This window comes from Pleurodeles waltl, chromosome 1_2, assembly GCF_031143425.1.
Source record: "Pleurodeles waltl isolate 20211129_DDA chromosome 1_2, aPleWal1.hap1.20221129, whole genome shotgun sequence".
NCBI classification, from domain to species: Eukaryota; Metazoa; Chordata; class Amphibia; order Caudata; family Salamandridae; genus Pleurodeles; species Pleurodeles waltl.
This window is the reverse complement of record NC_090437.1, coordinates 1085498207-1085786564: the sequence shown is the minus strand read 5'-3', so window position 1 is coordinate 1085786564 and position 288358 is coordinate 1085498207. Positions and strand designations below refer to the sequence as shown.

At 44.8% G+C, this 288358-nt stretch overlaps 1 protein-coding gene across 4 annotated transcripts; it reads left to right on the top strand.

The window, feature by feature from the left end:
• Positions 1-109383: 109383 nt before the first annotated feature.
• On the top strand, positions 109384-247853 carry RBPJ (recombination signal binding protein for immunoglobulin kappa J region). Of its 4 annotated transcripts, none has more exons than XM_069202145.1 (11): positions 109398-109552; positions 144771-144809; positions 147239-147334; positions 149098-149263; positions 161471-161645; positions 171938-172075; positions 172715-172827; positions 180511-180651; positions 199330-199485; positions 209013-209116; positions 245534-245667. In XM_069202145.1, exons 1-11 carry the CDS (start codon positions 109404-109406, stop codon positions 245535-245537), a joined length of 1281 nt encoding a protein of 426 aa, XP_069058246.1. In that variant the 5' UTR covers positions 109398-109403; the 3' UTR covers positions 245538-245667. The 4 variants fall into 4 exon arrangements, with proteins under 4 accessions (XP_069058243.1, XP_069058246.1, XP_069058242.1 ...); XM_069202141.1 differs by having other exon boundaries at positions 109399-109552; positions 245567-247853; XM_069202144.1 differs by lacking the exon at positions 109398-109552 and adding an exon at positions 109607-109758 and having other exon boundaries at positions 245567-247853.
• The last annotated feature ends 40505 nt before the right edge of the window (positions 247854-288358 follow it).

The following is a 288358-nucleotide window of genomic DNA, read 5'->3' as shown; positions in this document are numbered from 1 at the left end:
GGACATTCAATGGCGCTACACCTCAAAATACACACACACTAACAAAACAACACCACATTGGACAATTCAAACTACACACACCTGAGACACATACACCCACCACACCCACACACCACTATAAAACACACACACACATTACCCACAACTCTTTACCACTACAAACAATTTACAACAGAGAGAGAGACACACCAGGAGCACCCACAGAACCAGAGCCACAGAACACCATCACCCACACACTATCCACGCACCTCACAGCACACACCCCAACACATCACCCCACACACACTCACACACACCACACACACTACACCCATTCCACAAAAAAGACCCCACAGATTCTCAGAGGAGGAGCTAAAGGTCATGGTGGTGGAAATCATCCGGGTAGAGCCACAGCTATTCGGATCACAGGTGCAGCAGATATCTATTGCAAGGAAGAGGGAGCTATGGCGGAGGATCGTCAACAGGGTCAACGCCGTGGGACAGCACCCCAGAACAAGGGATGACATCAGGAAGAGGTGGAACGACCTACGAGGGAAAGTGCGTTTCGTGGTTGCAAGACACCAGATAGGTGTACAGAGGACTGGCGGTGGCCCCCCACCTCCTCCCCCACAACTAACAACATGGGAGGAGCAAGTCTTGGCAATCATGCATGCTGAGGGCCTGGCAGGAGTAGCAGAAGGACTGGACTCTGGTCAGTCAAATCTTAACTACTTTCAACCCCCTACCTGCATGCCATCACATACCCCCATCCCTACCCTCACCCCATCACCCCACCACCTCACATACATTTCACCATAACAACCTACCCATCCCAGTACCCAGCACTGCATGCAAAAACAATGCATGGACACCACTCACAGCTCTGCATGGACACCCATCACCACAGCATGCGCACTAGTGACAATCACTTAGCCAACCAAATAACAACTCACACAAGCCAAAGCTGCCTTGGTAATAACAACCATAGAGGGAAACATACCCATGCACAAGATGTCACATGCAGAAACAATAACACTGCATTTACATCCCCACGGGACCCCCACACAATGTCACCGGAGAGGAGGTGGCAGCAACATCCAGTCTCCCCACAGAAGAGGCCCACAGTGATGACAGCAGCTCTGCACGCCTGGATCAGGATGACCAACCTGGCCCATCAGGGACCTCTGGACAGTTGGTTACCCAGGCACAGTCCCATTCCACCACAGAGCCTCCCCACACAGGAAACACCATCACAGCACCCACCCAGCCGGCCCATACCACTGTCCCCAGGACACGTCAATCAGCAGTGTGTCCACTACTTCAGGGACCCCAGGCAACCCCACAAACACAGGACGATCAGGGACCTAGAGTCAGTGGCAGTGGGCACACGATTCAGGGGACAGAGGCACAGGACAACAGGGAAGCTGGGAGGACTGCTGTGCGACAGGGGGAGGACAGGCCCAGGGAACCGACTCTCCTCGAGTCACTCACCAACATCCTGGGAGCATACCACCATTCCCAGGAGACCATGGGCTAGATACTGGCCAAGTTGCAGGAGACCCAGCGGCTATAGGAGGGACAGTACCTGGGAATCAGGGAGGACCTGAGGGACATCCACACCACCCTGGTCACCATTGCAGGGGTGCTGACAGACATGGCCAACACCATGAGGGAGGCAGTTGCACACCAACGTGCCCCTGACATTAGTCACACTGATGAACAGCCTTCCACCTCCGCTGATGCTAGTGGACAGGAGGCCCCGCCACAGGAACAACAGGCCACCAGCAACCCACTCCCTGCAGAAGGAGAACCATCCCGCAAACGGTCCCTGCGAACCAGGCAGAAGCCAGAAAACATTGCCAAGACCCCCGCCAGGAAATAAGACTCTCCTGATTGTCACCCTTGTGTCCCACTCTGTCACCCTGTCCACCTTGAACGAACATTGCTCCCCTTCCTATGCCCCCTTGGACAATGCACCTGTGATACCAATAGACTGGACTCTATCCTTGACTTTCCTCCACCATCACCCAAGCCAATTGAACATCCCCATTTACTTCTCAGCACTGAAATAAACACCCTTGGAAAAAACAAGTATGCAGTATGTCAAATGATTTAAGGAAGTAGTTGTTTAACAATCTGTAGACATTGCAAATAGACTGTACAGTGATGTATTCATAGGTATGACCTGTAATGTGCTGCATTCAGTACACCAGGAGCCACAGGAGGGCACAAATATCTGCAAATAGACATGTTAAAGGGTACAAAAGTGGCCTTTGTAGTGGGAACAGCAGCCAGCCAGAGAAAATTCACTTCACAAAACAGCAATGGAAGGTGAGGTTACAGTGTCTTACCTGTGTGTCACTGGAAGTACTGTTGTATTATAGTTGTTCTGTTGTCCACATCCTCTTCCTCTGCCTCATCTTCGTCACTGTCCACAGGCTCCACCTCGGCCACACGACCATCTCCAGCCTCATCCTCCTGCAGAAAAGGCACCTGGTGCCTCAAGGCTAGGTTGTGCAACATGGAAGGATGATCTGCAGACCTTCTTGGGTGAGTAGCACAGGGATGCACATGTTAGATGGAGGCACTGAACCTGCCCTTCGGGAGGCCAAAGGTGCACTCAATGATCCTCCTTGTTCGCCCTTGTGCCTCATTGTAACGTCCCTCTGCCCTTGTCTTGGCATTCCTCACTGGGGTCGGTAGCCATGAGAGGTTGGGATAACCAGAGTCACCTGCAAATATTGAGGGATACCTATTAGCCAGACACTCACCCTTAGGGCCAAGCCCACACCCATATACCAACATACACTGGGTGGGGACCATGTGCTCACCTATTAGCCACACCCAGTGCCTCTGGAGTTGAGCCATCACATATGGGATGCTGCTATTCCTCAGGATATAGGCATCATGCACAGACCCAGGATACTTTGCATTCACATGGGAGATGTACTGGTCCGCCAGACACACTATCTGCACATTCATAGAGTGAAAACTCTTTCGATTTCTGCACACCTGTTCATTTCTCCATGGGGGGGACAAAGGCAATATGTGTATCATCAATAGCACCAATGATGTTGGGGATATGTCCCATTGCATAGAAGTCAGCCTTCACTGTGGCCAAATCCTCCACCTGGGGGAAAATGATGTAGCTGCGCATGTGTTTCATCAGGGCAGACAAAACTCTGGTCAGCACGTTTGAGAACATAGGTTGTGACATCCCTGCTGCCATGGCCACTGCCACTTGGAAGGAACCACTTGCCAAGAAATGGAGCACTGATAGGACTTGCACAAGAGGGGGGATCCCAGTGGGGTGACGGATAACTGAGATCAGGTCTGGCTCCAATTGGGCACACAGCTATTGGATTGTGGCCCTATCAAGTCGGTAGGTGAGGAATCCCCATTTACGACGGGGGTGCCCGTTGAAACCTGACCCCCCTGATGGTGCCTGTCCTCCATTGTTGCCAGGTCCACCAGGGGTCTGTACACGGGGGTATGTCTCCATCTCCTATTCATCCTCAGCGGTTGAATTCTAGGGTGAAAAACGGTGAGCAGATGGTAATATTCAAACATATATTTAGAGTAAAATGCCTTGCATGTTGTGACAGAAACAGTATGTTAACGTGTAGTCCCGTAAATGTGCCTATGTCTGCTGTGACGCAGTTAGGTTCCATGGCATGAAATAGCAGCCGCCTGACCTGTGTGGAGGGACAAGTGGAAATTATGTAATTCCGCTAACCTTGTGCGCTGTTGCGGGAGGCGGTCGAGGCCCGCCGTGCAACAACTCATTGGTTATCATTGGGCCCTATGGGTTCCAGTAGCCAATGGTGATGTACGCTGGTGGTGACGGTGTGCACCACCGCGGACGTGACCAACATTTTCTATCTGTTCACTCACTTGCTACCTGACCTTCAAAAGGAGAGGACCTACACTGCAAGTGCTGCTGTGACCTGTGTCTGGAAGCGACCATGGCTTGAGTGTCTGGGAAAAAGGCTCCTGCCTTCACTTCAGAGGAGTTGGAGAGACTAGTGGATGGGGTCCTACCCCAGTACCGTTTACTTTATGGTCCTCCAGACCAACAGGTGAGTACACTGTGAGCACGATGCAGGAGGCATGAATGCATGGAGTGCTATGTGTGTAAGCCTCGTGTAAAGGGGGGTGGCTGAGGGGTCCTGGGCAGAGTGCTTCATGTATGGTGGTCAATGCGTAAGGGGATGGGAGGGATATGGTGGGCCATGAGTGTAACAGGCCAGACGGTATGGCTGGTCCCATTTCCTATGTATCATTGTCTGCAGGTCAGCGCCCATCAGAAAAAGGGTATTTGGCGTGCCATCGCCAAGGAAGTGTGGACCCTGGGGATCTTTGACAGGCGGAGCACCCACTGTCGCAAACAGTGGGAGGACCTGCACCTCTGGGCAAGGAAGACGGCGGAGGACCAGCTGGAGATGGCCTACCAACGAGGATGGGGTGCCCGTCGAACCCTGACCCCTCTGATGTTCCACATCCTGGCGGTGGCCTATCCGGAGTTGGATGGGCGCTTGAAGGCATCACAGCATCCACAAGGGGGTGAGTACAGTTTCAGAATCAGAAAATTGCACTTGGTGGGTGTTATCTGGGTGGGGGATGTATGTCTGTGGGTGCCCCTAGGCCAGGACCAACATGGCAGGGTGGGTTCAATGTGGGGCAGGCTCTGATGCCCTCCAGCCCCAAATATGCTAGTGGCCATCTACTACTGGGCAGGGTCCTGTGGGTTTCAGGTGTGCTGCTATTGGCGTTCGGCATTGTACTTCATGGCCTGGTGACTAGCATTGTATCTGGTAGTGCATGACCTAGTGCATAGGGCTGTTCCCTGTGTGTTGTGTACGCCAACGGTGGTGGTGTTGCTGGCATTCACCAAGTGTATCCTCTGTCTCTCCCCCCACATTTCTTGTTTTGTCACCCTGTCCTTGTGTGCATTCGCATCATCTGGCGGAGGAGCAGAGGCACCGGCAACGGAGGAAGTTGCATCCCACATTGCCCATGAGGCAGAATCCAACGGTGAGGGCACCAGTGGGACGGAGGGCTAGGGGAGCACCACGACGGAGACTGGAGGGGACAGTTCGGACAGTGACACCTCCTCCGATGGAAGTTCTCTGGTGGTAGCCGACACCTCTGTGGCCACCCCAACTACAGGTACAGCCACCACCCCCGTACCAGTACCACCCTCCCAGCAGCCCCTCAGCGTGTTTCCCGTGCCCGCTCACCCAAGAGGGTGGGCATCTACTTCACCCCAGGCACCTCAGGCCCTGCCCCAGTCAGCCCTGCTGCCCTCAGTGAGGAGTCTATTGACCTCCTGCGATCCATCTCTGTTGGGCATAGATCATTCCAGGCCCTGGCCTCCTCCCTGATGGCAGCCATTGTTCCTGTCTCTAGCCTCCCCCTTCCAACTTCCTCTTCCCAGTCCAATTCCCCTCAACCCCAGCCTATCCCAAGCACACCATCAGACCAGCAAGCACGCACCAAAATCAACAATCAATCAAGAAATTTGTATAGCGCGCTAGTCACCCGGAGGGTCTCAAGGCGCTGGGGGAGGGGGGACCGCTACTGCTCGAACAGCCAGGTCTTGAGTTGCATCCTGAAGGAGAGGTGGTCTTGGGTGAGGCGGAGGTGGATGGGGAGGGAGTTCCAAGTCTTGGCTGCCAGGTAGGAAAAGGATCTTCCTCCCATGGTGGCTTTTCTAATGCGTGGCACGGCGGCGAGGGCGTGGCTGGTCGATCGTAGCTGGCGGGTGGGAGTGTAGAAGGTCAGGCGGTTGTTGAGGTACCTGGGGCCCAGGTCGTGGAGGGCCTTGTGTGCATGGGTGAGGAGACGGAACGTGGTTCTCTTGCTGACGGGGAGCCAGTGCAAGTCTCTCAGGTGTCCGGAGATGTGGCTGTGACGGAGGATGTCAAGGATGAGGTGTGCGGAGGCGTTCTGGATGCGTTGGAGTCTTTTCTGTAGTTTGGCCGTGGTTCCGGTGTAAAGGGTGTTACCATAGTCCAGTCGGCTGGTGACGAGTGCCTGGGTGACCGTCTTCCTGGTTTCGGTGGGGATCCATCGGAAGATCTTTCAGAGCATGCGTAGGATGTTGAAGCATGATGATGAGACGGCGTTGACTTGTCTGGTCATCGAGAGGGAGGAGTCCAGGATGAAGCCCAGGTTGCGTGCGTGGTCCGTTGGTTTGGGTGCGCTGCCCAGGGCAGGGGGCCACCAGGAGTCGTCCCAGGCAGAGGGTGATGATCCAAGGATGAGGACTTCCGTCTTGTCTGAGTTCAGTTTCAGGCGGCTGTTCATCATCCACTCGGCTACGTCTTTCATCCCTTCGTGCAGGTTGGTTCTGACGGTGGTTGGGTCGTTGGTGAGGGAGAGGATCAGCTGGGTGTCGTCGGCATAGGAGATGATGTTGAGGTTGTGTTGGCGTGCAATGGCTGCGAGGGGGCTCATGTAGACGTTGAAGAGGGTGGGGCTGAGTGATGATCCTTGTGGTACGCCGCAGCTGACTTCGGTGGCCTTGGATCTGAACAGGGGGAGGCAGACTCTCTGGGTTCTTCCGGCGAGGAACGAGATGATCCACTCTAGTGCCTTCTCTTGGATTCGATGTTGCTGAGGCGCTGCACTAGGGTGCGGTGGCAGACAGTGTCGAACGCTGCGGAGAGGTCCAGGAGGATGAGGGCCGCTGTCTCCCCGTTGACGAGCAGGGCTCGGATGTCGTCGGTGGCTGCGATGAGGGCGGTCTTGGTGCTGTGGTTGGCTCGGAAACCGGACTGCAAGTGGATGAGGGATCCACTAGTCTCGAGGAAGGCGGCTAGCTGTCTGTTGACGGTCTTCTCGATGACTTTGGCAGGAAACGGGAGGAGCGAGATGGGGCGGTAGTTCTTGAGGTCGGTGGGGTCTGCTGATGGTTTCTTCAGGAGGGCGCTGAGTTCGGCATGTTTCCAGCTCTCCGGGAAGGTGGCGGTGTTGAAGGAGCAGTTGATGATGTCCTGGAGATGGGGTGCGATGACTGAGTCGGCTTTGTTGAAGACGTGGTGGGGGCATGGGTCGGTTGGAGAACCGGAATGGATGGTGTCCATCATCTGGATGGTGTCTTCGGTGCTGACCGGGGTCCAGGCGCGGAGGGTGGTGTTGGGGGGCATCGGTTTGGTGGTTGGGTGCGTGGTCTGTGCGCCGAAGCTGTTGTGTATGTCGGCAATCTTGCGGTGAAAGAACGAGGCGAGTGAGTCGCAGAGGTCTTGTGAGGGAGTGATGTTGTTGTTTCCGCCGCTGGGGTTGGAGAGCTCTTTGATGATGCTGAAGAGTTCCTTGCTGTTGTGTGCGTTGTTGTCTAGTCGTTCTTTGGATGCTGTCTTCTTGGTGGTGTGGATCAGCTGGTGGTGTTTGCGGGAGGCGTGCTTGAGGGCGGTCATGTTGTCTGTGGTCGGGTTTTTTCACCAGGCTTTCTCGAGGGTGCGGCAGTTCTTCTTGGAGTTCTTGAGGTCGTTGTTGAACCAGGAGGCTTTCTTGCTGTTGGGCCTGGTGGGATGGGTTTTCAGAGGTGCGAGGTTGTCAGCACAGTTGGTGATCCACTGTGTGAAGTTGTTGGCTGCTTGGTTGGGTCCGCTGAGCTGGCGGGAGGGTTCTGGCTCAGTGATGTGGAGAGCTGGTCAGTGGTGATCTTGTTCCAGCTCCTGCGGGGAGCCTGTTGTGGGTGGTGGTGAATCGTGGTTCTTCTGAAGCTGAAGTGGACGCAACTGTGGTCTGTCCAGTGGAGTCCGGTGGAGTGGCTGAAGGAGATGTACTTGCTGGAGGAGAAGACTGGGTCAAGCGTGTGTCCGGCGTAGTGGGTGGGGGTGTTCACCAGTTGCTTGAGTCCGAGGTTGGCGAGGTTGTCCAGCAGGGTGGTGGTGTTGTTGTCGTTGTTGTTCTCCAGGTGGAAGTTGAGGTCCCCTAGGAGGATGTAGTCAGCGGAGGGGAGGGCGTGTGGGCTGATGAAGTCTGCGATGTCTTCGCTGAATTGTGTGCGGGGTCCTAGGGGTCTGTAGATGAGGGTGCCTCTGAGTGTGGTCTTGGGGTCGGTGTGTATCTGGAAGTGGAGATGTTCGGCGGCTGTGAGGGTGTCGTCGGAGTTGGTCGTGATGCGGATGGTGTTCTTGTGATGGGGTGCGATGACTGAGTCGGCTTTGTTGAAGACGTGGTGGGGGCATGGGTCGGTTGGAGAACCGGAATGGATGGTGTTCATCATCTGGATGGTGTCTTCAGTGCTGACCGGGGTCCAGGCGCGGAGGGTGGTGTTCGGGGGCGTCGGTTTGGTGGTTGGGTGCGTGGTCTGTGCGCCGAAGCTGTTGTGTATGTCGGCAATCTTGCGGTGAAAGAACGAGGCGAGTGAGTCGCAGAGGTCTTGTGAGGGAGTGATGTCGTTTCCGGCGCTGGGGTTGGAGAGCTCTTTGACGATGCTGAAGAGTTCCTTGCTGTTGTGTGCATTGTTGTCTAGTCGTTCTTTGGATGCTGTCTTCTTGGTGGTGTGGATCAGCTGGTGGTGTTTGCGGGAGGCGTGCTTGAGGGCGGTCATGTTGTCTGTGGTCGGGTTTTTTCGCCAGGCTTTCTCGAGGGTGCGGCAGTTCTTCTTGGAGTTCTTGAGGTCGTTGTTGAACCAGGAGGCTTTCTTGCTGTTGGGCCTGGTGGGATGGGTTTTCAGAGGTGCAAGGTTGTCAGCGCAGTTGGTGATCCACTGTGTGAGGTTGTTGGCTGCTTGGTTGGGGTCCGCTGAGCTGACGGGAGGGTTCTGGCTCAGTGATGTGGAGAGCTGGTCGGTGGTGATCTTGTTCCAGCTCCTGCGGGGAGCCTGTTGTGGGTGGTGGTGAATCGTGGTTCTTCTGAAGCTGAAGTGGACGCAACTGTGGTCTGTCCAGTGGAGTCCGGTGGAGTGGCTGAAGGAGATGTACTTGCTGGAGGAGAAGACTAGGTCAAGCGTGTGTCCGGCGTAGTGGGTGGGGGTGTTCACCAGTTGCTTGAGTCCGAGGTTGGCGAGGTTGTCCAGCAGGGTGGTGGTGTTGTTGTCGTTGTTGTTTTCCAGGTGGAAGTTGAGGTCCCCTAGGAGGATGTAGTCAGCGGGGGGGAGGGCGTGTGGGCTGATGAAGTCTGCGATGTCTTCGCTGAATTGTGTGCGGGGTCCTAGGGGTCTGTAGAGGAGGGTGCCTCTGAGTGTGGTCTTGGGGTCGGTGTGTATCTGGAAGTGGAGATGTTCGGCAGCTGTGAGGGTGTCGTCGGAGTTGGTCGTGATGCGGATGGTGTTCTTGTGGACGATGGCGATGCCTCCTCCTGTCTGGTTGACGAGGTCCCCCCGGGTGATCTTGTATCCGTCTGGGATGGCGATGGCGATGTCGGGCGCTGAGGAGGCGTTCATCCAGGTTTCTGTGAGGAAGGCGACGTCTGGAGATGTGGTGTCGAGCAGGTTCCAGAGTTCCACGGCGTGTCTGTGGATAGAGCGGGTGTTGAGCAGGATGCACTTCAGGTGGTTGCTGCTGGTGCTTGGCGTGGCGGGTGCGGTCCGTGTCTGAATGCAGGAGAACTTGCAGGATTGGCAGGTGAAGGGCCCGTGGGTGCATCTAGGGGTGGCTCTGCAGCAGCCGGGGATCCGGCCGGTGTTGATTGCGATGAGAGTGGCGGCATTGTAGGTCTTGCGGGTGGGCTGGCCTCTGCGGGGGCCAGGGGATCTGGCGCTGGGCGCGGGCCAGTTACGTACGGGTGCAGACGGGCTTGCCTTAGGCACGCCTTCCGCGTGCCAGCGTCGTGCCCGCTGCGCGGCCTCCATATGAGTGGGAGAGGGAGGGAGGAGCAGCTGGGAGGTGGGAGCGGGGCGGCCAATGGGGTGCGAGGGGGGCGGAGCTACAGGACGCGGCGGCGGGAAACGGGTGGCGAGGGGGAGACGCGGTGAGCAGGGAAACAGAGATTTAGGACCACAAACTGGGAAGAAAAAGGTGAGGGGAGCAGTACAAGGCAGCAAAAGGAAACAGGAATAAAGCAGCGGTCAGCGGTCTCACAGGGGCTGCGTGGCAGTGAGGGGAGCGACCTGCCTGGTAAACAGGGTCAGAGGTCGCTCTCTCTACCGCTGCGCGGCCTCCATATGAGTGGGAGAGGGAGGGAGGAGCAGCTGGGAGGTGGGAGCGGGGCGGCCAATGGGGCGCGAGGGGGGCGGAGCTACGGGACGCGGCGGCGGGAAACGGGCGGCGAGGGGGAGACGCGGTGCGCAGGGAAACAGAGATTTAGGACCACAAACTGGGCAGAAAAAGGTGAGGGGAGCAGTACAAGGCAGCAAAAGGAAACAGGAATAAAGCAGCGGTCAGCGGTCTCACAGGGGCTGCGTGGCGGTGAGGGGAGCGACCTGCCTGGTAAACAGGGTCAGAGGTCGCTCTCTCTACCGCTGCGCGGCCTCCATATGAGTGGGAGAGGGAGGGAGGAGCAGCTGGGAGGTGGGAGCGGGGCGGACAATGGGGTGCGAGGGGGCGGAGCTACGGGACGCGGCGGCGGGAAACGGGCGGCAAGGGGGAAACGCGGTGCGCAGGGAAACAGAGATTTAGGACCACAAACTGGGCAGACAAAGGTGAGGGGAGCAGTACAAGGCAGCAAAAGGAAACAGGAATAAAGCAGCGGTCAGCGGTCTCACAGGGGCTGCGTGGCAGTGAGGGGAGCGACCTGCCTGGTAAACAGGGTCAGAGGTCGCTCTCTCTACCGCTGCGCGGCCTCCATATGAGTGGGAGAGGGAGGGAGGAGCAGCTGGGAGGTGGGAGCGGGGCGGCCAATGGGGCGCGAGGGGGGCGGAGCTACGGGACGCGGCGGCGGGAAACGGGCGGCGAGGGGGAGACGCGGTGCGCAGGGAAACAGAGATTTAGGACCACAAACTGGGCAGATAAAGGTGAGGGGAGCAGTACAAGGCAGCAAAAGGAAACAGGAATAAAGCAGCGGTCAGCGGTCTCACAGGGGCTGCGTGGCGGTGAGGGGAGCGACCTGCCTGGTAAACAGGGTCAGAGGTCGCTCTCTCTACCGCTGCGCGGCCTCCATATGAGTGGGAGAGGGAGGGAGGAGCAGCTGGGAGGTGGGAGCGGGGCGGCCAATGGGGTGCGAGGGGGGCGGAGCTATGGGACGCGGCGGCGGGAAACGGGCGGCGAGGGGGAGACGCGGTGCGCAGGGAAACAGAGATTTAGGACCACAAACTGGGCAGAAAAAGGTGAGGGGAGCAGTACAAGGCAGCAAAAGGAAACAGGAATAAAGCAGCGGTCAGCGGTCTCACAGGGGCTGCGTGGCGGTGAGGGGAGTGACCTGCCTGGTAAACAGGGTCAGAGGTCGCTCTCTACCGCTGCGCTGCCTCCATATGAGTGGGAGAGGGAGGGAGGAGCAGCTGGGAGGTGGGAGCGGGGCGGCCAATGGGGTGCGAGGGGGGCGGAGCTACGGGACGCGGCGGCGGGAAACGGGCGGCGAGGGGGAGACGCGGTGCACAGGGAAACAGAGATTTAGGACCACAAACTGGGCAGAAAAAGGTGAGGGGAGCAGTACAAGGCAGCAAAAGGAAACAGGAATAAAGCAGCGGTCAGCGGTCTCACAGGGGCTGCGTGGCGGTGAGGGGAGCGACCTGCCTGGTAAACAGGGACAGAGGTCGCTCTCTCTACTGCTGCGTGGCCTCCATATGAGTGGGAGAGGGAGGGAGGAGCAGCTGGGAGGTGGGAGCGGGGCGGCCAATGGGGTGCGAGGGGGGCGGAGCTACGGGACACTGTGGCGGGAAACGGGCGGCGAGGGGGAGATGCGGTGCGCAGGGAAACAGAGATTTAGGACCACAAATTGGGCAGAAAAAGGTGAGGGGAGCAGTAGAAGGCAGCAAAAGGAAACAGGAATAAAGCAGCGGTCAGCGGTCTCACAGGGTCTGCGTGGCGGTGAGGGGAGCGACCTGCCTGGTAAACAGGGTCAAAGGTCGCTCTCTCTACCGCTGCGCGGCCTCCATATGAGTGGGAGAGGGAGGGAGGAACAGCTGGGAGGTGGGAGCGGGGCAGCCAATGGGGTGCGAGGGGGGCGTAGCTACAGGACGCGGCGGCGGGAAACGGGCGGCGCGGGGGAGATGCGGTGCGCAGGGAAACAGAGATTTAGGACCACAAACTGGGCAGAAAAAGGTGAGGGGAGCAGTACAAGCCAGCAAAAGGAAACAGGAATAAAGCAGCGGTCAGCGGTCTCACAGGGGCTGCGTGGCGGTGAGGGGAGCGACCTGCCTGGTAAACACACAGAAGTGGCTCAGGAAAACACAAGCACCACACTTCATCCCACAGGCACTCACACAAGCACCATCTAGATGCAGACACACCAACATCCACTGCCTTCAATGTGTCTCCCTCCTCCACGTCGTCCACCTCCCTCCCAGAAGCGTCTCCACTCACACCTGCATGCACTACATCCTCATCCACTACCCTCTATCACTACACACCCCTCTCTGGCAGTCACCACCCCCACATCCATGCACCCGTCCCCTGTGTCCTCTCCCACTGTGTCTGTGCCCCCTGCCGCCAAAGTACACAAACGCAAGCACTCAGACAACCAACAGCCATCCACCTCATGACAGCATCCAGCCCAAATATAGCAGACAGACACCTCCTACCACCACTTCCTCTTCCTCCACTCCCAAACCTTCACCCTCTTCCAGCCCCAGTGTCCCTAAAAAGCTTTTCCTCTCCACCCTTGACCTATTCCCTGCCCCTCCCCCCCATCCTTCACTTGGGGCCAGGATGGTCAGGACCCAGGCTAGCACCTCAGCCACCCAGTCCACGGCCACTGTTGTTTCTGCAGCCACTGCAGTTGTGAAAGGCTCTGAGGAGACACCCGTCCACACAGCCAGTGTGCCTGCACCAGCTGCAATGGCAAAAAGGGACCACCAGCTGACAAAGCAAAAAAAGGAGCACCAGCCATGGCACTTCAGCCATCGGAGGCTGCAGGGGATGGGCTAGAGCCTTCCCCCACCACCTACAGCACCGCTGCCAGCACTGCCACCAGCACCGCCACCTGCACCGCCACCAGCACCATCACCAGCACCACTGCCAGCAGCAGCAGCCCCAGTGGGCAGCCATCTGAGGCTGCAGGGGAAGGGCTGGAGCCTCCCACACCACTGGCAGCACTGCCGCCAGCACCGCCACCTGCACCCCCACCAGCAACGCCACCTGCACCACTGCCAGCAGCAGCAGCCCCAGTGGGCAGCCATCTGAGGCTGCAGGGGAAGGGCTGGAGCCTCCCCCCACCACTGGCAAAACCGCCGCCAGCACCGCCACCTGCACCGCCACCAGCACTGCCACCTGCACCACTGCCAGCAGCAGCAGCCCCAGTGGGCAGCCGTCCAAGGCTACAGGGGAAGAGCTGTAGCCTCCCCGCACCACTGGCAGCACCGCCACCAGCACCGCCACCTGCATCGCCACCAGCACTGTCACCTGCACCATTACCAGCACCATTGCCAGCAGCAGCAGCCCCAGTGGGGCCACCACTGAGCAGCCGTCACCGCCGGCGGGCAGTGTGCAGTGTGGGCTATAGAGTATCCTGGCCCCTGTAAAAACTGTAGGTATGACACCCGGGTGGGAGACTGTGACCTTGCACTCCCCAAGATCTGCATCACAGGGCACAAAGCACCCTCCAGAACCAGTGGAAGAAGGCCTCCACTCACCCTCTCCTTGCCGGGATGAAGCACACTGGGCATAAAGCCTCCTCCAGAACCTGTGGAAGAAGGCTTCCACTCACCCCCTCCATGCCAGGATGAAGCGCACTGGGCACAAAGCCCCCTCCAGAACCTGTGGAGAAGCCAACCACTTGAGAGACTGTAGCCTTACACTCCCCAGAAACAAGCAATGGGCAGACCACCCACTTGAGAGACTGTGGCTTTTCACTCCCCAGGACCAAGCAGTGCCCACTAGAGAGACTGTGGCTTTGCACTCCCCAGGACCAAGCAGTGGGCAAACCACCTATTAGAGAGACTGTGGCTTTGCACTTCCCAGGACCAAGCAGTGGGTGCAAACCACCCACTAGAGAGACTGTGGCTTTGCACTCCCCAGGACAAGCAGTGCCCAGACCATCCACTTGAGAGACTGTGGCTTTGCACTCCCCAGGACCAAGCAGTGGGCAGACCACCCATTAGCGAGACCGTGGCTTTGCACTCCACAGGACCAAGCAGTGGCAGACCACCCACTAGAGAGACTGTGGCTTTGCACTCCCCAGGACCAGGCAGTGGGCAGACCACCCACTAGAGAGACTGTGGCTTTGCACTCCCCAGGACTAGGCAGTGGGTAGACCACCCACTAGAGAGACTGTGGCTTTGCACTCCCCAGGACAGAGTGATGGGCATTTGGCCCCCCTCCAGGAGCAGTGACGTTGTACAATCTTCCGGCTGAGGTGCCCCCCTTTCCCTTTCCCCCTGAGGTGCCTGTGTATTTTTGACCTGATGCCCTAGCAGTGTTCTCTCCATATTGAGGCAGGAGTCAAGTGGGGCGTTGGGCTATGTGATATGGCCTTGTGGCCCACGGACATTATGGACTGGGCAGTGTCCCTCCATTTGTATATATTGTAGATACTGTTTTGTGCTGTGAGGGCGTATTTCTGGAACTTAATATTATTACTCTGACTTTACTCACTTCCTTTTGTCCTTGCATTATTCCTGAGGTGTGCGGGATGGATATGTAATATTGTTGCATCTGGTTGTGTGTATGTTGTTGGGGGAGGGGGTTTTGCGTGTTGCGTGTGTGTGTCACTCTCTTTTTTCCCCCCCCTCCCTTGTGTGTTAGGTGTGGTACTCACTGTGGTCGTCTTCGCTGCCGTTGGTATTCCTGGTGTAGGAGGAGGTCAACCAGCATGGGTAACACCTGTAGTTTGGGCTCCATGGTGTCGTGGTTCTTCCTTGAGTGTCCAGAGGTGAGTCATTTCTCCTCTGTGCACTGTTTCCGCTGTACTTTTAATAACGTTGATACTGCCCCGGAAAAGCTGGCGGATTGGTGTCTCGTAATACAGTGGGTGGAACCTTGTCTTCCGCCTGGTTGTTGGCGGTTACCGGCGCAGTGCTTGTTGCTACCGCCGTGGTGGTCGGTGTGTTAAAGTGGCTGTCTGTGTGAGCGGTTTCTGCCATGGTCATAATTCCATTTTTTTTACCGCCAGCCTGTTGGCGGTATTACCGCCGCTTTATCACCGACCGCCAGGGTTGTAATGAGGGCCTCAATATCTACGATTTTTGTTTAAATAAAGATTAAAAAGTGAAAAAAGCTTCAGGAGAATGAAATTTGGTCTGAGAACATCTATCTAATAAAGGTTCATTTATTAGGTTAAAGTCACCATCAAGGGGCCAAGCAATATGACCGGTGGGACGCGCTTCTAGGAAGTATTACAGGTGGAGAGGCATTTGATCAATAATTGGACACTGGTGAATCGAATACAGTCCAGTCCTTTTCTTCTTCTTGTCCCTTATTTATATTGTCTTCTCACATGGCACTTCAGATGTGGAGAAGTTGCCGACCAAGGCAAACGCGGTTCCCTGCTAATTTGTGCAAGATATTATGACAGGAGCACCGGTCACTGTCAGGTACCTTGTGTCTGATTTCCACCTCTTTGTTAATTTAGGTATTCACAATTAACACTTGGTATCTCCTTTGTAGTGTCCTCACCATGGGGTGATTGCTATATTCCTTCAAAGCTCAACACAAAATTTCTCTTTTTAAAGGAGGGGCCCTTCTTTGGCATTAAGGAGAGATATGATTTAGCAAACTGAGCACTTTATAAGCCCATTGGGATCATGTTATTGAAAATCTTTTAATTTTGTTATCAGATGTTCATGATTCATTCATGTCATGCTGTGGCCTGTCTCACCAGAATTCAATTGGACCATATGGTTTTTACTCCTGGCCAACTTGGCCCCTTATATTTGCTTAAATTCAGTTTTTACTATACCAATTAGTTGTGAATATACAACACAGTTGATTAAGTGATTCATTGAGCGCTGTGACATTTAATTTGTATCAATTCTTCCTTTTCTCTAACCTGACTCCACCTTCTTTTGCCAGCACTCCATTTTCTACATGTAATTCTGTCCTGATGATGACTTTAAGTTACCGGGGTCGAAACACCATTGAAAGTTAACAGCAAACTTCAGCTTTTGATTTACTACATGATATTCAAAAACCTTCCAGTGTTATAAAATTCATGTACCTATATGCTGTTTTCTTAAAATTTTAGTTTGTGTTTCACATGTTCTGTTCACAGGCACTTTTTCATGAACACTATGGACCTCATCACGACTTCGGCAGTCTTCATAGAAGACCGCTGAAGCTGCTGCAGCCAGCATACCGCCAGTGCTGGCGGTATGCTTGCTGCCCTATTAGGAGTTTTTCACTGCGCCAGCGGGCGAAAACAGTGTTTCTGGCAGCTGGCCCAGTGGAAAACTCACCACAACATTGATGCCGGCTCGTAATTGGTGCGTCTTGAGACCGCCACACTTGTAATGAAGGCCTATGTGTTCACTTTTTCATATTCACTGCATTTATTTTAGAAAAATGTGAATGCTCTACTATTTATGTGTTTAACAATTTCTAAATATACTTGCAGTATTCAGCTTGATGCTTCCATTTTTGTATTTTTGTTTTTCTTATTCATTATGTTGTTTAAATTGTCAATTCAATTGATACCTGTTGAGACACTGTTGACAATTCAGCAAGGTCACTAAGGAAGCAATGTCCTCCTCAGTGGACTCCGGGTGGCCAGAGCAGGTGCCCTATCCATCTCACTGGTAGTACATTCAGGGGCTGGTTTTCCATGCCCTCTGGCTTTTCTCTTCTTTGTAGCTAGCTGGACCACTGTTCCAGGCTCTATCCCTTTTTGAGTCCTATCCTAAGCAGTCATGGACCTTGTCGTAGAACAGATCCAATCAGGTAACCCCAATATCTCCACATGAGCCTTGAGCTTCACTTTCTACCAGATAGTGCGTTCAAGGTCATTATCAAGGAAATAGTCTACAAACATGGCAGGGCTCACAGCAACATTCAAAAGTCTTAAACCACCCCCTCCCAATCAAATGGAGCAAGGGCCATGGGATAATGACCCTCTCTGTTGTCAGCCACCACAAAGTGGTGGAATGCATTGGAATTCAACTGCTCTGGGGACACCAGCTAACTCCATACTATTGTCATGCTGGTACCTGTATACCTCAGAGCCTCAACATCATGCCAATGGTGGGTGACCTACTGCCCATACTTTGTAGTGTCTGAGGGCAAATGGATCTTAGAGACCATTTCACTGTCACCTAGGGACACTAAGGTAACCCCACTAAACTCCCCCCCAGTAACTGAGAAAAGCTCCTCCACCAGCACTACACTAGCCATCCCTGGTTTATTTCCTCCAGTGGGAGGTGGTGCTCTTTTTGGATACTTGGTATCCCCTTTGTAGTGCCCATACTTAAAACAGTCATGGCCATTGGTAGTTTTGGACTGCTGACTTTTGTCAGGCTAGTTTTTCTTCTGGTGGCCAGATTGGGAATGATAACCAGACCCTTTACCCTGTGAGTCATTTTCAGGACCTTTAGAGAACTCAGGCCCTCATTACAACCCTGGCGGTGAGTGATAAAGTGGCGGTAATACCGCCAACAGGCTGGCGGTAAGTACTGCCAAATTATGACCATGGCGGTGAGAACTCCCATAGACAGCCAATGTACCACAGCAACGGTGGAAACATCAGTCACTACGTTGGTAGTCAACAACAGCCAGGCGGGAGACAAAGTACTGCCCACCATATTATGAGACAGGAAACCGCCACCTTTTCCAGGACGGTACCAGCACCATCAAAAGCCTGGCAGAAACAGAGCTCAGAAGTGAAAGGACTCACCATTGCAGACACAGGGAAGAACCACGCCGCCATGAAACCCGAACTGCAAGTCTTCCCAATGATCTTCTACGTCATGCTCCACCTGGAACACCAACGCCAATGAAGACCCCAGAGGCTCCCTGGACTAATGGTCAGGAACAGGTGTAATAGATAATTTGCAGCTCAACTCTTTCACTGGTGAGTGGAACTGTATTGCACTGAAATTGTAAATATGTATTGAGTCCTTCATCTGATGCAGCACTTAGTACTTTTGTGGACAGATAGCACTCTTCTCTGGAGATGAGAGGTAAGAGATATTATCTGTATGGTAAATAGGTGTTGTCACGCATGCATGCATGAAATATGTCAAGCAGTACATTGGCCCTCATTACAACCCTGGCGGTCGGTGATAAAGTGGCGGTAGAACCGCCAACAGGCTGGCGGTAAATACTGCCAAATTATGACCATGGTGGAAAAAGCTCAGACAGACAGCCACTTTACCACACTGACCGCCAGGGCGGAAACAACAGGCACCACAGCAGTAGGCGCCTACAGCCAGGCAGAAGTCAATGTTCCGCCCACCATATTAAGACCCCGGAAACCACCACCTTTTCCGGGGCGGTGCCAACGTGTGGTTCTAAAAATTCTGGACCCATGTAATTTACTTTGCCACAGCAGTACGATTTTAGTATCAAAAGACCGATAATGACTAGTACACTAAGCATGAGCATTTTCGCTCAATTCCAGCAGCGTTTTCACCTCGAAATCGCCATTTTCGTCCTGCACTCGTGGCTCCCATTTTATACACGGCAGCCATTTTAAAAAGTTGCCCTCACATAGGCTTATAATACAGTCAGATTTGATTCCAAGGACACGTACACCTTGATTGACTTTTCTCTGACCTGGGCAAGCTGGAACCATTGCCTCAGGCCAAACCTGTTTGGTCAGTCCCTCTCCCAGTGGCCGAATCAGATAGCATCAAGGCACACCAGGCCATAAAACCCTTATTATCGCTCACACACCCTGCCTAACTTGCTCACACCTGCACCTGCTCTTTTCTTCTTCTTACTTTACGAGGGGGAGGTGCCCGTTTTTATTGGGGGTCCACACTTATCTGATGTGAAATTCTAGGCCTTGCCGGGTAATTTATTATGGGCTGGATGACATGAAATATGAGGTTTCATCATGACACTGGTTTTTCCTTTGTAGTGAAAACATGTGAATGACCAACCAAAATGTCAAGAATGTTTGCCTGAAGCTTAAAAAACTGTATATAAGGAAACCTGATTTTGCATTGACACACAGTCTCCTGAGAACATACAAATCGTGCTGTTGTACTTCTAGGACACTTGTCAATTGGTTGCAGCCAATAAATTCGATCTTTGACTTCACCTAGAAGACTCTGAGTTTCTGTAGTCTGAATCAGGAAAGTACCCGAGGTCTTTGGGTGTACCCTGGCACCGCTGGGTTACCGGATCAGTACCGGTTCTGAAAAACCCAGTACCTCAGTTGGCGCCCAAACGTGGGGCGATACCAGCGGTACCGGTCCAAGCCTGAGGTCCGTGGGGAGCTTCGTGTGAAAATTCTGGAGGAAGGCCGCCACTTCATCGACCCCTGCATGTCGACGTGGTCCGAAAGTCTTTGTTGCGAGGTTCCCCGCTTCCCGATGGCTATGAAGGACTGCTGCCCTGGCTATCGCCCTGATTTGGACCCTTGATTTTTGGTAGAGCGTAACGATAAGACGAGTCTTCTGGTGACGTCATTGATATTTTCAGTTAAGTATAAGTGGAGCGTCTCCCAGTCCTTAGTTGGACACTTGGTTTGGTCCTTAGTTGGACACTTGGTTTGGTCCTTAGTTGGACATTTGGTTTTGGTATCCCTTTGGGATCACTTTGATTTGGAACTTGCAAGTACCAAAGCCGAAGGACTCGTGTATTCACGAGACTATCGTAAACGATAATCCTTTGAAGTTTGAAGCTAGACTAGTGAGCGAAGATGCCTGGTCTTAGCAGACTTGGAAATTTGTTTTGTCTTGGTTGTAAAAGGGACTCCCGGTTGGAGGACTCATGTCCGGTTCCTCCGATTGGAACTCCAACCTATGAACTATATGTGAAGCACGGAGTGGGCCCCATCACGTTTAATAAAGTATGGGTCCGCTATTCTTGGAAATAATTGAGAAAAGTTTTCTTTTTTTTCTTGTAAATATGACTTACAACTAGGATCTGCAAACGGTTCTGTAAGTAAATTGCGACGGCGCTATTTATGAAAAATGGCTAAAGCGCGCTGTATTGTGTGTACTGAGTGTTTTCTGTTTATATCTGAAATGAGCTCAATGTGTGTTTGTGGGTCTTCTTGATGTTTACAGTTTGTTAAGTAAAATGTTGGTTAATTAATATTAAGTAGAAACTTAGAAAAAATCCAGAAATGAACCATGTGATGTGCTAACATAGCTATATGTTGCTCTTTAATTTATAGAATGAGCAATTGTGCACATATACAAAACTGCCGTTAAATGCTTAATAAATTAGAAAACACATTCAATAGATATAAATAGGCCCCCCCCCAAAAAAAAAAAAAACGAAATTATCTATTTTCAATTCAGCCAGCACTTTCCCAGTTAAACATGGGTGGAATTTTGCATAACCTTCCTTTTAAATGAAAGTGGCGCAAAAATGTGACGCATTTCAAGTTAGGCTTATGCGCTTAGGCTTGTGAGTTAATGTATCCCAAATAATAGGCAAGGGATGCAGCTTGCTTTTATATGTGGAATTATCACCAAAAAAAAATAATTGGGTTTTTATTTTTTTTTAAAGAAAATTATTAATTATGGAAAAATTATTTTAAAAAATAAGTGCCTTTCAAAATCGTTTTTTAATATTTATAAAGCTTAATACCTATACTATGACCTCCTAACATTAAAATTTAATTTAAGTTATGTTGCACCGCTAAAATGACATTTGTATGTGCAATTTTCCCTTGGCGCAGGAGCAAACAAGCTCATTTCTATAAAGTATAAGTTAATATTTTCAATGGCTGACTCATGGATTGTGTAATAGACATTCTGGTAATGCATATTATGCAAGAAAATTGTAGGATATTGATTTTTTAATGCCTAAAATATCAAAGTCGATTCTGGGCAAAAGCACTGTTTAAACTGCATTTTCTTTCATTCAGAGTACTTTTTAAAGTGTCTCAGGCTTCAGTAAATGCATACATTTAGGTTTGATATATATTTGCAGGTTGTGCCTTCTTATGATTCAATGAGTCAATGTGCCAGTACAAAGGCTTGTTTTAATATCAAGGTTGAAGGTTCTAACTTCAGCTGGGCCTACTGAGACGTTCATTCATTCGAGGTTGATGAAATATGTACCATTGCATTGGATTGCAACAAGCATTTATTCTAACAACTGGTATGTGTGTTATTAAGGTGTGTGAATTATTCACAGTAAATGTAGTTTAATAATCTGGAAATAGAGATGATTTTTTTTTACAGTGGAAATTGTAGGTGCCAAATTAATATGGAGTGTCAGTGTAACAATTTTTACTTTTAGAAAGGTAAAACTAAGGTGGCTTGATGTTGCGAAGTAACTGACAAGAGGGTAACAGTTAAGTAATGGAAATTTATTTTCATGTATTTGGTCCTATCATGAATTGTTCTTGCTGGTCCTGTATGTTAGAAGAGAAACAGTAAAGTTATATTTGACAGCAGATTTCCATTGCCTGGTGATCTACTGTCAAAAGGAGGGTAAGGATTTTAAACCTGACAAATTAAACAGGCCCAAATATTGGGTTTTGGGCTGCAGGTTTACAGTGCATAAAGTACATGACATGGTGTTGTGTGTCACCGCTTATTCACACATGCTATTGTTTTGTCTATGCTTTTTGTGCTTGATACACAGCAAGTATATCTGATGGCTTGACGTTTTGTGCGTTTTTATTATTTTTTATTTGTTTTTTTTGCATGTTTGTTGCTGCTTTTGATACTATTACAAGCTCCCCTGTGTTGTGAGGGGATGGTCATGACGATGCCCATCGCTACGCAACAGTTGGTTGAACTTGTTCTGGTTACTAAATTCCACAGATAATGATATTTCATGCTGTGAACATAAAAGACAACACTTCACCAGTGAATGTCTATTTGGCTATAATGGTATTGAAGGAAAATAAAAAGAGATATACAGGATCAAAGTGTGTCACCTGCAGTTAGTCACGTTACTGCCCCTTCCCTTAAAGGAACAGGCAGCCCTACATTTATGTATCCTTGATTGGACCTAAGGATGAAATTATAGATCTGTGACTCAAGGTGGCCTAATTTCTATATTACATTAGTTAATGATGTTCTGTTTCCTAAGTAGCATATGGCTTTCGTTCCTTAAAAGAAAACCAGGTTTTCATTTTTTCCTGAAGAAGGAACTGAAACATTAGCTAGGAGTACCGTATATGTTGTAGTCGCCAACAGTAGAGTTAAAATTTGTGTAACTTTGGCCTTTGTGTATCACCCGTAATCTCGGTGTTGTGTCACATGCCTGACTATCACCCAAATAATTTTTTTGTTGTTCTTCCTATAGATTTTTTCTTTTGTTACTTCCCCTGACCAATGTCGCATCATGCTTAGTTATTGAGATTTTAGCTATGTCCTAGTCCCATTTCTCTTTTTCGAATTCCTTTCACCAGTCAGCCCTTTTATTATTATTGATGTATTGTTCAGGTTCACATTTCCAGACTGCAGTGATGTACCAGGGACCCCCATGTTATGTATAATTCCCTTTGGTATGACCAGACTGGTTTTCAAGAATTTGCCTTAGGCCTGCTTCAATGTTTTCCAGCCTGACTGTCAGGGTAGCGATAGACTGGTTAACTGACTCAATATTATAGTAAGACAAGTTTTCCATCTCAATAGGAGATATCTTATGTTTACCTTTTTGAACATGACGAATTTTCAATGTCTATTTTAATTTGGTTTTCGGTTCCCTTCTGTTCCTGCTACTTTAATTTTTGGTGGGATCAGATGTGTCCTAATCATGCAAATATCAGGACCCTCTAGTTCTTATCTTTTGTTTGCACATTTGACTATTAGCCTGTGTATTGCATAGTGCACCTGATGCACAGTTTTTAAAGGAAGGTTTCTACATGTCCCTGATAATCGGTATCATGTGATTTCTCTATTGAGATGTTCTAAGGTAAGGAGGAACACCTAGACTTAATCATTGAGGCAAATATGTGTTTACCCCATTAGACAATGCCACTGTGTGAGGAAATCCATTCAGATAGAATTCTCATGTAGCTATAGATGGCAGAGAATAATGGAGAGAACCCAATTAAAGATGCTAGAGACCCTGTTTTGCCCTTCTGCCTTTGTCTTTGTATTTTATGCCCATGGTGTATGGCTACTCCTTTGAAGATTGCAGACCACCTGCTTGCAGTCCCCTTGTTAAAAACCATGAACTGGTTTTTTTACTAAATTGAAGGAAACTAACAACTGTGGCACATTTCCTACGTCACTAGATTCTGCGGGTATCAAGTCATAATAACCTGCAGGACATTGATTTAAGCCTAATTCCCATCAGTGACAGCTACAGATGAAAGACGGACGTCTTGGCCCTACAGTCTCAGCACCCAGAAAGTAGCAAAGCTGGACAGCGATCGCCAGCGCATGGTATCGTACTTGCTCCATCAGACGGCGTTGGACATCACAAAACCAAAGTTTCAGTGTAAAAGAGCTAAAGAGAAGGATTCCTGTTGTTGATGGCAGAGCTGTTTTGAGGTTTCATTTCTCTACCTGTCATGTGCTTGTAACCTCTGACAGTGTGCAATCCCTTGAGCCCCTTGGCCTGAGTTTTGGCCACACACCCCCTTTTCTTTGCTCCAACGGAAGAAGGGCAGTGCACCGGAGATTTCAAGTTTGGAAAAAGGCACTATATTGTGGTGCCCATGAAAGAGCAGCTTGAGCGTCCTCTGACACTAAATAATGAGTGTTGGAGTCTGAAAGTGCTGCTGAGCTTGAGCTATTTCCCAATTAATGGTGCTTGGGTCTGCACGAGATGATTTGTGCCCTTGATCAATGAAGAGCACATTGTTTGTAGTATCTGCCACAGAGGAGAGACACTGGTGCATTGCTTTAAGACATTGAGACTTTCGAGTGAGCTGTGGGTGTTTGCCAGGAGGGCACTCCAACTAAGCAGTACTTTTCTCACGAAGAGGCCTGAATTGAGAGGCCCATGCGAAAGAAAACAACAAAAGAGAATTTGATGGACAATAGAAGCCTGCCAGAGAGGCTTTTTGAACGGACTCTGGGCATAGTTGGTTTCACAAGAGGTTTCCGTGTGATTGTATAGACTAGGTGTTAGGAGACTGATTGTTTTGCTGGCATTGTTTTAAAGTACTATTCTGTTTAGTAAAAGCAGAATAAAGTCCATTTTCTGTGGAAAGAGTACCCCCTTTTCACCTTAGAGCATTGATGAGAGTCACCACTGTTCCACCTGAACATACAAAAATTACTGAAATGCAGAGGAGCCCTAAAAATTTTACTAGATAATTTTAGGATTTGCTTTTTGGTTAGGGTTGTGAAAAATTATTATTTCATAGTGGTCACTACTTTCTCCCGTTGTCTATATGTTCTTAATAACGTGTTTTCTAGTGTCTTTTAAACATGACGTTGTCATTTATGGGTAGGATTGTTTTTCTCTACTCAATTGACTTCTGCACCCACTTCCCAACCTATGTCTTTTCCTACTATTGTTTCTTTGCACTCTTTTCACCCTTTTCCTGAACATGAGCAGGTTAGAAGATCAGAATTCGTAAGCAATTCTTTTGTACAGCTTCTGCATCAACACTAGTTAGTAGTGAACATCACTAATTGTTGGGTGTGTGATCTTATGCCACCTACTGCAGATAGAGGTATTCCTTATTTTGTCCTGCCATATGTGGCCCTTTTTGCTACTTCATGTTCAAGGAGACCTGTCCAGAGAGAGTTACCAAGTACTAGAATTTTGCTCCAGCAACATCTCCATGGCCTTATAAACATAGACCTGGACTCAGATTAGCATGAGAATAGGTTTATTGCCTATGTAAGGGCAAAAGGAGGGTTTGTGGTTCTAAAAATTCTGGACCCATGTAATTTACTTTGCCACAGCAGTACGATTTTAGTATCAAAAGACCGATAATGACTAGTACACTAAGCATGAGCATTTTCGCTCAATTCCAGCAGCGTTTTCACCTCGAAATCGCCATTTTCGTCCTGCACTCGTGGCTCCCATTTTATACACGGCAGCCATTTTTAAAAGTTGCCCTCACATAGGCTTATAATACAGTCAGATTTGATTCCAAGGACACGTACACCTTGATTGACTTTTCTCTGACCTGGGCAAGCTGGAACCATTGCCTCAGGCCAAACCTGTTTGGTCAGTCCCTCTCCCAGTGGCCGAATCAGATAGCATCAAGGCACACCAGGCCATAAAACCCTTATTATCGCTCACACACCCTGCCTAACTTGCTCACACCTGCACCTGCTCTTTTCTTCTTACTTTACGAGGGGGAGGTGCCCGTTTTTATTGGGGGTCCACACTTATCTGATGTGAAATTCTAGGCCTTGCCGGGTAATTTATTATGGGCTGGATGACATGAAATATGAGGTTTCATCATGACACTGGTTTTTCCTTTGTAGTGAAAACATGTGAATGACCAACCAAAATGTCAAGAATGTTTGCCTGAAGCTTAAAAAACTGTATATAAGGAAACCTGATTTTGCATTGACACACAGTCTCCTGAGAACATACAAATCGTGCTGTTGTACTTCTAGGACACTTGTCAATTGGTTGCAGCCAATAAATTCGATCTTTGACTTCACCTAGAAGACTCTGAGTTTCTGTAGTCTGAATCAGGAAAGTACCCGAGGTCTTTGGGTGTACCCTGGCACCGCTGGGTTACCGGATCAGTACCGGTTCTGAAAAACCCAGTACCTCAAACGACATCAAAACCCTGGCAGAAACACTGCACAGAAGGGAAACAACTCACCTGTGGAGAGTCAGGGAAGAACCACGCCCCCATGGAGCCTGAACTGCATGTATTCACAATGCTGTTCTACGTCATGCTCCACCACGAACATCAACGACGGCAAAGACGACCACGGTGAGTACAGCTGCCTAGCACACAAGGGAGGGAGGGAGAAAAACAAGAGCGACACACACACACAACACACACCTGACACACACACACCATACACACAACCTGCTGCACATATAAACCAATGGCACACGACACACGCCATAATAAAACACGGACCATAATGCTGGAGTAACAACTAATGTATTAGCACAGCAAAATCCACCACATGAACCAAATATATACAAATGTCCATGGAGGGCCAATGCCCAGTCCAAAGTCATGAGGGCACACAAGGCAACAGGACACAGTCCAATGCCCAACCTGTTTCCTGACACAGCCGGAGAGAGCACTGCAGGGGTATCATTTTACAAGTGGAAAGGCAACTCAGGGGAGGGGGGCACCACAGCCGAATATGGGAACGTCCCCACTGGTTCTGGAAGGGGCAACATGCCCATTGCTTTGTTCTGGGGAGTGCAAGGTGTAAGGAAATGCCTCCTTGGCATGGTTACCCCTGACTTTTTGCCTTTGCTGATGCCAAGTTATGATTTGAAAGTGTGCTGAGGCCTGCTAACCAGGCCCCAGCACCAGTGTTCTTTCCCTAACCTGTACTTTTGTTTCCACAATTGGCACACCCTGGCATCCAGGTAAGTCCCTTGTAACTGGTACCTCTGGTACCAAGGGCCCTGATGCCAGGGAAGGTCTCTAAGGGCTGCAGCATGTCTTATGCCACCCTGGGGACCCCTCACTCAGCACAGACACACTACTTGCCAGCTTGTGTGTGCTAGTGGGGATAAAACGACTAAGTCGACATGGCACTCCCCTCAGGGTGCCATGCCAACCTCATACTGCCTATAGGTATAAATAAGTCCCCCCTCTAGCAGGCCTTACAGCCCTAAGGCAGCGTGCACTATACCATAGGTGAGGGCATAAGTGCATGAGCACTATGCCCCTACAGTGTCTAATCAAAACCTTAGACATTGTAAGTGCAGGGTAGCCATAAGAGTATATGGTCTGGGAGTCTGTCATGCACGAACTCCACAGCACCATAATGGCTACACTGAAAACTGTGAAGTTTGGTATCAAACTTCTCAGCACAATAAATTCACACTGATGCCAGTGTACATTTTATTGTAACATACACCCCAGAGGGCACCTTTAGAGGTGCCCCCTGAAACCTTAACCGACTATCCATGTAGGCTGACTGGTTTTAGCAGCCTGCCACACACCAGACATGTTGCTGGCCACATGTGGAGAGTGCCTTTGTCACTCTGTGGCTAGTAATAAAGCCTGTACTGGGTGGAGGTGCTTCCCACCTCCCCCTGCAGGAACTGTAACCCTTTGTTACAGCACCCCAGGGCACTACAGCTAGTGAAGTTGCCTGCCCCCTCCGGCCACGGCCCTACTTTTGGTGGCAAGGCCGGAGGAGATAATGAGAAAAACAAGGAGGAGTCACTGGCCAGTCAGGACAGCCCCTAAGGTGTCCTGAGCTGAGGTGACTCTAACTTTTAGAAATCCTCCATCTTGTAGATGGAGGATCCCCCCAATAGGATTAGGGATGTGCCCCCCTCCCCTCAGGGAGGAGGCACAAAGAGGGTGTAGCCACCCTCAGGGCTAGTAGCCATTGGCTACTAACCCCTCAGACCTAAACACACCCCTAAATTCAGTATTTAGGGGCTCCCCAGAACCAAGGAACCCAGATTCCTGCAACCTGAAGAAGAAGAGGACTGCTGAACTGAAAACCTGCAGAGAAGATGGAGACACCAACTGCTTTGGCCCCAGCTCTACCGGCCTGTCTCCCCACTTCTAAAGACACTGCTCCAGCGACGCGTTCCCAGGGTCCAGCAACCTCTGAAGCCTCAGAGGACTACCCTGCATCTAGAAGGACCAAGAACTCCCGAGGACAGCGGCTCTGTTCCCCAAAGACTGCAACTTTGCAACAAAGAAGCAACTTTGAAACAACACACGTTTCCCGCCGGAAGCGTGAGACTTTGCACTCTGCACCCGACGCCCCCGGCTCGACTTGTGGAGAACAAACACCACAGGGAGGACTCCCCGGCGACTATGAGACCGTGATTAGCCAGAGTTGACCCCCCTGTGCCCCCACAGCGACGCCTGCAGAGGGAATCCCGAGGCTCCCCCTGACCGCGACTGCCTGCTTCAAAGACCCGATGCCTGGTAAAGACTCTGCACCCGCAGCCCCCAGGACCTGAAGGATCCGACCTCCAGTGCAGGAGCAACCCCCAGGTGGCCCTCTCCCTTGCCAAGGTGGTGGCTACCCCGAGGAGCTCCTATTGCGAACCCGACGCCTGTTTGCACACTGCACCCGGCCGCTCCCGTGCTGCTGAGGGTGTACTTTTTGTGTTGACTTGTGTCCCCCCCGGTGCCCTACAAAACCCCCATGGTCTGCCCTCCGAAGACGCGGGTACTTACCTGCTGGCAGACTGGAACGGGGGCACCCCCTTCTCCATTGAAGCCTATGGGTTTGGGGCACCACTTTGACCTCTGCACCTGACTGGCCCTGAGCTGCTGGTGTGGTAACTTTGGGGTTGCTCTGAACCCCCAACGGTGGGCTACCTTGGACCCAAACTTGAACCCTGTAGGTGGTTTACTTTCCTGCAAAACTAACCAAACACTTACCTCCCCCAGGAACTGTTCAAAATTGCACTGTCTAGTTTTAAAATAGCTATATGTCATTTATGTGAAAACTGTATATGCTATTTTGCTAATTCAAAGTTCCTAAAGTTCCTACATGAAATACCTTTCATTTGAAGTATTACTTGTAAATCTTGAACCTGTGGTTCTTAAAATAAACTAAGAAATATATAATATTATAATTATATATATAATTTCTATACAAAAACCTATTGGCCTGGAATTGTCTTTGAGTGTGTGTTCCTCATTTATTGCCTGTGTGTGTACAACAAATGCTTAACACTACCCTCTGATAAGCCTACTGCTCGACCACACTACCACAAAATAGAGCATTAGAATTATCTCTTTTTGCCACTATCTTACCTCTAAGGGGAACCCTTGGACTCTGTGCATGCTATTTCTTACTTTGCATTAGTACATACAGAGCCAACTTCCTACACAAGGCCACAGTCTCTGAAGTGGGTGATTTGACCACTGGTTCTGGAGGGGGCAGCCTGCACAGCAGCCCCTGGAGGGTGGCCTACAAGGCGTCCGCTGGCGGCGACGGCTGCATTGTGGTTGGTGGAGCCTCCTGGGCAGCCCCTGCACTGTCCGATAGCTGCATTGTGGTGGTGGTTGGCGAAGCCTCCAGGGCAGCACCTACACTGTCAGATAGCTGCATTGTGGTGGTGGTTGGCAGATCCTCCTGGGCAGCCCCTGCACTGTCAGATAGATGCATTGTGGTGGTGGTTGGAGGAGCCTCCTGAGCAGACCCTGCACTCCCTGATGGCTGCATTGTAGTGGTGGTTGGAGGAGCCTCCTGGGCAGACCCTGCACTCCCTGACGGCTGCAATTCCACAGCTGGCGTTGGGGGCCTTGTTACAGCTGGTGGTGGTGGTGGTGTTAGACTGACAGCTTCTGCAGGCGTAGAGTGCCTTGTCTCCTCCTGTCCATGGGTCGTGGATTCCTTACCCTTCCTGGCAGGGGTGGAAGGGCTTTTCCCCTCTCTGCCTGGTGGTGCAGCTGGTGCAGACCCCTTCCCCTTTGCACTCTTCTCTGGTGGTGCAGGCCCCTTACCCTTCTTCCCTGGTGGTGCTGGCTTCTTCCCCTTCTGTGTTGTAGGTCTGGTATCCTTAACACCACGAGTAGTGCTACCACTGTCACGTGGACTGTTTTGCTGAGGTGCTAGTCTGTGTCCTTGGTACCCTGCCCATACGTGCAGAACTGAGGGGGGGAGAGGTAGTGAAGAGATCAATTGAAAAACTTTTTAGGGACGTTGTGGAAGGAGGAGGGAGGAGTAATGTGAGTGGAGGATGAGGGAGTGGATGTAGGAGGTGTAAGTCTGCATTATTTGTGTGCAGGTGCATGGACTGTATGCTGATGTGAGGTGGATGGCTGTTGGGTGTCTGAGTGCTTGCATTTGTGTCCCTTAGGAGGTGGGGACAGACACGGTGGGAGAGGACACAGGGGACCCGTGCATGGTTGTTGCGGAGGCGTCTGCCAGTGAGGTGTGTGTTCTGCTTGGAGTGGTGAGGCTGATAGTGGATGTAGATGTAGTGCATGCAGGTGTGAGTGTGGACTTGAGTGGGAGGGAGGTGGAGGAGGAGGCGGAGACAGTGGAGGCGGTGGATGTTGTCATGTCTTCAACTGTTTGGTGTTTGTGTGAGTGCCTGTGGGATGAAGTGTGGTGCTTGTGTTTGCCTGTGCCACTCTTGTGTGTCGCCTTGTGTGCATGCTCATCTGTATGTGTGCCTGGGATGGGTTGGTGTTGAGGGGAGTGGGACTGGAAGTGGTAGTTGGAGGGGGGACGGTAGAAACAGGGACAATGGCTGCCATCAGAGAGGAGACAAGAGCCTGAATCGATCTCTGTTGGGCCACCAAACCACTGTGAATGCCCTCCAGGAAAGCATTTCATTGCTGCATCTGGGATGCCAGCCCCTGGATGGCATTCACAATGGTTGGCTGCCCTACAGAGATGGATCTCAGGAGGTCAATAGCCTCCTCACTCAGGACAGCAGGGCTTACTGTGGCAGGGCCTGAGGTGCCTGGGGCGAAGGAGATGCCCACCCTCCGGAAGCGGGCACGGGCAAATCGCTGAAGGGCTACTGGGAGGGCAGTGCTGGTACGGGGGTGGCTGCTGTACCAGCAGCTGGGGTGGTCACAGAGGTGTCCGCCACCACCTGGGAGCTCCCATTGGAGGCGGTATCAGAGTCTTTGTTGTTCCCTCCAGTCTCCGCCGTGGTGCTCCCCTCCCCCTCCTTCCCACTGGTTCCCTCAGCATCGGTGTACTCTGCATCCAGGGTCATGTGGGATGCAGCTCCCTCTGACGCCGGAGCCCCTGCTCCTCTGCCAGACGATGCTAATGCACACAAGGAGAGGACGACAAAACAAGAAAGGGAGGGAGAGAGACAAAGGATACACTGGGTCAAGGACTGCACCAACACCACCGTTGGTGTACACAGCACCCTCACACACAGGGAACAGGCCTACGCAATATGCATTGCACTACCAGTGATATGGCTAGTCACCAAGTCATGATGAGGAGCACACACTGCCAACTGCAGCCCACCTGGGACCCACAATGCCCTGCCTGGAAGTGACTACCAACAAGCTAGGTTACCTGTATTTGCCATGCAACCAATATCTTTCAGAGGACCTATGCTGCAATGTCTGGCCTGGCCTTAGGGGCACTTACTAACACACAACCACCAACCGGAAACCACCCTACCACCCAAAACTTGTTATGTTACCCACTGTACTCAGCCCCTTGTGGCTGCTGTGATTCCCTAAAGCGCCCATCCAGCTCAGGGTACGTGGGCCATCAGGGGGGTCAGGGTCTACGGGCACCCCTTCCTCATTGGGAGGCCATCCCCAGCTGGGCCTCCGCGGACTCCGTGCCCAGCGTCTCAGGTCCTCCCACCTTTTGCGACAGTGGATACTCTGCCTGTCATAGACCCCCAGGGTCCGCACGTCCTTGGCGATGGCATGCCATAGTCCCTTCTTTTGATGGCCACTGACCTGCAGAGGCAATACAGACAGGAGAACACCATTAAACTAACAGTCCAGGGTGTCACACACATGGCCCACCATACCCGTTTCCATCACCATTGGCACACACATTGCCCAGCGTACGACATGTATACCACCGACAAATAATCCCCCATTACACAATGCCTTCACACACATCTCCATGCATCCATACCACATGCATCGTGCCCACAGTGTACTCACTTGTTGGTCTGTTCCATTTCCTGGCAACTGGTTCTTTCAAAGTGACAGTGGGCCTGGCAGCATGAATGTGACAGCCAATGTTCTCAGTCGTGCTGGCAAGAGTCTTGTCTGCCCTAGTAAAACACATGTGCAGCTACATTGCTTTCCCCCAAGTGGAACATTTGGCCACAGTGAAGGCTGGATTCTATGCAATGGGACATATCCCCAATATTATTGGCATGACTGATGGGACACATATTGCGTTTGTCCCCCCACCAGAATGAACAGGTGTACAGGAATCGTAAAAGTTTCCATTCCATGAATGTGCAGATGGTGTGCCTGGTGGACCAGTACATCTCCCACGTCAATGCTAAATATTGTGGGTCGGTGCATGATGCCTTTGTCCTGAGGAATAGCAGCATCCCATATGTGATGGCTCAACTCCAGAGGCACTGGTTGTGGCTAATAGGTGAGCCCATGGTCCCCCACCCATTGGATGTTGGTATAAGGGTGTGGGGTTGGCCCTAAGGGTTAGTCTCTGGCTAACTGGTATCCCTTGATATTTGCATATGACTCTGGTTACCCCAACCTCTCATGGCTACTGACCCCAGTGAGGAATGCCAAGACAAGGGGAGAGGAACGTTACAATGAGGCACATGGGCAAACAAGGAGGATCATTGAGCGTACCCTGGGCCTCCTGAAGGGCAGGTTCAGGTGCCTCCATCTGACAGTTGGCACTGTGCTACTCACCCAAGAAGGTCTGCCAGATAGTAGTGGCATGCTGCATGTTGCACAACCTGGCCCTCAGATGCCATGTACCTTTTCGGCAGGAGGAGGCGGCTGGAGATGCCCCTGTGGCAGCAGTGGACCCTGAGGACAGTGAGGATGAGGGGGCTGAGGATGTGGACAACAGAACATCAGTTATTCCGTCAGTACTTTCAATGACACACAGGTGAGACAGTTCAGCTTCACATTTTTATGGCTATTGGTGTATTCTGTGTGACAGTGGCATGCCTGCATTACCTACTTGTTACCTCTACTTACTGTCACCTATGGTTTATCATTTTACAGATGTTGGTGATATGAAAACAATGTACTGATGTGATCACTACTGCCAGCTACAGGACATTCTTTCTATGCTCTCAATATGTACAGTTCATTTGGAATGGATGTACCTGTTAACATCAATACAAATTTTCAATACATGAAATACTAGTTGTCGAGTTTTTTCCAAGGGAGTTTATTGTAGTGCTAAGAAATTGAGAGGAAAGTGCAACGGAATGGGGTGATGATGGAGGAAAGTCCAGGGTATTGTTCCAGTCTGTTTGTAGCACAGGTGCAGTGTCCAAGGGGACATAGGAAGGGGAGCAATGGCAGTTCAAGGTGGATAAGGTGACTGAATGGGACACAAGGGAGACAATCAGGAGAGTCTCATTTCCTGGCAGTGGTCTTGGCAAGTGTCGCTGGCTTCTGTCTGGGTTGCAGGGAACATTTGGGGGGTGGTTCACCTTCTGCAGAGGAAGGGGTGCTTGTGGCCTGTGGGTCCTGTGGTGGGGCCTCCTGCCCACTAGCGGCAGCAGAATTGGAGGGCTGATCAATGGACTGGCTAGTGGTAGGGCCCTCTGGTGTGCTGTTGCCTCCCTCATGATGTTGGCCATGTCTGCCAGCACCCCTGCTATGGAGATCAGGGTGTTGTTAATGGCCTGCAAGTCCTCCCTGATCCCCTGATACTGTCTCTCCTGCAGATGCCTTTTCGACTGCTCGTTGTCTAGGATCTGGCCCATCGTGTCCTGGGAATGTTGGAAGGCTCCCAGGTTCTCGGAGAGTGCCTCCTGGAGAGTTGATTCCCTGGTCCTGTCCTCCCCCTGGCACACAGCAGTCCTCCCAGTTTCCCTGTTGGCTTATGCCCCTGTCCCCTGAACGGCGTGCCCACTGCCACTGACCTGTACAGGGGGGCACACTGCTGATTGACGTGTCCTGGGGACAGAGGTTTGGGTACGCTGGGTGGGTGCTGTGGTGTTGGATCCTGATGGGGGAGGCTCTGTGGTGGTCTGTGAGTGGGCTTAGTCCCCGATGGGACAGTAGGTCCTCCAGATCCAGAAGTCCAGAGTTACTATCATCACTGGGGGCCTCTTCTGTTGGGGGACTGGATAGTGGTGGCAGCTCCTCTCCACTGACATTGGCTGTGGTACCGGTGGGGATGTAAGTGATGTATTATGCTTCAAGTGTGTGACATTTGTACTTCTCTGGCTTCCTCTCTATCGTTGGTGTTGCCCTGCCAGCTTTTGCTTGTGTATGGTGATGTATTGTGGGATTGTTAGTTTCCCTATGCTGTGCACAGCACCCTCACACACTTTAGTGATGGGTGTCCATGCAGGGCTGGGAGGGGTGTTAATGCTTTGGTTTGGCATGCAGGGCTTGGCATTGGGGTTAGTGAAATGTGCGGGTGCAGTGTGTGAGATGGAGTGGAGTGATGGGAGTGAGGGTATGGGTGTGAGAGGGCATGCAGGTATTGGGGGGGTGATAGGTAGTACATATTGACTTACCAGTGTCCAGTCCTCTGGCTACTCCAGCCAGTCCCTCAGGATGCAGTATTGCCAATACCTGCTCCTCCCATCTGTGAGCTGTGGGGGAGGAGGTGTGGGTCCACCGCCAGTCCTCTGTATGGCAAGTTGGTGTATTGCTGCTATGGAACATACCTTTCCCCATAGGTCGTTTTACCTCTTCCTGATGTTGTTCCTTGTTATTGGGTGATGTCCCACAGTGTTGACCTTGTCCACGATCCTCCGCCATAGCTCCATCTTCCTTGCAATGGATATCTGCTGTACCTGTGCTCCAAAGTGCTGTGGCTCTACCCTGACAATTTCCTCCACCATGACCCTTAACTCCTCCTCAGTGAAACGGGGTTGCCTTTGTGGTGCCATGGGTGTTGTGTGATGTGTGTTGGTGAGGGTGTGTTGGGTAATGTGGTGGGGTGTGTGATGTGGAATGCGTGAGGGGTGCATGGGTATAAGTGGTGTGTGTGTCTAGTTGTCTCTGTGCTTTTCTTCTTAGTCTCCTGGTGGCAATTGTTGTTCGTAAGAGGTTGTGGGTAATGTGGGTGGGTGTTTTATAGTGGTTTGGGTGTGGTGTGTGTATGGGTGTCAGGTGAGTGTACTTGGTATTGGCCAGTGTTGTGTTGTTTTGTATGTGGGTGTCCATTCTGTGCACAGCGGTATGTACAGCCAATGGTTTACCGCCATTGAATGTCCGCCATGTGATTCATGGGTCATAATGTGATGGGTGTTGTTTTGTTGGCGTAACGGCATGGGTTTTGGGACCGCCACTTTATCACTGACCTTTGGTCTTGCAGATTTGTGTATGTGGCTGTATTCTGTCGGATTGGTGTGTGTGTGTTATATTATGGTGAACGGATATCCGCCACCGCAGTGGTATGTTGGCAGCCGTCAGTGTGGCGGTAAGTGGGATTTACCACAAATGTCACAATGAGGGCCTCTGTCTTTTTATCTCCCCCCCTCCTTCTGGTGGGAACTGTGCCTCCCCTGACAGGATTCCTTCCTCGTGATGCCTTCTTTGATTGTTGGAAACGGCCCTTCTTAAGGGATTTCCCTGAAATGTTTTGCTTTTTCCTCCTGTTTTTTTTCCTGACACTTTGCGTGGCTTTAGGTCTCTGGGCAATATCCCACTGTGCAGTAGTGGGAAACTGTGCATTCCCTGCCAATACATGCTTGGAGGGGGTGCTTGCGTGATTGGCCCAGGTGCTGTACCCTGGAGTTCCCTGTAAAAAGGTACACCAGATATCCAGGGAGTGTACAACCCTGGCTACTAGTGAGATGTTGCACGCAGTGTACCACCCACTAGAAAAGCCTTTAGAGCATGTAGCGGGCCTGCCAATGCAGACCTGTGGAGGCGCAGTTGTGCTTGAACTTAGGTTGGTACTACTAATCTCATAGCCAATCCTTAGGAGACCCTCCACTACCCCTAAAGCATCCTCTCTGAAGGACAGGGCAGGTGGTAGACGGGAGGCTGGGCAGGTACACATGGGTGTCCCATGCTCGGAAGAGAAGAACCTCCACATGGGTTCTCCCTACCTGAGGGGGTGGGTTCAGCTCTTCCCATAGTTTTTTGCTGATTCCATACCTGGTGGCCTTAGGAACCTGTGGGCCCTTTCTCCTGTCAATACAGTGTGGAGCTGGCGTACCTTCATGCATATATGAGGAAGTGGTGCTGGCAAGTGCGTGCGCATGTGCTCACTGGCCCATCAAACATGTGCTGGGCCTGTCATGGCAGGCCTGGGTGCGCACTTGCCACTATGGCATGTTTGAATATAAATCCAGTCTGTTATAACAGGTCTAGGTGTGCTTACTAGCACCTATGTTGCTTTAAACCTGTATCCAGCCTGTCGTAGCAGGCCTATGCATGCGCACTAGCACCTAGGGGATCTTAAATACGTATTCAGCCTGTCATAGCTGGCCTAGGTGTGTGCACTAGCACCTATGGTGCTTTAACCCCTTCGCTGCCAGGCCTTTTCCCCTCTCCTGTGCGAGCCTTTTTTTGGCTATGTGGGGCAGTTCGCGCTTAGGCCCTCATAACTTTTTGTTCACACAAGCTACCCCGGCCAAATTTGCGTCCTTTTTTTCCAACATCCTAGGGATTCTAGAGGTACCCAGACTTTGTGGGTTCCCCTGAGGGAGACCAAGAAATTAGCCAAAATACAGTGAATATTTTGGTTTTTCAAAAAAATTGGAAAAAAGGGCTGCAGAAGGAAGCTCGTGTTTTTTTCCCTGAAAATGGCAGCAACAAAGGGTTTATGGTGGCAAGATCACCATCTTCCCAGCTTTCAGGAACAGGCAGACTTGAATTGGAAAACCCAATTTTTCAATACAATTTTGACATTTTACTGGGACATACCCCATTTTTCCTATTTTTTGTGCTTTCAGCCTCCTTCCAGTTAGTGACCAACATGGGTGAGAAACCAAAGCTGGATCCCAGAAAGATAAACATTTCTGAAAAGTAGACAAAATTCTGGATTCAGCAAGGGGTCATTTGTGTAGATCCTACAAGTGTTTCCTACAGAAAATAACAGCTGAAATAAACAAATATTGAAATTGAGGTGGAAAAAAACAGCCATTTTTCTCCACGTTTTACTCTGTAACTTTTTCCTGCGATGTCAAATTCTTGAAAGCAATATACCGTTACGTCAGCTGGACGCTTCTGGTTATGGGGATATATAGGGCTTGTAGGTTCATCAAGAACTCTAGGTACCCAGAGCCAATAAATGAGCTGCACCTTGCAATGGGTTTATATTCTATACCGGGTATACAGCAATTCATTTGGTGAATATAAAAAGTGAAAAATAGGTATCAAGAAAACATTTGTATTTCCAAAATGGCCATTAGATAAGGTGTTGAGAAGCAGTGGTTATTTGCACATCTCTGAATTCCGGGGTGCCCATACTAGCATGTGAATTACAGGGCATTTCTCAAATAGACGTCTTTTTTACACACTGCCTTACATTTGGAAGGAAAAAATGTAGAGAAAAACAAGGGGCAATAAGACTTGTTTTGCTATTCTGTGTTCCCCCAAGTCTCCCGATAGAAATGGTACCTCACTTGTGTGGGTAGGCCTAGCGCCCACGAAAGGAAATGGCTCAAAACACAGCGTGGACACATCACATTTTTTCACAGAAAACAGATGTGTTTTTTGCAAAGTGCCTACCTGTGGATTTTGGCCTCTAGCTCAGTCGGCACCTGGGGAAACCTAGCAAACCAGGGCATTTTTGTAAACTAGACACCTAGGGGAATCCAAGATGGGGTGACTTGTGGGGATCTGACCAGGTTCTGTTACCAGAATCCTTTGCAAACCTCAAAATGTGACCCAAAAAAACACTTTTTCCTCTCATTCGGTGACAGAAAGTTCTGGAATCTGAGAGGAGCCACAGATTTCTTTCCACCCAACGTTACCCCAAGTCTTCCGATAAAAATGGTACCTCACTTGTGTGGGTAGGCCTAGCGCCCACGAAAGGAAATGGCCGAAAACACAACGTGGACACATCACATTTTTTCACAGAAAACAGAGGTGTCTTTTACAAAGTGCCTACCTGTGGATTTTGGCCTCTAGCTCAGCCGGCACCTGGGGAAACCTAGCAAACCAGCGCATTTTTGAAAACTAGACACCTAGGGGAATCCATGATGGGGTGACTTGTGGGGCTCTGACCAGGTTCTGTTACCCAGAATCCTTTGCAAACCTCAAACTTTGACCAAAAAAACACTTTTTCCTCTCATTTCGGTGACAGAAAGTTCTGGAATCTGAGAGGAGCCACAAATTTCCTTCCACCCAGCGTTCCCCCAAGTCTCCCGATAAAAATGGTACCTCACTTGTGTGGGTAGGCCTAGCGCCCACGAAAGGAAATGGCCCAAAACACACCGTGGACACATCACATTTTTTCACAGAAAACAGTGCCTACCTGTGGATTTTGGCCTCTAGCTCAGCCGGCACCTGGGGAAACCAAGCAAACCAGCGCATTTTTGAAAACTAGAAACCTAGGGGAATCCAAGATGGGGTGACTTGTGGGGCTCTGACCAGGTTCTATTACCCAGAATCCTTTGCAAACCTCAAAATTTGGCCCAAAAAACACTTTTTCCTCTCATTTCGGTGAGAGAAAGTTCTGGAATCTGAGAGGAGCCACAAATTTCCTTCCACCCAGCGTTCCGCCAAGCCTCCCGATAAAAATGGTACCTCACTTGTGTGGGTAGGCCCACGAAGGGATATGGCCCAAAACACAACGTGGACACATCACATTTTTTCACAGAAAACAGAGGTGCTTTTTGCAAGGTGCCTATCTGTGGATTTTGGCCTCTAGATCAGCCGGCCCCAGGGGGGGCAGAAATGGCCTAAAATAAATTTGTCTCCCCTAGCCCCCCCGGGGAGCGACCCTTGCCTAATGGGTCGCTCCCCCTGCGTGACATTGGCTCAAAAAAAAGATCCCCGTGCCTAGTTGTTTCTGCCCCCCTTGGGGGAAGATTGACCTAAAATCGGCCGATTTGCCCCCAAGGGGGGCAGAAATGGTCTAAATACAATTTGCCCCCCCAGGAGAGCGACCCTTGCCTAATGGGTCGCTCCCCATCTCTAAAAACACAAACAAACAAAAATAAAGACACAAAAAAAATTTGCCCTGGCGCCTAGAGGTTTCTGCCCCCCCTAGGGGCAGATCGGCCTAATAACAATAGGCCGATTTGCCCCCGGGGGGGCAGAAATGGCCTAAAATAAATTTGCACCCCAAATCCCCCCCCCGGGAAGCGACCCTTGCCTACGGGATCGCTCCCCTTGCGTGACAGCGCAAAAAAAAGATCCCTGGTGCCTAGTGGTTTCTGCCCTCCTTGTGGGCAGATTGACCTAAAATCGGCCAATCTGCCCCCAAAGCGGGCAGAAATGGACTAAATACAATTTGCCCCTCCAGGGGAGCGACCCTTGCCTAAGGGGTCGCTCCCCATCTGTAAAACAACAACAACAACAAAAATCCCCGATGCCTAGTGGTTTCTGTCCCCCTTGGGGGCAGATCGGCCTAATTAAAATAGGCTGATCTGCCCCCCAAGGGCAGGAATAGCCTAAAATAAATTTGCCCCCCAGGGGAACGACCCTTGCCTAAGGGGTCGCTCCCCTTGCGTGAAATTTACAAAAAGAAAAAAACTCCCTGGTGTCTAGTGGTTTCTGTCCCCCTTGGGGGCAGATTGGCCTCATAAAAATAGGCCAATCTGCCCCCAAGGATGGCAGAAATGGCCTAAATATGATTTGCCCCCTATGGGAGGGACCCTTGCCTAAGGGGTCGCTCCCCACCTCTAAAATCAAACCCCCCCAAAAAAAAAATATCCCTGGCGCCTAAAGGCCTTAAAAAAATACCCCCCCTGGGAGCGACCCTTGCCCAAGGGGTCGCTCCCTTATGCCAATTTCCATTTTCAAAATAAATCCCTGGTGTCTAGTGGGCGTTTCAAAAGACGGATTGCTTTACAATCCGGCTTTTGAAACGCAGAGAGAGACTTCAAAGGGAAGGAAATTCCTTTCCTTCCCTTTGAAGTCTCTCTGCCTCCTCCACGTGATCGGAAGGGAAATGCAAAGCATTTCTCTTCCGATCGCACTGGAAGCTGAGCTTCCAGCGCGAAGGAGGAGGCATTGTGACAATCAGCGGGCGATCGCGTGCTGACGTCACGGGGGTGGGGGGGATCGGGGGTGGAAGGGGAAGGTCTTCCCCTTCCATCCCTGCCTTGGGAGGGTGGGGGGAACCCCACAGAGGGAGCGCTAGCGCTCCCTCTGGGCTCTAGGCCCAGAACGTAATGGTTACGTCCTGGGCACACGAGCACTGTGCCTCAGGACGTAACCAATACGTCCTGGGCACAGAAGGGGTTAAACCTGTAACTTGCCTGACTTAGCAGGCCTGTAGGCTCACTTGCATCTTTGGTGCTTTTAAACATGTATCCAGCCTGCCAATGCAGGCTTGTATGTGCAGCATTCACGTATGCCCAGAGAGTGTGTTTTCACTGCATATGAGAGCTGCACTGCCCATAGATTCACATGGGTGAAGTGTTACAATTACACCTAACTGCAACAGTGGATTGCAGCAGAGCAGCCTATCTTTTAGTTCAACTTGAGTTCACACTTGGGGATGGAGGAGCACATCTGTGCATTCCCCAGCGACAGTTATAAAACTTGGGCTCATAACTGGAACAAAGACCTCTGCCATTTGTGGGACTGACTGGATAGATTGGAGGGAGAGGTTCTGACAGAGAGGTTCTGACACTTGGCCTCTCGGGGTCAGGTCATGGCCCCACTAAAGATCTTCATTCCACAGTCTTATGGCAGCCAAGACAGACATTTAGGGGAGACATCTGTGGTTCAAAGAGGAACCCTCTGAACCTTCCTAAACTTCAAAAGCACACTACAGTATAAACACTGGTGTCCCACTGTAGCAGATACACTTACAGGAATGTGGCGCACACTGCAGAAGAATCTGCTGTGCCCGAGGAAGGGACCACACACTCTTCCTGCATTGTGACTGGCCTGGGAAAACTGGTTGCTGCTGAGTGGCACTCTGAAGTGTGCTCTCCAAGGGCTGGTTGGCGAGCCCCCGGTCTCTTGTGGAGGTCTCAGGGACATCAAAGACCTCCCACGAGGGATCTACATCTTCTACCAGTGTCATCTGGAGAGCGATGCCCTCTTAAGTGCCTACATCGTCTGTTCAACATCACCTGGCAGCAGCGGTGCAGGTGTGGAACTAAGTATTGTGCCTAGAGACCAGATTTGCCTGGTGCGGAGCCTTCGAATTCAAGGTGTGTGGCCTTTCATCATGAGGTCACAACATGCATAAGCGTCTGGTTTGTGGTGAGCAGATTCACCGGTTGCGTGTGGCCCGCCTTTTGTCGAGCATGCTGCATTTCTCTTGTGCGACACCCAACTGCATGCTCATTGTGTGCGGTGTCCGATTCACTGGCTGTGACCCTCAGAGGTGTGGGCATACTAGCTTGTGTGGCACCACTGAGTTGTGTCTCTGTGTTTGTGACCAGATTCGTCTGGTGCGACTCAAGACTCAAGTCATTGTGCACCAAACGTTGTGCCTCATTCCAAGGAGGTACGGCATTGGTAACTTTCCATGTGTGATCAGGTTTGTCTGGTGCGACTCAAGTCATTATGCACCAGATGTTGTGCCTCATTCCAGGGAGGGACAACACTGGTAACTTTCCATGTGTCATCAGATTTGCCTGGTTTGACTCAAGTCATTGCGCACCAGACGTTGTGCCTCATTCCAGGGAGGTACGGCATTGGTAACTTTCTGTGTGTGATCAGATGTGTCTGGTGCGACTCAAGTCATCACACACTGGACTTTGTGCCTCATTCCAAGGAAGGACAGCATTGGTAACTTTCCATCAGTAATCAAATTTGTCTGGTGCGACTCAATCATTGTGCACCCGACATTGTGCCTCATTCTATGTACCTGTGTGATCAAATGTGTCTGGTGCAACTCAAGTCATTGTGCACCAAAAGTTGTGCCTCATTCCAGGGAGGTATGGCATTGGTAAGTTCGAGTGTGTGATCGGATTTGTCTGGTGTGACTCAAATCATCGCACACCAGACGTTGTGCCTCATTCCAAGGAGGTACAACATTGATAATGTTCCGTGTGTGATTGGATTTGTCTGGTAGACTCAAATCATTGCACACTAGACGTTGTGCCTCATTCCAGAGAGGTACGGCATTGGTAACTTTCTGTGTGTAATCGTATTTGTCTGGTGCGACTCAAGTCATCACTTATCAGACGATGTGCCTCATCCCAGAGAGATACAGTACTGGTAACTTTTTTGTGTGTGTTCGGAACTGTCTGATGCGTCACAAGACATCACGCATCAGAAGTTGTGCCTTATTCCAGGAAGGTACAGCATTGGTAACTTATCATGTGTGTCTGGAATTGTCTGGTACGACTCAATTCATCGCGCACCAGATGTTGTGCCTTATTCCAGGGAGGTGCACATTTGGTAACTATCTGTATATTGGAGAACCTGTCTGGGCTTGGCGCCACTGTGGGCAGTGTGTATCCCACAGTGACCCTACCCTGAGTGAACTCCCTGAGTGGTGGCCAGATCTCCATTTGTCAACTATTGCCTGATCAGCCGTGATCTCTTTGCTTCCCCCCACCTTTGCCCCGGGATCCTGAATAAGTATTATTCCAGCTGCGAGTGGCCTAGTGCCCGCAAAGGGTGCTATCATCTCCAGCTTGTGAGGGGGTGGGGTATTAGGAACTGGTTGGAGGGTGGAGGAAGATTTATACCCAAGGGGGGGTCTGTATTCCAGTGACCACTAGCCTGCCAGACATCAGTGCGCCACATCAGGGTGCTTGGATCGGAATTACCTGTGCGGCCTAGGGCGCGGGACTATCTAAAAGTGCTGTCGTTCTTGGTATGTACACATTACTGCTATCATTGTGAGCTGGGCTGCATCCTAGAATCGTGTGACATTGAATTGGGGGAATATCTAGGGTGGGTCTTGTGCTCACAGCATGTTGGTACAGCATGAGGGTGCTGCGAGAGAAATAATTATTTTTCTCACATGTACATAATGCTAATGTACTTTTAACACAGTTGGGCCTAGCACTGCTAGTGATATTTCTAAATGTGATTTATGCCCAGATTTACATGAAGTTCATTTTGTGTTAATTAATGTGTATGTTTAATACAAACATTATTTACATACACCTCATGTGAAGTCTCTTGTGCGATGCTCAGTGTATTTGTTGTGTGGTAGTGCTGTGCCAATGTTTTACACATCGTCCCTGTGATAAGCCTGACTACTCTGTGCCAAGCTATCCAAGTGTGAGCTCAGGTTATTCAGTGAGTGTAATCTCCCACCCCTCATGGGAGTGATAGGGTCTGTCTGGCTAGGGCCCTGCCTCAGCAAACCAGAACTAGGTGCTCGCACACTTCTGGAAAACAGGCATTAAGCATGTGCTCTTTTAAAATTAAGTTATATAGCCCTGAATAATCATCAACTTTGCTGCCCCTCACCCAGCCCTTCATTGCCATTCTGGCATAATCAGGACAACCCACCCATGTTTGTGATGAGATCTTGTGGCTCCACCTGAATCTGAGCCTATACCTCTCAGGCGTCAGTCCAAATGTACTAGGATGACCTTCATGTAGTATAGCATAGATGGTCCTCTACCTCTAGTATAAGAAGTGTGTCCCTCACCGCTTTGGGCATATCACTCTATAAACAATCACCCCACAACCTCTCTTGGACCTTATATACTCTTAAACCCACTTCATATGCTGCAAACCATTTGTGTAGACATCCCCCACCACATAACAGGGTACCAAACCATTGGGTATCTGGACTCTGGACTCACCAGTGGACACTGCAGGTGTGCTGCCATGATTGCTGTTGCTGGACCCCACTTGTATGGTTCTTATGTCCAGCTCTTTGAGGATGAGCTCATGGGTAACTTTCCTCTCCTCCATGACCAGTCTCCTTTCCTCTCGAGTCTGCTCCAATTTAGCAAGCTCCAGCCTGAGTTTCTTTTCCTCCCTCCTATCTGCCAGTTCCTCTGGAGACAGGTTACTGGAAGAGACACTGCTCCCTGGACTGGGAGCAACTCCTGCTCCTGGCAAGTAGTTGGCCCTCTCCACAGGTGGTTACAGAGCCATATCAGACTCCAGATTAGGTCATCCTCCTCTACAGGGATTTCCTGCAACCTGGGTCTCATTCCAGGCTCTCAACGCTTTCTGCAGCTCCACCTTCCTGGTGAAGCCTTTTGTAGAAACTTGAAACTCCTTGCACTAATCTTTCAGCTGAGTCACAGTTTAGACATATCACCTTGCCAGCTCAAACTCAATTCCTGCAGGTGCTGCTTCTCCAGAGTGAGACATAATTTAGCAGAAAAAATAAAAAAGTCAATCAAGGAGAACTGAACAAAAATCTAAATGGTCTTAGTGTAGAGTTGTAGTGAACACTGAGTTACTATGTGATATTACACAAACACAAGTCCTATCCTCACTGCTGATCACCAATGTTAGAACTGGAGTTTCTGGTTCTCAGAGTATGCACCATGTACAAACAGGAACCACCATTCTAGTCAGGGTAAGCTATATACACACTTGGAGATAACCTGTGCTCCCGCTCTGGTAGCTTGGTACATAGCAGTCAGACTTATCTAAAGAGGCAATGTGTAAAGTATTTGTGCAACACAAACACACAATAACACAATGAAAACACCACAAAAATACTCTACACAGGGTTAGTGAAATAGATTATATTTTATGAGCAAAACAAGACCAAAGCAACAAAAATCTAATAAGAAGAAGCGAAGTTAAGAATTTTACAAGAATAAATCAAAAGTAATACTTGCATCAATAGCACTTAGACGTTACTTGAGTTTGTGCTAGACCATGTTAAAAACATAGTTCTGGCCGACCTCAATGGAGGGCAGGCCGGCTACAGGGTAAGTACTTTGGATGGAAGGTAGCGTCGATATCGAGGAGTGATGCAAAGCTGATGCGTCGGTTCCAATCTGCGCAGTCAGGGGATGAATCGTCATTGAGCTGCGCAGTTGTTGATGGAATGTCCCCGAGGTGTGGCGTCAGACCGTTTGTGATTAAGGTGATGTGTTGTTGTTCAGCTGTGTAGCTGGCGATGCACCGGCTGGTGGTGATGTGTCGCTCCTGACCAACAGTCATTGATGCAAAGTCCTCATCCTCAGCAGCAATGTGTTGGCATCAAGGAGTAATGAGGTGGTTCCGATAGGCACAACAGCAACAATGTGTTGGTTTTTGGCAGTTGCAGCACAGGTACTCACTTCTAAGGGCCCAGGACTGGACTGGCACCACTTGGCAGAGGAGGACTCACAGCACCCTTTGTGTGGGGACAGGCACACCCTGTTCAGGTGTAAGTGTCAGCTCCCACTCCCTCTTTCAGCCCAGGTAGAGCTATCAGACTGCAGATAAATGTGGATTAGTTCTCAGGTATACCCACCTTTCTTGTGATTGTGGCTGTCTAGAGGGAATGCACAAAGTATAGATGTCACCCGCCCAGATGTGCATTGGAGGCAGGCTGCAATGCACACAGAAAAGAGCAGATAAACACCTACTTTCTAAAAGTGCCATTTCTAAAATATTCATGTTAAATCAAACTTTACTGTTAAAGAGGATTTATAATTACCATTCCAAAGATATAAAACATGTTGCAGCTACTCCTTTCTAATTAGGAAGTGCAGCGTAAAAGTAATTAAGGTATTCCCAATGCTAGCCTATGAGAGCAGTAGGCCTTACAATAGTGAAAAACTAATTTGGCTGTTTGTCACTACCAGGACATGCAAGACTTAAAAGTATATGTCCTACCTTTTACTTACAGAACACCCAGCCCTTAGGGCTACCTAAGGCCTACCTTAGGGGCGACTTATATGTAATAAAAAATGGCTTGGCAAGTAGTTTTAAATGGCAAGTCGAAATAGCAGTAAACTGCACACCCAGGCCCTGCAATGGCAGACCTGAGACAGGTATAAAGGCTACTTGTGTGGGTGGCACAACCAGTGCTGCAAGCGCACTAGTAGCATTTAATCTACAGGCCCTGGGTATATGGTATACCACTTTACAAGGAACATGCAAGTAAATTGAAGATGCTAATTGTGTATACCCCAGTTACCATATTTAGGGGAGAAGCACATGCAATTTTGCACTGGTCAGCAATAGTAAAGAGCCAGAGTCCTAAGGCCAACAAAAAGATACAGGAAACGTATGAGGCAAGCAGGCAAAATGTTTGGGGGAAGACCACCCTGTCAAACTCAGTTTATGTGATGCTGACATTGTGTAACTTTGCCATACTTTCAAAACAGCATATTTAAAAAATAAAAGTTTTTTTCGGGTTGGGGCTTAGCCTTCTACTCCACCTACACAATGCTGGTGGTGAAAATGTTTGAGAGAGTGCTTGACTTGTGGGTGGTTGAATTGGTGGAAATTGAGTTGGTGACGGTAGAGGAGGCTGAGGTGATTGATGCAGGTGGAGAGTGAGGTGATTCAGGTGGAGGTTGATGTGGAGCGGGTGGAAGTAATGCAGTTGGTTGTAGCAGATTCATAAGGTAGGTTGTTGTATTCTTCTTAGGTTGAGGTTTTTCTGAAGAATCTTGTGCATGTGTTGTTTGCCATGAAAATGGACATTGGCATGGTCTGTCTGTCAGTCACCTTAAGGAGTCCTTTAAGGAACATAGTTATCTATGAGAGAGTTGCCCCCCACTGCATGAATGTCCTCCTGCACATCTGACTGCTATTGAAAAAAATAACCCTCCACGAGAGCTCCATTAGACTATGCCAGCCTCCCCTCCTCCCCCAGCATGTGTATCAGTCTGACAGGGCTAGCAGGTTTTTCAAAATGGACAGGGATGCCATAAAAGTAGTTGTGTGGGGGGGTGAGAAGACTGATCAATTAGGGATACTTGTTTCTCGCAAGCAGTGTTCTCTCCCTCAGATGAAGAAGAGAAGACCAGGGAACCACCTTCATGGGGGAAGCATGTAGGACATTGTAAATAGGTATCTGTTAGTTAAGGACTGTGTAGAAGTGAGTCTTGCATAGGCAGAACACGCGTCCGTGGCTGCTTAGCTAATGGCTGGAGATTAGCAATCTTCAGAAGTGATTTTGAAGGAAGACTGCTGCCTGGCCGTGAACTAGCCTTCTTCAAGACGTTCTGTGTGGGGGCAACAATATCCTCCTCTGTGTCCAGGTCCTTCTCCTCCTCGATCAGCGCCTTATCTTTGTCTTTTTCTTTAGCAGTGTTGGCCACTCTGGTAAACAGTAGCTTGGAGGGGGACTGGATTCTCTGTTTGGATTTCCTGCTATGCCCGCTTGTGGATTGTTCAGCATCATCAAAGGTTCCCAGACTCACTTGACCCATGGATGGTAGAGGGTATAAACAATGCTGCCAGGATATCCCTTGATGGCATTGGTATTGATGTTTGTACGGTGGACAACAGGTGCTGTTGTATAACAGAAGCTGACAGGGAATAAAGGGAGAGACATTCATACAGAAGCAGGCAAGAGTATGCTATTTAAATGGTTTAACTACTCACTTTGAGACCCACCAATAAGTAAAGGTAAGGTAAGGTCTAACAGATATTTTACAGCTCTTCCTTTACCATGCCAAGCCTAGGGCAAATTTATAAGCCAATATATAATTTAGTCAACAATTGCAATAAATAATTACTACGCTGCAAATATGGGTGTGTGCTGTCTATCAGGAGGAACAATTTGCTATTTACCATGATTTGGTTGTAGATTGCTTATATAATAGCATAAGCCATGATAGAAACTCCGCTGCATATCCCCATCCTTTTCTGCACTCTAACATTGGAGTCAAATACCTTGACCCAGAAACAAAGCCATAGCTTGCAGTTTGGGGTCTCACTGGTGGACCATAGCAAATAGTGTGCTGTTGACCAGCCAGGTACAAAGCCAGCCTGCTCGGACAGCACAAACTGTGGCATTAGTGGCAGTAAGTATACCACAAGCATTTTTGCTAAGATCTTGTTGTCCAAATCGATCACACAGACAAGGCAAACAATGTGAGCTGCACTAGATCCTTCTTTGACTTGAAAATTGTTTTAATAAGGCCTCCTGCATAGTAGGTAGGAGTACCCTCCTTTTTCTAGCCGTCTCATATGCATGCAAAAGATGAGGTGTCAAAATATTGGCATATTCCTTGTAAAACTTAGTCGTAAATCTGTCACTTCCGAGAGGTTTGTCTCCTGTGAGTTTACGGATTACCTGTTTAATATCTCCTTGTATTGGTTGTGTCAGACCTTTTATATGGGGACATTAAAGTCACGCAAAGTGCCACCTCTGCCTGAACTCATCAGCTCTTCCTCTGAGCATGATGAATGCATTGTGTACAGGTCTGCATAGTAATGAGTAAAGCATTGATGGATAATCATCTAATACTTTTCCACCTCAATTATTGCTTAGTTCCTTGGAGCCGCTTATCATTCCAGCCAGGGTCTTGCAGGGCCTGTCTCCTGCCGCATATCTGCACGCCACAGCATATTTTCCCAAATAATCTTGCCTTTTTTCTGCTGCTTTTGTATACTTGCTTTTAAGATTCAATAGCTTAGCTTGCACTTTGATATTAGGGCTCGCAAGGTGTAGTGACTCCTGTTACCTTAGCTCAAGCTAAGCAAAAGTATGTCTAAGAGACTTAAGAATCCCTGCTTACTTAACAATACAAATTCCTATAATATACCCCTTGAAGGCTTCCCACACCAACCCGTTACCTGGGCCTGTTGCAGCACTGAAAAAACTCCTTAATACCATCATATTTTTCCTTTTTGAACACCCAATCAAATTCCGCTTCTGATGGGAAGCACCGCGGTCTGCATACAACACAGATGTATTGAAAAGTAAAAGCATAAATAGGGGTGCATGGCCCTTGAGGGCGTGGGCAAGGTCCATGGCGGAAATCCAGTTACCTGTGCTCTTGGAGATTTGCCAAACATTTGTCCTAGAGTAAGCATCAAGTCCAGTGGAATGACAAGAATGTTCTCTACTATTTGTAAAATACCCCGTTCAGACATCTAACAAATTATGTTCCTTGGTGATCGCTGAGGGAGCTGTGCCCTGTGTAGTGGTGTGTCTATCAAGTAGTCTCAAGTGGTCGATTAATTGCATGGCTAAAGTCCCCTACTCAAAAAATCGGGCCTCTCGTTTAGGTTGTCAGTCCAGCTGGGAGGACTTCCAAAGAAATAGGTACGTTTACATTTGGTTTATATATGTTCATGCAACTTTTCCTGTACTATCAATTGGTGTCCTTCTGGATCAGCTATCATTTTTGATAATATGAAAGGTACTCCTCTTTTAATCAATATATCAACCCCTCTGGCACATGAGGAATATGATGCAACTTCCAGTTCTACACCTCCCATTGATTTGCAAATTTCTGGTTAGTCCGCCTAGTGAGATAGGTCTTCTGAATGAATGAGTAGATTTCTAAAGCGTACAGCTACCATGAGAGTGTCCCAGAACTGAGGCAGATGGCCAAAGGGAAAAATAGCAGCCACCCTACAGTTTGAACTAATGTATTTTCAGTTGTTTTCAAAATAATTTCTTCTCTAGGATGTATTTAAGTGGAAGAGGGAGCTCTTTCCAGGACTTGGCTTCCAGAACTGAGGAGGCTAAACCGCCCTACTTCTTCCATTTAGTGTAGGGAATATCCAGCCAGCAGGCAGACTGTGAGCAGAGAGATCTTTTAGGACATTCAACAAATCTAATGGACAGGTATTTGGGACCAGTCTTGTAGGAGGTGGAATGTGCCACCGTCAGTGCTTTAAAAATAATCCTTTTTTTTAATGGTAGCTAGTGCAATTGGTTACATTAGTGGGAGATTGAGGCATGTTTGAGAAGTTTAAATAAAAGGCAAATCACCGTGTTCTGTACCATTTGCAGTCTATGAATTAGGTTGTCTGAGACCCCTAGGTATGCAATGTTACATAGGACAGTCTATATGTACCGTACAACGATCTAGAAATGACAGTACTTGTATCATTTTGTGAGGATTGTGTAATCTCTCATTCTATGTGACAGCATTATTACTTATTTTATCTGTCTGCATAGCCATGTCTTTCAAGCTGTGAGTGTCACAGCACTATATAACTTATTGGGAAGGGGACTATCGCTTTCAATGTTTCTCTTAGAAAAACCATGTTGTAAACACATGGATTCCCAATTGACCCATGGTGTATAGATCCCTCCCTTCAGGTCCATCTTATCAACAACATACCAAATATTGTAATGGGTAGTTAACCTGGGGGACTGCCAGTGGACCACTCCCAGATTTACTTAGAATACACTATTGATCAGGAAGCCATTGTGTAAAATATTTGTTCAACCACAATCCCTCCCCGCTACTTACCACACCTGACTCTGTGTTGGTGATTCAGTGTCTGTGGTAAAAAGAAGGCAGCCACTATAGCTGCATAGAATACATTCATTACAATCTCGGCTTATGTGCAAACACCCAGGAGAGTCCCCAGATATCTATTTGGATTTAAGCTTATTGACAAATTCAACAACTTTTTACAGGTTTGGGAAGATGTACTACTTTCCTTGCCACTTAAAACCTCAGCTGTGCCTGTTACAACATTGCATATTCAATGTCCAATTGGTGGAGTCTGTCTTCACTGTTGTGAATCCAAGGCGTGCCTCCTGTACAGCCTGTGTGAAGTCCTGATATTGCGCCATATAGTCTCTATGATGAGTTAGTGTCTGTTTTTCTCTGGCCATCTTAAGTGCTGAGTCTCTCTCAGAAACATTTAGAAGGGAGCTTTTTTTGTAAATTCCTGATGTGTTTGTCCCACAACAAACAGAGATGAAAAGCTTTCATGGTTGAACAGCTCAAGCAACAGAGTCTCTACAAAGCATTCCATCTGATCTGTAGCTTTTGATTCTCCCTGATTATACACAATTTGTCTCTTCAAGGGTGCGCCTAAAAGTCCTATTTTTTATTGTACAGAAGTGTCTTGGTTTTTTCTAGTGTCCGTGATCTCTCATCCTGTGTAGTTAGGCGTCATTATCTGAAATATGACGCTCTGCCATATCAATTATGGCCGCTCCTGTATTCATTCTGCCCTTCAATTAATTGACTATTACAGGCAATGGATCTTTTTTGGTATTAATCAACATTAGGTGTTACTGTATTTAGAGGAATATAGGCCCTCATTACGACCCTGGCGGTCGGCGGTAATTTGGGGAAAGGTACTGCCAACAGGCTGGCGGTACCTTTTCCCAAATTATGACATTGGAGGTTTGGCTCAAGCCAAACCGCCAATGTACCACTCCGTCCGCCAGGGTGGTAACGGCCGCTGGGCTTGAGACTTCGGTCTCCAGCCAGGCGGCTGTCACAATCCCACCCTTGGCATAATGACCTCGTCTACCGCCATGGTTTTCATGGCAAGCATACCGCCACGAAAACCATGGCCGTAGGCACTATCAGTGCCAGGGAAGGAATTCCCTGGCACTGATAAGGGTCTCCCCCGCCCCCTCCCCATCCCAAGAGTTCTCCCCCACCCTCCCCCTCCCTCTCCTGCCCCCGCATATTTACACACCCACACACGCACACATACACACTCATACACACAAGCATACCCACATCCACCCACGCATGCACACATACATACCCACCCACCGCAGCACACACCAACATACATTGTCGCACACACGCATTCACAACACACAACATACACATACACTCACATTGTCATTCACGCACTCATTCAACACGACTCATACCCGCATGCACGCATACAAATACAGACACACAGCCCCCAACACCCACACAACCCCACACATGCACACACCACCCTCCACCCCCTCTCCCGTCAGAGAACCAGACTTACCTGCTTGCAGGGGGTCCTCCGGCAGGAGACGGGACGCGGCGCTGCTGCCAGCAGCAGCATCCGCCAGCAAAAAACTGCCAGGCCGTTTCATTGCTCATGATGCGGTGAGCGGTGTTTTGCTGGCGTGGCGCTGCTGCTGACAGCAGCGGCACCTTACCGCCGTCCGCCGCCATGACCGTCAATGGTATTCTGCCAGGCTTATGGCGGAATTCCATCTACGGTCATAATGCGGGTGGGCGGCTGGTAGCCATGGCGACGGTATGTTGGCTGCCGTCGCCCTGATGGTAGGCGGTCAACACCGACAATGTTGTAATGAGGGCAATAGTTTTCATCTCACTATCTGTATCTGGCACAGCAGTGTTCCCTTTGTTGTGCTTCCTCTCCAACAACGGGCTGTGTCTTTTCTTGGCCAAATACCAATTTGGTTTGCTTATTGTCATATTTCCCCATATTGTATTTAGTAGCAGTCACTGACTGACACAGCACATGTGGGATTTTATATCACTTTTTGGCAGCAGTTGCAGCGTTGTTGTTTGTACTGCTGTTCTATTATCTCCAGCAAATATGATTTTTATAACGAACGGCTGTCCCCTACACAAACTTTCCATTCACGGTGCCTCATCAAGTCATCACATCGCATTAGACCGGGGGAATCATCTACACAGCATCTCTTAGGTATTCTGTGAGGAGTAGTTGCAAAGGTGTTGCCATCCTAATATTTTCCCAGCAGACACATGGTTAGTCACAAATTAACATTCCAGTGCGTTCTCTCAAAAGCCGCAGCAATGCAAGACCCAATGAGTTCCACCATGTCCTATGTGCTCCAGACCTCAGTGCTCCACTCCCAATTTACTGCACTGTCATGGTTTCCAGCCTGCACCAAGTATGTTGCACCAACCAGACCGTGCTGCAATGCCCTAACCATAATCTAGACTTTAAAAATAAAGCACATAATGTTCATGGAGGAATCATCTGCATACAATTATTTCAGCAATATTAAATACTATTATGTTGTAATTAATCAAATCCCATAAATAAATAAATCTTCAAACAGCGTGTAATTTGTTTCTGGAGAAATTAAGAATTTTTATATATTCACTAATTATATATTCATCAATATAGCAAAGCAACAAAGTTTATTTTTAGTATTTTTATACAAAGCACTAGTGTCCCCTCTAGTCCACAATCCCTTTACATCCAAGGGACAGAAGGAGAGCACCAATCCCCCCGACTCTCCAACCACATAAGGTTTGAGTCCTATATCCAGTCTTTCAAACAATCAGAAGTCACTCCTAATGGACTCTAGCAGCTAATGCGATGAATTGTGTCATGGAGAGTATAAGGTCTACGTTTCGGTCTCAAAATGCTCAAACCGTCCATGAGACCATCCTCAGGACAATGTGTCAAAGTGGATTATATCAGAATAATTGTTGCTCTACAACACAATAAATAACCCACATTAATAAAACGCTATACAACACTAAAAGGCAGCAGAAAAATCAAACCACGCTGTACATGCAAGTCAATCGCCCACATACAAGGCACCTCAAAAAACAGCCTACATAAACCTCAGTGTAAAATGTGCATTTTTACATCATCATAACATGCAACACCAAATTTACACCAAAAACTGTATATACATATATCTATATATCTATATATACACACATACATTCATATTTACATACATACACACACATACACATACATAAAATAAAATCACTCAGCAGTGCTCCTCAAACAACTGACAAAAGTTAAATACCCCCAAGCAAAGTGAACCAACTAATACTCAAAACCAATTTCACAAATAAAGCATCACACCATATTGATACTTGCTTCAACACCAACTTCCTAGAAAAGCACTGCTTAATCCTTTTCATCCGGCACATCCAACTAAACAAAAAACATACCAAGTCAAGCGTAAAGTTCTAACATCCGATCTACAGTAGCAGGACTCCCACAGGACCATGCTTACCGCTAGTCAGTTACTCCAGTATAAAGAAAGGATGATGTAATCTACATTAAAACAAAATAAAAGCCAATCAGTTAACCAGATTCCTACAAACACACTCAACTTCAGGTTGCTATGGAACATAAACCCATTAGTCACAAATATTACTTACTTCACCATAAATACGTAAACTCTAACCGAGCTTGAATCAATCATAAAGCTCAGGCGTGCAAACAAACAGTCTCTTTTAACCAAACACCTGGAGGGCATAGCCCCTTAGAAATCACATGACCTACCCACAACACTGCGGCAGCCATCTTGAAACAGAATATCTTTCATCAAACCTATTGAATTCCTGATCAGTCCTAACATTCCATAAAAAAAAGGGGCAACAATATGATGCATTCAAACATCAAATAATAGGGTTGACCAGGGACTGGTGGCATGTGACAGTGAAGATACTATAGCAACACAAAAGGATGATGGACGGAGTGCTGAACAATGCAAACACTCACCCCCAATCACAGATCTGGGTTTAATCCATCATTCTTTTGCTCACCATGCCACCCCAGTTTGGACCCACCCATATGCAAATCAGTCTTGCCGTGTTTCTCATGGGAACAGTGCAGCCCGAACTGCCAAGCCAGGTCCTCCCTGGACCGGAAACAAGCATCCCGGGACAGGTTTCAGGGTTTCACCCTTCATCAGCCAGGCTAGCTTGAATCCAGTGGCACAGTGAGCAAGGGACCCCCATCTGGGCATACCCTTCCCACTTAGGGCAACTTTAGCAACACAAAAGGATGATGGACGGAGTGCTGAGCAATGCAAACACTCACCCCCAGTCACAGATCTGGGTTTAATCCATCGTTCTTTTGCTCACCATGCCACCCCAGTTTGGACCCAGCCATATGCAAATCAGTTTTGACTCTGTTCCTCCTTTGGAACAGTCCAGCCGGAACTGCCAAGCCAGGTCCTCCCTGGACCGGAAACAAGCATCCTGGGACCGGTTTCAGGGCTTCACCCTTCATCAGCCAACTGATGGATTAAACCCAGATCTGTGACTGGGGTGAATGTTTGATTTGGTCTACATTCCGTCCATCAACTGTTCTTTTTGCATTTGTCGCCCCAAGTGGGAAGGGTATGCCCAGACGTGGGTCCCGTGCTCACTATGCCACCAGATTCAAGCTAGCCTGGCTGAAGAGGGGTGATACCCCGAAACCGGTCCCAGGATGCTTGTTTCTGGTCCAGGGAGGACTTGGCCTGGCAGTTCGGGCTGGACTGTTCCCATAGGGAACAGGTTCAAGACTGATTTGCATATGGCTGGGTCCAAACTGGAACGGCAAGGTGAGCAAAACAACTGATGGATTAAACCCAGATCTGTGACTGGGGGTGAATGTTTGATTTGGTCTACATTCCGTCCATCAACTGTTCTTTTTGCATTTGTCACCCCAAGTGGGAAGGGTATGCCCAGACATGTGTCCCATGCTCTCTATGCCACCAGATTCAAGCTAGCCTGGCCGAAGAGGGGTGCTGCCCCGAAACCGGTCCCAGCATGCTTGTTTCTGGTCCAGGGAGGACTTGGCCTGGCAGTTCGGGCTGGACTGTTCCCATGGGGAACAGAGTCAAGACTGATTTGCATATGGCTGGGTCCAAACTGGAATGGCATGGGGAGCAAAAAAACTGATGGATTAAACCCAGATCTGTGACTGGGGGTGAATGTTTGATTTGGTTTACATTCCGTCCATCAACTGTTCTTTTTGCATTTGTCGCCCCAAGTGGGAAGGGTATGCCCAGACGTGGGTCCCGTGCTCAATATCCCACCAGATTCAAGCTAGCCTGGCTGAAGAGGGGTGATACCCTGAAACCGGTCCCAGAATGCTTGTTTCTGGTCCAGGGAGGACTTGGCCTGGTAGTTCCGACTGGACTGTTCCCATGGGGAACAGGGTCAAGACCGATTTGCATATGGCTGGGTCCAAACTAGAATGGCATTATGAGCAAAAAAACTGATGGATTAAACCCAGATCTGTGACTGGGGGTGAATGTTTGATTTGGTCTACGTTCCGTCCATCAACTGTTCTTTTTGCATTTGTCGCCGCAAGTGGAAGGGTATGCCCAGACGTGGGTACCGTGCTCACTATGCCACCAGATTCAAGCTAGCCTGGCTGAAGAGGGGTGATACCCCGAAACCGGTCCCAGGATGCTTGTTTCTGGTCCAGGGAGGACTTGGCCTGGCAATTCGGGCTGGACTGTTCCCATGGGGAACAGGGTCAAGACTGATTTGCATACAGCTGGGTCCAAACTGGAATGGCATGGTGAGCAAAAAACTGATGGATTAAACACAGATCTGTGACTGGGGGTGAATGTTTGATTTGGTCTACATTCCGTCCATCAACTGTTCTTTTTGCAAGAAAAGATACTATGGCATGGGGTTTAAACAAATGTACAAAGGTTTTTTAAAGTAAATATGGAAATTAAAATGACTTACACATATAGTACTAATGATATCCAGTGCCCAAATGAATGAGAAACATGCCCTTCATAGTTAGGAATGAGATAAAAAGCCGAACTTTAAAAAGTGCAGAATGCCAGATTTATAGAGCATATGCAGTTGTCTGAATGGATTTCGTCTTTGAATGTGGCATGATATACCACTGTAAAAGTATGACCTTCAACATTCTAAAAACAATATAAAATCAATTTCCTTTGCCAAAGAATTGATGAAGTAATTTCTTTGACTAGGAATGCTAAAAGTTTTTGACACTAGACCTTTTTTCGACATATTAGCAAATTCCCTTACATCTGGACAGTAGTTAGTTGACAGAATTTATCTGGCCATTCGTTTGCTGCTGGTTTCTTCGTATGCTTTTTAGATTGGTGTCAGCCACAGTCTGAGGCTTATGATGGAATTGCTGGGTAATATGCCTGATTTTGTCTGCTTCCAGGATAGCCTGCTTTTTGGAAGGGATAGAAAGGCGTGTGATGTAAGACTGAGTAAAGAAATTGTAACTTTAGGGAAAACAAGTTTGACAGCTGAAATCAGCAAGAGCAGGTTTGCTGAGCAGACAGTCACATACTTGGAAATGAGATCAATGAGAATGGGATTTAGCCAAAGGGAAAATTGGTAAAAGCTATCAAAAGGGCTCCTGCAACACAATTAATGGATGATATCAAATCCACTTTTAGGAAAACCTGAATTTTTATTCAAATTTCTTATATATTTTTTTTTCAAAAGACACATCACAGGAAAAATAAATCAACATTTGATTGCTAAAAGATTGCCATGTTTATTTGAGGAAAACAAGAGTTATATATTTGTAAATCCCCAAATTTTCAAGGGTATGACCCACAAGGCGAAGCAATAACTACTGATGGCAACAGCAGAAGCCTAGGCGCTATATTAACTCTATTAGACAATGCTTGGAAGGAAATTGTAATTGCTTTTTGCTTCACGATTATTATCACCAACTTATAAAAAGTACTCAGTGATTCAAAGGGAAACATTTGCATATATGTGGAGACTTGAACATTTCCATAAATGTATTTGGGAGAAGAGTTTCACCCTCAGAAGTGATCACAACTATTAACAAAGTTGTTACAGCAGTAGGTTTAACCTTTGCGACACTTAGGATTGCAAGACTAACAACGAGGCCTAATGACTTCCTGTATGAAAGTATGTCCTTGGCTCAAAAAATGTAACTACTAATTTCCTTAGCAGTGATTTCTATGGAAAAATGGAAGAGGATGCATAGAACGACTTGAATATAGCCATCATCATTAATAGTATGGAGATTTACTATGCAATCAAAGGAAATAAATTGAACCATCTTCTGGAAATTTTGAAGTGTTAAAGAAGGTGAGAAATAGTGAGGATGGATTGGCTAAGCAAAGGTGTTGTAAACCAAGAACAATTTGAAAAGTAAGGGACAAACTATGTGTGGAAGGACAGTGTGGCTGGCCTGGGTAAGAGATACCTTTAGACAGGGACTATGCAGGGGTCAACACAGGACACAGTCAGGTAGTTCTCATAGAGTTTTATTTATTTATTTCTATTGTTGTCATGCAGTGTTAACTGAGATGATAACAGATGTTACTCCACACCACACCTTTATCTGTCCTTTTTCTTCCCATAGGTACTCGGATCTCCTGGGTCTTTATGGACCACCTCCTGGGATAGGCACCTCAGAAAAATAAGAGATACAGGGACTCCGGCAAGTCTTCTCTTGGGCTACGGTTGCTTCTCAGGGAGTGATGGTGACCGGACAAAGGTGTTAACAGGCTGTGTGCCAGTATCACCAGTGCAGTCGCAACCGTTTTGTGCTCAAGTTCCTTAAGCTTTGAATGTCAATACCATGCGTAACCCTCAGGCTCTGGCAGGCATCAGGGCCGGGTGGAAGTCAGTGTTACCATGCCCAATCATGCACAGGCAGCATTTTACACTAACTCGCTCACACCTCCACCCAACCGCCCACAGTGCATACCTGAGATAGCCACATTCCTCCAGGAACAGGCGGGACATCTTGTTCTGTAGGTGGCCTCCTAGCGCAGTAGATTTGGTGGCCTCAATCCTCTGATCCTTGTCTCCTCCTGCTGGTCCTCTCCATCTTGCTCCCGCTGTGTCTTCTTCCTTCTTTTCTTCTTCACATACCTCCAAGACCTACACATTCCTCCTATGAGCGGTTTCGACACGGTTGGCGAGTATGACCTCTGGAGTAGCTTCAGCGTCACTCTGCCTCTCCATCATTCCCCTGGGGTGCCTGCTGATGATTTCCTTCTTTTCCTTCATGTCACCGCCCTTATTTTCTGATGCTTTTGTTGCTGCATCATCACAGTGCCTCCCAACCAGGCATGGCTGTTCGGGCTATGGAGACAGCGATGTCCGAGAAAGGAAATCTGCAGTGGTCTGACAGAGTTCCAGGAGCTGTACAGTCTGGAAGACAGAAGGTTGTAGGGCTAAGAACCAGTTCAACACTCTGGCATTTGTGTCCTTATGTCGCACCAGCCGTGCCAGGGGAGCATGGCCAGTCAGGAATGTAAATGATCGTCCGAGGAGATAATATTGAAGGGTCGCATCCACCCAACTGATCGATAGGCATTCTTTCTCTATTGTGAGGTAGTCGGTCTCATGAGGAAAAAGCTTCCTGCTAATGTACACCACAGGATGAAGGTGGTCAGAGGCATCAGACTGAGCCAACACTGCCCCTAGCCCCTGATTGGAGGCATACATTTTCAGTACGAATCCTTTCTTGAAATTTGGACACAGAACTGTATTGTTACATAGGGCAGTCTTAAGCCAGTCAAAACTATCTTTTTAACAGTGAGTCCAATCAGTTATTTTGTTTGACTGATTGTTCTTTAGTAGATCGGTTAAGGGGGCAGCCCGCTCTGAGAAGCTCGGTAGAAACCGTCTGTAGTATCCGACTAACCCAAGGAAGGACTTAATTCCCTTCTTGTTTGTGGGATAAGGCAGGTCTGTAATGGCCCTCACTTTGTCCATCTGGGGACTTATCCTATGGCCTCGAGGTAAGTGGCTACGTGTTTCTGATGAGGTCTCAACAGTGTGTCCATCACCCTTTGGAAGGTGGTGAGGGCTCCATGTAACCCGAATGGCAGTACTTTGAAATGATAGAGACCCGATGGGGTGGAGAAAGTGTTTTTCCCTAGTTTGTGGGAAGAGAGGTATCTGCCAGTAACTTTTTGTAAGGTCTAAAGCGGTGAGATATTTAGCAGTGCCCAGCCTCTTCATGAGCTCATCTACTCGGGGCATCAGATAGGTGTCAAACTTAGAGATGGTGTTCAATTGTCATCAGTCTATACAAAAACGTACAGTACCATTGGGTTTTGGTACCAGTACAACTGGGCAGCACCAGGAACTATTGGAGGGTTTGATTATACCTCGTACCACCATGCTAGACACGTTTCTCTCTACCACTTGTCGCCTGGCTTCAGGGATTCTATATGGTCAGAGGTGTACAACCTTTATTTCTTCTGTATGGATGTTGTGTTGGGTTAATGTTGTTCGTCCTTGTATCTGAGAAAATACATCTTGGTTTCGATTGAGTAAGTCTTGGATTTGTTTTTTCTGCCGACTGGTCAGTGTGGGCCCCATGGTTATTTCTTTATTTTGGGGAAAGTCATCTTGGGAAGAAAAGGTGATGTCAAGGGACTGTGTGTTGGTTACTAAAAGAGAGGTATGGGACTTTCCCTACCCCTCCTCCTCATCTTCCCACCTTTTAAGGAGGTTGATATGATATATTTGACCTTTCTCAGGTGCATGGGAGATGGCCAGATCGTAACTTACGGGTGTGATCTGTGCTATTAAATCATACAGGCCCTGCCATTTTGCAAGTAGTTTGTTGTCAGAGGAAGGGAGGAGAACCAGGGCTTTGTCCCCCACCTGCAACCGCCTTAACTTACTACTATGGTCGTACCCCAACTTTTGTTTTTCGTGTGCTTTAACCACATGGATCCTGACATCCTTCCAAAAGGTAAGTATTCCTCCTTTAGGTTGTGAGTATATTATAATATCGCCCTACCTGCATCTTCCTCCCACTGCTCAGCTGCCATGTCCAGAAGGGTCAGGGGTTGTCTCCCAAACAAGAATTCCAAAGGACTGTGTCCTATGGAGGACTGTGTGTGGGACCGGATAGCATACAAGACGAAGGCCAATTTTCTATCCCAATCACGACCTGACTCGGAGATCAGTTTTTTTAACATGGTCTTGATTGTTTTGTTATACCATTCTACTAAGTCATCTGTTTGGGGATGATATACGGAGGTCCTGATGTGTTTTATTCCTAGCAGTTGACATATTTGGTCGTGAGCTGTGACATAAAAGGAGTGCCCTGATCCATAAGCAGTTCCTTGGGGAAACCAACAGGAGAAAAAAATTCAATCATGGCCTGGGCAAGGTGGTCAAGGGTATTGCTTCAGGGTATCATGTGGCGTAGGCAACTAGGACCAAAATATATTGATATGTCGACCGGAAGCCATCAGGGGTCCTGCCAGGTCCAAACCCAGTCAAGAGAAGGGTATGTCTATAATACGCAGGGGTCTCAAAGGGGCTTTGGTAGTCTGGGGAGGATTGATAAGCTGACATCGGGGACAGGTACCACCGAATTTACGTATTTCTGAGAATACCCCCAGCCAATCTCAGTAAATATTGTTCGGTTTTCTCTCTCCCATAATGACCCCTACTCCCCTGTCTGACTGTGTTCCAAATGAAGAACCTTTTGTCTGAATGGGAGGGGTATTATGAGCTGGGTGACCTCATCCTCTCCTTTCCTTACATTCCGATACAGTAAGCATTTTGTTATGCTAAAGAAGGTTCCTACTTGCCTGTTCTTATCAGTTACGGAACTGGCCTAAGTCTGTTGCAATGTAGTGTCTTCCCTCTGGGTGGCCCAGAAGCTACAAGGTTCTGTGTCTGGAATGGTTGCTGTTGAAGAAACAGGAGTCTGATTAGTCGCACCTGTAAGAATAAACAACCTGTTGTGCTCACATTTTTCGCTATGGCTTAGCTGTTTCTTTCTCTTACCCCCACTTAAGGTTTCTGCTTGAAATGGTGCCTCTCTTCTCCAGGCCTGGTCGGTATCCTGCTGACCTACTGCATCCAACAGTAGAGGGAAATCTACATAGTCCTTGCCTATGATCATTTCCTCCACAAGTTGGGGAATACCCCCCACTTTTATGTTTTCTTCTTCTCCCCGCCAATTGACTGTTACTTCGGCTACTGGGTAAGTTTTACTATCCCCGTGTATGCATGTTACTACTATGATTTCTCCTTTCCTCCACTGTTGCAGTAGCACTCTCTCTGTACTGGTCCTGGAGTGCCTACAGCCTGAGTCTACCAGTAACTGGTTAGATCTGGTATTAACACACATTTGTTTCATATATTTAGGAGAACTACCTCTGTCCCACAAGACTCTCCCTCGCGAGTAACCCCCCTCCATGGGTTTCAGTGCCTGGAATTTTTGGGGACAATTATGCGCAATGTGACCCCACTTGGTACAATGAAAACATTGGGGCCCTTGACTATAGCTGTAGCGGCTCCCAGCGGCGGCTCTAACGCTATGGCGGCGGAGCGTCACACCCCGACCCCCCACCACCAGCTGTAGAAGCTGAAAATCTTTCACAACAAAAGGATAATAAACTATGCTGCACTGTGCTCTCTCCAGCCCGCAACTGTCTTGCCGGGCTGGAGAGAGCAGGCACAGGCTCCCAGTCTGTCTGGCAGCGCCCTGGCCGGCGGTACCAGCCAATCCTAACACTGCTCTGAGCAGCATCAGGATTGGCCGCAGGGCAGGCTGGGAGCCTGTGTCTGCCTGCAGTGATGAGGGAAAGAGGAGCAGTGCAGCGGTGGAGCAGGTAAGTTTTTTTTTAATATAATAAATTAACCCTTCTCCTCCCCCGCGCACCGCACCCCCGCCCTTTCAGAGAGCAGCGAGCCGCAACTGCTCTTTCCCATGGCATATTTCCTGTTGGGTTTTGGGAATGATTTAGTGGTGTTTACATTACTCCAACTAGGGCCGGAAGGGTAGAGCCCTGCGATGGAAGACTCTAAAATCTGGTGACTGGTGGAATGCACAGGCTAGGGCAAAAGCCAGAAGGATGGTGACATCTGGGTGCTGCCTGATCCAACTCTAGGTAGGCCCCGGAAGGGATCCTAGAAACTGCTCTAAGACTTTATTAACTAATTCTTCTATGGTGGAATCAGTGGGTTTCAGCCATCTCATCCCTAAGTCTTGAATGCAATAGAATATTTTGCAACACAGAACTCAGCACGTTTGGATGAACTTTCGCACTAGCAAAAGTTTTGGTCAACTTCTGTATATCCGTTTCATGTACTAACTGATTATTGGCCAGAACTGTAGCTTGGGATTTATGCACAGTTTGCAGATTCTCCCTATCTTGTTGGGTGGCTTTGACCTGCCCTCCAATTACCAGCTATAAGTGTCTTTATCCCTCGCGTAGCTGTTTAATCATCTCATCTAAGGTCACTATTTGCTCCATTTCTGACCTGACAATAATTGGCTAAAATCCCAGTTAAGACACCACTGTGGCGGGGCCTGGGTAATGGATACCTTTGGATAGGGACTTTGTGGGGGTCAACACAGGACAGTCAGGTAGTTCTCATGCAGGTTTTTTTTTTTCTATTATTATCACGCAGTGTATAACTGAGATAACAGGTGTTACTCCGCATCACCCCTTTATTCTCCCTTTTCTTCTTGTTTCTTCCTTTAGGTACTCTGATTTCCTGTGTCTTGCTGTACCACCTCCTGGGATAGGTACCTCAGAAAAATAAGAGATACAGGGACTCAGGTAAGTCCTTTCCAGGGCTACGGTTGCTTTCTCCAGGAGTGATGGTAAGGAGACAAAGGAGTTAACAGGTTGTGTGCCGATATCCCCAGTGCAGCCATCACTGTTTTGTGCTCAAGTTTCTTATGCTTTGAATGTCAATCCCGTGCATAACCCTCAGGTTCTGGCAGACATCAGAGCCGGGTGGAAGTCAGTGTTACCAAGCTTTTCTTCTTCATGCGCCTCCATGACCTCCTCATTCCTCCTGGAAATGGTTATAATGTGGTTGGGGGGTGTGACCTATGTAGTAGCTTGAGCGTCACTGGCCCTCTCCATTGTGTTCTGCAGCGCCTGCTAAAGATTTCCTTTGTTTCCTTCATGTCACTGCCTTTATTTCCTGGCGCTTTTGTTGCTGCACTATCACAGACAGTTTTTGCTGAGAGCAAACAAAGTATAAGGAAAGTTTAGAGAGAGAATTATAGTTCTGTGTAATGAAAGACGTAGGAATTTCAAGGACAACAAGCAATGGCAAAGCCAATAGGTCACACTTTTTGGACCACTTGGCTTTGCGAGTTTCGCTGTACAGCGTAGGGAACGAGGGGAGCAAAATGCCTTTTCCTGATGATGTGCAGCAGAATAAAAAAAAAAAAAAAAAGTCTGGACGCTGCTGACGGGTGAGTCATTCCACTGGCACATGCATGTGGGATGATGGTTGTGTGGGCCAGCAGAATAATGAATGCACCATTTTCTCTGGTTTTTCATATATTGATCCAAGATGGTGGATGTCACTTAGATCAGTAAATTAAAAAATAAATTAATAATTTTGAGCGAAAGACCAAAATAAATAAAAAAGAACTGCATGGGCGGGACAAGAAGAAAAGCAGCATGTAATGGTGACTGGCACACAGGCAGTGGTGACAAACCGTACAATGGATAGAAGAATGCAAGGGGACGGGGAGAAGCACAAGTGCGAGAGAGTGAGAGCAACAAATAGGCGGGGGAGAAGCAAATGAGGAGGAGAGCAACATACAGGGAGAAGCACACAATAGAAAACCAACATGGAGAGGGGGTGGGAGGATGGGGACTGCAAGGGGATTAGGTGAACACTCAAGGAATAGAGCTGGAGAACCCGTGAATGCTCATGGAATGCTTAATCAAAAACACAAAAATAAAAAGTTTGCTAAAAGTGAGCAGTGGAAGGATACAAATCAGCCAGTTAAAGAGATGTTAAAGTGGCTGTGTTCCAGTGAAGGGACAAACACAAGATGGACAAGCTGGGACTAGGAAAGAATTGAAAAAGTAGCAAGTAAATGAAAGTTACAATAAAACCAACCCCAATGGTAAGCAATGAGGGGGATGCAAGCCCCAGTACATTAATGGTAAGCACGTAATAAGTCTGTAACCTGGCACTTGAGTCCTTGAAAAAAACTAGAATTCAAAAGTTGTAATTGTGACTGAGAGTTGATCTGGAGACTGAGAGACAAGGGATGAACTCTGTAGATTGTGAAAGCGCTGATAAGACACAAAATACGATTGTGTCATTCTGAGTTCTGTCACATTGCCATGGGGGAATGTGTTATTAGACTTAGTGGGCTAGTGGATTGGGGGGAATAACATATGCAAACATATATTAGCCATAGTTGAAGTTGATTATTTTTCAAGTGGAAAGAAATGAACGTTGTTGACAGATTAGACACCTGGTATGTGAAGTGACTGAGTTTCTGAGTCATTTCCAGGAGAGGTGTTGTCTGTATCCATTGAAACTGATAACGCTGTTCAGTTCAGATCAAAGGAGACGTTGGATTTTTTCTTAAATATTCAGGTATCGAACATACGTTTTTCACCCTTGCAATAATGTGGTCATGATAAGAGAGCTAATCACATGATTAAATAAACTTCAAAGTTAGCTCGATGGAAAAAATGGTGGTCTGAGGTGAAACACATGGTGTGGCCATATCAAGTAACAAACCAGGAGTCAATTGGTGAACCTATATTTACGTTTAAGAGATGACTGATACCATGCACAAAGAACAATCCTGGGTGAGTGAGAAAAGTTAAGGTGGTTCAAAGAGTCTGCAGATGTAAAAAAAAAATGCACTGAAGCATCACAAGTAAAGTATAAACCATATTATGTTACCGAAAATGGTGCAAAAAATGTACAGCTGCTGGCAGGACATTGGGTGCATGTGAATCCTGGCAAGAAAGTGCTGAAAGTGCGAAATGGAGACAGTCTATTCAGTGAGCCAGAGAAAACTGACGGTGAAGAAAACTGGGGTAAAATTAAAAGTTGGGAGTGTGTAGCACATGAGCAGAGTAGCAGTTGTCAAACAGGCTAAATTGTAATTATGAAGTCACACAAGATAAAAATGTATTGTTTCCAACTAGAGCTTGGTTGATTAAGAACTGTATGTAGAATCTAGGACAATTCCTCTGTTGCTTCTGGAATTTAGGGAAAACGAAGATAACCATCCTTGCGAAAGTGCGGTTGGAGAAACGGGGAGAGGTGACTGGTAGAGGAGGACCACTGAACTTGTGCAGTTCAAAATAAACATAGCTTCCAAGGTTCCAGTCTGCCTATGTGTGACATTTCCATGTTTTCGGTGTGCTTATGTGTGACATTTTAATTGCTATGTGTGACATTATGAGTAACACTTTATGGTGCGTAAACAAACCTTTTAAGTCCATGAATGACCCCTTTAGTGCTTTAGACAATATTCAGGAGTACACCACCAGGAGGCAGTTGAGACACCATCTGACTCATGCGAGTGATTGTATATTTCTTAATGGCTAGTTTTTTTTTCCTGCTGATGCCTCATCAACAAATATCTAGTGGTGCAAACTAACTCAAGTACTTTAGTTAGCAGCCGAACTCTAGCTGGCGCCATCCAGCGATCCACAAAGGTGGCAGTACTAAAAGAAAGGTACCATCTGTGGTGGGTGTGGTCTTCCTTTTTCCTTTCATGGCCTACATGTTGTCATCTAGAGCTAGCTGATAGATTGCTTCAGTTTCTTCCAATTCTGTTCACAAACATTTTTAGATTTGTTTCCAATTTATATTTTCCACCTCATTTTATCCTAGATCATCCGACATTAAGCTATGCCTAGAATCTAGGAGGAAAATGGTCATGATGGATGCTCAATTTTGGCTGCATTACCAGGAACTCTTACCCTTCAAAGAGGACTTTTCCCGCAATTCTGAAATCATAGAGATATAAAGAGACAACTAATGTCAAATAGATGCTAATGTTTGATCCTTGACAGTGATCAAAGCAGGCCATGGTTCTTGGGAAAAAAAAATACAGGAGGGCCAGGACTGATTTCCTGCCAATTTCTCCTGTCTTGATCAAATGGATCAGGTCACAAAGGTTGTGCCACAAGTTGTAAGTAATATTTTCAGGTTAAATACACCAGCCACATCTATGGAGCGCCTTCTCTTCAGTCAATCCTAGAGCTATGCTTTTAGTTCTGCAATTTCAGTCCATACCTTCCTTCACTCAGGCGAAGGTGTCAAGGTAATTGTTGGTGCCTTCTTTCAGAGCACCCTTGGATCTGGAGCAATTTTTGGTTTCTTTTTCCAATTCAAAGCAATAAGAGGCAGCTCCAATGGTGCCAAAGTTCGTTCAGATGCCAACACTAGTTACACACTTTGGGCCAGATGTAGCAATCTTCCAAATTGTGACTTGCAATTTGCGAGTCCCAGCGACTCGCAAATTGCAACTCGCAATTTGGAATGCAGAAAGGTGTCTCAGACACCTTCTGCGAGTCGCTATGGGATCGCAAAGACCCACCTCATTAATATTAATGAGGTGGGTCGCAATTTGCGACCCCATAGCGATTCAGGGCACTCACGGGGATGGTGGCCTGCTGGGAACAGCAGACCACCATGTCCGTGACTGCTTTTAAATAAAGCAGTTTTTTTTTTCAAAGTGCAACCCGTTTTCCTTAAAGGAAAACGAGCTGCACTTTGAAAAAAAAAAAAAAAACCTTTAGTTTCGGTATTTTTCAGGGCAGGTAGTTGTCCATTGGACCACTGCCTGCCCTGAAAATTTTTTTTTTGTGCCAGACACAAAGGGGAAGGGGTCCCATGGGGACCCCTTCCCGTTTGCGCCTGGGTTACCATCTACTTCAAGTGGATGGTAACTGCGCTTTCATTTGCGACCGCAATCGCGGTCGCAAATGAAAATGCATACCATTGCGGTTCCGACTCACAAAATGCATTTCAACATAGCAAAGACGCATTTGCCACTCGCAAACGGCGATTTTCGCCGTTTGCGACTCGCAAAGTCTTTGCTACATCTGGCCCTTTATTCTCAGGACACCGAAAACACAGTTAGCTATTTTTCCAAGCAAATAAGCTCCCAGGCACACATTTATTTACATTGTTACAGAAGCACTTAAGCTCCAACTCAGCTACTTGTGGATTTTTCAGGCCATAGCAGAAAGGAACACACAGTGACAGAAAAGTTGGACTGCACTTGTCCCCAGCTCATTCAGACATCTGCTTTATACTGGATTGTCTCAGCAGCATTAGGATTCGCAGCATATTCGATAAGCTTTTGAAACTAAGTCAAATCGGTTTACAGAAGTCCATTTTACAAGGGATCAAATGAAGAAAAAGTCATGCTCTTGCTGTGAATGGATAGGCAGACAGTAAACATAGGCTTACTCTTTTGCATCTGAAGTGCTGTTCAGTAGATATTACGTCAGTGTCTTGCAGTTCAAACCTTGCCAGACAATTTGAAACCACGCCTCCGGATTAAGTATTCATGCATATTCATTACTTTAGCCATAGTGTATTTACATCAGCCCGTTCAGGACTGCCTGCTTCATTTCTCCTGACAGGATTCCTGCTGGCTTTTTTGAGGTGTATTTACCTAGCTACTTTGCTCCTGCCATATTGTATAATGTGCCCAGGTTGTCCCGCTCACCGTTCTTCCTGCAAGCAGAAGCCTCGCCCACCCGAGGACATACTTAATGTAGGCCACAGCCCGACTGCTCCATGGGCGCCGCAAAGGTGTGCCAAAGCAAGCCTGTCTGCACCAGGACCGCAACCAGTGATAGAAGTCCTGATCCCACAACCATCCAATACAACACCACAACTGCAGTCTCCACTGGAAGCAACAAGCACCGCCACTCTTCCTCCACCATCCTCCCTCCGTGATCTCAAGCACACACACCGGCAAACACACTGCTGCCTCGCACCCTCAGCACCACAGTAGGACCTTTCTCCTGCATCCATTGCGATTTTACCTGCGACACCTCAGGTGCCTATAACACTACCTCTAAACAACCGATGCACACCACCACCCCATGCGTTGTAGAGTCTTCAAGGTGATGAAGCTTGTTCGTGCTAATTTGTCCACTTGGGCATTCATAGTTAACTTGGAATCCATGGTGATTCCAAGGTTTTTAACTTCCTGGGATAATTTAGGAGGTGGTCCGAGATGGTCAGGCCAGACGCACAGAGGGTCATATCTTTTCCAGTCACCACATATGAGTATTTCTGTTTTGGAGGTACTTAGTTTGAGATGGCACCAGGTCATCCACTGATCAACGGCTCTGAGGCAACTGAAGATTTCTGAGTTTTCAATGTTTTTGGGACATTCGAATTTAAGTAGTATTTGTGTGTCATCTGCATAGTTGTAGCATGTGAGATGGAAATCATTGATCAGTTCTGGTAATTATATCATGTAGATGTTGAAAAGCAAAGGTGAGATGCTTGATCCTTGGGGGACCCCTGCTTTTGTGAGGTAGGGTTTGGACGAGAAGGGGGGGCGAGTAGATGATATTAGATCTTTTTTGAAGATAGAAAGTAATCCAGTCGAGAGCAGTCCCTTGTATGCTGGCTTCGTGGAGTCTTTGAATTAGGGTGTCATGGTCAACCGTATCAAAGGCAGCCGAGATGTCCAAGAGAAGTAGTGCAGCAACTCCATTGAGGTCGACTGTGTTTTTAAGATCATCCCAGATTGTTATGAGTGCCGATTCAGTCCCTCTTCCTGGGCGGAATCCAGTTTGGAAGTCTGAAAGTATAGAATTGTCTTCAATGAATTGTGACATCTGGGCGAATGCTGCTCTTTCTATCAATTTGCCCGGGAAAGGTCCATTTGTGATTGGTCTGTAGTTCTTGGGGTCTTGCGGGTCTAGGTTTGTTTTCTTTATTAACGGTCGTATGTATGCCTTTTTCAGGTCTATAGGAAAAGTTCCTGTAGTTAAAGAGTTGTTGATGATTCTTCTAACATATGCCTATGTTGATAAATATTTTTTCTGATTATGTGTCTATTTCTAGTTATGTATAGTTCTTTAGAAAATACTATGTCATAACAATAAAATACACACACACTCTTTAAACCTGTTTGACTAAGTATATTTACCCATGGTTCTAATTATGTATGGTATGTACATATTTGTGCATGTGTGTGTGTATTCATGTGTGTTTGGATGTGTGTGTGTATATATCTATATCCACATATATATATATATATATATATATATATATATATATATATATGTGTGTATGTTGTTCTGTGCTTGCCATGTTCGTGGGTCATTGCATGGCTCCTGGGTGGGTTGTTGGGTTGTTATACTAGTTATCTATTCATCTACATCATCATATGTCATGTCCCTATCAATCTATCCTCCATTCCCACTCTGACTCATCCCAAATCCATTCTACTACTTTCATCTCCTAAATAACTCTGCCTAACCTCTTCCCACCGCTTCCACATCTAACTCACCAAACCTCACTCTACTGCCATGACCTCTCAAACAACCCTACTAAATTCTCCCTCATTTATCTCACCCTGCTACTATGATCTCCCTAACCCTTCCCTCCTCCATCCCCCTTTACTCATCCCAAGCCTTTGGGATGAGTAAATGAGGGATATACTCCTAATTAACGCTTCTGGATTTCTTTCCTCCTCCACCCCTCCACTACTCCAGTCAATCTAACTAACAAACTGTCATATCCGCGGCTCAAATTAACTCATAATAATACTAAAACTGTACTCATATTTCCCGATACTAATCCATCACTAATTCTTGTTGGGTTCTGGAGTAGTGTGCTACTCGCCGAAAAGAGCTTCGACGCCTCGTCAGGGGTAGTATTACAATACAATACTATTACAATTTAAATGATTACAAGATTCATGATGCAATAAACAAGGCTGAGTGAATGGTCTTTGCATTTCAAAACACTACACATGAAATATACCTCCAGCAGTACAAATCTGCACATCAAATAGTCCTACCCACGATGAACATGTGGAAAATATGTGCATTGCCCTCAAATATGGATTGTCCCATAGTATATGAGACCATCCCTAAAAAGGCCTCAGACTCTACAATAAATGTGCATTAGACAGCACCTCAAACATGCATGACACTGTCCCTTAAAATGTAGTAATCTGAATCTCAAACATGCATCACACTGTCCTGACATACTCAGTGTTCCCGTGAATATTTGGGTGAAACTCTTCCTGAAATATTGAGACTTCCACCCAAAATCATGCATCACACAGCACCTCATAGTTGCAGTCCTTCTGAAATGTACATACACAGAGTATTCGCCAAATGCACAGCAGGCCTCTCATAATATTTGTGTCAGTGCTTCACTATGCATGCACTAGGCTTTTTGCCATTGGTGCATGAGCCAGCATATGAAATAGATCCAAAAAACTGGCAATCCACCACTATTCAGCTCGTTTCAAAACTCTTAAAACAGATACATAAATACATAAATACCTAGAAACATGAAGCACTTTCCCACTAACCTGCTTGCCACAAAAATATGCATGTAAGACAAGCTCCGTGGGGACTCTCAGGCTACAGGGACGAGCTACAAATGTCTCCACTCTCCAGCCCAGTTATCACGTAGAAAATGGGAGAGTGGGGCTGCAGTTCCGGGCTGAGACAAGACTATGCAGTTTCCAAGTATCCATAACCTTAATGGATCAAGAGACTGTGAAACTATACTGGGTGCTGCTTGCGACCTCTGCCCAGTAGACACTGCATGAGACCTTTTGTGTACATTGCTGTTGCAGTGCAGGAATAAAACATTTTCAAGCCCACGCGTCAATAATTTTCTATTAATGACACAGAGGCGAGGATTATGCTTCTCTTTCTTTTACTACAGATGTTTAGCAGCCAATGATAGTAAAGTAAAACAAACACTACAATACCTGTGTATCTCATAATACATGTCACATACCTCAATCACAGGACCGTATTCCATATAAATACAACATGCCAACTTAAGTACGAAACTTTCAATCAAATAAACTTATAGTCACCAACAGTCCAAATCGATCCCAAACATGGACCTGAAAACTTCCGAAAACTATTTTCCATCCAGGAAGACAACCAGCTCAACCAGAGCGTGAATATGGCGTGACAAATGCCTTTCCAGGAAGTAGGACACAGTCAACAGGTCTCCTTCCCATGGGAAACTCAGACCCGGTCTTCATGAAGAATTTCAACCATTTTTCTGTTTCCTCCGAAGAGCAGCCGAAAATGGCCTTACCATTCCAGGACTCCGTCTGTTCCAACCACCACTTTATTTCCGTCCTGACTTCCTCTGACATTAGAACCTGTTCTGAATAAGCTAGACCCTTACCCAGGTGCTGAATTCTTAGCCTCTGAAGAGCTCTGTAATGGAGGGATCCCAATAAAATGGCCTGAATTAATGATGCCAAAAGATCCACAATCCTGGTGATCTACCTCAATGATACACTCTGGATACTACAGACCTCAATTCCTATTGATGTTGCAAATCTTTTGGGAGGGGAGAATCAAGTAAGTGCAAACAGAATCTATCTGGAAACCCAGAAATTTAATCTGGTGCAAGCGGGACAGCAGGGATTTCTGGGAACTGATTATGAATCCCAAGGTATGAAGTAGATGGATCCTGTGCCATAAATAGAAGATCGTCTAGATAAATTATCAGTCAGACCCTGAGGGATCTGAGTGACTTCACCACAGGTCTTATGAGTTTGGTGAAGCACTGTGAGGCTGACACCAGCCCGAAAGGGAGAGCTATAAATTCCAGAAACTTGTCTTGCCACCTGAACTGCAGAAATCTCTTGTGTAGAGGGAAAATGTGAATGGACATATCAACATCTTTGAGGTCTAGTCAGATCATCTAGTCACCTTCTATCAGAATATCCCTTAGCATATGAAATCCCACCATTTTGAAATACCTGTACAAAACCCAGACATTGAATTCATTGAGAATCAGAACTAGACAATGTCCACCCCCTTTCTTCTCCACTAGAAAAATGGGGCTGATGAAGCCTTTGGGCTGAGGAGTGTCAAAACACATTGCTTCTTTGTCTAGCAGTGAATGGATTTCTGAGGCTATAAAAACTTTTGTATTTGGGAAAAATACTTTTTTTGTGTGGGTTCAATTGAGTGGGAGTATCGTAAAATTCCAGTTTGAAACCTCAAATAATCTCTAAGACCCAAGGGTCACAGGTAATTTGTTTCCAATTGTCTTAGAACATAGCCACTCTTCCCCAAAAGATTACCTCTGAAAAGGGAATAATTCTTACCTGGATATCCTGTGGCTTTGATTGCTCCTTGATGTCCATGCTGGAAGCCTCGAAAGAAGCAAGGGCATCCCCCTCTGGAACATGTAGGGTAAAAGATGGATTCTGATGATTTTCCATACCAGCCACCTCCACCGCGGGGGTAGTATCCATGTTGAGAGTCCTGGAAGGAATCTTGGCCTGATGCGTGCCCTCCACAGAGCCCGGCCCGATAAAAAGGCCTCACTTTAATTCTTTTTTGAGAGACATTTGCGCTTTATCAATAGTGGAGTAAGTAGAGCAGAATTTGCCAAGTTCTTCTGCTACAGGACCAGCCTCCGAGGTGGCCAAATCATTGTGTTTTGGGTCGATCTGTGTTGGACCTGGCCTTTTTTGCAGGGTCATCCCCAATCTTTTTGCCTCCTTCCTCCTATTTTTTCTGACCTGTTTTTGTTGGCTTTAGCACTCTGAGCAGTGCTATAGTGCATATGCTCTCTGTGTAAATTGTATGGTTGATTGGTTTATCCATGATTGGCATATTTGATTTACTGGTAAGTCCCTAGTACAGTGCACTAGAGGTGCCCAGGGTCTGTTAATCCAATGCTACTAGTGGGCCTGCAGCACTGGTTGTGTCACCCACATTAGTAGCTCTGTAACCATGGCTCAGACCTGCCACTGCAGTGTCTGTGTGTGCAGTTTTAAACTGCCAATTCGACTTGGCAAATGTACCCACTTGCCAGGCCTAAACCTTCCCTTTTCTTACATGTAAGACACCCCTATGGTAGGCCCCAGGTAGCCCAATGGGCAGGGTGTAGTGTATGTTTAAGGTAAGACATATACTAATGTGATTTATATGTCCTAACAGTGAAATACTGCCAAATTCGGTTTTCACTGTTGCAAGGCCTCTCCCACTCATAGGTTAACATGGGGGCTGCCTTTAAATATGATTAAAGCGTAGATTCCCTTTGGGACCAGATAGACATGTGGAGTTTAGGGTCTCTAAACTCACAATTTAAAAATACATCTTTTAGTAAAGTTGGTTTCAAGATTGTGTGTTTGAAAATGCCACTTTTAGAAAGCAGACATTTTCTTGCTTAAACAATCTGTGACTCTGCCTGCTTTGTGGATTCCCTGTCTGGGTCAGTTTGACAGTTGGGCTGTTTGCACCTTTCTCTAGACAGTGACACAAAGGGAGCTGGGGTGTAGCCTGCATATCCTTTATGAGCCACCTGTGCTAGGAGGGAGGGGAGGAGTGGTCACTTACACCTAAAAGGGCTGTGCCTCTGCCTGCTTTGTGGATTCCCTGTCTGGGTCAGTTGGACAGTTGGGCTGTTTGCACCTTTCTCTAGACAGTGACACAAAGGGAGCTGGGGTGTAGCCTGCATATCCTTTATGAGCCACCTGAGCTAGGAGGGAGGGGAGGAGTGGTCACTTACACCTAAAAGGGCTGTGCCTGCCCTCACACAATGCAGTCTCCAACCCTCTGGTGTTTGTCTGGGGCCTGGCCTGGGCAAGGCAGGATTTCACAAACAAGAGAGACTTTCCTTTGAAGTAAGCCTACTTCAAAGGCCAAAATGGGTATAAGAATAACACCCAAAACCACAGACTTTAGATCACTTCTGGATATCAAGAGGACCCTCTGCCTGGAGAAGAGCTGAAGAGCTGAGGAGAAGTGCTACCCTGCCTGTGACTGTGCTTTGTGGAGCTATCCTGCAGTTGCTGCTTCTGCCTGTGCAAGGGGACAAAGACTGGACTTTCTGTGCATTCCTGCTTGTGAAGAAATCTCCAAGGGCTTGTCCTGAGCTTGCCTCCTGTTGTTGAAGTCTCAGGACCATCAAAGACTTCTCCTGCCAGCACCTGGACTCTCTGCTGAGACTCCTGCCCTGCCAAGTGGTGCCCTATCCAGTTCCTGGGGCCTTGGGAGGTGAAGCTGGCAGACCAAGACTGAAAATCCACGCACAGACCGCCGTGTGGGGAAAAATTCCAACACAACCTCTGAGACATCGCTGAAGAAACTATGCGTCGCTGGCTTCACAGCTGAAATCGATGCTCTCTGTCTGCAGCGCAGCTGGAAGATCGACGCACACGGCTGGAGAAACTATGTGCAACACCGCTAAAGGAGGCTGGTAACATTGCAATCCACACAGCGCAGTTTTCTGGATACTGTGCGATTTTCAACACAAACCTTGCTGGGCGTGGAAAAACAACGCAACGCATGCCCGGACCTGAGTTCTTGCCTGGATTGTCGCATCGCCCTCCAGCGGAGAGGAAAAAACTATGCACGGTCTCGCTTGTGGGTGAGAAATCGACACATTGCTAACCTTATTCGGCGCATACTTGCCTGTGTGTGTTATGTTGACGCTACCCAGGTACTTTTCAACGCTAACAGTGTTTTGACTGTTCACAAAAGTATTTAAGACTCTTTTGCTTTATAAATTAATAACTTGACTTCTGTATGTTGGATTTTTGTCGTTTTGGTCTTGTTTTGTTTAGATAAATATTTCCTATTTTTCGAAACCTCTGTTGTGTCATTTTGTAGTGATTTCACTGAGTTACTGTGTGTGTTGGTACAAATACTTTACACCTAGACTCTGAAGTTAAGCCTGCCTGCTTCTGCCAAGCTACCAAGGGGGTGAGCGGGGGTTAGCTGAGGTTGATTCTCCTTTACCATGACTAGAGTGAGGGTCCTTGCTTGGACGGGGGTAACCTGAATGCCAACCAAAGACCACATTTCTAACAATCTGCATAAGGATCAATCTGCAACATTCGGAAGATATAGTGCAGTGGGTGTTTCCAAGTTAGCAGATAGCTCTCTGTACCCAATCAATCAAAATATCAGTATCCACTGGGGAATTGGAGTCTTTGGTGTGATAAATTAATTCTAGAATCTTAGCGGGCTGGTCATGTCAAGTAGTTTATCTTGGCAATTATGCCAAGCCCTATCAAGGCCCTTCTTATGGTCCTTTGTGTATTTCTTCATGAGCATAACCATGGTGGAGTCTACTTCTGGTGTATCACCAACCTTCCCCTCTAAATCAGGTTGAGGACATTCGGCTCTTAGGCAAGCGCAAACTTCCTTGTTGAAGCTTTGCTGCAGGTGAAATCGTACATATTTTGCCACCTCAGGAGGAGGGGTCTAATTAGAAGCTCTGGGATGGATAACTTCTGTGGGCTTAAACATAAGCTCTTTAGGACATTTAGGTGGAGACACCAGTTTTTTTTTAACTGGGTCCTGGTTTGTCTGCATCATAACTATCAGACTGAGAGGTCTTGGGATTTAGTTGAGGAGGTGTGGGGGGGAGAATCTGGTTGATGAGGAGTGCTATAATCATGTTTTTTGGCTCTCTTGTGGCGTGGTTTGTCGAAGGCTTCCGCGTGAACATGTGACTGGGCTTTCGCAGCTGTTTTTCTCATACCCAGCAGGGTAGGTTGCTCTCCAGACGAAGGGCGTCCATGAAACCAGCCTTGATGGCAAATAGTCATGCAATCGTCCCGTAAATTGACCCAAATCCCAGACAAGGGCATCATTTACTGACCGCTGCACTACGTAGTACAAAGCCTCCACCAAATCCTTTTCTAACTGGTTGTTGGTATCATCATTCCCAATCTGCCCCATAAGGGTTTCAGTGAGCCATTCTCTTGTTATAAGATGAATCTGTTGAAAAAAAAGCGAACAAGAGAGATAGAGGGGGAGTCTAACCCCTGCAAAGCAAGATCTGGTATGCCTCAGCTAAGGTGAGGAGGGAGCTGCCTGGATACACTCTAAGTAAAGCCATAGGTCTGTTTTACAATCTGGTGATCACTGCAAGCAGGGCATCAGTAAGGGGAGAAAGGAAATATTGGCCAAAGTCCTGATGCCAAAACGAGTGTGTTGCAGACGTGAACGCGAGCGCTCTGAAAAAAACTTTCAGATCGTCCGCTCCCAGCTCCACAGAAGGCAATGAGCGTTCGCTCATAATGCTTTGTGCTAAAGCAAACATGCATCCGGAGACGTACAAAACTTTGGTGAAGCACTCTAAATTGTATCGCTAATAATAAGTCAAGAACACCAATACCATAAGGCTACCACCTTAAGTATATGATTCTGAAATGAATAATGAGTAATGAAAAAATTAAATATCCAAAATCGCATAACAGTATGAAAGTACCTATCTGGCAGTGTAGCAGCAGAGAAAGAGGCTGCAATATGGTGGCATGTTGTATTTATATGGGATACTGTCCTGTGATTGGGACATGTGATGTGTATTTTGTGATACATGGGTGTTGTAGATTTGTTTTTACTTTACTATGATTGGCTGCTGAAAATATGTAGTAAAAGAAAGAGAAGCATAATCAGAGCCCCCGGTCCTGACATAGAATGATCTTCTGAGCCTGATCAACACAGGTGAGGCCGTCTGGAACAAGACAGAGAATACAAAGTCTGTAATAAAGTAAATGAAACACTTTAGCTGGGCCCAGACGGAGATATCAACATAACAAACTAGTCCCCTCATTGCTTGGGTCCAGCTCACACATTTCCACTTGTAGACTGCTAATTAAACAAACTCAAACATGATTCAGAGGTGCAGTGCTGGTCCTCGGTGCACATAAGAGGACCTAGCAATGCCTATAATGCGTGACTTGGCATTTTAGTGGGGTGATGCGGACACCAAAACTAGAATTTGATTTACTAACCCGAGATGCGTAGTACTTGGCAGGGCTGAATACAAAAATTAAGTAACGCATATAGCATTGTCACTGCACACCCAAGTCAAAAAGGAATATCATCCTGGAGTCATTCTAAGGTCTTCTGATGTCTCCAGCTGGACCATTCTTGTAATTATCTGCTGGAGTCATCTGAAACCATCCTGAAGTATGTGTAAAGGGTAAAGTATTCAAATGAGGTGACTCTAGAGTCATCAGAGATACTACTCTAGGTTGATGTTCTGATTACTTCAATTGAAAATACATGATGATCTTTAGCTACTCAAGGAATACTATTTGACAACTTCAGGATCAGAATAAATTACTCCAGGATGATCACATGACATCTTCAGGGATTAGCGTGAATTAATTCAAGATGAATTCATGACAACTTCAGAATTAATGTGGATTACTCTAGGGTGATTCCATGACAACTGCAAGCTGAGTGTGTATTACTCTATGAATATTCTCTGGCAAATTCAGGATGGATGTGGATTACTCAAGAATTAGTTGTAAAACTAGGATACGTAGATGGCTTACATTTGGATTATTATGTGTCAACTTGGGCACATTCCATCTAATTGCCATGTTTCCCACCTAGGGCTCTCCGAAGCAGAAATGAGGAACAGCCCAATTAAATAAGTAGTAGCCATATCTAAAATCTAGCCACAAAGAACATTCTAGAGAAAGTTGAAATTTGAAGAAATGCTACAATATCTCTTTATAAATTAAAAAAAATAATTGTGCAGATATGCTTTCATATTCGAACAGAGAAAAAGAATAGGAAAAGAAGCAACTCACCTTTGCACCACAAAATAATTATTCCATATTACTGTAGATGCCTCATGCATAACTGATCTTTATCTTTAATTTGCCAGCACTACCTGAAGATGCTGTATGGCCAATGGAAGATCCCTTGCATATGTGCTTTGTTTATTTGTTACAGTGAAGTAAAGCATTTTAAAAAGAGACACATAAATTATTGGGACTGCATTTGAAATGTGAAAATAATTGTGTTGCTTACAGGTGGGACTTGTGGAAATTTAGCTACTTTGGGATAGGTGGTCTTCAAAGTGAGTTCCTGTTTATTCATCACATAGACATAATACACCCACGACCACTGGAATTATGAAACTATTATTCCACTGCGTTTTTTGCAATATTATTGATTTGCCTCAATTGCCACATAATTTGCAGATTTTCCCCAAAAAATGTTTTTGTTTCTAGCTCAAACAATTTGAAAGCTACCAAAAACATGACAACAATTGTACATGAATTATAAACAAATGCCTAAGAAGTTGACGTTTGTAATTAAGTCAAAATACTGTACATGTATTTTATCAAGCATAAACCCTAATACAATATGGATATTGGAGTATGAAATTATTTCTTAAGAGGAAAGGTTTGTTATTGTGTTGAAAGCATGGTCTGAAAAAATATATAAACATCAATGGAAAACAAATAAACAACCATTTATGCTGTTCTTCACCACAATTTCTCCATGAATTTATATTTCTAAAGTGAAATTTCAATTGTGTATTTAGTCTTAGAAAATTAGCACACTAAGGACCTCATTACGAGTTTGGCGGTCTCTTGGAAAGACCGCCGCGGTGGTCGGGTGCCAAAAGACCACCATGTTGGCAGTAATCCGACCGCCGTTTTAAGAGTCACACTGTGAACACCGCCACAATACAGCCAAAAATCCGAAACCAACAGGACACTGGTTAGCAGGAAAGATGCGGTCATACCACCAGCACCACCAGCCCAACAAAAATCCACCCACCAGATTACGAGCCACAAATCACCACAGTGATTCTTCCATGGCAGAAAAACCATTTGTGGTGCGAACTGCCACGGTCAGAACTCACATCACTCAGAATACCACACCACATTGGCTAGTTTGAAACCCCGCACCTGACACGGGTCCACACACCTGACACACCTACTCACTGCACTATATGACACATCCCTACACAACCCACAATCCTTTGCAAAAAAAAAAACACCATTCAGATACCCAGAGAGTAGGTAATATTATACACGTAGAACCTTTAAACATAGTCACACATACACATCACACTAAGCACACACCCCACATCAGCACAACTAACACAATACACAAATCACTAGCACACACAATCCACAATAACATCTCAAGCTCACAATGCAGCACTCACACCTCACCAGTAACCCAACACTGCACCCTTACACTCACAACACCCCCACACACCGTCTACACAACCACTACCATGTCCCCACAAAATCACCCACGTTTCACCGATGACAAGTTGAGGGTCATGGTGAATGAAATTGTCAGGGTAGAGACACAACTGTTTGGAGCACAGGTCACAACATTGATTGCCAGGAAAATTGAGTTGTGGCAAAGAATAGTAGACAGGGTCAATTCAGTAGGCAGCCATCCACGCAAAAGGAGGACATCGGGAAGAGGCGGAACGACCTCAGGAGGAAGGTGCATTCCATGGCATCATGTCACCAGATAGCCGTGCAGAAGACTGGTGGTGGGCTCCTACCTCCGCCCCACACAGTTAACATCATGGGAGGAGAAGGTCATGGACATACTCCCCCCTGAGGGCCTGACTGGTATACCTGGGCAACTGGAGTCTAATAAGTACCCACAACAGTCATGTCACACATTTCTCTTGTCCTACATGCTTCCTCACCAGCCAAATACTCCCTCTAGAACAAAATGCCCCACTACACCTCCCACCTAATCACCTAATGTCCCTCTCCTGTATGCCACCACTCCACTCAGCCCAACTGCTCTCACAGCCCTTGGCAATGGCAAATCAACTACTGGCTAATCATATCACAACACATCACATGTAACGTATGTACAACTAAAGTACTAGCTACACCATCTAGATTGTTCTAGTGAGGACCAGTACATGGCAATGACAGCAATGCAATGGCTTACTCACAAACGCAAACAAAGCAAAACACAGCAACAGCTGAATGACCATTCCTAATAGCCATAGATCAAATATCCCACGCCAGAAATAGACTGACCTTGGTTGGAAAGTAAGATGCGCAAATGTACAACATCTAGATAAAGGACTATTACCCTTGCATACTCACATACTGTGTTCCCACTAGGACACCATTGTGCATTGTGCAGCTATAATGTGTGACATCTAGCAAGCCAGGCTAGTGACTAGGTAACAGAGGTCATGTCAATTATCAGACAAAACCAGAACCCATCTGCAGTGCAATCTGTACCAAACTTGTATGACAGCTCCCAACATGGAGTATGGAAATCAAGTCACAGAGTTCTATGTACAACAAAGGTATGCTGTGTAGCATCTGCCAATGTCATTGCAGGGAATCATGTAAAGCCACTGTCTGCATCTCACAAAGAGGTAACCAAACACACATTCTAACCTAAACTCTGCATCTCACTCCCTCCCCAGGCAACCCTGCCATTGCCACCACGAAGAGGATACCTGAGACTGTCAGTCCCCCTGAGGATGAAGGCCCCAGTGAAGAAAACACGCCTGGATGTCTGGACAATGACGAACAACCTGGCCCATCTGGGACACATCAGTGAATGACTCCCTACCTCACCCTGCCCACATCAACCCCTCCATCACCCGCCCCAGGTGCATCCACATTACAGGTAACCATTTGCCCCCAAACCTGTGTTCCAAGTACTGTTCAATCAATTGTGTGTCACAGCACAGGGACCTGAGTCAAACCATGACATCACAGACAATGAAGGCCCTGCTACCTCTGGGAACGGCCACACCATGCCAGGGGCACACAAACCTGGGGGTAGGGTGCGTGGGAGGGATGCTGTGTCCAGAGGACGGGGCCTAAAAGGGACTCCACTGACCAGGAAACCATCTCCCAAATCCTGGGAGCATACCAAAGTTCCCAGGACAGGATGGGCCAAATAATCACCATGTTGGGGGGAAATCAAAGGCTGCAGAGGGAATACCACCAAGGAGTCATGCAGCAGTGGCAGGCACAAAATGCCCACATGCCTCCATAGCAGGGACATCAATACCACCCTGATAGGTTTCTCAACACACCATCATGCCCCTTCAACTAGCAATGTAGTTATTTTGACTTTTAATATTCTGATATGCACAATAAACTACAATTGAACACAGCTACTGTATATGTGTCTTTTATAAAACATCAACAATTGTCATGTTTGCCAACTGTGATCTGGCCATGCCCCCCTGCATCGAACAGCCAGTGTAATGGGCATCAGATGGAGGCTTCCTCAGCAGGAGACACTTAACAACTGAAATGTCACAGCACTGATGTCAGAGAGCTTGAAATCCACGGCAAGACAAAAGTATAGTCGGTATTCCAATCTGCAAATAGAGCATGACAGAGAGTACCATCAGGATGGAAGGCATGGTGGCATACAATACACATATACAGGTAATAGAAGTCATGTCCATGGTAAACTACCTACAAAGCAGGGGAACCCAGATTGGACCTATATATCACCAGGTACAGGCTTTTCACAAACCCATACCATAGCTACATGACCACATACCCCATGGAACACACAAAGAACAACACTGAGGACCCAAGTACTTTAACCATACACTAACATAGGCCCAAGACCTAGAGGCCATGATGCAATCATCACCCAAAGGCCACAAATGTCAACTGACATGTAATACACCATTTCACATCCCCCCACCCCTACTAGTAATAGGTAAGGACTAAGCAGTCACAACCCCACTTGGATGAAGGAAGTACTAACAAGGTACCATCCCACTGTAACTATATCCATTTTACCAGCTATCTGTTGGGTACACATCTCATGTCTGTTAGCAATTACCATTGGCTATTGACAATGAATACCTATAGCCTAGGTTGCAGAGAATAGCAATTTCAGTGAGTGGAAGGAAAGAGGTTAGGAAAATGCAAGAAACATACCTCAGTACTGAGTAGTCCATTACAAAAGTGTATGTTAGGATCAGATGTAACAATACATGATATAGCAGGCCATATTGTACTGTACACTCCACAAGCTATCAGTCTGCATCCACAACTCACATAAAGGCATTGGAGCTCATGACACCCCCACTGATGAATCAAGTCAGGAGGTGTAATGGCAGCCACCTACTTCAAGTTGGGCACATTCAACACATCAAAAGGTCCACTTCACATACCTGTATGTCAGTGCTAGTACCGACTGAGTGACAGGTATGTGTGTATACTCACAGTTGCTGTCGTCGTCGCTGGTTCCGGAGTCGTTGGGTGAGCAGGAGCAGCGGGAAGACGTGTAGTTCAGGTTCCATGGTGGCTCCAGATGGGTATGTGTTCCTGAAGGTGATTGTCTCCTTTTATAGAGCTGGTTTCTGCCAGGGTTCCCATGGTGGTGTGACCGCGGCGGAAACCTTCGAGTTGTGCAGCATCGTAATCTGTCCGTCAGGAACATGGTCTACGCCGGACTGCAGGTGGCTACCGTTGTCTGTGGCGGCCTGGCCACACTGGTGGTTTCGGCAGTATATTGGCTGTATTCTGTTTGGAATACCGCCATGGTCATAATTTGGCGGTCTTCTCTGCTAGCCTGTTGGCAGTACAACTACCACCGCCAACATGGCGTTCATGAGACCCCCAAACTCGTAATGACCCCTTTTATTATAAATTAGAATAGTGGAACAGAGCCTTTCTGTACCCATCTAACAAATCATAGTGATATTATTGTAATAACAGACTGCCTAGACCTCAAAAGGCTTAAAGTGTTTGCGAGATCAACATGATTTATGTATTTAAAATCAGTTATTTTGGTTAAAACAAAAGTGTCAAGGCCCTCATAAACAATATGATAGGGGCACAGTCTTGCTGCCATGCAATACTTTGTATAATACACTTATGCATCTCATTTTATCTTATGATTGCCACACTCACTGTCTGCAAACACTTCCGGGAGGTGATGGCTTGCATCCACTTTAATTTTAGGTGTAGACGTTCACTGTAGGGTAAGTCACAGGGTCAAGTAGTGAGTGCTGGTGGCAAACTATACCTGAAAAGTGTGGGTTTTGGCGCATCATGCATGGAGATACATGCAGACGACCAATGCCAGCAACTGCCCAAGTCATCAGAGTCAAGTGGTGATTGGTACAGTGAAGCATTACTGAACAACAATTAAGAACCACTCTGGGGCTTTACTATGTAGTCCAGTCACATAGACCTAGTTGTGCATTTTCAGATGGTGAAGCAAAAGTCGAACCCAGCCAACTGGAGTATGTGTCCAAATCCTGAACTTTTCCTGAGCATGCCAGGACTTTGAAATAACATCTGCTAGTCAATGCACATTGGTTCACAATGTTTGAAACAGCAACTTTTCGAAAAGTACGTTTTTTCGGTATTAAACAATGACACACTTAGCGGTATTGCTAGAACCAAAATAAGTTTGGGGTGCTTGCTTTGAGGAAGTACCTAGGTGGAAGATGTCTGATGCGTGTATTCCTACATATATAATGGTAACAGCAAAAATACATGTACCAGAATATAAAGTTACAAAAAGGGAACCATTAAAGCTACTCACATATGACAGCAACTGGCAATGAGTTTGGTGTTAAGCATGATTCCTTTTTTCTCTGGCTTGACAGCACAGTCGTCAGCAGACCTTATGTGATCAACAGGTACAGTATTACATTAAGCAGTCATTTTGTGGTTCCTCAGAAAAAGTTATTTTGCAGTCCAAATGACTTTGAGGGGTTTTCCCTCACCTAACAAGGCTGCAGCGTTCAATAGTGATCATGTAGCAGCTTGTTTTATCTTGCCCACAGGTTTGTTAAGTGCTGCTATTAGAGTAAACATTGTGCAATAGTCTGTTTTCACTTTCTATCAGATCTAGTTTAGGCTTTAGAAAGAAAAAAGTCTCAAAAGTAGAGAGCAGAAAACGAATTTTAACAAAGGCAGACTCCTTATGGACACTCTACCGCGCGACTCAAAAACTCTGCCCACTGACTTCCCGTTGAACCTCAATGGGGTCAGGGGCCCAGGATCTATGGGCTCCATGCTGCCGAGTGCAGTACTGACCTCTTCTGTGTGCAGAGGGGATCATGGATTTAATGGTACGGCCTGGGAGCTGCACTTTATTGCAGAGCCTCTTGCGGAAGCATCGCCAGGCCCAGGATCTGTCAAATAATCAGCACACCTGGCCATGGAGGACTCTCTGAACCAAAAGCAGTGCTGTCCCTGCTGCCCGTGGCCTTGAAGTATTTTATTTCAGCACTGCATCCACACCCCTGGGTAACTTCTAGAGCTGTCAGTGTCCCAGATAAAACAGAGCCTTTCTCCCATATCCTGCAGCTACTTGCTCTGGCATGGGGCAAAGCCTTGCACCAGGATGCCCCAGTATAACCATGCACCCGATACTCAGGTCATACTTTGAAAAGATTGATGTGCCTTGATGTGAGTGATGTACCTATGTGTGGTGCAGGGGGTGTCTGTGTAAAGCAGGGGTGTGAGTCCAGGGTGCTGTGTGCAGGGAGCAAGGGGAGTACAGGAAGAGTTCATGTCATGTGGGAGCAATGTGCAGTGTGTGTATGTATCTAAGGGGGTTAATGTGTGAGTGCAGGTTGTGAATGCACTGGTACTTGTAAAGGATGCATGAAGGAGATGCCTGATGGAGGTTTGTTCACAGGCTTCCTGTAAAGAGTTGTTGCATGGGGTGCCAGAGTTCAGGGTGGGTGCAGAGGAAGTCTTGTGTGTGTGGGGGCAAGCAAAGGACGCATGTATGTTTCGAGGGTAAGTGCAGGTGGATGACTTTGGAGGTCAGTACAGGGTATGCCTGTAATGGGGCAAAAAGGGGAGTAGGAGAGTGGCTGGAGGGAGCTGAGCGTAAGGCATGCCAATGTGTGAGTGCAGGAGAGGTTCACTTGTTGGTTGAGCGATAAGCCTGTTGTGTGCAAGGGGAGTGATGTCTGTGTATGCAGTGTATGAGTGCAAGAGGGTGCCTGTGCGAGTGCCAGGGATGAATGAGATAGTGCCTATAGGGGCATGCATTACATTTGTGATGTGGGTGTATGTAGTTGGCCAGAGCAGATGGTCAACCTTGTGGTGCAGAGTAGCCTTGCTGTTCCGACCTGTATTAAAAAGGAATAACTTTAACAACCCATCAAGTAGTGGGATTGTGTCTCACAAGAGAAGTTACCAGTTATTCAAGGAAGGCTCTCAGCTGACTGAAAGGACAACTTGCGCGATAGAGTCTGTCCAGGAGCCACAAGGTCATGTTACTGATGAAGAGAAAGCACGAACATCACCTGTTTTGAGAATCTGCACCATTTCCTTCAGGGAGAAAGGTTAGCATGCATCATCTCTGACCCATCACATGCCTGCAGGTTATCCATTTCCACCATGCTTTAGGCCAAGAGTGACAAAGAGACTATCAGTCTTCACAACCTTGGCAAAGAATCCAGGTCTACTGGCTGGAGAAGGTCCCCCAGATTCTAAACAATCCTTTCATCCATTGCAGTTCAAGAAATACAGTAGGTTGAAGCCACAATCATGTCTAAATCTGACCTGGCCAATAGCCAGTGGCAACTGGTGTCAATATTTCGTGCTGAGGGTTCCCCCGCCATCAAAACATTTTGTCCAAGACCAGTAGATCCCAATATACAGATGAAGGTACCTTTCAGGGCAACAGACCTATTATCTCCTATCCATCCCCATGTAAAGTCTAAACACCCGACAAAATGGAAAGCAATTCATCACCCTGCATCATGCTGCACACTCAAGAGTACCAAAAAACGTTTACATGGTTGGATATTGCTTGTTGGGGACTTCTGTTTTGAATTGCACCGTTTACGCGACTCAAACCAGTCTTTGGAACTGCATCCCAAGTAAGACCTAGCAATTTTACTACATCTCTGTTCCACTTAATAGATCCCAGGACTAGAACTCTCTTGGAGGTCCCTGAGCCAACTCGAATGAAGTCCCTTTGTTTAAAACAGGCCTTAGTACTAAGGAGCTATGACGATATGTAGAGTCATAACTCATCCATACAGGGTGCTATCACCTTCTGATATTTATGCCTGTTATTTATAGTTTTTTTTTTCAAACAAGTTCTGATTGTGAGTTGATGTTATAAAATACTATTTACTTTGTCACAGTGCATCTGAGTTTCTAACTCCCTTCTCTTCCTGTATTAAGATTTGACTGTTTTCCCCTCACTACCCTGAGAGGGCCAAGTATAATTAGGAGTATCTTTGCTATCCTACTTGGAGTACATCAGATTTGATCTTAGGATACCGGTTATGAACAGTAGTACCAGTGGGATACTTATACTGGGCTCAGACTGCATTTTTCTGCTTTCTGTTCACATTAATAACGTAAATCTAAAAGTGATGCAACGTAAAGACAAAGACGGGCCTGACAGGACATTTACACTTGGGGCAAACCATGGTCTGATATTGGAACATTTTTGTTATATAACAGCATTTTTAAGGTTTTTATGCTTTCAAAGTTGAGTTATACGGCAACCCCATGTATTTCACCACTGTATTAACAAGTGCTCATTTTTGCAGGTTCCACAGTAGAAGAACTTTAGAAAAAAAATAAAACGTAATCAGTGCACCACCACTAGTTTTAAAATCTCTCAGAACAGTGGTAAATCAAATTTAAATAGGCCTCGGAGAGAGTTATTTATTTTATGGTAAATTATTTAATAATACTAAAAGCAAGCACTCAAAACAAACATGTAGAAACTCAAAAAAATTGTTATATATTAAAATTAATTTTATTCAATAACAAATCCATTCCTAAATCTCTATCTCAGTATTGCGGCAAAATGCTAGCAAGCACATTATGTGAAGGAGGTACAATACATGAAAGTATTCTGTTCAAAAGAAAATCGATTTCTAGAAAAAGTCTTAGCTTAAAACACACACACATATACCTACTAACCAGATCTGTGCTATGTACAGAAGCGTACCCTCTCGAGCTCTGCTTACGCTCCACTGCAAACGGTTTTAAGTTACAGGCTGCTGAAACCTAATGCGGAAAGTACACAGCTGGCGAGGTGCACCTTAAAAGTCTGCGGTGCCAGCCAGCATGTGCAGCCACAGGGATGCAACTTAATCAGATCTCCGGAGAGGGAATAAAGTCTTTTCCCAAAAAGGCCGCAAAAAGAGAGCAATGGAAACACATGGGTAGAACATCACGAAGAGAATAGCAATTAAGAGTAATCGCCATGCATACCTCTTTTCAGATGATCTTGATCTCCCTCACCAACAACACAGCTCTGACATGCATGCTGCAGCAGAATATACGACTACCAGCAGTACCAGCAGTGCATACATGATGCTTGGAATGCAGCATTTCTGTTTCACTACTGTGAAAGGATGTACAAGAAAAAAAATGAGGTGGTCGTGTACTCAACTATGCTTTCATAAAACAGCAACTTTGAGCTGGTGCAGGAAACAGGGAAAACTCAAAATTGGGGAAAGCTAAATACGTAGTGTGTGGATGTACGTCAGTTGAACGCATATAATGTAGAGTCATATCCATGTCAAGTTCCACCCATGCAGTCGTCCTTGGCTGTTTACCAAGAGTATGTTGCATTCTGGGATATGTAGTTTCATGCATGGACAAAAAAATCTGAGTAATTTGTTGAGAATAAATTTGATTTTGCTCTGCTACGAGTTCTGAATGAAACCCCAGAAGGAGAAAACCGCACTGTAGATATATCTGGAGCTCTTACATCAAATACTCGCTTCAATGAAACTAAGCACAACAACATTGTTAATTTTGCAGAAAGGAATTTAAGAGTAAGAAGCTTGTTATCCTGCCAAGAAATAAACAAATTCAAAATTAAAATCCCACATTTGATTGTATTTTGGAGTAGGAGGATTAGAAAATCTTACTCCTTTCAAGAGATGACAATCTCAAAGGATGCTCATCGAAAGGTTTTCCATCCACTCAAACATGTTCCGCAGAAATAGCAGATCTATAAGTATTCACTGCTCTGCATGCCTTCTTTTGAGAAGCTAAGGAGGCTACAAAATTAATAATCAAAGTGACATTGGCTGAAAAGGGATTTGAATTCCTGTCCATACACCAGCTGCATTAGGCCAGCCAGGCGGACTTATAAACTTTTGTCGTTCCTGGAGCCCAAGAGTGGCGGCTGTATTGAGCAGCTTCTTCCAAAATTCAAGGGGGTCTCCAGGTTGACCCAAAATTTTCCATGCCACTAGAGTAGGGGAATAATTGAGAATCATGTTGTGAGGAAGACCCTCCAGGTTCAGAAGAAGACTGGCTAAGGCTGGAATGAGAACTGGGAAACTGGTTGACAAATCGAGAACAGAGGAGAACCAAGGCTGAGTTTGCCAAAAGGGAGTTACTAAAACCAACGAAGCCTGTTAGTGGTATACTTGGACTATAACTCTGGCTAGCATAACGAATGGAGGAAAAGCAAAGTTGAGATTCAGAGACAAGTCTTGGACAAAAGTGTCCGTTGCTAGAGCTTGAGGATCTGGTCTTCAATTGTAAAATTTGAGAATGCTAGAATTCAAGCAAGAGGTGAACATGTCTACTGACATGGTGCCGAATTTCAAAGAAAGGTTTTTGAACAATGAAGGATGAAGACGCCAATCACTGGAGTTGATCAGGTGTCTGGGGCACCAATCCGCTATAGTGTTCAGTTTCCCTGGAAGATGTTGTGTTTGGACCGACAGTTGTCGTTGTAGACAGAATTCCTAAAAACTCTTGGCTAGATCTGCTGATGGTTTTGATTTTGTCCTTCCAAGATGATTGGTGTAACTTACTGCAGACAGATTGTCCATTCTTGGAAGAATTGAACAACTGATCTTGTCTTTTGCGAATGTCTGAAGCACAAAGGAGCCGGTAAGCATCTCTAAACAATTTATGTGCAGTGAGGACTCCCTCTTTGACCATATGCCCCCAGTCAAAATGTTGCCACATCTTCCACCCCAAACTATCCGACTTGCATCGTATTCTAATACTAGGGGTCGTGGAAAAATTTGCTCTACCGTTCCAAGCATCCAAGTGATCCAGCCACCATTGGAGTTCTGCTCATGATTCCTGGTCTAACCGCCTCATGTCTGAATAAAGACGTCCTCTACAAAGATGTTGAATTTCTAATCTTAGTAGGGCTCTGTAATGTAAAAGACCTGGAAATATAGCTTGGATAGAAGAGGCTAAAAGTCCTACAATTCTTGCAAGAGACTGGAGAGATAAGATTGAATGATTGAGTTCTTGACAAATATTGTGTTTTATTTGATTTACTTTTTGCTGAGGAAACAGCAAAGAGGATGTTTTTGTAACTATAAGGAAGCCCAGAAACTCGCTTTGGTCAAGGGAACGAGAGAAGATTTTTCCATGTTTACCAGAAAACCTAGAGAATTCAAAAGATAAAGACATTTCTCCAAATGACATAGAAGGAGGTCTTTGTTCTGGGCCATAATAAGGAAGTGGTCTAAATAAATGATCAGTCTTATTTCTTGGGCTCTAAGATGAACCACGTCTGCTTTCATTATCTGCATGAAGCACCAAGGTGCCGAACAGAGTCTGAAAGGAATAGCTATGAATTGGAATATTGATCTTTGCCATTGGTACTGTAGGAATTGCCTGTAAAACGGATGAACAGGAATAGTGAAATAAGTGTTTTGGAGATCTAAGTGGACCATCCAATCACCCTCTAACAAGGTGTTCCTGAGATGAAGAATAGACTTCATCCTGAAATGATTATAGACTACTTAATTGCTGACAATTCTTAGATTTATCACAGGATGAAACTTTTTGTTCTTCTTTTGTACACGAGAAATATTTGTACTGGGAAAACCTTGTTTTCTCTATTGCACTCTTTGAAATGAGAGAAAGAATGTCCATGTTGTAGGAGGCTGGCCTGGCTTATAGTGGGTACCTTGTGGTACTTACGCCTTGTGCCAGGTCCAGTTATCCCTTATTAGTAGATTAGAGGTGTTCTAGCAGCTTAGGCAGATAGAGGTAGCTATAGCAGAACAGCTTAGGCTGAACTAGGAGACATGCAAAACTCCTACTATACCACTTATATCACTTAGCACTATATCATAAGAAAACACAATACTCAGAGTTACTAAAAATAAAGGTACTTTATTTTAGTGACAATATGCCAAAAGTATCTCAGAGGATATACTCCCTTAGTAGCTAAGTCATATACCCAAAATATATACACAAACCAAAATCAGGTAAGTAACAGTTAGGAAAGTAGTGCAAACACTGTAGGAACCAATAGAATGCAATAGGGAGAAATAGGCCTAGGGGTAACACAAACCATATACTCCAAAAGTGGAATGCGAACCACAAATGGACCACACGCCTAGTGTAGTGTGTAGAGGGTCGATGGGAGTGTAAGAAAACACTAAGGGTGTCCAAGATACCCCACCCCAAGACCCTGAAAAGTAGGAGTAAAGTTACCCTACTACCCAAGAAAGACAGTAAAGTCAAGATAGGGGATTCTGCAAGGACAACAACTGACTGCAAAACACTGAAGCCGGATTCCTGGACCTGAGGACCTGTAAAGGAAGGGGACCAAGTCCAAGGGTCACGCAAGTGTCCGGGGTGGGCAGGAGCCCACTAAACCCAGGATGAAGGTGCAAAAGGGCTGCCTCTGGGTGGAAGAAGCCGAAGAGTCTGCAACAACAGAAGGTGCCAGGAACTTCTCCTTTGGTCAGAAGATGTCCCACGGCATGCTGGCTGATGCAGAGTTGTTTCCCCGCAGAAAGACCGCAAACAAGCCTTGCTAGCTGCAAGAGTCGCGGTTGAGGATTTTGGGTGCTGCCAGAGCCCAGGAAGGACCAGGAGGTCGCCCCTTGGGGAAGGAGACAGAGGGGGCGCTCAGCAACACAAAGAGCCCACGCAGAAGCAGGCAGCACCTGCAGAAGTTCCTGAACAGGCACTTAGAAGATCTGAGGACAACGGTCGACTCAGAACAACAAAAGAGTGTCCCACGACGTCAGAGTCCAATTCAGCGAGTTGGGCAATGCAGGACCGAGTGCTGGGGACCTGGGCACGGGGACCTGGGCACGAAGGAAGTCTTGCAAAAGTGCACAGAAGCCCGAGCAGCTGCAGTTCACGCAGTACACAGGATTACTGTCTGGCTTGGGGAGGCAATGACTTACCTCCACCAAATTTGGACAGAAGCGCCACTGGACTGTCGAAGACACTTGGAACCAGCTCCTATGTTCCAGGGACCACGCTCGTCAGGGTGAGAGGGGACGCAGAGGACCGGTGATGCAGAAGTTTGGTGCCTGCGTTAGCAGGAGGAAGATTCCGTCGACCCACAGGTGATTGATTTCTTCTTGGCTTCCAGTGCAGGGTGAAGGCAGACAGCCCTCAGAGCATGCACCACCAGGAAACAGTCGAGAAAGCCGGCAGGATGAGGCGCTACAATGTTGCTGGTAGTCTTGCTACTTTGTTGCGGTTATGCAGGCGTCCTGGAGCAGTCAGCGGTCGATCCTTGGCAGAAGTCAGAGAGGGAAGTGCAGAGGAATTCTGGTGAGCTCTTGCATTCGTTATCTGGTGAGATGCCCACAAGAGAGACCCTAAATAGCCCACAGAGGAGGATTGGCTACAGAGAAAGGTAAGCACCTATCAGGAGGGGTCTCTGACGTCACCTGTTGGCGCTGGCCACTCAGAGCTGTCCATTGTGCCCTCACACCTCTGCATCCAAGATGGCAGAGGTCTGGGACACACTGGACGAGCTCTGGGCACCTCCCCCGGGATGTGCTGGTCAGGGGAGTAGTCACTCCCCTTTCCTTTGTCCAGTTTTGCGCCAGAGTAGGGCTGGGGGGATCCCTGAACCGGTGTAGACTGGCTTATGCAAGGAGGGCACCATATGTGCCCTTCAAAGCATTTCTGGAGGCCAGGAGAGGATACTCCTCCCAGGCCCTTCACACCTATTTCCAAAGGGAGAGGGTGTAACACCCTCTCTCAGAGGAAATCCTTTGTTCTGCCTTTCTGGGACCAGGCTGCCCATGCCCCAGGGGGACAGAAACCTGTCTGAGGGGTTGGCAGCAGCGGTACCTGCAGAGGAGACCCCGGAAAGTTAGTTTGGCAGTACCCGGGCTCTATGCTGGAGACCCGGGGATGCATGGAATTGTCACCCCAATACCAGAATGGTATTGGGGTGACAATTTCACGATCCTAGACATGTTACAAGGCCATGTTTGGAGTTACCATTGTGATGCTACATATAGGTATTGACCTATATGTAGTGCACACATGTAATGGTGTCCCCGCACTCACAAAGTCCGGGGAATTTGCCCTGAACAATGTGGGGGCACCTTGGCTAGTGCCAGGGTGCCCACACACTAAGTAACTTTGCACCTAACCTTCACTAAGTGAGGGTTAGACATATAGGTGACTTATAAGTTACTTAAGTGCAGTGTAAAATGGCTGTGAAATAACGTGGACGTTATTTCACTCAGGCTGCAGTGGCAGTCCTGTGTAAGAATTGTCTGAGCTCCCTATGGGTGGCTGTTAGACTTTTCATCCTTGGCGTGGTCTCCCTTAACTTTTTGCCTCTGTTCCCCAGGTTGTTGATGTGTGCTGGACTCTGGTTTTGCTGTTTTTTATTACTCTGGGCACTTTACCACTGCTAACCAGTGCTAAAGTGCAAGTGCTCCTGTTTAAAATGTGTACGTAATTGGTTCTCCATGATTGACATATTTGTTTTACTGTTAAGTCCCTAGTAAAGTGCACTAGAGGTGCCCAGGGCCTGTAAATCAAATGTTACTAGTGGGCCTGCAGCACTGGCTGTGCCACCCACACAAGTAACCCTGTAATCATGTCTCAGACCTGCCACTGCAGTGTCTGTGTGTGTATTTTTACACTGTAAATTCGACTTGGCAAGTGTACCCACTTGCCAGGCCTAAACCTTCCCTTTTCTTACATGTAAGGCACCCCTAAGGAAGGCCCTAGGTAGCCCCAAGGGCAGGGTGCACTGTATGGATATGGTAGGACATATAGTAATGTGGTTTATATGTCCTGACAGTGAAATACTGCCAACTTCGTTTTTCACTGTTGCAAGGCCTGTCTCTCTCATAGGATAACATGGGGCTACCTTTAAATATGATTAAAGTGTAGATTCCCCTAGAGAGTAGATAGACATGTGGAGTTTGGGGTCCCTGAACTCACAATTTAAAAATACATCTTTTAGTAAAGTTGATTTTAAGATTGTGCGTTTGAAAATGCCACTTTTAGAAAGTGAGCATTTTCTTGCTTAAACCATTCTGTGACTCTGCCTTGTTTGTGGATTCCCTGTCTGGGTCAGGTTGACAGTTGGGTTGTTTTTCACCTCGCACTAGACAGTGACACAAAGGGGGCTGGGGTGTAACCTGCATGTCCTGATTAGCCATCTCTGCTAGGAGGGAGGGGTGGAGTTGTCACTCTCATCTGAAAGGACTGTGCCTGCCTCTGACAATGCCGGCTCTAACCCCCTGCTGTGTGTCTGAGGCCTTGCCTGGGCAAGGCAGGATTTCACAAGTAGGTGTGAGTCCTTTTTGAAGAAAGGTGACTTCAAAGACTAAAATGGGTATAAGAAGGGCACCCAAATCTACAGACTTTAGAAACACTTCTGGAACCAAGAGGAACCTCTGCCTGGAGAAGAGCTGATAGCTGAAGAAGAAGTGCTGCCCTGCCTGTGACTGTGCTTTGTGGAGCTTTCCTGCAGTGCTGCTTCTGCCAGAGTAAGAGGGCAAAGACTGGACTTTGTGTGCCTTCCATCTTGTGAAGAAATCTCCAAGGGCTTGAGTTAGAGCTTGCCTCCTGTTGTTTGAAGTCTCAGGGACAGCAAAGACTTCTCTCTGCCAGAACTTGGAGTCTCTGGAGAGACTCCTGCTCTGACAAGCGGTGCCCTATCCAGTCCCTGGGCCTTTGAAAAGAAAGCTGGTGGAAATCCAAGGAAATCGACTTCGGACGACTCCGGACCGACGCCGCTGCTGAATACGGTGACGCCGCCTGCACCCAACGCCGTAACCTTCGCTGAACGCGACGCTCTTCGCAGGCCCGACGCCGCTGCAGCCCGCTGAAATCCGCGACTCCGTGGAAGTCGCTGCACCACGTTCTGACCGACACCACTCGAAGTGCGCGGATTCAACTTTTCGCACAGACGCCGCGATCCCCGACTTCGCGCATCGGCTTGTTTTTACTCTTCACCAAAGGTACTGTACTTGGGGGTCTATACGACTCCGTGTCCGGCGCCGCTGGTGTTGGCTTGTCGGGAACGACCCCGTCACGATGCCGTGTTAACATCTCATCGAAGCATTTTTGTTTCTAAGCGCTATTTTTTTAGTTTAATCTTTAAAAATTCATAACTTGACTTGTGTATGTTGGATTTTTGTCGTTTTGGTCTGGTTTTGTTTAGATAAATATTTCCTATTTTTCTAAACTGGTGTTGTGTCATTTTGTAGTGTTTTCATTAAGATACTGTGTGTGTTGGTACAAATACTTTACACCTAGCGCTCTGAAGTTAAGCCTACTGCTCTGCCAAGCTACCAAGGGGAAAGCAGGGGTTAGCTGAGGGTGATTCTCTTTTACCCTGACTAGAGTGAGGGTCCTTGCTTGAACAGGGGGTAACCTGACTGCCAACCAAAGACCCCATTTCTAACATTGGTGATCAGCGGTTGGGATTTGGTCTTGTATTTGTACTTGACATACAGTAATTAAGTGTACACTACTGTTTGAGTTCAGACCACTACGTGACCACATACTACTAGTCTTGTGATTTTTGTTTTTTTTTCTATATGGACTGTTTTTGCTCTGCATTCATTTTTTTTTCTCGCTGATTCCTTGATTGACTTTCTTTGGAACTTCATTTGGGAACTTGTTTTTCTGCCTTTGGAACTTTACACTTGTTTTTGAATCTTCATCATGTCCCATGCTGGAGATGCATCAGTTGGAGCTGACTTGGACCTTGAGAGATTGGAGAGTTATACCAAAGCTCAGTTGAAGCAGTTCTGTAAAAGTTTTGACTGTCCCATTAAGAGCTCATCCAGGAAGTAGGAGCTGCAAAAGGCGCTGAGGGCCTGGGTGACAGCCAAGAGCACTGAAGGGCACACAGAGGATGAGGGAGATGAGGAGGATGAGGAAGAGTGTTCAGTACACAATTGTATTGTGGGTGGGCCTGTTATGTCCAGGGAGAAGGTCTCCAGGGCAGGTAGCAGTATCTCATCCAAGGGACACCTGAGGAGTTACAGGACAAACAGGCAGAAAGGGAGTACCAATTGGAGCAGAGGAGGCTAGCCCTCGAGGAGAGGAAGTTAGCAATGGCTCATGAGCTTAGCTTGAGAGAGATGGATCATAGAAGCCAGTCCAGTAGAGATGGTGGCAGCAATCCTACAGTGCAGCCTGAGAGAAGGGTACACATCCCAAAAGACCTTCTGAGGGATTATAAGAGGGAGGATGATATCTACTTGTGGTTCAAGGGTTATGAGTCAGCTCTCCACATGAACCTGGTCCCTGAAACTCATTGGGGGGCAGCCCTGTTGAAGCATTTTGAGGCAGAGGGGAGGGACACACTGACAGCCTTAGGGGAAGCTCAGGATCTCACCTACCCTGTCATGAAGGAGGCCTTACTCACCAGGTATGGTCTCACCCCTGAGCAGTACAAGGAGAAGTTTAGATCCTACAAGAGAAAGGAATCCCAAACATGGTTGGAATGTGTTGATTCTTTTTGCAGGTCACTGGATGGTTGGGTGAAGGGCAGTAAGGTAAACACGTATGAGGGGCTTTACAATTTAATTGCTTGGGAGCACTTGTACAGTTTATGTTTTCCAGAGCTGCGCCAGCACCTCATTGACAGCAAGCTGACTGACCCCAGGAAGATTGCGCAGGAAGCGGACCGCTGGGAGAGCACCAGGGTCCAGAAGAGGTATGGGGGAGACCACGCCAAGGGTGGGCAGGATCCCTCTCAGAAGAAAGGGGGGGGGGTAAGGGCAAACACGGGGAGTTCTCTAAAGGGCCCCAAACTGATTCCCAGGGTAAGGATTCCCAAACCCCCAGTGAAAAGAAGCCATGGTTGTCCAAAGGGAAGCCAGTGGCAGGTGGTCCCCCACGTAAGTGTTATGCATGTGACCAGGTGGGTCATGTGAGGGGGGACCCCAAATACCCCAAAAGTACACCGGCACCCACTGGTGCACCGTCCCAGGGTTTGGCCAGTGTAGCGCTTGGGGAGGAGTTGGTTTCAGGTGGGTGGGAACCAGCAGAAATGACCCTTGTCTCACTAGGGGATAGTGAGATGGTCCAGAGAAACCTAGTGCCTGATAACACTAAGAAGTACAGGCAATGGGTGACCATCAATGGACAGAGGGTGGAGGCTCTGAGAGACACAGGAGCTAGTGTGACTACAGTGAGGAGTCACCGGGTGTCTGAAGAGCAGATTGATCCCCGGGTACTTCACCAAGTAGTTGCGGTAGACAACTCTGAGCGCCTCTGCAGAGTGGCGCAGGTTCCCTTTGAATGGGGGGGGGGGGGTCTCAGGTTCCTGGAAAGTAGCTGGGAGTCCACCCATGCCTGTTGATTGTTTGCTAGGTAACGACCTGGAGGATTCCCCTTGGAAAGAGGTGGAACACAGGTCTCACTTGGAGATGTTGGGTCTGCCTGGATGGGTATGCGTATCCACCCGGTCTATTGCAGCCAATCAGGGTAGTCAAGAGCCCCTGGAGCCTGAAACAGTGGCCCACGGGACCGCCAAGAAGAGGAAGGGCAGGGGGCGCAGGAAACCGGCCCCCGAAGTTCCCACGGTCCGGGAGGAGGCGGATCCTGAGGGTGACGCCCCAGAACCTACAGGGGAGCAGGTGGCTGAACTGGGGGAGGTCCCTGAGCTGTCACAGTGGCAGCAGGAAGGGGGACCCACCAGGGAAGCATTCTGCACAGCGCAGAAGGAGTGCCCTACTCTTGAGGGACAGTGGCAGCAGGCTGCAGCCCAGGCGGCTGGCGAGGCGCCAGGTACTCACCTGATATATTGGGAGGATGGCCTCCTCTATAGTGAGCCTAAGGTTCCTGAGCCTGGGTCAGCTCGTATGCTGGTGGTACCCCAGTGCTTCAGGGCCTTCCTACTGGGTTTGGCTCATGATGTGCCTTTGGCAGGACATCTAGGGCATGACAAGACCTATAAGAGGCTTGTCTCCCACTTTTACTGGCCCTTGATGCACAAGCAGTCAGCTGCTTATTGTAGGTCTTGTCAGACTTGTCAGGCAAGTGGCAAGAGTGGGGGGAAATGCAAAGCTCCCCTCCACCCTTTAACTGTAGTCAGTACTCCCTTTGAAAGGGTAGGAATTGACATTGTGGGGCCTCTGGATCCCAAGACAGCCATGGGCAACAGGTTCATCCTGGTCTTGGTGGACCACGCCACATGGTACCCAGAAGCCATTCCTCTAAGGACGGTCACTGCCCCCGTGGTGGGACGTGCCTTGATGGGAGTTTTTACCCACATCTGGGTACTGGCAGATTGCCTTAACTGAGGGGGCAAAGGAGAGGTCAGCATTCTCTACCCCAGATGGGCACTTCCACTTCAATGTGATGCCCTTTGGGATGAAGAATGCCCCTGCCACCTTTCAGAGGTTGGTCAACCAGGTGTTGGCAGGACTGGATGAGTTCAGTGCCGCCTACCTGGATGACATTGCTGTGTTTAGTTCCACATGGGAGGAACACCTGCAACACCTCTGGAGAGTGTTAGAGGCCCTGCAGAAGGCAGGCCTCACTATTAAGGCGAGCAAGTGCCAAATAGGGCAGGGTTCTGTGGTGTACTTAGGACACCAGGTGGGGAGTGGCCAGGTGGCACCCCTACAGCCTAAGATTGACACGATTCTGGCTTGGGAGCCTCCCAAGACCCAGACTGAAGTGAGAGCCTTTTTAGGTCTTACAGGATATTACCAGAGTTTTGCTAAGGGATATGGTACCATTGTTACCCCCTTAACTGAGTTGACTTCTAAGAAGCAACCCAAGAAAGTGATCTGGACAGAGGCTTGCCAGAACGCTTTTGATGCCCTGAAGGCTGCCATGTGTACAGCACCTGTGCTGCAGGCACCTGACTACTCCAAGGAGTTTGTTGTGCAAACAGACGCCTCAGAGCATGGTACTGGAGCAGTACTCTCACAGCTTAATGAAGAGGGCCTAGATCAACCCGTAGCCTTCATTAGCAGGAGGTTACTACCCAGGGAACGTAGGTGGAGTGCCATAGAACGCGAAGCGTTTGCTGTGGTCTGGGCACTGAAGAAGCTGAGACCCTACTTGTTTAGGACTCACTTCCGAGTTCAGACCGACCACAGGCCCCTCAGATGGTTAATGCAGATGAGGGGTGAGAATCCAAAACTGTTGAGGTGGTCCATTTCCCTACAGGGGATGGACTTTACGGTGGAACATTTTCCTGGTACAGAACACGCCAATGCTGATGGTCTGTCCAGATTCTTCCGCCTTAGTGATGAGAACTCCCAGGAGGTTGGGTAGTTGCTCCCCACTTTTAGCTGGGGGGGGACACGTGTTAGACTTTTCATCCTTGGCGTGGTCTCCCTTTACTTTTTGCCTCTGTTCCCCAGGTTGTTGATGTGTGCTGGACTCTGATTTTGCTGTTTTTTATTACTCTGGGCACTTTACCACTGCTAACCAGTGCTAAAGTGCAAGTGCTCCTGTTTAAAATGTGTACGTAATTGGTTCTCCATGACTGACATATTTGTTTTACTGTTAAGTCCCTAGTAAAGTGCACTAGAGGTGCCCAGGGCCTGTAAATCAAATGTTACTAGTGGGCCTGCAGCACTGGTTGTGCCACCCACACAAGTAACCCTGTAATCATGTCTCAGACCTGCCACTGCAGTGTCTGTGTGTGTATTTTTACATTGTAAATTCGACTTGGCAAGTGTACCCACTTGCCAGGCCTAAACCTTCCCTTTTCTTACATGTAAGGCACTCCTACGGTAGGCCCTAGGTAGCCCCAAGGGCAGGGTGCAGTGTATGGATAAGGTAGGACATATAGTAATGTGGTTTATATGTCCTGACAGTGAAATACTGCCAACTTCGTTTTTCACTGTTGCAAGGCCTGTCTCTCTCATAGGATAACATGGGGCTACCTTTAAATATGATTAAATTGTAGATTCCCCTAGAGAGTAGGTGGACATGTGGAGTTTGGGGTCCCTGAACTCACAATTTAAAAATACATCTTTTAGTAAAGTTGATTTTAAGATTGTGCGTTTGAAAATGCCACTTTTATAAAGTGAGCATTTTCTTGCTTAAACCAGTCTGTGACTCTGCCTTGTTTGTGGATTCCCTGTCTGGGTCAGGTTGACAGTTGGGTTGTTTTTCACCTCGCACTAGACAGTGACACAAAGGGGGCTGGGGTGTAACTTGCATTTCCTGATTAGCCATCTCTGCTAGGAGGGAGGGGTGGAGTGGTCACTCTCATCTGAAAGGACTGTGCCTGCCTCTGACAATGCCGGTTCCAACCCCCTGCTGTGTGTCTGAGGCCTTGCCTGAGCAAGGCAGGATTTCACAAGTAGGTGTGAGTCCCCTTTGAAGAAAGGTGACTTCAAAGACTAAAATGGGTATAAGAAGGGCACCCAAATCTACAGACTTTAGAAACACTTCTGGAACCAAGAGGAACCTCTGCCTGGGGAAGAGCTGATAGCTGAGGAAGAAGTGCTGCCCTGCCTGTGACTGTGCTTTGTGGAGCTTTCCTGCAGTGCTGCTTCTGCCAGAGTAATAGGGCAAATACTATACTGGACTTTGTGTGCCTTCCATCTTGTGAAGAAATCTCCAAGGGCTTGAGTTAGAGCTTGCCTCCTGTTGTTTGAAGTCTCAGGGACAGCAAAGACTTCTCTCTGCCAGCACCTGGAGTCTCTGGAGAGACTCCTGCTCTGACAAGCGGTGCCCTATCCAGTCCCTGGGTCCTTGAAAAGAAAGCTGGTGGAAATCCAAGGAAATCGACTTCGGACGACTCCGGACCGCCGCCGCTGCTGAATCCGGTGACGCCGCCTGCACCCAACGCCGTAACCTTCGCTGGAACGCGACGATCTTCGCAGGCCCGACGCCGCTGCAGCCCCGCTGAAATCCGCGACTACGTGGAAGTCGCTGCACCACGTCGTGACCGACGCCGCTCGAAGTGCGCGGATTCAACGTTTCGCACAGATGCCGCGATCCCCGACTTCGCGCATCGGCTTGTTTTCACTCTTCACCAAAGGTACTGTACTTGGGGGTCTACACGACTCCGTGTCCGGCGCCGCTGGTGTCGGCTTGTTGGGAACGACCCCATCACGACGCCGTGTTAACATCTCATCGAAGCATTTTTGTTTCTAAGCGCTACTTTTTAGTTTAATCTTTAAAAATTCATAACTTGACTTGTGTATGTTGGATTTTTGTCGTTTTGGTCTTGTTTTGTTTAGATAAATATTTCCTATTTTTCTAAACTGGTGTTGTGTCATTTTGTAGTGTTTTCATTAAGTTACTGTGTGTGTTGGTACAAACACTTTACACCTAGTACTACTACTGCTCTGCCAAGCTACCAAGGGGGTAAGCAGGGGTTAGCTGAGGGTGATTCTTGTCTACCCTGACTAGAGTGAGGGTCCTTGCTTGAACAGGGGGTAACCTGACTGTCAACCAAAGACCCCATTTCTAACAGTGAAAAAAGAAATGCTGCAGCCCATAGGGATCTCCTGGAACCCCAATACACTGGGTACCTAGGTACCATATACTAGGGAATTATAAGGGTGTTCTAGTGTGCCAATTAGAATTGGTAAAATTAGTCACTAGCCTGCAGCGACAATTTTAAAAGCAGAGAGAGCATAAACACTGAGGTTCTGGTTAGCAGAGCCTCAGTGCTACAGTTAGGCACCACACAGGGAACACATATAGGCCACAAACTTATGAGCACTGGGGTCCTGGCTAGCAGGATCCCAGTGACACATATCAAACACACTGACAACACAGGGTCTCTACTATGAGCACTGGGGCCCTGGCTAGCAGGGTCCCAGTGAGAGAGTAAAAACACCCTGACATATACTCACAAACAGGCCAAAAGTGGGGGTAACAAGGCTAGAAAGAGGCTATCTTCCTACACATGTTGATTAAATGGGTTTATATTCTTGACTGAATCCGGAGGAGCCTCTAAGGAAATTGCCTCTGTGGGAGACATAGCAGCCAGTATAGGGGCTCCTCCCTTTACCAGCCCTGCCAAAAACTCTGGAGCTGAAAATCTTCTTGAAAGAAAACTGAGCCTTATCCATAATAGCTAAAGTACTCACATACTTGCTCATTTTCTTTATAAAAGAGTCTCCAAAAAGTAATCTGTTGGCCTGTTGGCCTTCTTCTCCGGTGGAGACGTTGCCCAGTTTTGGATCCATCTTTAATAAAAGACTTTTGCATCTCTCTTGGGAAACGGCAGAATTCAAGTTGTCCAGAAGGCAAATTGCCCTTGAAGCCCAATTTGATAAAGCTTCCGGAACAATTTGTGAGCCTTCCAGTCTAGCTCCTGAGCCAAATACACATTTCTGGTTAGAGGACCTGTTAAATCAAGAAGCCTTTCTGGACAGGTTGACCAGTCCCTGTCAACCCCTTTTTAGGGTCTTTACCAAATTTAGAAAATAAGAAAATCATGTTAAGATCTATAGCTGGGGTCACAGTAATGTTATATGGAAGACTAGTACGGGTACATCGAGAACATAATTTGTTCCTAGTAGAGTTATCCAAAGATTGCCTGAAATAGAAAGAAACATAGTCAGCCACATGATCAGATGGGAACCATTCCACAGAATTTGGATGATGCATCAAAGTAGGATCAACATTGGTTCTCCCGTACAATCAAGTACAGTCAAATCTGTCTTAATAGATGTCTCGCCCAAATTCATCTGAGACCATTTTTGCCTTTTCTAAGGAGGCCCATAACAGACATCTGCATGATGTTTTTGACCATATCCTGGTCCACAACATCATCCAGATCATCCTAATCCATGGCATCATCACTATCCTTCAACTAGGTAATATTCAGTTGACGAGAAACCTTATCCACCATACTGGAATTCTCACGGGGAGGATCGGAATTTTGGGAAGAACTTGTATTATTTAAATTTGAGTGAACCATAGGAAAGGTGTGTTTCTTTCCCTTATTTAATTCAGAAGTATTATTCTGTGAGACATTTTTTTGAAATGAGACTTCCAAATTTGATGACACCTGTAGCTTGGAAACTGAGGCAGCTTGTTGTACAGAGTCCTGAATAAAAGCGTTTAAATTATCATTGAATTCCTGAGCTTTCTTATCATCAATGACACTAGAGGTTTTTTTGACATTTTAACAAGAAATATATAGCAACTACAAATAAATAAATGATATAGACTGGAAAGCTTACAAGGACACCCAAAAAATACAAATGTGATGAAAAAACAAATTTAACTCTTCAAAATTCAAACAGATATGGCTCAGAAGGGTTAAAAGGCATTCCGGTAGGAGGTTGTAGGAATGAAAGTGAATATGCTTGAAATAAATCTTCTGACAACTGATTCATATAAAGAAGTTGTCATCTTTAATATGGGTCCACGACAGGCTCCAGAGGCGACCGTCCAGCCTGAAGATCATCACAAGAATGCCTCGATAAGAATCTAGAACCCAACAGTAGGTTCGACTATAACGGTATGAAACTTACAACACTTAAAAGTAAACCCTAAGTAATGAAATTAATAAAAGAGTATGAAAGAATAATAAATGAGAATTAAGATACTACTGTACATCATCTTCCTCCTTTACAAAAAATATATATATATATATATATATATATATATATATATATATATATATATATATATATATATATATATATATATATATATATATAATGATGATATGATAACAAACAGGAATTCAGCCTAAAATGTAATCATTAAACTTTGACGGAATTCTGACAAGTCTGTGACTGCGCGTATACACAGGATCAACTGCAGGACACAGAGAAGTATTGAGTTCATGTTCGTTTGAAGGATTCTCCACCTGGAGATGATTGTTTCCATTTTCGTGACTTGAGCTCCTGTCCTCTGTCCTCATCTGTGCAGGATCCCCGATAAAAGTGCTACTAGAACTGGCATTGTCTTCTCGCCCAGCATATACATTTTTGAATATTTCTGCTTGTGACGAGGATATAGGAACAACACAGTTTCTGTTCCACCAACCTTTACCTTCCAGCAAAACAGAATATTTTGTAACTTTAATCACTTTAACAGGTAGAGAAAATGTCAATGTACCCTTGGACACCTTGTACGGTTTCCTAATTAAAACCCAGTCATTCACATTGATTTGAACATCATTCACACATTTCCGTGAGTCATAGTTATGTTTCTGCACCATCTGTTTATCGCAAACTCTCTGTCTCAACTCATCCAAATCCAGATTAGTAATTTTATTACAAAAGGAAGTCATCCATCTTGGACATAGTCGAGATCTAGATTCCCTACCTCTCAGCAGCACAAAAGGAGAAAGACCAGTAGTAGAATGCGGTGTGTTCAAATATGCCCATATTTTCTCATTCAAAAACTCGATTACATTGCAATTAGTCGCGATAGCTGATTGAATGCCTTCCTTCAGAATACGATTGGCCCTTTCCACTAGTCCATTGGAAGCTGGACTATATAAAGCTACACGTGAATGTTTAATGTCAAACCTAGTCATGAAATTTTCTATCTTGGCAGAGGTAAATTGTACTCCATTATCAGTGATAATGACAGAAGGGGAACCTTCTAAAGAGAACAAGTACGATAAGAATGATATGACTGATTCAGTGTCAGCATGTTCAACAAAAGTAAAGTAAATCCATTTCGAAAAATAGTCAATGGCAACTATCATGTGACTCATGTTTTTAGGTAGCATGTGGAAGGGACCTGAAAAATCAATAGCAACACTTTTCCAAGCAACACTAGGAAAAGGAATAGTGTGTAAGGGTTTAGTATGACATTTCCAATGTTTGTCAGACACCACACATGAAGGGCACTGGCCTACAAAATCTGATACTTGTTTATCAAGGCCCAGCCACCAGTACTTCTCCTTAAGTCTTCTGCAGGTGGCTGATATACCTAGATGACCTTCATGTGCAGCTTTTATCAAAAGGGGTTTCAATTCATACGGTGGAATGCAAACTGAGCCCCTCATGCAGACTCCGTTTTCACATGACAGCTCTGAAGCCAGCTGACGAAATGTGTTGAGCTCACCACTATACTTCCTGTTATTAGGCCAACCATGCTTAATGTGGTACATCACTTCAGACAATAAAGTATCTCTGGACATGCTCGAAATCCAATCCTGCTCGGAAAATAGACCTTCCGAAGCAGAAACTATGTCTAGAGCTCCAACTACACATTCTATGTCATCATCCTCAGCATCTGACTGAGATAAAGGCAGAGGCAAACGAGAAAGGCAGTCCGCCCTGACATTTTTTCCCCCAGGAAGATACTTAACATCCAGGTTGTATTCCTGTAATCTGGAAAGCAACCTAACTAACCTCGAGGATGCTTTTCCTAGGCCATTTCCATCCATAAGAAATACAAGAGGCTTATGATCTGTGTATAGAACACAACTCGTGCCCCAGATATAAGTTTTGAATTTATGAACTGCCCAAACGCAAGCTAATGCTTCTCTCTCGATAGTACTATAATTGCTTTCAGTTTCTGAGAGCGATCTGGAAGCAAAAGCAATGGTATGTTCTTGATTCCCGACCCATTGGCCAAACACCGCACCAAAACCTTTAAGACTAGCATCAACAGTAATAAAAGACTTAGCAGAAGGTATGAAAGATTTCAAGGCTGGAGCTGACACAACAACTCTTTTGATGGCAGCAAATGCATCAAGTGCTTGCTCACACCAATCAAATTTGCTCCCTTTCTTCAACAATGATCTGAGCAGTTGTACAATCATGGCATAGCCTTCAACAAACCTAGCATAGTATTCACACAAGCCCAGGAATAAGCGAAGCTCATCTTTATTGGTAGGACAATGCGCATTAGTAATAGCTTCCAAATTTCCTTGTTTGGGTTTGATTCCTTCTGCAGAAATAGTGTGGCCTAAGTATTCCACGCTCTTTACAAGAAATTTTAATTTTTCGCTTTTAATAGTCATGCCACAACCACTGAGAATAGAAAACACTTTATCCAAAAGAATTCTATGTTCTGCCATGTTCTCAGTGTGTATCAGGATGTCATCCTGGAAAGCACACACGTTAGGAATGTTACCAAATAGAGAGTCCATCATTTTCTGGAAAACACTGGCCGCGGACGCTAGGCCGAAAGGTAATCTAAGATACTTAAAAGCACCAAATGGGGTAACAAACGTCATGAGATCTTGTGAACATTCGCTGAGAACAATCTGATGATACGCAGAATGTAATTCTATAGTGGAAAAAACTTTTGAAGTACCCAAACTAGAAATCATTTCTTGAATGCGAGGAAGGGGATGACAGTCTACAAGTATGTTCTTGTTAAGAGATCTTAAATCTACACATAACCTCAGATCCCCATTCTTTTTTTTCGTGAGTACAACTGGTGAAACCCATTCCGACTAACCTTTCTCTAGAAGGTTTTTAAGTTGTCCCCTCACAGAAATGGGAACTGGCCTTACTTTGTGTGAAATAGGAATGGCTCCATCCTTCAACTTAATGCAATGTTCAAAACCCCTGACCATGCCAACTTGATTAGTAAATACTTGAGGAAACTTAGTCACAAAAGATTCAGGAAGAATGTTACCTGATTCTGTTACAATGTCATCATTAAAATTAGGCAATGTAAGCTCTGACACTTCCACGGGTAAATCTCCTAGTGATACAGGGTTGTCACATCCAGGACGGAGCACAATTCCCAATTTCGCTAAATCTTTCCACCCCACAATGTCTCTACCATTTACAGCCACATAAATTTTCGTTACTGTGCTTCTACCTAAAATAATTAGAGTGGCCAAAAAATAACCTAATAAGTCAATGTCATGGTCCCCAAAAGCTTTAGGACTGATATCAGCGTTTTGTAAAATCTTTGCAGACTGCCAAAACTTGCGGAACGTTACATCTGCAAGTATGGTGATAGGTGAACCAGAATCTGCCATGACAAATATCTCTATAGAGTCAATTCTTGCCTGACAAATAGGTCCTTTGATTTTCTTAGAAGTAAAAACATCTACTGTCAAAACAACGTTGGATAACTTATTCATGCAGTCCTTCATCATACAATTTTTATCTGGCTGTTCATCGGGAGTATAAACATTGTTCACTTTCATTCGCGTACCATTGATCGAAGGCTTAAATGTACGATTGGGTTGTCTGCAAACCAGTTGAAAGTGACCAACTTTATGACATTTCAAGCATTTCTTGCCCAATGCTGGACAGATTTGACTATTGCCAATATGACTGCGTGAACCACAACGGAAACATAAAGAAAAATGTCTATTTTGTTTCACGTTTCTATCCTTAATATAACAGACTTCAGAGTCCTCAGTCACTTGATTTAAATTTGCGTTTTCAGATTGTCCACCCATCACTTTGGATGTAACAATAGACCTCTCAACAGCCTTAGCTATATCAACTGTCTCATCTAAAGAAGGATTGCGACAAGCTAACAAACGTTCCTGAATTTTCTTAGAATAGCAATGAAATACAAATTGGTCTCTAATGTGCATATCTACATTGCTACCAAAGTCACATCTTGCAGCAAGCACACGTAGATTGGCCACATATTCATCTACAGATTCATCCGCAGCTTGCTTACACATTGCAAAGTTAAATCTCTCAAGTAATACATTGGACTCATCTGAAAATTGTTTCCTAATCCTTTCCTTCCCTTCTATATACACATTCCATGCTGCACTATCACCACTACTCCCACTAAATGGAGCAATAGCAGGTAGGTTATCAAACACACGCTGCCCGGCCACACCAAGGTGATTGAAAAGTAGAGCTAGTTTCCTGTTAGGAGAGAAGTCATTAGCATCAATGGCAACTAAATAATTTTCAAAGATTCTTATCCACTCACTCCACTTAATGTCTGGTTTACCACTCCTGGGTAAAAAGGGTGGTGGTTGAACTACTAGATGATTGGAAGCCATATTATATAATTACCAGCACCTTAAATATATACTTATTATAGATCAGAGTACAAAGATATTATAATTGAAATTCAAATAAAATGAGGCAAATAATGCAAATAGTGCAATTATTAAACTGGAAACAATAACAATTGAAACGATCCAAGAGGAGCGTAATTGTGGCTTTGCTGAAAAGTAGAAAACTCCAGGAGTCATTAGGTATCTCGCCCAAAAGTTCAAACACAGTTGTAGATTTATTTAATTTTTTTTTCCTTTCCGAAGCAACGAGAAATAACAGGTTGAAGTACTCGATTTGTGTGCAGCTTAAACCCTCGCTACTTGTAAAGCGTCACGTCTCTAAGCAACTAGAGACTTGTGACGAACGCACCACGCGCACAACCGGTAACCTGGCAACCTTTGTACACAACTTCCTGGATACCGGAAGGTCCACACTGCGACGTCACTGAAGACAAGCTGTTCACGCGATTTTCGACTCGCGCAACATCTATAAATATCCACTGTTGTTTTTCAAGTTCGAAACAAACAGCTCACACGCGATCAAAACGACTCGCGGACTGCAACGCTCGACAGCAAAACAACACGAACAACTATAATGTTAATAAAATTTCGAGCGCTGCGCAAAATTACGTCTCCACAGAATTGCAGCTCTGTATCAAGTCGTAAACCTCTCCTGTGAGTTGATCGTTAAGCACTGGTCGGTGGGCCCTTCAAAATCGATGATTCAAGTCTTTCAGTATTTCTTCAATACCCCACTCCTGGTACCAAATGTAGGAATGAAAGTGAATATGCTTGAAATAAATCTTGTGACAACTGATTCATATAAAGAAGTTGTCATCTTTAATATGGGTCCACGACAGGCTCCAGAGGCGACCGTCCAGCCTGAAGATCATCACAAGAATGCCTCGACAAGAATCTAGAACCCAACAGTAGGTTCGACTATAACGGTATGAAACTTACAACACTTAAAAGTAAACCCTAAGTAATGAAATTAATAAACGAGTATGAAAGAATAATAAATGAGAATTAAGATACTACTGTACAGAGGTATATACAAAGGGGTGCTCAGTAGGAGACTGAGACGCCCTTCTCTTCTTGGTTCAAGGGGGAGGTAAGCGAACAGGAAGGACTTGGAGAAGATGTGTGGAACAACGCGGTCTTTTCAACTGGAGTGGGCGAAGTAACCGCTTCCCGCGTCCTGTAACAAGGTGTCTCTCCTCAGAGCACGAAGAGGCACGCAATGAGGGAAGCACTTGTGAAGCAGAATGTGCCTCCTCAGAACACAGAGGGGTGTGCAATGGGGAGCACTAGCTCGAAAGCGAAACGGACAGGGCGCCCGAAAGGGAAGTACACTCTACTACATAAAGAAATTAAGAGACCAGGTGTTTAAAATCTGAACAATAACTGTGAACCGTAACACTTTTGGATAAAAAAAACAAAGGAAAATATAAAGCAATTATACTTATCTTGACTGCGAGAAGCAAGAAAAAAGGAATTATTGTTCACAGTTAATACAGTTATTGGCCTTGAAGTCTCCCTATTCGTTGTTCCTATATGACTTCAAAATGACTATGGTAGTTGGATGATCATCCAGTTACTCTGGTATGGCTTCTAAAGTAATCCCGTTTGACCTGGACAGCGTCAGGCAAGTTTTCGTTTGAAAAAGTTGATACGAACGCCGACATACAGGCACTACCCGATACCATAAACACATTGCACAGCTAGATATGAAGCAGCCTCAACACTTCCACAAGCAGCAATTCGGATGAATTTTTAGTTAACATAAATCATGAGGCCATAATATTCGTTAAACACAGGACTACAATGCACCGGAATTACTTATGTCTTATACCGCCGAAGGAGTCAGACATAATATGTTGCCTACTGGTTGCAATACCCGCTACCAAAAGTACCCAAGCTGGGTAGTGTAATGGACCAAAAACAGTCGGTGCACGGGTTTCCCGCCGTGAAAGGAAACATACATTTATAACCCTTTCTCTCCAGGAAAAACGAAGCCAGCCACGCCCCTTCTTCTGTACTTAGTCTGTTGCCAATAGTTTCTTGTGTACAATAGTCCTTTCACTATGTCCAGTACGAGCCCTTCCTATCAATCTATACTTTGAGCTAGGTAATCCGATCCAAGTCTCGCGGTGCTTCGAAAAAGTTCCCACGCCTTGAGAATGCCCTCTCTCTCTTTTGCACTTTGTGCCCGCACTAGCAGACGCGCATGCGTAGAGGCAAGTGTCTGCTTTTAGCTTGCCGTGTCTCTCTCCCGTCTGAACGTCTGTCGCTTGGTTTCTCGGGGAAAAGGGAAGCATCTCGCGAGAGTTGGAGTTTTGGCGAGAGTTTGTTGAAGATGGCGCCTGTTGTGACAGGGTAAGTCTGGGATTCGGGGCTTTGGGGAATGAAGGTGGGTTTTTGTAGTGATCGCTAGTTGAGACCTTGGATGAGAAGTTACCGCATGTCCACGTCATGCTCCGTACCGATCGGCCTTATGCGCTGCTTCGGTTAACGTACTACTCGGCTTGGAGAGGAGTCCGTGTCCCGAGGAAGAGGAGACTCTGCTAGGGATTTGCTCAAGAGTGCGTTTAGCTTTCTTTCTCTTACACTATGGTTCTTCCTTTCTTGTTGCTGTCTGTTTCAGCTGATACCTCTTCATCTTTGTGCAACCCAGTGGTTCTGGTTTATCACACAGTTGCTTTCCCATGGTATGTTGCTTCCCCAACCGTCTCCTTGCCAAACGGTCCCGCTACTATCCCTCTTTCTGGTTTTCGTCGTCTTCTCCTCCCAGGGGAGTTCCTGATTTCACTGCTTCCAGTAAGGCTCCTCCATGCCCTTTTGCCCCCGTGTGGTTGCCCCCATTCCTCTCCGTCTAGTGGGACCCGTCCCTGCCCCTCCTCCCAACGAGACCATCTCCACTCGCCTTCATGCAGCAGGATTTTTCACTACCTTACAATGGTATGTTTCTAAATGCCTTCCCTTACAGTGGCGTTTCCATCTGCGTCTTTTTCATGTGCTGCACCTGTTGGCTTCCCCTGTGGCGCTCATAGCTTTTGGAGTTCCCCTTGGCGCTCATTGCCATGGGAGCGTCTCATAGCAGCCTTTGCTCAGATAGCACCCTGGGTGAATAAAAATTTGCCCCACCTGTTCTCTTTAAACGTCAGTTTGTTTGGAAAATAGCTCCTTTGTGGCACTTCTTTCTGGAAAGATGCCCTCTGGTGCTCCTTACGGGGGGCGGGGGGGGGAGGGGTGGACTCCTTCCAGTCATTCTCTTCTGCCTGGCTTTTCCTATCACCCCATGTCCCACCAGCTGTCTAGTGTCGTGTTCTTCTTGTAAACCCCCATCCACTCATGGCTGTTTACTGCCAGACTTTTCTGGTTGCTGAGCTTTTCCCATCGCCCGAGCTGTCTGTTGTCGGGCTTTTCCCATCGCCCGAGCTGCCTGTTGCCGGGCTTTTCCCATTGCTGCCCTGAGCTGGCTGTTGCCGGGCTTTTCCCATTGCTGCCCTGAGCTGGCTGTTGCCGGGCTTTTCCCATTGCTGCCCTGAGCTGGCTGTTGCCGGGCTTTTCCCATTGCTGCCCTGAGCTGGCTGTTGCCGGGCTTTTCCCATCGCTGCCCTGAGCTGGCTGTTGCCGGGCTTTTCCCATCGCTGCCCTGAGCTGGCTGTTGCCGGGCTTTTCCCATCGCTGCCCTGAGCTGGCTGTTGCCGGGCTTTTCCCTGAGCTGGCTGTTGCCGGGCTTTTCCCATCGCTGCCCTGAGCTGGCTGTTGCCGGGCTTTTCCCATCGCCGCCCTGAGCTGGCTGTTGCCGGGCTTTTCCCATCGCCGCCCTGAGCTGGCTGTTGCCGGGCTTTTCCCATCGCCGCCCTGAGCTGGCTGTTGCCGGGCTTTTCCCATCGCCGCCCGAGCTGGCTGTTGCCGGGCTTTTCCCATCGCCGCCCCGAGCTGGCTGTTGCCGGGCTTTTCCCATCGCCGCCCCGAGCTGGCTGTTGCCGGGCTTTTCCCATCGCCGCCCCGAGCTGGCTGTTGCCGGGCTTTTCCCATGGCCGCCCCGAGCTGGCTGTTGCCGGGCTTTTCCCATGGCCGCCCCGAGCTGGCTGTTGCCGGGCTTTTCCCATGGCCGCCCCGAGCTGGCTGTTGCCGGGCTTTTCCCATGGCCGCCCCGAGCTGGCTGTTGCCGGGCTTTTCCCATCGCCGCCCCGAGCTGGCTGTTGCCGGGCTTTTCCCATCGCCGCCCCGAGCTGGCTGTTGCCGGGCTTTTCCCATCGCCGCGCTGCCAATAGCTGCCCAAGCCCGCTGTTTCTGGGCTTTTCCTATCGCCGGCTGTTTCCGGGCTTTTATCGTCACCACCCAGCCTCTAGCCGCTGGGCTTTTTCTGTCACCCCGCCGCCTACTGACAGGCTTTTCCCGTTGCCCCCACCTGCTTGCTGGTTGGCTCCCCTGCCAACCTACCTGTTGATGGGATCCCCATCTGCTTGCCACCAGGCTTTTCCCATTGCCCCACTACCCCTAGCTGTCTACGACCGGGCCTTTGCAGTTAGCCCTGCCTCCCCCACCTGCGTGCCGATGGGCTCTGCCCCCCCCCCCCGCAACTGCGTGCAGATGGGCTCAGCCTCCCTCCCCCATCCCCCCCCCCGTCCCTGCATATATCATATGACTGTTAATTGAAACAGTGGCACAAGCAGCAATTTGGCCTGCAAGAATACTGCCATGAAGAGATTAATAAAGTATGAGTTGTTTTATTTGCATCTATTGTATAGCAAGACTGAGTTTTTACTAAACACGTTTGTGTATTCACTGTCAGCTTGAATGTTTAGTTGTTTATGCACTTTACACAGAAACTGCCAAACTCAGATTATACAGTCAATTATATGTTTAGTGCCATGTCTCGACCAGCCACACCTTTTTATCTTTGAGACTTGTGAATTAGACTTTTCTTTCTTTGTTAGTGAGTGGCAAGCACTACATGCTGCCCAACATTTATACGTTTTTCTCAGTTTTTTATATTATCTTATTGAATTTAAAAGTGAATTAAAACATTCAACCTTTCAGAAATATTATCCTGGTGTTAACCACAGTAAACATTCAACATAGGAAAAAGAAAAGGAGAGATATTACATTCTCCATAGTGCTGCACACGCTTAAATATCTCAAGCTACAATCTCTGTTCCTTCTTTCATAAGTGAGGGCGATAACTCTCAAACAAAAGTTAAATTTTATTCTCTCACAGACAATTTGTTCAAAGAAGTTGGGTTCCATCACTCAATTGGTGACTCCAATTCCCATGTAGTGCACAACTCAGTATTGTTCATTATAGAAAGGGGAGTCTCTACAAGTGTTTGTGCATGATAATCAGCCACATTAAAGCACTGTTAGGTCAGCTAAGAAAAGGATCCAAGATCTCCTGGAATATATGGAGGTCATTATTGATCTTCTGTTCCTAGCTTGCCATAGACAGTAATTAAATCATCGATCCTTCATGAGTCGATGTAGCCATTGTTTCCAAAATCTAAGTATACTCAGCTTAGCTAGAGCTGTCCTGCCATCTTTTTGTGATTGTTCATAACAGCTATATCCTGGTAGTGGTGCAGAAGTGCCAGTGCCATTGAGGGTATAACCGTAATGTCGCTCTTATTTGTAATGGCGGTCCATATCTTTGCTAGTAAGGCTTATTACTTGTGTAGTGCCGTAAGGTGTGTGCCATGTCATCGTTTGGTTAATTACAGCACCAATATTGTGATGTATGTAACAGTCCAGATAATTGCAGTTTATATAGAGGTCAGTGCCAGTCTTGCAAGAATTTTAAAAATAAATTAACTAAAGATTTGTCTCCCATACTTCTTAGTAATTATACTTGTTCTTCTTCCGTGTGTTACCCTTGCCATTTATATTTAATGTTCTCAACCGGTTTCAAATACATTTCTGTGGTCTTGACTTCGTATAATACTGTTACATAGTGGCCCATTTATTTGGTTAATCAGCAAACGTGGTGATGTTAACCCCCAAGATGTATTTTCTACTTTTGTGGTGAGGCAATGCCTTAATTGCAAATATTTCCAAAATTGAGTCTTAACCATATGGACCTCTTGTGACAAGTATGCAAAGAACTTAATGTGATCATGAATAAGGATCGAGTCAAAAGATGGATTCCCCTAATTGACTCTGTTAGGCCATCACACTGGTACCTTATCCACTGTTATCTATGCATTTTCCAAATAGACACAGTGCATAGACCCCTCTGTGTTTAAAAGATTGTGTGCAGTTCGCCACACAAATAACATGTTTGTATGAAGTTGACTATGTGGGTCCTTCGTTTGCTTTTCTTTGTAGGATCTAAGATGTGTATTTAAACAAAATGCCATGTGAAAGCAATGATGTGCCTAATAATTAGGGTTTCCAGTTTTATTGTGTTGTTGTGTGGTGTGTTTTTTTTTTTTTTTTTTTTTTTTTTTTTTTTTTAAACTTTTCTGCTTGTAATTATCCATATTTGTTTCTACGCTATCTTATCATTAGTTATCCATATTTATTTTATGGTATATGAAAGTGTAACCTGTATATTTCCAGATTCATTTAACTTATAAACCTGTGCCATACCTTGATGCCTACCTGGTTATACCACTTTAGGCAGTTAAATATCATAAAACACTGATATGAACATTTTCAATTAATCAATCAGGGTTTGTAAAGCGCGGCTACTCACCTGTGAGGGTCTCAAGGCGCTGGGCATTTAGCATTGAAACACAAACGCATGTTGAGAGATGCAGTTACTAAAGGACAACTCAACCTATTTTTTTTTTAAAAACTCCCTGTGCTGCCAATCTGCACACCTATCAGCCTGGAATTCAAGAATGACAACCTAGAGAGTCCCACAAAAGATGCCTAATTTTCTGTATTTATGATTTTAGAAAATAAATCTAGCGTGAAAACACATTTTGTTTCGACCAGTACTTATTTGTATAAATCAGTAGAAACTGAAAACTTGGAGCCTTAATTAGAATATGCCCCGATAAAGGACAATCTCAGCCCCCTTAAGGAGGTGCCAACAAAAAGTTTTGATATTGTAAGTTGGGGAAGGAATGAGTCTTAGATATATATCGTTTTTTGTCAGCCTGGCTGTTATGGTTGGGGATCTTAATTGGTAGCATTTTAGAGACCTAATTAAAACTTAGGCCATCATCATTACATAGTGTGAACTCTTCCAACCCCGCCCCCCCAAAAAGAGGAAGTTGTACTTTCTCCCATTTGACAAAGTGCCTTTTCATTTGACCAGTTAGACCTGCTGTGTTATTCGTCATTGTCCATATGTCTTTTCTGAACAATAAGTACTTTAGTTATTGTGGTATCCATTTAAAAGGCACACAAGCCGCAATGTTTTCGGATGCAACTGGAGTCATAGGCATAGCTTCACCTTTCGTCCAATTGGCTTTATATCAGGAAGAGGTAGAGCATTTGAATCCATTCCCTTAAGTGCTGGCAGTGACGCCTCCAGTAAACATGAGTGGAATGTTGTCTGCATACAGCATTAGCTTGAGATTTCCTGCCCCTCTCTGGATACCCCAGTCTCTCCAAAGGTTTGAATTGCTATTGCCAATAAAAAGTGGCTACAGGGGGATATCCTTGTCTGGAGCCACAACCACTTTTAATATTTTCAAACGTTAGCCCGTTACACAGTATTTTAGCTAGTGGATTACAATGTAACAGTTGAACCATGGTAATGAAGCTGTCACTCAGGCCAAATGGTCTTGGGAGTCACCCGAACATCTTTAACATTTCGTACCCGCAACAGCATGTAGAGCAGATTTCTCATGATTTCATGAAGAACAGTTGGGTACAAACCCCATTTATTGTTTGCTCATGAGCAGAAGTGTCTCACTGTACTTAGTGTCGGGCTAAGATTTTTGTCATTTTCTTCATGTCACAGTTGAGAAGCCATATCAGCCTATAGTTAGCACAGTCAAGGGCATTTGTTTTGGTGTCTGGGATATGTACCTTCTCTTGAATTCAGGTCTAATGAAATCTTTCTTAGTAACCTATCTGAATGCCACCCCTAGTAAAACATTAGTTGGAGCTCATCTATTTATAAAATTCTGTGGGGAGGCCATCTTCACCTGATGTTTTTTCCTCTTGACCGTAGCTTAATGACCTCTCTAATTGTTCTTCGTCTGAGATTTCCTTGCAAGCTTATCTGAGAGATCTCAAGGTAATCTTGAAATAGGGTTGTTGTGAAATTATCTTCCTGATTGGTATCTAAGAGTGTATCCGAAGTGTATTTGTGTTATCCAACTAATCGTTAGAAAGCATTGTCTTTTTTTTTTTCTTGTCAACGGATCAAAATTTTCTTTATTTTTACATACTGAGTCCGCTGACGTGACACAGCCATATTACAAAATATTTAGCATGATACATGAGCTGTCTCAGAGATACAACACAGGAATAGTACAGTAAGAAACTTACTTTGTGTTTTATATAAGTGACTGACATTGAATGTCGCTGCTGAGAGCCAAGGGGAGATCCACTTTTCCAGCAGCACATAGTTGTTTAATACTTATAAGATAATACCAGGTACCTGGATGTTGGCTTCCGTACTATTCCAAAATTAAAGTACCAGAAATATAAGGACTGAGAAATCGAGACTTGTAATGATAGTCTTAATGTTAATTGTCAATATGCTGAGACAAGCAGACCATTTTATTGGGTTTGTAGGAGCTTCCTAATTCAAAAGTGCACTCCTGCTGTCCAGTAGATCTTCACGTATTGCAAAATGTGTGCACTGAATGACTGATCTCATTTGGTGAGCGTTTTGTCACCTGGTTTGTTTGTCCTTCTAATTTTACTCACTTTTTACACTTTTAAAGGGGGCCTAGGCTTGTCTCTATCTTGTGGTGGAACATCCTCTACATACAAACATTTTTCTGTATCTTTACTCCTTTGGGGTGGGGTCCTGTATCTTATGTTGGGTAGTGTCCATCTCTTTGTGTGATGTTCTGTGCCTTCAGGTCTTGTCTCCACTAGTTCCAGTGCTCGCTCCAGTTATTCTGCCTTTGTTAATTCTCTGGTGTTGCCCTTGAAAGGTCTAGAAGGCAGTAGCTAAGGTCTTTTCACTTGAGATAATGCAAGGAAGCTGTTTTGGAGGACATTTCTTCCTTTGGTAAAAATTGGTTGCAAATATAATCTTATGGCATCTATATTTCTACGGCCCATGTTTTAAAAGGGTTTTGTGATCAGTTTAGCGTGCTGGTTTCTCAAGACGCATGTTATGGACCAGGGTTAACCATTAGTATTATGTTGATGCCTCAGAATACCCTGGGTGCTATGGAAGGTGAAGGGGGGAACAGATGTGTTTCGTCCCATCAGTTTGGGTGAAAATAGAGTGCAGAATAACTTGCTATTGTCTCTACAACACATGTCCTTGAGATTAGTCACACCTTTCTTTAGATTACACATCCCTGTCCTCAAATCCGGGACCTCCTGTAATTTAACTTCCAAGACATCTGATCAGATTTATATAGCTGAGTTTGTAACAAGGTAATGTCTTAAGTACATTTAAGCTGTATTATCTGAAGTGGATTGCTCTTAATAGTTAGCTAATTCAAAGTGTTTTTCAGCATTACATTTGTCATTGTTGCATTTTTTTCACAGGTGCACTATGATTTGTATTAGTCCGGGCTTATGGTGGTAGCAGCTGTCTAGAGGCTCTGATGACTGACATTTATAGCATACAGCCAATCTCCTTCCCAAAGTAACCAAGGATCAGCAGCCAACGGGGGTGGGGTCTTTCTCAGGTGTAGGTACATATAAAATCCTAAGGATCTTTACTATAACAGGTTAGGTTACGTTTTTGAGAGCAATGCAATGTATGATCAAGGAGGTTGCATACATAGCTAAGTGGGGGCACAGGACCTAGCTTCATTCATGAGCTCACACGTGGTTGTTGGTGGGTTGAATTTACAAGTTGCAGTTAGTTTTCTGCCTTTAGATGGTGGGCTTACCCCAGACATTGTTGATGTGACAAGCAATATGGCCGCTACCACACACTGCTTGAGGCGGCCCTATGGTGGATATTTTCTGTGTGCTTGCAAGCCTGGCCCCTTGGTTGTTCTGGTTTTAAGTGCCCATGCTGATAGTGCCGTTCAAGCTCCTGGGTTGTCAGTGCTCATTTTCTGACAAATTCTCCTCCATGAGATGCTGTGATGGACCTCAGTAGGTGAGTCTTGAGAGGCAGAGCCTCCCTGTTTGCCTTCAAACCAGTATTTAGCCATTTTGCAGTAAAGATTTTAAGAACAGAATTAGCTAGTGCCATCTATGCCTCGCTGAAAAATGACAAACACATTTACCACTCCAGGCACACTGTATTGCAGCTTTGGTTTGTGAAAAAAACATCCAAGCTAATTTGAAATTAATAAAAGCAAGCCCAGACACATGTTTTGGTCTCATTAGAGCTCATCTGGGAGACATTGCCTCTTTACAGCTTGACATGTATAGCACTAGCTAATCGTGCTTAAAGACTTGTCTGCAAAAATGGCCAGATTTTTATTTCAAAATTGTAATAAATAGCAAGCACCATAGAATAAAGCACAAAGTGGGGACCTTCAGTGGTGGACTAAATTAGAGTCCCCTCGTTTAGAGGTGTGTGGCAGAAACCCTTAATTATTCGAACACTGTTGACTGTAGATTGTGCTTTAACAAGTGATTTATTGTTCAGGGTTCTATCTCAGGGTTATGGGATAGTGTTAGAATCAGTCATGTTTTCATCTCTCTTCGGAACTGTACGTTTTCCTATATGCTTCTAATCTTGGCTGGTAATAAATGTCAAAGCTTGATGACTTGCACTGGTAAAGTGGTGCCTCTAGTGGATTTCTTGTAGAAACAGGCCTTGAAAAAATAATAAAAATGTTACTAGTCCTGCAGGTCGAGTAGCTTGAATAACCTGGAAACGGGTGTCCAATTGTGTGATCCCAGGAGAATATTGTATTTTACAGTCTCCTTTTTCTTCAGTCTCTCATAAGAGTGCACCTTCAAATATGTGAGTTCGGCATTTATGCTGTAAAAAAAAAAAAAAAAATCCCTGTTTGTTTGATTAAATACACTAAACGTTTGCTCCATGTATAATAAATCTAGCCCACGCATAGGGTCCACATGATCCATGCATGATTTGCCTCTTAGATTACTAATAGCTTTCCCATCAGGGCAAGAGTGTTTCTCAGTTTACTTAAACACTCACTTGTAACAAATACAGTACTAAAGCATGATTTGGTAGTGCACAGGCAGTACATTTCGAAGAAATGTCCAAAATCCTTCCCACTAACTTGCAGCTTTACTGATGAAACTATATAGTGTATTTACAATCTGTGAAAATTGGGTTTCAGAAAACATTTATCATTTGCCCATCACCAAGTAAAGTGTTCTGACTTTTTTCATTCTATTAAAATAATTTTTTCATCACACAGAAGTAGAAAAAAATGGTCTTTCACAGCTACTAACATATATTTTGAAATGTTTGTAAAGTTGACTTAGTTATAAATGTTGTGTGTTAGGAAAAACCAAATACCAAAAGCCTTTCATTTCACATAGGTCAGACAGTTCACCTTTCAAAATCATGGAACTCTGCAGTCACATGGAAAAGTATTTGCCTGCAAGAAGAAAAACTCTCTGAACACAGAGCAAATGTGACAAGAATAAGATTTAAAGGCATCTTAATTGCTATTTCAGTTTCTAACTGAACAGAACACCTGTGCTTTGTCCCCTGGCCAGAAGGGTCCAGTGGAATCCAAAAATAGCTCTAACTCATAAAATAAAACTGCCATAGCGAGTGGTTGAGTAGATTTTTGAGCCCTGAGAAATGCAGTGTTATGATTCATGGTGCAAACCTGGACAGCAGTGTTCTTTTTTTTTTGTGTTTTTTTTTTTGTGTTGCTTGATTCTAAATTGTATATATAGTGGTTGTTTTCCTTGAGAGGCTCTGTAGACAGTATAACATACCTTAAACACTGCTTGCCTATTGAATTGTAGCCCTATGAGTGTTTTTTGCAGGGTGGGTGTCATGCATTCTCTGGGGTGGTGGCAGAGAAGGCATCTTGCAACAGTGTTTTGTGTTAGAAGTTTATTGCATATGATGAAACAGCGGTGGGGGGCTTGGGTATAGGCTTGAAGTTTACAAACATGAGTATAGATTGTGGCTTTTGTTAGTATCCAGGATATGGGAATATGAATCTCTGTGTTTTTTCATTGTGAAGAACGTGCTGTTTGTGAATTTGTTGACATGGTGTCAAGGATATGTCTGAATCTGCGGATACCCCTTAAATTACCTCTTGGTGTACTTACTAGGAATACAGGTCTTTTGGTCCTATGATTGCAGGTTTGTTTATGATGGATACATCTATCTGCGGATTCCTCCCCTTTTGAATACCCCATGTGCCAGCATTCAACTGAAACTTTCTTGATAGTTCTCCCATGTTAAGGGCTTCAGAATCTTCACAACTCCATATACAACCTCGTGTGACGTCACTGGAGACATAAGAAGCCCTCGTCAGTGTCCTGATGTCACTTCCCTTATTTCCGTACCTTTGAAGCATGATGGTTTCTGTGAGCTCTCCGTTAGGGAATTGTGATGTCCTGCAATGTTTTTTCTGGAATTGTTACAAAATTGTTGGAAAATGTCACCACCTTAGAAGTGTGGGTTAAAGCCCTGTAAGGAATGTGAGGGTCAGATGTCTATCACTGACCCTCATGATATTTGTCTGTGGTGCTTATGTTTGGACTATGGCGGTGAGGTGTGTTCTTCGTGTCAGGAGGTGAACCACAAGGCACTAAAGGAAAGGGAGACTAAGCTCTTCATAGCCAAGGTGAGACATGAGAAAAGAGGTAGTTGGAAGCCTCGTCCTCGTTCAAAGCCACAATCTTCCCATTCGTCAGTCGCTGAGAAGGAAACACAGGAAGAAGCAGTGTCATGATTCCCAACGTCATTTTTTAAGGTATGAGTCACCAAAGTCTGTATCCCCACGTTCGACTTTGCATGAAGATTGAGGAGAAGTGGCTCTGGTGCCATCTCTGGTGGCCTTCCTGGCATCTATGTAGAATCCAGTGCCACCACCGACTTCGCCTGGGCAACCCGACCTGACGCCGGTTGTGGATCCAGTACCTCAACTGGAGCAGGCGTATCGAACCTTTTCTGCTCCAGGAGCAGACCCTTCCAATTATTTGAATGCTGGGTTTAGCATTTTTAATAGGGTGATGACACATCTAGTGCGCTTGCTGGCCCCGTAGGTCCACTTTCATTTTAGTTGGGAGGATTTCCTGTGTATTATCAGCAGATACCATTTATGCAGATGGCCCAGGATTCTTGGCCAACTGGGGCGCGATAGAACACTGCTCCTTCTTCAGTTTTTGTCCCGCAGATGTCGTTGGTGCCAATTGTGCCTTCTTTGATGTCAGCTGGGTCCCTTCTGGCACCACAGGCTTTGACTCTGGTGCTTCTACTCACCTCTTCAGCACAGATGCGGACGTCACTGGTGCCATTTTCAACATCAAAGCATAGATCTCGAAGAGAGGCTCAGAGGCTTCTTCAGGGAGAGCAGTATTTCTTTGACGAGAAAGAGACTCGAGAAGTGGGAGAGGGAGAGGTTGTTTCTCTAGATCCAGACTTTGAGGGTTTAGCAGAGGCAAGTGGTTTAGACACATCCCCTGTGTGGGAGTTGTCACTGAAAGTCATTCATCCTCCACAAGTCACATCCCTCCATTCGGTCATTAGAAAGGCTGCTGACATGTTGGATTTGCCTCTACTGAGTTAAACTCTAATCTACTGACTGAGGTTCTTCATTCTGCTTCATCATCCTCCGATCCCTTATTGCCTTTTAATGAGACTTTTGGACAATTGGGAGAATCCTATGTCCTCAACTGCCATTTCTAGGCCAGTTGCTACAAGGTATAAGCCTGCTCTGGGAGCTCCACTCTTTGTCCTCACACCCCTTCACCTGAGGGTTTGGTGGTTTAAGCTTTGTGTTTGTCAAAGCTTGCACCTGGGTCTTTTCCTTCATCCCAGCAGCTAGAGAGTCTAAAAAGATGGAGCATTTGGTGTTTTCATCTGGCAGCAAGACATTGAAGTCCACGAATGCAATCTGCTTGTTGGGCCTTCTCATTCATGCTTTCATGGACTCTGCTAAAGCTGTGGTTCCAAAGCAACCAGAGGATGTTCAAGGGCACTTCCTGAACTCTTGAACGACGGACAGGCTGCAACATTTCTGGTCATACAGTCTGTTCTAGATACTACAGACTCTATGGCTAGAGCGATGGGCACATCAATAACCACCAGAAGGCATGCCAGGTTGAGGGGTTCCAGATTCTCCCAAGATGTTCAGAATGCCTTGATGGATTTGCCCTTTGATGGGGCTAGACTGTTTGGGGCAAAAGCAGATTCTGTCCGGGAAAGGTTTAAAGAAAGTAAAGTGATGGCTCGCTCCCTGGGTCTTCAGTCCCATCCCAAGGATTATATGCAGTGTTGAAAGTTTCAAGGCTTTGCCATAAGCTTTACTTTTCCTGGCAACATCGGTATCGGCGGCAGCAGCAGCAGTCACCCAACCCACTTCATAAAGGGTATATTCGACGTGGTAGGGGCAGATGGTAAGCTGTTCCCCCTTCCCCCATCCTCCTACTGATCCTCTTCCTCATCTGCCAACATCGCAGAAAGGAAGCCCTAGTTTTCCCATCTTAGAGTATGCTTTACTGGTGGGAGGATGGGTGTCCCAGTTTCTACAACAATGGAGGTCCATAACATCGGATCTGTGGGTGTTAAATATGGCACAAAGAATTTCCCTCTCCTTTTCCGCCCCATCTTAATTTAATTTCTACAGACCACCACCAGCTCCTCCAACAGGAGGTTCAATCCATGCCTCAAAAAGGTGTAGTGGAGTTGGTTCCAGAACAGGATCAGGAATGTTATTCACGTTATTTTCTGATTCTGACAAGAAGTACAGATGGTTGTGTCCGATCCAGGACGTCAGAATTTTGAACTGGTTTCTCAAGCAGGAAAAGTTCAAAGTGCTGAACCTAGCTCAGGTATTTCTTGTGCTGGAGAAAGAAGACTGAATGGTTTTAACGACTTGCAGGATGCCTACTTTCACATCCCTATTCGTCAGCTGCACCATATCTCCGCTTCATGGTGGGTCTCAACACTATCAGTTTACGGTTCTCCCATTTGCTCTTACTTCCGTTCCTCGAGTCTTCACAAATGTGATGGCAGTGGTTGCAACTCATCTCAGAAGGTTGTGAGTATCATTATTCCCTTACCTGTATGATTGGCTCATCAAACCAAATCTCTGGATTCGATGTTGCGTCACTTGCAGTTAAAGACTCCGTGGTTGTTTCAACCTGTTTTGTCCATCAACAAAACCAAATCTCACCTAGAGCCCTCTCAGCGCACCCTGTTCATAGGGGCAGTACTGGACACTACGGTGGGTCGAGCCTTCCTCCCTCCTCAGACTATTTTGGACATTCGGGCTAGGACTATGATGTTTCAGAATGGAACAATGACTCCAGTCCTGAAGGTCTTGCGCCTGTTAGGTCTCTTAGCCTCTGGCATTCTGTTGGTCAACCATGCATACTGGCACTTGAGGGCACTCCAGTGGTGTCTCCGCAGGTAGTGGTTTCAGCACAACTGGAATCTCCAAATGACTGTCTCCAGAGACACTGCAGTGGATCTGCAATGGTGAGGTTTGTCTGGCAATCTCTCTAAAGGGAAGCCATTTCATTCCCCCCCACCCCCCCTCCTCCAGTGGCAACAGTTAAAACAGATGCCTCCACCTTAGGGTGGGGAGCACATCTGGGGGATCTGGAGATCAAAGGACCTTGGTCTCCAGAGGAACAGTTGTTGCATATCAGTCTCTTGAAATTGCAGGTGATACGCCTGGCTCTCAAGGCTTTTCTTGCTTCCATTCGTGGTCAGTCCATACAAGTCTTGACAGACAGTGCTACAGTGATGTGGTACATCAACAAGAAAGGGGGAGTAGGGTTGTATCTTTTCTCCCAGCTGCTTTACACCCCCCTCCACCCAATACCCTTGATTTCTCAGATGTTAAGGAAGGTTTGCCTAGGCCGAGCTTCAGTATATATTAATAGCCCCAGATTGGCTGCGAAGGGTGTGGCACACAGATCTTCTTCGCCACTCCATGTGCCCTCTGCTCTGTCTCCCTCTCAGGGCAGATCTCCTCTCATAGTAGCAAGGGCAGGTGATACACCCCCATCTCCGAGCCTGCACCTTCATGCCTGGAGATTGAATGGGGCAACCTGAGTTCTGTTTCACTCCCTCCTGATGCAGTGGATGTTATTTTGTCATCCAGAAGCTACTCCATTAAATCTTTTTATGCTTGTAGATGGTCAAAGTTTGTTCACTGGTGTAATGGGAATTCCATTGATCCTTTAAAGGCTCATTTGTCAGATGTTTTACGTTTTGCTCTTTCTTTGGTGCCGCAAGGCTGCGCAGTTGCCATAGTTAAGGGTTAGGGTTATTAGTCTGCCCTTTTTGGCTTTTCCCTGTTTGCCAGATCAGCTTTCTTTGTTTAAATCTGTTAGTGCTAAGGTTTCTTAAGGGACTCACAAATAGATTCCCTCATACAATGTTAATTATGCCTCAGTGAGATCTTAATTTAGTTCTTACTTATTTAATATGTTCTCCATTTGAACCTTTACACAGTTGTCCCTTTGAGACCTCCTACTTTTGAGACAGTTTGTCTTGTAGCCATAAAGTCTGCAAGACGGGTTAGTGAGCTACAGGCATTAAGTCTTAAGCCTCCATTCACAGCTTTCTTCCAGGGCTGCCTTCCTGCTGAAAGTAATTACTCCCTTCCATTTGGGTCAGTCCATCACCCTTTCTACTTTGCCTATCCATCTAAAGAGGAGGAAAGGCTTTATCGTTTGGATCCAAAAATGGCTGTTGGCTTTTATGTGGACAGAACACATCATGTCAGACTGGATGACTAGCTTCTTTTGCGATACTTTGGCAAAATGAAAGGAAAGGCGATTTACAAAAGTACTTTGTGAAGATGGATCATCATGTTACTCATATTTAAGCACAGCCCGCTGAGTGTTATTACAATTGAAAAACTCCTGCTATCTGTAATTTATTTTTTAAAAACATACATCCAGAAGCATGAAGCAAGTGGAAGGACGCTGGCACCAGAGGTAGTACTTGGTCCAGGTTCCACAGTACGACAACGGAGGCGAGAAGGAAGTGCCAACCCACAAGTAAACAAGAGTGAGCTGAGAGCCATGTAAGAGACAGCCACTGGTAAGTAAAGTGATATGGGAGCCAGCTAATAAAATGGTAAGTAAAGTGACGTGGGAGCCAGCCAGTGGTAAGTAAAGGTAGGTAATGAGCGAATTCTAAGCCTCTTTAAAGATATATGTATATGTGTGTGTGTGTGTGTATATATATAAAAAAAGATAAAGTGTGTGTGTGTGTATATATATATATATATATATATATATATATATATATATACTTTATCTTTTTTTATACCAGAGAATTATCAAGTAATGTGTAGGCGAATCCTAAAAAGAAAGAGTAGTAAGTCCAGCTCCACCCATGGCCAACAACTGATGCGGCAACACAGTCCCCTAGAAAATAATGCCGGTAGAGCCTAAAAATAAAACCTCCTAGAAAATGATCCAGGATTCCCGATGGTGACGGGTAGTCTTTACCACAATGCCTTTACAAAGATTACTAGTTTTTCACCATCACCGTAGATCTGTGGGTTTGTAACCCGAATGGGACTTGCAATACTGCTGTACCAGGATGGCGCCCGGCTCCTCTTCTCTTGGCACCAAACCCAAAAGTACGATCCCACGAACCACCCCCACTAAAACCTTATTTTATGGTTCATCAGCTCTCAGGTTCAGTAGTCACTGCATTTACCCCTGAGTGATTACAATTATATCTTTCACCTTGGTGACCAACCCGTATATCACCATTAAAATATTGAGACCAACTTTGCACTATTACGCATATTATCCTGGCCCTATAAGATGTCCCTACATCACTAATGTCCTGATGAGACCTTGTATCTGGAAATGGCCGAAACTTTGACAAACAAGTAATTTCACTCATCAGTGAATTTGTTTGAATATCATTGAGAATCAATGGTTCCTTCTAAAGTCTAGGCGCTACAAAAATAAAGTATGCTCGTCTTGTTTGCTGCTTGTGGTATCTTGCATGCAGAGCACAAACCCCAGGAAGCATTAGATAAAGCATCAAGTGCCCTTGAGAGCTTTCACCCAGGTGTTGGACTCGCCTCTTTGCTGTGCTGCAGGATATGAGTGCTTTCATTTGGCAGGGAATTTGCGTGCCAGCGTTTCTGGTTTGTTTTGCATTTAAAGTGGAGGAACATTGGGGGTCAAATCTACTCCGCAACACTGCATTGACAGAAGTATTGATGCTTAATGTAGGGGGTTGAGAACAGGCCTACGCACTTGACGAGGTGCAGGGGCAGGATTGGAAAAGCAAGCTCAGCCTATCACCTATTACACTGGTTGTTAAGCTGTGATTCTAGCACACATGAGGTCCGCGAGGCCTACTCGAGGGATCCTCAACTGTGTGGTGCCAAATAAAAAAATGAAATCATTAAAATTAATAAGTATATGCAGATAAAGAAGCAGAAGAAATGTGAAAACTTTTCCTATATTTTATTGTGAATTAAACACATATTTTACCTTTTCTTTGGTGCATACTTTGCTTTTGTGTTTTTATTTTTTTAAAGTTCAATTCATAGAAATTGCTTGGGACCGGCGTTGCCAGCTCTCCGTAATGGCTCAGTAGGGGTCCACTGAAGTCAAAAGGTTAACCGTTGACCTAACAGGCCAGTACAACAGTCTCCAGCTCGGGAACTTCAGAGCAAACACCTGAGAAGGTTTGAGAACCAAGGAAAAATCTTTCAACCCTTGCCTACACTTAAGGAAGACCCTCTGAGGCTGGCTGACGCCATAGACATGGGCGGGCATGAGATTTCACTTGGGCATTTATTAAGCACAAATCTAGCTGAAAGGCAGCGGAGCGCAGTAACGCGCCTTTGCTAATGATACAAGTAACAACAATAGTTGGAAGAACGTGGCAGCTACTTTTTTCGCAATAATGTTTTTGAAAATAGTGTAGATAATACGACTCTTCCCCCAAAGAGAAAAGAATTAACAGGCACCGAGCCTCACACGACATGACATTGTGTCCTAAATGTTATACAGGTTTTTCGAAGCTCCCTATGGCATTGTTCGTTAGCGCTGTAAGAACTTGTGCAAAGTGCCTCTGCTCTGAAACAGATGTAAAAATTCTGCACTGTTCCTTGCTTAAAGCATTGTATAAGCTCTCCATAAACACAGCATTTCAAAAGTTCCCGAACCCTCCACTCTGATTAGAATTTGCTTCACGCTTACCACTCTTAGTTACTGCACTTTTTAATGAAATAGCGAGTGACATTGGACGAAGCAAACATCTCATTAAGCACGGAGGCATTGTATTTTATACACACGCTGCTTCAGATCTTGCAAAGTAATTCATGCTCAGTCACAGCTCAGGTAAAGGCCAGGTTAATTTGTAGGTTTGAAGAAAATAAAGGAAGATTAAAGACGGAGGATGTGTGTCAATTATATTTTCGAATCGAATATCAGATAACCGAGTGTGGATTTTTTTGTATTTCAAGAACCATAAATAAAACGAACCTCAAACATTTTGTGCCAATATATTAAGGGACCTTAAACCATATACAACAGAATGGCAGGCGAAAAGTTGTACAGTCATACATTATTCTACTACATCCTTCTGAAGGAAATCATATTGTTCCATTACGTTAAAATTTGGTAAACGGTGGCACATATAAGCAGAGCTACTGCGCTTCTTTATTTGAATGACAGAAACATCCATATTAGTTAGCTGTAAATATGTATGATGACAAGTTCTAACTAACCAAATTCCATTCATCCTTTCTTGCTCCGTTACTCTGTCACATGCATTTTTATCACTTTAAACTCCAAGATATTTTTTTTTTTCTAACTTTGTCTATATACTAGTGTTTTGCAGTTGGCTACACCAAAAGGACAAGCCAGTCTTGCATAAATATCACTGTGCTTGGCTAGCCGTGCATGCACCGATGATTTGAAGCATACTTGAAAACTGTTCAGAATGTCACAGTGCTGACAAATATTCAAATAAGCAAGTCGAATATCAGGCTTCTGATGATCAGCAGATAATTATAGTCAGAATCTTGGACCCACCTATGTAACTGATAAATAATTATATTTGTGGCTAGGGTTCCAAACTGCCCCCCGCTTTGTTACTCTGCTTGCTCTTACTGCCCCACAGCCACCATGGTCATCAATAAAATGAACTAAGCTGGCAATGGAAAACTCACCACAGACCCTACGAATTATTCGCCAAAGTCTTGAACATAGTCATTGGTGCCATGTTTTAATTAACAGGTCGATTTTAAAATTGTTTTGCCTGGTCTTACCAGTGGTCCAACTCGCTCAACAGAATCATTTCAGTCTTTTAACATGATATGCAGCTCCCGATTCAAGTTCTTTGAAAACCCCAATCTGCTGCCTTGATCAGCTGTCAATCAGTGCTGTAAGACCATCCCATCATGTGGACGATACTTGTTCTGGTGCAATGCTGCTTTTCAAAGCTCAGGTGTTCTTATTTAAATGCCACTGGATGCCATTATTTTGTAGCATGCACTTAGGATTCTTTGCCCACAATTACTTATGCAACTTTAATTGTTTTGTTATAAATATTAATTACTGGGTCCTTGTTAATAAACTTTTCTGTCACAAATGCAATAGTAAACCAGTTTGGGAAAACACGTGGTTAACGAGAGCAGGAAAGTATATCTGTTTCGTTTTTTTGTTTTGTTATACAAGTGACTTGTTAATCATTTATTGTAACCTGGTGTTATCTCTGACCTTGTATAGGTCTATGTATTTTGTTCCAAGTGCATAGTAATACAAGGTCTTTCTGTTTACTTTTTTTTAAATATTGAACCATGACATGGCCTACGCAGACTGTCAAAAAGCAGTTGCAATGCTTTTTCGTTCGCAGTCTGTATGCTATAAAATATTAATATACATATAAACATTATGACATTTCTTTTTTGACCAAGTTTCAGTTTCCAGCAGCCCTAAAGAAGCTAGTGGCAGTATTGTCTCAAAACAAGTCACGGTTGACAAGAGACTTCTAGCTGCAGATTCCTTACCTTGGAATATGCCCCCAGGCATCAGACTGGATCTGACATTTTTTGAGCGGGCCCCTTGTGAGCTGATAGGTGGTGGTGTTAGACTCTGTGCGATGTCTGTGCTAGAAGTGACCTGCGTGTTGCCCTACTGGCGCCACCCCAGTGCGCTGACCTCAGTTCCTTTTTTTTCCCACGCTGTGAGCGCAGATTTGGATTGAACTCCTCTATCACTTTTTGACTGCCCTTTTAGACCTTTTGTATCCACTTCCATCAACCAGTGTGCCTTTTATACAGTCTTTTTTTTTTTTTTTTTTTTTTTTTTTTTTTTTTTTAATGAATGTCTACCAAGAAACCCATTGGTTTCAAACCTTGTGGTGCCTGTCACTGTCAAATGTCTGTGACAGACCACCATTGGTCCTGGGTTGCCTGGAGCAGGACCACGGCTCCAAGGCCTGCTCGGTTTGCAGTCCAGTGAATCCAAAGGCAATCTTCGAGTGGGCTATTTAGCTTTTGTCTGTTTACCACATGGCTGTGCACTGCTCCATGTCATTTTCGCAAGGGAAGTCCTGGAAATGTAATTGAGTTGCTTGCACTCAGTCTTCGTCTTGATCCTGGACTTCTTTGGGCAAGTTCTTTGGCTTCTGTGTGGATGAGATGCAGGGATGATGCCACAAGTCCAGGTCCTGTTCCCTTGTCGTCTCTGTGGAGCCTGCACCTGACTAGGTCTGATCCACGCTTCCCTAAATATTCCAGAGCTGCAGCAACCACAGCCCATGAGGACTTGGCTGGACACCTCACCAGGCACTGGCCTCCCCACTCTCTTCCCATGGTGGCCCCAGATGAAGGGGCCTCCTTTGCGATGGATCCCCGGAGGGTGGCCGAGGTCCTGAACCTTACGCTGCCCACGAAATAGGTTAAGACCAAAATCTTGAGAGGTTCTTTACCAGGGGTATCTCACTGAGAATTCCCACTCCCTTCCAGTAAAGCTCCTACTTATTTACTGCTTGGGGCCTTGGCCAAGCCCTGCACATGCACTCTTGTGCACAGGGCCCTCATCTGCTGCCTACAGCATTATATGTTTTGTGGTTGGCATAATATGCATTTCTTGCATTTAAGATGAGTTTCCTGTTTCCATCGTCGCTGTTAATATTTCTTCCCTTTCCACCTAAGAATCTAATTTCAAGTATGTCTTACCGTTTGACTTTTTAGAGTTCAACAATTAGGCAGTATCCTAAACAACTCAAAGCTCCATTCCCAAACTGAGTCCTGTCTCGCTAAAGCTTGTTAATAATCTTTTTAGATGGTGACTGAGTCTTCTTGTGGTTTTCTAACACTCAACACGTTGCACCATGGTCATTGATGGCTTACATATAGAAAAGGGAAAGAAAACCTTCCGAATTCCCCATGTAGAGATTACACTGCTCTTAGCCAGCTAACAAAGTTGAAGCAAAAGAAAGTGAAACAGGTGGGCGAGAGTGGGTTGTGGGGTAGAGAATGAAACACGCATTGGCAAATCCAATAGGTCTCGTCTGTGCAGGAGTTATTGGCTTTGCCACTGTGTTTTAGCCATGTTGTACACTAGTGTGGCTGCTCTTAAGCATTGCTTAGAGAAGAGTGGCGCAGAGTATCATTGTGAGAAAACGGTGCAGAGGCCCCCTAACATTTCCCCCATTTTTCACTTTTTGCTGGTGTTTTCCTGACTGATGGTGCCCTGGGTACTGCTAAACAGTCACGGGGCCTGTGCTCTGTGTAAAATCAGTATACAAATTAGGCTAATTATAGTTGGCTATGTCATCCTACCTATAAGTCCCTAGTATATGGTAGGGCATGTAGGTTTAGGGACCCCCAGCATGAGTAGTGCCCAATAGGTGCACTGCTGAGGTGCCCAGTGCCCTTTTAAAGGCAGGCCTGACTTCCTGGCTGCTTTTAAATGAGTTCTATGCAAATTCGACTTTGAAATTACAAGTACTTCTACTTGCACAGTCTTAAACCTACCTTATTTTTACATATACGTCACCCCTAAGGTGTGCCCCTAGCGTTTGGTGCCATGTAACTATAAGCAGAGACCTTATATAAATAGTTTATAAGCCCTGGTGAGGTAAAATAGCCAAATTTGTTTTTCCCTCACTATAGTGAATAGTCTCCATAGGCTAAAATGGGGAGACTTGATTTTAATTAACAAAGTTCCCATAAGAGGCAGATACCTTGACTTTGGTATCAAATTAATTGTTATAATAAACCACACAGCTTGTCATTATTGGGTTTTGTATATTTAGTTCCGGTAAAGTTTTAAAACTCTACCTGAAAGTTGCCAACTTCAGCTCTGTAGTGCCTTTCTCTGATTGATTGGCCAGCCTCTGGCAACCTGGCCAGGCTGCCTTGATGAGGTATGAAGTGGCTTGGACTGAACACAAAGGACGTGCCTGGGTGAGGAGATCTGCCTCAGCAGCTGGTGAAACAGGATAGTGAGAGCAGCCAAACTGGTCTGTAAAGGCAGGGAAGGAAATGTGGAGCAGCTCAGGGCCTCCCCTATTTCCTGCAGACCCAGACAATTAGGTGCCCAGTTGGTTAGATTAGGAGAGTGCAGGAGAGGTGGAAGTTTAGGATTTTTAGCCACACCAGATCTAAACTCCAAAAATCAGTTTCAGCCATGTTGGATTTTTGAAGAATGTTGCTGACCAGGATTGATTTTTGCCACACTTCCTAGAAAGTGGTAATCAAAGGGGGAGGGAGCCTCTGATTGGACAGTCAGCTCACCCTGCTTTCCACCCCAGGAGCAAGAATAAATATGGCAGAGCTGCACCCACACCTCAGATCCCTACTGGAAAAAGATACTGGAGAAGGAGGACTGTCCTACTGGACCCCTGGCATATGGGTGGACACTGCAGTCATAAGGACTGCACCAGCTGCACAATAGGGCTTCAACAAGAAAAGGACTTTGCCTTGCTTCTGCAACTCCAGGAGTGGACTCCCTGTTTGCTACAGGTGCGAAGGAGCTGTTTAGAGTCCCCTGCATCAAGTCCTGCAAGCAAAGCCCAGCTGACCAGCGTCCAGTGGCCATATGAGCATTCTGACCAGGTGCATTCTGGGGTTTGTAGTCACAACTCCCAAGGAGCAACTGAGCTTCTGGAACCTTGGTTCAAGTTGTGGAAAGCCAGCACACTTCGATGATTAAAACAAATATGTTCTGCTCAACGAGAGGGAAAAACTCAAAAACTGAAACAAATAAAGCCAGCAAATAGAAAGCAAGCAAATATGATTTTCAAAGCCAATAGTAAGAAATGGGCAGAATGCATTCCATGGGAAGCTTTCAGAATGGCCCCAAGATTTTGTCGGCAAACCAGACCGCTGCACTTTCGACCTAAAAATGAAGAACAGTCAGTGTTGTGTGAGTGAATACACCGTGCATGAAGATGCACGTGATTGATGTTCAGGGTGGAAAAGTGTAGCAAATTGTAATTTTTTTTTTTTTTGGTCAACTCAGCAACTCTCCTGCCCTCTTTCCTCAGTCTTTCCTACAACATTTCTGAACTGCAACCTATTTTAAATGATATTTTTATTTCAAATTTAGATACTCAAATGCTCTTCCATTCGCTCCAGGAAAGAGGCTCTAAGACATTGTTTCCCCAGTGAGCATGGCAAAATGAAGAACTAAAATGAATCATTTATTATAATTTATTTCTAACAATTTCTCAAAGGCAGGAGAAGTACACTTTAGGAGTTGTGAAGTGAGCCAACAATTTTATGTTGATTGGAGGATCCACACAATTTTGGTAGAAAAAGGACATTTGACATTCAAGTGAGCCATTTCAGCTAGTAGTGCATGGTAGTACATAGAATTCGGAGTGACATCATATATTCAGTGAGAAAGACTTTTGAGTTGCCTTTGATGTCACTTTGAACAAGGTTAACAAAAACTTTTTTATTTCACCTACCCATGTACCTTTTTATGTTGTGTGTATGCCTGCACCCAAATCCACTTACCGATTTAGCTCATATAATGGATCAGCTGTGCAGGGGTAGAGTAGTTCTGTGGACACTTATCTCTGCCTGAGATGGTCTCAGCAGCATTCCTTGCATCTTCAGTAGAATCACATTAAACACAAGATGGTGGTGTTATCTGAACCTCCACCCTAAGACAGGTCGAATCCTACTAATACAACCACCCCTAACAGCAACATATCAGTATCACTGAATCGGACTGCATTGCTGGCTAATATGAGATGAGGATTGCTGCTTAACAAGACCTACAAGCAAGCAGCTCAGAATAGCTTTATGAAATGAGTGAATCAGAATGGCAGCTTCCTACCTCCTGACACACCCGTCCAGTCCACCCTCTCCTCTCAATTGGCCGGTGCATCTTAGAAGCATGCTGGATTGTTTAAGATACTGAAAAAGGTGATGCACTTTACATCCTGAATGAGCCTCACAGAAAACCACTTTAGCACCCAGTGTCACCTGCGCACCCAAGCCATTTAAATGTTACAAGTATTCATGTCCACTGGCCCACCAGAGGATGTCCATTTTATTTTTTTTCTAAATGGCCAACTAGTCTCATCTGGAAATATTTCTGAAACTAGAATCTAGATTTCGACTAGAGCTGTAAAAGTGATCCACTGCCACATCTATGTGCTGTAACTTAAAACACTCAATATCTATGCCAAGTAAAGCCAAACACTGGGCATGAGTTACTAGATCCAAATACTTGTAGGTACTGCAGCTGAACTGCACCATTTTACACAGACATTACCAAGAAATTCATGGTCCACCTTGATCAGATTGAGGGGGGTGGTCGATTGCAGGGGGGGGAATAAATTATGACTCAGTCATGTAGCAACCAAGCAGTGACCACATTGCATGCTTACAAGAAGTCCTGCTGATCCCAGTCAAGTGAGGTGTCTGAGTTGGATTCACACCACAAAAGGTCACAGGCCCAGACTTTTCAGCTAAAGACTAGAAAGTGGGCCAGATAACAGCAGAGGCCAACACTAACTTAGATTTGATATTAAAACGCCTGAGGGCACTCCATGACTTAACTCGAAGAGCAGAGTTAATGTACACCGAATTATCAGGCCTAAGGAAGTACTTCAAACGATCTGTAACAGAATTGGGGAAGCAGAGTCAATAAGTGGATTTGAGGATGTCCAGAAGAAATCAGAGAGTATACCAAAGAAACTACTCAGCTGTGAATGAGTTTGCGGATCTGGAGGACCGAAATAGAAGAAGAAAGTATAACCAGCATCCCAGAGGACTCTAAGAGAGAAGATAAAACCTCCACATAATTTCTTTGACCTCACTGGTTTTTGGGATCGCCTTTGTAAAGATTTCAAAATTGAAAGAACCCTCAGAGTTCTTACCAAATCTCTCACTCATAAAATGCCAAGACCAATGATTCTGAGTTTATGTTAAAGACTCTCTGGGTCTCCAGTTTTATCAACCACGGTCCTTCTGCACTGTTTTAATTGTTCAGCCTTTTAGGACTAGAATTCATACAATCTGTATGTTTTTGTTTGTTGATTTTTGTTTCTCTACTACTTCCTAACAAATCCTACTGGTAATGAGTATTGTAGACCTATGAGGCCATGTTTACCTGGAGGCCCAGTCCTTGTTGACACATGGAGCCATAGCTCCATACAATACAAAGCTGGCTCAACCATCAGATTTATGTATCATAATATTCCTTGTGGATTTTCACCCTCTTATAATCACTTTGTGAACAAAACACACTGAACCCACCTGCAAATACTGTGAACAACCCTACACTTGTTTCCTCGTTGCAAAGCTCTAAAAGGTTAAACACATTGATGTCAAGTTGGATTACAACACTTAACCGGCCACTTTTTATAGAACAGTAAGCATCCCTTTAGGAGTCATAGGTACTGGCATAGGAATATTACTGCACTTTTCAACAGATACATGACTAAATGATTCGTTAATCTCACCAGGGTTCTATCAAGGTTTTTGAGGCTGTGTTTTTTCCCTCCTTGTTAGGTTATTTACATAATTTAATTAGATTCCTTTTGTCAGCGAATCATTGATTTGAAATTCAATTTAGGTGAAACCTATCTCCCAGCATTTTCAGAGCGTTCCGACCTGTGATCACTTGAGACCACCACGGCTCTCCAGTACTCTTAGTGTATGTGGAAGGCTTAACGACAGTGGAACATTCTTGTTTCCCCATGCTCTCTTTCCTCTCTTACTTTACGTATCTCTATTTTGCTTTGGAACTCAAATGCAGTGGGAGCATGGCAGTTGCCCTTGCACCGTAACACTACTCTTATTCCATTGGAATGCTTTACTGAACAATGCTACTCTGGGAACATTGAACCACAAATGTTTGATTGTCTATGAAGCCACTCACCCAGCATAAAAGTTCGACTTGTTGGCTAAGAAGAATCTCTCAACCCTTTCCTTAAATGCAGAGGGCCTTAACCATGTGGTTAAGATGACAAACAATGGTGAACTACTGTAAGAAGTTCACAGGTGACCCTAATCCTCCTACAGAAATTCAAGATTGGTCCTGTAGAGGCCCAAAGCATGCAATATCATTAGATTCAAAAATCCACATGTTCCTCAGCTAACAAAAAGGTGATCATCTTAATATGTGTGGTAGGATATCTGTTAAACTATTTGCCTTCTTCATCAAATAGGTTATTATCTCAAAAACATCAAAAGCTGGTTAAAAAGGCTTTATAATTTGTGTGTGCCACAGCTAGTGATGATCCTGCTTTTGGACAGAATTAAATAAAAATCTCCTGTTGCTAGCCTTGTAATGAAGGTGAAACTTCAACCTCCCTTATGATGTGCATTTTGACAGAAGCGCTTCTTCTAAGTATACAGGAACCTGTAGGTTAAATAACCTGAGTAACAAAGAGGCCCATCAACCCCATGGGTAGTGAATTTACGTTCTGTTCATCATATGGTATCCAGATTATATAATGTGGAGGCTGAAAACTAGTCGCCCTAGGTTTGAACCAACCCGAATATCTGACCACACTTGCATATTACTTGAGATTAATGTAAGCCAACCTTCCATAAAAGAAATAAAACTTGGAGAGTGAATGACAAGATTCTTACCAATCCCACTGCCAAAGAACAAATGTTCTCTCTATCCAAAAGTTCTTAAGAGAACATAAAACTGAAAATGTTTTCCCAGAGATAATATGGGATGAAATGAAGGTCAATGTCAGAAGATTAAGGATCAATAGCATGGCAACAAGAATAAGACACTAAACTTAAAAACAGAAGCCTTACGAAATGAAATTGAATCTTTAAAGAAGATCTTGTTCAGTCTGAAGAGGCAGGGATATTACATGACCTAAAACCACAAATGTATGGATACATCCATTTCATGAGTACCAAGTCTAGGTCTCCAACATCAAGATGAAAAGACCCTTGAAGCTTAGTAAGGCTGGGAAATTTCGGGCCAGTTCCCTCAATTGAAGTCCAAAATATTCAACATCAGTGGTTTAAGAGATAAAGCTGGAAGACCCAAACTAGTACCTCAAGCATTCTTAAATGCTTTCTCAACTATTCAAAACTTTGCAACCCTAATGAAGTGCCTAAGTGGAAGAATGTTGGAACTATTAATAAGCTGCAATCACAAGAATTAGATGAGACTCAAAACGAACTCATAATAAACAAATTCAAACAAAGGAAGTTATAGAGACAGTTAATGCATTAAAATGTTGTAATTTTCCTGGTCCAGATTGAGCAGAATTCTATAAAACTTAACAGGAGGGCCTATTATACCAATTAGTTGATCAATTCACCCACTTCAGTACGTAGGGAGAGGTAAAGGTTTCAGCATTGGAAGCCACTATCACAAGCTACTTTGCCGATCTACAAAGAGAATGGTGACTCTAGAAAGCAAAAAATTATCGACCATTATCGCTACTCCATGCAGATTTTAAAATATACCCCTAAGTGCCCATCACGTAATTGGAGAAGATTTTCCTACAGTTGATAAACCCCACACAAACAGGATTTGTAAAAGGCAGATTTGCGCTGGCAATCTGAGGCTGTTATACCATGTGATAGAGAGGGTAAAACTACTATCATTTCCAAAGAGTTTTATGGCACCTATACCCAGAGAAGGCGGGGACAATTGCAGCAGAAACTTACAACTTACATTGTTACCTGAGGGACGGTCATCGTTTATTGTGTTGTATCCTATCCTACAAAAACATGGATGGGGGAGCATATGAGAGGTAAAGACATGTTATCTGCCCCCGGGTGGGGGAGACAGAAAGACCACTGTTATGGTCAATTTGAGGGTGGGGTCTCAGCCTTGTGTCTGGGTGGGTGACCCCCAGCCCTTGCAGCATTTAAAAAAAAAAAATAAAAAAAAAAAAAAAAACACAAACCTCCCTGGTGGCTAGTTAAGGTAAAGGCCTCCCATCTGCCCTCCCTGGAGGGGGACAGAAAGACTATTGGCATCCTTTTAGGGTGAGGGGTTTGGCTGAATGTATGGGCAGACGACCCCTAACATTTAAGGCATATAAAAAACTTCTCTGGTGTCTGGAGGGCTTTCTATCTCTGTCCTCCCTGGAGCAGACTGGAGGTTAGGTCCTTCTCTCTTCCCCCTTGGGGATGAGGCAGAAAGACCTTCATGGCCTTGGCTTGGGGAAGATGGGGAGCACAACCCATCCCCACAACCCCCCTGTCCCTATCCCAAGAAGATAAAAATAGTCCTTGGTGTCTAGTGGGTGGATCCCTTCTTGGGGATCACCCTCCTGGAGAGGGGAGATTCTCCTCTTTCATATAATACCACCCGCATCTAAATCATTGCACAGGAGGGGGAGGGGTGTCTTAGATATCCCACCAAGCATCCATGTAAGTGGAAGTAAATAATAATTATTAAAAAAAAAAGCCCCAGCTGCCGAGCTGAAGATGAAATGAAAAAAGGAAATCCTCTGGTGTTCGCACCAGAAGGATTTCCTGCTGTTAGTGCTAGGACACATCCTTAGCACATGAGTGGCAGTGTTGGGACAAAGTACATATTGTTACTACTCTGCATTAAAGCCTACAGATAGGTATTTTGTTATATGGAATCTCACAGGTTACTGTAGTAGTCAAAGGTTTTGCTGTTGTTCACCCAGTTAGACAAATCATCATATAGGTTTGCTTTGTGAGAGTTTTAGTTAGTCTGCTGTAGTTTTGTATTTCTTTCTAACATTATGACTTTGTTTCTGATGGTTGCCTTGCGATCAGTGCTGTAGGCATGAGTTGGTTATGGTTACAAGCTATAGGCCTGATTGGTGCACTAGGTATTGAGCTGTCCGATGCCTTAGGTCTGGTCAGTTTATTATGAAAGGTTATGCCAAAGGCAGTTGGTCTTCTTTATTGTCAAAAGCATTTGTTAAAGCCAGTAAACATTTAAAATTTGGCTCTTATCATGTTGTGTTACAGGCCACAGGCCTGTATTTTGTTACATGCAATCTTCCAGTTGATCTTCTGAAAGGATGTTGGCATTGACAACCTACTGCAACACACTCTGGGGGGTTTCCACTGTGGTAATTTCAGTCAGACCTCTTTGAGACGAGTTGTATATTGTTTTGCAAGCTGTATTCTACTACATATTTGTAGTTGCATAACTAAATGCATGATGGTTGCCAGATTCTGTGCTCTTGAATAGGCCTGTGCTTGGTAAGGAATAAAGCCAATTGTAAAGACTGTAGGTTTTCTTGGGAAAAGTTATTCCGGATTTCATAGGTTTGATCTGTTTATTATGAAAGGTTATGGCAACACCAGTAGGCCTGACCTTCATATCGTGAAGAGCATGTGTTAAAGACAATGGGCTTTTAAGGATAAATTGTTATTACGCTGTGATAAAGCCTATAGGAAAGCATTTTGTTACTGTAGGAGGCAAGGGTTTGGTGTTGGTGATCCACTCAAATAAACTGTGGGGATAGAAGATATGCATTACAATAATCCTTTTAACGCTTTCTTAGGAGAGATAGTATTTTGCTTGGCCAGCTGTAATTTTGTATACATTTGTACTTTCAGCACTGTGTGCGCCTGATGGTTGCTTTGTGGAAAGCTTCATATAGATTTTTTTGTTACATGGAATCTCACAGCATGCCTTAATAGGCAAGGGTTTCGGTCACCCACTCTGACAAACACTATAAGTAGAATGTCACTGTGATGATTCTTGTTAGGACCTATTGGCAGGGGCTGCACATTGCTTCGCCATCTGTAATTTTTCACATATGTGTAATTTTATAAATGTATGCCTGATGGGTGGCAGGTTATGTACACTTCAGTAGGCTTGTGTTATATAATGTCAATTGATCGCTAAAGGCTAGAGGCCTCACCGGTTCATTAGCAAAAGTTTTTTGTCAGATTGATTAGGTGTGATCGGTTCATGATAAAAAGTTATGCCAAAGCAAATAGGACTTACTTATTGTGAAAAGCATTTTTTAAACTCAGTATGTTTTTAAGGCTGAATTGTTATTAGACTGTGCAAAAGAATGTAGGCAGGTATTTTTTTTCATGCATTCTTGCAGATTATCATAGTAGGCAAGGGTTTTGGTGCCACACCTAGTTTAATCATGGGGATAAACTATTTGCACTATGATAACCTTTATTAAGTTCTATTAGTAGGCATTTTATATAATTTTGACAGCTGTATTATGAACATTTGTCATTTTAGTATAGCCTACTTGATGATTCACACTTCACTAGGAAAACATTTTTCTTACATCATACATCTGATCTGTTTATTATGAAGCGTTTTGATAAAAGTAGTAGGACTGATATATTGATTGTGAAAAGCATACGGTAAAGCCTATAGGTATGGAAGGGTGGATTGTTAGTTCTCTGTATTCAAGCCTACAAATAGGTATTGTTACATGAAATGTCATAAATTACCTTTTGTAGCGATGGATTTTGATGTTGATTATGGCATCTGGCAGATCCAATAGGTAGACGATTTGCACTGAAATAATTATTGCTAGAATCTTAGCTGTTGGCCAGGATCTTGTAATAGATTAAATAATTTTTAAATAATAAACAGATCCATATATATATATATCCATAGTAATACTTAGAGGGCCTTTGGGTTAGCTCTGTTATACTATTAGTGTGTCTGAGTGTCATTTGCACTCTGCTTCCATCCATTGCAGCATACCACATTGGGTAATGCTTCAGTCCACATTAGTCTTTGGCTCTCTTCTCCTGTGAATGACTGCATTTTCTGATGACCTGTATACAAGCTCCTGCCCAGGATAACGGAAAGAAAAGCACTTAATGACGTTAAAAAGACACAGAGGACCTCATTGTGAGTTTGGCAGACGAGAAAGCCCGTCTGCCAAAATCCTGACTGGGTGGCTGCCGATGTAGTGGCGACCACTACCTCACCGGACCTATCAGTAATTTCCCACTAGGCTGGTGGTTTCTGCCCACTGGCCTCGTGGGAAACAGGCTACAGCACTAGCACCTCGCAATTTTCACTGTCTGCACCGCAGAATGTGAACATTGCGACTATGATGGGCAGCAGGACCCCTGCATTGCCCATGCGAAGTGCCCCCCTGTGGTACCCTGTACCTGTTCTCCGTCAGCCTTTTCATGGCGGTGAAACTGCCATGAAAAGGCTGGCGGAGAATTAGGTCATAATCTGCAGGGCAGCGCTGCAAGCAGAACTTTCCTGGTGAATTACGATTTCCACAACTGGCAGGCCATCCGGATCACCGACTCCAGCGGTGCTGGCAGAACCCTGGAGGTTTGACCACCAGGGTCTTTATGTGGCAGTCGGACCGTCACAGCAGCAATGGTCCTGTCCGCCACTGCGGAGCTGGCGGTCTGAAGACCACCAGCCTAATAATGAGGTCCGAGTCCTCAAAAGTTTAAAGAGAATCATTTAGTTTTAGTTTATAATTTGCATTTGAACAACAAAGTATAAACTTTGACCAAAGTTATACATGGTGTCCATAACCAGGAACTCAAAACACTAACTGATGTAGATTTTAGATTTTTCCTTACTACCTGGCTCGGGATATCATATCATATATTGCCCAGCACGCCACAGTTTAATACATCACAGGTGAATCTAGACCAGTGGGTCCCAACCTTTTGACTTCTGTGGACCCCCACTCTATGAATACTGGAACCTGGGGACCCCCATTGAATCATCATCATTATCATCACCATCGGAATCCGGGTACCCCTAGTGAGTCATTACTGAAAGTTGGGGACCTAATATGTTAATATTATTTAATTTTCTTAGCAGTCAAGGAACACCAGAGGAGGCTTCGCAGACCCTCAAGGGTCCCCGGACCACAGGTTGGGAACCACTGATCTAGACAATTCCAGATACTTTATTTTTAGTCTATAATTATCAGAAGTCATTGTGGGTGCTCCAGTATCAATTATTTATTATTGGATTGCCTGTGTGGTGAGTAATTCCTGTCTTTTTATATTAACATTTATTTTTATTTATTTTTTTATTTTTTTGGTAGACTTGGCCCTGGCTCAATAATCTTTTAAGATTAACCTTTTTTTTTACTCGGCATTCCAATAATGTGTCACACTGGGAGTACTATGGCTCAGGGTAAGCTCAACTTGTGCATTGGTTCAGGTCCTTGTAATACAGTGGTTCTCAAACTTTTTAATGCTCCTGGGGAAAATAAAATCTCCACCGCCCTCCCCCCCCATAATTTTTCATAATTATTCTATTACGTTGGCTATGTTTAAATATGTCTAGACTTATTTAAATATTGCAGTTCAGTTGTTACATTTATTGCATTTTTAAAAAGGTATTTCTGCTTAAAAAAAAAAAAAAAAAGGTGTTATCTGCATAATGCCTCTTTTGGCCAGCGCCTAGTGCCCCCCTGGGATCACTTGAGGCCCCCCAGTTTGAAGATCCCTCTTGTAATAACTGTGTTTTCTTTTATGGTTCACAATTCCATACAGTGTCAAGAACCCTGTGAGTATTGTTTGTTGGTTTACGCAGTTGGTGGGTTTCACCTGGGTGTTGCTTTCTTCCTTATTAGGTTGGTGTTTTTCGAGCTATTCAAATGTTATTGTCACTTGCAACCCAATGATGAACCAGCTCTTATCTTTCCTGATTTTATCCATCTTTGTTATAGGTATTTGGGGGAGTGGTGGGAGGTGAAAGAAGCCTTAAGTTTGTATATAATGTATGGACTTGTTTGTTTTTCAGAAGTTGGTGTTTGGGCTCCTGGTTATGGGCACCACGTATAACTTTGGTCAAAGATTAAACTTGTTGTAAAAATGTGAACTATATACTAAAACTAAATTATTCTCTCTAAACCTTTGAATACTCTGGCTTTTTAATATCATAAAATGCTTTTGTTTCTGTTATCCTGGTATTTATTATCCAGGCATCTATGTTTTTCCATCACGTATTCATATATTGTTCTACAAGAACCAATGTTGTTTGATATATTTGATTATTTTTAGGCTAGACAAAAATGACAAGCTATTTCCTGAAAACATTTAACCATTAGGGGGATTATAAAACAATCACTTAATGTTGGGTTAATAGCTAGAGAGCGTCATGGTGTAGGTTGTGTTAATTTGTTCCTAGAATGTGTGTGTTTTGGTCTGGCCTAGGATCAAGTCTAACTGTCCTGTTGTACTCATTTAATCCACACAAAAATACATATATTCTTACATTGAGGTTTTCTGGGTCTCAGTTCTTCATGCATTTGGCTGCGCAACTTCCATCCACATTTGGTTTCCATCCACCACAGCGTACAGCATAGTGCAGTGAGCCAGCACACCTCAGCCATTGGCTCCCTTGCCCTAAGTGATGCATTTTGCCTGATCACATGTATCAGATGCGCAGGTCAGAATCCATACTGGTGGGCCAATATTTTGTGTTATGACAGTCTTTTTTTTTTTTTCTTTCTTTCAGTTCTTTATTTTTCTTTTCAGTGATGCCCATGTACTCAAACTATGTCTTCAAGTTACAGTAATTCAAAGTCAATAGTCCCTTTTATTTGGGTCTATAGGAATCACATTCTCCTGTGCTGTGTATTAAAATGGATCAAGGTTTCTGTACTGTTCAAACTAAACCTGCCTGATAGAAAGCAGCCATACTGTTCTATTAAAATTCGAAGTGATCCTTATTTATTTATTTTTTTTGTAATTTTTTTTCACATAATAGGCCATCTTAGGCAGTCATATTTTCTTTTTTTCCGATATATGCTCATAATCTAAATAAATAGCCATTACAGTTTCCAAGGCTTTTCCAGTGCAAGTTTAGGTTGGCCGAATAAGTTTGGGCTATTAATTGACTGCTTTAAAAGAAAAAGAACTGCTGAATTAGCTGATATTTATTTTCACAGGCATGGTGATAAAATATATGAACAAGCATTGACAAAGACAGCCTGTCTTGCTGGGTGGTTAACAAGTGTTTAGTTGAGATTCATGATCAATCTGGCACTTTTAGGTGTGGTGTTAAACCATGGTATTATGTTGCTTATATTTCCTTCACATTGAGTGTTCCTCTCCCATGGTTTGGCAGGTCCTACTAAATAAAATATATGAGATTTAATTGTTGGTGTAGCCAGGGACTTCTGACCTTTTTTCATACAGGAGGTTTTACGGATGTTTGTTTACTTTTTTTCATGAACCTCCAGTTAGCCCACTAGATGTCCATTTGGACGATTTAAACCAAGAAAGGCATATAATATTTAGGAAGGCTTCATGCTTTAATCAAATGAGTATGACATGGCTCTGTTGTATATGACCTTATTTCTGTCCTTTTTATTTTTTCCCAGAGTTCCTAATATGTAGGCGCAGGGAGAATGGGGTTGAAGATAGTGTGTTCCTAGGTCCTGTTCTGTGTCAATGAACCCAAGACCTTGCCTCAAGTGGTAACAAGTGGGCTGTGTAGAATACTACACACATGCCCCTGCAGCTACAGTTTAAGTACTTTGGAACAAAGCAAAGTTCTTTAAGCAGAGCAACTTGAAGAGCACAGTGGTGAAGAAATCTATATGTGGGATGGGGTGGGGGGGTGGGAGCTAAATGACTTTGTGTGTGAGAGAGAGCAACAGGAAGCACGGCTAGTAAGACAACTAGAAAAGTATGCACTATTGTGGAGTGTTTAATCAAGAAGAAAAAAATAGTGCTTCAAAAGTGATCTGTGGAAGATGAGTAATAAGTCTGCTTCAGGCATGGGACACACATAAGAAGTAAAGCCTACACAAGCTGACAAAAAGTAAAAAATGAGACCTGCCTTTTCATGAATCTGTCTGGTAGACCTAAAAAAAGGCTCAGCGCTGGGAGGGAATCCTCAATAGCTAAGGAGGTAATTAATCAAAATAAAGTTTAAACTATTTGCCTATGTGGTGCTAATCATTTTAGGTCACATAACTGTTTACTCCGTAAAGGTAGTTGAGGAAGGAAAAAGAGCAGTTCAGAGCAAGGATCTAAGTCTCAGTGTATGAAAAGAATGAGTATGAAATGTGAGTTTCAATTATCTGGGTGCTGTTTTTTCTGGTGAAGTGATAATGTGTCCACCTCTGCCATTGATGAGTCTGGGCACCCTGAGTTTCAGGTTAAACATCGGAGTCTGTTTTATGGCTCAGTTGTCAAGAATTTTCTGAAAGGCAGGTGGTTTGTTTAACTCTTATAGACCGTTCAAGAGAATTAGAAGCCTGAGCCCAAGTACATAGATTGGCATGTCACCTGTTGGTGCTGCTTGAACTTAGTTTACTCTAATGCTGAGTGGTATCTTTAATTCCTAGTTAGTGGATTCTGAATTGATCTGCTTTAGAAAGTACCTTAGGCGCTTGACACACAGTGGTCTATTCAAATGGAAGAGTATTTTAGGTGACGTCAGCACCCTATTATTAAAATAACTTCAAGTTAAGAACTATGTGCTCTTGGTTTACTATCTTAGTCTGTCTAACTCATGTTAGCCTGACCGCTTTTCTTTTGGACACACTTTTGTAGGTTTCTTCTTCTTTGTCTTTATATCCAGTTAGCTATAGGAGCATATTATTTTGGTTATTGTGGTTTACAACTTTCTAAATTGCATGCATAACTCCTTGGCTTCTATTCTGATGTTATTGAGTTAGATTTTTGTGGCTTAGGTGTTTGGTGTGGTTCAGGTAGATGTGTACTATAGCTTACTCCTAGGGGTGTGAAAATGCAAGATTGCCCCTCCGAAAGAACCCACAGGCCAGTCTGTCTTACCTTGATGTAACAAGAGGTTTGCATGGGCAGAGTGTATGAGTAGCGTCTGTCTTGGAAGATATAGGTCAAACCTCTCATAATGGTCATGACACATACTTCATATGAGCGAGGGTGGTTATGCTAATTTAAAGGTAAAATATGTAATAGGATGGTCGATTTCTACAGCAGTTGTTTGTTATTTGGAATGCCTATTTTTTAATATGCTGTTTTAATTCCAGGAAGTTTGGGGAGCACCCTCAACCCAAACGTCTCACCAGGTAAGCTTGAAATCTGTTACTTTGGTTGTTCATTAACATACTTTCTGGTGTGAAAAGGAGTGATGTGTGTTTGATAGTTACTGCCTCTTGCTATTTAATGTCTTAAGAATGTTTATGTACTACAATGTACGCATTGTACAAAACATTTGGAACACACCATTTAACTTACCAACTGTAAGGAATTTCACAATCTGAAAATTGATTTAGACATCAGAAATTAATTGAAGATAATTAATTAATCTCCTGTTTCTCCCATATGTTCCTTAGTTTTGACTTCAGGTCGCTCTCACAAACTGACCAAGATCCTCTCATCAAAAAACGTGGAATATACAACAGCAACAGTTATTTCCTTGAAATATTTTTTTTGGGTTAAATGTGTTTGCTTTATAAAGCGTTTTATTTGTTTTTTTAATCAGCATGAGACCCAGCATACATTAGACTAGAAATGGATTGGCTAGCAGGTGCATGAGACCACATTTTAGTACTAGCATGCCTTCTGTTAGACTAGCATAGTGTAATTCTACCGGGCTCCTAGTCTCAGAAAGCATTCTCAGTAATAGTATGGTATCTGGTCTGCAAAGAATCAGATTGATATCGATGATGAAGGCTTGCTGGAACTCCCCAAATTTACGCTGCTATTAGAGCTCTACTTGCAACCATATGTCAGCGCTAAAAATACCAGAAACTGCTACGAGAAATTAAAGATTGTTGTATTTCGGGTGATTTGAGGGAAACAAATTGGCCTCTGGGCATATTAAAAAGGAAAAAGTTAGAGGTCTCCACATGTTTGGCCTGTTGTTCACCAGCCCTACGTAGGATCTCTTTGCAAAAAGTCCATGCTGTAGGGCTATTACCTTTTTTTGGTGGCTTACCAAGACCAGTAAGTATTGGTGGAATGCACAGCTGTTACATGTACACTCATCATGACTGTGAAATCTATGTTCCTGGGATGTGTACAGTGGGCAGCTACCTGCATATCAACAGCTAATCTGCATTTAATACATTTCTATTTAACACCAAACAGATGATGCAAGGTGGTTTTCCCGGAGACCTCCTTCTTGGGTAATCCAGTCCCTTTGTACTAAAGTCTTGCGCAAATATATCTAGAAGTGTTTGGCTAAAACAATAAACTCCATTAAATGACATTTCCCCCTTAACAAAGTAACAAAACTTCCCAACAATTAACTTATTGACCTCCTGTTCTAAAATTAATTATCCAAAATAAATTAAAATATCTCCTTTGTGAGAAGACATTGAACTGTAACAATGAATCTGGATTTTGTCAAAACACTATATACAACTCACAAGAGCAAAAAAATATAATAAAAACTATCGCTGGTTTAATGAAAGCACAGTATCAGAGTTACAGATATCCTCTCTGGTGTGAACAAGTAGTTGTAGTGCTGCCACTAGTCTGACTCATTTCTTCCTCTGTTGTTCGGTGTGTAGAGGTACTGAATTCTGCGTTTTGAAGTTCAGTTTCTACAGTCTTACGAGTGACTGGAGAGGTGAGATTCTTCATAGTTTGATGATTCAGTAATGTCGGGGTCATCGGTAGGCGAGCTGTAAAATTTGTTTGAGGGGAGTCTGGTTATGGTTGATGAATTGATGTAGTTTGATTCTGAAACGTATCCATGGCTTTCAAAGATTGAGTCAAACATTTCAAGACAAAAGCAATTTCCTTGTCTCGAAATTCTGTTGTAAACTGTTCAGGGAATGTTGGTGGTGATCTGTCTCTTAATCTAAATCTATATATGGAATGTTTTTGTCAAAAGAGAATGGCTTTTTAAAGGGAGGATGTAATCAAAGGGAACACAGTTTTGCACGCAGTGGCATGATTTAGTAAAGTTGTACTTGAGTATTTGGTAAAAATCATGTAATCCCTTATATATTTTTTAAAGAAGTCAAAGTTGCAATTCTGCACATGTGTTTAAAGTCCTGTGTTTTAGGCTTTGAGCATGGTTTAGTAGTGTATAGAAAGTAAACTAGTTGAATAACTTAAAAGCAGAGTTAAAAAAAAAGTCTGGTGTTCACAAGCAAATTGCCACTAAAATGTTTTGGTTGAGTGAAATGTGTGGGTCTGTTTGTGAAGGTTTTCAAATTCCTGTACATGTCATTCATTCCTTGCAAATTGTGGAACAATCAAGTATGTTTCAGGTATATATTTTTTAACGAAGAGTAACATTGCTAAAAATTGTCACTTTGCTAAAGAATTGGTTAAAAAAAGGGTAACATTCAAAGGGAATTCAAATAGAACCTAATAGTTCTTTTGATGGAACATTAGTTATAGAATGTGCGTTGGCATCACCTCACTGAACCCCCATTTCTTGATTTCTTAGGCTGTTAACTTTCCATATGCAGTCTAGAATGATATATGGTAGGGGTAATAACGTTATAAAATAGTTTTTTCCTTCCCAATTTTGTTTTAGGGAAGCCATGCGTAATTATCTGAAAGAGCGGGGTGATCAAACAGTTCTAATTCTCCATGCAAAGGTTGCACAAAAGTCCTATGGTAATGAAAAAAGGTAAGCCTTAACAAACATTGTCAGATGGCTGAAAAGTACTCCATAAAAGATTGGGTTCTGATAGTCTTTGCATGCATTAAGGACTTTATGTGCCCATGTATTAGTTTCTGTTGAGATGGTAACACCCATTACATGTGAATTGGCCCTCATACTGTGCCGTAGAGGAATTGGAGCACTTTTGGAATATTTCTATAAGGTATAAAAACAAAGGAAGGACTTCCAAAACATTTTCAGTCTCTTAAAAATTGTGTTAGTAGCCTTTTTGTATACTAGTGAAACCGCTTGACAACCTTTTCATTAGGCAGCTATTTTTTTTTTCTTCCTTTTACTCCATTGTGAATGATTGTCCAGTTATCTGCAAGACACAAATGTTTTAAAAAATTGCAAAACCTTTTACAAGATCTGTGTCTCCATGTTAACACAGAAAAAACTTTGCAAACATTTCACGTCATCCAAGATCTAGGAGCAGACTTAAAAATGGGGTCGCAAGAGTGTTTTACTTCCAAAGACACTTTCTTCTCTTTCAAATCAGTCGCACCACCTAAGGTATCAACTTGTCAGATTTTCCTTTGGAATTTGGGGTTTCACTCTAGACCTGACTCGGCCAGCTACTATTTATTTTATACATTTTACCACTTTACCAGCTCTTATAGGATATTGGGGTCGATTTTCATAACTACACTTCTGATATGTTATTTTCTAACTATCCCAAAATTCAATCGCCCATTAACCCAGCATGGCAGGGGTGTTTTAATGAGATACAAATCGGAATAGAACATAAGTAGGTCAGTGATACTAAGAATTCATGCTGGCTGCCTACAGTCACTGGTATAAGAAAATTAAATTCAAATACATCTTTTGCATTTAAGGAATGTAGACATTCCTATCAGTGACTAATATGACATTGGAGAAAATGTACTTACATACAGTGGCCTTTCACATTTAGTTTAAGTCTCTGTTACATAAATCATGAATGACCTAACAAGTAACAGAATGCTTGGAGTAATATTTCACTATGTGTATCTTTTATTTCATCAGAGAAGTGGAAGAACAAGGCAGGTGGTTAAGAAAAAAAAAAATGAAGGATTGGCTTGGCTGGCCTGAAAAACACTCTTAGTCCCAGGTCAACTGACTAAGTGTATTAGATGCCATAACTTTGTTTTTGTCACTGTTAGAATTCTCAGGATCGATGATTCAAATGGCAGTTTTCATTTTAGTTACAGGCTTGGCATTGTAACCATTAAACTCTACAACCTATATATTGTACCATACAAATAAGACTAGGTTTTGACGTTGCCAAAGTATGTGTTAAAAAATGTACCCTCCTGTCCACGACACCTCAAACGTGTGGTCATCTGAGGCCTCTAATAATACATTCATCCTATAATACGCCTAAGTCACTTTACCCCAAAGTTCTAACAAGTGCATTAGTGGAGATAGTTAGCAATGTTCTTGGTGTTTGTAACATAAGGGGACAATTAATTATAGTTGTAATGGGGGTCATAAGACATGTCTTCTGCTGAACAGAGTTTACTCTTTAATGATGTGCTTTTTGATGATTTTGCAGCCGCCCCTTGAGTTTACTTGGATTGCTGCTTGTGTATAAAGGCAACTTTAGGCAATCTAAAGTAAACCAATTGAATTATTTCAAACCGGGCCATCTGAATGCAGTGCTTGGTACACATGAAGTTTTCCACAGTTAGATGTCTGTTACATCTTTACCTTTATTTTGGTCTCTTTAATGTTAATTTGTTGATCTTTAGGTTTTTTTGCCCTCCTCCGTGTGTGTACCTCATGGGCAGTGGATGGAAGAAAAAGAAAGAACAAATGGAGCGTGACGGTTGTTCAGAACAAGAATCACAACCGTGCGCCTTTATTGGAATTGGAAACAGTGACCAAGAAATGCAGCAGCTCAATTTGGAAGGCAAGGTATGTTATATAAGCAAGGTCACAATTTTGTGCCAATGTGGTATGGTAGAAAGCTGTCTGGGTGTGTGGGGGGTACCTATGGTACTTACACCTTATACCAGGTCCAGTTATCCACTCTTAGTGACGTGTAGGCAATGTCTTGAAGCCAGGCTCTTAGAGGTAGCTCTGGCTGAGCATCCAAGGCTTATCTAGGAGACATGCAAAGCTCATGCAATACCACTGTAGTCACACAGCACCTACACACATTAAAGAAAACACTCAGTTGTACAAAAATGAAGGTACTTTATTTTTGGAACAAATCACAAAATACTAGACAGGGAGCCCACCCTTAGGAGGTAAGTAATACACTAAATATATACACTAGTAATTAGAAACGGGCATAGAAAAGGTTAGAAAACAGTGCAAATAGCAATAACCAATAGTGACCCTAGGGGGAGCACAAACCATGTACTAAAAGAAATGGACTGTGAATAAAGTGCCCCCGTCTAGGGAAGTAAAGTGTGCAGAGGGCAGCTGGGAGTACTAGAAAACCACATGGTAAAGTAACTCAGTACCACCCAGCGACCAGGAATGCAGGAGTAAAACTGGATGTTCCCCAGACCACCCAAAAGGATGAAAAAAAGCAAAAAAAGACACCCAAACAAGACTTCACAAAAACCAGCGGTGGATTCCTGAAAGAAGGCCTGTGGAGAGAGGGGACCAAGTCCAAGAGTTACAGTGGAGTCCAGGAGGAGTAGGAGCTATTACCTACCCAGCTGTGGATGCAGGAGTTTGTCGACAGTGATGAAGAACAGGTCGGCACTGCAGCCCTGGAGCTGGAGAAGAGTTCCTGATGGATGCAGATGTCCCACACTGGAAGCAAGATTGCAGATGGGTGTTGGTGCAAGAATTCCACCAACAAGCCTTGGCAAAGGCAAACTCGCAGTTAGTGGAAAAGAGGTGCAGCTGGGGACCAGCAAGTCCCAGGAGGGGTAGTCACAGGGGACCCTCAGCGTCGCAGGGAGTCCACAGGAGCAGAGGCATCACCCACAGGAGTCCCACAGGACGGGGACACAGGAGTCTCAGAAGGAGCCCACGCAGTACTACAAAAGAAGATCCCATGGCGCATGAGAACCATGCAGGAGGCTGCACTTTGCAGGATGGAGTGCTGTGGACTGAGGCTACACGTCGTCTGAAGATCCCTTGGAGGAGATACAAACAAGCCTTGGCAGCTGCAAGAGAAGCTGTGCACGGGGGTACTGTCCTGCGTGGGAAGGCAACGGCTTACCTCCACCAAAGTTGGACAGTTGGCAGAGAGGACCAAGAGGACTACTCCGGACCACCACCTGTGATGCAGGATCCTTGCAGCTTCAGATGAGAGGCGATCGAAGCAGCCGGTCATTGCTTGTTGTAGGTGCCCGCGGTTGCAGGGGAGTGACTCCAAGGGTGATTCCCTCTTCTTCTTGTGCAGGCTGAAGAGTTGCAGGCTTCTGAGGATGCATAGCCGGGGAAATGTTCCAAAGCTGGCAGGAGACGTGGAAACAAAGCTGCAGAAGAGTCTTTGTTGTAGCAGCGTTTGTCGGTCTCTGGACGGTCCAGTCGTGGTTCCAGTGGCCAGAAGTTGAAGCAGAGGTTGCAGAGGAGTCCTGCTGGAATGTTGCAATCCGAATCTGAGGGCCCACCCAACAGAGACCCTAATTAGACCTGAAAGGGGGATTGGTCACCTAACCAGGTAAGAACCCATCAGGAGGGTGCTCTGATGTCACCTGCCTTGCCTGGCCACTCAAATGCTCCCAGAGTTCCCTGTCAACCTTGAAAACAAGATGGCAGAACCCAGGGACCCTCTGGAGGGGCTCCAGGCACCACTCTTGGGGTAGTCATGGACAGGGGAGTGGTCACTCTCCTTTCCATTGTCCAGTTTTGCACCAGAGCAGGGACTGGCAGGGGGGGTTTGGGGGGGGGGGGGGCTGAACCGGCGTGGACTGATTTATGCAAGGAGGGCCCAAATGTGCCCTCAAAGCAAACCAGTGGGTTGGGGAGGCTACTCTTCCCAAGCCAGTCATGCCTATTTCCAAAGGGAGAGGGTGTTACCCCCCTCTCCCAAAGGAAATCCTTTGTTCTGCCTTCCTGGGCTTCATCAGATCAAGCAGCAGGAGGGCAGAAACCTGTACTGCCCAGAAAACCCTGTAAGACTGGTGGTAGCATTGCTGAGGGTCCTCTGAGGAGCCCCCAGAGTTAAATGAATCATACTTCCAATACTTGCAACAGGATTGGGGTATGATTCAGACATGTTTGATACCAAACATGCCCAGGTTCGGAGTTATTAATATGTAACTGGACATAGGTTCTGACCTATGTTGAGTACACACGTAAAACGGCGTCCCCGCACTCACAAAGTCAAGGAAAATAGATCTGGAGTTTTGGAGGTGCCTCTGCTAGTGCCCTCACACATAGGGACCTGCACCCTGCCCTCTGGGCTGAGAGGGCCTACCATTGGGGTGACTTATAGTGACCTGGTGTAGTAACCGGTAGTGAAAACAGGTGCATGCACCGGTTTCACGCAGGCTGGAATGGCAGGCCTGCAGAACCCTTTGCATGGGCTCCCTATGGGTGGCAGAATAATTGCTGCAGCCCAGACTGATCCACTGGAACCCCAATGCCCTGGGTACCTAGGTACTATATACTAGGGACTTACAGGGAGGGGGGGGGTGAGCATGCCAATTGTGGGAAGAAAAAGGCATAATTTAGGGAGAGACCAAAACTACTGGGGTCCCGGTTAGCTGAAACTCAGTAGACACAGTCAAACATACTGACAACAGGCAAAAAATGGGGGTAACCATGCCAAAAAGAGGGTACTTTCCTACACAACCCCGTCCCACATGAAGGACAAGAAGGCTACGCTTGCCCAGATAAGTCTTCATTGTCTAAGTGGAAATATCCGGAGAGTCCATTTGCACTGGAGTGGTTACTCCCAGGTCTATGTTCCACTGTGCAGTCCATTCCCTGTAGAGATGTGGACCACCTCAACAATTTGGGGGTTTCTCCCTTCATCTGTTTGACCTGTAGAATGGATTTTTGTGGTCTGCTTGAACATTGAAGTGAGTGCCAAACAGGTATGGCCGCAGCTACTTCAAGGCCCAGACAACAGCAAGGGCCTCCCTTTCTATAGCTGACCAATGCTTCTCTCTAGGGGTAAACCTTCTACTGATAAAGGCAATTGGTTGATCCTGGCCCTCAGTGTTGAGCCGAGAAAGAACTGCCCCATCCCTACCACTGAAGCATCAGTTTGGACAATGAATGTCTTGGAGTAGTCAGGGCTTTTTAATACTGGTGCAGAGCACATTGCCTGTTTAAGGTGCTGAAAAGCTTTGTGACTGCTAGCTGGCCATAAAACTTTATTTGCCATATTTTTAAATGTCAGGTCATTAAGAGGGGTTTCAATGGAGCCATAATTCTTGATGAACCTCCTGTAGTACCCAGTGAGGCCTAGGAAGGCTCTCGCCTGTGTCTTTGTGGTGGTGGTGTTGAGTAGGGGGGGGGGGGAGGTGGTATCCACTCTAAAACAGTCTGGATCTTACCCTGCAATAGTTGAATCTGGCCTCCACCTATCAGGTGGCCCAGGTATACAACCTTCTCCTGCCCTATCTGGCACTTAGAGGCCTTGATAGTGAGGCCTGCTTTTTTCAGAGCCTCCAAAACATTCCAGAGGTGGACCAGGTGGTCATCCCAGGTGGAGCTGAAGACAGCTATGCCATCCAGATAGGCTGCACCATAGGCTTCCAAACCTTGGAGGACTGTATTCACCAGCCTCTGAAAAGTGGCAGGTGCATTCTTCAAACCAAAAGGCATAACAGTAAATTGATAATGCCCTCCAATGGTTGAGAATTAAGTTTTTGGTTTTGCATCCTGTGACAGTTTGATCTGCAAATATCCTGCAGTCAAATCAAAGTCGCTTAGATACTTGGCAGATGCCAGTGTATCCCTTAGCTCATCTGCTTTAGGAATGCTGTGAGCATAATTCTTGGTGACTGTGTTGAGCCCTCTAATCCACACAGTGGGCGGGTCTAAGGGCCAGCAATATATACCCTAACCCTCTCGAAGGGAACACTAAGCACTGGTAGTGGAATTAGGGGGTCCTTTGGGGTGCAACCTGTCTTGCCACTGGCTTGACAGGTGACACAAGAGCGACAAATCTCCTTTGTATCTTCAGGCTTATGGGGCCAATTAAAGTGTGGGACAAGTCTGTCCCAAGTCTTGCTTTGCCTAGCTGACCTGCCAGAGGTATGTCATGTGTAAGGGTCAACATAATTCTCTCTACTACAGAGGTACTACCAACCTACTGGTGGCACCAGGTTTAGGTTCCCTTGCTTCTGAGTATACAAGGTCGTCTCCAAAGCGGTAATCCTCACTGGAGGGTGGGGTAGAGGGCAACTTTTTGCCCTTTCTACCCTAGGCTTCGGGAGCTTCTTGGACCCTTGTTCAACGCTCCAAGATTCCTTTTTCTTTTTGCTTCTTGTCCTGAGCCCTGGTGAAAGCAAAAATATGCCCTGGGATGCCCAGCATTGCCGCATGAGCCTCCAACTCCACTTCAGCACAAGCTGAAGTCTCCAAGTCATTCCCCAAGAGACATTACAGGTAAGTCTGTGGACACTACAACCTTATTTGGGCCAGTAAACCCCCCCCCCCCCCCCCCCAGCTGAAGTCAACTGCCATGGGGTGGCATGCAGTGTTAAATTGTGGGCCTCAGACACTTGTTGCTGATGACTAAAGTATGTGTTGTTCCGGGAACACCAGTTTTTCAGTCACCGTAGTGACACTGGCACCTGTGTTCCTGTAGGCATCTGCCTGAACACCATTTATTAAGGGAAGTTGCCTGTACTTACTGATGTTAAGGGGACAGGCAGCAAGAATGGCAAAATCATTGCCCCCATCTGAGATTAAAACATCCTCAGTAGTTTCCTTAACTAAGCCAGCCACACCACACTTCCTAAAGTGAGCCCAGCTACACCCTTGGAATGACTATTACTGCCTGACCCACCATTTCTGTTGTTACTAGGGGCACTAGTGGTAGAGGTGAGGTTGTAGTGATGGGTGGTTTGATGCTTTTCTTAGCGCAGGAGCTGTCTCGTAGCCTCCGACCCTTGTTCCTATAGACATAGCACCAATGCTTTTTGTTCTGGGAAGAGGAAGAGGATTTGGACCCACCCCAGAGGAATTTTGTGGGCCTGATAAAGACTCTTTTGGTTTAGTTTTGTCCCCACCCTTGTCCTGAGACTTACCTCCTTCCTGTTTTTAGGGGCGAGCGCAAAACGCTCCGTCCCCTGCAGTAATCTTGTTGGGCTTCTAACCACCCCCATGTCACGTCGGTTCGTGGGCTTGCCTTTTAAAATCCGCTTGCTTTAATTTGTGAAAGGCATGCATAACACCATGCCTTTTCCGGTGTTTAGCCCACCTGCACAGTAAAGTACAGAAAACATACGAGGCTCCATGTTTTCAGCATGTTTCCGGACTACTTTATCCTTTTATTTTCCACGCAGCGTGATCGCGCTCTGTTTTTCTGTTTTCAATTTCAGCGCGATCGCGCTGCATTTTACATAGCGCGATCTAATTTCATTTTTTTCTTTTTCAATTTGTGTGGCAAGAAGCATCCGGTTAGGAGTTTACAACGCTAATAGCTCTAACTGGAGCAACTGCTCAACCCGTTGCATTGCAAATACTTGTCCTGTCTTTGGCACCCCCTGTGTGAGCTCTTCTGCTCACCCTTTTCTCTGCCTTTTTCCCCAATTCTTGGGGAGAGGTCAGATCTGGGTCTACCAAGTACTGGTGCAACAAATCAGACACACAGTTATTGAGAATATGCTCTCTCAGGATTAGGTTATATAAGCCCTCAAAGTGACTGACTTTGCTACCATGTAACCAGCCCTCCAAAGCTTTTACAGAGCAGTCTGCAAAATCAATCCAATCTTAGGAGGACTCTTTCTTGGTCTCTCTGAACTTGATTGTATACTGTTCAGTGGTGAGAACAAATCCTTCTATCAGAGCAGATTTCAACACTGTGTAGTTATCAGTATCCTCCTCTCTGACAGTAAGGAGTCTATCTCTCCCCTTGCCCGAGAGGGAGAGCCAAAGAATAGCAGCCCACAGTCTCTGGGGGACCCTCTGAACTTTACAGGCCCTCTCCAGAGCAGCAAACAACTTCTGCATTTCATCCCCCACCTTGTTTGTGGGAACAACTTAAGGTTTCTAGACTCAAGAGTCCTCCCTGACTCCATATGTATATATGTCCTCTTCTGGAGTGGATCGGAGGTGACATGAGAGTGGCAGCATGAGGATCTGTCCCTAGGCTTACTAACCCTCTGAACTAGTCATCTGGGTACAAAGGGGGTGGGGGCTACTAAGAGGGCCACCTTTTGGCACTACCTGTAGTGCTTCCAGCTACACTAGTGGCTTACTAGAAACATTGTGATCCTCTGAGGGACCCTGCTGACCATCCTCAGCATCCAGATCCTCCCTTTCGAATGCTACCTCCTCCTGGCTACCAGCTTGGTCCTGGTCATCCTGAAGAAGTCCTAGGAGCAAGCAGACTCTTATTAAGGTTCCTCCCTGTCTTCAGTTTCCTACTCTTACACACTTCCCTCAGTTCCTGAAAGGTGAGATCCTCATAGTGAGAACCCATGGTCTGGGATGTGCTAGGTACTGAAGACATGTTAGAGTGGTGTAGGGTGTGCCTAACCTCCCTACCCTCAAGTCTCTTAAAGAATTTTAGGGCTATGCCTAGGCCCCTCTCTTACCCAAACCCTAGAGACTATGGGCCTGATTACGACTTTGGCAGAGGGGATTACTCCGTCCCAAATGTGATGGATGTCCCACCCGCCGTATTACGAGTTCCATGGGATATAATGGACTCGTAATTTGGCAGGCGGGAAATCCGTCACATTTGGGACAGAGTAATCCCCTCCGCCGAAGTCGTAATCAGGCCCTATGTCCTGAAACTAGGTGTATGTATAAATCCGTAGCTAGTAAGTGGTCTTTCCTGTGGAAGGTACCAAGTGATCAGAGTGGTAAGGCAATTGCAAGTGCTTATCCCGCAGCTGCACCAACAATGTAGGAAGCTGGCCTGGTGTGTGGTGGATACCCATAGTACTTACACCTTATTCCAGGTATCCCTTCTTAGTGAAGTGTAGGCAGTGTCCAGAAGCCAGGCTATCTAGGGGTAGCTGTGGATGAGCAACCATGGATTATATAGGAGACATGCAAAGCTCATGTAATACCACTGTAGTCACACAGCACTTGCACACATGAAAGAAAACACTCAGTTGTACAAAAATAAAGGTACTTTATTTTTGGAACAAATCACCATGCAATACTAGACAGGTAACTCTCTCTTAGGAGATAAGTAATACACTAAATATATACACTAGTAATCTGAAACGGGCATAGAAAAGGTTAGAAAACAATGCAATTAGCAATAACCAATAGTGACCCTAGGGGGAGCACAAACCTTGTACTTAAAAAAAATGAAATGTGAATAAGGTGCCCCGCCTAGGTAAGTAATGTGTGTAGAGGGGAGCTGGGAGTACTAGAAAACCACAGAGTAAAGTAACTCAGTATCCCCCAACGACCAGAAATGTAAGAGTAAAACACTGGATTTTCCCCAAACCACCCTAAAGAATGAAAAGAAGCAAAAGAAGACACCCAGATATGACTGCAAGAAAACCAGTGGTGGATTCCTGAAGAAAGAAGACCCGTGGAGAGAGAGGGGACCACATCCAAGAGTCACAGTGGACTCCAGGAGGAATAGGAGCTACTACACACCCAGCTGTGGATGTTGGAGTTGGTCGATGGTGATGAGGAACAGATAAGCACTGCAGCCCTGGAGTCGGCAAAGAGGTCCTGATGGATGCAGATGATGTCCCACGGGTGTCGGTGCAAGAATTCCACCAACAAGCCTTGACAAAGGCAAACTCGCGGTTAGTGTAAAAGAGGTGCTGCCGGTTATCAGCAAGGCCCAGGAGGACTCAACCCAGAAGGGGGAGTCACAGGGGACTCTCAGCGTCACAGAGAGTCCGCAGGAGCAGAGGCAGCACCCACAGGACTCACACAGGACGGGGACACAAGAGTTGCAGAAGGAGTCCACGCAGCAATACAAAAGAGGATCCCATGGCGCCAGAAAACGCAGGATGCAGGATCCACGCAGCTTAAGATGAGAAGAGAGCCACGCAGCCGGTCGTCACTTGTAGGTACCTGCAGTTGCATGGGAGTGACTCCTTCACTCCAAGGGAGATTTCTTCTACTTCTTGTGCAGGTTGAAGAATTGCAGTCTTCTGAGGATTCACAGCCGGGGAAATGTTGCACAGCTGGCAGACATGGAAACAAAGTTGCAGAAGAGTCTTCTTTGTTGAGTCTGGTCTACCGTGCATCAAAACCTAACTCTAACATTCAAACCAATCATGTTGCTTGTGTGCCCCTTTAAAGTTATTCTTTCGATACACTATTGTTATTACAATACTCTCTTCATAGAAAGACTTCAAAGTGGCACATAAGCGAAATGCTTGGTGCCAGGAATGGACAGCGTGGGGTGCCTGAAGTCCGCTGTGATCCTAACTGACACCCCAGTCCTTCAGGAGCCGGCATTACTCCCCGAAGCAGAGACCCGCATTAAATAGAAGCTCCCTGCTTGTGGGAACAACGTTTTCTTCTTTTTGCCTGCATTCATATTTGCCAGTGAAACAGACGAAAACTCTGCTTTCTGCAAGTGGGAGCTGTGGAGTTGTGTTTGCTTAACTGGTACTTACTGGGCACCTCAGGATGTAGCAGGAGCCAGCCCGTGGGGGAAGGGGGGGGTGGGGGTTTTTAGTAGCCAGGCTCATAAATGGCTCTTGGGGGGAGAGGGGAGCAGCCTCCCCATAAATTGTATGAATTGCCCATAAAGTTGCGATCCCCAGGGTCTGGGGAGCCCCCACGTATATTATAGTTGTTGCCCCAGGGAAGTGTTGGTCCATGGAAGTGCGGGGAAAACATTTAAGAAGTTTTGACCCGGGGAGGTGTTGGCCCCCAGGGTTGCAGGGGGGGGCTGCGAATTCTACCTCCCAAACCGCACTCCCCACCCTTCCCTCAATTCGACAACTTTTGCCCCAGGGAGATGGCAGTCCTCGGGGTGCAGGCGGACCCTAGGAGGCACCCACCTCCTATTTTTCAACATTGCCCCCGAGATCTGGCCCACCCGGGGACAATAATAAAAGCAACGTGAGAGACTGGATTTGACGCAGTTTTCTCTGCGATAATAATTAAAAAAATCTTTAAAGCCTTTGGGAAGGGGGCAGGGTGTTGTAACAGTACCTTCCCCCCCCCCCCCCCTTATTTTTTATTTTTATTAGGTTTTTAAAGTGTTTTGTGGAGACTCGGCTGAAGCTGCATCTCAAAATGGCTGCTAACACTTTCTTGTTCTGCACAAGATCGGTAGTATTTGCAAAGCCCTCGTTCCTCCAGATAAACAAATTTGGTTTCAAAATAAAAAAAAAAGGCTTCTCTCTGGACCAAACGCTACCTTTCCACCAAATTTGGTGTAATTCTGTGTTCACAATCCCAATGGGAATTAAAATGGGAAGTTCACTTTTTTTTTTTAACCCAGCCCCTTTTCTTAGCCCCTGCTTGATAGATCACACCACACACTTTTTTGGGGGGAATTATCTAAAAATTTCATCAAAATGTCATCAAATGGCGCCATAGATCTAGGCAAGTCAAAAAAACACTTTTTCAATGGAATCTAGATCCTAACTATAACTACCTATTGGCGTCCGGCAGTAGGTTTTATATATTGCTGATACAGACATCTTTTTCTGAAAGACTAGTTGTTTGCCATACATGGAGTGGGCGTTGGATCAGCCCCTTGTTCATGTATTTATGGCTTTTCACTCCATTCTTGCTTTTGTTTCTTTCAAGAGCATTTTGTTCTCAAATTGTTCTGTCTAAATGAGTTGTATCCTTTTCCTGCATATCTGAGTGTTCTATCATTTCTAGACCTGCAATAGAGACTTCTTTAGCTGTTTAGACAGATCTTGGGATTTAGTGAAGGCAGTACCTGTGCTGTTGAATGACAGCATTTAGTAAATTTACATCTTCCTCTGCAATGACAGAATCCAAGTATGGAGACACCCAATCCATCCTCTGCCAATTTTAGCTTTCTGTTTAGCTATACTTGCATACCTGTCTTACTCTGAAATGACATGAACAACGGTGCCTACAGTAGTGCCTTATAAGAGTGAGTAACAAGCATGCTTTTGCAGAACCGCTACCACCAGTGTGTGAGTAAAAGATTTGTCCGTCATGGCCATGTCTCAGTGGCTCAACATGTGAAATCCAGTAATGCTGCAGTTTGATTTCGAGCCCCAGTGGTGGTGTCATGATCTCTCACATGATTTAACAGACAAACTTGCAGTATGGCAAAAAAAAAAGAACCCTGCCAGCCAAAGTTGTCCTCTTAGCGTTTCAGCGAGAAAATATTTCTGCTGTCATAGGGACCCTTAAGATGTTAAAGTTCACAAACTTCAAGACCTTTTGTGTTACATTGGTGGGGAAGCATCAGGTACTGCATAATGTGTTAAGAATGACAGTGGGTGTAAGCAAGAGCGCAGGCATGTTTACATCAAAATACCAATTACATTTAAACACTTGAAAGATATTGCAATATTTGTAGACTTCAGTGGGATGTCCTAAACATGTGTGTATATATATATAAATTCATCTCCACCAAGCTGTGCAGCACTGAAACTGTGCACATCGAGGCTCCGTGATATTTCCACTACATTGGCATAATCACGTTAAGCAAAGTCCCAAAATGACACCCTTCCACCACATAACAAAATTATGTGCTGTGTGCTGTGAAAATGTAGCGCAAATGCATGGGAACAACACAGCAAGAACACGAATAGCCTGTGATAAAATATAGCACCAAATGCATCTTACAGATCTGTGTAGGTTATTTGTGTAATTTTACAAAAATTCTGTACAATTATGCAGAATCAAATTCACTGAATTTCATGTCCACTTCTGCCTTCACAGAGGCGAAGGCCGTTTTTAAGGCATGGGTTCTGTCTGCATTATGATGTGCAAACCCTTCTCCTGCAGCCCCTGCCCAGCTGCTCATTATAGGCATCCAAGAACAAACACAGAAACTCAATTTAATTGAGTTAAACAACCTGGAATGTTAGTACGCTAAATGTTTATGTAAGCTGTCGTAACACAGTAGATAAATTGTATGTTTGGAACTCTGATGGTTGTGAGTTTAACTACACGTATACATCGTTCTCATGTATTACACTTCTAGATGGTCCTAGTTGGTCATCATCAGCTGTTATCATCAGCAGTGCAGAAGGGAAGCTGCATATTGTGGATATATAGAGAGCTAGTTTGTACTAATTGGAAAGACAAAGCAGAGCACCTTACTTAATAGTTGTCTAGCACTAGTTGTCAGTTTTCAAAACTGGCACATCAAGATAGCTTGGCCAGTGCACACCATCTTATCCTTACTTATCCAGTAAGCAGTTAGCCCCAAGGCTAAAGGCACTTCCCTAGAGAACAAGTTTCTGCAGTTCCCTTTATTACAAGCACCCCCTTCAACAACATATGAAAAGCCTCAACATGAAGTTTTACTCACACTTTCACAAAATATTATTACATTGACGTTAATAAAAGAAGTAATATCTGCTATTGGGGAAGATGGTTACAGTAACAATAGTTTTGTGGCTTAACATGGCATAGATTTGTATGCAAACTTATTTAGGCTCCCCTAGGAGTTGTAATATTAAGACCCATGCTCAACACTTTTAAACATCATGTAGGAATCTCAAAAATGGAAACACAACCTAGCCTGCCCAAAAAAACTAATTTTGTGGAAAGAAATTTCCATCAGTGCTATTAAACTACAGGAGTATGCACAGCACCTAACAATGTGCCATCTCCAGCAGCAAAGCTACTGTTACAGGGAAATAAAAAAATTCTTCCGGTGCTCTATTTTGAAATTACATTTTTTTATTTTATTTTTAGCAACAAGAATTATTGAAATATGAGAACCTCATTTGTAAATAACTTTGTATATTATAATCAAATTGTTATTCTTTGTCACTGCTGGCCAGCAACTTAGAGCAATCAGAATGTACTTTTTAATGAGGGCTAGGCAAATAGTTTTTATGACCGCTGCCATAACATATCTTCTCTTTTTATACACAGAACTATTGTACCGCCAAAACATTATACATATCTGACTCGGACAAAAGAAAGCACTTCATGTTATCAGTAAAAATGTTCTATGGTAATAGTGACGACATTGGTGTATTTCTTAGCAAACGGATAAAAGTCATTTCCAAACCTTCGAAGAAGAAACAGTCTCTGAAAAATGCAGATTGTAAGTATTTTTACTTTTTACTGTTACAGTCGTTATTTTGATGATGTCTTTTTTTTTTGTTCTCCACTCTGGAGAGGTGAAAAATTAAACGTCAGTCTGAATTTAACTAATCTTATGGGCGTATGAGAAAAGGACACCAGATTGAAGTTTGGAAGATATTGGTAGTCAGATTGTGGTCAAGTCAAGATGGAGACCACTGGAAGCCAGGCAGAATATCATATATTGTGCTAGAAATTTGAACATGCAGTGATCAGTGATATTAATAATGAAGTTACAGAAAACATGGTTCTGGCAAAAAAAGTGGACTCAGGATGATATATTAAGCTATTTTTAAAGCCATTAAATGAACAGATAACCTTACCACTTAAGTATCATGAGATGTGGCCTTCGGACTTGCGTTGGAAGAGCCAGTAAAAATGACTTATTTAGTCAATTGATCACTCACAGTGCAAGATGTAAAGCAGATTGAAAATCCACCTTCTGTTACAAACCGACATTTCAGTAGACTAATGTTTTCACTGCTGAGATCTGTGTGAACGTGAGACCACAGACTTGATAAACGGTTAGTTCACTGGAACTTTCATCTATCGTAGGAGGACAAAATATAAATCAGTCAATTCTTTATCAGTAACTCCGGTTGTTACAGTATAGTATTTATATTATTGTTTCTCAAACACAGCCTTAGATGGCCATCACTTGAACTTCAAAATAGGGCCAAAGTTTATAATCGTGTTCTCGTTTTTACAGGGAGTGCAGAATTATTAGGCAAGTTGTATTTTTGAGGATTAATTTTATTATTGAACAACAACCATGTTCTCAATGAACCCAAAAAACTCATTAATATCAAAGCTGAATATTTTTGGAAGTAGTTTTTAGTTTGTTTTTAGTTTTAGCTATGTTAGGGGGATATCTGTGTGTGCAGGTGACTATTACTGTGCATAATTATTAGGCAACTTAACAAAAAAAAATATATACCCATTTCAATTATTTATTATTACCAGTGAAACCAATATAACATCTCAACATTCACAAATATACATTTCTGACATTCAAAAACAAAACAAAAACAAATCAGTGACCAATATAGCCACCTTTCTTTGCAAGGACACTCAAAAGCCTGCCATCCATGGATTCTGTCAGTGTTTTGATCTGTTCACCATCAACATTGCGTGCAGCAGCAACCACAGCCTCCCAGACACTGTTCAGAGAGGTGTACTGTTTTCCCTCCTTGTAAATCTCACATTTGATGATGGACCACAGGTTCTCAATGGGGTTCAGACCAGGTGAACAAGGAGGCCATGTCATTAGATTTCCTTCTTTTATACCCTTTTTTGCCAGCCACGCTGTGGAGTACTTGGACGCGTGTGATGGAGCATTGTCCTGCATGAAAATCATGTTTTTCTTGAAGGATGCAGACTTCTTCCTGTACCACTGCTTGAAGAAGGTGTCTTCCAGGAACTGGCAGTAGGACTGGGAGTTGAGCTTGACTCCATCCTCAACCCGAAAAGGCCCCACAAGCTCATCTTTGATGATACCAGCCCAAACCAGTACTCCACCTCCACCTTGCTGGCGTCTGAGTCGGACTGGAGCTCTCTGCCCTTTACCAATCCAGCCACGGGCCCATCCATCTGGCCCATCAAGACTCACTCATTTCATCAGTCCATAAAACCTTAGAAAAATCAGTCTTGAGATATTTCTTGGCCCAGTCTTGACGTTTCAGCTTGTGTGTCTTGTTCAGTGGTGGTCGTCTTTCAGCCTTTCTTACCTTGGCCATGTCTCTGAGTATTGCACACCTTGTGCTTTTGGGCACTCCAGTGATGTTGCAGCTCTGAAATATGGCCAAACTGGTGGCAAGTGGCATCGTGGCAGCTGCACGCTTGACTTTTCTCAGTTCATGGGCAGTTATTTTGCGCCTTGGTTTTTCCACACGCTTCTTGCGACCCTGTTGACTATTTTGAATGAAACGCTTGATTGTTCGATGATCACGCTTCAGAAGCTTTGCAATTTTAAGAGTGCTGCATCCCTCTGCAAGATATCTCACTATTTTTGACTTTTCTGAGCCTGTCAAGTCCTTCTTTTGACCCATTTTGCCAAAGGAAAGGAAGTTGCCTAATAATTATGCACACCTGATATAGGGTGTTGATGTCATTAGACCACACCCCTTCTCATTACAGAGATGCACATCACCTAATATGCTTAATTGGTAGTAGGCTTTCGAGCCTATACAGCTTGGAGTAAGACGACATGCATAAAGAGGATGATGTGGTCAAAATACTCATTTGCCTAATAATTCTGCACTCCCTGTATAAGCAGTTGAAAATAAAAAACAACCTTCCCTTTAATTGAAATGTACCTCTTCAAATATTCTCAAACATCTAATCAATTAAATGCACTGTAAAATCTCTTAGATGGAATTCACAGAAGGATTATAATCTTTAACCAAAAACGTATTTTGCCTCACTTTTTTTTCTCTCTCTCTGTACGTATGTATGTGTGTGTGTGTGTGTGTATGTGTGTATATATATATATATATATATATATATATACATACATACACACACACACAAATATTCTGTGGTGTTGCCCACTTCCTCAAGGCAAGTTTTTTGGCATTCTAGCACGTAGTTTGCATTGTGGAATGAGGTGGGCAAACAAAACAGCGCCTACATAAGTGTTAAGAAAAAGAAGCTCAAGTAGAAGGAAAATGATTACAGACCACTGACATTACTACTCACTTAAGGAAAATAAAAATTGTTGCCAATTGATCAGCAGATCATGAATATGTTTTCACCTTCACGTCATGGGTTTTTCACAGAAAGAAGAAGTGTTTGACATAAGAATCTGTTATTAGCTTTTGGATTTGTCGATCTAAGAAGGGTTTTTCACTATATTAAAAAGCCTTTTGAGTTAGTCTGTAAGTACTAATGGAGGCCAAAGAACTTTTTCAGCTCTTCCTTGTTTACAAGAAACCTTGTTCATGTCTATGTATATTCATAGTTTCTCAGTTGTCATTTGCTTTGACAAGTAAACCTTTTGTAGTTAGGTTTTAGACAGTGGAGTTTATTTTACCAGTTAACTGGAACATCAAAATATTTATATTAGGTATATACTTATGACTTTCCCCTTCTACTACAGTGAAAAAAGTCTCAGTGACAGTCAAACAAAAATCTCTATGGAGTTTGAACGAAAGGCAAGTTAGATTATAAATGTTAACAGTCCACATTGTTATTTTCGGAAGCTGTCTCCCCAATAGAACTGGTGGGATATGTTGTGAAACAGACTCCTTCCTATAAGAAAATGTGGAAAATTAAATTTTAACTATTACGGAAAGTATCATCAGTCCGTTGAAAGTATGAATACACTAGTCCATGTTACTAAGGGAATGCAGCAATATTAAGTGGCAATAGTGCATAGGCTGGTTCATCTAAGGTCATTCCTAGTGTGCATCCTGCAGAAAGTCTTTGTGACTTCAGCATGCTATTTTAATAACTGTTGAAAATTTAAAATCTAAACGAAAGAGAAAAACTTGGGAGTACTATTTCAGAACAGGTTTTTGATGTGGTTAATTTTGCAATAGCAGTTTTATTTGTATTCTTTGTGTTTGCAAACATGCTTACTCTATCATATAAAGGACTTACGCACCATGATTTTAAGTGTTTTTTGGGAAAGGGGATGGTGTGACCATGCAGAATAAGGGATGAAGTACCCCTGGCTTACAGGATAAGGCTATTGCAAGCCACCTTGGAGTTCCATAATCACAAGATTACCCAGTTGGTTTGGCCAATCTGTGGATCTACTGTGGTGCTCAGCAGGACCCCCAGTGTAAATCTGTGATAGATCCAAAGCCCAATGGGGGGAAAAAACCTCACCCACTTACACCCCTTACCCCTGCCACGCACAGCCAAAGGCCATGCACAGCGGAGGGCTGGGTGCATGTGGGGAGGCTGGCCGCCCGGCCTGGCTGAGGGCCATGTGGAAAAAAAACAAAGGTTACAGGGGCATGGTAGTCAGTCATGTTTTACCCACACAAAACCACAGAAATTCAGCAGTTACACTTATCAGAAGAAACTATAACTCATGCCCTCTCAACGTAAGTATAATTTTAACTGCTGAATTCCGATGGTGTTTTGTGGGTAAACCGTGCATCTAACTCTAACCTCCCTGGAACCTTTGGTCTTTGGTCTCTTCAGTGAAATAAATATAATGTATCTTCAAAGTATAAGAACAAGAAAGTGGAACAGTCCACTTTCTGTGACTATGATGTGTTATTAAAATTGGAGTGCGTCAAGACCGTTTTAAAATATCAGCTGGGTGCACCAGTTACTGAGGAAGGCAGTGGTCTGCTGAAACGTGTCTGTGAGGCGTAGTAAATTGATGAAAATCACCTGTGAATACGAAGAAAAAATAAATAAAAATATATATATATTTTTTTTTTTCTTGCTTTGTATTGGGGGCTAATCTAAGCCTAGCGCTTCTGATCTAGGTCTGCTCTGCCAGATCATAGGGGAGACATCTAAGGAATAAATATGCATACTGTTGGCTATAGGGGGTATTTAGTGACTCACAACTCTGCAGCTGTATAAGTAAGCAGCTGAGGTAATAAAGAAACTTCATGATCTGCCTTTGGTTCTTTACCTGTGCAGTTCACACTGTGAATGACACTTATTTGATGTTGTTGAGTCATGTTGTTTACTTGAAAGCCAGCATGAGGACCTCTAAGTATTCATTTTTACCTAGCATGTTAGCCTTTGTTTATTTGAAACCAGTGTGGGAACTGTGCTCCTGTCAGGTTTGTGTGAGTTACGCAAGGCACATTAACTTTTTGTTCTGTGCAGCGTTCACTGTTTTGTTTCAGTGCATTTTTGTCCTAGATGAAAGAGAGAGCACATCTGAGTATGATGTCATTAAATAGGATCATTTTGGCTTGTACAAGTGTTTGAAAGGCGAAGTGTCAGGCCTTGTTTTGGCAACATACATTTCTGAGCTTAATTTCTAAATGGATGCATTGATAATGAAAGTTGAAATTGGTATCAAGAATATGTTCTACTTCGATGCATAGGGTTAGAATGGGTCCACGCACTGTTTTTTGTTAAAATTGTGGTGTCTGCATCACCTTCTTGGAAACTCATAGCTATTGCTACCTTTTTGTGTATCTTAGCTGCACTGTCTACTGCTCATACTCTGACTCTCAGACTTTCCATAGTAATGTTATTGCTGTAGACAGCCCAGTTTCAGCAAAAAAACAGAAGATGGACCCTTTTGGGCCTGTCAGTGATATTGTCCTGTATAAAAGGAAGTCCTGTATAAGCATGCTTTTCAGTTCACCACTGTGTAAAAAATTAGAGCAGGAGAGTAAGGTACATTGCTTTATTGGGAGGACATTAATTCCAGAGGTGCCCTTGTGCCCAATGACCTTTTATTGCCACAGTCTTGATACTGTAGCTTCCAGAAAGTAAAGCGCCATCCTGCTCTCAGTGAAAGTGGTACCTCTTGCCCTGGACAGAGACGCTGCTCATAATTCAGTCAAAAATTTACTGGCCTCCACAGAGCAACATGCAGTGGACGATGCACTCAAGCTACAGGATGTGAGCCATGCTCCCAAAGTGGGAATGGAATTAGGTGTAGATAGTGTATATATATATATATATATATATGTATGTATGTTTGATGGCATGTGCAGCTGCAGATACACATGCTATGCATGATTCCGCCATCTAGTGTTGGGCTCAGAGTGTTACAAGTTGTTTTTCTCCAAAGAAGTCTTTTTAGAGTCACAGGATTGAGTGACTCCTCCTCTCGGTCATACTGCGCATGGGCATCAACTCCATTGTTAGATTGTTTTCTTTCCATGGTCAGATTCAGACGTTTCCTCTCGCTCCGAGATTTTGAATCGGAAACTTCAGAAAACTCACTTATTTGTCAGTATTGTTTCGATCTAGCCTCAAATCGATAGTACCGTTGGGATCTAGTTTTTTTCCCTTCTGGGTGCGTGCGCCCGACTCTGGCCTGGTCGGGCCTACCGCGTGGAAGCCTGATGGATCGGACTTCAATTCGATTTTGCCCTCAGTGCCACGCATAATTTCCCTACACAGACCAACACCTGGTTTGTAATCTGTGTCTTGCTCCCGATCACAAAGAAGATTATGAGGCCTGTCGATCGTTTCAATCCAAAAAGATCCTTTATGATCGGAGAGCCAGAAGATTAGAGATGCTTCGAAAAGTACAGAACATCTCGACATCATGGAGGAAGAACAGGCGCAGACGGCGGTCTCCATCTAAGACACCGACTCTGAACAGGATTCGGAAGAAGATATGCCTGTCACTGCTGGACAGCACGTCAGTAAGTCTGCCTCTCCGCTCACATGTAAAAAACCATCGAAGGCCTTGGGTACACCACTGCCAGAGGGCCATGGTTTGACCCGAAAACAAGACTGTCGTCAACCAACCTTCAGGTTTGGTGCAGAAAAAGGCCACTCCTCCATCGGAGTCGAGTAAATCTGTAAAGAGTTCTGCCTCGGACTCGAGTAAGCATCCTCAGTCCTCTGAGTCTAACCCTCGACAGCCTGCTTCGGAGCCTAAACAACCAACTACATTATCAGGACCGAAAAAGCTTCCATCTTCGGAACCGAAAAAAACTTCTTACTCGGAAGAGCAAGGACTTTCGAGCCATCTCAAACAGAGTTCGAAATCACTGCAGGAACAATCTTACAGACCTTCTGATGAAGACACTGAGATTCAGCCTATCCTTGAGGTTATGTATGAGAGACTATCCAGGATTTACATCCACAAAGAGACTGGCAGAATAGTTACTGTTCCTCCTCTGTAAACAAAAAGGAAGCTGACTTTTCAGGAACAATTAGACACTGCTCAACCACCAGAAAAAATGTATAAACAGAAGGAGAAGCCAGCACATGCCCCTACTTCTCCTCATCATTCACCACAGCTTTCCTTTTCACCACCACACACTAGCCCACCACCGTTGCTTTCACCAATGCATTCACAGTATTCACATGGGGATACTGTGGATCCTTGGGATGTATACGACCCAGATCCTATTCCTGATAATGACACTGATTTATATCCCTCCAAGCCTTCTCCACCAGAGGACACTACTGCATACACACAGGTTGTTTCCAGGGCAGCTGCTTACTGTGGGGTGCTTATGCACACTGTACCCCTAGAGGAGGATTTCCTACCTAACACTCTATCCTCCACCCACTCTAGATATCCGTGCCTTCCTATGTTACCTGGAATGGTTAAACATGCAGACCAAATTTTTTGTGAGCCAGTCAAAGCTAGAGTAATTACTCTGCGCATTGACAAAAAATACAAACCTGCTCCTACAGACCCTGATTATATCACACAGCAAGTTCCTCCAGGCTCCGTAGTAGTGAGTGCGCCTAGTAAGAGGGCTAATAGCCAGTCCTCAGGAGATGCTCCTCCCCCTGATAAGGAGAGTAGGAAATTTGATGTTGCTGGCAAGAGAGTGGCCACACAGGAGGCCAATCAATAGCGAATAGCAAATTTGCAAGCCCTGCTTGCCAGATACGATAGAGCCCACTGGGATAAGATGCAAGAACTCCTACAGCATCTCCCAAAGGAACATCAGAAAAGGGCACAGCAGATTGTAGAGGTGGGTCAGGCCATAAGCAATAATCAGATCAGGTCTGCCCTTGATGCTGCAGATACAGCAGCCAGACGTGTCAATACTGCCATTACTATAAGAAGGCATGTATGGCTACGTTCTTCTGGTTTTAAACCAGAGATGCAGCAGGCAGTACTTAACATGCCTTTTGATAAAAAGCATTTGTTTGGTCCAGAGGTCGATACGACCATAGAAAAACTGAGGAAAGACTCGGACACTGACAAAGCAATGGGAGCATTATATACAACACCGTATAGAGGCTCCTTTCACAGGCAGCAGTTTAGAGGAGGATTCAAGCCACAATCCTATGAGGCTTCTACCTCCCAAGCAAAACAAGGACAACAGCAACAACAATACCAGAGAGGGGGGTTTAGAGAGTCTTACAGAGGACAATATTTTAGAAACCGAGGCAAGTTCCAAACCTCAAAACAAGCCACTACGCCATCAAAACAGTGACTTATTTACAATCCCTCAACCCCACACATCTCCTGTGGGGGTGAAGACCACAGCAATTCCTCTATGGATCAATTGGTCAGGGATATTTGCTAACACTTTTCCCCCTCGCCAACTACTCCCATTTCTGGTCAACACACTGTCAGACATCTCTCACCATGATACTCACAGCCCCAGTGTGGGCACAACAATATTGGTACACCACACTCCTAGACCTGTCGGTAGTACCTCACTCCAAACTTCCAAACAGACCGGATTTGTTAACACAAAACAAAGGTCAAATCAGGCATCCAAACCCAGTGCCCTCAACTTAGCGATTTGGCTCCTGAAGTCATAGAATTTGGATACCTAAAACTTCCATTAGAATGTATGGAAGTGCTTAAGTAAGCACGTAAACCTACCACTAGACAGTATTCTGCTAACAAAGTGAAAAGATTTGTTTACTACTGTCAAACTAAAAATACTGAGCCACTTACTGCATCAATACAAGATATTGTATGCTAGCCACTTCATTTACAGAAATCAAATCTAGCTTTCTCATCCATTAAAATTCATCTTACTGCGATATCAGCATACTTGCAGACTATTCAACACACCTCTGTATTCAGAGTTCCAGTTATGAAAGCCTTCATGGAAGGATTAAAACACATTATTCCACCTAGAACACCACCTGTTCCTACTTGGAATCTGAATATCATACTCACAAGACTCATGGGCCCACCTTTTGAACTCATGCATTCTTGTCAGATTACATTTTTGACATGGAAGGTTGCCTTCCTAGTAGCTATTACTTCATTTCGAAGAGTTGGTGAAATACAAGCATTCACCCTTGAACTTTTTTCCAAATGCACAAACATAAAGTTGTACTTAGTACAAATCCCAGATTTCTACCAAAAGTAGTAATACCTTTTCACATAAACCAAGCAGTGGAATTGCCAGTCTTCTTTCCACAGCCAGACTCAGTTGCAGAAAGAGCCCTTCATACTCTTGACCTCAAAAGAGCTCTAATGTACTATGTACATAGAACTAAATAATTTAGGAAAACAAAACAACTTTTTGTTGCCTTTCAGGAACCACATAAAGGCAATCCTATCTCTTAACACAGATTAGCAAGATGGCTTGTTGAATGCATACAAACATGTTACATTAAGGCAAAAAGACAACTTTTGATCACACCTAGAGCACATCCTACTAGAAAGAAAGGTGTGTCTATGGCATTCTTAGGAAACGTACAAATATCAGATGCATGTAAAGCTGCCACATGGTCTACTCCTCAAACATTTACAAAATATTATTGTGTAGATGTATTTTCAAAGCAGCAGGCAAATATTGGCCAAGCTGTCTTAAAAACATTATTTCAAACAACTTCAACTCCTAAAGGCTAGCCACCGCAACTGTTTGGGAGGATTAACTGCTTTGTAGTCTTTGCATAGCATGTGTATCTACAGCTACACATGCCATCGAACGGAAAATGTCACTTACCCAGTATACATCTGTTTGTGGCATGTAGTGCTGCAGATTCACATGCACCCTCCCTCCTACCCGGAAGACTGTAGTTGTTTTAAGTTTTATTATTTGCATATATGTTGATACATTTGCATTTGCATGGACATCTATTTTTACTTACTGCTTTTATACAACATTTATATTCTTACACTCTATCACTCCTTCCTACACCCTTTTGAGGGAAAACAATTTAATAATGGAGTTGATGCCCATGTGCAGTATGACCGAGAGGAGGAGTCACTCAATCCTGTGACTCCGAAAATACTTTTTTGAAGAAAAACAACTTGTAACACTCTGAGTTTGTTTAAACTTTACTAGTTTGACCGCGCCTGCTGCAAAGAAAGGATGTCAATCAGAAAAGATGATTGAAATCTGATTCACTACCTTTTTGTGACGGATTGTAACTTGCACCTAAATTAGTGTCATCTAGTGATGCATTCACAGGAATATGTCAGAATATTTAATGGACCACGCCTTTAAAATTTCATACTCCGTGGGTTGGGAAGTGACTTGCCCATGCAGTATTCCAGAAGGCTTGAGGGGTGGTTCATCAATGTAAGGATAAGTAACTAAAACAGCCACATAGATAGTTTTTCTGTAGAACTTCATCTTTTTATATTTAAAAACGATTGTTTGCTTTTTTGTATATATTCTTCTTCTCTCAGATTAACATTATCTTTTTCTGCAGTATGTATTGCTTCAGGGACAAAAGTTGCACTGTTCAATAGGCTTCGATCCCAGACTGTTAGCACGAGATACCTGCATGTGGAAGGAGGAAACTTTCATGCAAGTTCACAGCAGTGGGGAGCGTTTTATATTCATCTCTGTAAGTATGCAGAAATGCAGCCTTAATTAGTTTTAAAAACTGGTGCTCCCCCTTTGGTTGCGAGTGCTGTAGTGGTACAATATCAATCTGTATAGATCCCATAGGACCACATTGCGGTTTGGAAATTGAGGGCCACGTTGTGTCTTTATGGGACACCCAAATTAATCAAAGAAGCATAGTTTCTTCTAGGTGAATAGCAGAATTCATGAATAAGCAAAACGGTGGACAGGGGAGTCCATATTCCATACTTTGGGGTGGGAAGGGTGTTGTCTTTACAATTGTTTTATGTTCAGGGACCAAAATACCACTTGGAAGTGACGGAATCAGGAAGCACCCCGACTTCCTTTTCTTATGCTTGTAATTTAATATTGATTCTGATCAAAACATAATTTCTGCACCTAGTCAAAATAGGCACTGAAAGACAGGATTTCTGCTGGTGCTGTCTATTTTCAGTATGTTTCTGAAAATCTAAAGGCTTTGGTCTTGAAAAGTGACTGGGGTAGATGAATTAATTTTTGAAAAGACAAGCTTTGTCATGCAAAAGCTCTAACTATGGATAATGATGCATTTGCCTTATGACAATCAGTTAATCACTGCTGATGTGAGATCTTATGTTTACACTGATGTTCATTTTTGCAGTGGATGATGAAGAATCGGAAGGTGAGGAATTCACAGTTCGCGATGGCTATATCCACTATGGGCAGACAGTCAAACTTGTATGTTCCGTTACAGGCATGGCACTTCCAAGATTGGTAATAATTTATTTTTATTTTTTTATTTAGATATTAGATGTATAAAATGTTATCTAAGCTATTATATTAACAATATTTAATACTGTGTATTAGATTATCAGTGGGGTGCTGCTTGTGATAGTTTGAGGTGATATTATTTGTCATCCAGAATGCATTGTGAAGAATGGTGAATATATTTCACCAGACAGCTATGTTCTCCTAAAGTAGCTCAGACACACCATGGAGTCAAAGGAGTAAGAGGGAGAAAGACATGAGTATAAAATGTTGATATTTCTCTGTTAGAAGCGACCATCCTCCATCTTTCATTCAACTTCCATACAAAAAGATGCAGTCATCTAAGGTAACTATAACAACATGTTTACCAAAAGTGATTTAAATCAGTCTTACACTTAACTAGTTCAGATGTTCAGAGTCCTTATTGAAAACTCACTACAGATAATGTTTGCAAACATTAATTTAGAAAAAACGCAGGGGAAGCCTTTTAGCAGAGGTAACAGGACTCCACTTAGTCATGGAGGTCAGTAGGAATCACCTTTGGGTAGACCTCCTGCACCTTAAAAGCTCATGTAAGCTGTCATTGGCCACAACCTTCACTTTCGGCCGTCTTTCAATCTATGTTGCATCACTAATAAGGTGTTTGGTCTGGGCCAAACTTTATACTCTGCCAGTAAGCTAAGGATTACTGGTGGTTTTAGAGTGAACAGGACTGCGGCTTTAATGCTTATACATTTAATTTCACAGGGATCCGTGCCAAGGCCTTATCCACGATAAATAACAGACATAGCTGCAGGTGCCCACTGACACTAAGAAAATTTATTCATGACTAAGTGCTCCTAAGTCAGCATCATTTAACATTCAATCAACATTACGTGTGGAATGGAAAAACAGCTTTTTTTTATTTCTTTTTTTAAAGTTTTTTAAACAATAACATTTCCAAAAATATACATTTTGTTCTCCTGTGAAAACAGTTCAGGCCAAATAGACTTAATTCAATATCATGGGGAAAACGTAGGCTGAAAAAATGTTGTTTAGAAGAAATAGAATTAAAAAAAGGTGTGGCTACATCAGAATCGCAAAATGGAGTGATTTGCATGAGGATAGCCTGCCAAAGTAGAGAGAAGTACTATTAACGTCCAAAATAATCATTTCCTTTGGTCTCGCCAGTTTTATATCGTATCATAAGATGATAAAAACATAAAAATGCATGTTGTGGCACATTGGAAAAATATTAGCAGAAACATTCTGCTTGATATTTCTGCATGTAGATTCCTCCGCTTTTGACTCTCTTCGGTGCCAGACTGGATCAAGATTCTTCCACGCCAGCTCCATACCAGTGCCTGAAGTGATGTCACCAGAGCCGTAAAGAACCTACCTTGTCACGCAGACGTCAGTCCCCATCTTTCTATACCTTAAATGAAGTACTGGATGGCGGAATTGATGCCACCAGAACCATACATAGCCCATCCTGTCATGCAGACAGCACACCCTATTTGTCTGCAAATCTGGAGCACTCCTTTTGACAGTCCTGTTTGGAGTTATTCAGAGATTATTAATCTCAAACTTAAATGGTGTTGTGCAGAAATAACCCCTGATCCGGTGTTCGTCTTGAATGCCATGTGTGTGGTTTCCTGGAGAGCAGTGATCCCCCCCCCCCTGTAGCATCTTTGGTCCCCATGAGACCAGTAGAGGCACCATTTGGACACCTGCCGGTGCGCCATTGACCTCTTCATAACCTAGGTTCTCCCTTTTCTGCTGCCTCTGACGCCCATGGCGCCAATGCCTACTTCTCACACCTAATGCTGACCCCTGTTCCCCCGTCAGCACCGCCACTAGTGACACCATCCTCAAAGTCACAACCACCCAGCTATAAGCAAATTCCTCCTACTGCCAGAACTATGCTTCCCAGATCTAGGAGAGGCTCAGTGCCTCAATGAGGAATACCTATATAGGGAGGAACACACTCAAAGGCCATTCTCTATAGAACAAGATTATTCATGACCTCTTTGGCAGTGATTCTGATTTGTTTGGATACTCAAAGGATAGATGCTGAGGAGTACTAGTGTTTATAAAGATCTGGGTGATGCCAGTAGAATATATACCTCCCCAGAATTCAGGACTGCCTCATCCAGAGTTAGTTTGCTACCTTGCAGTGGTGAGGAAGGCGGGAGAAGTATCGGAGCTTCCTCTTATCTTGGTGGAGACAAGATCCAAAATTCTTACAGAGGTACTCAAGCCATCTGCCCAAGCAGAACAACTACTTTTGTAATTGAGTGATACCCTTTTTAAGCCAGTCTATAATTCTTGAGAGAGACGGACTACTTCTATAACTGTAAACACAACAGTGGTTAGAAGATACTGGCCTGGTCATGGGGACATTTCCATTCCTCTCTGTGCACCTGGCCTATTTTTTTTTAATTAATGTTCTCCGCCAGAGCTTTTCCTGCAGCTCCAGCAGATAAGGAGTCACATAGGGCGTATCTGCATTTTGTAGTGGAGTTTATTCACTACCAGTTTGAGGTCCTTCCTTTAGGACTAATATTGGCACCTGTTGGAATGTGCCTCTTTTTTTTACATGGTTTTCCCCCCTACTTTTTGCCAGGCATCTGATGTGATTTCGACTGAAAGTGCACTGAGTTCCTGCTAACCAAGTCCTCAGTGCCAGATCTCTTTACCAAAAACTGCACAGTTGTTTCCCCCAATTGGCAAAACCTTTAACACCCTCTGTAAGTCCCTAGTACATGGTACTCCTGGTACCTAGGGCGTGGGGTACTAAAGAGGGTCCCTAAGGGCTGCAGCACAAATTGTGCCATCCTAAGGGAGCCCTCACCAAGCACATAACAGGCTACCCTTGCAGGCTGCGTGTCTGGGTGCAGGCAAAAGTAAAAACATGACATGGCACACAGCCTGTGTGCCATGTCCCCAACACTGCATGCAATATATGTAAGTCACCCCTCTAGCAGGCCTTACAGCCCTAAACAGGTGCATTACATTACATGTGAGGGCATATCTGTGCGAGCAGATATGCCCCTGCTATGTCTTTGGCGATTCTCAGACATAGTAAGTGACCGGGGAAACCATTTTAAATGCATATCCTGGACACTGATCAATACGAGTTTCCCAGCTACATGATAGTTTCACTGAAGATAGGGGTGTTTGGTGTCAAACATCTTGTATTGGTGAACCCACTCTGATGCCAGTGTTGGATTTACCAATACATCTACCCAGAGGGCACTGTAGAGCTGCCCCTTGAAACTCTACCAGCCTCAGGTCTGCTCGCTCACCAGTTTCTGCCAGCCTGCAACCCGAGACACTATTCTGGACCCCAAGGATGAGAGCCTTCTGCTCTCAGGAGGCCCAGAACAAAAGCCTGTCCAGGAAGAGGGTGTAACACCCCCTCCCACAGAATGACTTGCTGATTAGCCTTCCTAAGGCGTCAAGTCTCAAAGGACTGCTGCCTTTGAAATGCGAATCTAGCTCCCTTCACAGGAAGAGAATCCACCCACCCTTCCATGTCCAGACCCCATTTGGCACCTAGGCAGGTGGGAAAATTAGCCAGTCGGGTAGGTGTGCCACCTCCAGGCTAGTGCCACCCTTAAGGTGGGCTACTGGGAGATGGATGTGATTTTTCAGAAGCGGCCATCTTGATGGTGGCATACTTAGAAAATCTGGGATAGGGTTATGCCCTCTTCCCACAGGAAGTGGTCATACAAGGGAGCGTAGTGACCCTAAGGGTCAATAGCCCATTGGCGTCTACCCTCCAGGCCCCTAGATTCAGTATTTAGGGAAACCCTTGGCACCAGAGAAGCAGATCCTGACAAACTAAAAAGGCCAAGGACCACATCAGAAGAGAAAAGAAGCAGCTGACCTAGTACCAACCCAGTCTGACTGTCTGCATCCCTTGTCAAACTCTGCACCAAAGTCATCTTGGCCTGCAGCTATGACTCCAGAAACCCAGGAAGACTGCCTGCCTTCAATAAAGACTCAAGACCTCCCATGAAACAGCGGACCTGTTCCCCAACAAAATATAAAGAAGGGACTTTGAAGCCTCCAGAACCCCAAAGACCTGACACCTGAAGTCACCACTGCACCTGCCGTCACTGACCCCGGTTGAAGTGGACCACCAGTGCCAGCAAGGCTCCCCAGAGTAAGAGTCCATCATGGTTTCACCCCTCTTCACCCCTCTTGGTCTCCCCGAAGTCGACTGCAGCCTCTGCCCGCAGGCCCCCTTCCCTGCAACCTCTCTGGCGAGAGAAACCAGACACCTAAAACAGCCACTGCACTCGTCGTCTCCAGCCCAAATTGAATTGTGCCCTTGGTGTCAACGAAGTCCCCCTGCTCTCCTGAGCGTGAGTCCACTGTTGTTTCACCCCTCCTGGACTCCACAACGACACCTGCAGCCTCAGACCACAGTGCCCCTCAACAGAGAGTGCTCCTGGACACAGAAACTCGACACCAAAGGTAACCTGTGCACCGTCGCCCCTGGCATGTGGAAAAGAGGACTCGAGTTGCAACTACGTCCCTCAGCACCCCACATTTGTAACCTACTTGGTGATTGCCCTTGACTGGCCTCCTAGCTAAAGCCTGCAGGATTTTTTCACGGGAGACTGATCTCCATTGAAATACATTGGGCATCTGATGCCGTATTACACCTCTGCACCGGGCTGCCTCAGTGCTGCCCTGAGTGACCTGTTGGGGTGGTTCTGACCCTTGCCCAATATTTACCTTAAGTCTCAGAGATAAGTAAGTTGCCATACAGTACCTGATTGCAGAACTTGTTTTTCTTCCCAGATGATAACATTGCAGAACTCAGAAACTGCACTGTGTCACTTGACCTCACTACCCCTAAATAGAGCACTTTGGGATTGTATAGCAATCTCTGTCCACTCACTGGGGAACCCCTGGACCCTGTACACGCTTATCACAAACCATATCAAGGGCCATCTTCCTAGAGCACCTCTACCCTTCACAGTGGGGATGGTAGTGCTGCAGCACACCTCAGAAGATCTGGAATTCCGGCATTTCCATACCTAGATTGCTGCTATTGAAAGCCAAGACTCCAGCGATGATGTTGCACTACTTGCAGTCAAAACATTCTTCCTGGTGGACATAGGTTTTTCAGTCAGTTGCACCTCGTGTCCTGTTAGTGCCTGCTGTTCATAGGGCAGTAGTGGACAAACCATCCATCTGTCTCCGTGTACTCAAAGGATATGAGATTTTCAGTTGATGATTCCATTGTGTCAGGGAATGGCTCTGATTTCAGTCCTGATGGTCCCAAGCCTGCTTTGTCTGCTGTCTTCTTGCATCCTCCTGGTCGCACATGAGGTCCTTCCAGTGGGTGTCCTCGGGGAGGTTTTCCAGCATGGGAAGACATTTTGAACAACCTGAGTTTCTGCACAAGGCAGCTGATCTAGCCTGGTCAGGTGAAAAGGAGACTCTGGTAGCAGGAATGTCCATCCAGCCCCCATCACTTATGGCCATGGTGGTGACGGGTGCCTAGATCTCACCTTCCTTCCCACCTGTCAGCCAATACAACCAAAATGTGGTATATCAATAAACTTGGAGCAGTAGGGTCTCTGCTTCTCTGTCAGGAAGCCCTTCGAGTCCAGTCTTTGCCTCACCAGCATGAGGCTTGGCTGGTAACGGACCATTTTGCAGGTTCTCCTGACCCCAGATTTGACCGCCTCAGTCAGCGTCATCTTGGTGAAAGAGTGGCATCTCCTAATGGAGATAGTTCAGAACATCGTCGACCAGTGGACTACCCATCAGGTGGATTTCTTTCCCACTCCCAGCAATGCCCATTGTCTGAAGTTAAGTGTCCTCAAGTATCTGTTACGAGAACCCTTGGGGGACACGTTGCGGTTGAAGTAGAATTCTCGTCTTCACTACACATTTCCTCCCATAATCTTTGATTCCTCTCATTCTGGGCCTCATTAGGCGGGCCAAAGCAATTTCCATCATGCTGGATTGGCTGACTGAGAAGGGTGTGGTACACAGGCGTTCTGCATCTTTCCTTGTGCCCCAATTCCATCTATCTCTCAGGGTAGATCTTCTTTCCCAGTCGGAGGGGCAGAGCCTTCGCCCTCATGCCTGGAGATTGTGGGGCAAATTAGTTACATTCCAATTGCCAGTGGAGGTTTTGGATGTTAATCTGTTTGATCATCGTCATTCCATTAAGACGTTTTGTTCCAGAATGTGGAATGTTTTTTGTGCAGTGAGCAATGTTGATCTCTTGAGGGCCCATTTGTCAGATATCCTGAAATGTATGCTTTCTCTCACACAGCTACGTTGTGGGAACTGTCAAGAGATACCTAGAAGCTTGTTGGCTTTACTCTGCCTTCAGAATCAACCATCCCTATTTAAGTTGCTTATCACCGTGATTCTCAAGGGATTGATAAATAGGTTTTCCTGCACTCACTATGTCACAGTGGTACCTTAATTTGTTTCTAACATTCCTGATTGGGTATCCCTTTGAGCCCCTTCATAGTTGCCAGTTACAGCTGTTGACTTTTTAAGACTGTTTTCCTACTAACTGTCATTTTGGCGAAACGTGTCAGTAAGTTGCAATTGCTGAGAGTATGATTACCTTTTATTTCCCATTTCCCTGGCAAGAGGGTTGCTTCCCTTCCTAATAATGTGGCCTTATTCCACCTGGGTCAGCCTATCACCCTTCCATTTTCTATCCCTGCTGCTTCCTACCAACAAGGAGAAAAGGCTGCACAGTCTTGATCAGAAAAAGGCGGGCAATTTCTAGAATGATTGCACTAAGCATTTTCAAAATGAAGACCAGCTCTTTTTAAGGTAAACGGGCAACCAGAAGGGCAAAGCAGTCCAAGATGTATTATGGCTATTCGAAGAACAAAACGCTTGAGGCCTAAGTGCCCACTCCACCAGAGCAAAGTCTTATACCTCTGCCTTGGCAAGGATAGTTCTTGTTGCTGATATCTGCAGAATGGCAACATGGGTATTCCTTCACACATTTACTAAACTATACTGTTAAGGTTCTGAGGTTCAACAGTACACCTGTCTTGCCTGTTCTGTCCTCCGGTACTTCCTTTCCTGGCCATTCCTTCAGGCACCTCCTACAAGTGACAATCGATTCAAAGATGAGTAATCTGCAGGTAGAAGTATCCTTCGGAGTCCAAGTATATATGCGATTGGCAACAATCTTTCTATTGGATAATCTTTCTATCTACAGATTCCTCACTGATCCCATCCTTCTTTGCGTCTTGAAGGATGGGCACAGGCAATTTTTGATATGGGTAGTTTATTGCACTGCACCTCAACTTCCGTAATATCGTTCTCATCCCAATGGCGTGAACAAAATGGATGGGAAACCAAAGTTGACATCTGCTTGTTGGGGTGGAGGAGGGATGTTATATGGTGGAAGGGGAGATGTGAGTGGCTCTATGGCTCCGGTGGCATCAGGGTGACAACCCTTGGGGTGGAGATATGAGGAGCGACTACCCTCTGAGTGTTGAAGGGCATAGAAGAGTTTCCAGATCTAGCTTTGTGGATGGCATATTCATAGGTGAAGGAGTGTCCACCAAAAAGAATGTTGAACTGGTGTTACAAGTGATATTTCCTCTTAGACCAGGCTGTGCTTGTTGAGCATACTAACAATAGGATTAAATGAAAATGTTGCCTTCATTGTATTAATATTGCTGTTGTACTTACTCTTGTTAGATCATTCGAAAGGTGGACAAACAGACTGCTTTGCTTGATGCAGATGATCCTGTGTCACAGCTCCATAAATGTGCATTCTATCTTAAAGATACAGAAAGGATGTACTTGTGCCTTTCCCAGGAGAGGATAATCCAATTCCAAGTGAGTTCACTTATAATTTTGAATTTACTATATCGTGTTTTGAAAAAGCAGTTTGAAGGAGGTCAAACATATTGAAGTTAGATTTCATGAATTAGGTTAGTGCTTCCTACAGGCAAGTGTTTATTATTTTTTTCTCCATTTTCAGCAGATGTGCATAAATGAATGCAAGACCTTTTCTTGGGGCCCAGTGATAATAATGGGCCTTTTCCTGTGTGGGCAGTAATATTTACCACAGTTATCCTGAGTGTCTTCATCCACGTGGCAGGAGGAGGATCGAATTGTAACTTCAAATTATCTTTTCAATGTATACACCGCTTCCTACATTGAGGGGGATCCTGTAGAAGAAGGGAAGCCTGGCTCGTGTTCACTAGTCACGGGTCCATTTGGAGAAAATTGTGACCATCATGCCAATCAGTGATCATCTCCGGAACCATAACGGCTGGGCAGTGGTACATATGATTCCAGCTTTATCACATCCACCTCAGGCTGGAGGAATAGGCCCGAGTTGGGGGATGAAGACCATCAGTTCCTGGGTCTCACTGGAGAAGCAATAGAGGTAGTGATAGCTCCTGTATGTAGTATCTCCCAACATATGTGAGCTTTCACACTTTATTTTATACTTATTTCTATATTTTTCCTTACATTTTTACTTTTGAATGACATCTTTAAAGTCCATCTACTGAGTGAAGTATTTTTACAATCATTTGATGGATTATTTTCAGTTAGGATGCCTTCTCTCTTTGAGAAGTGTCTCTCCTGTGAGAGGAAGTAGGTGGTCTCTTGCCTAGCTCTTTGAGGTATGCCTCCACATTCTGTGAAATAATGTTAGAAAATGTGCAAAAGGAAATTAAAAGACCCGGAAGGAATGCTACTCAAAGGTATGTTACAAGACATAAGATCTAAAGAGCAGAAAAAGAAAAGAAGACTTGAAAAAACATCCTCTAATGCACCCTTTGAAAAGAAGTCTGCTCCTGAAATGGGCTCCCAAAAGTGTAAATTCAAGGAGGGACAGTACAGTGGTGAAGGTCTTCATCATCATCACTGCTACTCTTGACATCACTCAAGATCAACATTAAAATTAACATTATTGAGAACTTTGGCGTGGTCATGTTCGCCATCTTAGACAGACTTTTTTCTTCTCCACATTGTCGCCGAAGAGAACACGCTATAAGGTCACAACATCGATTACATAGGCTGTTTCATCCTTGAAGACTCCTAATACAACAAAGTCAGTGTCTCCGTCAGTCAGAGTCCTACCATTCATGGTCGAAGAGATTCAGAGTTTTCACTGTCGCCATCGATATTTATGCGTATGACGGGAACACCTTTTACATCAATAGAATTTCTGCATTGTCTTGTACTCCTCACCTTGTTTACCCTCTAATTTGGAAAATGTCATCCGAGGCTCTCAACTTAATCACTTTCACCAACTCCCAGGAAAAGGCTAACTGCTCCAGCTTTTGCTCCAAGCCATTCTCTGACATCTCCCAGGCCTATCACCCCGGCCCCTGATCCTTTACCAAGTGTTAAGATCTATCATTCCTTTTTAGGATCCTCTAGAAGAACCCTTATAACATCTGCAGCTATTTCCAACTAGAAATGTATCCAAAACTGCATCCAGGTCTTCAGTGGGAAGAAGTGGGAGACTTATATCTTCTCTAGTAAGACCTCCACACCTGCAAGGGTCCTAACCCAAACTCTTGCGAGAAGCAAAAATACAGGACTTCTGATAGAGGTAGAAGTTCTTACTTAAATACAACAGATACATGTTACTCATATACCCCTACATCACCTGTGTCTTCTCTCTATCGTGTCTTACCCATTGATGATAATACAAGATTTATTAAGGTTTGAACTGAACCTGCTTTTAGAATTTCGCAACTGTTAGTTATTTGAAGATTTTGCAACCAAGGGTGATTACAGCAGTACAAGCTCAATGAAAGTTTTCTAGTAACCAACCAAATAATAAATGTGGCTGTAGATTCTGCAGAACTGGCTGCCACTAACTACTGCCGTGGTCTATCTATAAGATGTTGCTTCCTACTTCGCCTCACCGCACTGAAGCCTGAATCACAATTAAGTGATCAATCTGCCTTTCTGAGGTTTTACACTGCTTTGTCAGCATATTAGCAATGAGATGCTGAAGATAAAAAATGAATCAGATGCGCCAAAAAAAATAGGCGTATAAGAGAAAAATAAATTCTTCATTCAATATAAGCCCAAAGAACAGAGGTATTACCAACTGAAGGTTCCAGACCCTCCTTGGCCCTACAAGCCTTTGCAACATCATCAACAATATTCTCTGGGCCAGAGATAATCATAAGTAGAGCATTCCTATCTACGATGACCTTGAAACAAAATTGGCGAGGGAGGCATTTAGCAGAAAGCAGACATTCATGCTCTTACCCACACCAGTGGGTGAACAATATCTATGCATTTAGCAGTGAGGACCGTAATTAGAATACTTATCACCTAGCTCTATTTTGTATCATATGGATACTTTCCATGCTGCAAGGCCATTCCAACATCGATTCATCCGAAAATGTCATCAAAGCACCACCTTGCCATTCTGAGGTACGCAACGTCATTTGTGCTATCAAAAAATGTCATAGAGCTGGTACCACACCGAGACAGGCCAGGGAGTTTGCTCCAAATAGAGTCTGGTACTAAAGAAAGAACCAATAAAAAAAATCAGAGACCAATACATGTTCATTATAGAGATATTCGGCATGCCTGCCTGTAGGAAGTTGGTCTGTATGTACTATTTCAAAGTAAGAAATAGCATGCACAGAGTTCAAGGGTTCCCCTTAGAGGTAAGATAGTGGCAAAAAGAGATAATTCTAATGCTCTATTTTGTGGTAGTGTGGTCGAGCAGTAGGCTTATCAGAGGGTAGTGTTAAGCATTTGTTGTACACACACAGGCAATAAATGATGAACACACACTCAAAGACAATTCCAGGCCAATAGGTTTTTGTATAGAAAAATATATTTTCTTAGTTTATTTTAAGAACCACAGGTTCAAGATTTACAAGTAATACTTCAAATGAAAGGTATTTCACTTAGGTAACTTAGGAACTTTGAATCAGCAAAATAGCGTGTACAGTTTTCACAAAAATGGCAATAAGCTATTTTAAAACTAGACCGTGCAATTTTCAACAGTTCCTGGGGGAGGTAAGTGTTTGTTAGTTTTGCAGGTAAGTAAACCACCTACAGGGTTCAAAGTTGGGTCCAAGGTAGCCCACCGTTGGGGGTTCAGGGCAACCCCAAAGTTACCACTCCAGCAGCTCAGGGCCGGTCAGGTGCAGAGGTCAAAGTGGTGCCCAAAACGCATAGGCTTCAATGGATAAGGGGGTGCCCCGGTTCCAGTCTGCCAGCAGGTAGGTACCCGCGTCTTCGTAGGGCAGACCAGGGGAGTTTTGTAGGGCACCGGGGGGGACACAAGTCAGCACAAAAAAGTACACCCTCAGCGGCACGGGGGTGGCCGGGTGCAGAGTGCAAACAGGCGTCAGGTTTGTAATGGAGTTCAATGGGAGACCCAGGGGTCTCTTCAGCGAAGCAGGCAGGCAAGGGGGGGGGTGCTCCTCTGGGTAGCCACCACCTGGGCAAGGGAGATGGCCACCTGGGGGTCGCTTCTGCACTGGAGGTCGGATCCTTCAGGTCCTGGGGGCTGCGGGTGCAGTGTCTTTACCAGGCGTCGTGTTCTTAGAAGCAGGCGGTCAGGGGGAGCCTCTGGATTCCCTCTGCAGGCGTTGCTGGGGGGCTCAGGGGGGGTCAACTCTGGCTACTCACAGGGTCGCAGTCGCCGGGGAGTCCTCCCTGTAGTGTTGTTTCTCCGCAGGTCGAGCCGAGGGCGTCGGGGGCAGAGTGAAAAGTCTCACGCTTCCGGCGGGAAACGTGGAGTCCTTTTAAAGTTGTTTCTTTGTTGCAAAGATGTTTCTTCTTTGGAGCAGAGGCGCTGTCCTCGGGAGTTCTTGGTCATTTTAGATGCAGGGTAGTCCTCTGAGGCTTCAGAGATCGCTGGACCCTGGGGAACGCGTCGCTGTTGAAGTGGGGAGACAGGCAGGTAGGGCTGGGGCCAAAGCAGTTGGTGTCTCTGTCTTCTCTGTAGGGCTTTCAGGTCAGCAGTCCTTCTTCGTCTTCAGGTTGCAAGAATTTATCTTGCTAGGTTCTGGGAGCCCCTAAATACTCAATTTAGGGGGGTGTTTAGGTCTGGGGGGTTAGTAGCCAATGGCTACTAGCCCTGAGGGTGGCTACACCCTCTTTTTGCCTCCTCCCTGAGGGGAGGGGGGCACATTCCTAATCCTTTTGGGGGAATCCTCCATCTGCAAGATGGAGGATTTCTAAAAGTCCGTCACCTCAGCTCAGGACACCTTAGGGGCTGTCCTGACTGGCCAGTGACTCCTCCTTGTTTTTCTCATTATCTCTCCTGGACTTGCCGCCAAAAGTGGGGGATGTGTCCAGGGGGCGGGCATCTCCACTAGCTGGAGTGCCCTGGGGCGCTGTAACAAAGGGGGTGAGCCTTTGAGGCTCACCGCCAGGTGTTAGAGGTCTTGCAGGGGGAGGTGAGAAGCACCTCCACCCAGTAAAGGCTTTGTTACCAGCCACAGAGTGACAAAGGCACTCTCCCCATGTGGCCAGCAACATGTCTGGTGTGTGGCAGGCTGGCAAAACTGGAAGTCGGGTATGTTTTCAGGGGGCATCTCTAAGATGCCCTCTGGGGTGTAGTTTACAATAAAATTTACACTGGCATCAGTGTGCATTTATTGTGCTGAGAAGTTTGATACCAAACTTCCCAGTTTTCAGTGTAGCCATTATGGTGCTGTGGAGTTCGTGTACGACAGACTCCCAGACCATATACTCTTATGGCTACCCTGCACTTACAATGTCTAAGGTTTTGCTTAGACAATGTAGGGGCATAGTGCTCATGCACCTATGCCATCACCTGTGGTATAGTGCACCCTGCCTTAGGGCTGTAAGGCCTGCTAGAGGGGTGACTTAGCTATGCCATAGGCAGTGTGAGGTTGGCATGGCACCCTGAGGGGAGTGTTATGTCGACTTAGTCATTTTCTCCCCACCAGCACACACAAGCTGGCAAGCAGTGTGTCTGTGCTGAGTGAGGGGTCCTCAGGGTGGCATAAAACATGCTGCAGCCCTTAGAGACCTTCCCTGGCATCAGGGCCCTTGGTACCAGGGGTACCAGTTACAAGGGACTTACCTGGATGCCAGGGTGTGCCAATTGTGGAGACAAAGGTACAGGTTAGGGAAAGAACACTGGTGCTGGGGCCTGGTTAGCAGGCCTCGGCACACTTTCAAATCATAACTTGGCATCTGCAAAGGCAAAAGGTCAGTGGGTAACCATGCCAAGGAGGCATTTCCTTACACTGCCCTACTTTAAATTATTCCACATCTTCAGCATATTAAACTGGATGTGTCAACAAGACAATATCTCCTCTATTCTAGTTTTTTTGGCATGTTATATTTACATTGTCCCAAATGCAAGGTTGCATGCGAGACCTTTATAATGCCAAAAAGGCCAGTGGTGCCCAAAAACCAACTCCCGGGAAGACGCATTGTTTTAGCATGATAGTGTATCTTCTACAAGTAGTCCCATTCCAGAAGATGCTTCTCTATCAGGATGGGGTGCTGATGTGAATCACCTATCAGTTCATAGACAGTTAACTGAACATGAGCAGTTTTCACAACATTTGTAGCTGAGAGTGGTTCATTTAACTGTTAAAGCCTTTCTCCCATCACTTCAGAAATGATCCACTATTTTGACCCAGAAAGACAACATTATGTACTACACAAACAAGCAAGGAGACACAACAACTGCTTTCCTTTGAAGCACAGTTGATTTGGCATTGGTCTGTAGCTGGGCATCTGTCATTAACATGTGCATGGGCCATGGGCAGTGAATCAGCAGGTGGATTTGCTCAGTCACTATTACCAGGTGAATCACTAATGGGTACTGAATAACAATATTTTTAGACTAAATCTTCAAAGAATGGGGTAAACCTTCTTTAGACTTCCTTGCCATTTGACACACTAGAAAATAGTCTTTGCACCCAGACCATCTCTGTGCAATGCCCTTTTGATGAACTAGTAAGGAGACTTTGTGCATGCCTTTCTTTGATACAGTTAAGCCCCTGGAAAACAGTTAAACTGAGAAATTCATCTGCAAAACGTATTCTAATAACCAGAGACTGGCAGAGGAAGTGGTGGTACCCAGGCATTTATGTGGATGTGGCTCAGATGTCACAGATACATTCTTTGCAGACACAATCCGCTCTCCAGGCTTCAAGATTAATTTCACCCGTTGAAAATGACATCCTTAAAGTTGGCAGCATGGCTTCTGAGTGTAGGAAGCTGGCCTGGCTTGTAGTGGGTACCTATGGTACTTACACCTTATACCAGGTCCAGTTATCCCTTATTAGTGAAATCTAGTAGTGTTCTAGCAGCTTAGGCTGTTAGAGGTAGCTGTAGCAGAGTAGCTTAGGCTGAACTAGGGGGACATGCAAAGCTCCTGCAATACCACTATAGTTACACAGTACTTATACACAATAAAAGACAATACTCAGTGTTACCAAAAAATAAAGGTACTTTATTTTAGCGATACAAGGCCAAAAATATCTTAGAGGCAATACTCCTTCTGGAGGTAAGTTATATACACAATATATACACTAGAGACCAAAATCAGGTAAGTAAATATTCACAGGATAGTGCAAACAATAGAAAATACCATAAAATGCAATAGGAAGAAACAAGCCTACAGGCAACACAAACTATATACTAAGAAAGTGGAATCTGAATTCCCCTCCTCCCCTGCATCCCACCCACTCACCCCCCCCCCCGCCCAACTGTAGTGTAGAGGGACTTGGAGTGTAAAAAATAAAATAAAAAAGGTGAGTAAAATACCCCACCCCAGAGCCCAGGAAAGTAGGAGTAAAGTACTGCAAGTTTCCTCAGGACACACTACAAGTCGTGATTGGAGTTATTGCAAGACTGCAAACAACAAATGGTGGATTCCTGGACCTGAAGACCTGTAAAGAGAGGAGACCAAGTCCAGAAGTCGTAGAAGATTCCAGGAAGGAGGAGCCCCTGTCAACCAAGAAGATGATGCAAAAGAGGATTCTCCGGTTGGAAGAAGTCTGTAGAAAAGCACCAAAGAAGATGGCTGCGGGTTCCTGCATGATGCAAAGGATGTCCCACGTCGAACTGTTGGATGCAGGTGAGTTGCAGCGATGGATTGATCCAACAAGCCCTGATTCAAGCAATGTTGCGGTTTGCGTCAATATGGTGCTGCCTGGACCCACAAGGGACCTAGGGGCCTCAACTCAGACTGAGGAGGCAAAGGGTGCTCCCAACACTGTAGGGAACCCACAGATGACCAGGCAGCACCCACAGAGGTCCCAGGACATGTGGACAAAGAAGGTGCAAATTGCAGTTGCTGCAGCACTACAAAAGAAGGTCCAACGCCGCAGGAGAACAACTCAGCGAGTGTCGCATGTTAGAGTACTGGGGACCTGGGCCAGGCTGTGCACGAAGGATTCTTGCAAATATTGCACAGAGGCCTCAGGGAGTAGAGATGACGCTGTGCACAGGGGTACTGTCGCAAATGGGGAAGACAAGCTCTTACCTCCTTCAAATTTGGACAGCTGGACCTTAGGACAGTCTGTGTTGAAGGAGTCCACCACCTGTGTTCCAGGGAGCAGGCTTGTCGCCAGGAGAGGAGTCCCAGAGAACCAGTTGTCTTAGAAGGTGCATGCTGGAGCAGGGAAGTCACTCCACAGGAGATTTCTTCGGTCCTTCTGGTGCAGGGTGAAGATAGGGAGTCCCCAGAGTGTGCACACCTTGTAAACTGTTGCAGTTGCTGGCTGGAGCTGAGGTTGCGGAGTCACAGTAGCCTTTCTCGATGCTTTGTTGCAGTTACAGCAGTTCTTGGAGCAGTCTGTGGTTGATCCGATGGTCAGAGGATAAAGCAGGAGTTGCAGAGGATTCCTGGTGGAAACTTGCAAGCTGAAATTGAAGAGGAACCCACAGGAGAGACCATAAATAGCCTTGGGGGGAGATTGGCTACCTAACCAGGTATGCACCTATCAGGAGGGGTCTCTGATGTCACCTGCTGGCACTGGCCACTCGGAGATCTCCAGAGTGTCCCCACACCAAGGAAAACAAGATGGCTAACACCAGGGACACACTGGAGGAGCTCTGGGCACCACCCTGTGGTGGTGATGGACAGGGGAGTGGTCACTCCCCTTACCTTTGTCCAGTTTCGCAACAGAGCAGGGACTGGGGGTCCCTGAACCAGTGTAGACTGGCTTATGCAAGGAGGGCACCATCTGCGCCCTTCAAAGCATTTCAAGAGGCTCTGGGAGGCTACCCCTCTCTAGCCAGTAACACCCATTTCCAAAGGGAGAGGATGTAACGCCCTCCTATCAAAGGAAATGCTTTGTTCTGCCTTCCTGGGACTGAGCTGCTCATACCCCATGAGGGCAGAACCCTAGCTGTGAGGTGGCAGCTGCTGTAGCTGCAGTGCAAGCCTCGGAAAGCTGGTTTGGGAGTACTGGGGGTCCATGGTGGAGCCCCCAGGATGCATTGCTCCCTCCCCCCCCAATACCAGATTTGGAATGGGGGGACAATTCCATAATCTTGGACACCTTACATGGCCATATTCGGAGTTACCATTGTGAATCTACATATAGGTATTGACCTATATGTAGTGCACACGTGTAATGGTATCCCCACACTCACGAAGTCTGGGTAATTGGCCCTGGACAGCGTGGGGGCACCTTTGCTAGTGCAAATGCCCTCATACTTAGCACCTAGCCTTCAGTAAATGAAGATTAGAGGTATAGGTGAAATATAAGTTACTTAAGTGCAGTGAAAATGGATGTGAAATAGTGTGCACTATTTCACACAGGCTGCAGTGGCAACTCTGTGGAAGTGTTTGTCTGAGCTCCTTATGGGTCGGAAAACTAATGCTGCAGTCCATAAGGATCTCCTGGAACCCCAATGCCCTGTATACCTAGGTACCATATAGTAGTGACTTATAAGGGGAGTGCAGTGTGCCAATTGGAATAGGTAAATGAAGTCACTAAACTATAGTGACTAATTTGGAAGCAGAGAGAGCATAAGTACTGGTTAGCAGATCTTCAGTGACCCAGTTAAGCACTACTGACAACACACCCACATTAGGCCACAAACTATGAGCACCGGGGTCCTGGCTAGCATGATCCCAGTGAGACAGTAAAAACACACTCACAAACAGGCTAAAAGTGGGGGTAACCATGCTAGAAAGAAGCTACTTTCTCACACTGAGGTTTGAAAATATTGGCATTTAAATATTCCTCTGCAATGCTTGGAAATTTTAAGCAGCTAAACATCCTTCAACAAGAACATTTTGTTCCATGAAATGGAAATATTTAGCGCCTTGAGACCCTCACGGGTGAGTAGCCGTGCTTTACAAATACTGATTGATTGATTGAAATATTTCTGTATCTACTTCCTCAAAAAGGGGAAGAATCAGATTTCCTATGATGAAGGCATCATTGTTCCATATTTACTTCATGTAGCTCAGTCCAAGCTGTAATCTTTACCAGTTATGGTACATTTTGCAATGATTACTGCCTACAGAAAATCTCTAAACCAAATGTCCTTTTTCAAAATACCAGTGATGAAATCAATTAAACTCAGTTTTCAATCAGACCACCTTCTCCAGTGGAATTTAATAAAATTACTTGTCCCTATCAATAAGGATACGTTACAGCCCCTTTCTTGGAAAACAACCTTTCTGGTAGCCATCACCTCTGCCTGGAGAGCAAACAAATGAGAGGCCTTATCTGCTTCAGAACCCCACACGATTTGTCATGTAAATAGGACACGTCGGTCATTCCTCCCCAAGACTAAATCTGAATTTCAGATTTATTTGAAAATTACACTTTCCGCTTTTTTCCCCCAATCCATCCACTCCAGATGAGGATTCTCCATTCCCTGGACACACCAAGGATTGTTCCTTTTTATATTTAGATAAAACTAAAGGTCTGTTAAAGTGTAATCAGCTATTCACAAATTATGGCCATCTCAGACTAGTCTTATCAACCTCTAAACAACTCATTGCTGGATGAACAGTGGCTTGCATTACTATTTGTTATTAGTTAGCAGGAAACCCCTTTTAGGGCAACCAAAAGCACACTGTTCTAGGGGGGAAAGCAGACCCTACATCATGGCTTAGACTGTTATGCTTGCATTGGCATAATATTGGCACAATATTGCTTGTATTGGAAAATTGTGGCATTTTTACCATTATTCCAGCCTAAAGGTGGAGGCCAGACAGTGGTTGTGATATACTGTTGAACCACGTACTCATTCACCTACTCGTCAGCCATCGGCCCCACCCTCATTATTTAACCATTCACCCACTATTTAGTAATGCATTCACACTCTTATTTACCCTTCAAGCCACTAACGCATTCTCACATTTGGGGACACAGCACACACTTAATAGTGAATGAATTGTAAAATAGCCAAAATGTGTGCAAAAAAAGTTTGCATCCACTAGTATATTCATTCTGATTAGGAGTTGCAGTGTGCTGCTGATGTCCCCTCGTTTCTCTCCCAGTTGCCACCGCACATTTCTAAATAATTTGCAGTCAGGCAGTTGGGGGAAAAAAAAAGTACTCTCACCTCATGTTAAACGAAAACACAAGTCCTAATGCACACTGATGCGAACTGAATGCACGTGGATTAACACCAAGGTCTTCTTTTATGTTTAATTTTTAATATCTGATGCACACTCCTGTCTCCTGCTACTCTCATTAAGGCGACGTGCTGTTGGCTAAAAACAGTTCTCAGTAAATTAGTAATCGTAGTCTTCAAAGCCAAGTAATTCTGCTCTTCAAACGAATGCTCTTTAATTCTCAGAAGATATGTGTAGAGATGGCCAATGATCACACAGGAAAGCGATGACAGTGTAATGATAAGTTTAATAATACAACGCCCCAGCCACCTCACATCACAGTCCTTGTCACCCTCAGATCTCCTCCAACAGTCTCAGCTCTCCTCCTGGAATCCTGGTAGGAGAGCCCATTATGATAAGGGTCAGAGGGGACACCTGGGCCAGGGATGAACCAACACAGGAAATACAAGATACCACACATCCCCCTTTCATTACAGAAACAAGTTAGTTACCGATGATCACAGAGTAGAGAAAAGGGGTGAACAGGGGAAAGAACTAGAACTTAATTAAATCTAAAAGGAACATGTGACGCTTTTTAACCATATGTGTAATACATCAAATAACCACGGCTGTTAACATATAATGAGGAATGAAGGAAAACATACAATAGACACCCTGCACACATCAGAGAATAATCTGAGGTTCTTTTTAGTTACAGACATAGTCCAATAAATATTTCGGTGGTCGAAAGGGTCGTGTTCGTACTCTACAGGGATATCTCCATGAGGTGTCTTCACTTTCACGCAGTGTTGACCAGGATTCCACAATTCCATGTGGTTTGTTTTTGTTTGATCCTCCTCTACAGGCATTGTGGGTTGTAGATCCAATTGAGGAAGGCTTGATTATAGCTATCCTCCCTAGGTTCCATATTCTGCCATCATCAGTTTTAACAGCATTGCGGAACAATTTGACCACTCTCATTGCTCTCGTAAATTTCGAGTCCTTAACGCTTCCTGTGGGAGCCTTGACCTTTACCCAGTCACCTACCGAAACCTTATTGCCTTTTGTGTGATTATCTCTGTCATATTTCTCCTTTCTCCTCTCCTGTTTTCGGATTTCCTGCTGTCTCCATGGCTGTTTCGTGTTTATCATGACCCATCCTTTTCCCCATTTCATCCATGATGGAAGTAGTTGTGAATGGGGCTTTCTCCCTTTAAGTAGTTCAAAAGGTGTTTTCCGAGTGCTTTGGTGTGGAGTCAGGCGATATTCAATAATTCTTTTGGCTATTTCCATGTTCCAGTTGAGGGAATTTACTTTAGCAAGCTGAATGATCTCTTTTAAAGTTTTGTTAAATCATTCAACGGCTCCATTGGTCTCTGGGTGGTATAAAGCTGAACGACAATGTGTTATGCCATTCTCTTTCATGTATGTTTGCATTTCATTTGAGCAGAATTGGACACCATTGTCCGTTTGTATTGATGGTAATCCTTCTCTTGCAAATAGTTCACTTAAAAATGTTATGACACTACTGGAGCTGATGTCGGCTGTGATTTTTATTTCAGGCCACCTAGAGTACAAATCGATTACAACTATGATATATGGTGTGGCCTGTTCACCTTGTAGGGGCCCTATAATGTCCAGTGCCAGTTCATCCCAGGGGTGTTTTGGGAGTTTACGCAACTGCACTGGTGGTTTTCTTGTAATTAGAATTTTGTCACTCTCATTGCAGGGTACACACTCCCTTATGCATCTTTCTATTTGGATATCCATACCAGGCCACCAAAAGTCCATTCGTATTCTCTCTTTGGTTTTGGACACACCAAAATGACCCTCGTGAGCTCTGTTTATAAGTTTCAGTCTTAGATTACTTGGGGGTATCAGTTTTGTACCTCTAAACAAGCAGTCATCATGTTCTGCTAATTCATTCCTCACACACCAAAATGCCTTCAGTTTGTCTTTGATTTGGGTTTTAGACGGCCATTTGCTGTTCAAGTACTGCCTGACCAAATTCAGATCCTCATCTTCTCTGAGGTTTGTTTTCCATTCTGCTTCTGTTATCACCCCTTCAGATATTACGCAGACATTCGAGAGTACAACATCTTCCTCCTCTGAAAGTTGTTTGTCATCCACAACACTATCTGTGCTGGGAGGTAATCTGGATAGGCAGTCTGCTGCTTTGTTTTGTACACCTGGGATGTAGTCAACTGTGAATGTGTACTCCTGCAGATTGATTATCCACTTCCTAATGCGACTTGATATAGCATCTAGACCTTTCTTCTCGAATATCTCCTTTAGCGGTTTGTGATCAGTTCTGACCTTGAATTCACTACCCCAAATGAAATTTTTAAATTTTTGGAGGGCCCAATATACAGCCAATGCCTCTCTTTCTATCACCGAGTAGTTGGCTTCTGCTCCTCTAAATGATCTTGAGGCAAACGCTATGGTGACTTCTCCTTTACTATTAACTTGGGATAGGACAGCTCCCAGACCTTTTGTGCTGGCGTCTGTGGTCACTACCACTTTCCTCCCTGGTATAAAGGCACTGAGGTTGGGTGCATTCCTGAGGCACTGTTTCACATCCTGGAATTCTCTATCACACAAGGAGTCCCACATAAATTCTGTTTTGAATTTCAAAAGTGATCTCATGTGGAATGTTCTTTCAGAGAAGTTAGAAATGAACTTACTGTAAAATTCCACCATCCCAAGAAATGATCGAAGTTCATCTTTGTTTGATGGAGTTGATAAATCTATTATTGATTTCACAAGATCTCCCTTCGGTTCGATCCCTTTGCCTGAAATTTTGTGTCCTAGGTAGGATATCTGGACATGCGAATTGACATTTGTCCGCTCTCACTGTGAGGCCAAATTTCTTAAATCTTTTGAGGACTTGTTCAACCCTAGCTTGATGTTCCATGTTGGTTGCTCCACAAACTAGCACATCATCTTGGTAGTAGAAAACGCCTGCAATACCTTTTAGGATTTCCGTCATAGCTCTTTGGAAGACCGAGGATGCTGAAATTAATCCAAAAGGCATACGTTTGAATTTATATGCACCCACAGGTGTGATAAAAGAGGTTAGGTCTTGGGAATCTGGGTGTAATCTGACTTGGTAATATGCTGAGGCCAGATCTAGGGTTGAAAATACCTTTGCTCCTTTTAGGGCGGTGAACATTTCTGCAATAGTAGGTAGGGGAAATCTGTCTACTACCACTTCCTTGTTTAGTGCACGCAAGTCCACACATAATCTCACTTTATTATCCGCTTTGCGAGCCACTACAATTGGAGCAAGCCACTCCGTTGCTTCAACAGGTTCAATGACATTTTGCTTACAAAGTTTCTCTAACTCATCCCTCACAGCATCTAGGATACTTATTGGTAGTCGTCGGACTTTAGAAACAACTGGGATTGCATTCTGCTTCAGTTTTATTTTGTGAATGTATGTTTTGAGGCATCCCAGTTTCTCAGTGAAAACTTCTGGAAATGTATTTACAAAGTAATTTTCTTGTACTTCTTGAACTTTGATTTGAGGTGATGCATTAGGGTCCAAGATAACTCCTAAGTTTTTTTTAACAGGCCAGCTTAAAATGTTGTCACCTCTTTCTGCTACATAGACTTTAGTTTGTGTTTCTGTTTCTCCATATTGAATAGTTCCCCAAAAGTATCCTCTCATGGCTATTGGCTGACCCCCATACCCGCCAGGTTGTATGTCCATTTCATACAATTTTACTTTGTTTGCAAAATTTCTACAAAACACCTGGTCAGAAATGATTGTTAGACGTGAATATGAATCAAACATTGCTTCAACCTCAGTGTTATCTATTTTTATGATGTCTTTGGGATTACCTTCGCCTGAATTGTTCACTTGCAACACAATTTCATCATAAACCTCAGAAACTTTGACAGTGTTATTTCTTTTATCATTTTTCTTATATCTACAACATGCGACAAAATGACCTTTCTTGCCACAACCTTTACATACTGCCCTCCATGCTGGGCACTCTTTCCAGTAGGCCATGTGACCTGTCATTCCGCATCTGAAACACTGTCCTCTAAACTCTTTATCAGGTGTATTTTGAGTTTCCTTCTTCTTCTCTTTCACCACGTTTACTTCTGCTTTATTCTCAGATGTTGCACTTTTACTCTCAACTCTAAGTTCTTTTACACACAAAAGCATATGTACTACCTGTTTTGATACTAATAATACCTCATTGAGCGGGGGGGTCATCCTTGAGCCATAACTCCTCACGGACCCTCTCAATGTTGCATGTTAATAAGAACTGGTCACAAATGCATTCTTCCAAGGTTGCCCCAAATTTACAGGATGAAGCCAATCTCCTTAGCTCAGACACAAAGTCCTCTATGCTCTCCCCCTCCCTCTGTGAGCGTTTGCCAAAATGATACCTTTCTAGAATTGTACTAATCCTGGGTAGGTAGTGTTTATCTAGCTTCTTCATACATATTGCATATGCATTCAAATTGTTTCCTTCCTCGTCTGACAAACCTGGAAGGTGTTCTAAGATTTCCTGTCCTTCCGCTCCCAAGCAGTGTGCTAGTAGTGCAACTTTTCTCTCGACATTTATATTAGGACCACACACTATAAGGTAGTTATTAAAAACCTTTTTCCACTTATTCCATGTCATTGATGGTTCCCCTGGGGTGTTTAAGAAGAATGGAGGTTGCGTGATGTTTTGCATGGTGGAAGACTACGTGGTTAGATGCTATTCAAGTTATGTGCTTGGTCAAATCCCTGTGTACTAAACTATTTGACACATATATGCACCTACAACCTCATATTTTATCCAATTGTAGCTCTTCACTTGATTTTAAATATATATATTGATTACATTTATTTGCAATTCACATGAATATTCTATTATTAAATTCTGAAGTAATCAATACACACAGCATATGTAATTGTATTGTAATACATAAGGGTGCCTTCAATCTTATTATTTGTAATTTGAGTAATACAACTGTTGTTAACTATGCAAACATTTCTTTCCTTTGTACTCTGAATATTTCTAGTGTGTGGATCACTGTATCTCTTTAGTGCCCACTGTTCTAATATGTTCGATTCAGACACAGAGGTCTGCTGAAACCTCCTATGTTATTTTCTTGCTGCCTGACACCTTTCAAGTTTGTCCACTAGATGGTGCTAATAGCACATAAATTCTATTATGGAAAAAATGGGAGCTGTATCTTGAGAAAAACGACTCGATGTCCCTTATTAAGGTTCAGTTCTATAAAATGTTACACATTTTTGAAATACAGCAGTTGTTTAAGTCATATTGGCTTGAAGATTCCTTGAACTATTTGTTTCTTCCTTGGTTATACATGCAAAGTGCGTGCGCTCTGCCTCAGCTGAGAGGAATTCCCTGAGGTGATATGAACATTCTAAATGAAACGCCCAGAGTGTGCTGCAGATTTATAGCTGTTGGCCTTTGTGGTGAATTCCCCGAGGCACAATTATCAATATAATTTGGACTTAAACCACTTTACACCTTTGATTTTTAGCTGGAGAGTTATTTCCACGATTTAGCTGCTAAATATAGAGACTTCCAGGTAACAAACAGTTGACATTCGTGGCCACTACACCTTTCCTCACAGAGGTGAGCTGGACAGAAATAGTAATGTCCCTTAATTAAATGTGGCAAGACTGCCTTAATGTTCCAGTGCGAGAGTGCTGGCTAAAAGGACAGATGGTCACTTGTCGTTACGCAAGCTTTCACATCCAATGACTTTACCTCTACACTGCAGGGTTACATTTAAATTTCACTATCCCTCGTGAAAAGTAAAAGACACTGCCTCACCGGAATCTGTCTCAGGACCACAGCGCCCAATTAATCCTTCTTCACAGTTCGTATGTGCTGTTCACAACTTGCCGTGTTGGGGCGTGTTCTCTTTTGCATCACAGGATCCCACCTTCGTCGCCAGTGTGGAGATGGCCAATGATCACACAGGAAAGCGATGACAGTGTAATGATAAGTTTAATAATACAACGCCCCAGCCACCTCACATCACAGTCCTTGTCACCCTCAGATCTCCTCCAACAGTCTCAGCTCTCCTCCTGGAATCCTGGTAGGAGAGCCCATTATGATAAGGGTCAGAGGGGACACCTGGGCCAGGGATGAACCAACACAGGAAATACAAGATACCACAATATGTACAGCGAACTTCACTGTCTTGGTCACCCCAAACCTCTGTGTGCAGCTTTCAGTCTGTTCCCTCTCCTTTCTGCGACACCTGCATGGGCACTCTTTCCCAGATAAAAAGCCCTGTCCTCTCTGCAGACTCCTGTCGATTCTGCCTTCAAGAATTACTGTGCTCGTTAAGTGAAATTATGATCAGTAAGTACACAGCAGACAACTTTCTCACCAAATCCACTATTGTAAAAGGTATGTTTGAGTAATTTGTGCTGTCTTGCCTTTGTTAAGCAATCACCACTCATCCATAACCTTTTCTTTGTTCCCTGTTCAACATGTAAATTTCATATTTTCCATGCAGCTACCTCGCTTTTAGCTGAAAATGCTGTAGCTGCTACAACCAAATTAACTCTACTGCTGTCTTGTGGCCAAATCTGAGCATGCTATGTTCCTAAGAATTTAAATCCCTCTTTCTCTTTCTGGTTACTGAAATGCTTAACTACAGAACTTTCCGTGTCACCATTCTAATTGACCGTGCATATATTCCAGAATGCGATTGTTGTCTCAGTGTAAAATGTAATGAACGGTGGTACTTTTTCTGAGCAGTCTGGATTGCGATCTATTCTTTGTAATAAAAATCAATTCCAGCTTGATTTTGAGCCACGTTAATTTAATTCATTTTTGTTAATGTCACTTATTTCTACAAAGGTACGTTGGAATTTTGTTTATTGCAACATAGTAATAGGTTAGCATTAGATAATCAAACTAAAAACCCACGTCCGTGCTGTACAGTTGCGCAGAGTGATACTTTTTATATACAAACCTACTATCATAAAGAAGACATCTGATCATTTCTTAGATTGCTTCATGTCTTGCTGAACTTGAGAAAGACCTACTTATTAACCCCTTCACAGCCCTGATCTTGATGAATGTAGTATTTAAATTTTGTGTGGTGATTCATAACTATAGCACTCTGCTTAGTCCTGCAATATCGTGAGTATGTCACTTGAGTCCTTGAAATATATGGGAAAGACTAACCCATAATCAATTAAAAAGGTACTAATTAAATTTGGTGGCTAGCCTTCAGTGAGAAAGTCTACACTCGCTATTTTGGCGAACTTGTTCAGCTGTTTCTTACTCATTTCCTGACCAGTTCATCAACCAGACTCTGAAAATAATGTAGTTAATCTGTTTTGATAGCAGAGCTAATATCACAGTCATTAGTGACATAGAATGGGTAACAGTTGTACTGTGTAGGGACACTCACTTGCACTGTCCTGAATTTGCAAAGTGGAAGAGTTACATATACTAGGCAATCGTAGAATTAGAGCATGGTAGAGCTCGCTCTTCACAAGGCTCTTATATTCACAGGTAAGTAATGTGTTTTTCTTTTCTAAGTACTTTGATTTCATTTTCTCAACCTTCCTTGCTTTTAGGTTAACATTTTTTGTTTTTTTCATTTTGTGATGTCTTTTGCTAAATGATTTGGCTTACAAATGTTTTTGACCTGCTACGATAATACAATGTAAAGTTGACATTACAAGCCAGGTACTTGGTACTTTATTTTTTTGGAGCTATTAATGATCAGTTTAATTCATTTATCTCCAATAATTATCATTCTCAAGTGGCACACAAGTCGTTCAGTGAATTGGACCGAAGTGATCCTCAGCTTTAATGGATGATGCTGGTATTCATGCGAGTATGAAAAGTGGATTTTTCACAAGCAAACTAGTGGTCTGAAGGATATAAAAAGTGAAATCTTGGAGAAAGCAAAACCCTATAGCAAATAAAATGTTTGTTTAGAATTTCTAGAAAGAATGTGGGTGATACTTTACAATTCTTTTATTTTTCTTTACAAAGGCCACTCCATGTCCAAAAGAACCAAATAAAGAAATGATTAACGATGGAGCTTCCTGGACAATCATTAGTACAGACAAAGCTGAATATACCTTCTACGAGGGGATGGGACCTGTTCATGCACCAGTAACGCCTGTGCCTGTTGTAGAAAGTCTTCAGGTAAGTTTAGTTGATAAAATAATCATATAAATTACAAGCCTTCAGTCTATGGCTGTGGTGGTGGTTGCCCTTTAGTTGGGACCACACTTGTATCAGCTCAGGAGCATTTATGCAGTACTGGACTTTTGATGTATTTTCCCATATTCTCGAGACTATTTTCCACAAAACTAATTATGACAGTCCAGTATTTCATAACATTAAAAGCTATATTTGTAAAGCACTTTATACTTGGAGATCTTTGTGCCCAAAGGCATAATATGAAGATTTTGCACTACTTAATCAGTAACCTGGCATTCTTTCCTGCTTTGAGAGACCGTTATTTCTTCCAAACTCTGAAATACACCTGACTTCTGTATAATACCTTGACAGGTAGCCCTGCATATAAAGAGTTGCAGCAGCCTATCCTTGAATAAATTGCACCATCAGCTACAAATATCCTTTGTGCATCCAAGAGGTCAGACTTTGCAAAGTATGGAACAGTTCTTAGTAGCAATTCTGACTCAATCGATGGAGGTCACAAATGATTCCCGAATTTTTAACCTGTGGATGTTGGTTTAAATAGAATAAGTAAACACATAGGAGAAGGCCTGGATAGGTGGGACATTATTCCTCCAGGAACCCAGTGTAATTTGTGGTTTTAATATAGAAAAACAGTCACAGATGTAGGACGAGTCGCCTTTGGTGCATATTTTGACAAGGGATTCAGACAGGCTGGTGGGGTTAGTACCAGGTCAGCTGCTGCTTTTCTCCTCTTCTGCTGTTGTTGCTCTTTGTTGTCCTTAGTCTTCTTAGGTCATCAGAATCTGCTTCTCTGGTGCTAGGGGCTCCTCTAAATACTGAATTTAGGAGCATTAGGAGTGTGCAGGGTAGTAGCCCATGGGCTCCTGACCCTTGGGGTCATTGTGCCTCCTATATTAAGTGGGCATAACCCTGTCCCAGAATTCCTAAGTATGCCCTAACTATGATGGCTACTTCTGAAAAATTGTCTACCTCGCAGTAGCCATTTTAGAGGTGAAATGACAAATTTGTCTGCCTGTCCGAGGGGGGGGGCGGGTCTTCCTTTCCTGTGAGGGGAGCCAGATTCGCATTTTAAAGGCGACAGTCCTTTGAGGCTTGCCGTCTTATGAAGGGTAATCAGCAGGTCATCCTGTGGGAGAGGGTGCAACACCCTCTTCCCAGACAGGCTTTTGTTCTGGGCCTCCTGAAAGCAGAGGGCTCTCTCCCTAGGGGTCCAGAATGGTCTCTCGGTGGCAGGAACCGGTCAGGGTGCACAGCAGAGGCTTTTAGGGCTTCAGGGGGCACCTCAAAGGTGGCCTCTGGGTGCATGTATTGGCACATCCAACACTGGCATCAAGGTTGGTTCACCAATACAAACTGTTTGATACCAAACATCTCTATCTTCAGTGAAGCCATCATGTAGCTGCAGAACTCATATTGACCATTGTCCAGCACATACATTTATAATGGCTTCCCTGGTCACTTAATATGTCTGAGAATCGACAAAGACTTAGCAGGGGCATGTCTGCTTGCGCAGATATGCCCCCACATGTAATATAATGCACCCTGCCTTAGGGCTGTAAGGCCTGCTAGAGGGATGACTCACAGATATTGCATGCAGTGTTGGGGGACATGGCGCACAGGCTGTGTGCCATGTTGTGTTTTCACTGTTGTCTGCACCAAGACAGCAGCCTGCAATGGCAGCCTGTCATGTGCTTTGTGAGGGCTTCCTTGGGGTGGCACAATTTGTGCTGCAGCCCTTACAGACCCTCTTTAATACCACAGGCCCTAGATACCAGGGGTACCATTTACTAGAGGGTATAGAGGGTGCTAAAGGATTTACCAGTTGGAAAAACAACTGCAGTTTTGGGAAAGGGCCCTGGCACTGATTAGCAGGAGCCCAGCGCACTTTTTGTTGAAATCGCATCATGTACCAGGCAATAAGTGGGGAATAGCCATGTCAAAAAGAGGCACTTTCCTATGGTAAGGAAGACTTGAAACTTAATTGGGTCACCCCAAAATCTTTCTGGCCTTGCCATTGGACCTAGAGTAAGAGCGGGTGCAGAGGCTACCAGTGCAAAAGATCTTCCAGAAAATCATACAGTTCTTGGGTCTGTTTCCAATTTCCTTTCTCTCTGTTTTTTAAAAAGGGAAGCTGAAGGAATATGTGCTTGGTTCTGGAAGCATGTCTGCCAAAGCTGCCTTTTCTGAATGAACAGCTGCTGAATTATGTTGTGTACGTATTGTAAATCATGCAGAGTGGCCATTCTGAAAGTGTAACAATGCAACATGAATATTTAATTGGGGGCCGTGGCAATACCCAGCGAAGCAGCTCTTTTGAGGAAAGGCAAGAGGAAGAGGTCAGCCCCCAACGGCACTGGAACATCAAGGGACTCATGCAACTAGAATGCCCTACACATAACACCATAGGGCAGCAGAATAAAAGAATTTCTCCAAGAGTGGAGGAAAATAACATTAGACAAGTGGATCTTAAACATAATCAATCACAGATTTTGCATATAGTTAAACACAAACACCCCCAAAATGGAAGGCTTTCAGGGGAGAGGAATTGATAAAACCTAGAAAGGAGGTCAGAGAATTGTTACCAAAGAAAGCCATAGAACATGTATGTAAGGAAATGCCTCCTTGGCATGGTTGCCCCCTGACTTTTTGCCTTTGCTGATGCTATGTTTACAATTGAAAGTGTGCTGAGGCCTGCTAACCAGGCCCCAGCACCAGTGTTCTTTCCCTAACCTGTACTTTTGTATCCACAATTGGCAGACCCTGGCATCCAGATAAGTCCCTTGTAACTGGTACTTCTAGTACCAAGGGCCCTGATGCCAAGGAAGGTCTCTAAGGGCTGCAGCATGTCTTATGCCACCCTGGAGACCTCTCACTCAGCACAGACACACTGCTTGCCAGCTTGTGTGTGCTAGTGAGGACAAAACGAGTAAGTCGACATGGCACTCCCCTCAGGGTGCCATGCCAGCCTCTCACTGCCTATGCAGTATAGGTAAGACACCCCTCTAGCAGGCCTTACAGCCCTAAGGCAGGGTGCACTATACCATAGGTGAGGGTACCAGTGCATGAGCATGGTACCCCTACAGTGTCTAAACAAAACCTTAGACATTGTAAGTGCAGGGTAGCCATAAGAGTATATGGTCTGGGAGTCTGTCAAACACGAACTCCACAGCACCATAATGGCTACACTGAAAACTGGGAAGTTTGGTATCAAACTTCTCAGCACAATAAATGCACACTGATTCCAGTGTACACTTTATTGTAAAATACACCACAGAGGGCACCTTAGAGGTGCCCCCTGAAACTTAACCGACTATCTGTGTAGGCTGACTAGTTTTAGCAGCCTGCCACAAACCGAGACATGTTGCTGGCCCCATGGGGAGAGTGCCTTTGTCACTCTGAGGCCAGTAACAAAGCCTGCACTGGGTGGAGATGCTAACACCTCTCCCAGGCAGGAATTGTCACACCTGGCGGTGAGCCTCAAAGGCTCACCTCCTTTGTGCCAACCCAGCAGGACACTCCAGCTAGTGGAGTTGCCCGCCCCCTCCGGCCAGGCCCCACTTTTGGCGGCAAGGCCGGAGAAAATAATGAGAATAACAAGGAGGAGTCACTGGCCAGTCAGGACAGCCCCTAAGGTGTCCTGAGCTGAGGTGACTCTAACTTTTAGAAATCCTCCATCTTGCAGATGGAGGATTCCCCCAATAGGGTTAGGATTGTGACCCCCTCCCCTTGGGAGGAGGCACAAAGAGGGTGTACCCACCCTCAGGGTTAGTAGCCATTGGCTACTAACCCCCCAGACCTAAACACGCCCTTAAATTTAGTATTTAAGGGCTACCCTGAACCCTAGAAAATTAGATTCCTGCAACTACAAGAAGAAGGACTGCCCAGCTGAAAACCCCTGCAGCGGAAGACCAGAAGACGACAACTGCCTTGGCTCCAGAAACTCACCGGCCTGTCTCCTGCCTTCCAAAGATCCTGCTCCAGCGACGCCTTCCAAAGGGACCAGCGACCTCGACATCCTCTGAGGACTGCCCCTGCTTCGAAAAGACAAGAAACTCCCGAGGACAGCGGACCTGCTCCAAGAAAAGCTGCAACTTTGTTTCCAGCAGCTTTAAAGAACCCTGCAAGCTCCCCGCAAGAAGCGTGAGACTTGCAACCCTGCACCCGGCGACCCCGACTCGGCTGGTGGCGATCCAACACCTCAGGAGGGACCCCAGGACTACTCTGATACTGTGAGTACCAAAACCTGTCCCCCCTGAGCCCCCACAGCGCCGCCTGCAGAGGGAATCCCGAGGCTTCCCCTGACCGCGACTCTTTGAACCTAAAGTCCCGACGCCTGGGAGAGACCCTGCACCCGCAGCCCCCAGGACCTGAAGGACCGGACTTTCACTGGAGGAGTGACCCCCAGGAGTCCCTCTCCCTCGCCCAAGTGGAGGTTTCCCCGAGGACTCCCCCCCTTGCCTGCCTGCAGCGCTGAAGAGATCCCGAGATCTCTCATAGACTAACATTGAAAACCCGACGCTTGTTTCTACACTGCACCCGGCCGCCCCCGCGCTGCTGAGGGTGAAATCTCGGTGTGGACTTGTGTCCCCCCCCCGGTGCCCTACAAAACCCCCCTGGTCTGCCCTCCGAAGACGCGGGTACTTACCTGCAAGCAGACCGGAACCGGGGCACCCCCTTCTCTCCATTCTAGCCTATGTGTTTTGGGCACCACTTTGAACTCTGCACCTGACCGGCCCTGAGCTGCTGGTGTGGTGACTTTGGGGTTGCTCTGAACCCCCAACGGTGGGCTACCTTGGACCAAGAACTGAACCCTGTAAGTGTCCTACTTACCTGGTAAAACTAACAAAAACTTACCTCCCCCAGGAACTGTGAAAATTGCACTAAGTGTCCACTTTTAAAACAGCTATTTGTCAATAACTTGTAAAGTATACATGCAATTTTTATGATTTGAAGTTCCTAAAGTACTTACCTGCAATACCTTTCGAATGAGATATTACATGTAGAATTTGAACCTGTGGTTCTTAAAATAAACTAAGAAAAGATATTTTTCTATATAAAAACCTATTGGCTGGATTTGTCTCTGAGAGTGTGTACCTCATTTATTGTCTATGTGTATGTACAACAAATGCTTAACACTACTCCTTGGATAAGCCTACTGCTCGACCACACTACCACAAAATAGAGCATTAGTATTATCTATTTTTACCACTATTTTACCTCTAAGGGGAACCCTTGGACTCTGTGCATACTATTCCTTACTTTGAAATAGTGCATACAGAGCCAACTTCCTACAATGTACTAAAACATGAAGAAAACAAGGGGAACTACTCACCATATTTTCGGGTCCTAAAACAAGATCTAACCTTACGACCATGTAGGAAGTTGGCTCTGTATATACTATTTCAAAGTAAGAGATAGTGTGCACAGAGTCCAAGGGTTCCTCTTACAGATAAGATAGTGGCAAAAAGAGATAATTCTAATGCTTTATTTTGTGGTAGTGTGGTCGAGCAGTAGACTTATCAGAGGGTAGTGTTAAGCATTTGTTGTACACACACAGGCAATAAATGAGGCACACACACTCAAAGACAATTCCAGGCCAATAGGTTTTTGTATAGAAAAATATATTTTCTAAGTTTATTTTAAGAACCACAGGTTCAAGATTTACAAGTAATACTTCAAATGAAAGGTACTTCACTTAGGTAACTTAGGAACTTTGAATCCGCAAAATAGCATGTACAGTTTTCACAAAAATGGCAATAAGCTATTTTAAAACTAGTCAGTGCAATTTTCAACAGTTCCTGGGGGAGGTAAGTGTTTGTTAGTTTTGCAGGTAAGTAAACCAACTACAGGGTTCAAAGTTGGGTCCAAGGTAGCCCACCGTTGGGGGTTCAGGGCAACCCCAAAGTTACCACACCAGCAGCTCAGGGCTGGTCAGGTGCAGAGGTCAAAGTGGTGCCCAAAACGCATAGGCTTCAATGGCTAAGGGGGTGCCCCGGTTCCAGTCTGCCAGCAGGTAGGTACCTGCGTCTTCGGAGGGCAGACCAGGGAGGTTTTGTAGGGCACCGGGGGGGACAGCAGCAGGCACAGAAAGTACACCCTCAGCGGCACAGGGGCGGCCGGGTGCAGAGTGCAAACAGGTGTTGGTTTTGTATTGAAAGCAATGGGGAGACCCAGGGGTCTCTTCAACGATGCAGGCAGGCACGGGGGGGGGGCTCCTCGGGGTAGCCACCACCTGGGCTAGGCAGAGGGTCACCTGGGGATCGCTCCTGCGCTGGAGTTTGGGTCCTTCAGGTCCTGGGGACTGCGGGAGCAGAAAAAAGCACACAAAATCACTGAAATGTCTTCTTTATTTAAAAAACAAAATAATATTTCAATTGAACCTTTGCAGTATATCCCAGATATTCACTGCATACCTCTCTTTGCTCAATTTGTAGTTGTCTTGACCCATGAATCGGATTTTGGGGGGGTGGGGGGGGCAGACTTCTAAGGGTTGTGCCCCTAAAACTTACTACTCCAGTGCGTGATGCTCTAACGTCTTAGGTACAAGTCTTGAAGGGTGCCACTGGAAAGTGCACATTTCTGCATTATCTGTTACTGCAAAGTGCTTTGCTAAACAAATCTGTGTTGTCCTTTCGTTAACCGTCGGCAAACCTAACGAAATGGCTGTATGGTTCTGGCGGGCTATAGACCCCCTTGACAATGAGAGTTGTTGACCAATACATTTAGAGTATCAAATAAAACTAAGTGATGTCTTACACAAATGCAGTTTGGGTTATTCAGTTTATTACAGATCTTGCTCATGTGTAGAGTACAATAGGACTGAGACTGGTTTGGACACCATAGGAGCATCATCACCCATGTGAAGGACAAAGAACAGGATCATCATAGCCATATCCATCGCCCCCCTACCTCCCTCTTTATAGCATATGAACACTAACCCACCAGAAAACCTCTGTTCGCTGCAGGAGCGCTACCATAGGGGTCAGAGCCTGCCCCGGTCGAGTGCAGCTGCTGAATCCAGGTAAGGCTTGCTCACCTGGCATGGAATGGAGCCACTCACTGTGAGCGCTTGCGGACGGAGCACACTCCAGAACTCCAAATGCCTCACTTCTGCTGGAGTGGCCCCAGAGAAATTTGTCATTAATTCAGGCACGTGAGTGCTGGAACACTATTGACTTTAAAACAAGGATGTATGTTGGCGCCACTGTTACTTTCCCTGTATCTTTCGGATTTACCAGCACATTTAACTCCATGTAAGGGTTTTGCTCCCAAACTAGGAGGTAGATCGCAAAGCTGTCTACTTTATGCAGACGACATAATTATTTTAGATCGTACCCCAGCGGGTATTAATAACCGACTAAAAGCCCTCGAACAATACACTGAAGTGCACTTTTTAAAAATAAATTGCTCAAAAAGCAAAATCTTGTGCTTTCACAGGGAAAAAAAATTAAAGTACAGCAATTTTAAATGGACCTTGGGAGCACAACAGCTTGAAAGAATAACCTCTTACGCATTCCTGGGTAAAATTGTCTGTAGGAACCTCAAAGAAAGAGAGCACATAGAGCATAATCAATGAAATGCCCAATCTCAAGCCGATGGTTTGAATACCCTCTATAGCGCAACGGGCAGGAGGCCTTTTAAACATCTCTTAGAGGTATATCGGGTAAAGATACCTATTTTGTTACTGTATAGTATTGAGCATATTGCAGTTTCTAAGTGGATCTTTCTCGATAAACTCGAGGGACGTGTTCTAAGAAATATCTTAACCGTAAACTCTGCCTTCCCCGTACTGTTACTAAGACTTGAGTTGGGCCTGCGCAGCTCTTTTATACAAGGCCTGGCCGCGATAATCCGTTGGTTGTTTAATTTGATGATGTGCTGTGGTGACTCTCTGTGGTCACTGCTAAAAAAAAAAAAAAAAAATACTTGCCGGTAAGAAAGTAAAATATATCATCTGCAGGAACTTTTTATATGCCATGGCTCTTTTACAATTAGATCCCTCTGCAAATGTTACCCTCTCTCCAGCACAGCTTAAATCTGCATTTAGGAAAGCAACTTGGGCAGTGAACTTCCGCCAGGATAGTCAGGCCTGTACACATAGACAGAGTTTTCATATAATATTTGATTCTTTAAGGCCAAGGATCACACAGCCCTACCTCATCTGGAACTTGCCTCATGTGGTGAGAAGATTCTGGCTCCTGCTGCGACAGGGGCAGCTCCCCCTGAATACATTACAAACAAAATGGTTTGGCTCTTCTGCCATTTGTAATCTGTGCCATAATGGCATCCTAGATTTGAAGCATGTTGTTTTAATCTGTCTGACCTTATTGCCTTATCATCGTAGTTACGCCCCATTTGCCTATCTCTTTTACTTAGATCTGCTTCTAATCTACTTCAAGCCTTATTTATTCCGCCTAATGAAATGTTTTGTGCTAGAGTTTTTAACTATTTTAAGTGTTTTTTAACTTTGTATTAACTTAATCATTTTGTTCATCAGTTTAATTAAATCGCTATTGTTATATTTCTTTCCATTGTATATTTATGTTTTACTGTATATGGCTCTCCATCGGAGTTCCGTAACATAATAAACTTAAACTTTAAATCAGTTGTAGTGGATTCTTGAGACTCAAGCTATTAGTGGGGCATATGCTGGATGGTACTACTAGCAGATGGGGATTAACCATGATCATGAACGTGAGGAGCGAGTGGGACAATTAACCACCAGAGAGACACTACAGCCCTGAACTCAGGGCAGGACATTACTGTAGTTTGTTGTTCTTCCTTTGTGTGGTATCCAGTAGAAATAAAATACTTCGATTTTCTTATAAAAGTGAGTATTAGGCTGGAGGAACATTTATTGCTGCAACTGCACACATTTTGAGTTGCAACCTGTGTTAACTAATCTGTATCGAACTACTCCCTACCTCTAAGACATCCTTGAACTACTTGAATCCCTGAGAGCCAAGTGCAGAAGGGGTACATGCCCAGCTGCTCAGAATCCATAGTAGGTTGGGCCCCGATACATCATGAGTAAAAGGCCTTAACCCCCATGGTAGGGCTCAGTAGCCCCTGCTTGCCCCGTGGCCCTCTGAATGAGGTTCTGACAGTGCCCAAAGCAAACATGTTGGAGAACTCCAACATTTAATATAAACTACTGGACATTAAATGGCAGGAGAGGGTGCACCATGTGATTGACAAGAGTACAAGCTTGAAACAGATTGTTATATGTAAGTAATGATTTAACACTTCATCACATCATACTTCTAACTGATTTGAAATCTTCACTGAGCCCCTTACCTATTTGTTAAATAGAGGAAAAACCAAATGCACCAGTAAACCCCCTGAGTTTGACATTCATGCATTCTTTACTTCTCGGGACCAAATTTTTAAAATAACCAGGAAAGGCATGAAATTATTTGTTTTTATAATTTTCCAGTTTGTTACTAGATAAATCTGTGATTTATTCTACTGGGTATATCTTTAGTTAACTTTGCTTTGTTTTCCAGTTAAATGGTGGTGGAGATGTAGCAATGTTGGAGCTCACAGGACAGAATTTCACTCCAAATTTGCGTGTTTGGTTTGGGGATGTGGAAGCAGAAACGATGTACAGGTATAATGCTATTTCCAGTTTATGTTTTACAAATGTATCACTCCCTTAACATTTCACCTGTGGCACATTATCCTACTAGCACAAAAGGTTTTAAAAATGAGAACACAAGAGCTAGTATCACTAGGAATTGCTCAACATTCACATTGATAAACTGCGGCTAAAATGCTGCAGTCTTTTATAAATAAAAAGTAGTATTCATATTATCAGCTTATGATTAAAACAACAGTAGCATTGGCTATAAAAAGGGAAATGCAATATCAGCCTTGTGAAAAGTTTACATGTTTATGGCCCTAACTGCGAAGTCTCTGTAGTTTTAAAGTTACTAATAAATCATAGTTGATGAATACCGAAAAAGAGTAAAATTAAACAAAAGTGTACTGTAAGGAAATGCCTCCTTGGCATGGTTGCCCCCTGACTTTTTGCCTTTGCTGATGCTATGTTTACAATTGAAAGTGTGCTGAGGCCTGCTAACCAGGCCCCAGCACCAGTGTTCTTTCCCTAACCTGTACTTTTGTATCCACAATTGGCAGACCCTGGCATCCAGATAAGTCCCTTGTAACTGGTACTTCTAGTACCAAGGGCCCTGATGCCAAGGAAGGTCTCTAAGGGCTGCAGCATGTCTTATGCCACCCTGGAGACCTCTCACTCAGCACAGACACACTGCTTGCCAGCTTGTGTGTGCTAGTGAGAACAAAACGAGTAAGTCGACATGGCACTCCCCTCAGGGTGCCATGCCAGCCTCTCACTGCCTATGCAAGTATAGGTCAGTCACCCCTCTAGCAGGCCTTACAGCCCTAAGGCAGGGTGCACTATACCATAGGTGAGGGTACCAGTGCATGAGCATGGTACCCCTACAGTGTCTAAACAAAACCTTAGACATTGTAAGTGCAGGGTAGCCATAAGAGTATATGGTCTGGGAGTTTGTCAAACACGAACTCCACAGCACCATAATGGCTACACTGAAAACTGGGAAGTTTGGTATCAAACTTCTCAGCACAATAAATGCACACTGATGCCAGTGTACATTTTATTGTAAAATACACCCCAGAGGGCACCTTAGAGGTGCCCCCTGAAACTTAACCGACTGTCTGTGTAGGCTGACTAGTTCCAGCAGCCTGCCACACCAGAGACATGTTGCTGGCCCCATGGGGAGAGTGCCTTTGTCACTCTGAGGCCAGTAACAAAGCCTGCGCTGGGTGGAGATGCTAACACCTCCCCCAGGCAGGAGCTGTGACACCTGGCGGTGAGCCTCAAAGGCTCACCCCTTTGTCACAGCCCAGCAGGGCACTCCAGCTTAGTGGAGTTGCCCGCCCCCTCCGGCCACGGCCCCCACTTTTGGCGGCAAGGCTGGAGGGAACAAAGAAAGCAACAAGGAGGAGTCACTGGCCAGTCAGGACAGCCCCTAAGGTGTCCTGAGCTGAGGTGACTCTGACTTTTAGAAATCCTCCATCTTGCAGATGGAGGATTCCCCCAATAGGGTTAGGATTGTGACCCCCTCCCCTTGGGAGGAGGCACAAAGAGGGTGTACCCACCCTCAGGGCTAGTAGCCATTGGCTACTAACCCCCCAGACCTAAACACGCCCTTAAATTTAGTATTTAAGGGCTACCCTGAACCCTAGAAAATTAGATTCCTGCAACTACAAGAAGAAGGACTGCCTAGCTGAAAAACCCCTGCAGAGGAAGACCAGAAGACGACAACTGCCTTGGCTCCAGAAACTCACCGGCCTGTCTCCTGCCTTCCAAAGATCCTGCTCCAGCGACGCCTTCCAAAGGGACCAGCGACCTCGACATCCTCTGAGGACTGCCCCTGCTTCGAAAAGACAAGAAACTCCCGAGGACAGCGGACCTGCTCCAAGAAAAGCTGCAACTTTGTTTCCAGCAGCTTTAAAGAACCCTGCAAGCTCCCCGCAAGAAGCGTGAGACTTGCAACACTGCACCCGGCGACCCCGACTCGGCTGGTGGCAATCCAACACCTCAGGAGGGACCCCAGGACTACTCTAAGACTGTGAGTACAAAAACCTGTCCCCCCTGAGCCCCCACAGCGCCGCCTGCAGAGGGAATCCCGAGGCTTCCCCTGACCGCGACTCTTTGAATCCTAAGTCCCGACACCTGGGAGAGACCCTGCACCCGCAGCCCCCAGGACCTGAAGGACCGGACTTTCACTGGAGGAGTGACCCCCAGGAGTCCCTCTCCCTTGACCAAGTGGAGGTTTCCCCGAGGAACCCCCCCCTTGCCTGCCTGCAGCGCTAAAGAGATCCCTAGATCTCCCATTGACTTCCATTACAAACCCGACGCTTGTTTCTACACTGCACCCGGCCGCCCCCGCGCTGCTGAGGGTGAAATTTCTGTGTGGGCTTGTGTCCCCCCCGGTGCCCTACAAAACCCCCCTGGTCTGCCCTCCGAAGACGCGGGTACCTACCTGCAAGCAGACCGGAACCGGGGCACCCCCTTCTCTCCATTCTAGCCTATGTGTTTTGGGCACCACTTTGAACTCTGCACCTGACCGGCCCTGAGCTGCTGGTGTGGTGACTTTGGGGTTGCTCTGAACCCCCAACGGTGGGCTACCTTGGACCAAGAACTAAGCCCTGTAAGTGTCTTACTTACCTGGTTAATCTAACAAATACTTACCTCCCCTAGGAACTGTGAAAATTGCACTAAGTGTCCACTTTTAAAACAGCTATTTGTGAATAACTTGAAAAGTATACATGCAATTTTGATGATTTGAAGTTCCTAAAGTACTTACCTGCAATACCTTTCGAATGAGATATTACATGTAGAATTTGAACCTGTGGTTCTTAAAAATAAACTAAGAAAAGATATTTTTCTATATAAAAACCTATGGGCTGGATTTGTCTCTGAGTGTGTGTACCTCATTTATTGTCTATGTGTATGTTCAACAAATGCTTAACACTACTCCTTGGATAAGCCTACTGCTCGACCACACTACCACAAAATAGAGCATTAGTATTATCTATTTTTACCACTATTTTACCTCTAAGGGGAACCCTTGGACTCTGTACATGCTATTCCTTACTTTGAAATAGCACATACAGAGCCAACTTCCTACATGTACTTTTACCTTTGTGAATGAGGCCCCAATGTGTGTATGGTTTGTTCAAGATACTTTAAACATTATTTAGGACTGCTACACAAAGGAATTCCCGCTGTTCTCAATTCATGCAAGCCTCTCATTCACTTTTAATTGTATCTAATGTATGTTCTTAATTGAGAGGCACATTACCAAACAAGGATTCCTAGCTCACTGTGCTATAAATAATCAAGCTGCCATTCACCGATTAAGTCCAACAAGGCTGACATGTGGCATGGGTAGTTAGTGTTCCCCGTTAACACACTACATAGACTTACTGTTCAAACTTGATTGTGCCTTTTGGACAAGACTGAGGCTGATTATATAGTTGGTCTCCTTCTAGATTGATGCACCCATGCTAAACCAGCATTGGCAATGTCAGCAGTCACTAGCACACACTTAATCAGAAACCGAGCTTCCGTCACAGTCATAGTACTGACAGGACACCAAGGGCCTCATTACGATCCGGCGGCAGTCCGAGCGCCATAATACGATCGTGGTGGTAGCGCCTCGGTCTGACCGGCAGATTTAATCTACATGACGGTCTGGCAGTGCTGGCGGTCATTATCTGGGCCCCCCCCCCTTTTTCTGCTAGCAATTTCATGGCAGTAACCCCACCATGTAAAGGCTTGCAGAGATGGGGTGCGAGGTGCTCCAGGGGGGCCCATGCACTTGGCATGGGCAGTGCAGGGGCCCCCCTGGCCAGCCCTGTTGCAGTGTAAGCAGACAGTGAACATTGCGACGGGTGCTGGTGCACTCTACACACTACAGCATTGCTGCCGGTTCTATTACTAGTTGGAGACAATGCTTTAGGCCATTTCCCACTGGGAACTCACAATGGGCCCGTGGAGAGGCTTCCACACTGGTGGCAACCCAACAGTCTGGACTTCGGCAGAAGGGCTTTTCCGTCTATTGAAGTCTTAATGAGGCCCCAAGTGTCTTTTGTTGCATTAAACAGGTGCATTCTATGCGGCTGTGTAAGCTTTCCCCACACTGATCAGAGTATGGCAATACATTAATCTTATCCCTGAAACGCACAGATACAACAAAGCAGCACATTTCATGCATAATTAGAAATGGAGCATGAGCAGTAGTATGGCGGGCTTTTCTCAAACTCCAAACAGTTTCTGTGTACACCTTCCTCAGATTCAGCACTTGTATAGTTCACGTCATCCTCTGAAGTACAAACAATCTTCAACGACAGAGCTTGTGCAGCATGAACAGCTGTTAAAACTTCACTCGGAACACATGCAATGAAGTCACTAAGATTAAAAATCAACATCAGGCATAATGTACAGCATGGGAACAGCAATACAATCTTCTCTATTTTACAACAATTCAGCAGTGAGACTAGCAATTAGATTAGCATATAGCAATGGCATGTTAAATGTGGATCTTCTGCTGCTATTTGCAAGTCTCTTTTCATGGTGTTGTCTTTGTTTGGCGGTAGAGTGTTGTTTATGTTTAAACTGAAAAATCTGTATGTAATGCCTTGAAAACACACCACAAGCTAGCTCTGTTTACATTCCCATTCATATATTTTTATAGATGCTGCTAACCATGTGGAAATAGACAGAAAATTACCTCCTGTTTCCTGGCAAAAGGAATTTAAAAATCTAGTTTTTTGTCCCTGCTTTTGAGCATAGAGTACTTCTTTAAGTGGCGTGAGAACCTGACATTGTTTTGAGGACGAAAGTGAGGCAGTCATGAGTACCTTGTTACTGAAATTAAACCTGTTGCATTTTTCAACGGTTCACAGCATATCTATGGAACAGTTTGTTGGAAATTCCAGCCTAGCATAAAATAAAATATGGGCTTATCGTGCTGTGCTTTGTTAAAACATTTAAAATGGCATGTTTGAAAAATGAGGAATTGTTTGTTTTAACCGTACACTTATTTTAAGTGTGGTAAAAACAGGGCAACCTCAAAACGAATATGTAGTAAAATGTTACTTTTAAGAATGTTCCTGTTTAGCTGTGTTTATGCCCAGTCAACAGCTTTCATCACTATGCTTTCAGACTATCGACTTGCTCTATAAATCATCTTCTCAAATTTGAAATTCCACATAATGGCATTTTGGAAGACAAAGTTGGTCATTTTCGTCTCTCCGTCTAATAGCTGTCACTCTGTTTACCTTTCGATAGCTGATTGAGGAGAAGCCCACCAAAACTGATGACATTATCCTCTGAGATTTTACTTTGATATAGTCTTATTAATTGCCTGAATGCATTTCTTATTCCCTCTTTTGGTTCATCCCTTTTGTGCCTCTGTCCATGAAAGTGCATTGGCTGCAAGATGCTTTTCATTTTTGAGTAATACATAGGGCCTGATTGCGACCTTGGTGGACGGGTTTACTCCGTCCTAAATGTGACGGATATCCCGTCCGCCTTGTTACAAGTTCCATAGGATATAATGGATATCCGTCACATTTGGGACAGAGTAATCACCTCCGCCAAGGTCGTAATTATGCCCATAGTCCCAAAGTGAGTGATATGTGCGGCTTTCGGTACTGCATATATACATATATATTCTCTCTCTTTCTCTCCCCCCCCCCCCTCACCCCCCCCCCCCCCTCACCTGGTTGTTTAGTTGTTACATTGCAGCTACCCCGATCACACTATTCGTTTTTTAACTTTATCTGCTGTTGCCCTCAGAATTTGTAAAAGTTTGCACTAGGAAAAGGAATGTTTCCTAATGAAAGGCACTGTTAACTTTATTGAAACCTCAGCCTTCTTTTCCATTTGCAACAGAACCATGTGAGTGCAGTCAGTATAGAGCTCCAAAGCCAATGAAGTGTGTCTGCTCCTGAAGCAGTGGTGCAGAAGTACCTGGTGAAAGGGGATAATGAGCCAGCTGAGCAGAGCAGTGTTTGGGTGACTGATATAATGTGTCCACCCCGTCATCACCCTGAATTCTCTTTGTGTGTCAAACTTCAAGTTAGTTTTCCAGAATCTTACGGAGACCTAGGAGTCCTGTCCGCATCACTGTATGGAGGAGCCCTACTACGAACAGGAAGACAGTGGTAATTAAGGAGCGGTGGCAGTAAATGGAAGAGGCGTTGGGGCAAGACAATTATTGAGCCTTAAGTGACAGTAGAGTTTCTTATGACTGTCACAAAAGCACTGTAAGGTCTCCCCTATGGGTAAGATCTTATTTGGATTATGCTTGTAAGAAAGTGCTCTTGTTGGCATGGTTACCCCACCCCCACCTTTTGCCTGATTATGATGCCAACTTTGAGAGTGTGCTGGGATCCTGCTAACCAGGCCCCAGCACCAGTGCTTTTCCCAAAACCTGTACCGTGGTTTACACAATTGGCATACCCCTGGTGCAAGGACCCTGTTGCCAGGGAAGGCCCCAAGGGCTGCAACATGTATTATGCTACTCTGGGGACCCCTCACTAGGCACATACACACTGCCCTTACAGCTTGTGTGTGCTGGTGAGGAGAAAAGACAAAGTCGACATGGCACCCCTCTCGGTGTGCCATGCGCACAAACCACTGACTGACATAGGTAAGTCACCCCTTTAGCAGGCCTCACAGCCCTAACGCTGGGTGCACTATACCACAGGTGAGGGCATAGCTGAATGAGCAAAATGCCCCTACAGTGTCTAAGTCCTTTCTTAGACATTGTAAGTGTAGTGTAGCCATATTGAGTATATGGTCTGGGAGTTTGTCATTACAGACTTCACAGCTCTATAATGGCTTCACTGACTACTGGGAAGTTTGGTATCCAACTTCTCAGCACATTAAACCCACACTGATGCCAGTGTTGGATGTATTGAACAATGCACCCAGAGGGCACCTTAGAGATTCCCCCTGTATTTTACGAAATCCTTTAGTGCAGGACTGACTGGTCTGGGCCAGCCTGTCTCTAAGAGACAAGTTTCTGGCCACATGGGGTGAGAGCCTTTGTGCTCTTGGTGTTCAGAAACAAAGGCTGCACTGGGTGGAGGTGCTTCACACCTCCCCCCCTGCAGGAACCCGTAACACCTGCCGGTACCCCAGCTAGTGGAGTTGCCCACCCCCCGGATGAAGCCCCACTTTTGGCAGCAAGTCTGGTGGGAAAATTAGGGAAAGCAGGAAGGAGTGACCACCCCAGCTAGAACCCAACCCCAAGGTGTCCAGAGCAGAGGTGATTTTCTTCCCCTCCAAGAACTGTTCTGAAAATTGCACTGTCAACTTTTAAAACATATTATTGCAATTTATTCAAAAACTGTACATCTTACCAATTCCAATCAAAGTGGTGTTGATACATATGTGAAATACTTATTAATTTATGTACTTACCTGCAACTTGAATCTTGTGGTTCTAGAAATAAATTAACTAAAGATATTTGTGCTATATAAAAACCATTGGTCTTGAGTTAAGTCATGGAGTGTGTGCTTCTTCTATTGTCTCTGTGTGTACAACAAATGCTTTGCACTACCCTCCGAGGAGCCTAACTGCTTGACCACACTGCCACAAAACAGAGCATTCGTATTATCTACTTTAGCCTCTGTTAAGCCTCTGGGGAACCCCTGGACTCTGTGCGCAATATATCTCATTTTGATATAGTATCTACAGAGCCAGCTTTCTACAGTGCTGCATAGAGTGCACAGTGTTCCAGATAGCTGGGAGTCTCCTGTTCTAAGTGACGACCTGCATGCCTCCCCTCAGGTGAAGAATTACACTGGTCCAGTGAATTCTTTTTCAGACTGACGTGCAATATGGAGTGTGTGGGGCATTAATCACAGTGTGGACTGCGGTGGGTGTGAGTCTGCTGGAACAGCATGTATACCAAGGCAGTATTACTTGTTTGTGGAGCACAATTACATAAGCCCTGGGCCGTCTGGATCGTGCCTTCTTGTAAGTAGAGGGGGCTGTCTTTGGAATGGCTACTACGTTTTAACAGTGAGTTGATGGGTGTTGACAGTGTCTTTGTTTTGTGGTATTTGTAGGAAGTTGGCTCTGTATGCACTATTTCAAAGTAAGGAATAGCATGCACAGAGTCCAAGGGTTCCCCTTCGAGGTAAGATAGTGGCAAAAATAGATAATACTAATGCTCTATTTTGTGGTAGTGTGGTCGAGCAGTAGGCTTATCAAAGGAGTAGTGTTAAGCATTTGTTGTACATACACACAGGCAATAAATGAGGAACACACACTCAGAGACAAATCCAGCCAATAGGTTTTGTTATAGAAAAATATATTTTCCTAGTTTATTTTAAGAACCACAGGTTCAAATTTTACATGTAATATCTCATTTGAAAGGTATTGCAGGTAAGTACTTTAGGAACTTTGAATCATTACATTAGCATGTATACTTTTCACATAAAACACAATAAGCTGTTTTAAAAGTGGACACTTAGTGCAATTTTCACAGTTCCTGGGGAGGTAAGTTTTTGTTAGTTTTGTCAGGTAAGTAAATCACTTACAAGTCTCAGGTTTGGGTCCAAGGTAGCCCACCGTTGGGGGTTCAGAGCAACCCCAAAGTTACCACACCAGCAGCTCAGGGCCGGTCAGGTGCAGAGGTCAAAGAGGTGCCCAAAACACATAGGCTTCAATGGAGAGAAGGGGGTGCCCCGGTTCCGGTCTGCCAGCAGGTAAGTACCCGCGTCTTCGGAGGGCAGACCAGGGGGGTTTTGTAGGGCACCGGGGGGGGACACAAGTCAGCACAAAAAGTACACCCTCAGCAGCGCGGGGGCGGCCGGGTGCAGTGTGCAAACACGCGTCGGGTTTACAATGGTGTTCAATGAGAGATCAAGGGATCTCTTCAGCGTCGCAGGCAGGCAAGGGGGGGGCTCCTCGGGGTAGCCACCACCTGGGCAAGGGAGAGGGCCTCCTGGGGGTCACTCCTGCACAGGAGTTCCGTTCCTTTAGGTGCTGGGGGCTGTGGGTGCAAGGTCTTTTCCAGCCGTCGGGAAATGGAGTTCAGGCAGTCGCGGTCAGGGGGAGCCTCGGGATTCCCTCTGCAGGCGTCGCTGTGGGGGGTCAGGGGGGACAGCTTTGGTTACTCGCGGTCTCGGAGTCGCCGGAGGGTCCTCCCTGAGGTGTTGGTTCTCCACCAGTCGAGTCGGGGTCGCCGGGTGCAGTGTTGCAAGTCTCACGCTTCTTGCGGGGAGTTGCAGGAGTCTTTAAGTCTGCTCCTTGAAACAAAGTTGCAGTTCTTTTGGAGCAGTGCCGCTGTCCTCGGGAGTTTCTTGTCTTTCTTGAAGTCGGGCAGTCCTCAGAGGATTCAGAGGTCGCTGGTCCCTTGGAAAGCGTCGCTGGAGCAGGTTTCTTTGGAAGGCAGGAGACAGGCCGGTAGGACTGGGGCCAAAGCAGTTGGTGTCTTCTGTCCTTCCTCTGCAGGGGTTTTTCAGCTCGGCAGTCTTCTTCTTCTTGTAGTTTCAGGAATCTAAATTCTTAGGTTCAGGGAAGCCCTTAAATACTAAATTTAAGGGCGTGTTTAGGTCTGGGGGGTTAGTAGCCAAAGAGTGGGTACACCCTCTTTGTGCCTCCTCCCAAGGGGAGGGGGTCACATTCCTATCCCTATTGGGGGAATCCTCCTTCTACAAGATGGAGGATTTCTAAAAGTCAGAGTCACCTCAGCTCAGGACACCTTAGGGGCTGTCCTGACTGGCCAGTGACTCCTTGTTTTTCTCATTATCTCTCCTGGACTTGCCGCCAAAAGTGGGGGCTGTGTCCAGGGGGCGGGCATCTCCACTAGCTGGAGTGCCCTGGGGCATTGTAACACGAAGCTTGAGCCTTTGAAGCTCACTGCTAGGTGTTACAGTTCCTGCAGGGGGGAGGTGTGAAGCACCTCCACCCAGAGCAGGCTTTGTTTCTGTCCTCAGAGAGCACAAAGGCTCTCACCGCATGAGGTCAGACACTCGTCTCTAAGCAGCAGGCTGGCACAGACCAGTCAGTCCTGCACTGAACAATTGGGTAAAATACAGGGGGTATCTCTAAGATGCCCTCTGTGTGCATTTTTTAATAAATCCAACACTGGCATCAGTGTGGGTTTATTATTCTGAGAAGTTTGATACTAAACTTCCCAGTATTCAGTGTAGCCATTATGGAGTTGTGGAGTTCGTTTTTGACAGACTCCCAGCCCATATACTCTTATGGCTACCCTGCACTTACAATGTCTAAGGTTTTGCTTAGACACTGTAGGGGCATAGTGCTCATGCACATATGCCCTCACCTGTGGTATAGTGCACCCTGCCTTAGGGCTGTAAAGCCTACTAGAGGGGTGACTTACCTATGCCACAGGCAGTGGGAGGTTGGCATGGCACCCTGAGGGGAGTGCCATGTCGACTTAGTCATTTTCTCCCCATCAGCACACACAAGCTGGCAAGCAGTGTGTCTGTGCTGAGTGAGGGGTCCCTAGGGTGGCATAAGACATGCTGCAGCCCTTAGAGACCTTCCCTGGCATCAGGGCCCTTGGTACCAGGGGTACCAGTTACAAGGGACTTACCTGGGTGCCAGGGTTGTGCCAATTGTGGAGACAATGGTCCATTTTAGGTGAAAGAACACTGGTGCTGGGGCCTGATTAGCAGGGTCCCAGCACACTTCTCAGTCAAGTCAGCATCAGTATCAGGCAAAAAGTGGGGGGTAACTGCAACAGGGAGCCATTTCTTTACAGTATTATATTGCTGAATATTTAATTCAGTATAGTGCCTTAAAAGCCCCCCATATATTCTCTAGCATATTTTCTCCCCAACTTTTGTTCCTTTACCTAGTGTCCCCTTAAAGCCTTTCTTTCTCTTACTGAGAACAAGGTTGCTGCTCTCATATATTCACACTTTTTTGCTACCCCTTAATTGTTTTTGCATTTTAATATAGCACATGCTTGGTCCCGGGGAACGATAGCTCTTTACAAGAGAACCAGTTACACATCTTGACCCACAGGGAGCATACATGATTTACCTAAAATCACATGATGTTGAGTTGAGGCAGGGATTCCACCCTGGTACCCCTGTTCTAACATCAACCACTTTAGTCACATCTCCTCCCAAAACACTTGGGGGCTGGCCCTCCCAAAACACCTGGGGGCTGATATACTGAATACCAGTTGCAAAACACTGGTCACCGTTTGCGACCAATAGTTTTGCAACCAGTGTAGAATGAATAGGTTGGTTCATAAAATTTTGATTTGGAGTAGTTTGTAATCTGAACTACCTCATGAATAGTAATGAGGTAGGTCACAAGTTGTGACTCACTCTAATTGGTTACTATCACAGGGATGGGGGCTGGTAGGCTCTGCAGACCACCATGACTATGATCACTTTTAAAGAAAGAAACCAGTTGGCTTTAATGGAAACGGGGCTGCATTTTTTTTTTTTTTTTTTTTTTTTTTTTTTTAAACGTTTTTGGGGGTGTGGTATCGGAGTGTTGGCAGTGGTCCCCTTTACCGCTACGTAATCCCACAAAAAACTTTTCTGTTTTTTTACTCCTAAAGGGGGAGTAAGTCTTTAAAGGACCTCTTGTACTTTGCATTTGGGTTACCACCTCAAATTGGAAGTCAATAACTTTTCAGTATTTTGCTACTGTATTTCAGTTGCAAAATATTTATGCGGCCTACACCAATTTGGTATTTGCATGGGATGCCTGCAGTAAATCCCTGCTACATACCGAATCAGTATGGTGTTACAATCCTATTTTGAGTGCCAGTAAAAAGCTTACTTGACTCCTCAGATGAGATTGTTGCATTAGAAAAAATAAAAATTTTGTGTTTGCAAACTGGATCGTAGTGAGGCTGGCAGTCTCCGTCTGTGAGGCATTGCAGTGGCTAAAGGGCAGCAATCAGATATTTCACATACACTGCCCATTTGTGTTAAAACTGTGGCTCTGTGAGGTGAGCAGGAGTCTCCCGGAGATCAGTTTCTTCTCTTTGGATCCTAGTGACACTGGGTCTGAGGCGGTGAGTGGACTGCTCTGTTGCTGAATCCCCAACACATTGCAATGTACATGAATGTGATGATTTGGGAACTGTGTGAAAACCCTGCAAACATATGTCAGCAGATGCTAATATCACTCCACATCTTTACTTGATTCTGTAATTACCCAAAGCCCTTTATAGGCAGCTTTTACTCTTTCTCTTCTCCTCCACTCAGTGCTCTTAGCCATACAGAACTGTACATAGTCCCGGGTCAGTTTTGGATCCACGGCTGGGTATTTCATGTTATCTGGGATATAATAATGTTGACAGACCCCAAAGAGAAATAGAAAAGGGCCTCGGTTAAAACGAGCACAGTACTCTAATGATGTTGACAGACTCCAAAGAGAAAATAAGAGTGCATAGTTTAAAACAGTCAATGGACTTGATAAATGAGGAGAAATGACTCCATGCCCATATGCCAGCTGTAGATCAAGGATGGTGATTGTGAACTATTAAGCTTGGAAAGAGAAAGGGATTGAAAGCCTGCAGTTTAAGAGAAAGAGTCGTCAAGCTTAGAGTCTAACATATGCTCATGAGAGACAAAGGAAAAACAAGGACAATAAACCTGGAGTTGCCACTCTCAGGTGGCAACCATCTTGTGTGAGAGAAATAGAAAGAGGGCTCTGACATTGCTCTTGCTCATCTCTGGGGCAAGGTGAGGTCGTATGCTTGTGGAGAGCGAAAAAAGAGGTTCTGCACCCTTGCGTTAGCCCTCTCAGATGCCAGGGCAGGATTTATATGTGAAGTAGACTTCCAGATCAGAAAAGCTTGGGCTGTTCGAGGATCATTTATTGGCTCCCTCAGAAATAGGTCTGGATCTCCAATTGTAGACCTGGCTCAGGTAGTTGAATCTTCTATCATAGGCTCATCAGACACAGGTCTGGTTTTTCAATCGTAAACCTTTGTGTTGTTTAACAGACACATTAGATGGATTCACCTAGTGGGCCAACCATATACATTCTTATTCGCTGTATTATAGCCACTCACAACCTGATGTGCTACCCCCAGATCATCGCTTCAACGAGGACAGAAATTTAGTGTTGCTTCTACTGACACACCACATACCTGAACCATGACAATGTCGTAGCACTCAACCCTGGGTACAAGGTTGTCGTGTTTCGGCCAAAATTCCTTCAAGATCACTTACCTATCACATCTAACAAAAAAATGCCAAGCACAGAACGACTTCAAATTCTCATTTCTGATTCATACCTCTGTATGAAGAACGAAGGCATGAAAAATTAGCTAATCTTTTTCACTTGGTGGACAGCCCGCTGGCGAGTCTTGCCGACTACTCTTCTAGACATTACTTCCTCCAAAAAGTTTCCATGCAGACTCCTACTATCCGTCTCCCCACCCCTGGCAACTATACACTACACTATAACCACATTCCTCTCCCCACCTCTGGCAAATCCTTTTTTTCCTACCCCTAGAAGCAGTGCTTTTTCCACTGGGAATTTGCATCATACCCACTGTAAACAACACATAGCCCACTATCAATCGCAGAAGAACCCCCCCCCCCCCCCCCAACCCCCTCCTACCCACCCACACACACACACACACACACACACACACACACACACCATAATGAACCAAATTAGCTGTGATTGCAGGATAATCTGCACACCCAGGGGAACACCACTCCTTCGCAGACCAACCCTGCCTCCCACTTAAGGAAAGTCAGAGGGTGGCTTAACTGGCAACACATTAATCCGAAACTATGTACCACTGGCTCATCCAGGCACTCTTTCACAACCTTGTACATAAAGAGACAGCCCAACACAAACAAGCTCACACCCCCATCTCAGAACACATCCATCTCAAGCACTAGAAGATCAAATGTTCACATACTCCGTGAGCAAGATGGAAAGCTGGTCACGCAAACTCGCAAGCCAACCTCCCACTGGCACCCCCTATTTAACAGTTTAGAGCTCAAGATATACGAGATTAGTCAGGAACTACAACACATAATGGCGAAGCTAGTCATGGTAGTAAAGCACTAATCATGAGAGACTTCCACACTCAACCTGGATTGCCTTCCCCTGCAACAATGGATATCCACCCCTGTACCGAACACACCACACAGAGTCAAAACAGGCTACTACGTCAGCTGTCTGTGCTGGATATAGAAGACCTGCAGTCCTGCAAAGTGGCATCTCAGAGCCCCACTTTAATGATCCACGAAATACAGACCATAGTAATACCAACAATTGTAAGCCTCGTCCCCAGAAAGCTGGCGATAAATCACCAGAACTTGATTCCAATTCCTTTCCTCCCAGACCAATTGATCATGAAGAGAGATCTAGAGAAGGCATAAAATGCATGTTCACATAACTGCAACTAAACATTCCAGAAATATAGCAAAAGCTATCCTTATGGGCTTAACATGATACTCCAGATCAAAACATGGCTACACCACTCTTCCTCATTCTTAATAAATATTTTAGTCTCCCACTAGGCATGCATCCACTAAATATCCTTAGGTAATGCCATCCCACACAGATAACGTGTGCTTCTGTGAATACATGGGAGTAGAATCTGACCAGCAGGCAGAGCCTTGGATAAATTACACCTCGTCTGCCACACTCCAGGAGACGGCCCATTTTTCACTGAGCAAATATTGGTAACTATCATAGTCCACACTCTGCTACCCCTGAACGCAGTCTTTCTCAGGGACTTCAACCTCTGCTGGAACAAAGTAGATGACATACTTGTAAACACTCTAAGGAACCTCCTCATTGATCAAAACCTTCTGAAAGCGTGTGCAGTACCGGCACACAACAAAGGACTGACACTCAACCTAATTATATCCAGGGCAGAAGTGCTGAGCATAGACTGTATAAAGCCGTGTGACTGGTCAGGATAGCACTATATTGTCTTCCAGATCACAGTCCACGTACAGAAAACAAGGGGCCAGGGGTTTAAACCAAGATACTGGTCCAGAGATACCAGAAACATGTATTGGAACTATCTTTCCTCTCTCTGCCAGAGAAAGCTTATACTACCTGTAGGAAGCTGTCTGTCTATCTGGTGCACTAAAAAGAAGTACACCGTGCAGAGTCCAGTGGATCCCCATTTGGTTTACAGAGGCAAAAATATATAGAACTAATGCTCTATTTTGTGGTAGTGTGGGGCGAGCAGTTAGGCTTATCAAGAGTATAGTGCAGAGCATTTGTTGTACTTACAGAGACAGTAAATGAGACACACTCAAAGAATAAATAAATAAATAAATCTCCTGGCCCTTTCTTTAAGTTCAAGAACAACAATTGGGTCACTGTAGCCTCTTCCTGTGGGCTGCATAATATGTTTCTTTCTTAAGTGACTCTGTAGGCCTTCCTGAAGAAAGGCGAACATCTGCACTTAAGATTTATTGTGAAAAAGTGCTCCAGGGAACCCGCACCCTGAATAGAGCCTGCGGGACTATTCAGTGCTAATGACTATAAATGGAAATCCGGAATTGAACATACGCTTAGGTGATTTATGTCCTACGTGGTGGACTGCCTTTGTTTAATCCCTTTATTGGTTTTGAAACATTGGACTCTCACTAATCATATAAAATTTACACATTTATTTAATAATTAGTTTTATTGGTTTTGAAAGGATATGGACATTTGATATTTTGCTTGTGCATGCAATCATGGGTTTGAATGTAGTACTGCTCACCTCTAATGGATTTAGATGTATGAACCAAGTAGTGAAAGCAGAACTTATGGTTGATAATTGGGTATATATTCAATCATGGATAGTTTTTTGCGATGTACTTGGTACACAGTACGATATGTAATTTTTATTTTATCTCAAATTAATCATATTTCAAATTAATTTCAATTTAATATTTTCTTCGTTAGTTGTGAAACTAAGATGGACATGTGACAATTTGTGGGAACAGGCAATCATTGTTTTAAACTCATTGCTGCTCACTTTGATTTCGGATATATGAATCAGATAGTCAAATTAAGCCCATGGCAAGGTCATAATTGAACACATACAAACATGTAAAACTTAGTATAGTACATTCCAAGATGGCGCTGCCATTATTCGCTCTCCTTTCTTTTCACTTTGTGTAGGAGTCCTTTTTCTGTTGCTTACTTTTGTATTATAAATGGATTCAATATGGCCGCACTTGTGTGTAGTGAAAAAGACTGTTGAATTCAAAACAAGTCTCACAATACACTTTTGATGCACACTGTATGCCCCAGTGCACGTCCTTGTTACGTTGTGGTGGCTGGGATTAATTATTCTATGGTCGTCTCCACCGTACAATGTGCCACCCCTGCAAAGGATTTCTGCCATCGTTTTTGGACGCGTTTCTTTTCACTCCGGTTGTTCGAGTCGGAAAAGTACTACAAACTCTCTAAATTCGTTGGTATTGTTTTCGACCATCTATCATTGACACTTCGGTACCGGCGGATACAGATCTCTACTTGCCCTTCGGGGCACCCGCACCCAACTCGGGCCTGGTCGGTGCAACCAAAAGTCTTGTCGAAGCCTCATGGACTGGACCCCGTTTAGATTCTGCCCTCGGTGCCACGCCAAGTTCCCCTACATGGACCAACATCTAGTCTGTAACCTGTGCTTATCTCCAGACCACTGAGAGGATATTTGGGAGGCCTGCAGATCCTTCTGCTCGAAAAAGACTCCACGAGACCAAAGAACGTGAAGGTTAGAAATGGCGTCAAGAAGCACTGAACGCCTCGACGCAAAAGAGGAGGAGATGATCCACACCGCAGCCTCCGTTCGGGGGTCCGAGCACGAGTCGGACAATGACAGACCAATAACAGCGGGCCAGCACGTGAGTACGCCTGCCCTGACCCAGCCCAAACACAAGACCTTGGGATACCACTGCCAGAAGGCCACGGCTCCACCCATAAAAAAAAAAAACTACTGGTGACCAAGCAACATCTTCGTATCCGAGAAAGGCCACACCACCGAAGCCTTCGGACTCGAGTCGAAGCACAGGCTCCAAAATGCTCAAGCACCGACCCATCGTGTCGAAGCCCCGAAAATCCTTTTCAGAGCCGAGGCCAATGTCTACTCCAGGCCTTTCGATCCCGAGGAAACCGGATTTGGAGCCGAGAAGACACACATATATAGAGGAGCATGGACTTTCCAAGTAAATATGCGAGTAATGATTTGATGTTTAGAATGATATCAGGAATTTGTATGTACGAGTTAAATATTTCAGAGCAAGGATTTCTTTTATGTTTATTGATGGACAGGATATAATGTCAAGGGGTGGTGGAGCTTGTTTCTTTAAATCAAGAAGGTGGGCTGTGAGGAAGACTGATCCGGTCGAAACGCGTCGACCTACTCCTTAGAAGTTTCAGTTTGTACAATCGGAGTGCAAATAAAGCGATTGTTGTGGAAACAGGTCCGGAGTGCCGGCATTTCTTTCACGGGATTGAGTGTGAAGAAATTTTGTGTTATGTTCACGGAGTCAGTCTGCTCCTGCTTATGACTAGTCCATCTAGCGCTTAAAGCTTTTCACCTGTCATTCACATCCAACTCCCTGCTTGTCCAGATGGACAATACAACCACCATGTACTACCTCAACAAGGAGAGAGGGACGAGGTCTAGGCCTCTATTACATAAAGCCCAAGCAATCTGGAAATGGCTCATAGCCAGGAATCTAACGATCACTGCAACTCACCTTCCAGGTGTGCAAAATACACAGGCAGACTCTCCCAGAAGGAGTCTGCAAGAAAACTACAAGTGGGTCCTGTACGACGTTGTTCACAGCATAGTTCATCTGAAGGGCACATTTAGCATCAACCTGTTCATCACAGGTCACAAAAAATACCAAAGCTTTGCCTTGAGATACTACCAACCAGTGACTCTGGGAAATGACTGGTCTGACAAATTTCTTTACATCTTTCCACCGATTCCATCAGTTCTCATCAAACTGTCCCACTCGAGGACCAAGATGACGTTAATAGCTCTGGAGTGGCCATGTCATTGGTGGTTCACGGACCTCCTTCACCGGTCAATCTGTCCACATCTCAAGCTGCCATGCAAGACGGACCTGCTCATGAAGTTCAGAGGCCAGATGCTAGACCCCAGTATCTTCTTCTTAAATTTGGTGGAATAGCTCCTGAGCTAGGACAGTACAGACACGTGAATCTACCGCAGGTCTTCATCGATATCCTCAGAGGCTAAGTGGCCTTCCACATGTTGCACATATGCCTTCAAGTGAAAGAGATTCTGCATTTGGTGTTTCTCCAAGAACGTGGACCCCACGTCTTGCCAGGAAGATGTCATTCTGCCATACTTACTCCATCTGGCAAAATCAGGTTTGCAGTTCTGTTCTATAAAGGTTCACTTGGCAGCCCTTACTGCCAACAGAAAATGTCCCTTACAAACTTCTTTCTTTCAGAATACCAATCAAGTATTTTCTAGAAGGTTTGAAAAAGGCTTTCTCTCCCATTAGGCTCCCTTCAGCTCCCTGGGAGTTTAAAATTGTACACTCTCTCGTCTTATGGAGGATCCCTTTGAGCCTATTCACAAAGCCGCATTACAACATCTCTCTCAGAAGACACTTTTCCTTGTAGCAAAAACATCAGCTCGCAGGGTTAGCAAGCGTCAAGTGCTTTGTTCTCACAAACCATACACAGTCTTCCATTGTAGCAAAGTAGTTATGAGAACTCACCGGAAATTCCTCCCCAAGGTTATTTCGGACTTTCTTGTTAACCAGATTATTTCTCTTCCAACATTCTTTCAGAAAGCATCTACTCCAGCGGAGAGATCGCTCCATTCCCTGGATGTAAGAAGAGTTCTGAAATTCTTCCTAGACAGAACACCCAACATCCGCTGGTCGAGCCAACTGTTGATTAACTATGGCCCAGTCCATACGGGCTTGGCCACTTCTAAACAGTCAGACGCCTGATGGATAGTTTCCTGTATCATGTTGTACTATCTAAAAGCAAACAAGACACTACTAACAGCAAAACCTAAAGCACATTCTGATCGGGGTAAAGCGGCTACAGTTGCTTTATTGAGAAATATCCCTATCCCAGATACTTTCAAAGCAGCAACTTGGAGATCTATACATAAGTTTAACCAACATTAATATCTTGATTCTGATGCCAGAGCAGACGCTCAAGTAGGGCAAGCATCCCTTAAGAATCTGTTTGCTTGAATTTACATACTTTGTCTTCTCTACCGCCTTAAGTAGGGATGGGCTTGTTACTCTATTCAGTGCTTATGACTACAAATGGAAATCCCCTACGAGAGAAGGAATAGGTTCCTACCTGTAACTCCAGTTCTCTCGTAGGGGAATTTCCATTATAGTCATTAGCAACCCCCTCCTTCTCCCTGCTGGGGTTTGACAGGCGTACTAGTAAACTTATAGGTCATCGCACATCGCCTCAAAAAGTACTGAAGCGATTGGCAACTGCTCAGCATGATGGTAAACTGGTGGGTCTGTAGGTTCTTTAAGGCGCAGCCTCTGTTTTAACTCGTATAATGGCAGCCTATGGGGATACACTGCCTTGCTTCAGCTCTACTCTATCCAAAAAAAGGGTTTTTGAAAGACATTTATGATATATATATGTGTGTGTGTGTGTGTGTGTGTGTGTGTGTGTGTGTGTGTGTGTGTGTGTGTGTGTATATATATATATATATATATATATATATATATATATATATATATATATATATATATAATTATGTTGGGTGGTATGTGTAGCTGCAGAAACACATGCTGTGCATTATCCTGCCATCTAGTGTTGGGCTCTGAGTGTTACAAGTTGTTTTTCTTCGAAGAAGTCTTTTCGAGTCACGAGACCGAGTGACTCCTCCCTTTCGGCTCCATTGCGCATGGGCGTCGACTCCATCTTAGATTGTTTTCTTTTCGCCATCGGGTTCGGACGTGTTCCTCTTCGCTCCATATTTCGATTCGGGAAAGTTAGCTAAATTATCGAAAATTCTACGGTATTGTTATCGTTCGGTACCGGGTTAGTGTTAGTGTATCGGCACCGACATCAGGAGCGCTCCGGCGGCCCTTCGGGGCTTCCACTCTTCACCAAGGTCTGGTCGGCCCGACCACACCCGTCGTCCCAGACTAACGGACCGGACCCCTTCCGTTTCTGTCCTAAGTGTCATTCGAAGTATCCTTATACAGACCAGCACCAGGTCTGTAATCTGTGTTTATCACCTGAACACAGGGAGGATACTTGCGAAGCTTGCTGAGCGTTTCGATCGAAAAAGACCTTGAGGGATTGACACGCAAGACTACAAATGGCATTGAAACCGAAAGAACAACTCAACGTCTGAGAGGAGGAAAGCATCTCCATCCAGGGGACGGACTCGGAAGAATCCGAAAGTGAACGACCCTCGACGGTGCAACAAACCGTGAGTAAACCATCCCCGTCCAAAACTCGGTCACACAAAAACATTTGAGGCCATGGGGACGCCACTGCCAGCAGGCCATGGCTCAACCCACCGAAAGGAAGGTGACCAAACATCTGCACCGAAAAAGGCCAAAGAATTGCCGAAGACTTCCGATTCCGGTCGAGATTCCGGCACCGAACGATCTCGACACCGAGAGTTCGATTCGCCCAAAGTAAGGAAAATATATTCAGAACCGAAAAAGACTGTAACAGAAACCTCGGGACCGAAAAAAACTGCTTTGGAGCTGAGAAGAAGCTCTTATACAGAAGAGCAAGGACTTTCCAGCCAATTCAAGGAAAGACATAGATTTGAGCAGGAGTTACGTATGGAAGAACCGGACCATACAGAAAAGGAGGTTACATATCCAGAAAGAGACTGGAAAAATACAAACTTTACCTCCACTCAAATCTAAAAGGAAACTTGCATTTTAGGAGACAGAAATGCAACCTAAGGCAAAAGTGGTTAGAGACAAATCTCCACCACCAAGGTTCTCGCCACAACCGTCCCCACCGAACTCACCACGACTGTCACCAGTGGGAACACCTATAATGCAGTCACCCACACATACTGGGATGACACAGGATGATGCTGATGCATGGGACTTATATGATGCACCAGTATCGAATAACAGTCCAGATTATTATCCAACAAAGCCGTCACCACCAGAAGACAGTACTGCATATACGCAGGTACTATCCAGGGCAGCTACGTTCCACAATGTAGCAATGCACACAGAGCCAGTGGAGGATGATTTCCTGTTTAACACTTTGGCATTCACCCACGCTTCCTATCAGAGTCTGCCAATGCTCCCAGGCGTGCTCAAGCATGCAAAACAGGTCTTCCAGGAGCCTGTAAAGGGAAGGGCTATCACGCCTAGAGTTAAGAAGAAGTACAAACCTCCCCCAACAGATCCTGTGTTCATAACACAACTTACACCGGACTCCGTGGTTGTAGGGGCGGCAAGAAAAAAAAAAACTCTCAATTCTCAGGAGACGCTCCACCGCCTGACAAAGAAAGCAGAAAATTTGACACAGCGGGAAAGCGAGTGGCAGCACAAGCAGCCAATCAGTGGCGGATTGCAAATTCGCAAGCCCTACTTGTACGCTACGACAGGGCACACTGGGACGAGATGCAACACATCAAAAAGCATTTGCCCAAGGAACACCAAAAACGTGCCCAGCAGGTAGTGGAAGAAGGACAGGCCATATCTAACAATCAGATAAGGTCCGCACTAGACTCGGCAGACCCGGCAGCACGAACTGTCAACGCGGCGGTAACCATTCACAGACCTGCATGGCTGAGAAGTTCTGGATTCAAGCCAGAGATTCAACAAGCGGTGTTGAATATGCCATTTAATCAACAACCGTTGTTTGGGCCGGAAGTCGACACAGCCATTGAGAAATTGAAAAAAGACACAGACACTGCTAAAGCCATGGGTGTGCTCTATTCCTCACAAGTCAGAGGCACCTTTTAGAAAACCACTATTCAGAGGAGGTTTTCGGCAACAAACATCGGAGCCTTCCACCTCTCAAACCAGACCCACCTATCAGGCACATTATCAAAGGGGAGGGTTTTGTGGTTCCTATAGAGGACAATTCCCAAGAGGAAGGGGAAAGTTCCAAACAACCAAACCAAGCCAGCCCAAACAGTGACTTCAATGTCACAACTCCCCAACACTTGTCGCCAGTGGGGGGGAGGCTAACCACATACTACCAAAACTGGACACATATTACCACAGACACATGGGTCCTCTCAATTATCCAACATGGTTATTGCATAGAATTCACAAATTTCCTGCCATATGTGCTACCAAGAACACACAATCTGTCCAAACAACATTTAGACCTATTACAAATAGAAGTCCAAGCACTATTACAAAAACAAGCAATAGAGCTAGTACCCAATCATCAGAAAGGAACAGGTGTCTACTCGCTATATTTCCTAATTCCAAAAAAGGACAAAACGTTAAGACCTATCTTAGATCTCAGAACACTGAATCTCTTCATCAAATCAGACCACTTTCACATGGTAACACTTCAAGACGTGGTTCCCTTACTAAAAAAGGAGGACTACATGTCAACATTGGATCTCAAGGATGCGTATTTCCACATACCCATCCATCCTTCTCACAGAAAGTGCTTAAGGTTTGTAATAAAAGGCATACACTATCAATTCAAAGTGCTACCGTTCGGGATAACAACGGCCCCAAGAGTATTCACAAAATGCCTAGCAGTAGTAGCCGCTCACATAAGGAGACAGCACATGCACGTATTCCCATATTTGGACGACTGGCTAATAAAAACCAGCGCTCAACAACAATGTCTTCTTCACACGCAATACGTCAGAGAAACTCTACACAAACTAGGGTTCTCTATAAATGACCAGAAATCAAATCTGCAACCATCCCAAATACAAAAATACTTGGGAGCAACACTCAACAACCAAAGAGCAATTGCCACTCCAAGTCCACAAAGGGTCCAAGCGTTCCAAAATGTAACATCAAGCATACAGTCAAACCAACACTACCTAGTAAGGTTTGTAATGAAACTTCTAGGCATGATGTCTTCATGCATAGCCGTTGTCCCAAATGCAAGGTTACACGAGGCCCTTGCAACAGTGCCTAGCAAAACAATGGACACAAGCACAGGGTCAACTTCAAGATCTAGTGTTGATAGACCGCCAAACACACTTCTCGCTTCAATGGTGGAACCCTATAAATTTAAACAAGGGGCAGCCATTCCAAGACCCAGTGCCTCAAGCTGTTATCACAACAGATGCTTCCATGATAGGGTGGGGAGCACACCTCAACAAGCACAGCATACAGGGCCAATGGGACAATCAGCAAAAACAACTTCACATAAATCATTTGGAACTGCTAGCGGTGTTTCTAGCATTAAAAGCATTTCAACCACTGGTAGCCCACAAACACATCCTTGTCAAAACCGACAACAATGTATTATCTCAACAAACAAGGGGGGACACACTCGTCACAACTGTGTCTCTTAGCACAAAAATTTGGCATTGGGCAATTCACAATCACATTCGCCTGATAGCACAATACATACCAGGCATTCAGAATCAGTTAGTCGACAATCTCAGTCGAGACCACCAGCAAACTCATGAGTGGGAAATTCATCCCCAGATCCTATAGGATCACTTCCACCACTGGGGAACACTAAACATAGACATCTTCGCAACAAAAGAAAACGGAAAATGGCAAAACTTCGCGTCCAGGTACCCACACCCTCAATCCAAGGGCAATGCACTATGGATGAGTTGGTCAGGGATATTTGCTTACGCTTTTCCCCCTCTCCCACTCATTCCTTATCTGGTCAACAAAGTAAGTCAAAACAAACTCAAACTAATACTCATAGCACCAACCAGGGCTCGCCAACCGTGGTACACAACACTGTTGGACTTATCAGTAGTACCCCACATCAAACTACCAAACGTACCAGATCTGTTAACACAACACAAACAACAGATCAGACACCCCGAATCCAGCATCGCTCAATCTAGCGATCTGGCTCCTGAAGTCTTAGAATTCGGACATTTAAATCTTACACAAGAGTGTATGGAGGTCATTAAACAAGCAAGAAAACCAACAAGGCATTGTTAAGCAAACAAATGGAAAAGATTTGTTTGCTACTGCCACACTATCCAGATCCAACCACTACATGCCTCCACTAAGGACATTGTAAGCTACTTATTACACTTACAAAAGTCTAATCTAGCATTCTCTTCCATTAAAATACATCTCACTGCAATATCTGCCTATCTGCAGATTACTCATACAACATCGCTTTTTAGAATCCCAGTCATTAAAGCATTTATGGAGGGACTAAAAAGAATCATACCCCAAAGGACACCACCAGTACCTTCGTGAAACCTTAATATTGTATCAACACGACTCATGGGCCCACCATTCGAACCCATGCATTCTTGTGAAATGCAATATCTGACTTGGAAAGTAGCCTTTCTAATAGCTATCACATCACTTAGAAGAGTAAGTGAGATACAAGCATTTACTATTCAAGAACCGTTTATACAAATACATAAACATAGTCGTTCTCCGTACAAATCCGAAATTCTTACCAAAAGTCATATCACCATTCCACCTAAACCAAATTGTGGAACTCCCAGTCTTCTTTCCGCAACCAGACTCAGTAGCCGAAAGAGCATTACATATGTTAGACATAAAAAGAGCACTAGTGTATTACATTGACAGAACAAAACAATTTTGTAAAACAAAACAATTGTTTGTAGCCTTCCAAAAACCTCATGCAGGTAATCCTATATCCAAACAAGGCATCGCCAGATGGATAGTTAAATGTATTCAAACTTGCTATATTAATGCAAAAAGAGATTTACCTATTACACCAAGAGTACATTCCACTAGGAAAAAAGGTGCCACAATGGCTTTTCTTGGGAATACACCTTTGACGGAAATTTGTAAGGCAGCCACCTGGTCTACGCCTCATACATTTACTAAGCATTACTGTGTAGATGTGTTAGCAACGCAACAAGCCACAGTAGGACAGGCTGTATTAAGAACATTATTTCAAACAACTTCAACTCCTACAGGCTAAACCACTGCTTTTTGGGGAGATTACTGCTTGTTAGTCTATGCACAGCATGTGTATCTGCAGCTACACATGCCACTGAACGGAAAATGTCACTTACCCAGTGCACATCTGTTCGTGGCATGAGACGCTGCAGATTCACATGTGCCCTCCCACCTCCCCGGTAGCCTGTAACCGTTCTTAGTTGAATGAAAATTGTAAATATGTAAATAAATATTCTTTTGATGCACATTAAGTACATACATAACTACTCCATTGCATGGGCACCTCTAGTATACTCACAACTCCTACCTCACCCTCTGCGGGGAAAAAAATCTAAGATGGAGTCGACGCCCATGCGCAATGGAGCCGAAAGGGAGGAGTCACTCAGTCTCAGCCCAACACTAGATGGCAGGATAATGCACAACATGTGAATCTGCAGCGTCTCATGCCACGAACAGATGTACACTATTTTCCATATATATAATTTATTTATTTACACCTAATACCTGAACCCTGGACTCTGCATGTTTGCAAAAATGCTTTTATTATTTTTTTTGTTTGCTTTTTGTTTTTTACTAAAACCACTTGAGGGATGATGCACTTGTTCAATTAGAATGCTGCCGTGTCATATGAAACCCAGTGAAGTGAAACAGTGGAGTTCCAGAGTTCAATCAAGGATTTAGCTTTTTACCTGGCCAGGTGTTTTATGGAGTTTATCTGTATCATTCAATAAACACTTGTGGCTAATCTTCTTGTTTGAACAATATTTGTGCTTTTTTTCCTTTTCGATTTAGATTTAAAAGCACTTACAGAGAGCAGTACTGCTTCAGATACGCAAAGCAGAACCCAAGGAAAATTTGCTGTAACCTATGCCTTCAACTTCAAAGCCCTTCATGTCCTGTAGTGAGGCTGTAAATAAACAAAGCTTTGACTGACCTGGTCTTATCTTTTCTCTGCTCCTCCACGGTCTCCCTACAGCCAGGCATCCTAGTTCTACCCCAGGGAACCTTGTCTTTCCAGTGCATCACCGGAGTCCTGCGAGTTTGGTGGTTAAGGCTTTTACCAGCAAGGTCAGCCCTCATGCAGTCCTTTCTGCCCTACAGACCGAGAATTAAAGGGCATTGGTGTGTTAGCAAAGAAGGTTATCTCATCTGCCAGTTTGGCACTGAGTTCCCCAAACACTGTCCACTAGAAAGCTGTACAGCTGCCCATGGTATGTAGTCATGAGATTTTACCCACCATTCCTGAGCAATTTGTGAATGTGTTTGCACTAACTATTCATATGTTTGAAAGACAGTCTGGACATGGCAAACTGCATGAGTCACACCATTGACACCTGTGTGGTTGTCAGGCGACATGCATGGATGAGTGCCACAAGATTTTCTGGTGCTGCACATGGGTGCTATGCACAGTACTATTTTTGTGCCCAACAAAGATGGACGGCTCATGCCAATATTATTTTGGTTCTTCAACGACTCCCTTTAACGTACAAGTTTAAGATGTTGTCTATCGCCCAGGTCCTCTCAACCCTGTATCTGAAAACTGGATTATTTCCTTGGACTGGAAGGATGCATACTTTCATGTACCGGTCTTTCAGTCCCATACTTTTCCTTTAATTCATGGTACTGCCATACCCTTCAACCTCACTTTTGCCCACTGGGAGTTTATGAGCTGATAATGGTGGGTCATGGGTTAACACGTAGTCCCATACTTTGACAACTGTTTGTTTAAGGTGAAATCACTTTAGTCAGCGGGAGGCCACCTTCAGAATTATCTCTCACCGCTGTCCTCCTGGGGGTTATTGCCCAATGAGCGGAAATTCTGTCTATCAGGACAGAGGATTTCACTTGTAATGGCCAATCCTGGAAATGGTGGCTTTCAAGGTGTTTCCTCGGTCAGCGAGTCTGGGACAGTCAACCTGTGATCCTGTTGATACAGATTCACTCATCTGTTCCAACTCAGATAGTTCGGAGTCTCCTGGCTTTGTGCATCCTGATGATCTTCCATGCTTTTTGGCTCATGGTGGCTGTGCAGTGGAACTCACGGGTGCACAAGATCATCATCTGGGTTGCCTCTTAGGCAACCTCCATGTTTTGGACGGGGCTGCTTGGGACTTTCAGTGGTGGCTGACAGAAGGCAAGCTGGTCTCCCCTATTCCTCTCAGAGCACACAATAGTGGCAGATGCATGATCTCTGCTGTCGGGTGGTCGCATATACAAAGTGAAAATTGTGAGTCTATTTTCAGCTATAGAGCAAAGGCAACATATGAGACTTCTGGAGTTGTTTGCCATTTGGTTGGCCCTAAATGTCTTTGTCCCGTTCATGGGGGGAAGCCGGTCAAAGTCCAGACAGACCAAAAAATTGTCATGCGATACTGCAGCAAGTAGGGTGATGTATGGTCACTTATAATGTGCCAGAAAGCTCTGTGGCTGTGGAGATGGCTCAATCTCCAAAGAATGTCTGACGCCAATCATTTGGTGGGCTCAATCAGTGCGTATGGTAAAGATGAGGACTTTCGATCAGGTTTTAACTCCATAATAAATTGGGACAAGAAGTGTCCCATGGATAATACAAGGCAGCATCAGTGAGAGGAGAGATCCACAATGTCTGTGGATGACCTGGTTGGACTCAAGTTTTGTTTTGCTTAGTGCCTCAATAAAACTTTGGAACGATTCCTTCGGTTTGTTCTACCATATCTATGAACTACGGCCCATAAATGGTAAGAATACCTGGTTAACTAGGAAGTTGCATTATCAGTCTTCACTGTACCTGCAGAAACACTGAAAATCTGTCCCATTGTTACTTAAATTCAGTGGCTTTCTTTGGTGGAGCTCAAGATTGTTTAGCTAGGATAAGCCTCCTTTACAACTTAGGGATGATATTGTGTTTTCATAAGTTAGTGGTTTGAAGATGCTCTCAATGGGCTATAGTAAACCCAATACTTGAGTCAAAGACATGAATCTTCTAGTAGACGCTCTAAGGAAACAAAAAGGTTTCTGTCAAAGCAGTTGAGGAAGTATTTCTTTTTTTCTGAGTGCCTCCTGAGCGAAAGAGTGTCAGTATTCCTCCTGTTTGGGGCTCTTTGAGGTATTATTCTTCCATTGGCTCTGTTCTATAGTGTGTGACTTCTCCAGGGCCTCTTCCAAACAATAACAGATTGTGAGGATTCTTTGTGATTGAAGAATAAGATGCTCAGTGTCCCATCGAATGGCTCAATGGTGTATCAATGGACAAAGCTTTATATTATGTGTCTTGATGACAAATTCAGTGGTTGTGCATGTTGCAATGTCCATCTTCTTGGTTGAGTACAAGCTCTTTCACTACCTCAACCCTAGCATTGTACAATCAATGAACACGTTTATTTAATTCAGTAATGCACTTTCTGGTGGATACTCTAAATACAGATTCTTCATAGCCTGAGACACTAAACTTTTCCAGCAACTGCGTCCGACACCAAAATGTCAATATAGTAAAGCCTGGCAAGGTGTGGACAGACATCCGCGTGGCAATCTATCAGATGTTCATTAATAGAGTAACTATCTTAGCTAGGGCACAAGACATATTTAGGAATGGGACAATCCATTTGGACAGGGTTTATTTCTTAACCACTCTTCTTGTCTTGGCAAGGGAGGTCCTCTCAAAAAGGTATACTGAAAGAGGGACTGGCACAATTGGAGATTATCAGGAAGATTTGTTCTCTGTCCTACCTGACCCTCTTCAGATCTCAGACCAAAGTGGCAGTGATGGAAAGGCATACAGGAGACCTCAGTCCCACTATAGATGGAATGTCTTTCCCATGGAGCGTAGACACTGCAACTTTAGCACTCTGTATTTCCAACACTGAGTTCTCAGCAGTGGCTGATAGATCCAGCCAAAGCACGTCCCATTGGACGAAGGTGCCTTCAACCATTTGCAAGTTCAGATACAGTTTCTGTTCTACTAGGTGAACTCTGCTGAGTTCAGCCACTTTGGCAAGCCCTCCAAATGATTGGCCAACAGATGGATCCCTTGGCAATTGGGCCATCCCCACTGGCAATATTGATGCATATAATGAAAGCATAAGTAGACATGTTTTAGATTGAGGTACCTGGGCACAGTGAATAATTCACTCATCTACATTACAAGGCCAACTGTTTTTTCTTTTTTTTTGTGAGGAGTACCCCTGTGTGTCTATCAGCTCTGCTTCCGTCGTCTGCACTGGAAATTACATCACAATACTTATGTAGGTGCCACCCAGGCATGCTGACATCTGTTCCCCTCTTTCTGCGCCAGCCAGGACTGGTCCCTGAGAAGAGCTACCCCTCAGTCATTTTTTGACTGGACTTTCTTTTTTTTTCTTTTTTTTTTACTTTTGTCAGCCATTTTTGAGGTTTACCTCCTAGTGTGTCGAGGATGTTGTCACGCACGATGGGTTTTAGGCCCTGAAGAGCTTGTCACTGGCCAATGTTGGTAATGGATCTGCACCTCGTTTGTTTGTGGTGTTTGGAGCACGACCCAAAGTCATGTTCCTATTGCCGGGCAATGGATCCGAAGTTTTTGAGGGAGCGGTCCCTAAAGCTGATGGTGGCCCGCGCAGGTGGATGTTCCGCCCAAGGGGAAGGTCCCGGGACCCGTTGTGGAGCACAGTCATCTTCAACTTATTCCGAGTCAATGGGCCAATGCAGTGAGGGGGCGTCAGCGTTCTAGCCCTTTTTCAGAGGGAGTTGCGTCTGACCGGCTCTGCGCCTTCCTGATTTTCTGGGGCCCGGAGCAACCCCTGCTCAGCTTAAAGAGCTCTATGAGGCCATGCACCTCATTTTTGGGCAGTCTGACCCAGTCAGCACGCCTTCGGTCCCCACGAGTTCAGAAGGGGCTCCATTGGGTTCTCTGCTAGCAGCTTTGGCCTCTGCAAAATGGGGCCCCCAAGGATCCAATCCTGGGTCTGAACTGGCACCAATCACATTTCGACCTTCCCTGACACCGGTCCAGATGCCAACACTCCCGGTGCTGCCGGCACCCACTGGCAGCACCATCCCCATGGTCATGACAGAATCTGACACAGAGCAAGATGAGCGTCAACTGATTCGGATGCTGGCAGAAGGCTTGCCTCCTAGATCGGAGCCTAAGCCCTATTACATTCGGCTAGGCCTCGGGAACACTGAGACTGGGTTTTCTTGACGGTGGCCCTGCGGCACCTCGTCTGGATGAGGACGTCTGACTTTTTGAGGGGTGTCCAAGCTTCAGTTATGGACATACTCTTCAGTGGCACCTGTTTCTTTGGAGACAGTGTAGGAAGTTGGCTCTGTATGTGCTATTTCAAAGTAAGGAATAGCATGCACAGAGTCCAAGGGTTCCCCTTAGAGGTAAGATAGTGTCAAAAAGAGATAATACTAATGCTCTATTTTGTGGTAGTGTGGTCGAGCAGTAGGCTTATCAAAGGAGTAGTGTTAAGCATTTGTTGTACATACACACAGGCAATAAGTGGGGAACACACACACTCAGAGACAAATCCAGGCCAATAGGTTTTGTTATAGAAAAATATATTTTCTTAGTTTATTTTAAGAACCATAGGTTCAAATTCTACGTGGAATATCTCATTTGAAAGGTATTGCAGGTAAGTACTTTAGGAACTTTGAATCATTACATTAGCATGTATACTTTTCACATAAAACACAATAAGCTGTTTTAAAAGTGGACACTTAGTGCAATTTTCACAGCTCCTGGGGGAGGTAAAGTATTGTTAGTTTTGTCAGGTAAGTAAATCACTTACAAGTCTCAGGTTTGGGTCCAAGGTAGCCCACCGTTGGGGGTTCAGGGCAACCCCAAAGTTACCACACCAGCAGCTCAGGGTCGGTCAGGTGCAGAGGTCAAAGAGGTGCCCAAAACGCATAGGCTTCAATGGAGAGAAGGGGGTGCCCCGGTTCCGGTCTGCCAGCAGGTAAGTACCCGTGTCTTCGGAGGGCAGACCAGGGGGGTTTTGTAGGGCACCGGGGGGGACACAAGTTCACACAAAAAGTACACCCTCAGCGGCACTGGGGCGGCCGGGTGCAGTGTAGAAACAAGCGTCGGGTTTTCAATGTGAATCAATGAGAGATCAAGGGATCTCTTCAGCGTTGCAGGCAGGCAAGGGGGGGGTTCCTCGGGGTAGCCACCACCTGGGCAAGGGAGAGGGCCTCCTGGGGGTCACTCCTGCACAGGAGTTCCGTTCCTTTCGGTGCTGGGGGCTGCGGGTGCAGAGTCTTTTCCAGCCGTCGGGAAATGGAGTTCAGGCAGTCGCGGTCAGGGGGAGCCTCGGGATTCCCTCTGCAGGCGTCGCTGTGGGGGCTCAGGGGGGACAACTTTGGTTACTCACGGTCTCGGAGTCGCCGGAGGGTCCTCCCTGAGGTGTTGGTTCTCCACCAGTCGAGTCGGGGTCGCCGGGTGCAGTGTTGCAAGTCTCACGCTTCTTGCGGGGAGTTGCAGGGGTCTTTAAATCTGCTCGTTGAAACAAAGTCGCAGTTCTTTTGGAGCAGTGCCGCTGTCCTCAGGAGTTTCTTGGTCTCTTGGAAGCAGGGCAGTCCTCTGAGGATTCAGAGGTCGCTGGTCCTGGAGAAAGCGTCGCTGGAGCAGGGTTCTTTAGAAGGCATGAGACAGGCCGGTAGGACTGGGGCCAAAGCAGTTGGTGTCTTCTTTCTTCTTCTGCAGGGGTTTTCAGCTCAGCAGTCTTCTTCTTCGGTAAGTTGCAGGAATCTAAATTCTTGGGTTCAGGGGAGCCCTTAAATACTAAATTTAAGGGCGTGTTTAGGTCTGGGGGGTTAGTAGCCAATGGCTACTAGCCCTGAGGGTGGGTACACCCTCTTTGTGCCTCCTCCCAAGGGGAGGGGGTCACATCCCTAATCCTATTGGGGAATCCTCCATCTGCAAGATGGAGGATTTCTAAAAGTTAGAGTCACTTCAGCTCAGGACACCTTAGGGGCTGTCCTGACTGGCCAGTGACTCCTCCTTGTTATTCTCATTATTTCCTCCGGCCTTGCCGCCAAAAGTGGGGGCCGTGGCCGGAGGGGGCGGGCAACTCCACTAGCTGGAGTGTCCTGCGGTGCTGGAACAAAGGGGTGAGCCTTTGAGGCTCACCGCCAGGTGTTACAGCTCCTGCCTGGGGGAGGTGTTAGCATCTCCACCCAGTGCAGGCTTTGTTACTGGCCTCAGAGTGACAAAGGCACTCTCCCCATGGGGCCAGCAACATGTCTCTAGTGTGGCAGGCGGCTGGAACCAGTCAGCCTACACAGATCAATTGGGTAAAATACAGGGGGTATCTCTAAGATGCCCTCTGTGTGCATTTTTTAATAAATCCAACACTGGCATCAGTGTGGGTTTATTATTCTGAGAAGTTTGATACCAAACTTCCCAGTATTCAGTGTAGCCATTATGGAGCTGTGGAGTTCGTTTTTGACAGACTCCCAGACCATATACTCTTATGGCTACCCTGCACTTACAATGTATAAGGTTTTGCTTAGACACTGTAGGGGCATAGTGCTCATGCACTGGTGCCCTCACCTATGGTATAGTGCACCCTGCCTTAGGGCTGTAAGGCCTACTAGAGGGGTGACTTATCTATACTGCATAGGCAGTTTGAGGTTGGCATGGCACCCTGAGGGGAGTGCCATGTCGACTTACTCGTTTTGTTCTCATCAGCACACACAAGCTGGCAAGCAGTGTGTCTGTGCTGAGTGAGGGGTCCCCAGGGTGGCATAAGATATGCTGCAGCCCTTAGAGACCTTCCCTGGCATCAGGGCCCTTGGTACCAGGGGTACCAGTTACAAGGGACTTACCTGGATGCCAGGGTGTGCCAATTGTGGAGACAATGGTACATTTTAGGTGAAAGAACACTGGTGCTGGGGCCTGGTTAGCAGGGTCCCAGCACACTTCTCAGTCAAGTCAGCATCAGTATCAGGCAAAAAGTGGGGGGTAACTGCAACAGGGAGCCATTTCTTTACAGACAGCAGATTCAGTGCTCGACCACTTCGAGAACTCTCACTACAGCCAGGTCCAAGCTCCTCAGGGAGGCCCGCATCATCCCCCAATCTGCCTTTCGCTCCCTTCATGGATACAGAAGGGGCAAACTGCAGCAGCCTCTAATCCCGCCTACTCTGCCCCTTTGCCCCCATGGGCACCCAGTTAGAGGCAGGATTCGCCATCACCTCCCCTACTGGCAGTCCATAATGTTGGACAGATGGGTTTTGCAGATTTTCCGAAGGGCCTGCTCCCTCCCCAGCTTTTAACCTTCCTCCTGTCGTCATCTTGGCAGCCAGGTGTCACTCCACCAAAACCGTATATGCTTGCCTTTGGATAAAATTTGTGGCATGGTGCACAGAAAAGTCTGCTGATCCTTTTTTACCCCTCTTTCTGAGGTTTTACTTTTCATTCTTTCCCTTGCTCAGCAGGGCTCTGCTTTGGATATACTTAAGGGCTATTTATCGGCCATTTCTGCCTTTTGTGTTTACCTGATCAACCCTCTTTAAGTCCCCTGTTGCACATAGGTTCTTCAGAGGTCTTACCCATCTTTTTCCGCCTTCCCCATTCAGTACACTCCAGCAGGACCTTAATTTGGTTCTAACCTTTTTGATGTGTGTTCCTTGCAAGTCTCTCCACAAATTGTCCCTTCAAGCTTCTCATGTTGAAAACAGTGTTCCTTGTGGCAATTACATCTGCCTGTCGAGTGAGTGAGCTGCAAGCCTCATCATATAAGCCACCCTACCTCTTTATATATCCTGGCAAAGTTCATGTAGACCAATCAATCACCTTACCTACTTTTTACACCCCGCCCCTCATCCTTCTAAGAAAGGGGAGAGACAACACCACCTGGACCCAAAAAGAGCGTTGGCGTTCTGCCTTGACTATACCTGTGTATTCCGGGTGGTTGACAAACACTTTGACGGGTATGTGGGTGCAAAGAAGGGTCGTGGTGCAGAAGTGAGCCATTTCTCGTTGGGTCATACTCTGCATCAAGATCTGCTACGCACTGGCCAAAAAAGCAACAGCTTGAAACCTTGCAAACTCATTCCACCAGAGCTAAGGCTGCGGCACTGCTTCAGCACGCAGACTTCCGGTCCTGGACATCTGTCAGGCAGCAACGTTGGCATCTCTGCACAAATGTACTAAATATTACTGCCTGAACAGTCAGCTCTGTAGGGATGGGAACTTTGCCCTTTCGGTCTTCAAGGCTTTTTCTTGTTTGAAATTGGTTTGCAGACCCCCTCCAGGATGGTATTGCTTAGGTATCTGTTCAAATGTATGGAATCTGCAGCTAGAAGTATCTATCAGATGAACAAGTAACTTACCTTTGGGAACGTCTTATCTGGTAGGATTAACACTGGTAAGAAGTATGTGATGAGAAAACAGGACTGCAATTCAACAATCATTTGATTTTATCTATGGGGAGAGAACACCCAGTCTCGGAGCAGTCCATAGTCCTATTCAGTTATGAGTGTTGCTACAAGGAGTCCTGCACTGTCCTCTTAGTACTGCTTCACTAAATTGTTTGATAGTCAAGCCATATCCTTCCTAAGCCTTTGTCCAATTAATTGCCATTATGTGACAGAAGTGGGCAAGTTGAGGTTCTTTTGCTTCTTCAAACCCAAAACAAGCTGAGCTTTCTCTATGCCACCCAGCAAGAATTAAAGACCAAATATTAACTCCGGTTGTGAAACAAGAGTGGGGAAAAAGATAACCGTAATAGCTGAATTGCACAATGTTAAACCACAAAGCCTGAGATTAATCCTAGCTTCTCCGCTTGACCAAACTGTTTTATTTCACTGTGATGCTTTTTTTCTTCCGTTATCATGTAACTTGAAGAACACATGTTCAGCATATGTGTGGTACAAAACATTCTCTTGTGTTTGATTTAACAAACTATAATATTGTCCCATGTATAACAGCTATGGAGGCGACCTAGAGTGCGCATGACAACTGACTTGCCTCTTGGTTCACTAATATTATTGTTGGCAGGGCGAGGCATGAATGTTACTGACTTCATGTTTAGAACCTGCCACTTATAATAAATGCCTCTTAATCAGGGCCACTGTAATTATGCAATTGTGAGGCCATAGTGATTTCCGCATAATTATAGATTTGCCATATACTCCATTATCTGCTGCATAATCTGCATATTTTGAACCAAAATAATTTGTTTTTCTAGCTCAAATGATTCTGAGGTTAATAAAAATGCAGCAACACCAGTTGCTGTGCAGTGGAAGCCCATTTGCAAAGCTGGACTGGTCATCTTTCTGTTGATTATTGCTATATTTGGGTGTTAAACTTGTACTAGTGAGGTGCAAACAATACCCAGACAGTGTTAGCAAGTTTAAAAATGTCAAAATAATGAGAAAATACTATTACAAAATGTGCCACATTATTTTGCATAATTTGCCTTTTCTGGCCGCATAATTTACTCAACCCTGCTGCATAATTTGACTTGCTCCTTCTGTATACTTACAGTGGCCCTGCTCTTTTATGCAGTGATATAATCTGACACACTAAGGTGAAACCTTCTGCATGTTAATGAAATATGTTTTTGAAAAATTTAAAGATGCTTATCATACATGTTTATTGCCCAGGTTCTTTAAAGATAAAAGCGTTCTAAAAAAAATTAGTAGTGTGGGGGGGACACCTTTTTGCTTTTTTTCCTTGCCAATTAAAAATGTTATCGCTTTGTCAAGTAAACAGCAGCAGCACAGTGCTGCTGTTCGCCATGTAGTCTCATGTAAATGTCAGGAGAGCCACAGGCAGCCCCCGAGCTGTGCTTTCGGTACCTCTGATCTATAGCCGTAAGTCACCAATGGGAGATAACAATACCCACCTCACACACTGTGATATAATCACTAATTGCCCGAGGTGCAGAAATAAACCCTCAAAACAAAAAATCATATCGTTGTCTGCCTGGTTTCTTGGCATGATGCAGCACTTTTGAAGCAGAAATCCAATTTGTGATAGAACCCATCCAGAACAAATGTTGCTCTTTTATCTATTTCTGGTAGATCTTTCAGAGGTTTTACACACCTTTCTTGCATTTTATAAAGCATTGTCATCCTGTAGGCTACTGATAATTATTTATTTATTTAATGTAGCAGTAAGAGTCTATAAGGTAAAAGGAAATGTAACTAAGTGGAAAAGGCAAAGATCTGAAAGGGAAAATGCATGTTAAAAAGTTGACCTTTTATTCAGAGGGGTTCCTCTACCACAAGTAGTCCTTCTAAACCTGTGCCCTATATTTTGAATTTCACAAGCCTCCCACCTGTCCCCAAGGTTTGTAGCTAGTAAAACTTGCTAGTTGTCGCCTTTTCTTGCAGTTTTTGTCAGTGCTCATATTTTTAATTGAATTTTACATATTCCAGGTCACTGTATTTACACCTTTAAATTAAACCATTCTTAGTAATTTTAAGGGACCGTGTGTTGGCTAACATGTTCTTAAACACTTGTCTTTGAGAAATATTCATGATAAATACTGTGAATTATATATTTCAGGTAACATGGATTTTGCTGTCAATTTATTTTCAGATGTGCCGAAAGTATGCTGTGTGTTGTTCCAGACATTTCTGCATTCCGAGAAGGTTGGAGATGGGTCCGTCAGCCAGTACAAGTTCCAGTAACTTTAGTCCGTAACGATGGCATAATCTACTCAACAACCCTTACCTTTACATATACTCCAGAACCTGGGCCAAGACCACATTGCAGTGCTGCTGGAGCAATCCTTCGTGCCAACTCCAGTGTTCTGGCTTCCAACGAATCAAATACGAACAGCGAAGGAAGTTACACGAACGTCAGCACGAATTCAAGTAGCATCACATCCACAGCAACTGTGGTGTCGTAACTATGGGTTTGTGGTTGAACTTAAGTGAGTCAAGTGCTACAAACCAGACAAATGAACACTGGTGGTTTCACGGGAAAAGTATTTTCCATTCTAGTTGATGTTGCCTGAAACTTTTTACCTGCAAGTGCTGAGTAAAAGAAAAAGAAGCCACGATAAAAAAAAAAAAAATACAAATGCAGCAGAACCATATGAACTTCACTGAACCATCTATTTTTTTATCTTTTCTCAAAAAATGGAGTGGAAAATAGATTATGTGGCTGGAATAAACGTCAAGCAAACTAGAAAGCATGACCATAACTTAGTTTTTACGGACCAATGAACTTGTATAAGCTTTAGTAAAAGGTACATTTTCACCATGCCTTTTTTTGTATCACAACATATAGTACACTTTTGTTACCAAATAGTTTATATATTTTTTTTTTGAGCAGTTGCTCTAAAGTATATTCAGGTTCCATGCCTGACCATGCTTATATAATCTTTTTACCATACTCTTCCAGTTTAAAAAAAATATATATATATATTTTTGGTCGATGGCTGGAACTGTTCCTTTTTTTTAGAAAAAAAAAATGAAGTCTTGTGACTTTTTTTATGAGCTGAAATATTTTTTGATTTCAGCAAATTGAACCTTGTAAAGGCCAGCAGTTGTTTTTTTTAAGATTATATGAAGTCTGTGCAAAAGCTTTAAAAAGATGCCTCTGCCTTGCCTGCAATACATGCAATGTATGTCCGTTTTAGTGCTTGGTTTCCAGTCGGCGGTGGAAGTTATTTCTTTATTCTTCAAAATATATTTATGATGGTAACTCATGAGGTTCTAACATACCTAAATTTAAAAACATGGCATTTAAACAATCATGTTCATATTTGCTGCTCATACTGCAGCAACTGTGGGTGTCTGTTTTTTGTCAACAAAACCTTCACTTAGTTTTCAGGTTCACTTTAGATTTTTTTTTATCTTGTACATACTGTGTAATATTTGTAAGTTAAGTGTTAGTCTTTATTTTATTTTGAAGGTGGAATGTTTAATCTCTCCTGGGTAAATGATTCTTTGTCGCCTTGTTGGCATACGACTGAAGCATCACCACAAAAATATACCTAGAACGGGGTCCTAATGAGTGTGCAACTGTGAAATGTATTAATCATTACAGAAGCGCGCCATTTTTTTTTTTTATACAGCTTTTAGCTGATGATGCCAAAATAAGTGATCTAATTGTTAAAATGGAAGTAAAATAGAGCGCTGTCTAGATAATATGGAAGGTATCCCTCAACTGTGGTGAATTTCCCATATGAAATTCAAGAGGTAGTGAACTTTGAGGTTACTTATTATGTAAGTGCTAATGAAAACATGACTTGGCTCTAACCTTCATCTAAGTAAAGCAAGTGTTGTTCTGTTTACTAGAATGTGAAAGTTTGGCATCTCCAAATGATCCTAAAAAAAGCTGTTTAATGTGCAGAAAAAAGGCTTTTCTCCATAATTTAGCGCCTTCCAAGCTTATATATATATATTCTGCACTTTGACTAAACTCTCTCTACACTTTGCAATTGATGACTGAGACTTTCTAAAGCTACAGGCACAAATACAGACATTTCACTTTATGTAAACAACCCTCCATGAAATGATGTGGACTGCTTCTATCCTATTAATCAGGTGCTGGAAATCTGAGCCCAAGTCATCAGCATTCTGTATGGCAGTCAACTTGAACCAGTTGCTTTTTCACTTTGTTGAGCTGCATCACTTATTTATTTATTCCTTTACTTTTCTGACTTTCCCTGGATCATTGCCTTTTATCCTGCACTTCTTTCCATGAACCTTTTATTTTGCATACTCAAAATACTAACTTATTTTACAGGTCAGCTGCTGTAGGAAGTAAAGTGGGGAATTTCAGATTTAGAATAGCCTATTGCCTTCTGTACTAAACTATCAGTGCCATGGTTTCTCCAAAATATTTAATAAACTACCATTGGCCTTCACGTTTATGCTATGAGTCTGTACAATATTTCATTCCTAACACAACTTTAACATGAGGGTAGTTAGCCCTGGATTAGACTACCTTTCTTCATCTGTCTCACTTGAAGGAAAAGTTAATTGTGGCCTTATTTTCTGCTTTTATTGTTATAAACCATTTGCTGGCATGAATTTGTCAACCTGTTTTCTTACCTGTGTGCTACTCGCATTTATGTTGGTTGAGTGCATAACATCAGTCATTTTCACTGGCCTGTTAGAATTATTCAAGTACTGTTTAAATTGCAGTGGGCCACAAATGTTGTTGCTAGTTTGCCAGTTTTTGGTAAACGTCGTAAATGGTACCAAAAGAGTCTAAACAATTAACAAAACTGTGGGAGAGTGTTCAAACTGTGAGATAGAATTATGCTTCTGTTTGACCACAAACACCACAATCCTGCCGTTGTCTAACATCTGCATTCATTAAAGGCATAACATCTAATAGACCTAAACATAAAAGCAGTACTCACATCGCATCTTTTCAATAGGACGCTTCTTTGCTACCTTGTGTGAACTATTGCTCAACTTGGGTTGTCTCCTGAAACCATGACTATAAGGTCTTTATTTTCACAATCATGTATGGAAATCCTATTAAGCAGCAATATATACATTTCTGAAAATGTGCTGGCTTTTGATTATTCTTTTCAATACATAGAGCAACCCAGGGATTCTAGATACCTTCATAAATACGCATATTAAGTTCCAAAATACATTTGGAGTAAATGGCGTTAAACTTTACAATAGTGTTCAACTCTAAAATATAAGTTGTGAATGTCTGCACAGCCATGATAGCAACACAGTGTACGACACTGTAAGTGGATATTTACTGTATTGCATACTCTTCTTTTTTGTTCTAGAGTTGCAATAAAGTTGAACAGGAATTTGCTTCCTTTAGCACTGGAAACGTTGTATTCGACTTACTCCATTGCAACCATTTTTGTGTAGAACTGAATTTTCCATTTCTGTGTTGTTCTAGATGACTGTCTTTAAGTCAAAATTTGTTAGTTACTAAAGTCTATTTTCTTTTTTTCATTGCACAGACCCTTTGGGGAAAAAAATAAATAAAATTATACAAATATTCATAGAAGATACGGCATTGCAGACAGCATAGAAGTAATATACAAACTTCCTGTTTTAGACCAAATGACTCCACAGAATCTTTCTGTTCAAAATAAGCTTTTCAGTTATCTGTTCTATTCACTTTTCATTCAAAACCAGCTGTTTGTGATGAATGCTTAACAAAGATGTATTCTATTTCTGCCAGATGTCTGGCATTGTTTTATGCACTGTAATGTGGGTTGAGTTGCAGGTTTGTCAGAAAGAGCAATAGGGTTTCTGTGCAAGTCTTTCAAAACAAAATAGGTTTTTTTCCCTTCCTTAGCTTTTTATGTTGCTCGTTTATTTATCTGTTCTGTGCAATCTGTGTTTTTTGTATTCAGTCTGTAAAGGGATTATATTCTACGAACTGCAACTGTACAATTTCCTAGCAATATGATAGATATGTCTACAACTTTTTACCATCTTTTTTTTAGAAAAATATCTGCTCAGTTTCATATTTCATCACAAGATGTCTGCAATATGGGCAGTATCAAGAAATAAATAAAAAAAGTGTAAAGTAAACCTTTTTTCTCAGTGTATTGTTAGGCACAGTATATCCAGCCAAATGGACCACACTTGATTCGCCTTGGTGGCAGAGGTATAGATTGTGTAAGTAATATTCCTATTGCTCTCCTGTCGGAGAATACATTTTCTTGCCTTGTTTTCTTTTAGAGTTATAGTTTAACATTTGCAAACTGTTAAACACAAATTCCTCACTTCAATATAAAGAACTTTTCTGATGTATATTTCTGCCTGCAGATTTCTCATCATATCAGTATCCTCGAGACAGCCGACTGGATCTTGAAATCTTTTTCAGTAGCTCTCCGGCACCAGCAGAGGGCACCACACCGTCCCTGTCACATCTCAGTTGTCCTGGGATGGACCAGACTACATATGATGTCAACTGTTTTTCATGCCTCTTCACCAAGTGTTTGGAGCTCTTCTTTGCTTTTTGTAGACAAAATTCTTCAACAAATTCCACAGCAACTTGGTCAGATGTCATTTTTGACATCTCAAGGTTTAAACCAATTCTTTCATTAATCATGCGTTTGTATCGCGCATGCTATCACTCTGTGGGGTATCTGGGTGCAGCGCCTAGTCAAAGAGCCAGGTCTTAAGCTTCTCCCTGAAGTCCATCAGTGAGGGGGCTGTCCGGAGGTGGGGTGGCAGGTCATTCGAGGCTTTTACAGCGATGTATGAGAAGGTGCGGCCGCAACAGTGGCTACGATATATGCGTGGGTGCTAGGGCAAGAGAAGTGGAGCGGAGGTGCACGGAGGATTGGTGGAATATGAGACGCTGGTTGATTTAAGAGGGTCCAAGGCCATTGAGGGCCTTGTAGGCGAGAGTGAGGATCTTGAATTGGCATCTCTTCTGGACGGGGTGCCAGTGGAGGTTCCGCAGGTGAGGGGCGATGTGCATTTAGGGATGTACAGGACAAGACGGGCTGCCACATTCTGGATGGTCTGCAGTCTTCTGAGTAGCTGGGTGGAGATGGCAGTGTAGAGGGCATTGCTGTAGTTGAGGTGGTTGGTGATGAGTGATGGTCTTCCTGGTTTCGGTAGGGATCCATTTGAAGATTCTGCAGGGCATGTGGAAGCAGGAGTAAGTAGGTGACCTGACGTTTCATGGTAAGTTGACTGTTAAGGATGATCTCTGTTGCTGGGGTGGTCTGTAGGAGGAGGGCTGGGTCCGAGTTGGGTCGGCCACCAGCTGTCATCCCAGGCAGAGGTGTTGCTCCCGAAGAGGAGTACTTCCGTTTTGTCAGAGTTCAGCTTGAGTTGTTGTCTCTCATCCAGTTGGCTACATCGGTCATGGCGTTGGAGAAGTTGGTTTTGGTGTTGGCCGGGGTCATCGGTGAGGGAGAGGATACATTGCATATCGTCAGCGTAGGAGATGATGCGGGATCTGATGAGGTTTGCAAAGGGGGGGGGTCAGGTAGGTGTTGAACAGGGTTGAGCTGAGGGTTGTTTTTTTGGGTGCTGAAGTGTTGGGGGGGGGGGGCATGCGGATGCTTTGGGTGCATCCTGTGACAAAGGAAGCAATCCACTTGAGGGTGTCTTCTTGTATTCCTGAGTTGTGGAGTTTGCTGATGAGGGTGTTGTGGTAGACTGTGTCAAAAGCTGCAGAGAGTTGAGGAGTCTTCTGATGTCATCAGTGGTGGCGATCAGAGCTGTCTCAGTGCTATGGTTTGTGCAGAATCCTGACTGCGAGGTGTCCAGCAGGTGGTTCTGTTATAGGAAGGTGGTAAGTTGGAGGTCGATGGCTTTCTCCAGAACCTTGGCCAGGAATGGGAGGAGCTATATTGGGCAGTAAGTCAGGAGGGGGTCTGACGTCTACATGTTTCCAGGTACAGTGGAGATGAAGGCATTGATGATGCTGGTGAGGTGTGTGCTGATCGGGTTGGTTCCGAGGTTGTAGAGGTGGCGGGGGCAGAGGGGGGGGGGGGGGAGTCAGTGGGTGCTGCAGATGAAGGTCAATGAAGGTGACGGTGGTGGTGAAGGTGGATGAAGGTCAAAATGGTTGAGGTGGTGAGTGTGGTCCAGGCGTTAAACTGTTGGTTTGGGTTGCCAGGGTTGGATGTAGCTGGTTGGGAGTTGAGACTGTGGTATATGTTGATGATCTTGTTGTGGAAGAAATACAAGAGGATGTCACAGAGGTCTTGGGGGGGATGCATGGTGTTCTCTGTGGCTGTTGGGTTGGAAACAAAATCTTTCACTATCTTGAAAAGTTCATTGATACAGTTGGCTGAATAGTCGATGCGGGTGGCGAGGGCCTGCATTCTTAAGAAGATATACTTACCTACTACACGCAACATTTGTATGTGGTGCCTGGGATCCAACAACAGGACTCATCCTGCATCTGTTTGTTCATGCACTCAAAAGGCCATCAGGGAAAAGTAAGCTAAATTAATTTTGGGAAAAATATGTAAGGATATGCCTAAGCTGTCACTCTCTCTTCCTTTAGGAAAGTGCTCTCAAAGGTAGCAATTCCTCCAAGGCATTTACCCTCAAACAAATAACTAAAGAAGGAAAAGTCCTTCTCTTCCACAAGGAACTACTCCCACTCCCAGCAGTATTAGGAGACGCAGCACTTCCCTGACAATAGCCTCTTCCTCTTCATCTCAGCTACGTTCATCATGGTTCTGAAAGAGTAAAGCCACATGTCAAGGCCATGTTGGAAATTTTTAGGGTGGCTCTGCAATTTTGTGGGTCATTACACAATTGAGAACCTGATCCTGTGGACCTGACAGTTCTGGCAGATTCAAACTTGATGTCATAGGACTCTGCACTTCCACAGGCTCCGGTCTTAGCACCATTTCTTAAGAAACCCTTGCACTAAGGCTTTGACCCTCTAGTTGTCAGCAACACCTATTATTCCCTCTCCTAATGCTACCCTTCGAGCCTTTCTCAGCTTCTACCACACCCTGAAATTCAGCAGAAATTATCCTCAAAGGGAAAAGACAAGCTTTAGCTTCCGTCAGCCTTGTAGTGCTCTGAGATATGGCTGGATTGACAAACAGTTTATATAAGATTCAGAAGCCTTAGACCTTCTCAAAAGGGTTTGAAAACGTCCCTCATTACTGGGAGGCTGACATTTATTTTCATCTGCAAAATGCTTGTGACCTCAATACATCTACAGAGAGACATCCGTTATCTATTCGTCCATACGTCAGAAGGTTTGTTCCTTTATATCTGTGCTACATAGAGCAGCTGAGGCACTTGAGTTACTCTTGCTGACTACAACTTCCTTCACTTGGTCTAAAACGTCCCTAATCCCTTTCAACCAACCACTCCTCAAGCCTGGTTAGACTTCATGGGAGGAAACGTTTTCAGGCCTCCTTGTTCTTAGACAAATGAGACAGCAGCACTGGCCCTCCTTTTCAATCCCAAGTTTTTTTTTTTTAATCCATCATTAAAGAGTTTAATAGGTCTAAGCTTTGCTACCTAAACTGAATTCTATGTCAGGACCGGAGGCTCCGATTATGCTTTCTCTTTCTTTACTGACTTAAAAAAGCAGCCAATCACAAACAAGTTCAACAAAAAACTAAACATCCCATGATGCTCTACTCAATGTCACATGGTCCAATCACCTATTGCGACCTCTGTCCATATAACACCTGACCCTCGATGTCACTTCCTCTTTCTTTGCTGCTTCGCAGCAGATAAGTGCATTTTATATTACTACTCTGAATTGTGTGTTTTTATCTTTATTGTATTTACATGTTTGTAGAAAAAATTAGTGTCGCGATTTAGCGCGATTCACCTTTTGTACAAGCGCACTTCCGCGCTATTGATAGTCGGCCTTTTTTTTGCTGATTTTTGCCCAAAACTGGTGGTGTGGGAGCGGGAGCGATCTGCGTGTGCTCCACGCAGTCTTTCCTTCAGTTTTATGGCCTTGTGCACGCGCGCAGCTCGCTCTCGAGCCGAACCTTCGTTTCGTTTTGGAACGATTGGCTCGTCGAGTGCTACGCGCATGTGCCTTAGGTTTATTTCCCTAAATCCAGATCGGCAGTGCTCCCTAAAGCCCCGTTCTTAGAATCAGAACGAGGGTTGTAAAATTGATATTAGGCTTCTGCCTAGAGTGCCTGCAGGCAGCTCCCTCCACGTTCTATAGTGGGCACATCCAGTTGTTTTGCCTGCTTTGGGGTTTTTGCACTCCCCCTGTTATCTGAAAGATATTATCTGAACTTTACACAATATTGGGTACATTCAAACAGATTTTTATACTATTGCCCAAATACTTTCCAATTTCAAAATGGCTCAGTGGAATGATCAGGACAGTGAATATTATACAGAAGAATTGGGGAACAAATTAGAAGTTAATTTAGTGGAAGCCCTTGATACCAGGGTCCAACAATCGGTTAACGATGCCCTTGTGAGAGCTTTAGGTCCCTTCTCAGGGCAACTTTTTGATTATGCACGTTCTCAAGGCTGGGTACAAGGTCAACCCCTTCAACCGCAGGGAAAAAAGGCAAAAGGAAAAGCAAAAATTTGGAAGAGCCTACCACTGATATTGGTGGTCTACATGCAGACGCCTTTGATAAACTTTGTAAGAAGCATAGCGGTGAACATAATTACAGCTCAAAAAAGGATGTTTCCTTTTCATCCTCAGATAAAGACTCCTCTTCCGAGGATTTGGACGACTCGGAACCTCCAGTGCCTAGTAAGAAAGCTAAGAAAGTCGTTCCGCCTTCTCTTGTACTAGATTTCGATCCCTCAGAAATCATGCATCCCAGAACTTCAAATTGGGTTCCTCCTCCTGAGGTGGCCCAATATGTGCAGACTAACATCAGGAAAGGTTTTGACAAAGAGGTTCGGTCTCGCTTAAAAGCTGAATGTCCCAGACCAGATTTAGAGGGGAGGGTCTCTGATACCCCTGAAATAGACCCAACCATGGTCACATTTATGAAAACGTTTGCCAAAGATCTCAAAAAAGGATTGGATAGATCTTGGCGTAACTGTCAAGATAAACTGTTGGACCTTTCCAGTCCCCTGACTAAGATTCTCGAAATGGCTTACGTGGCCAAAGAGTCAGGATCCCCTGTGGACACAGACATCCTTATTGGTTGGGCTCAAAGAGCTGTTTGTCAGTTGGGGAACACTAATTGCGCTATATCCTCCGAACGTAGGAAATCTATATTGATGCGCATCGACCCTAAATTATCTGATCTAGCATCTTCTGAAGCAGGTCTCTCAGCCGAAGGTCTTCTATTTGGCTCGTCATTTATTAAAGATCTGTTTTGTTCCACCTTTTCATCTCTGGACAAGGCTCAGTTGTCTCTTAAAAAAGTCTTTAAACGGGGCCTTTTTATCAGGGCCGGTCGTTACGGAGGACGCATGCCCGGCCGAGGAACATTCAACAGTCCCCAGAACTATTACCCCAGAGGCAGAGGTGCTTGGTATGGGGAACAGGACCCCACTTTCTACCCCACTTGCCCTAGAAGAGGGCGCCACCGTTTCCGAAGAGGTCCTCGCAGAGGACAGCAAGGTGCCATTCAAGACACTAGTTTCTCAGGTGAGCATTATTCCTTTTTCTCAAGTCACACTTGGGGGCAGAGTGGCATTGTTCCTAAAAAATTGGAGAAAGATTACCGGAGATCCTTGGATTCTCCAATCAGTCTTGGGTTTTCACCTAGAGTTTGTCAGTACATCCAATCAGCTTAACCCTCCGCTTCAGATGTGTTTTTTGCTAGAAAATCAAGCATTTATAGACAGAGGTCCAGGCCTTATTAGAAAAAGGCGCTGTACAATTTTCCAACCGTCTAGTCTTGAATTTAAAGGATTTCAAACAGTGGATCCTATACTGACATTTCAAGATGGAAGGCATACACATGCTAAGAGATTTTCTTTTAGAAGGGGATTGGATGGTCCAACTAGACCTAAAAGATGCTTATCTGTCAATCCCAATTTTTCCTCCCCACAGGAGGTTCCTTCAGTTTCAGTGGAAAGGTCAGTGTCTAGAGTTTCTTGCTCTCCCATTCGGTCTGTCATCAGCCCCTTGGTGCTTCACAAAGATAATGAGACCTGTGATGGAATGGTTAAGATCCAAGGGTGTCCGGTTTATCATTTATCTGGATGATATTCTACTGATGGCTCAATCTCCCCAGGTCCTTCTGTCTCATTTGAACTGGCCCATCAGTCTTCTGCAAGATTTAGGTTTCCTTATCAATGTGCAGAAATCATTGTTGAGTCTGACCCAAGTGATAGGCTTCCTGGGGGTTTCGGATAGACTCAGTTTTATGTCAGCTTCTTCTACCCTCTCAGAAAATTTGCAGCATCAAGAGGGAATTGAGGTCTCTTCTGACCAGGTCAACTGTTTCCTTAAGAAACATAGCCAGGGTAGTGGGGTTGTTAGCCTCATCCATTCAGGCAATCTTCCCAGCCCCCTTACATTACAGAGCACTACAGAGACTCAAGATCAGACATCTCCAACAGATCCCATTGACTGTCGAGGTAAGATCAGAGATTCAATGGTGGCTCCAGCATATGGAAGCCTGGAATGGCACAGCGATTTTCGGGTCTCACCCAGAAGTGGTGATCGAATCTGATGCCAGCCGTTGGGGGTGGGGAGCACGTTGCAATTCTCTAGTGACTGGAGGCAGATGGTCAGAATGGGAACAGACCCTACACATCAATTGCCTGGAACTTCTGGCGGGTTCCTTCGCAATAAAGAGTCTCACCCCTCAGAAAACAGATTGTTGCATACTCTTACGGATGGACAATGTCTCAGCAGTGAGGTATGTCAACAAATTGGGGGGAACGAAATCCAGAATTTTGGCAGAGATTGCCAAGGATTTTTGGCATTACTGTCTGACACAATGCTTAGTGGTTATTGTGGAGTATCTACTGGGGGACCAGAACATTGTTGCGGACTGGAGTTCCAGGTATCTGACAGATTCCAGTGACTGGAAACTAGATACAATGATTTTCTCTCAGATAATCAAAGAATGGGGCAGTTGCGATGTGGACCTGTTTGCATCCCGCCTCAATTTTCAGATTTAAAAAATTCTTCAGTTGGCGCCCAGATCCTTGTGCAATGAAGACAGATGCATTTCTCCAAGACTGGTCTCAGTTTCGAGTTTATGCGTTTCCGCCATTCCTAATGATTGCCAGGGTGTTGTCTCAGGTCCAGAGACAGAAGACAGAGCTTGTTTTGGTGACACCCTTCTGGAGAGCAAAACCGTGGTTCCCGGTAGTTCTGAATTTAGCTTGTGCCTATCCTCTTCTCATTCCCCCTCGTCGGAATCTTCTTCTGAATCCGGAGGGCCTTCAACATCCAATGATCTCGTCAGGGAAACTGACTCTGTTGGCTTGGTTGATTTCAGGTCAAGATGGAGTTCCTCAAGCCTTTCGCAACAAGCTGAGGACTTTATTAAACAGGCCTGGGCCGGTAGTACCCATAAAAGGTATGACTCAGCATGGCGCAGATGGAATAGTTGGTGTGATGGAAGAGGTGCAAATCCGGTGGAAGCACATATTGAGTTGATCATTAATTTCCTAGCGGAATTAGCTAGTTCTGGTTTAGCTTAACGGACGATTAATAATTTTAGATCAGCCATTTCAGCGGGGCATATACCTTTTGAAGGTAAGCCTGTAGAAGAACACCCTCTAATTTGTAAATTACTGAGGGGCAGTCGCCTGTCCAAACCACCTCAGGCAAAATATTCAGTTTTATGGAACATTAATGTTATTTTAAAATTCCTAGATTCTTGGCCTGCTAATAAGGATTTATCTCGCAAGCTACTTTCAGCTAAATTGACCATGCTTTTGTGTCTCATTTGTTGTAAAAGAGTATCAGATGTCAGAGCGTTAGACTTATCTGGCAGGGTATATTTGCCAGATGGGGTTACCTTCACTAAAACTAGAAGGACTAAAACGAATTACAGGTCGGTATCATATCCAATGTATCCTGTCAATTCTAAGTTATGTGTAGTTCATTGTTTAAAAGAATATGAAGCTGTTACAAAGGGCTTTAGACCGGATGTTAATGGGCAATTATTAATTTCCTTGCAAAAACCTTTTAAACCAGTTGCATCAGCTACCCTCGCTAGACGGATGAGATGGTTAATGAATGAAGCTGGTATAGATACCAATATATTTGGAGCTCATTCTGCTAGAGGATCTATGGCCTCCAAATCCTATTCCCTGGGTTCCTGTATGGAAGACATTATGAGGACTGCAGATTGGTCTTCAGAAAATAAGTTTCGTAAATGTTATCACAAGCCTGTGTTGGATGTAGCATCTGTAGTAATGGAGCAGCTTTAAACTAGCATAATCGGAGCCTCCGGTCCTGACATAGAATAAAAAAAATTCTAGCTTGCGCGTCAAGAATTTTCAATTCTATTAAGGACACGGAGGCGAGGATTATCCCAACCATAAGAACTGTTATTATTGAATAAAAATCTTTAACTGATGAGATTGATGATTATTATTCCCACCCAATTTAATACCAGTTATATGAATATTAATGTTATTGAAATGTGTTCATTATTTTGAGTATTACCTACCTGTTTTATTAATTATAGGTTCTGATCAGAAGAACTTCTGAGTTTCACGACTTCATGTAAAGATTTGTGCGTTTGATTTTGCTGGGACTGTTTTCCCATTTGAGTTGGAGTCTTCAAGCTCATGTTATCTGATAGAGGAGGATCTTCCCGATTCCTGGTTTACAGTTTGATGTAAGAAGTTTCGATTTCAATTTGAACTATATCTGCCTTGACCAAAGAAAGAGGAAGTGACATTGAGGGTCAGGTGTTATATGGACAGAGGTCGCGAAAGGTGATTGGACCATGTTACATTGAGTAGAGCATCATGGGATGTTTAGTTTTTTGTTGAACTTGTTTGTGATTGGCTGCTATTTTAAGTCAGTAAAGACAGAGAAAGCATAATCCTCGCCTCAGTGTCCTTAATAGAATTGAAAATTCTTGATGCGTAAGCTAGAATGTTTTTTATCCAAATGCAACTTCATTCACAACTCAAGGTTGTGAAGATACAAATATTTACTCAAATGGTCAGAAATGTTTTTCTGTTGGGCAGATAAGCTTGCTGCACCCCTCCCAATGGCACATGTCGCCTTAAATGGTTTGGCAGTTAACCTGCACCAGCATGCCTGGACAATGCATTCTGCAGCCTTTTCAGTAGATTAATAAGCAGCATTAATAAACATACCTTTGTACGTCCTGTGGCTTTCACTGGAAAAGGCAGATTCCTCCCAGAACTAACATACAAGGCTATGCCGTTCGATGTTGCTTCCTCAGTAAAACAGTTTCACCAATAATATCGCTGTTTCAGGGTCTTTTCCAGAGGACACGTCTCACACCAGTGGCAGCTGACCAAACCGAAAGAAACTTTACCAGTCCTTTTAAGCCGGGGGGGACCTAAGACACCTAAACAGCAGCAGTTCTAGTCTTGCACTGCTGGGCCAGTCACCTCTAAAACTGTTTGACTCATCCCACTTCCATTACCAGCTCCTGCTACTGGTGGGGGTTTCCCACTTCACTATTTAGAAGATAGTTGTAATCGAGCGTACTTGCTCTGCACAAAGGCTATGCCATTCTTTCAATCGCCGCTCCCTCCCCCAGACCATCCTCCTTTTTGTAAGAAAGTGCTCGTTATTGAACACCTCAATGTTGGAGGTTCTGCATTGCAGAATTCTCACCTATAGCCATGAAATATATATTTTATATTCCACTAATTTAACCTTTACAGACAGTGCCTTTCTGAATGTGAATTGGATGTATCAAAAATGCCAGGACCCAGACCCCAAGTCCCCTAACAGGATGGGCCAGTTTCTCTGAAAAATCTGTTTAATATCCTGACTCTCTTTACTATATGTGGACATCATCATTATGGTGTTACAGTTGTCTGATTTTTGGTATGAGCTCTCCATCCGTGGTCTATTCCTAGCCCTAATTGCTGCTTACTCAATAAACCTGGCTGGATAGCCCCGTTTATAAAATCTTTTTTTTCACCTCCTCAAATTAGTGGTCTATATCTGCGACTAGGGAGCAATTTATTTTCGTGTGAATGAATTCACCATACAGAATGCTTTTTATAGGGTCCCAGATGATAGCTTGAGCCATATAGAACACTATTTGTGGCTGTTGGTTTCCTGTACAGCGTGTTTTAAGTTTGTCATTTGCCACAAACACATGAATATCCAAAAAGTCAATTTGTTGTTTATTGATGTTATGGTAAATTTTAGACCATAATCATTGATGTTGAGTTTCTCAAGATAAGTGGTAAGCAGCTCCTCTGTACCTCTTCAAATGAGAAATAAATCATCAATATATCTCAGCCATATCACGATATTGGATGTCTGTTTCAAGTTCTTCATGCCAAGCACCCTCTTTCCCTCAAGCCCATTGTCAAATTCACATAACTAAATTCCCATGGCAGTTCCGAATATTTGTTGGTAGACTTCATGACTGAACAAAAAGACATTATGCGAACATATCTCAATCATTTCGAGCAACGTATCAGAATGGCTCAACTTCTTCAATTACCTTTGTCTCAAACAGTATATACGATGACAGTGTTTGGACTATGGGAGAGATGTAGTAATCCACATATACTGATAGATTCTAAAATACTGACCTGCATCCTGATGCAATCCGTCTACCAGGAGGGTTTTGTAGTGTTTTATGAATTATGGGAAGAAAGTAAATGTTTGGCATGACTGGATATTTTTTATGTCAAATTTGAACCTCGTCTTCATTCAATAGTTGCAATTCATGCCATTCTCATCTTTTGTTGTTTTTTATATATATATATATATATATATATGTGTGTGTGTGTGTGTGTGTGTGTGTGTGTGTGTGTGTGTGTGTGTGTGTGTGTGTGTATATATATATATATATATATATATATATATATATATATATATATATATATAATTTATTTTTTCTAGCATAGGATGTAGCCACTTCAGTGATGAAGTCTGGTGACACTTCAATAAGTCTGTGACAGGCCAGCTTTAACTACATTTTATCTGCAAAAAAACTACCCTGATATAATTATAATCAATGGAATTCTTCAATACCTATATAAATGCTCATCTCTAATTTCTTTATTATCAGCCAGTTGTCACATTCAGTTGCCGAATACAAAGAAAAGAGGTCAGAACTCTACTCCGTTATTGTAGTCGAGTTCTGACATCACATTGCCTTGCTGCCAGATGCAGCTGCCGAGGTGAAAGGCAGCTCAGGTCACAGTTTACCTGTTTAAAGCAACGAAAAGAAAACTTTGCTTCTCTTTCTTCTGCTCTTTTTTTTTTTCTAGCTCAGTGACAAGCCAAAATTAATGTTTATTTTTCACACTCCTTAGATAATTATAGAAAAGTTAAAATCTTTCTGTATGTTTCTGCACATTCCAAGATTCGGCAGTTTTTTTTGTTTTTTTTTAATTACAAAAACTAGCTAGTATTGAGCTGTTTCTAATATCTTTTTGTAACTTTTATCTAACAGATTTTTGATTTGTTTAATTTTACACCAGAGGTGCTATTTTTATTCTTTATGTTTCAAATATGCCCTCTTTGATATGAAAGCATTATGCATCAAGGTTTTAAGTGATTTGTTAGAAAGGTGGTTGTATAACCATGTATTATGTGGGATAAAGCACCCCTGCTGTACATTATAAGGATATTGCAAGTCATCAGGGAGTTTCATAACCTTATGAAGGAACTAGTCCTTTGGCTCCGTTCTTCTGTATAAGGAACATCTTGGTGACTTTGAATTCCCTTAAAATGTATGACATGGTGTTCTTTATCCCTTACATAATTTTAAACCACAGTGCAGAATTTAATGTAGAAATGTGCCATATAATTAACAAGCATTTACAATGAAATTGGTCGAGCTTTTGCTTGAGTTAGATGTAAATGCATAACTGGACTTTTCTTGCCACATAATTCCAATGGCCCTGCACATAACTAAAGGACTAGCAGGCCTACTGGAATATTATTTCTTACAAGACCCTTAAAACACAATCTACTCGCAACTGTAAAACTAAAGTTCCAGCCGTAAGAGAGGTTTCAAAGATACTGAATGGTGTGAGGGGGTTATTATTTTGGGGTACCAACTAATCTAATGTGGGGACCCAGAGAACGTTGTGGTGAACGTTTTGAAGGTGGTTCCATTGTCCTAGATCCACCACAGAATGAGATATGAGCAAACATTTTTGTAAAAGTAATGCCCTGCAAAGCATTATGGGGCAAGTTTTCGTGCCATAAATATTATCTTATGTCAACTGTAGTGCTCAGAACAGCCCCTAGAGGACACCACAATAAAAATATTTTTAAGAAACATAGGCGTGTAACCATATAATTAGCCCCTAGGAGGTATTTAGTGTAACCATATATTTAGCCCCTAGAGGGTGTAATGCATGACACATTTTCATGCCTAATAGCCCTACTGCAATGATGGCCTTGAAAACTAGCCATCTCATTACTGGATGACATAGCCCAGGAGCTCAGAGCTACAGTTTGCATTGTAATTACAGTTCCATCAATAACATAAGTGTGGGAGATGCACTAGGACAGGCCTAAATGTATGTTTATATATACAGTTTCTTCAAACCCATAGGTAGTAAACATATTTGTGTGGAGAGGGAGAGATGGAAAAAAAATCAACACACAAACTAACATTACTGAAACGCTCAATCAGGGCTTCTTTTTTAATCAGTAAGTACATTTTAGGGATAAAGTTAACAAACAAGCATTGGTAAATGCATTAGGTTGCACCTATGGGATTAATAATAGGAGGTGTGGGGGCTGTGTATGAGTGCAGGGATAATGGTGTAAGTGTGCTCTGTGCATTGTGAGTGGTGTAGGAATAAAGGTTAAGTGTGTTAGTGTGTAAGTGTAGAGTTAAGATGAATGTATGGTGTTGGATGTGAAACTTAAGTTAAAACGAATTTTGCCCTTTTGTGTCTATTGAAGTCTTTTTGTCAGAATATCTGATAGGGCCTGAAGACCTTTTATAAAAGTGCGCAGGTTTAGTTTTTGTCCCACACTAGAGAGAGACAAAATATAGTTAAATCTAAAGAAATGCCCTTCGTTATTAACCCGGCCTTGACATTTAGTACCTTTGCACCACGGTTGTTACCCCTGCAGTAGGAGACTTTTGGGAAGAGAGGTGGAGCAAGAGTTAAGTTAAGTTTGAAATGCAACACGGTACTTCATAAAACGTCTATTAGTTACAGCAATGTATAGGTCTGTGTCTGTAACCTGCGAGCCTGGAGTGAAATCCTGATTAAAGCAGTAGAGACGATTTGGGAGCGTAACAGTCACCTGAAACCCCTTCAGCGTAAGGGACTATTATGTCACTTTAAAAAAAAAAAAAAACACAAACTTGGCAGTTCAGCTGGTAACGCTTTTGTAACACAGCTGGAAAAATGGGTGTTATCGGGAAGTTTCAAGATACTTGATTTTTTTCAACCCAATACAGACTTCTGAGCTCCCTTTATATTTGCAAATTAATCTGTCGTACACATTTACACTTCTTTCAGGCAAGCAGTTGCTCTGGAAAGAAAAAAACTGTATATATATATATCAATCAATCAAACATTACGGACGTCTTCAGCAGTCAAACATTACTTAAAGGAGTGTTCTGAAAGTAAAGAAAATGTTTTTTTAAATCAAGTCATCGGCGAAAGAAAAAAGGTGTCTGAAATATGCTTTAAATGTGTGCAGTCATTGTCTGATCAAGTCAACAAAGTGCTTTAATAAAAAATAAATTTTAAAAAAAGACTGTGTTCCTCGGTGGTGTGTGTGTTAATTGAGGTTGTATCTGCCCTGTAAAAAGATGTTATTATGTTTTGTGAACTTGAACAACGAATACACGGTGACTAGACTGTGAAGTACTGTAAATGAGTATATGGTAAAGTGGCGCCAAGAGTAATTTACTGCCTGAAACTTTGAAGAGACGAAGTATGTATTTTAAGAAAAGTTTGTGTTAAATAGCCAGAGCCGACATACTGTTGAATGTAATAAATGTGATAAGATAAGAAAAAGTTTAATTAAAAGTAGTGAATATACTCATTTGTGCTCCCAGCAAGTTAGTGTACACCAAAAATATTAAAATCATACAGCTGTACAAAACATTCTTAATGTATGCTGAAACGGAAAAATGTTGTTGGTAATTTCCCTGCTTAAACATGAGCACTTGCAATTCTGAAAACGTTATATCCAAGGACTCTGCTTCAAAAGAAAACAGGCTTCTGTGGAGCATATGCCACCTGCTTTAATCGCTATATCAGTCTGCTCGATTTGGTGATCAGCCCGGTCCCTCCTCTAAGCCTACCAGAGGCGGGCAGCCTCCCCACTGAAAGCTCCCTTTGCCATAAGCAATGCATGTGTATTGTAACTGGTGCTCCTATATATAGCGCTACATTATTTTCCGGTTGAGTTTATGCTATATGTAAAACTGAATGAAGAGAGCAAAGCCTTTAAATAACAAGGATTTGCAATGCAATCGGTTCCACATTTGCTACAGTTAGAGCTATTGGCGTTGCAAATTCCTAACTGGACTTTTCTTGCCGCATAAATAGAAAATGAAAAGTAAAACAGTTGACAAAAGCGAGCCGATCCAAAGCTCCATAGGCATGAGTATGAGCTCAAAGCAGAAGCACAAAAGGAAAAAGAAGTTTGCTCACAGTCAAACATATCGGCAATCATCCATATAACTGGGTCAGTCTGCAAGACGGTAACACAACTTCCCCAAGCAAGGACAAATGTAAAGCATTTACCATTTATGATAAAGGATTTTCGAAAGGCAAGCCCACTAACAAGTGGAGGTGACGGGTGTGAGATGGGCGTGGTTAAACGCCCACAATACTTACAACAGGGCAAAGCGTGCAACCTCGACCTAAAAAGACAAATTTATCCCCATTTGCTGGCTGATTTGTATAAAGTGACACTAGAAAACCTGGATAAATCACGGCTCCCCTGCTGAAACTGTGTGATGTTAGGCATATTTTATTTTTTTATTATCACGTATGTGGGCACTGTTGAAATATATAAAATTACGGTCATCTTGAGCAGTCAAACATTAATTAAAAGAAGTTTTCTGAAACCAAATATGTGTTTGAAATCAATCGTCTGCGAAAGAAAAAAACATGTATGAAATAAGCTTTAATTGTGTGCAATCGTTGGCTGATTTGTGCAAATTGACATCAGAAAACCTGGATAAATATCGGCTCCCCTGCTGAAACGGTGTGATCTTAGGCCATTCGCTTTTTTTCCTCATTATGACGTATGTGGGCACTTAGATATATATATATATATATATATATATATATATATATATATATATATATATATCTATCTATCAATCAATCAAACATTACGGACGTCTTCAGCAGTCAAACATTACTTAAAGGAGTGTTCTGAAAGTAAAGAAAATGTTTTTTTAAATCAAGTCATCGGCGAAAGAAAAAAGGTGTCTGAAATCTGCTTTAAATGTGTGCAGTCAGTGTCTGATCAAGTCAACAAAGTGCTTAATAAAAATAAATTTTAAAAAAAGACTGTGTTCCTCGGTGGTCAGTAATAAAGAATTCATCCTTGGACAAACATTGTTTGAAATGAGAGTGGCATGATCCCATGGCTTTGCGATGCGAAGAGGAGAGATGAAAGAGAAAAGTAGTTTGCCCACACTATGTAGGTGATTGTGCAATAAACCATGTAACCGGGTCAGTCTCCAAGGCCTTAAACCAGCCACAAGGTGGGACAAACTTAAGACATTTGCCAACAACATCAAGGGATATTTGAAAGGCAAGCTCAGGAACGAATGAAAGTGATGAACATTATGTTTGCACGCTGCTACGTTTGACCTGAAAACTAGTCTAAAACCCTACTGCTGCTGCAGAGATAAATTAAGGGAAAGATTCATGTGTGGTCAAAACTGCATCAGCTGCACTCAGCTTGCACTGAAGCATTAAGCGAGTCAGAAGCGCCTATTATCCATCATGCACTCTTGGCAGTTTGCCTAACAGGCTAAGTTTTGGTTTTTTTTCCAGGTCTTGCTAACTAGATCTGAGAACACTTCAGAGGTTCTTTACCTAATTTTTTTCCTGAGGATTTTCTTCAGAAATTAATCATTTTACATTTTATTTGGTGTTCTTTTAACAATATTAGAGAAGTCTTGTGGTTTTCCACATTAGGATTTTAGTTTCCCTTTGGTGTGCTTTTGCTATTTGTGACGTGGCCCAAAAGTGGGAAAAGAGCCTTCTTGAGATCTCCTTGATTTATGTATGTTCTGCCTTCCACCTTACCACAGTGTAAAAGACTGTCTTCACTGTCAGAAAATGTCAAAAAAAGCTTTAAAAGACAGAAAATACACCTGGGGCATCATAATCACCATATTGGTGCCACACAATCTCAAACTAGTCGTGTTTGCAGCTGAGAGACTCCAGTGTTCCTTCCAGGCTAACTTCAATAACTCATGTGCGACCACTTCTAGCTAATTCAGACGACATCAACACCCTCCACATCACACCACTGCTCCTCCACAACTCCAACTGTCATCACTGGACGCCATATCATGTTATGGTTCCATGGATGATGTCAAGCCATCATATCTCTGCTCCAAGAATGTTGATGACACAAGAATCAACTATAAAGTCAATGTCAAGTAGATCTATGTTGAGGCAGTCTTTAAGGTCAGTTCATACCCTTCAATGCATTCTGATGCAGTTACTCCCACTCCATTACCTCCAAGACCTAGGTATGTAATACCTACAGAAGATCGCCTGCAAGTGCCTCTAGAACCATTCCCACTGCCTCCTCTGCCAGACGCTCCAGTGCTGCATCATTCCATCAGTATGCTGGCATCATCCATGCTACAACCTAGGTATTCCCCAGATGTTCCAATGTGGGACAATCCCTTCATACATGCTCCTAAGTGCACACTCCGAAAAATAAAAAAGGAGAAGAGCGCCTTCAACTTCCGAAATACACTTAAAGGCCATTACATTGATGCATCTTACACTCCAACTTCACCTCTAACTACTCCTTTGAGATCATATCCAATTGGTGATAGCCTTACATTTCAGGATTCATTGGTGAGAAGTTAAGAAAAAGAAATATCCAGCTTGAGGTGTGATCGTCCTCTATATCTGTGATTATGAAGACATTACAACCCCAAGCATCACCAAAACCACTATTGTTATTGGTACCATGTTTCACTAAGCTTGTGGAAGAAATATTAAGTCCAGCCACTTTGAAATCAGCAACACCATGTCTCCTTTAAAAGTATAAGCAGGCTCAACAGGATCCATTTTTACTCTGACAAGAACTTAAACAGAGGTTCAGTGCGTAAAATCAGCCATCTGCACCAGAAACCTTAGTCAATCCAGGAAGGGAAAACTAAGGAATTGATACTGTGGACAAGAAAAGTTAGTGGATCTGCAGCTGGTAATATGAAACCAACAACTAATTCTGCCCTTCTTAGCAGATATGATAGGGCTTTTTGGAAATCATTACTTGCCTTTGTTGATGACCTGCCATGGTACAGAATACAATATTTCATGGAAATCATAAATGAAGGTCAGATTGTCTCCATCCTAATTATTAGTGTAGCCACTGATACTGTAGATTTAGCAGCAATAACATATTGTCATGGCATCTCATTAAAATAAGCATCTTGGCTTCATTTAACATCTCTTGAGCCAGATGCACAATACAAATTATGAATCTGTCTTTCTCAAGTCCTGTACTCTTACCTCCTTACACAGATGATCAGACGGAGAGGATGGAAATGTAATCATAGGCCTTAAAAGCCAGAAGGTCTTGATGAAAATAAAAAGTTGTACAGTTCTCTATACAGACACAAAGACTTCAAGCAAAATAAGAGATAGAGGGTTCTGTTTCTTCAGTGGTTATACTATCCCCCAGTCTTAGGGGTATCACAGCCAGCATCAACAGTCCCAATATTCCACAGTGTCTATTTATGGCAGAAATCAATAGCACACCAATCTTTCAGAGATTCCATGTCAGGAAATTCAAGATCCCAGAACAGTAACAGGCACTGAACAGATCACTCAATCTTTTCTGTTTGCCAATCCAGTTGAGGGAGATGTTATCCCTAGAGAGGTAGAGGTGGAAGAAAAAGAAACTCCAAAGGAAGAGATCAACACTCTTATTGAACAGAAGTCTAAATTTTTTCTGGATTCACATGCTGTGCATTATTCCACCATCTAGTTTGTCTTTTTCTAGTCCTTTCTTTGTTTATCTTGCTGTTGGGCATGAACTGATCTGCTAGTCTGGTGCTTCTTGTGACATCCTCTCCCATCCTACGGAAGCTCTCACCTTTGGTGGCCATCTTTTGGTTCTTTTTTTTCCGCCATTGGGTCTGGATGCTTGTCTGATGGCTTTCCAACACGATGAAGAAAAATGTTCAAGAAGTTTGTCAAAGTTAACCGAAAGAATCACTGATTTGGAGAACAACACCGGAAAAGAGGTACTTTAGGAAGTTGAGAGAAAAGAAGCAGAATTCCCTGGAGGGAATATTTTAAGAAATAGCAGGTTGGGAAGGCTCCCCCGGATTGCCTAGATGGAGAACACTCCATTCTATTTCTGCCCAAATTGCCATCACATATTTGCACAGAAGGATCAACTCAAAGTTTTTGCATCCTTTGCCTGCCCCTCAACATAGAAGCAAGGACTGCAATGCTGAGGGTGAGTGAAAGGCAGAGACGAACATACAATACAATGCAGGGGTGTAAGAAGCGGGCTATCTATGTAGTGTATCAAATTTAAGGGAACCCTATACAGATAGTCCACGTGACCCTTACTGATCTACAGTGTAAAAAGTGACAATCCTAAAAGCTCTCTTTTGTGGTAGTGTGAGCAAGCAGTTAGGCTTATCGAGAGGGTAGTGCTAAGAACTTGTTAAACTCACAGAGGCAATAAATGAGACACTCAAGACCAATTGTTAGAAAAATAGTTACTTTGTTTATATTTTTTTTCAACACCAGAATACTTTTACAAGTACATTTTGATGCTATTTTGAAGTACACAGGCAGTATACTTATTATAAATGTCTCTAACGTAGTAATGCAGTCCTATAGAGAAAAACACATATTGCATTCGGGTACTCAGCAGCAACTTAAAGGACCAAACTTCTGGAGTTAAGGTTAGAACGGAGAAGCACCAATAGGTCGCCTCGACTGGGCTCAGGGGAGTCCGGGTGCAGAGGTGCTTTCTGGCATCGGGGGCCCCCATTGGTTTCAATGGAAATTGTTCCTGGAGAAAAAGAGGCTGCACGTAGGGACTGGGGGGTCAGTCTGGCTGTACCAGCAGGGGAAATCCACTGTCATGATGGTCAGGAACATAGAGCCACCTTTGGTCCACTTCTTCTCAGGTCAGGGCAGTCTGGTGCAGAGGTGTCCCGAGGTGTCGGGCTTTCGTCACTGGAGACAGTTTCGGTAGATGGGGCCTGCACAAAGAGGCTTCAGGTGTCCACTGTTGGCAAACCCAAGGTGGGCTTTGGTTCTGGAGGGCCTAGGGGCCACGCTGGCATCATTAGCCCACTTCAACTTGCAGTCCTCATGATTCATCTTTGGTGCCTACAGGGTGCACGGAAGCAGCTCTGCTACTCCACAGGAGATCCTGGTTACTTCTTGAAGTGCTGGCAGTCCTCCCCGGCTTTTGGAGACAAAACAGCTGCAGGACTAGTCGTCTTTGGTGCAATTGACGAGTACAGCAGGCAGGCCAGTGGGATTGGAGCCAAGTCAGTTGCTTCTTCTCAGTTCTTGCTTTTCGGGTCTTTCTTCTTCTTTAGTCCAATGAATCTTTTCTGGTGTTAGGAGGCCACCTAAATACTCAATTTATCAAGTAATCAAGAAGGCTGCTGAAAAATATTGGATCCAACTGGAGGAGGAAAACACAGTACAACAAATCTGTTCTTTTGATGTTAGGGGGCCACCTAAATACTCAATTTATGGGTGTTTGAGTGGAGTGTAGAGTAATAGCCAATGGGCTACTTACCCTTGGAGTGCCTACACCCCTCTGTGACCACTTTCTGTGGGGAATGGGCATATTCCTTTTCCAGAAGGCCTAGTTCCGTCTGAAAACAAGATGATGGAACCCTACCTCAAGAGTCCACTTTGGGTAGCCAAACATAGGGATGTGGCTGGCCCAAAGGTGGTACACCCTACTGACTAATTTTCCCACCTGCCCTCATGCCAAAGTGGCCTTCCCTTTCCTAGCCACCCCTGTCCTCCACCCCCCCCCCCCCCACCAAATGAAAGGAAATGAGACTAAGCTTTCTCTAGAGGCTTCATTGTCTTAGCGGAAATATTGGGAAAGCCCATCTGCATTGGCATGGTCAGTTCCTGGTCTAAGATCCACTGTAAAGTTCATACCATGTGGGGGAGATGGAGCATCTCAACAGTTTACGATTTTCTCCTTTCATTTCCATCTGCCATCTGAGAGGCCTGTGGTCGGTTTGGACAATGAAGTGAGTAACAAACAAGTATGGTCCCAGCTTCTTCAGTGACAAGACCACAGCAAAGGCTTTCCTCTCAATGGCACTCCTACGCTGATTCCAAGGGAGTAACTTCCTGCAATGAAAGCAACAGGATGGTCCTGGCCATCATTGTTGGTCTGGACTAGGACCGCACCGATCCCATGGTCCGAGGCTTCTGACTACAAAAAGAACTGTTTGGTATAATCTGAAGCCTTTAAAATAGGTACTGAACACAGAGCCTCATTCAGGGTGTCAAAAGCCTTTTGACAACTAACTGTCCAGTTTACCGTCTTTGGTTGTTTCTTGGAGATACGTTCTGTGAGGAGTGCCACAATAGTGCCATAACCCTTCATAAACCTCCTGTAGTACCCAGTCAAGCCAAGGAATGCCCTGACTTGGGTCTGGGTTGTTGGAGCCTCCCAGTTCAAAATTGTCTGGGTCTTGGTTTGTATGGGGTGCACTTGGTCTCCACCTACAAGGTGTACCAAGTATACAACTGTGCCCTACTCTATCTGGCACTTGCTTACTTTGATAGTGAGGCCTGCCTGCTGCAGAACCTCAAGGACCTTTCCAAGGTGGATCCGATGATCCTGTCCAATAGAGCTAAATACAACAATATCTAGATATGCTGCACTAAATGACTGTAGCCCAGCTAGGACTTTATTCACCAACCTTTGATCAATCCAAAGGGCATCACAATAAACTGGCATGCACATCTGGGGTCAAGAATGGTATATTCTCCTTGGCTCTTGGTGTTATGTTGTTATGTTATATAGCAGAACTTATAAAGCACACGCACACCGGATGGTTTCTTGGTGCTAAAATCGAACCGTGAGGTGAAAATACTGCAGGTGAAGATTTAATTGTATGCTTGATTGAATAACCAGGTTTTTAACAGTTTCCTGAATTTCTTTTGTAAAAATTGGCTGACCTGATCTCTGAGGGAAAAGAGTTCCAGTTGTTTGGTGCAATAACTGAGAATATAAGGCCTCCCATCCTCTTCTTCTTAAATGTGGGTACTGACAGATAGTTTATTTGTGTGAAACATAATGTTCATTTTGGAGTATACTTCTGCATTCGGGAAGTAAAAAATGTCTGATTGGTGTTGTTGAGTGCTTTAAAAATGATACAGCTGATTTTGAAAATTGTTCTTTGTTCCACTAGCAGCCAGTGGAGTTTTTTTCATTAGAGCGGTAAGGTGGCATTTTTTAGGCTGTCAGTAAATTAATTGAGCTGACTGGTTCTGAGATATTTGAAACTATTGAGGAGGCATTTAGGAAGCCCCACATATAGGGAGTTGGGGTAGTCTATCCTAGCTATCACAAGAGCATTGGATAAGTGCCCCCTGAGGTCAGGAAATTTGCAATTTTCCTGATTCTACAGAGCATTAAAAAGATGAAGAGACTATTGCTTCGATTTGTAGCTTCATGGAGAGATCACATCAATAATTACTCTGAGGCTCTTTACAGATTTTTTGGGGTGGGAGAGGGACATCAAAAGGGGTCAGAATGATGCTGTCCAAACATCGATCTTACTTTTAGTGATGACAATTTCAATTTTTACCTGAATTCATATTTAGATGGTTGCTGTTCCTCCAGTCACGGATGAACCACATTGTGGTTTGAAAGTTCTTCTTGGATTCTCGGGAATTGTCAGTCGTAAAAAGTAGTTGCAAGTCATCCACATAGTTATAGATTGTAAATTCCTATTTTTAAGGGAGTGAACTAGTGGGCAAGTGTACAGGTTGAAAAGATGTGGTGAGTGGGACGAGCCCTGTGGCACTCCACAATCAAGGTGGGATTAGGTGGACCAACTGGGAGAAATTTCCTCCCCCTCTCCCCATAAAGGAGCTGATCTACTCAAGTGCACAGCCCGGAGTCCTGCTGTCTCGACACAGGAGATTTTGATCCACCATGTCAAATGGCATGGACATATCCAGGAGAACCAGAGCCAGGGTAACACCTTTATCATATTCTTCATGCAAGTCATCTGTTACAGAGAGGATGACTGCCTAGCCCAGTCTGTCAGAACCCTGATGTCAAACCAAAGGTACTGAGAAATGTGGCTGCACCCAGCCTGTTAATTAACTCATCAGCCCTTAGAATGGGCTGAGCATCTGTCTTGGTGACCGGTTTGACACCCCTGTAGTCCACACATAACCTCAACTCTGGTTTACCTCCCTTGGAATGAGGTTTGGGTACTAGGACCACTGGGCTAGCCCAGGGGCTTTCAGAGGGCTCAATCGCCCCCAGCTCCAGAATCTTGCTTACTTCAGTTCTGATGCTCTCTCTGGCTCAATCAGACTGTAGATTTGACTTTTGGCAGGCTGGCTGTCTTCAGTGTCCGCATCATGTGCACATGAAGTAGTCTGACCAGAGGTCAAAGAAAAGAGTCACAACAACTGAGTACACTGTTCCATAAGCTGTGTTCCTCAGACCTAATTAGGGAAAAAAAACACAGGTCACCCGAGGCGTGTAGCTATTTGGGAGCAAGAGCCACCACCTACCAATTAGGGGCATGATTCATCAGGCTTGCTCCTCGTTGGGTCGGTGCTGCAATGCCCAATGGGCCCTGCAAGGGAGCTCTTTGCTGGAGATCTTTTAGGATAGTGGTGACTGGAACTGTAGGAGTGCTATTAAACCTAAGGTGTGATCTGGTGAAGGACTAGGAGTGAGGCTAAAATTGATTATAGGTACTAGAATCACCTTTTATTTTAACCTTGAGTACCTATGCCAAGGTTAAAAACAAGAAAGAGGGGAGGACTACAGAAAAATATGTTTACACTCTCGCTACATTAATCTGTTTATGAAAATACTACAGTGTTGGTTGACATGTTTCACTCCATAGATGTCCCTACGGATCAGGCAACATTTCTTCAGTCTTCACTAAAACAAATAGTAAGATTGCTCTCAATTTAGGGGTGTTTCATATAAGAGTAACTTCCACTACTGTTAGAAAAGGGGTCTTTGGTTGGCAGTCAGGTTACCCCCCTGTCCAAGCAAGGACCCTCACTCTAGTCAGGGTAAGTCACACACAATCCAAATTATTCTGTGCCCACCCTCTGGTAGCTTGGCACAGAGCAGTCAAGCTTAACTTAGAAGGCAATGTGTAAAGTATTTGTGCAATAAATCATACAATAACACAATATAGGTGTCTGGGGTGTGTCTGAGTGAATGCACAAGGAGCTGTCAACTAAACCCAGCCAGACGTGGATTGTAAGGCACAGAAAGATTTAAGTGCAGAGAAATGCTCACTTTCTAAAAGTGGCATTTCTAAAATAGTAATATTAAATCCAACTTCACCAGTCAGCAGAATTTTGTATTACCATTCTGGTCATACTAAATATGACCTTCCTACTCCTTTCAGATCAGCAGCTACCACTTCAACAATGGATGAGGGCAGCCCCAATGCCCCAATGCAGCCTATGACGGGTGCAGGCCTCACAGTAGTGTAAAAACAAATTTAGGAGTCTTACACTAACAGGACATGTAAACTACACAGGTACATGTCCTGCCTTTTACCCACAAAGTACCCTGCTCTAGGGGTTACGTATGGCACACATTAGAGGTGGCATATATGTAGAGAAAGGGGAGGTTTAGGCTTGGCAAGTACTTTTAAATGCCAAGTTGAAGTGACAGTGAAACTGCACACACAGGCCTTGCAATGGCAGGCCTGAGACAAGGTAAAGGGGCTACTAAAGTGGGTGGCACAACCAGTGCTGCAGGCCCACTAGTAGCATTTAATCTACAGGCCCTGGGCACATACAGTGCACCTTACTAGGGACTTATATGTGAATTAAATAGTCCAATTGGGTATGATCCAATGTTACCATGTTTAAAGGGAGCGAGCATATGCACTTTAGCACTGGGTAGCAGTGGTAAAGTGTGCAGAGTCCAAAAACCAGCAAAAATGAGGTCAGAAAAAGAGAAGGAGGAAGGCAAAAAGTCTGGGGATAACCCTGCAGAAGGGCCATTTCCAACAACTACCATATGGACTTCCTATGTCAGGTGACCTGGAACAATAACACAAATTGAATCAACAAACATTAAAGTAGCCCTCAGGGTGGGCATAACCCATATCCATCACAGATGGTGTCCACATGCACACACTTGGTGAGCAACCATGATAGTGAAAAACACCAAACTAATGCTATCACATCACTAGGAGAGTAAAGTAGTAGAAGAATTGGAGTAAAAAAACACAAAAGCATAGAGCAGTAGTTTTACCCTCCCAAAGTAAGGAACAGGCCACTTCGGAAATTGCAGGCCATTCAGCTTCTGCAAAACTTTGAAGGAAAGTACCCTCTTTTTGGCATGGTTACCCCCACTTTTTTGCCTGCTGTCAGTGTGTTTTGACTGTGTTCACTGGGATCCTGCTAACCAGGAACCCAATGACTGTGCACTATTCCTCCAAATGTTGTTGTTCCTGACTTAGTACACCCCACAATTGACATACTGGTGCTCCCATGTAAGTCGCTCGTATATGGTACCTAGGTACCCAGGGCTTTGGGGCACCAGGGGTGCCCCATGGGCTGCAGCATGTATTATGGCACCCATGGGAGCCAAGGCAAAATGTGTCTGCAGACCTGACACTGCAGCCTGCATGAAAAGGTGCATGCACACTTTCACTATAGGTCACTGCACCAGGCCACTGTAAGTCACCCCTATGGCAGGCCCTCCGAGCTCAGAAGGCAGGGTGCAAGTACCTGTATGTGAGGGATCTCCAGCTCCATTTTCCTGGACTTCGTAAGTGTGGATAAGCCATTTTACCTGTGTATTGGACACAGGTCACTTCACTACCTGTGTCCAGCTACATGATGGTAACTCCGAACATGGGCATGATTGGTATCAAACATGTTGGAATCATACACCAATACTATTGCCAGTGTTGGTTGTATGATTCCATGCACTCTGGGGGCTCTGTAAAGGACCCCGAGCTTTGCTCCTACCAGTTTGCAGAGTTTTCCCGGGCAGCTCGTGCTGCTGGCATACTACAGATAGGGTTCTGCCCTCCTGCTGCTTGACATGCTCAGGCCCAGGAAGGCAGAACAAAGGATTTCCTTTGGGAGTGGGAGGCAACACCCTCCCCCTTTGGAAATATGTGTTACATGGCTTGAGAAGGGTAGCCTCCCCAAGCCACTGGTATGCCTTGAAGGGCACATTTGGTGCCCTACTTGCATAACCCGGTTTGCACCAGTCCAGGGACCCCTGGTCCTTGCTCTGGGATGAAACTGGACAATGGAAAGGGGAGTGACCACTCCCCTGTCCATCACCACCACAGGGGTGGTGCCCAGAGCTCATCCAGGAGGCCACTTGTTTCTGTCATCTTGAATACAAGGTGGACAGAGGCTCCTGGGAGCATCTGAGTGGCCAGGTCAGGCAGGTGATGTCACAGCCCCCTCCTGATAGGTGGTCATCCTGCTAGGTGACCAATCCCCCTTACTGGGCTATTTAGGGTCTCCCTCTTGGGTGGGTCCTCAGAGTCGATGTGCAAGATTCCAGAAGGGCTCCTCTGCATCTTTTACATCATCTTCTAGCCACTGGGACTGCAACTGGACTCACCAGAAACCGATAACCTGCAACTCCAGCGACGACTCTGCTTTGCAACATTTTTTCTCTGGCTCCTTTCAGCAACTGCAACATTTTCCTGGTTGTTCATCGTCTGAGGGCAATGAGTCTTTAGTCTGCACAAAAAGCTAGGACGAATCTCCCTTGGAGTGAAGGAGTCGCTCCCCTGCATCCGCAGGCACCAACTGCAACGACAACTGGCTGCGTGGATCTTCTCTCCTGCAAAACTGTCAATCCTGCAACACAGGTGGTGGTCTGGAGTGGTCCTGTCGGTCTGCTCTGCCAGCTGTCTAACTTGGGAGACCGTAAACCCTTGCCTTTGCTGCTGTGCTCTGATTGGCCAGCCTCTGGCAGCCTGGCCAGGCTGCCTTGATGAGGTGTGAAGTGGCCTGGCTCCACACAAAGAGATGTGCCTAGGAGAGGAGATCTCCCCTCAGCAGATGGTGAAGGGGGAGGGCTGCCAAACTGGTCTTCAAAGGCAGAGAAGGACATTTGGAGCAACCCAGCAACACCTTCACATCCTGCAAACTCAGACAATTAGGTGTCCCCTTGATTAGATTAGGAGGGGGCAGGAGAGGGGTGTGTTTAGGATTTTTAGCCACACCAGTGGGTGGGCTCAGCCAGATGTAACCTCCAAAAATCACTTTCAGCCATGATGGATTTTTGAGGAATGTTGCTCCCTGGGATAGATTTTCGCCACACTTCCCGGAAGTGGTCATAACAGGGGGAAGGACCCTGCACCTGATTGGAGAACCAGGACCCCCCTGTGTTTCACCCAGGAGAAAGGATAAAACTGGCAGACCTGCACCCACACCTCAGATCCCTATCAGATTCTGTTAGACGTGGGGTTTTTGGTTGGCAGTCAGGTTGCCCCCTGTCCAAGCAAAAACCCTCACTCTAGTCAGGGTAATTCACAAACAATCCAAGATTATCCTGTGCCCACCCTCTGGTAGCTTGGCACGAGCAGTCAGGCTTAACTTAGAAGGCAATGTGTAAAGTATTTGTGCAATAAATCATACAATACCACCATATAGCACCACAAAAGTACACCACAGAGTGTTTAGAAAACTATTTCATATTTATCAGGATAATTGTAGGTCAAAACGAATAAAGTTGCAATGTGAATTTGTAGAGATATCACTGAAAAGTGAAATAAAGTGTCTTAAGTCTTTAAAAAGCAAACAAAGTCTCTTTCAAGCACAAAGTACCAGGTTTGGAGTGGAAAATCTCTTTAGAGGGCCACAGAAGAAGAGATACGTGGAAAAATGGTGTGTGCGTCGATTTCTCCACAGCACACACGGACTTGCGTCGTTATTTTCCACGCGGGGAAGTTGTGCGTCGTTTTCCGGCACGCGGACAGTCTCTTTCTGTGGATCGCGGGGATTACCAGATGCCCCGGGTCTGTGCGTGGATTTTCCTGCTTGTTTTCCGGCTGCGCGTCGTTCTGCGGGGCTGCGCATTGAAGTTTCGCTCTCACGGCAGGCGTCGTGTCGATTTCTCCTCTGGAGGTCAGGCGGCGTTGTCCTTGCGAGGCCGTGCGTCGAAGTTCCGGTCGTCCTGAAGGCGTCGCGTCAATCAGTGTTGGTGTGCGGCGTTTTTCTTGCCGCGGAACAAGCCGTGCGTCGAAAAATTTCGGCGCACGGAGCGTCCAAGTGAAAAAGAGAAGTCTTTTTGGTCCTGAGACTTCAGGGAACTGGAGGCAAGCTCTATCCAAGCCCTTGGAGAGCACTTTCACAGCCAGACAAGGGTTCAGCAAGGCAGCAGGCCAACAGCAAGGCAGCAGTCCTTTGTAGAAAGCAGACAGGTGAGTCCTTTGAGCAGCCAGGCAGTTCTTCTTGGCAGGATGTAGTTTCTGGTTCAGGTTTCTTCTCCAGCAAGTGTCTGATGAGGTAGGGCAGAGGCCCTGTTTTATACCCAAATGTGCCTTTGAAGTGGGGGAGACTTCAAACAGTGGCTAAGAAGTGCACCAGGTCCCCTTTCAGTTCAATCCTGTCTGCCAGGGTCCCAGTAGGGGGTGTGGCAGTCCTTTGTGTGAGAGCAGGCCCTCCACCCTCCCAGCTCAGGAAGACCCATTCAAAATGCAGATGTATGCAAGTGAGGCTGAGTACCCTGTGTTTGGGGTGTGTCTGAGTGAATGTACAAGGAGCTGTCAAACAAGCCCAGTCAGACGTGGATTGTAAGGCACAGAAAGATTTAAGTGCAAAGAAATGCTCACTTTCTAAAAGTGGCATTTCTAGAATAGTAATATTAAATCCAACTTCACCAGTCAGCAGGATTTGGTATTACCATTCTGGCCATACTAAATATGACCTTCCTACTCCTTTCAGATCAGCATCTACCACTCCAATACTGTATGAGGGCAGCCCCAATGTTAGCCTATGAAGGGAGCAGGCCTCACAGTAGTGCAAAAACGAATTTAGGAGTTTTACACTAACCAGGACATGTAAACTACATAGGTACATGTCCTGCCTTTCATCCACACAGCACCCTGCTCTAGGGGTTACCTAGGGCACACATTAGAGGTGACTTATATGTGGAGAAAGGGGAGGTTTAGGCTTGGCAAGTACTTTTAAATGCCAAGTCAAGGTGACAGTGAAACTGCACCCACAGGCCTTGCAATTGCAGGCCTGAGACAAGGTAAAGGGGCTACTTAAGTGGGTGGCACAACCAGTGCTGCAGGCTCACTAGTAGCATTTAATCTACAGGCCCTAGGCACATCTAGTGCACATTACTAGGGACTTATAAGTAAATTAAATAGTCCAATCAGGTATGAACCAAGGTTACCATGTTTAAAGGGAGAAAGCATATGCACTTTAGCACTGGTTAGCAGTGATTAGCAGTGATAAAGTGTGCAGAGTCTAAAAACCAGCAAAGACAGTGTCCAAAAAGTGGAGGGAGGCAGGCAAAAGGTTCGGGGTGACCACCCTAAGGCTGTTAGGTCTAACAGATTCCAACAAGGAAGAACAACAGGAGAAGAAGGACTGCCCTGCTGGACGCCTGACCTGCACCTGGACACTGCTCTCTGGAGGACTGCACCAGCTGCACACTTGGGCTTCACCACTAAAAGGACTTTACCTGTCTTCTACTGCTTCAAGAAGGGGCTCCCTGTTCGCTACAGGTACAAAGGACCTGCCCAGAGTCCCCTTCATCAAGTCCTGCAAGCAGAACCCAGCTGACCAGCATCCAGTGGCCATTTGAGGATTCTGACCAGGTGCATTCTGGGAATTGTTGTCCCAACTCCCAAGGAGCAACTAGGAGCTTCTGGAACCTTGGATCAAGTTGTGGACACTTCAAGGACACAAAAAGGACCTCTGGAAGAAGATCCAGAAGTTTGGAGACGTTTGGAGCAACCCCATAAATTGAAGAGGTGCATTGTGGAAGTTGTCGTCCCAGACCCCAAGAGGCATACCAGAGCCTCTGAACCCTTGGCTGGTGCTGTGAACCACTTTTCTGAATCAAACACTTATGAAAGTAAGTGTGACAGTGTTACCTCGTGGGTGGCTTGAACTCTGGACTTTGTTCCTTTCCAGTGCGACCTTTTTTTAACCATTTGAGCGCTAGTTGCTTCTATGCGCTAGAAAGCATTAATTTAAAAAAAATCATATCTCCGGTTCCCCTTATCCGACTTTGTTTGTTTTGGTGTCATTTTAAAGATAAAGATACAATCTATTTTTATAAATTGTTTCTTGATTTTTAAACTGTTTCCTGTGTTTTATTTAATTACTGTTTTGTGATATTTGAATGCTCTACGCTTTGTCTCCTAAGTTAAGCCTTGTCGCTCGTTGCCAAGCTACCAAGGGTTGAGCTGGGGTTTAATTTACTGAGACCTAACTGGACCTACGTGGAGGTTAGTGACCTATTGCTAAGTGTAAGTACTTACCTGCCCTTACCAATAACCCATTTTCCAAAAACCTTCATAAGCATATCCTGTGGCATGTGGTGCTGAGGAATATGAGGAAAAATTGCACTCGGCTTTACAGAACCTTTAACTGGCTCAACTCCCTTTATCAGGCCAATCTATTTCCCCGTCCGATCCCACACTTTCTCTTTAACCGTTCCTGTAAATCAGGAGGAAGCTCTTTTACTGCAAATACTGGAACGAAATTAATCAGGGGGTACTCCTTGTTTATCGTCTCACACTCAGTCTCTGGAGCTGGGTCATCCTCGTCAGCACTATTTGCCTGTATCTTGATTCCATTATTTGAACAAGTAAGCGAGCACCTGGTTTTATACAGCAAGTTTCTTCCCAATAGGGATACCAGACTTGAATCACAGACTACGAATTTGTGCAATCCTTTAAAGTTGCCAATCTTAACCTGAACTGGTTCTGTAATTGGGTTGTTCAAATACTAATTCGCCAGTCCTACAATTTGGACTGTCTTTCCTGAAAGAGGCAAGTTCGGAACCTCTGCAGTTCTCCAAGTAGAGCATGTAGCTCCTGTGTCAACCAAGAATGAAACCTTGTGACCCATCACCTTTTCCTTCACATATGGGCCTTTCTGATCTACTTCTAGAGAAGATGCAAGCACACATTCCTCTACATCGGAACTCTCGCTCACCCAATCATTGTTTATTCCATTCTCACTGTGTAACGGGAAGTGGTGAACTGTGTTATTATTCTGGTTAAACTTCTGACCTGTGACCTGTTGAGGAAACATCACCTGCTGCTGTTCCACTGGGGCTTGAGGTATTTGAATTTGCTGTCTAGGTACCCTTTGAACCTGCTGTTACATTGGCTGCAACGGTGTCATTTGTACACGGGTCATTTGCACCTGCTGCATGGTTTGAAAATTCTGCATTTGATTACCCTTACTATGAACATTTGGATTATGACCTCTCATTCTCCATCCTTTCATGTTCACCTTCCTGCACCATCATCGGACACTCCTGCTTCCAATGTCCGACCAATCTGCAAGCACGACAAGGCAACACTTTCTTCATTCCCTGCACATCATTCTGAACCTCTACATTATTCAAATCAGGACTACGGTTTCCATTACCAAGTCCTCCGCGTCCTCTACCTCTCATCTGATTTTAAAACAACACATTTCCCTGCTGCTGCTGTTGCTGCTGTGGAAAACTTCTCTGCATCCCTGTTTCTGATGCTTTAATTTGCATCACCATCGCCTTTTCCTTCAACTTTCTCTGCTTCAATTTAATTTCGTCACTACAGTACTTTGCATACTGCTTCATAAATCGGTTTTGCTTGCCAGCAAATCAAATGACTCTTAATCATCTGACTGATTTCAGGTCTCAATCCTTCTACAAATCTGAACACAAAATGAATGATGTCTTTAGGCTCAATCGTTTCCGTACCACTGTAATGCTTGAACGCCTGCAATAATCTCTCATAATATGCATGTATCGACTCCTTTGCTTCCTGAGTTTTCCTGTCTGTACTCTCCCAGTCAATGTTTGTGGGTGCAATTCTCGTTTAAAAAAATTCAATCATTTTAGAGTAATATTTTCATTACTTCAGGAGATGGCGCACCCGTGTTTGGATCTCTCTCTGGTTCCTTTGTCAGTATATCTATACTCCTCTTACACTCCATCCATAAATCAGCTGGAACTATTATCGCTAATAAAGTGTTCAAGTCTTCCCTCAGGCACTTTGCAAGTTTCACAAACCTGTCTGTCTGCTGGTACCATTCTACTGGTTTGTCTCTCAACCTGGTATAGTCATTTGTAAATGACAGAATGTCACCTCCGCTCCAAGGGACATGAACAAAATTCCCTCCTGGAATCTCTCATTGGTAAAATTTTCATTGGATCTTTGCCCTGCTGCACATCTGCAGTCAGCTGCAGATGAAGTTTTACTTTTATCGTTTTTCTTTGCCCATCTGCTTTCCCATTTGTCTAAGGCTCCCCATGTTTGGACACTTTGGAGTAACTCCCTAAGGTGTGCCTTCATCCCTGCAGATCTCATGTGTTTGAAGTATTTTGCTCTGAAATCTAACCTATAACTCCTTTTCAAATGTTTTTTTTTCTCTATTTCTATGCTGTACTTTTCTGCCAGGTCTGCTAGCTTCTGGTGCACATTGCTCACTTCGCTCATACATTTGGGGCACAGATATCTCAGTTCTGCTTCTGTGTAAGACTCTAATCTGTTCACACCCATAGTTCCCTCAATTAGCTGACCTGCTTCCATTCCTAGTCTTGTATAGTTCAAGTACTCCTCTCCCCTGGGAGCACTCTGCCGGGTATTCAATTGTTGGGCAGTCAAACCTTGCAGCGAAATATTATTAGCCTGAGCATGTGGCACCTGTTGCACCACTGTATTTGGGGACTGCAGCATCATTAATTTCAGGCTCTGACTAACATTCAACCCTATGACAGTATCTGGAGGAACTCTGAATGGGCTAAGGTCCAGCAATGATTGCGATGCCTCAAAGGTCTGTCCCAAAGGAGAGACTACTTGGATATTCTCATTAAGTCCTCTCCTCATTGAATGAATTCTGACTCAGTACTTCCTGTCCGTGTGCACAGTTTTTCCCTTGTGCGGACAAAGGTACAACTGGACCAATGATAACAGGTACAGATACAGTATCTGGGCTTGGTCTAACATTCAAGTTCTGTGGGTGGGTGCATAATTCCCATATTCTGTCTCATCAGTACGGACCTGTCTGATTGTGTCTCTATTATCGGCGCGTATGTTGGCACTGCTTGTGACTGCACTTGAGGCAGTAAAAGTGGAGTTGGCTATGTCTGAACCAACATTGGTTTTGGGAAAATCTGTCCTGTAGGCACTATTAAGTTTGTGACAGTTTCTACTATAGGTCCATCAGGGTAAATTCTCAGGATATTTGACTGTGGCACCTGATTCTGTGCTACCGGAGTAATAGGTGCATTGAGACTGCTCTGCACTGGGCTCTGTGTCATGCTCAGATTTACCTGCACCAGACTCGTAGTCATGTTAACCTTTTGTCGGTGTTGAAGGATCTATACTAGTGCTTGGAACATTCTCTTGTGCTGCATAAGGTGGGGGACAATTTCTCAATAACTACAAAATGAACTCATCATCGTCTGACTCTTCCTCAAATGTCAAAGATCCTCTAGACTCCTTTGATCTCCGCTCCCTACTCTTGGAAGGGCTCCTGTTTGTTTTTGTGGTAGCTTTCCTTCCTTCTCCTTCGCTATCTTGTGTAATCACTTGAAACCTTTTTTATTCCTTGTAAAGTCTTGGCTCTCCACAATTTCTGAGCACTGTCCCATCTAGCCTCCGCGTATGTCTTTTCTGCATTCTTCATTCTCCTCTCAAATGTCTGTTGGTGTTGTTGTTGAGGTTTGCCTACTAACTCCCAGATTGCTAATGCCTCAAACTGTGCTGGTCTTGGCGGGGGTTTCAGATCATACAACACCCTCCGCAGATTCTCTAAGCTCCTCAAATTAAATGTTCTATGGGCAGGAAATGCTAAGCTCCCATCCTTCTCTGTCACTTTGCACCATTGCTTCAGCCAAAGACATGGCGCGACACCCCACTCTTCGATTACAATGTAAGCTGTTGTACCTTCTGACGGTGAAATATCCCCTATACTTGTTCTAATGTACGTAACACCCCTTAAAGCGCACTTTAAGGCTTTGAAAAATGTATTTTTGCAACCTTTTATGTTATTCTAAATCAAATCAGGAAGTGACTTTTAATCTCAGAATTCTCTTCACCCACCTTCTCAACCAATTGCACTTCACGGACGGCTGCCAATCCGTGCGCGACCCTTCTTACTGACCAACCTATCCCAGCGCGGCTCCAATGACATCACACTCACATGTACTGCGGCTGACAAAGTCTTTTGGCTTGTCCTCCCAAACTCAGATTCACACTAGATTAATGCAAAATTATTGCAAGCACCAAACAAAATCAAAACCCAATTTGTCCGTTTACTACAGGTAAGGTAGCATGATCACTTTAGAAACTTTAAAAATTGAGTTCGCTGACTGCATTTCTTGCTAACAGCTACTTCTTCTTTCTCAATTTCCCTGATTCGCAAGCAAAATTTTATCTATAAATTGAACTCCCAACTGATCAGTGGGTCTGTCCTGGTGCACATAGGACTCGCCAGATCTCAGTCGAAAATTCTTTCACTCACTTTGACTCACACTCTGGCTTGTCGACTACGCCCAATGGACCTATTAAACCAGACAAATTACAACACTTTCTAATATACTCTGGAGTCTTAGACCACGCAGGGTCCGAATACCAACAACCACGTGGACAATTTTTGAGCACCAAGTGCCACACACGTGAAGTTCGATGACTTCCCTACTCTCACACTTCGGAGTACGCACATTCCTTCTACAACTTCATTTGAAGTAAGCAAACTCCCTAAACCCTCACAAACATCACAATTCACCTGCGATTTGCATAAGCTGTGCAAGCGCAAAATCTACTTCATTCACACCATCTCCAGAACGCTGAGAACATCCTCAAACAATCATTGACAAGCTCCAAGATTCTGGGAAAGTCATTTTAGGTACTCAGAGGCAAACTTTCTCTTCACTTTGTGTCATCGAATCTAAAAAAAATCCAAACTTTCCCCAATTTCGCCAAATCTGCAAATTGTCTTGCTCTTTGTAGGACATTAACCCTTACCCTACTACCATTTCTGGGGGCACCTGTTATTCCTTGCTTACTATCTCTGGGACCAAATACTCTACAACCTCCCTCTGGACTGTATGACAAGCTCTTAAGAGATCAAATAATGTACCGGGCATCTATGATGGGCTCTTAAGAAGACAAACTATGTACCGGATATCTATGATGGGCTCTTAAGGAGACAAACTAAGTACCGGGTCTCTATGATGGGCTCTTAAGGAGACAAACCTTTACTGGGCATCTATAATGGGGTTCTAAGGAGACAAACCATCCTGTGCTACTATCTGTTAGCGCGTCAGACCTTATTAAGTAAACTTACAAGGGAGACGCGTATAGGCTGATGAACCTTTTGACTGCACTTCTACTTTTTCCCACCATACATCCCGTCTCAACACAGATCAATAACATCAACAATCAATGACATTAATAATCAATAAGAGTAAGTAATTTCCACACACCATGACCTCTCAGCCATGAATAAGCACACCTTTATGTAAAAGTTATAATGTGTATTTCCCTATATTAACAATGCTAATATCATGCAACTTAATCTCAATATCAAATGATAAAAATACAGGAACAATACTGGCTGACCAAAGCAGCAAAAGAATCGCGATCTAATCAAAGCTTGAGCCACTACACATTCTAAGGTTTCAGTACAAATCACTAACAAGAATAACTGTGCAAAGGATATAACATACATTTAGATTCAGCAAGGAAAATACATAAACTGTTATTACCTGTAGCAAACTTTATCAGTGAGAACCTTAACTTACATCAGATTAGAATAGCATGTTTGGACTTCATGCAAAACAATGTAGTCAACACAAATTTGGAAAAACATAAAACTATGGCTCTATCAAAAGTAGCGGTTGGTACCTAGAAACAAACGCAAATAGACATAACAATCAGTAACATTGTATATCTGTCCTCAATATGCTTCAGCAAGCTGTGACAGTCTTCGTCATTAGGGCATCAGTTCTGTCAGCAAGACATGAGGATTCAGCATCAAAGTTCAGAAAAAGCAAAGTTCAGAAAATAATAACTCAACGTTCAGAAAGAAAGGGAGAATCGCTCCCTACACAGTTCAAAAGAATAGAGCTAATGGCGCAGTGGAAAAATGGAAAAATGGGCAAATGCTGTCCTCCTCTCGATGCACTCTGGCTAAGTTAGATTTCCTAAAACTACTTCCCACATCCTCATTGGTCAAGGAATTGTATGTTTACATTTAGTCAATTAAACTAAAACCCCTAATTTAAAGTTTTACTACTACATGAGTCACATGTCGATAATTGGCTCCTCTTCATCCACTCTCCTCATTCGGCTCGTCAGGTATCAATATTGCTGCAGCTTATACTCCAGTCAGTGCATTCATTGTCTTCTCCTGGGAAGGTCAGTCTTGCACACACTACATTAAACATTGTTTTACTAGCAAGTACAATATCTTTTAGCAAGCAGTTTTCATGAGAACGAACTTCAGCTACGAGCATATGGTCAGTACAGTAGAAAATTACAGTTTAATTCTCTAAACACCCATTTTATAAAACGCCTAACAAAAGCAGCTTGACATGGGGCTGTGCAACTAGGCCAAGACCTCGAAGCCATTAATAAGTACACTTTGTGAACATTGACGGCCACTCTGGTGGGTGCACCTTCAAATGCGTGCATTATTTTTCTCTACGTTAAAACATTTTCTACGCAAATTGCAACACTCAACATACATGAACATTCATTAATAAATTCAGCATTAACAATTTAAACCTGTCATGGTGTTGCATGTTAATTTCTTTGATGCCCACTATCATAGCTATGGATAATTGCCTGCTAAAGCTGTGTCACGCTTGAAGCTTGAAACCCCCCCTTTTTTAAAATTCTTTTCTCTTAACCTCCCGCTTGTTGGTGCCTTCATTCCCTTCGCTAATTACGCCGGATAGGCGAGTTTGACAGTTTGGGCAGACACCTGTTGTCCCTCTGCTCAAATGGTATTCTACTGTTTTAATTTTGTTGCTGTTGTCTGTTTTGTGCCACATTAGTTATTGGTTGACTGGAGTCCTAATTCCTACTGTGTCCCCCACACCGCCATGGATCATTGGCCTGCTGTGGTGAACTGAAAGACTCTTTTCCAGCTAATCACCTATGAATTCCATTAACACTCTCACATGGAATGGGAGGGGTCTACACTTGCTTACGCACAGAAATTCCATCTATTCCTATCTTAAGAGACACATGATTGAATAGCGATGTTGAAGGAAACTCACCTCACGCCGTCAAAAAGCTCTAGGTTGCAGCTGCGCTGGTGAGGACAATTGTTCGCAGCTAATTTCTCTACATATGCTAGAGGGGCTCTCATTTGGATCAGACCAGGTACGGAGGAAAGTGAGATCGACATTGAGGGTAGATATGTGTTTGTGCGCGGATGTCTGGATGGGCGAACATTACTATTAGGGTCTATATATACACCAAATATGGATCAGGCTTCCTTTTTCACAGATTGTCTGGTGCTCTCTCCTGCTGGAGTGGGCTCGCATGGCTTGTGGGAGGCGATTTTAACAATTTCCTAGACCTGGACGTTGTCCGTTCCTACCTGCTACTGCCTGCACCCATGGTGACTACTGCACACTCGTTGCAAGTGTGGCTCCAACACTGGAGACTGTTGGCTCTATGGTGAAATCGCAATGCTGCGGCAAGAGACTTCACATTTTTCTCAGTGCCTGCACCGATTACATGTGAAACTTGACAGAATACTTTGCACGGAAAACTTATCCACCATGGATCTGCAGATAGATTACCTTGGCCACACCCACTCTGATCACAACCCTCAGCTTATGCAGCTGGGATGGGATGTACCCGCCTCTGCTGTTCCCGCTTGTCGGCTAAGGCCAGGGATGCTGAAAGATGCACCTTTTAGGGTATTTCTTGGTTCAGCCATTGCTGAATTTTTTTAACATAATGAGGGCACTGTATCATCTGGGCTCCTTGAATGGGATACGTTCAAGGTCTAACTAAGAGGGCACAGCCTGGGCACACAATGGAACGTGCGCAAGTTCATTCAGTGCAAATTAACTCAAGTGGAGAAAGCTCTAATGCAGCACGAGAAGCGCACCACTCGGAGCACCCTGGAGGTGCGTAAACTTGCAGCCAAGAGGGCGGAACATGTGTCCCTGGTGGAGAGGTTGCGTTGTCTTAACCACGTGGCCCATTTGGCTTGCACGCATGCCGCGGCTGGTAGATCGGGCAAACTATTGGCTTTGTTCATCCGCCAGGAACAGGAACCCACCCCTATACTGGAGATGCATTTAGTGTTGGGCGAAGTACTCTACCCACAAGGTGAGATAGATAATAAACTACACATTACTGTACAGTGCTGAATCAGTCGCAGATGAAGGCTCGGCCTGCAGACTCTGAGGAGTTATTTTCCTTGCTCCCTCTGCCTTGCCTCACAGAAGACCAACCTGAGGAACTGGATGAACCGTTAACACTAGCAGAGATACAGGACAGTATACGTGCATTGGCTACTGGCAAAACTCCAGGTCCAGACGGCCTCCCGTCAGAGTTTTATAAGGCATACACCTACCTGATTGTGCCATGCCTGCTATGGCTGTTTGAAGAGACTCTGTTGGAAGCATCCCTGACCGAATTGGAATAGGAGGTGATACTGATATCCCTTCCCAAGCCAGGCAAAGATCCAGCGGAACTGGGCTTCTATAGGCTGTTGGCGATGCTTAACACAGATTATACAATTTTGGCTACATTGTTGGCAACCTGACTGGCGCCTCTGGTGCCTCAACTGATCCACTCTGATCATAATGGCTTTGTACTGGTGTGTAGCACCTCCCTAAATATCAGGCTCCTATTCTGGGTCATGAAGTACTCTACACAAGATTGGCCAGGGGCAGGCTGCTTGGTATTGGACCTGGAAAAGGCCTTTGACTCTGTGGAATGGCCTTTTTTGTTTGAGGTGCTGCGCTGGATGGGTCTGGGCCCCAGCTTCTTAAGTCTAGTGAAATTGTTATATGCACATCCTCAACTTAGGGTCAGAATGGGCGCAACTATCTTGGAACCCATTGGGGTAGGTTGGGATACTCAGCAGGGTTGCCCCCTTTCTCCGCTGCTGTTTTCACCAGCGATAGAGCCTCTGGCGGCGGAACTCCACAGATGATGGGAGGACTGGAGTATCCACTAGGAGATGGTCGGCATACTGTGTCCCTTTATGCAGATGACGTTCTCCTGTATTTTTAGAAACATCTCTAACATTCCTGAGG

Bases quoted from the DNA above. Each gene is read 5' to 3' on its own strand.
- RBPJ (XM_069202141.1), top strand. From the start codon at position 109,404: ATGCGTAGAGGCAAGTGTCTGCTTTTAGCTTGCCGTGTCTCTCTCCCG. The intron at 172,828-180,510 runs GTAATAATTTAT...TACTCTTGTTAG, and splicing joins GCATGGCACTTCCAAGATTG to ATCATTCGAAAGGTGGACAA. The intron at 199,486-209,012 runs GTAAGTTTAGTT...TTTGTTTTCCAG, and splicing joins CTGTTGTAGAAAGTCTTCAG to TTAAATGGTGGTGGAGATGT.